The following is a 288,358-nucleotide window of genomic DNA, read 5'->3' on the forward strand; positions in this document are numbered from 1 at the left end:
TATAAGCTATTTATTCTTCCTTTTATAACTGAATATTCCTGTTCTTTGACAATTGCATGGCTTTTAAAGTTGATGATCATTAAAAAAAAATCTTAAATTTTTTTTACAAAGGTGCTTTGGGTTCTTTAGAAAAATAGTATTAATGCAAATCTGAAATAGAAGTAGCAATTAGTACTACATGGTGAAAAATGACCAAGATGCCACCAGAACAATTGCCAACAGACCTGGCCTGTTTCTTAGCCAGCCTGGAGACCACCAGCCAGTTCTAGGCTCCCTGCTGTGGATTACAAAGCAACACAACCCTTGTCTTCAGGATCATATTCTTCAATCAAAGAGTCTGGAAATCTTTCCCTTTATCTTCCTTTTCTTCTAAAGAGGCAGAATGGAACAGAATGAATGGGAGGAGGAGGTAAGAAAGAAACAGGCAATAAATAGACCTTTTGGCAAAGGAATCAAAAGCTGGAGATGACACAGAAGAGAGGTAAACACCGAATGTGGGAGCAGTTGCTGTCCTTGAGGCCAGTTGGCTTGGACTCGGGTGGAAAGTGCTAGCCCAAATGCCAACGCTGCCATGGGATCTGTAGACTCTTCTCCACATGATTATGGCAGATTCAGTTGAATCTATTTGTGGCCCCCCGTAGGTGAGACTGAGCGGCAAAGAGCTCGTCTCACCTTGGTTCTTTCAGGCACCACTCCCTTAGCCAACTACCCGCCATCACCTATGTGGTGCATCTGATGCTCTGGTCAGGGAGACTACTGCAAATGCATCCCCACCCTGCTTGCAGGCCTCACACCCTCAATCCTCCAGCCAAAGCACTGTTGCGAGGCCACAAAGAAGCTCTTTGGATTTGGCCAAATCAGTCGTTAAGAAGGCAGCGAAAGAAAAACTTGCTTCACTTGACAGATAAGCCACGTTCTATGTGGTCCAGTCTTACCTGGACAAATTAGGTATTTGTGCTTTTTTTGAGAGTCATTTCTGATTATGTATATTTACACTGATGCAACATTACTGGAATGTTTGGACTGGGAGGCAGGCTGTATCGCGGATGGATACACACTTTCTGTGCCTCTATGTGTATGAAGGATACAGGCCCCCTTCCTAGGGCTCTGAACTCTTTGTCAGGATTGGCAATCACAGAAATCCTCCCTCTCTCTCCCATAGCTGTTTAGTTGCATTGAAATTATTTTCCCTGCCTCCAGAGGAAATGTCATTGGAATTCAGTCTCCTGATTCACCAGTTTCACATATGCATCTTAAATAGACAATCCCAAATGGAGGTGAACCCCAAATTATGTTTTCATCGTTAGCCCTCAATAATTTCAGACCGTGTCCCGACTCCCCCACTGTAGCTCCTGTCGCTGTAATCCCTCCATCATTCCATTTGCATGCCTTTATTATGTAGTCTTCCTTCGTGAGGGCAATGTGTCAGGAAACATACCGTCTATAAGTGACTAGAGTTAAAATCATCCTCAACAAATCGGCAGTGCGATCGGCTCTGAGCCATGCTAATAATGCCATCCTGTCAGCTTCCACGCTTTTGATAAACACTCCTTCCCAGCGAAGGATGTGGGGAAGTTATGTAATCATTTGGAAATATGTCAACATAGCCGTGGCATTGGGGCAATTAAGCCTGTTCTTCCTTACATAAATGCAGAATGGGGTCAGAAAAGTGGGTACTTATACCCAATTTAGTGACGGTGTCTGGAGCCAATTCATTTGTTTAATAACTCCTCATTTGTGTACAGTGAAATTCCTCCAGGGAGGGGTGGCAGAAGGTGGGGAGAGGGAGGTTGAGAACAGCTCAACAGGAAAAGAACTAAATGGGAGAGAGAGAGAGAGAGAGAGAGAGAGAGAGAGAGAGAGAGTGTGTGTGTGTGTGTGTGTGTGTGTGTGTGTGTGTGTGTGTGTGTGTTAGGGGCAAGGTTGAGGCTATTTTCTTTCTGTTCATCCTCCTCTGACTTCAAAATAGTCACCACCCTCCTTTTCAGTCCTCCTGGACAAACATCCTGCCCAGCTGCTGGGGCTTCCTCCACAGGTAGTGGACACCTCCTGAGGGAGGGGGTGCTGTCACTGACGGGTGCAGCAATCTGCGGATGCATTGCTTGGCTTGAGTTCTGCCATTTTTCCGTGATGAGCAGTGACAACGTTTCTGTCCCTTTTAGTGCCAAATCTCATATAGTGGGGGAGACTCCCAGTGTGCCTACACAATTTGGTGCATATTTCATAACAATAATACCTCTCCCCTTCCTAATCCTCTTTTGTCACAATGTTATATTTTGTTTGAGTTTAAGTTTTTAAACTATTCATTTTTCTGGTCATTCTTTACACACACATCTGGGATACATCATTTCTTTGAAAGTGAGGAAAGTCAAGTTAGCATCTCCAATTCTTGTCAGGTCAGTGACTCAAAGCCAGACAAATTTTGGTGGTTTGGCAGCTTATAGGAAATGACAGCGCCCTTGGGTTGATGCTTCACCTTGCCAATGACCACAAAGAGATTGGAATCCAACCCTATCAGCCCCTTTGCTGGGATGCTGTCACGTGTGGTGAACACTTCCTGGTGCTTGTGGTATTGGAGGTCTATGTAGCTTCCTATGGTGGTTTCTTGGCCTATAGTTTGAGGCCTGTGCCTGGCTGAGAGCGTGTTTCCCCTGCTTTCTCTACCCAGTGCAGCTGCTTCTGTGACGGGTAATTGGAGGGGTGGTGGATTTCCAGGAAAGCGTCTGGTGTTGAGTCTTGCATCTTAGTGGTTGTGGTCACTATCGTTCCTGATGCCAAGTGCCTGTCCTTGAATCAAGGCTGTCAGGGGAGCTGGCTGGAGAAGCTATGACTCCACATCTTGTCTGTAAGCCCTGTTGTTTGGAGATGGAGAGTGGTGGGAAGTGGGAGGAGGTGAGATGAAAGGAGAGAGTGGCTAGATCAAATAGGGAAGTTGGGGGGGTGGGGGAAGATGAAGAGCACTAGTGTTCAGATGTGCCCTTTCCTTCCTCCCTTCTCTTCTTTTGTCCTCTGCACACTCCTTTTTTTCCTCCAAACTCTTGTTTCTGATCTCATCTAGAATCAGCTCTTGACCTCTCTCTCTATTGTTAACCACCATGCTAATGTCTTCCAGGTGTTTCCCGTTGTAAGACCGAGAATAACATGATGGGTAAGAGAGGAAACAGTGAAGGGTCAACTATCTAAGCCTGAGAGTCAAAAGTGAGGTTTGATGAAACAGCAATCTTTAAGAAGGGAAAAAAGAGGAAAGTGGTGGGAGGCCTCTGTATCAGGGTCCACAGCCCATCAGCACACTGTAGGTACAGCCTGTGATGAGACCAATAACTGTTTCAAAGAAAACTGCTTTTCCTCCAGATACCCTACCTCACTGGGGCTTGACAAAACTGTACTCAAAATGCCAGCTACTATCTAAAAACACCCACCTGCAATTCCCTGCATGCAGTACAGGATTAAAGGAAAAGCCATTCTTTGCAAGCTCTGTAAATGAAATTATAGAGTTTAATCTGTAAGCAAGGCACTTTCTTCACGGGGAGGACAGTAATCCTCATCAGAGAGTGACTATGGCAAAAGTAAAATTTTTTTTTTTTTTTTTTTTGCGGTACACGGGCCTCTCACTGTTGTGGCCTCTCCCGCTGGGGAGCACAGGCTCTGGACGCGCAGGCTCAGCGGCCATGGTTCACGGACCCAGCCGCTCCGCAGCATGTGGGATCTTCCCGGACCAGGGCACGAACCCGTGTCCCCTGCATCGGCAGGCGGACCCTCAACCACTGCGCCACCAGGGAAGCCCAAAACGAAAATTTGAAGACATTTATTTCAAGAAGCAAATGATTCCCAATGTAGTAGTTTTGTGGAATCATGCGAAAAGAGGATATTAGGTCATGGGTGACAAATTCCAAAGCAGAGAGTCACAGAATAATGGTTTGATGGTGTTGCTGGACTTAGGAGCCCCAACTAATTTGGACGTATTGATGGCACCTGATATGTTGTCGTCTTTAGGATATTTATACTTTCTGGGATAAAAGATATTATAGCGGATGTAATATATTAAGAAATATATATATATGATATACTCTAATATGCACATTTGTATAGAAATGTGCATATTAGAGTATATCATATATATATGTTGTTTCTAATAGAAAATTAGAAACAACATTTATCCTTCATGAAGCTCCAAAGTAGGCAGGTTCAGGGGAGCTATTGCTTATGGACAGAGCATGCCCAACAATAGAAGAAGAAAATGTCTAAGACTCTACCACCTTGAGATTGAGTGACAGTAGTAAGAAATAGGCTTCTTATTTCAAAAGTAGTCTGCCAATTTTTAAAAATCAATCTGTACAGATTACTTAGGGAACTGCTTACCTAAGGTATTGTTGAAATTACTAGAAATGTCTGGCTGCCTCACATCCATTCCCTCTATTTCCTCTGCTGGAGAGAACACAGTCCCTCCCCTCCCCCCCCCACCAACCCCTCTCCTTGTTTTTCTGGGAGGTTTAGTTTTCCATGAATTTGTGATGACCCTACGACAAAAAAGTGTGTTTCCTACCTCACCTATAGGATGTTCTCAGTGTTCTATAATTGTAATTGGTACATTGACTTCTGAATTGCTCTTATTTTGAGCTATGTAATTAGGTCATCCTGGTTAAAAATGGTTCAGATTAACATAAAGATTTTAAAAGGCATTCCCGTTTCCCCCTAAATGAAAACAACGTTATTTCGTGAGTTCTTTGGTTTGCCATAATGCAGAAGTCAGTAACCAAGTGAGTTCTTGATTATTAATCTTCATCATTACAGCCCATTCAAATTGAAAGAGCTAAGGAGAAAATTTAAACCTACCAGAAACTAAGTTCCTCATTTTTCTGTATTCTACTGTTTAGAGGAAAGAACTTGTAAATATCAGACATTAAAAGGGAGAGATGTCCAGGCTCTATTCTGGAGTCAAAAATCAGTTCAGCTTAGTGTCCTGTGCCGGTCACATCTAGATTTGCTTCTGTACATTGAGAATTCATGGTCAGAAAACTGACTTCAAAGACACTGCAGAATCTTAGAATAAATAACAAAAAATTATATTATAGAAAAAGCCCTCTTATTGTAATTCCACGTAATCACCTACCTCTGGACTGATTCTCTCCACATCTTTCACAAAACTGACTGATATCACCCACTTCCAAACTCTTACGGCAAGTATGTTGACATAGTTCTTCTCCCATTGGTTGAGTTGTATGTTTGCCAAGAGCCAGTTGTGTTTCCTCCCAAATCTGATTATGTCAGTTGTGCTTGTTCTTGTAATTAAATAATTTAATCAAATATTATATAAACGAATGACCTAAAAAGAAGAGAGCTGTTGTTTCTAAGTTGAATACTTTGAAGACTCAACAAAGCAAGTCACTACAAAATCACTATCAAGATATTTAAGGGCAAAACAACTGTAAAGCACAGAAAAAAAGTAGTTTTTTAACTAGATTTTTCCCTGATATTAATGCACAGTTGTCATTAAATGTTTAATTCAGTTTAAACTGGCAGTCATGGAGACTGCATTTTTTTGTTTGTGTGACTCCAGTTGAACTGACTTCTTTCTTTAGCCACAGAATCACTGATTTCAGTTTTATAAGATAACAAGGACTCTATTGTATTTGGTTTGCTGTTCTTAAGTCAGTAGAGAATATTTATATACCATTCATTCATTTATTTATTCAACAAACAGATATTAACCGTATGGTATGTTCTAGGACCTATGCTGGGCAAAGAATTCAAGGTCATTGTCCTTTAGGGGTAGGGAGAGAAGTAAACTAATGGTGGCACTATCACTGGCATTTTGAGGGCAAGTAAGATTTGGCGAGATAAAAGCACCATTTGTGAAAATCAGAAATATGAAATAACATGCTGTTTCAGGAGACCACTTGGAGTAACAAATCATGAGGTTAAGGTTGGCAGTGGCCATGTGGGGACAGGTCTATGTGCTGAACTCTGAAGTTTTAACTTTATCCTGAAAGCTGTGAAGAGTTGCTGAGTGTTTTTAAACCAGAGTTACAAGATCAAATTTGTGTTTTAAAATGACTACTCCAGCATCGTTTTAGATTAAAGACACTGAAGACCAGTTAGGAGGATGCTGTCCAGTTGAGAAATGAAAAGTATATGAATATCTGAACTAAGACACACTTAATAGTGAGGTTATATGTGGGGAGGGAGGGGGGCATAGAGGAAGGAAGAGAGGAGAGAGAGAATGAATGAGAAATTAGTTTCTTTCTGAAGTTTCATCCCACCAGGATTTAATTCAGATCAATTATAGACTTATCAACACATATACAACATAATATTCTTTTTTCTTAAAATACTCAGTTGAGATTAGATTTTTAAGAACAGAGTATATGGATTTTAGAATATTATGGTAAGGAACAATTAATATAATTATTCCAATAATATTTTTAATCAATAAATTTTATGAATTATAGCAATAATGCTTCTAATTTAGGAGGATGGTTAGTGCGTTAAAATCTGGTTCTTTGTATTGTTTCCCCACTAGTTAGTGTAACAGAGGTAGCCCTTTCTTTTTTTTTTTTTTAATTTTTACTGGAGTATAGTTGATTTACAGTGTTGTGTTAGTTTCAGGTGTACAGCAAAGTGAATCAGTTATACGTATACATATATCCACTCTATTTTTTTAGATTCTTTTCCTATATAGGCCATTACAGAGTATTGAGTAGAGTTCCCTGTGCTATACAGCAGGTTTTTGGGGGTTCTTTAAATAAAGTTATTTATTTATTTTTGTTTTGGGCTGCGTTGGGTCTGTTGCTGTGCATGGGCTTTCTCTAGTTGCAGTGAGCAGGGGCTACTCTTCATTGCAGTGCGTGGGCTTCTCATTGCAGTGGCTTCTCTTGCTGCGGAGCACAGGCTCTAGGCACAGGGGCTTCAGTAGTTGTGGCGCGTGGGCTCAGTAGTTGTGGCTTGAGGGCTCTAGAGTGCAGGCTCAGTAGTTGTGGCACACGGGCTTAGTTGCTCCATGGCATGTGGGATCTTCCCAGACCAGGGATCGAACCTGTGTCCCCTGTACTGGCAGGCATATTCTTAACCACTGTGCCACCAGGGAAGTCCTATACAGCAGGTTCTTATTAGTTATCTATTTTATATATAGTAGTGTGTATATGTCAATCCCAATCTCCAAATTTATCCCTCCCCCCGCCATCCCCTGGTAACCATAAGTTTGTTTTTTACATTTTTGACTCTACTTCTGTTTTGTAAATAAGTTCATTTGTACCCTTTTAAAAATGTTCCACGTATAAGTGATATCATATAATACTTGTATGTATCTGATTACTGTATCTGATTACTTCACTCAGTATGACAATCTCTAGGTCCATTCATGTTGCTGCAAATGGCATTATTTTGTTCTTTTTTAATGGCTGAGTAATATTCCATTGTATATATGTACCACATCTTCTTTATCCATTCCTCTGTTGATGGACATTTACGTTGCTTCCATGTCCTGGCTATTGTAAATAGTGCTGCAGTGAACATTGGGGTGCATGTATCCTTTCGAACCATATTTTTCTCCAGATATATGCCCAGGAGTGGGATTGCTGGATCATATGGTAATTCTATTTTTAATTTTCTGAGGAACCTCCATACTGTTTCCATAGTGGCTGTACCAATTTACATTCCCACCAGTATATCAGGGTTCTGTTTTCTCCACAACCTCTCCAGCATTTGCAGAACACTCTTTGACATAAATCGCAGCAAGATCTTTTTTGATCCACTTCCTAGAATAATGAAAATAAAAACAAAAATAAACAAATGGGCTCTAATTAAACTTAAAAGCACAGCAAAGGAAACCATAAACAAAACAAAAATACAGCCCTCAGAATGGGAGAAAATATTTGCAAATTAAGCAACCGACAAGGGATTGCTCTCCAAAATATACAAACAGCTCATGCAGGTCAATATCAAAAAAGAAAAAAAAACCCAATAAAAAAATGGGCAGAAGATCTTAATAGACATTTCTCCAAAGAAGACATACAGATGGCCAAAAAGCACGTGCAAAGATGCTCAACGTGACTAATTATTAGAGAGATGCAAATCAAAACGGCAGTGAGGTATCACATCACACCGGTCAGAATGATCATCATCAAAAAATGTACAAAAAATAAACGCAGAGGTTGCCTTTTAAAATGAATAATTTCAAACTTTGTTTTCCTTACTAATACTTGAGGATATTCAGAAGTGCATTTTAGAAGTTGGTTTATTTGTGGGTTGCACTTCCATGTTATTCTAAACATGATGCTGCCTAAATCTAGAACAGATTCCTGTCCAGTGAAGCTCCAAATTTAATTTGTTAGAAAGTATTTAAAGCTGAGCTTGAAAAGGAATATGTAAAAGCCAGTTTAGACTTGGGGCTGTCAGTCATCACTATGAATAGTCTGAAACAGAACAAGCCCCAGAATAAAACAAAAACATATCATTCCATCAACTTGAAAACATTATTTTCTAATAAATATTTGTATATACTCTATCAGTAAAACTGCTTACCATCCTGTGATAGAGAAAATCCTGTTATGCTGAAAACCCCATCATCAAAGGTTATTTTAAAACCAGGTGACAGAATATATTGTGATGTGTTGAGTGACTTCTGGGTCATTGTGTCAACACTAATTTTCAATGGAAAATATAAAATCATACTTCTGCTTTAGAGGTTGATATTTAATTTTACCTGGAAAATAATGTGATTAAATTATGAGTCTGGACAATATCTCCTCAGGTAATACGATACAAAAGCTTAACTCTGTATATGCAGTAAGTCTGAAACTAACATCTTTACCCCTTTTGCCTTCTTACTTTGTTAGCTAAATGTGTATTGTATAGTTGAAAGCTTTAGCATCAACTAACAATGCACTTTTCATTATTCAACGCTTTAAAAAAATCTTAATAATTTTGCAGTTCTAAAGATGAGATTGTCATAAATGTCCAGCTATATATGATCAGAATTAAATCATTGGTAAGCAGAGTAGCTTAGAAACTAGCACAAAACACCTCAGACCTCCTGTATTCTTCTGTTTATTCACGATGCTGTGCTTCAGGTAATTTTGAGGTGGCAGCTCTCCATTTATTGTACAATTATGTCATGTTATTTTCCTATTGCCACATAGCTGCCACAAAGCATGCTTCATATATGCCTGAAGAGTTTACCTTGCATGAATATTTGCATTAAATAAATGAAAATTCACCTCTTTCAACAGATATCATGCAGAGACACAAGTGTTCCCTGCTATTAGAAATGGGCTCGTACAGACTACAAAAATTGTAAATGAATTTTTGGTTGATTTGTTCCATTTATATAAAATAGATTGAACATGCAGGCTTATGAAAATGTGTTTATTTAACCAGAAACCACAAATATTTTTAAGAATGCACTTTCCTATTTAACTTTTAGTTCTAAGATTTCTTTTTATGAATCTGCATAGTGATTTTATTGAACTGTAAGCTAAAATGAAAGCACCAGTGGGATTTTGTAGGGTTTTTCTTTCAACAAAGTATTTACTTGGGATAGAACACAAGTTTTAGAGCTGTGATTGATAGATGGTTGAAATAAAATGTCTGCAAAAGTAGAGAGAGCAGATTCAGGGCGACTTCACTTTGAATATTTAACAGTCCAAGTCAATGCAAACTCTAATGGACTATGGAAAGCTCCCATAACAATTATGTATTTTATTATGATTAAAAATTCCCACATGACGATACCTTTCTTTATTTGCAACCTCAGCAAGAGAAAGCTGTATCCTTTATTTATATACAAATTGCATTACTAGTCTGAAATGCTAGGAAGCCAAATCAAAATGGCAACTTCTATTGTGAACATTGGTGCTTGTACTCTTCTCCACAAAAAGCACATGAATATACACATAAACATACATATAATATAATAATTAGTGTTTTGAGATAGAAATTAAGTAACAGCTGAAGAAAAAAATGCATCTAGAGAAATGAAGTCGGAGTACAAATCTATTTTGGTCATCCTGTCGGTAATTCATGCTGGATAATCATGAGCCCAGCAGTTAATGACCTCTACTCTGATACATTAAGTCCAACCAAAGATAATGGTGTCCCGGGTAAATTAACAAACCCAGTGGTAAACTTGCTTCCAGTTCAGCAGGAGACAGTGTGCAAATTAGCATTAGTTCTTAATAAGATCAGTGTCCTGCAATCCACAGTTCTACACTGTTCATAATGCTGTCTCTTTTCAGGTGAAAATTTTTTCTCCTGAGAAGCCTTGCACAGTGCATACTCTAGACAGAGACTGTTGTCATCCTAATCAGTTCCCCACCTTAAAACTTTCCTCATTTTTCCCACTTTCATGCTGTGCAGGCTGCTGTGAGTTGTTGAGAATGATTATTCATTTGTAAGCTTCTTTAATAACATTTTCACTAGATGTTGAGGTTCCCAGCAGAGTCAACCAAGAATTTGATTTTATAATTATAACCATTCTGCAAAAGTTATGGTCAATGTATGGGCAGTCTTGGTGGAATTTACTAATCACCACTTTACATATGTTTTTCAAGCAGCATTTATATTTTGTTAAATAAATGAAACACCCCATGGACAAGTAGGCACTGAGTTATTTTGCAGGACACTGGTTCTCTTAGATGGCTGTGTCTGTCCTAGAGTGTATTTGTAAAGGATAAGACCTGCAATGAGAGATGAGAGATATTTTTAAAACTCTATTTTAAAGCCATGTTTTACTGTAGGATTTGGAAAATTGTATATTTTTAAAAGCAATTATTAAGAAAAAAACTATGATATGATATTGGTGCACATCTGCTACTTTATTTGAATTAGATATATTTGGCTTTTGCAGAGTACCTGCTAAAAATGATACTTGGAGTGTTAGTGTTGCAAATAAATGACATTTAAGTGCCTAAACAAATAAGGTATGTGTGTGTGTGCACACGAGTGTGCGTGTGTTAGTTTGTATGTACAACCATCTATCTTAGAATTGAAGCACACGATGTTGAAAGTCTGCATGCTTACTTCAGTGGTTTTGGGATGTTTGGGATACAACTTTTCACACATTACCTGTCAAAAATTTTGTAAGTAAAAAAAAAATTAAATACATGGATCTTGTCTGAAGAATCCTCTCACTGTAAAATGTTTACCTTTTGTGACGCATACTATTATTTCATGATTATGTTAAAATACACTTAAAGAGTTTTACATGTTAACCAGCTACTAAGAATGCCTTAATAGAGTACTAATTTTTGTTAGAGGTGTCTCGACAATTGGAATTTTATATGCATGCATTATGTTTTCTTAAAATGGGAAAATTATGCATCTGAAGGAATCTGTCTAGAATAATGGGGTTCTATAGAGGTTACTTTAATCACGTTCTCCAGCAGTTATAGCTGTTTTACATCTTATTTGCAACAAAAGGGAACTCTAATTATCTTCAAAAAGAGCATAAAATGGTGTGTCTTGCTGCTGATGTAGTGTTGATTCCTGAATGCTGCTGATAGGAACTGACAACTAAATGCATGTCACACTTTTCAGACATCAGCCGTAGTGACAGGATAACCACCTTTTGTGACCTAGGAGCCCAAAGAGGGAGTATATATTTGCCTGTTAAGTAGAAACAATTTGCGGTCTTTCTTTTTTAAAATAAAAATATACTTGTCCCTGGGTTAAAAATAATTTATTTACTGTTAAAACTTGCTTATGTAACTTAAATTTAAAATCCATCTACTGTAAATTATCCTAAGTATATTTAATCTCAGTTCAAATCATAAGAGAGGTGAGTAGCCGGAAACTCTGACCCTCCATATCCTTGTATTTTTTTTTTCTTTTTGGTTCACAGACATAGGTGAGCATATATTTTTGCTCAGTACTAGAGTCCTGCATGTATGATTAACATGTGCTTGCAGTTTTATTTCCAGCTCATACGGATCTCATTTATAAATACAAATGAGACGCATATAGCCTATTACAAAATATTAAAATTAGAATTGAAAAGAAGATTGCATGTTTTAAGTCTGGCTGCAGTAGTCATGTTATGTACAGCGTTCGTAAGATTGAACGGGTCGACTCTGACCCCCAGATGTGAAATTAATCAATGCAGGTCTGTAATATACTGCAAATAACCAACCTGTACCATGAGGCTTGATTTAAAGTTCACATTAAGTGATGGTGAGCTGGTCTAGGAAAGAACTCATACTCATCCATACATGGCATGTTCAAATATACAGAACTCAACCTCAAAACTAAGGTTGAGCCTTTGTGGAGAATAAAACCCATACTTTATACTCAGATAGACTTTTATGCACAACAATAACATCAGATCCTATTGCTTCTATCTGTCTTTACTCCTCTCCTGCCTAGAGTGGGAGACTTGAAAAGGGGGGGAGGTAAAGAGCAGAAGATACATTTTCCTATATTATATATACAATTATGCAAAATATATCTTTATTATGACTGCTTAGACCAGAGCAAATTTTTGGTGAGCTCTGAATTTTGAACATACAATGCACATTTATAGCTCAGCTATTTATAGAGTGAATTAATCTACTTTTGGAATTAAATTGGCATTCTCTCTTTCCTTTTGCCCAGCTAGCTTTCAAGTATTCAATAATCCAACTATAAGGAGTAATAGTAGGCAGACAGATGGAGAGAGAGAAACAAAATAGAAAAAAGAGAGAGGGAGGGAAGTAGTGAGAGTTCAGAGAGAGGTATACCTGCAATCAAGTTTGATAAAAATACAAGTATGCTCAAATAATTATGTGTCTTTTAAGATTGTATATACCTTCTACTACAAATACAGTAAATCAAAAGTGGCTATAAATAAAACTATGTTTGAACAGATGGTATAATTCAAACAAATTCCTCCATTCATCCAACAAAAATTACTTCAACTTTTCTTTTTATCTTCTAGCTTTACTGAGGTATAATCGACACATAACACTGTGTAAGTTTAAAGTGTACAGTGTAATGATTTGCTATATAGGTATATATTGCAAAATGATTATCACAATACGGTTAGTTAACACATCCATCACCTCACATAGTTACAGTTTACTTCAACTTCTCTTGAGTACTCTAGGAGTTTAGGACACAGCAGTGAAGAAGACAAACCAAAGAGGTGACACTGTAGTTGGGAAGATACAGGGTATTATTAATAATTGAATTACAATCATGATAAGGTAAAGGGGAAGTGTGGGGTACTCAGAGGTCAAGGAAGACATCCTTGAGGAAATGACCACAGGCTGTGGAGGAATTAACTGCAGGAACTGGGAAAGAGAGAGGAGAGAGTAGTGGGTCTATGTTGGATAGAGTGTGGTACAGTGAGTGATGTTGTCCCTGGAATTAGGCCACTCTTATATTCCTTTGGTAGTAAGAGCAATAACACTCTTCGGTCTTTGCATCTGAGTTCAAGGAGAGTTTCTTGGACACTCCATGATGATAGAAAACCAATTGCGCGTTTACTGCTCAAACAAATTTATTTTTGCTGTTGTTGTTAATGTGCACTTTGGAATCTGAAAAAGATTAACAATTTCTAACTGCAACTTGGGGCGGTTTACATGGAGTCTCCATTTGCTCATTTGTAAAGTAATGATAACACTTACCTTACTGGGTTATTGTGAAGAGTAAAATACATATAGCAGCATACCTAGTATTCAGTAGGTACTCAGGAAAACACATTTTTAGTAAATTGAGTTTAATAAAGAAAATTATTCTGGAAAAGATTTGGAGATAAAATAGAAGGAAATAAAAGCAAAGACATGTAATGAAGAAAAATTCAACTCCCTTAAAGCCTGCTACCTAAAAATCCTTCACACAGGAATCATTTTCTCAGTGCTCACTTCCAAGGCCGCGTCAATAACTAACCCATCAGGTTCCAGCTCCTGGAATTTAAGCCTTTCCAAGCCAGGTGCCTTCATTCTGCCTTTATTTTTGCTGTATCCTCACTAATCTGGACTGTCAAAATTAAATATGTCCAAAATTTAAGATATATGTAAATGTAAGAAATTTCTTATTATTTTTGAGTGCTTTTGCTGTCAAAGAATCTTATAAACTACAGACAAGGGGGTGATATCACTTTGTCTTGTGAGTGTGTGTTTTAATTTAGAATTTTTCAGTCTTGAACAATGTATATATTTCAGTTTAGACCTCTTTTAATTCATCAGATGAATTATATGCCAATAATAATCCTGGAAGAATAAACCTAAGGCATTTAGTTAGATTGTTTACACATATTGCAGAGTTATTAAGCTCCTAAATTGATTTCAGTTACAATTAATATTGTAGGTAAAGTATTTGAGAGTTTTCATTTTCATGACACTGTATTTTTTAATTGAAGTATAAGTTGATTTACAATATTATATTAGTTTCAGGTATACAGCATAGCGATTCAATATTTTTATAGATTATACTCCAGTTAAAGTTATTTTAAAATATTGGTTGTATTCCTGTGCTGTGCAATATATCCTTGTAGCATATTTATTTTATACATAGTAGTTTGTACCTCTTAATTCCCAACCCTATCTTGCCCCTTCTCTCACCCCACTGGTAACCACTAGTTGATCTTGTATCTGTGAGTTTGTTTCTGTTTTGTTATATTCATTTGTTTATTTTTTAAATTTCAGATATAAGGGATAATATACAGTATTTGTCTTTCTCTGCTCACTATGCTTATTTCACTAAGCATAATACATTGTGTGTCCATCCATGTTGTTTCAAATGACAGAATTTCATTCTGTTTCATGGCTGAGTAATATTCCATTGTATGTGTATACACGCACACATACACACACACATGCCACATCTTCTTTATCCATTCATCTGTCGATGGACATTGAGGTTGCTTTTATGTCTTGGCTATTGTAAATAATGCTGCTATGAACATTAGGGTGCATGTATCTTTTTCAGTTAGTATTTTCAGGTTTTTTTGTATATATGCCCAGGAATGGATTATATGATAGTTCTGTTTTGTTTTTTTTAAGGAACCTCCATCCATAGCGGCTGCATCAATTTTCATTCCCACCAACAGTGTGTTAAGGTTCCCTTTTCTCCACATCCTCACCAGCATTTGTTATTTGTGGTCTTTTTGATGATAGCCATTCTGACAGATGTGAAGTGATATCTCATTGCAGTTTTGATTTGCATTTCTCTGATGATTAGTGACATGGAGCATCTTTTCATGTGCCTATTGGCCATCTCTATATATTCTGTAGAAAAAATGCCTATTCAGGTCTTCTCCCTCTTTTTGTCAATCAGGTTGTTTGTTTTTCTAATACTGAGTTGTATGAGCTGTTTATATATTGTGGATATTAACTCCTTATCAGTCATATTATTTGCAAATTTTTTCTCCCATTCAGTATGCTGTCTTCTAGTTTTGTTGATGGTTTTCTTTAATGTGAAAAAGCTTTTATGGTTAATTGGGTCCCTTTTGTTTATTTTTGCTTTTATTTCCTTTGCCTTAGAAGACAGATCAAAAAATATTGCTATAATTTATGTCAAAGAGTGTTCCACCTATGTTTTCTTACAGGAATTTTATGGTTTCAGGTCTTACATTTAGATCTTTAATCCATTTTGATCTTATTTGTGTATATGACTTGAGGAAATGTTGTAATCTCATTGTTTTACATGTAGCTGTCCAGTTTTCCCAGCACCACTTACTGAAGAGACTGTCTTTTCTCCACTGTATATTCTTGCCTCCTTTGTCATAGGTTAATTGACCATAGGTGTGTGGGTTTATTTCTGGACTCTGTATTCTGTTCCATTAATCTATGTGTCTGTTTTTGTGCCAGTACTGTACTGTTTTGATTACTGTACCTTCGTAGTATAGTCTGAAGTCAGAGAGCATGATACCTCCAGCTTTGTTCTTTTTTCTCAAGATTGCTTTGCTATTTGTGGTCTTTTGTGGTTTTATATAAATTTTAGGATTACTTGTTCTAATTCTTTGAAAAATGTCATGGGTATTTTGGTAGAACCACATTAAATCTGTAGATTTCTTTGGGTAGTATGGACATTTTAAAAATATTCATTCTTCCAGCCCATGAACATGGGATACCTTAACATTTCTTTGTATCATCTTCAGTTTCCTTCACGAATGTTTTATATTTTTCAAAGTATAGGTCTTTTACTTCCTTGGTTAAGTTTTTTCCTAGGTATTTTATTCTTTTTGATGAAATTTTAAACAGGATTGTTTTCTTGCTGTCTCTTTCTGATAGTTCATTATTAGTGTAAAAGAGCGACAGATTTCTGTATATTAACCTTGTATCCTGCAACCTTGCTGCATTCATTTATTAGTTCTAAGAGTTTTTTTGTGGAGACTTTAGGGTTTCCTATATATAGTATCATGTCATTTGCAAATATTGACAGTTTTACTTCTTCCCTTCCAATTTGGATTCCTTTTGTTTCTTGTGTGATTGCTTTGGCTAGAACTCCTAATATTAACGTTAAATAGAAGTTGTGATAGTGGGCATCCTTCTTGTTCCTGATTTTAGAGGAAAGGCTTTCAGCTCTTCACTGTTGAGTATGATGTTAGCTGTGGGTTTGTCATAAACGGCCTCTATTATGTTGAGATATGTTCCCTCTGTATCCACTTGGATGACAGTTTTTATCATGAATCGATGTTGAATTTTGTCAAATGCTTTTTCTGCATCTATTGAAATGATCATGTGATTTTTTTATCCCTCCTTTTTTAAATGTTGTATATCACATTGATTCATTCACGATATCTCTCTTTATCTTTAAATTTTGCCATTTTAATTATCATGTGTCTTGGTGTGAGTCTGTTTGGGTTATCTTCTTTGGGACCCTCTGTGCCTCCGGTACCTGGCTGTCTGTCTCCTTCTTCAGGTTTGCAGAGTTTTCAGCTATGATTTCATCAAATACAATTTCGACCGCATTGTTTTTCTTTTTGCTGTTCTGATTGGGTGATTTCCATTACAGCAATTCCCCTACATACAAAAGAGTTCTGTTCTGAGAGCACATTTGTAAGTCCAATTTGTTCATAAGTCCAACAAAATTAGCCTAGGTACCCAACTAACACAATCAGCTATATACTGCTGCTTTTATGCTTGCTTCTGGACATCCTGGGCTTGAAATAAAGGTACTGTACTACTGTACTCTATACAGTACAATGAAGAACACAAAAGCACAAGCACTTGTAGAGGATGCACACACGTGACAATGTACGCCAGACACGTGAACTAACTTACGTGACTGGACATGTGAATGCATATTCTCATCTTTGAAAGTTCACAACTTGAAGGTTTGTATGTAGAGGACTTACTGTATTCTATCTTCCAGAACATTTATGTGTTTTTCTGTATCACCTAGTCTGTTAACTCCTTCTAGTGTGTTTTCCATTTCGGTTATTGTATTCTTCAGTCTGACTGGTTCTCTTTTATATTTTCTAGTTTCTTACAAAATTCTCACTGTGATTCTTTTCCCTAATTCAGTTAGCGTTCTTATGACTAATGCTTTAAACTCTTTATCTGGTAAATTATTTGTTTCATTAGGTTTTATTTCTGGGGTTTTCTCTTGTTCTTTTGTTTGAAACAAATTCCTGTGTCTTCTCATTTTGCTTAAACTTCTCTGTCTCTGTGAAATTAGATGAAACAGTTACCTATCCCAGTCTTCAAAGTGGTTGGTGTCCTTGTCTAAGAGTGTAGGCAGTCTGCATGTGCCCACTAGCTTTGATGGTTGAGCTGGGTCTGAAAGTGAGCACAAGTCATGTCTTCCCTCAGGGTGTGCCAGCAGCTATCACCTTGGTAGGAGGTGGGGCTGGAGATGGAGAGGCTAGAGAGAGCCAGGTGTTAGCCAGGATTCTCCTCTGCTCAGTGGACAATACCACGCTTCTGAGGGTGGAGGTGGGTCCCAAGTTGCTGTAGCAGAAGCTCTGAGGGTTCAGGTCTGAGCTGGCTCCATTCTCTCTATGTGTGTGTTCTCTCCTTCCTCTCAGCACTGACACTCTTGCCACAGAGAGGAACAGTGCTGGAGCAAGAAGTTCTGGAGTGTGTGCTCAGCATGTGTCAGGGCACAGGCACGAGTCAGAGTTCTGCACCACTCCCAATCCTCTGCCTCCATGAGAGTCAGCAATGGCTGCCCTCTCCCTGTTCAGAGATTATGCCAGGTCCGAGCTGGCTCCATTCCCCACAACTGCATATTCCTGTTGGCCATGGCAGCCCTTGCCCTAGTGTGGAGCTGCACTGCAAAGCAAGAGGGGCTGGAGTGGGCACTTGGCACGGGTCAGGGCATGGGCTGTGGCAATCCTGGCATCAGTCGTAGTTCCAGACCACTCCTGATCCACTGCGTCCATGAGCGCCAGCAATGGCCACCCTCACCCTATGCAGATGCCATGTCACGTCTGAGCCGGCAGCCCTTGCCCCAGTGTGGAGCTGTGTCAGGGAGCAAACAGGGCCAGACCAGGCACTCAGCTCAAGCTGGGGCATGCTCGGTCGGTCAAACTGGCCAAAGTTCTGGGCAGTTTCAGTCTACTTCCTCAGTCTTGTTTTGGGAGCAAGCAAGCATGCACCCTCTTCTGAAAGGAGTCTAGATAGCTTACTCCTCCAGTGTCAGGCCCACTGGTTTTCAAACCAGCGAAGGGAACTAGTCTTCCCGGTGTGGGGCCCCAAGGCTGAGTCATCCAATGTATGGGTCAAACCACCCACTCCCCAAGGAGCATCTCTGAGCCTGTATAATCCCCCACCTCTTTTTTGTCACGTCCCAGGGGTGCAGGCCCTGACCTGATTGCTTCTCTTCCTTTTCTACCCAATTCCGTGTGGATCTTTCTTACAACCTCGGTTGTATGAGTCTTTCTGTTAGTCTCGTTTGTTTTCAGTGAGAACTGCTCCACATGTAGATGTATTTTTGCTGTGTTCGTGGGGGAGTTGAGCTGCATGTTTTCCTACTCTGCCATCTTGATCTCCCTCTGGGAGTGATATCACTTTGAAGGAGGAATTGTGATTTAGTCACTCAATAGGCCTCTCTTTTGGCTGATTTTACATGATAAATGAGGGGAAACCTATGTTTAAAGTCTGTGAAGCTAATCTTTTTTTCACAACTTTCAGGTAGATAGATGCAAGGAAGAAAATTTTTCTAAAAGATAAAGGCATAAGTTTAAGACCTTTTTATTGTTAGGATATTGTTTAATCCAAATGGGGTTAAATAGATAGTAATCATATAGAATTTCCTCTCCTAAAACTGAATTATTTTCATATTTATTTTAGATTACTAACATTCCTAAAATGGTGCAAGTACAGAATTACAGAGACAGGAAAATAGATAAACAGGCAGAAAGGAACAGTGTTTGCATTTTCCTAATGGCAAATGATGTTGAACAACTTTTCATGTGCTTATTTGCCATCTGTAGATATTCTTTGATGAATATTTTTTTGTCTTTTGCCTATATTCTAACTGGATTTTTTTTTTTTACTGTAGAGTTGTGAGAGTTCTTTATTTATTCTAGATACCAGTCCTTTGTAGGATATGTGATTTACAAATATTTACTGCCAGTCTGCAGCATAACATCGTTTTTTAAAAAGGCTATCTTTACTTCATTAAATTGCTATTACACCTCTGTTGAAAATCAGTTGTGCAAAGTTCTGTTGGACTATTTCTGGATTCTATATTCTGTTCTATTTGTTTATGTGTCTTGATTACTGCAGCTATATAATAGGTCCTGAAACCAGTAGATAGATTCTCCCACCTTATTTTTCTTTCTCAAGATTATTTTAGCTATTTTAGTTCCTTTCCATATAAATTTCATAATAATCTTGTCTATTTTTACAAAAAAAAATCTTTCTGGAATTTTAACGGGAATTGTGTTAAACCTGTGTATAAGTTTGGGAGAATTGACATTTTTTCTTATGTTCAGTCTTCCAGTCCATAAATATGGTATGTCTCTCCATTTATTAAAATCTTCTTTTATTTCTTTCATCATCATTTTGTGGTTTTCTGAATACAAGTTCTGCACATGTTTTGTTAGATTTATACCTGTTTTTTTTTTTTTGAGTGATTGTAAATGGTATTATATTATTAATTTTAGGGTCCATGTGTTCACTGATAATATATAGAAATACAACTAGTATTTGTATATTTATCTCATATCCCATGACCTTAATGAATGACTTATTAGTTCCAGGTATTTTTTGGTTTTGATTTTTAGATTTCTTGGTGTTTTCTATGTGAAATCATGTCATATGAAATATAGAGTGTGTTATGTCTTCCTTCATGATTTGTATGGCTTTTATTTTTCTTGCTGTATTGCACCAGCCAGAGCTTCCAGCCCTGTGTTGAATAAGAGTGGTAGGTGTGAATATTTTTGCTTTGTTTCTGACCTTATGGAGAAAACTCTTTCACCACTAAATATAATGTTAGCTATAGGTTGTATATGAATTTTTTTTTCAAGGTGAGGAACTCTACTCTTATTTTTCTGAGATTTAAAAATTCTGAATCAGGGTTGAATTTTGTGAAATTCTTATTCTGCATCAATTGATATGATATAATTTTTCTTTCTTAACTTGTTAATATGGTGACTTTATAGATTGATTTTTTGTGTGTGTGTGTGTGTGGTACGCGGGCCTCTCACTGTTGCGGCCTCTCCCGTTGCGGAGCACAGGCTCCGGATGTGCAGGTTCAGCGGCCATGGCTCGTGGGCCCAGCCGCTCTGCGGCATGTAGGATCTTCCCAGATCAGGACACGAACCTGTATCCCCTGCATCGGCAGGCGGATTCGCAACCACTGCGCCACCAGGGAAGCCCTATAGATTGATTTTTGAACATTAAGCCATCCTTTCATCCCTGGAATATACTCTATTTGTTCATGAGGTAATATAATAATTTTTATATATTGCTAAATTTTGTTTGTTAATACTTTGTTAAGGATTGTTGTGTAAATATTCACGAGGAATATTGATCTGTAGTTTTCTTCTTTTGTACTGTCTTTGTCTAGTTTTTGTATAAAGGTAAAATGTATTGAGAACTGTTTCCTCCTCTTCTATTTTTCAGAGAAAGACTGGGTAGAAATGATGTTAAATCTTTAAATGTTTGGTAGCATTCTCCAGTAAAATTATATGGGCCTGTGTATTTCTTTTGGGAGAGTTTTTAAATTACAAATTCTATTTCCTTAATAGCTACAAAGATTTTCAAGTTATGAATTTCATATTGGCAAGTTGTGGTAGTTTGTGTTTTTCCAGGAATTGGTCCATTTTGTTTAAGGTCCAAATGCGTGTGTCTAGAGTTTTTTCCTCCCTCCCTCCCTCCCCCCTCCCCCTTTGTTTCTTTCTTTCTTTCCTTCTTTCCTTCTTTCTTCCATGTCAGCAGGGTCTGTAGTGATATTCCCTGTTTCATTTATGATGTTGGTGATTTGTGTCTTTCCATTTTTTACTTTGTCAGTCTTGCTAGTCTTGTTAATTTCTTTGATATTTTCAAAGAACCAGCTCATTGTTTCATTGATTTTTCTCTATTGTTTTTCTACATTCAATTTCATTGATTTCTGCTTCTGTCTTTATTTTTTTCCTTCCTTATGCTTGCTTTGGGTTTATTTTACTCTTATTTTTCTATTTCTTAAGGTGGAAGCTAAGATTATTGAGACTTTCCATCATTTCTAACATAAGCATTTAAGGCTACAAATTCCCCAGTATTGTTTTGTCTGTGTCCCACAAGTTTTGATATGTTTATTTTAATTTTGTTAGATTCAATGTATTTTTTTTTAATTTCCTTGAGACTTGGTATTTGACCCATAGATTATTTAGAAATGTGTTGTTTAGTTTCCAACTGTTTGAAGATTTTTCTTTTATCTTTCTGCTAATAAGTTCTGGTTTGATTCCATTGTGACCAGAGAACATACTCTGTACTATTTCAATTGTTTTGTATTTTTGAGGTTTATTTTATGGACCAGGATATGGTCTATCTTGGTATATATTCTGTGGATACTTGAAACGAAGGTGTATTCTGCTGTGTGGGGGTGAAGTGTTCTGTAAATGTTGATTAGATCTTGTTGGTTGATGGTGTTGTTGAGTTCTTCTATATCCTTGCTGGCTTTCTGCCTAGTAGTTCTATCAGTTATTGAGAAAGAACTGTTGATGTCTCTAACTGTAATTTTGGATTTATCTCTTCTTTCAGTTATATCAGCTTTGGCTTTACATACTTTTCAGCTCTGTTGTTTAGTGCATACACTTAGGATTGCTATGTATCCTTAGTAGATTGGATCTTTCATTATTATATAATGTCCCTCTCTGTCTCTGGTAATTTTTTTGCTCTGATGTCTATTTTATCCAACATTTATAAAGCTAATTCTGTTTACACCTAATTAATGTTTGCATGATATATCTTTGCCTATTCTTTTATTTTCAGCCTCCCTATATTGTTACATTCAAAGTAAAGTGCCTGTAGATTACATATAGTTGGCCATGTTTCTTAATTCATTCTGCCAATGTCTGCCTTTTGTTTTATTTAGACCATTAACATTCGATGTAATTATTGATATGTTAGGAACTAAGTCTGCCATTTTATTTTTTGTTATGTTTGTTCTCTGTGGTCTTCATTGCTCTGTTTTATTTTAACTGCCCTCCTATGAGTTTTACCTGAATATATTTTATAATTACACATTCATCTATCTGTACTTGTTTTGAATGTATCTCTTTCTATAGTATATATGCATATAAAATCTCAGTTTACTGGTGTCATCATTTTACCAGTTTCATATCCCTTTATTTTCCACCATTTATAACCTAATAGTATGAAATATTTTATCTATCTGCATTTAGAACTACACCAGATATTGTTTTGACTTTTGCTTCAACTGTTAAATATAATTTAGAAGACTGAAGAGGAGAAGGAAAGTCTATTGTATATCCTCATAATTTTGACACTCCATTTATTCTTCCTTCCTGATGTTCCAAGATTCCTTCCTTTATTTCCTTTCTGTTTAGAGAACTTCCTTAGCCATCCTTTTAGGATAGGCCTGCTGTCAACAAGTTGTCTTAGTTTTCCTTAATCTGAGGATATCTTGATTTCCCTTTCATTCCTGAAGGTTATTCCTGCTGGTAAAGAATTCTGAGTTGACAGGGTTTTTATGTTTTTGTTTTTTGTTTGTTTGTTTTTAACACTTGAAACATGTTGTGCCACTTCTTTCTGGTGTTTGTAGTTTCTGATGAAAAAGCCACTCTAATTATTTTCCCCAAGGGGTATTTTCTCTCTCATAGCTTCAAGATATTTTCTTTTTCTTTAATTTTTATAAGTTTGGCTATCATGTGTCTTGGTGAGGATTTCTTGGGGTATATTCTGTTTGGAAATTATTAAGCTTCTTAAATATATAGATTTATGCCTTTTGCTAAATTTGGGAAGTTTTCAGCCATTATTTCTTTAAGTACTTTTTCAGTCCCGCCTTCTTTCTTCATTTCTGCTAAGATACTGGCTACATGAATGTTAGATCTTTTGTTACAGTCCCACAGATCCCTGAGGGTTTCTTCCTTTTTTTCAGTTTATTTTCTCTCTGTTGTTCAGATTGCATAATTTAAATTGTTCTATCTTCAAGTTCACTGATTCTTTTCTCTCTTCCCTCCATTCAGCTCTTGAGTACAACCATTGAGCTTTTAATTCAGTTATTGTATTTTTCAGTTCTAAAATATGTTTGCTTTCCCTTTGTATTTTCTATTTCTTGGGTGAGACTATTTTCTCATTTGTTTCATGTGTGCTCATAATTGTTCATTGAAACACTTTGATGTTAATTGCTTTAAAATATTTATCAGATAATGCTAGCATTTCTGTTTTCTAGGTGTCATCACTTATTGTCTCTTTAAAAAATTTTTCATTCAGTTTGAAATCTTCCTGGGTTTTGGTATGACAAATGATTTTCAAATGAAATCTTGACATTTTGGATATAATGTTATGAGACTCTGGATATTATTTAAGTCTTTGAGTTAGGTGGCTTCTTCTGTTCTGGCAGAGAAAGGAGGAGCACTCCTTTGTTCCTGCCAGGTGAGTAGAAGTCCATGTACCCTGATTGGCCTCTTTTGACACCTGAGGTGGGGGCTCTTTATTACAATTGAGTGAGGGTGAGAACTATGGCTCCCCCAGTGCCTCTATTGGCTTCCCGGGCTTAGAGGGTAGGAGTGCGTCCTTATTGTTCCCCAAGTAGCCTTCACTGACACCATGGTGTGAGGGCCTCATTAGCACTGGGCAATGTTGATTCTCCATTAGGCCTCCTCTGACATCATCCCACCAGGGACGGGGAGGGACATCTTATCACTGTGGTGGAGATCCAGGATCTCCATCACCTAGTCTCCATTGACATTGGGGCAGGGGTGGCTCATTACTATCTGGCAGGAATGGAAGTCCTGACTGTCTACTTGAGCTTCTCTCACATTACCACCATAGGGGGTTTTGGATACCTCATTACAGCCTGGCTAAACTGGCAATCCAAGTAAGCTCCCCACTCAGCCTTTGCTAGTATGGGTGAGGGTGGGGCTACAGTTTTTCTCTGTAGTGTTTGGCTATAGCAGAGCAGTTATTTTCTAAAAGTTTCCATTCTTACAAGGCTACCACTTTCCTGGTTGTTTGACTAGAGAGTGTTAGGCTTTGTTGGTTCTTCTTCTGTTTGTGCCCACTGGTATTTCTGGTACTGTCTGCTTCTTCGGCAACAAGTTTGGTATACATGAAGCTAAAAGAAAAAGCAGAGGACTGATCACCAAGCTTTTCTTTGCATCCCAAGTTCTCTAGCATGTCTGCCTTCTCTCCACATTTCAGAGACTTCATATGTTTGTTTTATATATCATGTTCAGGCTTTTTACTTGCACTTAGTGAGAGGCACAGGCAAAAGTATGTCTGCTGCATTTCCCGGAAGAAGTCTCCCTGTCCAGACTAGCTTTACCATTTACATTCTTACCAGTATTGTATGAGAGGTCTAGTTTCTCTACATCCTCTCCAGTATTTGGTGTTATTACTATTGTCTATTTCAGCTGTTCTAATAGATGTATAGTGATATCTCATCATGGTCTTAATTTTCATTTCCCTAAGGGCTAGTGATGTTGAATATCTTTTAATGTGCATATTTGCACCTATGTATGCTTTTTGATGAATGTCTTTGCATGCCTTTTGCCCATTTTTCTATCTGATTCCAATTTAGCTTAGATTATCAGAAGACTGACTATTCGCAATTATTAAGCCAATTTCTGTCAACAGTGCTGCGAAATAGAGAAATGAGACAATGTTACTTATTACCTACACCAGAGTCTCTCAACTTTGGCACTGTCATTGATATTTTGGACTGGATAATTCTTTGTTGTGGGAAATTGTTCTGTGCATTGTAAGATAATTAGCAGAATCCTTGGCATGTGGCCATTAGATACCAAGCCCCCTTTGCTCTCTTCCTCTAGTTATGACAACCAAAACTGTCTCCGGATATTGCTAAAAATCATCTGGGGGTAAAATCATCCTCAGTTGAGAACCACTGATCTACACTCACTTAAACCAATATTAGTATATGTATTAAGTTCAAGATCTTCCATAGGCTCCGTTTGACTCTTTTACACATAATTCAATCTTTTTTTTCTATCATGACTTCCTCCTCTGTGGTGCAGCACCTCCTTCACTCCACCAGCAACTCTGTTGCACACCCCCACTCCTCTGCCTATTCCCCAGGCCTTCTTTCAAGTTGGTGTATTATAGATCACATGTAGTTCTATTAATACTATTTTTCTCTCATTTGCATGTTTTTTTCTCATTAAAAGGTCATTATCACAGTGGAAACCTCTTAGGGTGGCATAAAAAAGATTGTGAACAGTCCAGTCTTTACTGAAACTAACTCTACCTGATAAAGCTCCCACTTTATCAGTGTTCTTGGCTCACTTCAGGTTTGTGATCAAAAAATGCTTAACCTTCATGGTTTCATCTGTTTCTTCTCAATGTTTTTTCCATTTCTCCATAATTTCTTACTGATCTCTTCAGCTTCTCCTGAATATATCTTAACTCACTTTGTTTCTGCTAACTAAATTTGATGCTTTTTGCTCTTCTTTCATAATAGGGTATCTGAATTGCCCTCTTTCTGGTAGTACGTCCCATGTAGGATTATTTATATAAAAGAAAGGCCAAGATATAACCCAGTCACTCCTAAATGAAGTCAAGGATTTGTATCAATGTAATAACAAGAAATTCTCTTGTTTTCTGAAACAGGAAATAATAAAAATGGAAATGTGAACCGTATGTTGGAAGTATAATATAAATTGAGATCTAAGAGACATAAATATCTAAGAAAAAGGACATGCTTAGTGCATAAGGAAATCTGGCCAGGGTGACCCTATTTCATGTATATAAATGGACAGATAGGCGTAACATGATAATAATCTGTATCTTGGCTACACAACATTCCTTAATGTGGACCTCAACCACAAGGGACAAAAAATGATTATGTTAGATTTCATTATTTGCATTATTTTAAATACAGTATTTAGCAGAATAAGGATGTCAAATCATAATAATGGCCTCTCTTTTTCCTTTTCCTTTCTAGAATTGGCTGAGTAAATGTATCACATTTTGCTAAGAACTCAGCCATAAGATCACAGGACTATATCCTCCTAAGCAATTAGAATTAACTCATTCTGTGCTGATGTACTTCACCTTCTTCATGTTAGAGTTGTAAAACAGAAAGCATTGATATAAAGTGATTCAACCATTTATGGATTATCAGGTTTTTAATTTTCAAAAGATGTGAACATCTCTGATAATTTCAGGACATATTTTTATTTCAATATTTAATTCCAATATTTTCCTAAGCCACGGAAGCCTAGATGTGATTAGGCATTACTTTTGTGTAAACTACAGAAATTGAAGGAATATTTTACTGTCCTAAACTTTATTGGTTGTTGGAATGTTTGCAATAACAGATAAAATTTAGTTGACCTTTTTAAAAATTTGACTTGACTTTTTTGGAGACAGTCGTTTTCCCATTGGATTTGAGTAAAAGGTTAAGCCAGTTCTTCCATATAAATTATTACGTATTGGTGAGTCACATAGGTGTTGGGAATTTGACAAGTTGTGAGGTTTTCTTCAATATGTGACACTAGAAAATATGACACCCAAAACTAACTTGCAAGATGTATTTTTCTCAAAACATCTTACAATTTAGGAAATGCTCCATTTCAGCATGCTGCAAAACCTGTTTTAAAAAGTAATAGTTTTTAATTAATGTCAACTATTGAGTTTGAGGATTAGTCATATCTTTTGCTATTACTATTCCTTTTGTTTACAATTCTGCTTATTAGCACATCCGATTGGAAGAGAAGTTTTTTTTAAGAAGTTGGAAATTTCTAACATTACATTATTTTCTAACATCCCTGGTCAATTTGGGAGTGGAGATAGTGTGGCCTATGGACCAAATTACCAATCTGGAACACATGTGAATTTCATATTACATTACAGGTGACTTAGAATCAGCATAAGTGAACTAAATCAATGTTCATGATGTGCTATTGTAATATTTTCCCTTAATATGCTTAGCAGCATCAGTAAAATGAATAAGAATAGCATTGACTAAAACATAGTTTTATCCAGTTCTGAAAAATAGGAGTTATAAAAAAAGTTTTTTAGAAATATAAGGATGTACTATGTACAAGAGAGGACTGGCCCTCTATTGAAATCATTGAGTTACCAAATTAAAATGTATAAATATGTATAGAAATGTAATCCTTTGTAAGATTAAGTTATAACTGGCATATGTGTGTATATATGCATCTGTGTACATATGTCTATATCTGTATCTACCTATATCTTAGTTTTTTCTATTGAAAATATAATTTCTTAATTGTGGCAGGTTTAAAATTATCTAAGCCAAAAATTTGAATAAAAATTACATTGTGTTCATATTGGAGCAAAGGAATCAGTCTCTCCAACTGTTTTCTTGGAGCAGTTAAGAAAAAACACTTTTTTTTTTTAAATCAAAAGATGAGTTTTAAAGAACTCGAAGAGCACTTTAAAGTGTAAGTTGACCTAAAGAATTCTTGGAAATATTTTTCTGTGGTAATAAAATAGAGAGTGAAGCTGAGAACTTTCAACTAAGGGTTAAAAAAAGTAAATTTAGTCGTTTGTATTGTTGATTTGTTTACTTAAATATAAAAATCTATATATATATATATATTTACATAGATATTTTCTAATTGCTCTACTCCCCATTGCTTCTTGTATCCTGTTTCTTCTTTTAGGCCAACCTTTATTTTTCCTTATATAAATTACTTAGCTCTTTTATCAAGGGTCTTAGAGTCACCAGCTATCTGTCTTTATTTAAAAATATCTTAAATAGAATTTTTGTTTTAAATGATAGCATAGATGGGTATTCAAGTCTCTTGATTATTTTCCCACACAAGTAAATAAGTTCTTTTTGGTTATTTTAAAGCAACTTCTTTTGTCTTAGTTTTTATTTTTTTTCTTTCACTATGCTTTCTATTTCTACTTATATGCCTTCAATCCTTTCAAGTATACTAATTTTGTGATTCAATTAATATTAAGTTCCTGGAGGCAAATCCTCTAGTTTATTGTGACTATTGAATTTATTTCATGGTGGATCATTTCCTTTCATATTTTTTAATTTTGAAATTTTAGCCTATTTTTAAAGAGATCTGTACCTACTGACTTGTTGAAAGATGGCTAGAATTTCTTTTTCTAGATGAATTCAAGATTTCACTAGTCAAGACAAGTTTTTACATTTTTCCCCTATAAAATCAAATTCCATAGTTCCACATGAAGTGTAGGCCTAGAGTTGGGTTTCTTAAAGTAAGCCACCTTATCTTGTCTTCTCTTGTCTTATCTTGTCTTGTCTTGCCTTGAAGTTGAAGCAAAGGCAAGTTTTGGTGTTACTTTCCTGAGCTGGAGAGTAGGGTATTTATAATCCTTCTTTTCATGAGAGCTAGCACATAAAGACTCTAAGGTTTATGCAAAAATCTCTGTTCCAACCTGCAGTCTTACCTGGGTTCTAAATCATGTTCTTCAGTCTGTGTAGATGTTAAAAACTGCAGAGCCTAGCCATTAGAATTTATGCCATTCAAACATTCCTCTGCGGCTATAGAGTTATCCACTCAAAATTTTACCGTTTTAGCTTTATTTCTTCTTCCTTTCTACCCCTGAATATTTCCTTTTCTTTCATGTGTCATTATTGTATTGTTTCATATTTTTCTTGTATTACCTTGTTAATTATACCTTCTTTACTCTTCTTTTAATGGATAACTTAGAGATTACAAAATATATGTTTGACTTATTGAAATATAATACATATTATTACTTTTAATACTTTTAAAATAATGTAGAATCCTGTAACATAGTCTCCATTTACCATTCTCTGACCTTTTGCATTATTGTTGTCATGCATTTTAATTTTCCCTATATTTTAAACTCCAAAAGACATTACTATTAATGTTATTATTAATTTTTAAAAATATTTACCCACATATTTATATTCTTTAGTAGTCTTTATTTCCTCCTGCATTTCCGTGTTTACATTTGGAATCATTTTCCTTTGGCTTGAAGGACTTTTTTAGGGTATATTATGACAGGCCTCTTGTAAACCAATTGCTTTAGTTTTCCTTTGATAGCATCTTTATTTCACTTTCATTGCTGGAAGATATTTTTGTTTGATATGGAATTTTAAATTGACAATTATTTTCTTTTAGCACTTCAAACATTTCTTTCCATTATCTGCTGGCATATGTTATTTCTATTGAGAAGTCGGCTTTCCGGCTGATTGTTTTAATGTCTTCTCTCTCTAGCTGTCCTTTGATTATTAATTGTCTTAGGTATTTAGCAATTATATTGTGGCTTTTGGTATTTATCCTGCTTGGTTAAATTTCATGCATCTGTAAATAAATCTTTTCCATTGATTTAGAAAACTTTCCTGCTTTCTTTGTATGATGCTTTTGTCCCATTTTCTCTGTCTTGTCTTTCTGGAACTCCACTTTCACACATATTAGAAATTTTGAGTATATTCTACATTTTTTTTTTGCTCTTTTTTTTTTTTTTAAGTTTCATCCTAACTTCTGTGTTTTAACTTCAGTATTTTCTATTGACTTGTCTTCCAGTTCATTAATTCTGATTTCATTTGTATCTAATCTACGAAAACTTTGTGTTCTTAATCCAGATATTGTATTTTCAGTTCTAGAATACCCATTTGATTCTTCTATATAGATTCCAATTCTTAATTATTTTGCTTCTAATCATTTTATGTATTTTTATTCTGTTCATCTATTTTACTGGACATATTCAATACTAATAGTAGTTTTAAGTATGTCTCGGCTGCTTCAAAATGTGGATTATTAACTGGTCTGCTCCTATTGTCTGTCATTTTATTATATGCCAGGCATTGTATATTTAAAATCCACACACTCTCTAGCTGATATTCTCTTCTACCAGAGAGGATTAAATGTCTCCTCTGTTAAGAAGGTGGAATGTAGGATATGATAGGGTTGGAGGGTTTATCAGTTCAACACAATCAAGGATTAGGTTGTGTTGAGAGTAGGTTGCAGTTTTGATCAGATTTAATCTATGAGTGGGTCACCCTGATTCCTAGGCCATGGCCACCAGGGATTTCAAGTGACAGCCTGATGAATCTTTGTCTTTTCAGCTCTGAAAAACCTCAGGAATTACATCTGCCTAAGAGAGAATTAACCTTAGCTCTTTAGCCTCACACTCCATGGAACGTCACAGTTTGGTCTTGAGGGGGAAACTGACCTTGTGTTTGATGTCCTCAGGTCTCCAATTTTATCATTCCAGCCCTACACAAATGCCAAAGTTTCCGTTGTTTTCAATGTATCTCAGAAGCAGCTTCTGCCAGATCCGAGTCTGGATTTTCAGCATCCAGTTATGCTCAACATTGGTATGTGTCCTTAGGGAAAACTACCTGTAGATTCTTAAACTGAGTATCAACTCACACATTCCAGGGATTTTGTCTCTTCTTTGCTTTTTTAAAATTGTCTCCTCCTCCTGATAGGTCTTGGTTTTCTCAGTACCATGAAATTATAGGATATTTCACTCTTTCCACAGATTTCAGTTTAGCTCTTTTGTCTTCCATTGAACTTCAGAATTCAAGGGATGTCAAGGGTAGGGGAAATGGCCTTTTGTTTAAGGTCCTGTTAGGTCTCTCCAATTTTGTCAGTGCAACTTCTGTGATTGCTAAAAGTTTTTCTTGTTTTTCTTTTTGCATCAGTGGCCCTGAGGTTATGTCAAGCCCTTGTTCTTAACATCTAGCCTGTACCTAGAATCAGCAGATGATATGGGGGAAAAAAATCATCTAACAGCTTACCTTACTTTTGGACACTTTGCCCCTCTGTGGAAATTGAGTCCTTCTAGTTCTCATTACTTCTACAGCTCTCTGATACTTTTAACATTAAATTTTTTTCTGTAATGTCAGCTTTTCCAATTGTTATAAGCATAAGTATTGACATAGTATATCTTAACTGGAAGCAGAAGTCAGTTTTCCTATATATCAGTATTTCATCTATATCATTGGCATGTGTTTACAGACAGAGAGGGATCTGTTTAGGTATACCATTGTTGACATTATTATCAACAAATATTTTTGTTGAAATTTTAAGCTATGTAATTTACTAAATGCTTGATATAATCTACAGGCATATCTTGGAGGCATTTTGGACTAGGTTCCAGACCACTGCGACTAAGTGATATCGCAGTAAAGTGGATCACACAAATTTTGAGGTTTCCCAGTGCACATAGAAGTTATGTTTATACTATACTATGGTCTACTAAGTGTGTAATAGCATTGTACATGCCTTAATTTTAAAATAATTTGTTTATAAAATATGCTGTCATCTGAGCCTTCAGTAAGTCATAATCTTTTTATTGGTGGAGAGTCTTGCCTTGATATTGATGGCTGCTGACTGATCAGAGTGGTGGTCGCTGAAGGTTGGGTAACGGTGACAATTTCTTAATATAAGGCAATGAAGTTTGCTGAATCAATTGACTCTTCCTTTCACAAATGATTTCTCTGTAGTATGCAGTGCTGTTTGATAGCATTTTACCCAAAATTAGAGTCAAATCCTCTCAAGCCCTGCTACTGCTTTGTCATCTAAGTTTGTGTGATATTCTGAATCATTTGTTGTCATTTCAACAGTCTTCCTAGCATCTTCACCAGGAGTAACTTCCATCTCAGGTAACCACTTCCTTTGCTCATCCATAAGAAGCAACTCCTCATTCATTAAATTTTTATCATGAGATTGCAGCAATTCAGCCACATTTTCAGGCTCCACTTATAATTCTAGTTCTCTTGCTATTTCCGCCATATCTGCAGTTACTCCCTCCACTGAAAGCTCGAACCCCTCAAAGTTATCCATGAGGGTTGGAATCAACTTCCTCCAAATTCCTGTTAACGTTGATATTTTAACCCTTTCCATGAATCATGAATATTCTTTTTTTTTTTTTTTTTCCGGTACGCGGGCCTCTCACTGTTGTGGCCTCTCCCATTCCGGAGCACAGGCTCCGGACGCGCAGGCTCAGCGGCCATGGCTCACGGGCCCAGCCACTCCGCGGCATGTGGGATCTTCCCGGACCGGGGCACGAACCCGTGTCCTCTGCATCGGCAGGCGGACTCTCAACCACTGCGCCACCAGGGAAGCCCATGAATGTTCTTAATGGCATCTAGAATGGTGAATCCCTTCCAGAAGTTTTCAATTCACTTTGCCCAGATCCATCAGAGGAATCATTATCTATGGCAGCTATAGTCTTATGAAATGTACTTCCTAAATAATAAGACTTGAAAGTCGATATTACTCCTTGATCCTTGAGCTATAGAATGAATGTTGTGTTAGCAGGCATGAAAACAACCTGAATCTCCTTGTACATCTCCATCAGAACTCTTGGGTGACCAGGTGCATTGTCAATGAGCAGTAATGTTTGGAAAAAAAAATTTTTTTTGAGCAGCAGGTCTCAACAGTGGGCTTAAAATATTCAGTATACCATGTTGTAAACAGGTGTGCTGTCATTCAGGCTTTATTGTTTCATTTATAGAGCACAGCCAGAGTAGATGTAACACAATTCTTAAGGGCCTTAGGATTTTCAGAATGGTAAATGAGCATTGGCTTCAACTTAAAGTCATCAGCGGCATTAGCCCCTAACAAAAGAATCAGCCTGTTCTTTGAAGCTGTGAAACCAGGCATTGATTTCTCTCTAGCTATGAAAGTCCTAGATTAAGTCTACCATCTTATATGAGCATCGTTCTCGGCACCCCAAAACAAATACAGTATAACATCAAAGATCACTAAAATCATTTTGTAGATAGGGACGACTGAGGTTTATAAACTAACTATCCTAAGATCAAACAATTAATGATGGGTGAAGTTGGGATTTTAATTCACACTACTAAACCACACTGCCTTGCACCAAATCCTTATAGGGTATAGGACATTATTATTGCTTTTAGCTATTTTCTAACTCTATAGGCATTTGATTTTCCACTCCAAAATAGGATCAATCTCTAAGCTGTTGTTACCAAGTTTAATACAAGTTTAATAATACCACTCTTATTTTAGGCGTTTGAAAATATATTGGCATGTCATATCAGTACCATATACAATCTAAGCATTTGTGTAGCAAAATTCCTGATACAAATGCACTCAGTATTTAGAAAATGGAGCCAACATGCGTCATTGTCAACTAAGTCTCTGTTCATGCTGATTTCTGATGGTTTTGCAGAATATTGTGTTAGTTTTTAGGGCTAATGAGTTTGGCTTAATTTCTTTACCCCTCTCAGCCAAGTCTTTCCACAATGTGGCTTCTCCCATGGGGTCCTTGCTAATAAATATTTTAATTGAACTGCTTTATTAAAATGAGTATCTGTATGATCATCTAGACACCCCACAGATGTGAGGAGAGATTATGAGTTTAAATGAGATTGGGGTAGGCAGATCCAGATTCTATCCTGATACTGCATTATCACAAACCCTGATAATAAAGAAAGCCAAGTTCACAGAAGATTAGTAAACATAATGAAATGAAACTTTAAGTACTTGTTAAGTTTGCTTTCAGCAAACCATCAATATTTATTAAGCATGAGAAATTGGCACAATTTCCAAGCAGAATGTTATTAACCACATATTAATTTCAGTTGCTATGTAACTTGATCATTCACTGATTTTATTCAGCTAGGTAGGTCATTGTCTAATTTCTTATCCCTATAAAAAATGATCTTCCATCCATATTTTGTAAACAAAGTAATCAAAATTGTTGCTTCCATTTCTGTTTAGAATAGAATTTTCCCTTGTTTCTTTGGTTTTTCCCTGACAGCCACAACTATTCACAATTCATTTTATTTTGAATAATATTTATCCCTTTATAATTTGTTTTGAATTTTTATGTGATTTAATAATTTTGTATAACTCTATTATATAAGTTGCAAAAGAGTATTTGCCCAACAAATCAAGAATTTAAGAAGGAACAAAAAAACCTCCTTAAAAGAAATTTTCAGGTCTTTTTATACTTCTAAAAGTTTTTCTTACCATATTCATTCTCTATATGTAATTAAATCTAAATAGCATTTAAATATAATTATATTAAGATGCTGTATTTAATTCAAACCTTGCAATAGTCATGGATGTCAAAGATTTCATATTCTAAGAGAAGAACAAAATAGTCATAGAATAATATTAAGCCTTCCTCTATTCCTACACCAAAAGCAGGTTATTACAACTTAAGAAAAGGAAGTTGAGATCTCTCTTAATTTAAACGACATCTCACTTGATAAAGAATTCAAAACTTGAGGTGGTAAAAGATGAGGGAAAAGAAAGGAATAGATGTTATTGCGATGAAGTAAACCAAGACTTCTTTTTCTTGGGAAGGTACAAGGAAGAATCTAAAGATGATTCAGTTAGTTCTAGAAAAGAGGTGTCAGTGACAAAATGATGAAGATTATATCTCTCTTCATAAATACTATTTCAATTTAAGCAACAATAAAGTTGTTTGCAAATAAATCCTTTTAAAATCATTATCATTTTGGGGCAGCTGACTAATCTGAAAATAAAAACATCCATCAAAACTTTATCAAATCTTAAGAATATTGGAGTTTATTATTAATTTTATTTGTACCCCATATTTGGAACATTATGAAGAATCCAGTCATAAAAGAAATTGGGCAAATATACCATTTAATATTTGAGCCTGGTAAATTGTCCCATTTTAATATAGTTAAATCAAATTTTTTTAGACTTTCTTTGAGTCATAATAAGAATATGTTTTTACACTGTGAGCTTCTGCAATTGCCTTTTAACACTGGCTATGATCCCCTCATCCACATCTGGCTCCAATCACCTTTTAAACTTTCTAAAATCATAGTAATAATAAAGATAAATTGAGTACCCCTAAATACAGCATGTCTTGGTTTCCCAAATTTAGTTCACTCTTAGAATGTGTTCTGCTTCCATTCTTAGTTTGGGGGAGGGAGGGAAATTCCTAAATGCTTTCACTCCTCTGGTCACTGCTTTCCTGTCTCTCAAATTATATTCTTGTGACCTTTTTTGCAATTTGAAAACATCTGGGAATATTTCAATCCACCCTAGAATTTGATCCATGAAAAGGAATAGACCAGATAAATGTCCCTCCCAGGAATTTCCTTGGGTCCTATGAAGATGTGCCTAATTCTTTCCTTCTCAAGTGACCTTTGGGTCACAAAATATTCCTTATCTTTCCTCTCAGGGTAATAGTTATCTACTGCTTTATATTTATTTGATTATATTACAATATAATTCTTCATAAAACTAAAAGGTCCCCAGAATGGTGATTTTCTGTCTGCACAGAGATTTGGCTAGCCACAGATAAATGGTAGACTTCTTTCAGTAAAAAAAAAACTAAAAATTAAATAAATACCATCTCTTTCACCTATTTCTCCTGCCCCCAATTCACACAAATCCCAATCTGTGGTAGCAGCTTTGTGAGGCTCAAGGCACAGGGTTAGATGAGGCACAAGACCTACTCATGGGAAACCTACAGTACAGATGTTGACAAGTCGCCTAGATTCCTGTGCAGTTGGCAGAGGAGAATGTAAATTCTAGCCTCAGTGCCACTCTAAAGATGCTGTTTATTTTCTCTGTGGCTCCAAGTTAGTCTCCCCTACCCAGAGGCAGCAATAGGGGATTTTTCCATTGAATTGTTTCATACCAACAGATCACGTGTTTTACCAAAATGCTATGTGATATATGTCTATATCTATATATAGATATATACAGTACTTTGACTTCTGTTCTTTTACCCTGAAAGCTCAGAATATAACCACTGTGTTCAATTACAGTTGCTTGATCAGAAAAAAGGAATTTCATTGGAAGGACCTTTTCCCAGGCGTATACCTGAGTCTAACAGGTGGAAAGCCAGGTCAAATGATGTGAAATACTCTAGGTCCAAAGTCAGTAATCACAGCTGTAGACTCCACTCTGCCACAAAGTAGGAATGCATCCACGGTTTGCCGGGTCTCTGTTTCTCATCTCTGTGTGAAGGATCCCTCTTAGCTCAGACACTGTCTGATTAGAATACTAATTTCAAGCATCATCTGCAACTGCAGAAATTGCAATTAGAACATAGGTTTTCTCCCTTCTAAATGGAACTTTTAGAGTCAGATCCAGTTAGAGGAATAGAATTCTGGCAGGAGAGTCTTCTAGAATCTCTTCCTATTGAGTTTGTCCTTCATCAGTGCAAGTGTTGCCTGTGAGGCTTGCTGGGCCCAAGAGGAGTTTTGGGCACAAAGCTTTGAGCTTTAGAGTCCCTGTGAGTGTTGGGAATTGCTGGGAATTGTAAAGTGGTCCAGGAGGAGAGACAGCCTGCTTAGAGTCAGGAAGCATTTCCATGTAAGCCTATCTAGCAAACTGCCCAGAGAAATCTCAAAGAAAGAAACATAAAACCCTAAGGGTCTAGGAATTTGTTATAATTTCTTTTCTCATTCTATATAAATATTGCCTTTCATACCTAATTTTGTTTTAGTACTTGATATTCTTTTCCTTATAGCGGGCCCCCAAAATTATAAGTTTTGGTCCCACAAAACCTGTATCCTCCACTACTTACTCTGTGTTTTTTGCAAGTAGGAAATTACAGCATCCATTTTATAGTTAGAAATATGCTGAATACTAGGTACCAGTGGAAGGGCTTGTTGTATCACCAGCATCAGACTGCCTCAGAATGTAACTGATCATTTCAGGAGCAAGTGGATTTTGGATTTTTTTTTTTTTGAGATAGTAGGGGATAGGAGATGACCTATTGATTCTGAATTATCTCAGCAATCTGGCATGATATAAATTTACCTGGTCCAAAAGTACTTAATGCTAATATTTAATCCAAAATGTGTATAACTCAGTGGCTTTCAAATATTTTTTAATGCAACTTACAGGAATATGTGTTAGATGGTTGTCATTACCCATTGTCTTAGTCCATTTGAGCTAATATCACAAAATACCACAGACTGAGTAGCTTATAAACAACAGAAATTTATTTCTCAAGGTTATGGAAGCTAAAAAGTTCAAGATCAAGGGATCAGCATGGTTAGGTAACTAACAGCCCTCTTCCTGGTTCATAGCCAGTGTCCTCTCACTGTGTCTTCACATGGTGGAAAAGGCTAGGGAGCTCTCTGGAGCTTTATGATAAGGCACTAATCCCATTTATGAGGGCTCCACCCACCTACTACTATCATCTTTGGGGGCTGGGATTTCAGCATATGAATTTGGGGGTGACACATTCAGACCATGGTACCTTAGATGGATTTTACAACTTGCTAATGGGTGACAGATTTTAGTTTGAAAAACAGTGCAAGAACACATTGACTCCAACTGAATTTTTTTCTGCAAGGAATACATGGACCTGGGGAAATGGACTAATCTAGTTGTCCTTCCTTATCCAATCACTTTTCACAATGAGAAATAGGACTTGCTGCTCCAAAGGGAAACTAACCACTGACAATAAGGAGAAATCAGTCATTCAGTGTACTGATGAGATTGTCATTGGTTTGTTGATTCATTTATTAATGGGGAGTGAGCCTTTCCCTGACTTTTACTGCCCATTTTACACAGGTGCCTCTCACTGGTTCATTGGCTACATTGTCTAATCATCCACAGGAGGCTAATTTAAATGGCTATGCTATTGGTGATTAAGCCATCAGTTGATGAGGGAACCAGTGGTTGTTAGTGTAAATTTCCTTCCAAAGATTTTTTTTCACAAAGTATTTAAATATAGAAACTAGCTCAAGTTAGTGATTAAGAGACTCAGTACACTGGATAAAGAGTGGTATTCTTCCACAATATACAATTACTGAGAACAATCAGCATATGTTAGCTAAATTGCACATCGTGTGAAAAAAGAATATAGAGAATTGAATGAATACACAGTGTCTTTGCTAGAGCTATAGACTTTTACAGGGCTTCTTTTTGTATCCTATCATTCCAAAAATGAAATTCATCAGTAACTTTAAATGCAATGAGCTGCAGAACAAGAATTCTTGATTCAGAGCTACCTTGTCATTTAGAGTTAACTGGTCTAATCAAAGAAGCTTAATATAGATATTAACTGGCAAAGTAGAATTGCAGATGCACTTTCAGTTATGAATTTAGTGCAGCAATTTCTTTTTATCTGTAATGGGGTTATTTATCAAATGTCTGCCACGTGTGGGAATTTGGAAGTACCAGGAAGCCTCATACTGTATTGAGGCCTTTAAAATACAAATCTGGAGAGTTTATTTGTAACCACTTTTTAATGTTTTTGCAAAATGTATAGCAATCATTGTAACAGCCATTGGAGGCAAGCGTCTGTTAAGCAGTTATTCCCATTTTGTGGAAGAGGTGATCAATGACCCTTTCAGTAGATTTCCTTGCTAAGAGGAAAGTTCTGTTCACTTACTGCGTTATGTGAACAATCTTAGCTCACTGAGCTTGATGCGGTCTTAATGAATGTGTATTCTTGAGGATGTGGGTAAGTAAGGAAAATGGTCATATAAATCCTTCACTATTATGTGAGCAGTTCTTAATCTTCCTCCCATCACCTGGGCCTGCTGAGTACCACTCCTTGAGCACTTTATGTTTCAACAATTTGCTCCTCTGCCAAATGACCAGGTCAATGCCTGGTCCTGTTTTCCCAATGCCTGTGAATCTTTCATCCGATTATGTTTAAGGAAGCCCTCTAAAGCAGATGCAGCTATTCAGTGTGTCACTTGCTCAATCCTGTCCACACTGAGAGAGGCAGGATATGATTCTCACATGGATGGATGAGGAAACAAAAAGGTTGGGGTTGGTAAGGGTGAAAATAAACATTTATGCTTATTTAGATCACTCTTTAGTGCTGTTGTCCTGGGCACTATGTCAGACTTTTTCCTGGATAGCATCTCAATTAAACTTTAATTGATTTCCCAAAGACAATGAGGCTCAGAGAAGCAAATCACTAGCATGAGAGTTAGTATGCAGCTGAGTCAGAACCCAAGAAGTGTATCTGAAGGTAAACTTCATTACAACATGCTCTCAGAGGTCCCAAGTTAATCTGGGGCTGACCCAGGACTAGATCCCTAGCTCATACCTTCCTGACCAGTGTTCTTTTACTAGACTATGCTGCATCATAACAGAGCTACAGCTCTGTCAACCCAGGGCAAGAGCAAGATTGTCTTCTCAGTGTGGGCACTTGACTGATGTAGTAGCTTAGGTGAAGGGTCCAGAGCTTTCCAGTGAGAAGCCAGTCATTCATTTAGTCATCCAGCTACATGTTGGTGACACAGCAAACAGGGGGGTCTGAGTCGATCAAAATCATTTCTCCTTTCACAAATATAGCCAAGTGTTGTTGCCATCAGGGAAAAAACTGGGCTTCCTTAATTAACAAGTAGCTGTGGTGGTTGATTGATGACTGAGCAAAGCAGCCTTGCTTACTTACTCTACAGATGGAGCTTTTTCATTGTGGTCATGGCTCTGAGTGTCTTCAGGGCTTATTTTCAAGAGCTTCAAGCTCAACTGCACTGTTTTGATACTCCAGCACAAGACTGTTCTAATCTGTGATTACTTACAAAAGATTTGAATGGCTGTTGTCTAGATTTCCTTTCTCTGAACAGTGCTATTGAGTCTCTGCTGTTATGGTAACCATTGCTTTCTAGATCAAGATAGATGTCAAAAGAAATAATTAACCTCCTCAAAGCCAATTCAGTTAAATGATTATCAGCTACCTACTTAATGCCAGGTATAGTTATAGACCCTAAGGGGGCTACATAGATGAATATGCAGTTTATCAAGGGAGGAAAACAGGTGCACAGATAACTCTAGTGTAATTCACACTGTGCTGTAGTAAAGGTGCAGGATAGGGATGGCCACTTTTTGTCAGGAGAATCAGCAGTATATCTGGATGCATTTGATCTGGCTCTGGAAGACAAAAAGCATTTAAATAGAGAAGTGCTTTGGATGACAGGGCAGAGTCAAGAAAGAGCATTACAGTCAGGCTGGCAGGCAGCACAAATAAAGGTAGGTTGACTTGAAAACACATGGTTAGTGTGGTTACAAGTAGCACCATACTGAGAGATGAGGAAAGGAAAGAGGCAATGGAGATTCAGAGGCAGAGAAATCCAGAAAATTTTGTGAAACAAGATTGCCAAGCTGCTAATGAGATGCACCTTCATTTTGCAGGAAATGAGAAGCTTTTATGAATTTATAAGTAAAGCAGAGAAAAGAAGATTGTTTAGGACATACAGCAGTTTCAAGATGTCAGTCGATTAAGAAATAGAAAGTGATTCTGCCCACCTCAAAATAATGCCTAAGAAGAGTTTAAATAAATGTCACCTAGATTTCTATGGCAGTGAGTTAATTTTAACCGTGGATGTCAATAGTCCAACTCACTATTTGAAATATACTCCCCCCTTCAGACTTCTGTTTATGTAGCAAATATGTGAGAAGGTAATTTTATCTGAAATATTTGCTGGGGAGAAAGATAGCATGAAGGTACATCTTTCTTTGCACTAATAAAGGTGGTAGAACAAGCAATCTCATACATGCTATTTTGAAATCATAATCTCTTAGCATGGTTCTAAGAATTTAATTTGGAAAGTATAGATCTAGAAACAGTAAGTGTCAGGTGCAATGCAAAAACTTTCTTCATCTTTCTGAATTACAAGTGCTATTTGAAGGAGGATGTTACCCTGCCTTTGTGTTGCCTACTTTATAAAACCCAAGATTCTGAAGACTCATAGAACTTGAGCAAGAAGACAACAGAAAACATAAACAGCAAAAGATGAGGTATAATGGGTTCATCCTTAATTTTATTGTCTTTGAGAGGCAAATAAGTTGGTCATCTGGATTCCTTTAGCTCTATGTTGACCTGGCTATTTAAATTATGTACATTTCTTAATGTGACTGTTTTGTGAATGTACTGAATTTTCTATATCTCTTTGCAGTATAATGTGCAAGTATACCCATATTATCATAGGGCATATTTTCAATCCTTGTCTTTTTTATTTACTCTTGGCTTAATTAATTTTAATCCTTCATTGGTGCTTTAAATTCCTTAAGTGAGAATAATGCAAACTAGGGTGATTGTCACCTTTTTATTAGCAAATGTGAAACATGTGTAACTCATAATCACCTGGTTGTTCTTAGCCCCGGGCATCTGGAGAGCCTTTTCAAGATTTCTGCTCTCCTCAGGCACTTACCAAAGGGAATGCAAGATTCAGTCGTTTTAACTCTATGAATCAAGTCCAGATTTGATTATTAAGGTTTCCTATTTCCTACTTGCTGTCACAGACCCATCCTTGAATTTAATTCACCTACTAGACATTTTAAGCTAAATGTTCAAATGAAAATGGCCAAACACTAACAAAGACTTCCAATTGGAGAATGGTGTGAGATTGTGTCAAGAACTCAATTTCATGTTTATTTAGAGGGAGGCAAATTGCGGAATACTGATAGTCTCTGTTGTAATGAATCTGAGAATTAAATCCTCTTCCATACATTCCACAAATTTCTATAGCTGTAGACACCTTTGTGGGTATACTGATTACAAACATGTCAATCCAGGTGCGTTACAGAGAGAAACTATTTCTCTCCTTGGTCCAGCTAAAAGATAGCAGTAGTGGGCAGGAAAGAACAGCTTAATTAAAATTCTTTTACTTTTTAAAAATTTATTTATTTATTTATGGCTGTGTTGGGTCTTTGTTGCTATGCGTGGGCTTTCTGTAGTTGCAGTGAGCAGGGGCTACTCCATTGCAGTGTGTGGACTTCTCATTGAGCTGACTTCTCTTTGTCGTGGAACACGGGCTCTAGGGCGGGAGGGCTTGAGTAGTTGTGGTTTGCGGGCTCTAGAGCACAGGCTCACTAACAGCGCCCAGGCTTAGTTGCTCCGCAGCATGTGGGATCTTCCCAGACCAGAGCTGGAACCCTTGTCCCCTGCATTGGCAGGTGATTCTTAACCACTGTGCCACCAGGGAAGCCCCTATTCTTTTAAATAAGAGTTTATTTCTTGGATCATTGGTAACAGAGAACTATGAGAAATTATTGAATTGCTGACTCTACACATAAGAATGGGTTGATGGCTGATGTAGGTTTTCTTATTTGTGAATAATCATTCAAATGTAACAATAAATAAAAGAAACCTCTAAGTTTCATTCTTGTTTTGTTGTTTTTGTTATTAGTGCTTGGGGTGCTCTTCACACAGTCATCTTCTTGTCATCACATTGTTACCTCCTCAGATAGACGCCCTCAACCACAATCTACTGTGGCCCTATGCCACTGTCTCTATTGCACTATCTTCTCCTCTTCATAGCAGTTACCACTTTCAGATGTTTTCTTACTTATGTACTTATATATTAGTTTACCACCTCTCTCCACTCTAGGATGTAAGCTCCATGAAAGCAGGAATGTTTCTGTCTTGTTCACCATTGTATTCCCAGCCCCTAAATCTGTCTGGGGTGAGGTCTGAGCTCAATTATCATCAGGGTACAATTTTGATGAATTTGGTATTTATTGCCCATGGAATATAGGAAAGTGTTGCTTTCATTAATGAAAGTGTGTGTTTTTCAGAATATGAGCTTTTTAAATCCCTTTGAAGTAGAGATGTTTATGTGAAAGTGTTAGGAGTAAGAAAATATTCATGTGTGTTTTTGCTCCTGTATTGTAACCATTGTGCTATGGTCTGAATTGTGTGCCTCCCTCCCCAAATTCATACACTGAAACCCTAACTCTAAATGTAACTGTAGTTGGAGATAGGGTGGGGCCCTAATCAAATAGGACTAGTGTCCTTATAACAAGAGACACCCAGAGAGCTCACTCACTCCACCATGTGAAGACAAAGCAGCCATCTGAAAGCCACAGAGAGAACTGCCGCCAGAAACTGAATTTGCTAGTAAGTTGATATTAGACTTCCCACTTTCTAAAACTGTGAGAAAATACATTTCTGTTGTTTAAGTCACCCAATCTATGGTATTTTGTTATGGTAGCCCAAGCAGACTAATACACATACTAATCAACAACTAATTGTTTTAATGAGTTTATTAGGAAATTTTCTATTTTTCATGCTATATTATTCAGGTCTTGTTATGCTTATGTCATTGACAGCATTACTTGAAATGTGCTGGTGATGGGAATGAGGAAGCAGTTTAATAAGATCAAAGCTGAAATGTCCACAATATAAAGCTTTTCCTTCTACAAACTTCTTCATTTTTATGTGATAGGTTCCCAAAATAGATGGCATTGTTTGGACAAAGAACAAGGAACAAGCACCTTACTTGTCATTATGTTACTGCTACTTCCATTTTATTTTATTTTATTTTTGAATTTTATTTTATTTATTTTTTTATACAGCAGGTTCTTATTAGTACTTCCATTTTAGATTAGTCAAGGGTATAGTCTTCGGGAGAAGATGTATCTTCAAATGACATAATAGTTTGTGAAATCAGGAAAATACTAGAGTGTGCAGTTTTTGAGCACTCCTTGGACTTTAGGAAAGCAGATTAAGACCAAAATCATGAGCATGAAATAATTCCTATGTCCCTCTGTGTTATTTTCAGGAAGCAGATCTAGCATACACGGAGCAGAAAAGCAACGGGCATATATTATTAACTTAGGAACACCTCCAAACATTTTGTGACCTAAGTTTTTTGTTTTTTTTTTCAAGATACAATGGGTACAGATGTCTGTGAGAGTAAATAAAAGTCATTGTAGATAAAGGCTCATCCAAAAAATGATTATTTTAAAAATTATATTGGTCATTTTAACATGCTTTATATACTAACAATCTAAATTAATGGATGAAGGGAGTGCATACATTGTTTTAATGAACAGCTGTGTTATAGCAAAAGTATAGGGACTTATTATGGCATCGTGTATTAAGAATATGTTGCCAGTGCATTTTATAAGATGTGTTATAAAAAGTTATGGGAAAATACAGCTATATCTTAGAATAATTCAATAAATATTAATAAAGCATTTGTGATTATGCCCTTAGTTTAAAATATTATCATTATCTTTCAAGCATATGTCAGCATCAGTGGCCAAGGAGCCACTCCTGACCACTTCAATGGTACAGTGGTGATTAGCAGCACTTTCCCTGAGTGTGTCTTAAACATCCTCTCCCTTTATTAATTTGGAAGAACTCACTTTCTGAATGGTAGTTCCTGAGACTCCCAGTGTGCTACCTGAATCTCAGTAAGAAAATAGAAAAAAAATTAACGCCCCCAAATCTTACCTACTGAGTTTTAAACTAGTTACTTGTAACTCATGTCTTAGATACCAACTATGTTTGAGTTTTCCATACCATACATAAGTAATGTTTGGCCACCTTCCTTTTAATTCTGTTGCTTACATTACCAGATATATTTATTGATGAAGAATTTTTCTCTCAAAGTCTGGTGGGATTCCATAGCCCATTAATTGCTTTGAAACCTCATCAATCAGTTTGTAATTTGCTGTCACTCGTGGGTAACAGTGCTGAATGGAATGGCTACAAACAAGGCCATCTATTTCAGTTAGCCATTTGTTTTATGAAACATCAGTTTGCAAGAGTAAAGGTAAGAAATCTTCCCTAGATGAAATGTGCTGAAAATAGATATAACATTTTAAAATTAGAGACTCTTGAACAACTCAATGAAAAGTTCTGAAATGTGTTCTTTTTACAATGCAGGAAATTCAAAGACCTTGTAAATTATAGCTATGAGGCTACTAAGATCTAAAAACAAAACTCATAGAATTAACATTGTTCCTCTCCGTAGGATACAGGATACAAAATGATGAATAACTAGTAGTTAGCTATAATTCTTTTACTTTTCTTAAAGGAAATCCTAGAATGTGATTTTTTTCCCCCAAGCAAACCTATTTGCAATGAAGTTGGTATTGCTGGGTTAACCAAGCAAGAAATGTTGATGCCACCTTTCACAGTCAGTGGATAAATTTATTAAACTCTCTAGCTGTAATCAGGTAAGCTAATTTCATTCTTTCTAGTTTAAATCCCTTAGCTTTAAACTAAGAGTTTTATAATAGTCCTTTTAGATGAAAAATGCTTATAAACTTCCTTCTCCCATTTTAACTAAACAAACCCAGAAGACAACTGTGTTTCCTATCTAATTGATCCTCTTCTTAAAGTTTTTGTTCATATAAAGGAAGGCTAACAAACAAGTATTGGCAAGGATGTAGAGAAATTGGAACTCTCATACACTGCTGGTGGGAATGTAAAATGATGCAGCCACCATGGAAAACAGTATGGCGGTTCCTCAAAAAAATTAACAGTAGAACTACCACATTATCCAGCAATCCTACTTCTGAGTGTATAGCTGTATAGCCAAGAGAATTGAAATCAAGACCTTGAAGAAATATCTGCACTCTGTGTTCATTGCAACACTATTTACAATAGCCAAGGTATGGAAACAGCCCAAATGTCCATCAACAGATGAATCGATAAAAAATGTGGTTTATGCATGCAATGTAATATTATTCAGCTTTAAAGAATAAGGAAATCCTGCCATTTGCAACAAAATGAATGGGATTGGAAGACATTATGCTAAGTGAAATATGTGTATTACAGAAGGACAAAGAGTGCATGATTACACTTTTATGAGATATCTTAAATAGTCAAACTTATAGAAGCAGAAAATAAAATGGTGATTTCTAGGGGATAGAGGGAAGGGTAAATGGAAAGTTTTTATTTAATGGTTATAAAGTTATAATTTTACAACATGAATAAGTTCTAGAGATCTGCTGTAAAAATACAGTATCTGTAGTTAGCAATATTTTATTGTGTATTTAATATTTTAAGAGAGTAGATCTCATGTTATATGTTTTGCCACAAGAGGAGACACAAGGAAACTTTTCCAGATGACAGCTGTGTTTACTTTGATAGTGGTGATGGTATCACAGGTGTATGTATATGCCCAAACTCATCACATTGCATATATTAAAGATGTGCATTTTTGTGCATCAATTATAGGTCAATAAAGCTAAAAAAAAAAAGGAAAGCTAAATCTTCAAAGAACCCAGATATTTAGGCCTGTTTTGTTTGTAGCTTCTCAGGCAACATTTCATGTTGAGGAATGTACAGGGGGTAGAGTTGGTCTCCAAATTTTCTTATTTTAAAAACAGAAAGAAAAGAGAAAATAATTTTAAAGGGGAGAAGAAGGAAAGACAAAAACTGGAAATTTTCTTAGTTTAAGAGTAGACATACCATATATATAATATACAACGTTATATGATTTCCATATGATTTTGGGTTTCTGTATATCATTTGAAAATATTTTTTTTTAAGATTGATACGCACAACTTTTAATTTCTCCATATGTGTTGGGTGTACCTGGACTTGAGTGGAAGACTTTCAGGATGCATGGTTAAGAATGTTACTCTGAATTAATAGTAGTAATGGTAGTAGCAATAGCAGTGTTAGGAATAGTAATATGATGACAGTAACAATGCTTTTGTTTCTCTTTCTAAGTTCCTTAGTCCAGGTAGTCCTCACAGCTGACATTTTATATTAGCTCTGAGAATAGATTGGAGTGATCTGATTGTGATCAGTTGAGAGTCAGGAACTCTTCCACAAACTGTATTTTTTTAACTTTAAAATCTTTTGTCTCCTTGTTTATGAAATGAGTAAAATATACGTCTTTTATTTCTTAAAAATGTTGAAGATCAATTATAATAACTGATAAATCCCTGGAGGGCCAGCAACTGTGCCCTTCCTTCTGGCATAGCTTATGGTGCTTCTCATGAGGCTTTGCACAAAGAAAACACCAAGTATTTGCTTGTTGAATTTAATGTGGAAGTATTTTGAAAAGCTACACAAATAATCAGTTATATAGTTTATTGTTTTAACATGTGTCATTTCAAAGCATTGCACACTTAAGTGACATTATTGGTCTAAGAAAAGCCTTTGCAGAAAATACAAATACTTGAAATTATGGAACCAAAATTTTCCATACTTTAAAATTTGGGGGGAATTGTTCATGAATGAATTCTCATTTTCAGACTGAATTTACCACTTAGTTTTAATCTGTGTAAATTATGGTTGATTGTAGAAAACCTGTGAAAAGTTCAGTTTTCAGAATCTAGGGAATTTTATATCTGTGACTGGTTTTCTTAAATATAATGATTCCTAAAACCATGTTTATTTTTTTATATTTTTATTTTTTATTTTTTATTTTTTTTGTGGTACGCGGGCCTCTCACTGTTGTGGCCTCTCCCGTTGCGGAGCACAGGCTCCGGGCGCGCAGGCTCAGCGGCCATGGCTCACGGGCCCAGCCGCTCCGCGGCATGTGGGATCTTCCCGGACCGGGGCACGAACCCGCATCCCCTGCATCGGCAGGCGGGCTCTCAACCACTGCGCCACCAGGGAAGCCCCATGTTTATTTTTTAATCGAAGAAAGTTTCTTACATATGATTATGGTTTATAATTTTCCAAACTCTACTTGTTTTGCTTTTAATGGGTAGAAAATATTATAGCTTATAAAACTTGAGCACATCACATACTTTATATAATGGGAATTATTAGCTAACATTAGTTGAGCACTTGTGATGCTAGATACTGCTCTAAGCTTTTTGCATCTTTAAATAATTTAATCCTCCTAACAACTCAACAAGGTAGACATTATTGTGATCTCCATTCAAACTCATCTCTTGGAGTTGGTACCTAAAGAAAAATGACCCAATATAGCAGATTGACTGCACTTTAAATTAATTATCTCAAATCTCAGATGGGCTCTCAACATGGTCTAGGAATCCTGCAATTTTCATTTAAAAAGCTTCATCCCTTGTTTTCCAAGGTGATGATTTCATAATTTCTCCTGTATCTTCAAATATTCTGCATAAACTTTTCCCTTCTAATCAGCTTCATTCTTGCTTTAAAAAAATGGAAACAGCTAGAGTAGCACTTTCCTATCTACCCACCACCAAATCTATCAACATTTACACCTTATTTCCCCTAATACAAGTAAACAAGAGTTTCTCTTTCTTTTAAGAAAAGTTCATCTACATGGGTGCTGGATTCTAGCCACACTCACCAGCTAGTCTGCTTCCCTTTCCCTGCCAGCTGAATCAGCAATCTCTCTCTCTCTCTAATGGACCACCTCCAGTTGCTTTAAAACTTGTGCCCTGTGTTTTTACCAAGCTATACATTTTCTTTGGGGCTATGACCAGCTGTGGGCACTAGTTTTATTCTGTTTTGTTTTTCACAATCTTTTTTAAATAAGAACACCCTAGCCTGGAAATCTATCTAACTTCTTTTTCTATAATATTCACTCACTTATCTAGTCTACTTAACCATTTTTTTTAAATCCACTGGAATTCATTTTCGCTCATGGGTTCTGAATCAGACCTAACTTGTAAGCAGTGAAAATATTCCTGACCACTTTGGATTAACAGCATTTAGATCCAAGCCATTCTTTTGGTCATCTCAAAATGTATTGCCTTATGTGTGGCAGAGTGATATGAACTTCCTGGTTCTCAAATCCATTCTCAATCAGTTTTTGCTCTGGACACAGGATGATTTAATTTTCCATAAAGTAAGCTTACAGGATATTTTTGCCTTGGAAATATATATTTAGGAGGGTAGCCCAACATTTGCTGGTGATCCATTTTAAAGTTTTGTCAAAATATTATACAAGTATTTACAATAGCCAGGACATGGAAGCAACCTAAATATTCATTGACAGATGAATGGATAAAGAAGATGTAGTACATGTGTACAATGGAATATTACTCAGCCATAAAAAGGAACGAAATTGGGTCATTTGTAGAGACGTGGATGGACCTAGAGACTGTCGTACAGAGTGAAGTAAGTCAGAAAGAGAAAAACAAATACCATATATTAACACATATATGTGGAATCTGGAAAAAATGGTACAGGTGAACCTATTCTCAAAGCAGTAATGGAGACAGAGACGTAGAGAACAAATGTATGGACACCAGGGGGGTGGGAAGGGAGTGTGGGATGAATTGGGAGATTGGGATTGACATATATACACTATTATGTGTAAAATAGATAACTAATGACAACCTGCTGTATAGCACAGGGAACTCTACTCAGTGCTCTGTGGTGACCTAAGTGGAAAGGAAATGCAAAAAAGGGGATATATGTATATTTATAGCTGATTCACTTTGCTGTACAGCAGAAACTAGCACAACATTGTAAAGCAACTATACTCCAATTTAAAAAAATTATACAAGTAACAAAATTAGTCATCTAAATTTATATTAATTTTTTGTTACTAAAATGATGCCTTGAGCTTAAAAAACAAATGACAGCAAACTTCAACTGTTACCAAAATGTAAAAGATACAAAAGTAAAAGTGTCAAAGAGCTTGCTTTTTCACCAGACTCTTTTATACTGAGGTGTGAAGCTAAAGATGGGCACCTATCAGAAATCATAAGAATGATTAATCCTCTGGGTCATATATTCCCTCATCACTTGCTCATGGCCAGATTCCTCGTGAGCCTAAAACTAACTCCATTCATGCTCTGGGTCTAGAGCACCAAACTCATTTGTGTGATATATTTTGCTCTCACTGAATGCCAAGTATAGACTAATAATCTGATTTGGAAAATAGTGAACGATTGTTTTGGAAAGTTGCAATTGTTCCTGTTTTAGGGGTGCTTGAATTACACATCTAGTGACAATAAGCATATTGATCCAAACATGTTTGGGCCACAGAAACAAATATCACAGAAATACCAATATTTGAATTTAAAATATGGCAGTATTGTCCGACATTCACTGCCTTTTGGCAGGCAATTCAGTGAATCTGTGAATGTATTCATGCGAATAATTGTTCATGATCAGACAAAATCTCTTGTCTGCAGCCCACCACACGATGCCATAGCAGGGTTTTTGGAACTGTCTGAATTTTTCTGAATGGAACACATATACAGGGGCACAGAGTAGGATTAAAACTGGGTTGCATTTATTTTGGGCTCCCTGTCTGTTTTCCTCATACCTCACAGCAGTTCAGTCCAAAGCACAGTTTTATAAAATGTAGAACTTCTTAGTTCAGGCAAGTGTTATTTGAATACTGCTTCTGTAGCACAAAAGAGATAGTCAAAAGTCAATTATTTTCTTATTTTGAGAGGCTATAATAATTCCATCACCACCCATCACTAATATTGAGCATTGTGTGGTTTTCCTTAATGTTTTTCACCTATAAATGATCTTTTGTCAAGGACCATGTGACCACAACAAAGTCACTGGAAATCACTGAAAAAGAAAACATTTTAGTATAAAGAGTTTATGAAAAATGACACCTTGTTGCAGTTTTTCCAAGCAAATTATAACTGCCTGTCACACAGACAAGGGTTGCCATGGTAAGCAGTTTTTTGAATAGGTGAGCGATACAAAAGTGAGACTGAGCATGTGTGAAGCTGGTGGGAAAGGGAAGTTCAGGTTGCCTGGAGCAAGAATAACTTCAGAATTTAAAACCACGGGAGAGCACAACACCCTTTCCCTAAATGCGGTGCAGGCAAATGCCTATTTTTCTCTCTCAGGCAGTTTCTTTCTAAAATGTTTAGTGTAGGAATCGCTACTGGTTAGTGGAAGAAAAGACTGAATCAGAGAAATGTTACTAGCAGGTTAGGATTTGTTGTTCATTGATTCTAAGGAAAATGAATCAACATTCATCTCTTTCTCTCCTCTCTTCCATGTACATCATCGTCATTGTGCCAGGTGTGGAGGAGAATTTCAGACATTTGGTCCTCAAACAATAGGCAAAAGGTAGAGTGAAATAACTCTAATAAAGTTAGTAAAATTATTGAGTATGACACTATCATTTTTCTGATTATCCCTAATTTAAGAACTCTCATGTTTACATTACTACTTCACTTGTTGCCACTTAACAAAATGGAAATGCTAGTCAATATGTATCAATACATTTCACATTTTTGAACACTTCTGTGCTCTTTCACTTCTAGGTCCTCTTTTTTCTACCCACACTTTTTCCTTCAGTGACTCGTCTGACCCCACAGCATTTAATACTCTCTATGTTGCTGGCTCCCTCATCTAAACAGCGAAAATTCCAGCCCAGACCTCCCTGCCCCCATCCTCAGATTTGTACATACATGTGCCTAGAAATAGCTCTACTTACATGTCTAACAGGTACCCTCCTTGTCAATATACTGGCCTGAGCATGAGCTAAGTTGTCCCCTTCTGCATAAAATCCTTAAAAATGGTAGATATCGGTAACTAAAGAAGAAATCATGTACATACAAATGTGCTCACAAATAAGAAAGGGAATATATAAACAGAAAACTCTTAGGAATCCCAGAGGACGGCAAGCAGATAGGATTGGAGTTGTTGAATACTGGAAGCAGGAGGTGGCCTGGGAGAAATAATAGGAAAGGTGGTTGGAATACCCCAGCAAGAACAGCCAAGTGAATCAACACTGTCACAATCTGGACCAAACAGCTGCAGTGGGGATTTCTTTCTCCAGGTAGTGTCAGGGATGTATGAGCTTGGATCAGAGAGACATGGCCATATCCAGGGTGGCTGGTAATGGCTGAAAGAAATGGGAGGGAACCACACCCAGAACACCAGCTGCCCATGTATAGCACCAGGAAGCATGTCTCACTCCTCTTCAAACTCACTGAGAACCTGCCAGAATATCTTCTCAGCATGCTTTCCCATCCTTCCCCTTAGTAGGTCTTAGTTCATAGAGACACAGTTTAATAGGAAATCACACAATCTCAAATTGTGGACACACAATGAATTGCCAAGCACTAAGAAAAGCCAAGAGCTTAAAAACAAAGCCATATAAACAGTAAATACACGTGCTTAGAATAGTACAAGCAGAATTAACAGAACAAAGAGGCAAGAGCATGAAAATAAGTATAATAGACATACTCAGAGGGATGAAAGAAAATAGCACTCATGAAAAAGGAACATGCTGTCATGCAAAAGAACCAACTGGAGATCTCAAGAATAAGAACTGCAATTGATTAAATTATAGAAAAACTGGATAAATTAACTTAATAGAGAGACAGCATAAAAATGAATTAGACAGCTTGAAAATCAAGCCAATGAATTCTCCCAGGGCACCCCCAGAAGGACTGAGGCATGGGGAATATATCCAAAAGTTCTAGTGTCTATCTTATAGTTTCAGATTGAGAGAAAAGGAAAGATGGAAGGAGGCCATATTTAAAGAACTATTTAAATAAAAATTTCCCAGAAATTTTTTAAAATGGTAAGTTTTTAGACAACATATACATGAGGCTGAGCAGAATTTTTTTAAAAACTATCATTTTGGTATAAAATTTCAAAATCCTGAGGATAAAAAGAAAAATCAGAAACACTTCTAGAGGTAAACAAAGCAGATTATTAATGCTAAAATAAGATTTAGAAGGACATCAGACTTCTTAAAAGCAACCCTGAGTGCAAGAAGATGATGGAGCAAAATCTTGGAGGAGATGCTAAGGGAAGGTAACTTTATCCCAGGATTCTAACCAGGCAGAATGCAGACAGTCAAATGTGAGGGTGAGAGTAAGACGTTTTAATAGCAATTAAGGCATGAAGGCATACCAGGATTCAAAAAGTTTACCAACTACAGATTTCTGAAAGAATAACTGAAACATGTACTTAAGCAAGAAGAAGGTCTATTAGCATGTGAAAGGCAACACATGTAAAACAGAGCGTTCCATTCCCTTCCCTAGTCTTGTCTCTGTCCCAGTCTTCTCCTTCTTAGAAAATGGCACAATTATCCACAACAACACTTTTGATTCCTCTTTCACTCTTCACTTTCCATCTTTCCCTACATTCAACTCATCATCATATCCTATAGGTTCTACCTTCAGAAACGTCTTGCATCTATTCCTTTTCTCCATCTACATTGCCACCATCTGTGTTCAAGCCACCATTATCTTTCTCCTACACTACTGCAGCAGCCTCCTAACTGGCCTTCACTCTTATCTTCAGTCGCTTCTCTCACACAGCCAAGATGACTTTTTTAAAAGCACAAACTAGAAAATGTCGCTTTCTGCTCAAAGTTCTTCAACGGTTGTACATTACTCCTCCACCACTCATGTGGATGGCTTGTTTTCACCTTGAAAGTCTCAGGTCAAAACCTGCTTCCTAAGCCTTTTCCTGACACTTGCTTTATAATGCACTGTTTATTTTCTGCATGATTCTTATTACAATCTGTAATGGCTTTATTTATTTACTATTTTATTTGCAATTTTTCCACGAGAATGTAAGCTGAGGACAGAGATCCCGCTTGTGCTGTTTGCCAGTTTTCTTTTACCTTGAAGGGGCTCATTTCACTCTGGGCAGAAAACTCTCTTACTGACATACACAATTTGGAAAACAGCTACATTCCCTGGTTAAATGGACTTTAGGAGTTACGTGAGAAATATCTTGAACTGTATTAGGAATTAAGGTTCATACCATTCCTACGTAGGCATTCATATAAAGACAGTTGTCAGACAAGAGGGTGTGCAAGTGATGACTCTAAACAGATCACAGATGGGAATAATGGGTCCCCTGTAAGAAACTCCCCGTGGATGAGGAAGAAGTCTGAGAGGCTGACCAGACTGAGCCTGGGGGTTGAGGCTGTGCTCACCTCCCCACCTCTTTCCTCAGCCCCCACCAGGGGACGTTATCATCTGGGAAGGAAAGTTTGTGGCAAGTCTAAACCATCCTGTCTAGAAGCCTCCTGTGAAAGAGCTGGGCTTAAGAGAAGGGTTTTTCCTATAATTCGTAGAGAAAGAGTGGTGAGCAGCAGAGACTTAGGGGCGGTTGCCAGTCCAGAGGAACATGGTTGTCGGGAGGAGTGACCTCCCAATACAGTGACCATGAGCTGTAGCAGAGGACTGCAGGGCTGCAGGCAGGGGCTCTAAACTATATCTGAAACACCTGCCCTTCCCCATACACATGCCTACAGCCATCTCCCTCTGAGCCAGGGCCTCTAAGGGGACAATAATCTTTTCTCAGGAGCCACAACTGGATGAGGACAATCACATTACACATATGATACTCCTGAGATTCTCAGAAGTATTTGGGGGAGAGCACTGTCAGAAAAATCAAGATGCCATGCTAATGTTGGAGTAGGGGCTCAGAGTGTTAAGATTTGGGGATGCCCAGACTGAAATATGGCTTAAGGATACAAAGCTATGAAGACACAGTCTCTACATTATGGAGACCCAAACTAATTAGGATAAAAATAGCAGTAATGATAATAAACCTTATTGATTTTTCTGTGTCAGACTCTCTGCTAAACACTTTACATGCTTTATTCCATTCAAGCCTTTCAGCAATCATATGAAATAAGTACTTTTATTATCAATTTTCAGATGAAGGAAATGAAGCTTGTAAAGATAATGTGACTTGTCTAAACTGGTAAGGTTTGGAGTCACTAGTTGGATCCAGACAGTCCAGAGGTCGCCAGCTAAACCACCGTGTTCATTGGCCTCCTGATAGTACTGTGAGGAAACAAACCTATTAGCATTATAGTCACAATGCAGCTTAGAGGTATCTCCTAATCACAAGGAGAACAAACTTGCAGTTGCCCTTTAAACTCCTAGGGGGCGATCATGGCTATAACTACAGAATAACAAGACAGCAGCTCCATAGAAGGGCTTGGTCCTTAGCTAATGGCTGCTTGGCCACCCAAGTATGAAAGGTGGAAGAGGAACCAACCCTTGGAACAAGGTTTCAGCTGGAGTGGGGATAGGAATTCAACAGGATAGGATTCAACAGAAATGCACATGTTTGCCTAAGGGAGTCAAAGAAGGATTCTCAGGGGCAGTACCATTTGAAAGGACTCTGGACTAGGAATATAACAGAAGAGGGCCACAGTCACATGGCCTGGATTGAGGATCAAAACTCTAGTCCATGGGAGAATAGACCAGGGCAAAGCAGGGCCCCAAGGCTGGACAACTGGACTACTGTATAGATTCTATTAAGACTGGGACTCGAGAAGATAAGATGGGGGCTTAGTCAAAAGGGATATTAGTAAGAAGGCAAAAATCCAATTAATAAAACTGTTAGATAAAGTCAGAGAAGTGTCAGTTGGTAAGTTGGCTTGAAACTGATTTCTTGAACAATGAACTAGAGCTTTGACTCCCCTAAGAACCTAGATTGACTGCAGTGAAGGAAACTGGGATGAGCCTGCAGGAGGGTCCCCAGTCACAAAAGAGAAAGACTATGAGAAAGAAGGATCTACCACCATCCAGTAATCTTGTTTCTGGTATTTTTCTCTGCTTGTTTAAAAGTGTTAAAGTTTCTCCTTATTCAGTTTCCAGCAAAATCACATAGACACAGACACAGGCACACACACACTCTCTGGCTGGTGAGTGAATGTTCTTTGTTGTTTTAAATCAGGCATCATGGTTAAAGTATTATTAAGTGATGAAATTCTCTTGCCCTGGTCTATAGGTCTATAGGTGGGAAGTAACATGAAATTTATTTGGATTTATATAGTTCCCGTTGAAATGGGTGTTTTAGTCAGTGAACCTCAAATATTCTAAGATGGTAACAATATATAAATTTATTGCATTCTTAGAGAAGATAATATAACATGAAGGACTAGATATCTAACTCCAGAACTCAAACTTGGTCTCATTTATAGTTTTTCTTTTTAATATTTGTTTTAGAAATTTGTCATTTATCTGCTTTTAATTTGGTAGTGCATTTTATAATTGATAGCATCTTTGATTCAAAAATTATTATAGAGTTAAGAGAGTCTTCTCTGAGCAGTACCTTTTGCCAAAATCTGGCCCTTAATAGCAATACTGGCTAAACTAGTGTTTTTACATCTAGCATACACCATCCTGGGCTAGGCTATTGATGTCATGTGTCCTGGAGTCACTACCTTCTCTTCCAGATTTACATCTCTGAGAAGGATCTTGTCTCTTCATCTCTACCCGAAGAAACAATAGGGCCCCTTTTCCCAGGCAACCACAATTTGCTGTTAATATTATGGAGTTAATGGTATAGAAATTCACATAATGATGGACAGAAAGAAATAAGAAAAGTTCCTAGGAGAGGTCTATGACTATGATTTGTTTTTGTATTGACTTCCAAAATGTAAGCTATGATGGCAGAGTTTGTCTTTCTGCTATACATGTTAATGTGCCCAGAGGCTAGTAAGCATTGAGTGCATTTAATATACATGATAATTAAAGGCATGAAGCCACCAATTTTGTTTTAAAAAAGAAGGGTTTAGTTATTTTTCTAAAAATGAAAACTTCTCCATAAATGAAGATTGAAGAAACACACTGTTAGTCTGAAATCCCCTGAAATAGGAAATAATAAAATAATAATTCAGATTCTGCAGAAAAGAATATGCAAGTCATTTACTGGGTGGTTCTATGCTATTCTCCCTACATACTATTGGCCATTTTCATACCAGAAGTTAGGGGGCAAAGGACTAGGAAGAGACATAAGAGCCGCTGAAGCTACTGAGCCTAAAATCCACATGTTCAATGAAACAAGTAAGGGAAGATGATAGCATTCTGTGTGCCCTGCAGCTTACTCTGTGAAATTAGAGCCCACTTTCTGTATCAACTCGTTCTTTTTCCCATTTTGAGTAGAAATGAATCAGGAATCAACCCAGAATTCCCCAGCACGTTGGTCAACTAGGGCTTCAACAGATGAATTCTTTCATTCTGGTTCAATACCTATAACTCATAGCTCTAGAAGAGGGAGAATATTCTTACTTTGTCTTCATCATCAAGCATGCCCAAATGTGAGTTTTAGAAATAATTTTATGAATTATTTTAGTATATATTCCATATTTAATAAAAATATTAAATATATATAAAATCAAACCAACTGTGTCACTCAGCTTCTGAGTTATATTGGCAGGTATTTATAAGTCCAAGGTCACAGGATTATGGTATTGTGTCCCACAAACTGGCAGGAAAGCATGTTAGTGAAACATAAAGCTGGGGGGATGAACCATGAAGACCAATGTTATTTCTTTGGATTTCAAAGGTCCATTTTCTCCCTGACATTGATGTTTTCTAATGTGGGAGATGGGTCTTTCTTCTGGTTTAGACTGAAGATGCTGATGAAGCCAAAGTTGAGTTTGAGCCGTGAAATGACAACCCCATTCGGCAGAGAGGAAAGCTCAGCCTTATCCTATACCACTCCTTGAGTGCCAGCAGCCCATCACAGGGAAACTCAGTGCAGACATGTGGTTAGAGCCCAGTCACAATTGCTATTATCTGGGAAAACAAATCCAAGGACCTGTGTATGCTAGTACACTGTTCAGCCATTCATTCTTCCTTTCAGCCATTCATTCAGTAAGCTTTAACTGAATATCCATGTTTTACAAAATATCTGTATTAACACATGGGTGACAAATCCATCTGTTTTGGATTTGAATCCAGTATGTTAAGGCCGGCATGTATTTTGAGTGTGTATATTTGATCTAGATTGTTCATAACTGGGTTCTGATTATTTTTTAATTTTTTTGTTTTTATTAAACACAGTATATGAGAGGTGGTGCTTAATTTTATTTCTTAGTGCTGTGGTAAGAATAGATTTCCAGAGAGGTATCAATTAGCATTCGTTGATTGATTCTTGTGGCCAACTTCCACTTTTACAAAATTCCTGCTTATTGCTAAAGGCGGTTTTTCTCTCCTGTGTCTTCATGGAACTCCATATGACTGCGAGAAACCTAAATCTCTTCACAAAATGAGCTCCATAAATAATGCTCTGCTTTAGCTCTTAAAATTCCTTTTTATTGTATTACTGAGCCCTTTCTAAGATTGTGTTGTTGCATGTGTTTTGTGTGAGACCTCTGGATGAATCAGTATTCGAGAAAGTGACCACTCAGAGCTCTTGCTTTCATATTATTACTGGCTTGGGCCAAAGATCTAAGGTTATTGTTTAAAACCGACACCGACCACTTTATCAAATAATAGTAAAATGTTTTTTGTTACATTGTATAATGAGAAGTATACACATGCTTAACAAAATGGAAGACTCTTCAGGCTTACATTCTGTAAATTCCAAAATGAAGGTCAAGTTATTTGAATTCACTGTTTCTAAAAGCACTGTCATGCTCACTTTTTTCCTCCATATTATTAATCTCTACCTTGCTTGCCTCAAAGCCCAGGTTTTGGTCTTTGAGCTGGTAATATAGTGTTTACTTCCTACCTGCAATATAGTGAAAAAGCACAGTCAGAAGATTTGACTTCAAGGGTCTGGATTGTTTCCTTGTCTTCAAAATGGAGACAATAATGGCATTCTTGTTCATTAGGATTAAATGTGATAATGGATGTAAAATTATAACTATAAAGTGGGTATAAGTATAAGTTATCAGTCTTATTGCAGCTATATTAGAGGTGGAGGTGCTTCCTCAAATTCCTTGGAAGCTTCTACTGGATTAAAGGCAGAACTTCTTTCACTCAGTTACAAATACGTTTGGTGATGTTACTGTGATATTTTTGTTTCCTTCCTGTACATGGAACCCTGACTAAATCTACAGATTGTATTTTCACTTATAACCCCCATGTGTCTGATGATAGGATATCCCCGCCTGCCTTTAACAGAAGGGTAATTATTTGTGCTAGGGTGTAGAGTGTAATGTTTGTGAATCTTAAATGTCTTATTGTGTGCTTGAATTCTAACAATGAAAATAGAATAATGGTAGGGATTTCAAGATGGATTCTGAGGAATGATCAGACAAGCATGCTTTTATGCCATTGCCATCATTTTGAATTTTAAATCACCTTTTAAAGGGCACTAACGCATTCTTGCAAATTAGTCTGCTCTCCAATTAATGTGCCCAACATGACAATAAGACCGGTTTCAGCTTGGCTAAGCAAACCAGTCAACCAGGAGTGTGTGACTTGAGGACTTGGAAAGTTTGCCTTAGTTCACATTTCCTTCCCCTCCCTCCTCTGGGGCCCTTTTAACAGCTTACATTTAATTAGGCCAGTTAATCCACCTAAAACCAATGGATAGAAGAGTTTCTCTCAAAACCATCCCACTACTTGTAACAATATGAAATTATGTTCTACATTGCCAAATCTAATTGCTACATGGAACAATAGCAGTGCATTTCTTAATCTAGATCACTGCTTTCCAATAGAAATACATTGTGAGCCACATGTATAATTAAAATTTTTCTAGTAGCTACATCATAAGAAAGTAAAAAGAAAATGAAATCAACTTTAACATATTTTATTTAACCCGCTATATCCAAATATTATCCATTCAACAAACATTGTTAGTGTGGTATTTTTACAATTTTGTGCACAATTTCAAAATGCAGTGTGTATTTTATACTTACGGCACATTAGAATTTGGACATTTCAAGTGCTCGATAGCCACATGTGGCTAATGATTACTACATTCCACAGACCAGGTCTAGATCATGAGAATTCTTGCCTTGATAAATCCGTTTCAGGACATTTACTGATTAAGAGAAGGTTTCTTCTTTGTCTCTTTATTTTCCAGATCATGCACAATTTTGACATGCATTAAATTTTATAAAAGTAGACTACAAATGGTAGTGATGAGAAATGCCAGGTTTTATTACAAGAAAGTGTTCATAAATAGAAATGACTTGGTGTTTTCAATCAAGAAGTAAATAATGCTTGCATGGGAATATGGGCATCAGATTTTCCAAAGGAAAATTGAAGAGTGGGGTGCAAGAAGAAACCAATTATATACTTTATGAATGTAGAGATGTGCTATTTCCCAAGTTCCTATAGAAAAATAGTGATTTTGAACTACAAAAAATGTTAAGTCATAGCACAAAATAGACCTCTGTGGTATTCTTATCTGAAAAATACTTACTAAATGCCTGCCTTCAAGGGTTTAGGATTGAACACCACACCAGTAAGGATTGGCCCTGCCATACTGGAACTTCCATATTAAAATAGACCACAGGAATGCAAAGGTCTAGAGATTTAAGGGTTTTCTAAAATGCCCACCTCTCTTACCTTCCTCAAAAATGGTTTTCTATCTCAATTTTCCATTGTTTGGGGCAGCTTTTCTTTCCCATTCACTTTGTTTATTAAATTTGGCATAATCTTAAGGGAATAGGAAAATGAGTAGGGAAACTACATAGTTGCCCAGAAAATCTTTCAAATCCATGAAAGGGGAAATATAGCCTTAAAATTTCTTTAGGCTTTCCTTGTTCTAATATCTAACATCTTATAGCATTAATGGATATGCACGTGAACACAGACACAGAGATACTATGACAAAAAAAAATGTCCTCAGCATTCTTGACGTGTCTGGGGCCAGGCTGAGTTTTTGGTCCAGGAATTCCTTGGAGGGTGGTCTCAGAATCACCAAGAGCATCTTGTTTGTCTAAGCATGGTATCTTTTGAGAATGCATCTGCCCATGGAAAGGGGCATATTGTGTTCCTATATCTCAAGGCATTTAAAAACTTATTAATAGATAATTATAATCATATAAAAACACATATATAGATTTTAGTAGTCAAAATATAAGTATATAAATGCTATATTACATACTATATATAGTCACCTTCATTTAAAAAGGTACAGTTTATTCATTCCTTTAAAAACTATACAAATATTGATTCTCTATCTTTTGCTCAATTTAGTATGTATAAATATCACCTGAGGTGTATGAGAAATATTGATTCCCAGAGATTCAAATTCAGGAGTTATGATGTGGGGCCCAGGAATCTGAAATCATTCAAGCCCTCTCAGGGGATTTTGAAGATCATACTTAGAGAGACGTGCCTCCATCTAGATGGACATCAATCAGAATCATCTATACAGGTGCAGAAATTGCTGTTTTTACAGATGGATTAATTATTGCCAGCAATGCTAATAAGCTTAAGGTCAAGTCAGTTAATAAATGTTAGTTCCTTGTCTAGGCAAGATTTGATTAACTGGTGCTTTTAATATTTTAAAATACTGTACTGCCTAACTCAGGCATTCAGCACCTTAAAAATCAATAAATAATTTGCATTTTAGAAAGAGCAATGAAAATGTTTAATATAACATCACAGTCATTGGTCATTAAAAATCCTTGTCTCTATTTAAGTGCTAACTATGAAAAATAGAAATAAATATAGGCATTTTTCTAAATATAAATTAGCTCTCTTAGAGAGAGCCCATTTTGTATTTGCTAAGGTATTCCTTAATTTACATTATTAAAGAAATGTTCTTACTGTTTGAAATGAAAAATTACCCTTTTGCCTACTAAAAATGGTAACATCTTTTTTTCTTCAGGTATATTATGCAAAAATATTTGTGTGATAGATTTTATCAGCCCAGCTGCATCTGTCAACAGGTAGCTTTAAGTATTTGCTTCTAGGCAGAATTGGTGACAGGCTCTGATAATTTGATCTTATTCCAATGAGCCGAAAGACCTCATCAAAACTGGGAAGCTGCAGGTGTATTTCAGAGCCTCATAGCTTAACACGGCTGGACCTTCATTTATTTCAAAATTTAAATTTTATTAGCCTTTTAGTCATCATGTTTGTTGAGAAATTATTTCATAGCGGAGGCAAGAGTCATAGGGATTGAATATTGACGGCAAAAAAAATAAATTCTTCATTTCTCTATTACAGAAAGTTATAATCCTTACTGTTCTCATAAAAGAAAGTGGAAATTAAAATATATCTGTGGTCAAAATACAATATTAAATACTAAATACACAAACCCTAACCATAATCTACAATGTGGAGATAATTACTATTAAAGTATTTCATTTCTGTATATGTAAGAAGCATACATGAATATTTTTACATAATTCAGGTATAAAATTTTATGTGCTGTTTTAATAAATTTCAACTCTAAATCAGAAAGACTGTCATTCACTTGTATTTTCACCTTGTTAGTGTTATATAAAGAGCAACCAATGAATTGTTGTAATTGATTTGAATAACTCGGGGCATTCAGGACCCCAAGTTTTTGCTGTTACAAATAATGCTGTGATAAATACCTTTATATGCTTATCATTATCCACATTTCTGTAGGACAAACCTTATGAGTATGGCAAAAGTATCAATATTTCTCTGCAACTTAATATGTATTGCCATATATACAGTTACACAATAATATGTGTTGCCTCATAGTACACAGTATCTATTGCTTTCCACAAAGATTGTGCCAACTTAAACTTATACCCCAGTGTTTTTAAGTTCTGGTCTCATCACACCTCAAGAGAATGCTGAATTTCAATTCATTTTTGTATGAGAGAGTACTCTTCCAGTGGTCTTTAAAAGCAGCAATTAAATGAGGTCAAAAGGAAGAGCCTGACTTAATCTGTGAAAAATATGACTTTACTGTTAATTAACTGACCCCAAAGCTTGGTGATATTTTTCCCGATTAGCTCTTAGACCCTGAACTTTTCCTTGTGCTTAGGAAAGCCAGACTAATAGGGAACATGTAATGGCAATCACTAATTGTATCAGGTATTTCAAATCAGAGGTCTAGTCATTGCCCATTTTCCTTTTAGTTTTTTAAAACTTGTATTTTTCTGAGGGGTTGGCTGTATCAGTTATTATCTCTTTGCCCTTGTCTTTTATAAGAGACACATATACACAGAGACATAGACCAAAGATAAACTGGGTCAAGGGCATCTTTCTTTGGATTGCCAGGATATGATATACAGTATCCAGTGTTTAACTATGTGTCATTATTTGTTGAAAAACCTCTCTCTCACTGCCATTTTACTTTTATTTATTTATTTATTTGGCTGCGTTGGGTCTTCATTGCTGTGTGTGGGCTTTCTCTAGTTGTGGTGAGCGGGGGCTACTCTTCCGTTGTGGTGTGCAGGCTTCTCATTGCAATGGCTTCTCTTGTTGTGGAGCACAGGCTCTAGGCATGCGGGCTTCAGTAATTGTGGCACAGTGGCTCAGTAGTCGTGGCTCACAGGCTCTAGAGCCACAGGCTCAGTAGTTGTGGCGCATGGGTTTCGTTGCTCCGTGGCATGTGGGATCTTCCCAGACCAGTGCTTGAACCCGTGTCCCCTGCACTGGCAGGAGGATTCTTAACCACTGTGCCACCAGGGAAGCCCACTGCCATTTTACTTAATACATGGAGCCTGATGTGGGGATTATAGGGGGCAAAAAACTTTCAATTGAGTGTTGCCCTACCCTACACATCCAAACTGAGAGGTTTAAAGTTGTATAATATTAAGTGTAATTGAAACTATTAAATATACCTGGTTAGTCTGCATTGTTATTAGCATCACGCATGTTGTTGTCTTGGTCTATAGACAGATTTGTTGGTGTTTACCATTTTGTCTGCCCTGACATCTCCATAGGATTTGATCTGGTATGTTTGGGGGACTTACCTGAATAGGCTTTAAGTGAACCTGAGAAAATATCATTAATGGATTTATCGTGGTTCTGAAAGCTCTTAACAGACACTGTGCAAGGTACTAAACTGCATGTTGGTATATCCAACTGCCTACTTGATGTCTCTACTTGAATATCTCATCTCAGACATCATGAACTCTTATTCCTAAACCTACTTCACCTGCCACTTTATCGATCACTGCTGTTGGCAACAATATCCTCTTAAATTTTAGTCCAGTAACCCAGTAGTCATCCTTGACTCCTCTCTTTCTCTCATACCCGACACCTAATGCATGAAGGAATCCTGTTAGTTCTGCCTTCAAAATAGTTCCAGAATGCCATCATTTCTCATCACTTCCACTCCTACCTTGATCCAAGCTACCATCATCTCCCTGCTGAATTATTGTCAGGTGAGACAGATCATACCGATCCCTTCTCAAAACTCTGCAACTCATTGCTCATTGTTTCATTGACAATAAATAAACTATCCCTAAGGTGACACTGCCACCCTTTTCACCTCCTTTCCTGCATTGATCCTCTTATTCACTTCACTTTGGAGTATTCTGCTCTCTCTTCTTTACCTCTGCATCAGGGCCTTTGTACTAGTGGTTCCCTCTGCCTGGAATGCTCTTCCTCCAGATAACCACCTGACTAAACTCTCACCTTCTTCTATTTTTTTTGCAGAAGAGTTATCATCTTAATGAGGTCTAGTCTGACTACCCTGTTTAAATTGCAACCCCAGCACTTCAGGTCCCTCTTACTCTGTTCTACTTCTAATATTTTTCTAAAGCACTTATCACCTTCTAGACTACTACGTAATATACTTATTTACTATTTCTATAGTTTGTTGTTTGTCTCTCCCACCAAAAACTAAGCTACATGAAGGTAAGGATCTTTGCTTGCTTTGTTCAATGATGAAAACTCCAAGAGTCTAGAACAGTGCCTTTGCACATGAAAAGGAGCTGAATAATATTTGATAAGGGCCCCCCAAAACACAAACAAAAATAAACTGAGGCTAAGCACTAACACTTAAAATGCTTATTAGCTTTAACGGTGATGTATGGAGCTGCAGCTACGTGAAAATATGCTCCTGCCTCTTCCCCCTTTGCTCACACACTCTTGTTTCTATTAACTATTTCTTATTATCTCCTTCGGTTTTCATCCTAATTCCTGCCTTCAAACCTGTTCCATCAAGACCAACAATAATTTCCATCTTGCAAAATTCTCATCTTCTTGACCTCTCAGAAGGATTGAAAATATTTATCCAATTTCTTCTTCTTGAAACTTTATGCTCGTGGATTCTGTATCATGGTATTCTCATGCTTCCCTTCGCCCCATCTTGAGTCTCGAAGATTGGTTCCTTCCCTTCTGCTTAGCCTCTAAATATTGAAAAACCCCAGAACACTATCCTGGGCAACCTCTTCTTCCCTATTGATTGACCATTTCTACACTTTCAATTATATCTATGCAGTTACTACTACTGAGGGTCTATTTCCAGCCTTGGCTTGAGTGCAGCATTGATATATAGAACTGTCTACTTGATATCAGCATTTTGGTGTCTAATAGGCAACTTTAAGTTAACAGGGGTAAAACCAGACTCTCAATGCACTGTCCTATTTCTCTTCCTAATTCTTCCTTCCTATCTGAGTAAATGTCATGAACCACTACTCAGTTGTTCAAACCAAAAAACCTGGAAGTCATCTTGATCCCTCTCTCTTTAACACCTGGCCCCCAAATTAAACCATTATGAAACCATTTAGCTTATCTCAAATATACCCCAAATCTAAGCACTTGTTACCAATTCCACTACTGCCATCACTGGTTGTTACGATGACTTCAGGAGTTTTCTACCTGTTCTCTTTGCTTCCATTCTGGGTCTTTATAATTCATTGTCTACATAGCAGGCACCAAATCAGATCATGATACACCCTTGGTGAACTCTCCAAAAGTGTCCCATTGTATTTAGAATAATTCTGAAATCTTCACTGTGTTCTCTAAGATGCACATCATGCATCCCTTTCTACTTCTAGATCTCTTCTCAGACTGCTCTCTCTCACATTCACTACACTCAAACCACCTTGGGCTTCTTTCTGTTTCTTAAGTGCATAAACTCTTTCCTTCCCTAGGGGTCATGTACCTGATGTTCCTCTGCCTGAACCACTGTTACTTCTGATGAGCCCAAATATTACCCTCTCAGAAAGTACTTCCCTGATCATTTACTCTAAAGAGTCATCGCTCTCCCCACCCCCCATCACATAACCCTTTTAAATGTTTTCTATCCCCAGGCCACAATGATAATGTAAGCTACACTAGAGCACAGATTCAGCCTTTCCCACTCACTGCTATATCTACATTGCCTTGTACGATTTTGGGCACTTAGATGGTGTGCAACAAACGTGAAACAAACATTTTTGAATACATGAATGGATAAATGAATAAAAGAATAACTGAATAAATTAGCTACAGTTGAACACTTTACTGGTTGAGCATTTTTTCAGTCTGAAACCTTACTAAATAAGATATTTTCAGGCAGTTGTAATATCCTTTTTATACACTTATTTGAGACCTTGGCCAGTTTATGCATTTCTAAGGTAATTGGACATTTCTGGGTTTCTTTTTTGTTTTTGTTTTTACAGATGGAGAAACTGAGATACAGATTGATTGTCCAACATTTCTGATATTCTCTATCTAGGGTGATTAAATCTCTATTCAGAATTGCTAATGAAAGTCTTGGCTCACCTCCAACCGTTGGGCCACACTTCCTGAACATAATCATTCACTTGTGTAAGAGAACAAAATATTGTGCACAGGACTATTTATTTGGCTGCTTTCTTTTCTCAAGATATATGGTTCTTTACTTTCTTAGTATCAGAGAACTATGGTGCTAATATTAACTGAGTCCTCTGGGGAATACAGAATGAAAATTTTAGAAAGAGAACCAAGAAGGAGGTTGTCATTTGGATAGATCTTCACTATTCAGTTTTTGGACAGAAATCTGGACAGATCATTGCCACTTACCATGACAAAATGTTTATTTTCATTTTTTTCACAGAAGTGAACCCAAATAATTCCACTCAAGTTTAAATAACACATTTCATTTAATGAACAGGGAGACTTAAGAGTGTATTTACCCTTTCGATGATGATCACCTTCCTAGTAGAGTGAACCCAACAAGAGATATGACAATATTTTAACTAGAACTATTCATTAACTATCTGTAAAAGGGAAGGATAATTAAAATAATCAAAGGCAAACTTGCCAAAACACTGCAAGGGTGATCAGAGAGCCTATCTTTACCAGATGAAAGAATGTGGCTACTCAGAAGTTACTGTTACCCAGAGGCTGGGATGAAAGCACTCATTGGTGAGACAGAAAATTCACCACAGAAATGATTGAATAGAAACATGAAAGAAAACACTCTCAGCATCCAAGCCTAGACCTAATTGCAAAGAGGAACTATTCCATGAAATGCAATTAAACTTCTAGGGAGATCAAAGCATTCTTCCACAAGGGAGGTATAAGGGCAAAGAAATATTCCCCTTACAATTAAGAAGCATTACCAAAATTGAGAGGAAAATCCAGAATATCTCTTGAGATTGAAAAAAAAGTGAAATGAACATATAGGATAGGTTGTTTGTTATTATGGCACAAGTGTAAAACATAAATAAATAAATGCAATTAGCCCAAGATACTCTAGCTGGTAAAATAAATTACCCTGCATTGTAATTAAATGTCATCTAAAAGCATCTTTATAATAATAGTTACTTCATTTTATAATATTTTTGAAAATTAAATTTACAACACTGAGTGGAAATGATTCTCTCTTGTGCTCAAATATAGACACAGTGTTCATAGACGACTGTGCATTTGCAATGCCATCCTTCTGAATTGCTTGAAGCACTAGAAAGACAATGAAGTTCACTACTCTGTGCAAAGTAAAATGGAGGAACATGTTTTGTACATATACAGTAATGCCTTCCCCACTGAGAGTTTTTCTTACCCAAAATCCTAGTTAATTTGGATTCGATTTTTGTTTCCAGCTTTTTCCTGATAGCAAAGAAAATAGAAGGCAGGTGGAATTATAAGTTTTGTTGTTGTTGCTTGTTGCCTAAGAAGCCTGGGAGAGCTGGGAGAGATTAGGAAACCCAGAGTCTGATTCTGTTAGCAGAAATGTATTGGGCCTGTGTGTCAGTAGGGCAGATGGTTAGTAATTTAGTAAGAAGGTGTGAGAAGGTATGTACCATGCATTGTGTTGTTAAGACCACATACCCTTAGATTGTGTATAGAGGGGTTGAAAAATAGCTATTCAGTTTTATCTCACAGGTTAAAATATAGTTTCCCAAGGCTCTCAAACGATCAAATGACTTTGTGTCGGAGCCCAGTTAGCATCCTAAGGCAGGAAGAAATAGTGCTATGTCACAATATCAGAAAGGCATGGGAAACAAAAGAAAACTAACCTCTTAGCATGTATTTTATTTCCAATAGAGCACTTTCAGGTATTTTGTTAAAATCACAGGAAGGGAATATTTTATAGCAAGCATGAGATGCTAAATACAAATAAACTGTATTATTGCTAAGTAATGATATATAGTTGTTGATTTCCACTTTATATATTTTGCCATCTTTTTGCAATGCATATTTATAAGAATTTTAATAAATTAACATGAAATTTCTAGTTTTCTACTTCAACAAAGAATTTTGTTATTATGAGCCTAGTGGAGAACAAAATTTTCCTGACGGAAAAGTAGGCTAATAGCATGATTTTCCAAGGGAAAGAATGAAACTCGTATTTCCAATTTATAACTGGCATACATGTATAATAAAACCAAGTGTTCCATATCCCAAACCACATTACTTTTCTCTTACAAAATTTCCCAACAGGTGAATTAAAACTTTCTATTCTGGCAAAGTGGTTATTTATGGAAAAAAAAGAACCTAGCAATTAAGATTTTGAATTTTAGATTTTAATTTTCAGTAGCAACAAAATAGGGAGATTTTAATTTGAAATTTCCTTGAACCTCTTCCCACATTAACAGTATCTACTTTGACTTTATAGTTCTGTTTTTAAACTGTGTTATATTTTGTTTAAATCATTTAAACTTTTTTTTGACAAATTTAATTAAAAATAATTATAACACATTATAGATGACACATGATGACTGAAAGTAAAGCAAATAGGGACAGTATTTCATGGCATTTACAGGGGGCCACAGCACTGCACAAATGGAGATTTTACCCAATTCATTCTGCTTTAAAAAAAAACAACAGGTTCAGACCTTGTGTATTGTATACTGTCTTTTGTATTAAAGGGTTAGGATTAAGAATATGTTGATATTTACTTTTATATGCATAAAGAGGCCCTAGAAAGATAACAACAGCAAACAGGATGGGCCAACAAGAGGAATACATTTCTTGGATTCAGAGAAATCCTCCTAAAGTTGCCGGTAGAGCAGTCGATAGCCTTCCAAAAAACATCCTGGAAGAGGGCAATGACCCTGCACTTAGAGTGAACTTAGAGTAATGGCAGATGTAAGATCTATGAACTTAGTAGTAAGGGGGTTAAAATGTAAAAACAGAATCCCAGCACACTGGTAGGATGCAGTCCTGTGCAACATGCAGTGGAGTTTCAAGAGAACTAGGAAAGTGGACTATAACTTGAATTTTCACGTGGTGATTGAGAGAAATGGAGGACAGAACTACCATAGTAAAGCTGTTTAGTGAAGAAAACCTGAGACTCTTTAGAAGACTTAGATAAGAAAAATAGTAGTACCAATGGGGGAACTACCATCTGAAGTGGGGAGGGACTACAGTATTCCTGGATTAACGTGGAGAGTAAGTGACCAGTACTCAGCATTGTCAAAATTACGAAGTGACACTTTGTATAATGTCATCTTCATATGGTTTACTTCAGTCTACATGAATTGTATGTCATCCAACATAACTTTAAGTGCAAGTGAGGTGGGTGCAGTTCTGTTGAGTCTATATATTGAAGCTCTAACCCCCCTGTGACTATATTGTATTTGGCGATAGGGCGGGTAAAAAGGTAATAAAGTTTGAGTTTATAAGTGTGAGCCATAATCCAGTAAGACTAGTTTCTTTATAAGAAGAGGAAGAAACCCCAGAGATCTATCTCTCTCTCTACAAACACAAACAGAAGTAGGGCCATGTGAGGAGACAGTGGAAAGTTGGCCATCTGCAAGCCAGAAAGAGAATCCTTACAGGGAACCGAATCAGCCAGCACCTTGATCATGCACTTCTAACCTCTAGAATTGTGAGAAAATAAATGTTTGTTGTTTAAGCCACCCAATCTGTGGTATCTTGTTATGGCAGCTCGAGCAGATTAACAGTCTCCCCTAGAGAATTTATGGACATTTATTGAAACTTAATATGGTGAAAAACTACACCTGTCTTCTTCCTCCCCACACTGTGTATTTTCCATTCCACTGGTCACAAAAGCTTGAGATGCTGACCCCTTTTCCAACCACTTTTTCTCTTTCCCCACAAGGAATTAGGTACCAGTGTTACCTAGTTTTCCTCAATAGTGTCTAATTCTAGTTAAGATTATTTTGATTGCAAAGAACAAAGACCCTCTCTGACTTTGAAAATTTCTAATTCCTTTTAACTCCTCTGTATTCACTGTTATAACATTTATTAGATGCCATACCTACCTGACACATAGCATCTGCTATTTGGTGGTGTTGTGAGCCACTGTAGAGCATGGACCGTGTGTCTGTATATATTATACACTTGAAGAGAAACTTACAGAGGTGATCCCACCATTCTGAGTCCATCTTTCCATTTAGGCTGCTCTCTGAGTCTTCAGCTTTGTGAGACAACATGCTTCGAAGCTGGGCAGAGTGCAGCCACTAAGAGACAGAGAAGACAACAGAGCTTTTAGAAATCTCAATGGATTGGAGGAGATAAACACTGAAATTTGGGCCTTCTAAAGTAACCAGGGATTAACAGGCCAAGTTTCCAGAGAGAAGGAAAACAGGGAATCGAGTCTGACACTATTCACTAGTTCTTTCTTTGAGACATTAGCTAGTTATTAAGCTGCATAGAAAGAAGCTGAATAGCTCAGGAGAGCTTCTGGCAGTTTCACAGCTGTGAAGACTTAAAAATTGAAGTTAAAATGCATCAAGAAAGAGATGCTCTGGTAAATATCCCAGGCTCTTAGCGGACCTCCTAAAGAGATACACCTTAGTACTGAGGGAGTACTAGAGGTAAACATAGCCTTAGAAAATCTTAAACTCAACCTTGAGTCAAAATATCATTGGATTGAGGTGATTTTCCCCTCGTCTTACAACATGCCAGAGGACAGGTTAAATCATCTCTTGAGGTTGAATACATCATCCAGATCCTCTAAAATTTTTCATGCCCATTGTCTGACATTCAGATCAAAATTATGAGGCCCATAAGTAAACCAGGAACAAGAGAAACATCAGAAAATAGAAACAGACCAATAGATGATTCTGACTTACAGCTATCAAACAATGAGTTTGTGTTAATATTCTGAATAAAATAGATGATACAATTGTTTACATTCATCAGAGAACTGCAATTTATAAAAAAGAATATTTCTAGAACTGAAAATATAATAATAAGAAGAAATATAGAGTGTACATTCTTTCTGGCTTCCTTTACTCATCTATGTTGCTGTTTGTATCAATAGTACGTTACATTTTTATTGCTGAATAGAATTCCCTAATATGGATATACCTCAATTTGTTTATATATTCATTTGTTGTTGCACATTTGCATTGTTTCCAGATTGGGACAATTACAAATAAGGCCGCTATAAGCATTCATGCACAAATTTCTATATGGATTTATGCTTTTTTCTTCCCTAGGGTGAAATACCTAGGAATATAATGGCTGGATCATTTGGTAAGTGGGGAGAATCAACATTTTAATACTACTGAGTCTTCCAACCTATAAATAAGATATATATCTCCATACATTATTATTTTTAAAAAAATTCAGAGCAGTGTTTTGCAGTTTTTGGTGCATAGGTATTTACCATATTTGTCAGATATAAAGTATTTTATATTTTTTATGCCCTTGTAAATGAGATTTTAAATTTTCATTTTCCAGTTGTTCATTAATAACAAATGTGACTAATTTTTGTATATTGATTTTATATCTATCACCTTACCAAATACACTTATTAATTCTAGTACCTTTTTTGTAGATTTCATCAGATTTTCTACATAGATGAGATGCCATAAACAGAATATGACTTCTTTCTTTGCAATCTGGATACTGTTTATTTCTTTTTCTTACCTTATTGCATTGGCTAGAAATGCTAGTATAATGGCAAATAGATGCAAAGACAGCAGACATTCTTATATTGTTTCTGATCTTAGGGGGAAGTACTCATTCTTTCACCATTAAGTGTGTTGTTAGCTGTAGGTTGTTCATAGATGCTTTCTACTGGGTTGAGGAAGTTTCACCTTATTCCTAGTTTGCTGAGAGATTTTAATGGTAATATATTTTGAATTTTGTAAAATGCTTATCTGAGATTAAGACTATCATATTTTTCATTTTTACTTTATGAATATGGCAAATTACATTGATTGTTTTCAAATGTTAAGCCAAACTTGCATTTCTAACATTAACCCCACTTGATCACGATGTATTATCTTTTGCGCATTGTTGGATTCAATTTGCTAAAATTTTGTTTAGAATTTTTTGTGTCTATGCTCCTGACAGATTTGGTCTATAGTCTTCATTTCTTGAAATATATTTTTATGATTTTGGTTATCAAGGTAATGCTGGCCTCATACAATTAGTTGAGAAGTATTTAGTCTTTTTTATTTCTCTGAAAGAGTATTTTTTTCTTTCAACATCTTTATTGGAGTATAATTGCTTTACAATGGTGTGTTCGTTTCTGCTTTATAACAAAGTGAATCAGCTATACATATATCCCAATATCTCCTCCCTCTCGTATCTCCATCCCATCCTCCCTCTCCCACCTCTCTAGGTGGTCACAAAGCACCAAGCTGATCTCGCTGTGCTATGCAGCTGCTTCCCACTAGCTATCTATTTTACATCTGGTAGTGTATATATGTCCATGCCACTCTCTCACTTCTTCCCAGCTTACACTTCCGCCTCTCTGTGTCCTCAAGTCCATTCTCTACATCTGCATCTTTATTCCTATCCTGCCCCTAGGTTCCTCAGAACCATATTTTTCTTTTTTTAGATTCCATATGTATGTGTTAGCATATGTATTTGTTTTTCTCTTTCTGACTTACTTCACTCTATATGATACTCTATAGGTCCATCCACCTCACTACAAATAACTCAATTTCGTTTCTTCTTCTGGCTGAGTAACTCTCCATTGTATATATGTGCCACATCTTTTTTTTTTTTTTTTTACATCTTTATTGGAGTATAATTGCTTTACAATGGTGTGTTAGTTCCTGCTTTATAACAAAGTGAATCAGTTATACATATACATATGTTCCCATATCTCTTCCCTCTTGCATCTCCCTCCCTCCACCCCTCCCTATCCCACCCCTCCAGGTGGTCACAAAGCACCGAGCTGATCTCCCTGTGCTATGCGGCTGCTTCCCACTAGCTATCTGTTTTACATTTGGTAGTGTATATATGTCCATGCCCCTCTCTCGCTTTGTCACAGCTTACCCTTCCCCCTCCCCATATCCTCAAGTCCATTCTCTAGTAGGTCTGTGTCTTTATTCCTTTCTTACCCCTAGGTTCTTCATGACATTTTTTTTCTTAAATTCAATATATATCTGTTATCATACAGTTTTTGTCTCTCTCTTTCTGACTTACTTCACTCTGTATGACAGACTTTAGGTCTATCCACCTCATTACAAATAGCTCAATTTCGTTTCTTTTTATGGCTGAGTAATATTCCATTGTTTATATGTGCCACATCTTCTTTATGCATCCATCTGATGTTGGACACTTCAGTTGTTTCCATCTCCAAATATTGTAAATAGAGCTGCAATGAACATTTTGGTACATGACTCTTTTTCAGTTATGCTTTTCTCAGGGTATATGCCCCGTAGTGGGATTGCTGGGTCATATGGTAGTTCTATTTGTAGTTTTTTAAGGAACCTCCATACTGTTCTCCACAGTGGCTGTATCAATTTACATTCCCAACAGCAGTGCAAGAGGGTTCCCTTTTCTCCACACCCTCTCCAGCATTCATTGTTTCTAGATTTTTTGATGATGGCCATTCTGACTGGTGTGAGATGATATCTCATTGTAGCTTTGATTTGCATTTCTCTAATGATTAATGATGTTGAGCATCCTTTCATGTGTTTGTTGGCCATCTGTATATCTTCTTTGGAGAAATATCTATTTAGGTCTTCTGCCCAGTTTTGGATTGGGTTGTTTGGTTTTTTGTTATTGAGCTGCTTATAAATTTTGGAGATTAATCCTTTGTCAGTTGCTTCATTTGCAAATATTTTCTCCCATTCTGAGGGTTGTCTTTTTGTCTTCTTTATGGTTTCCTTTGCTGTGCAAAAGCTTTGAAGTTTCATTAGGTCCCATTTGTTTATTTTTGTATTTATTTCCATTACTCTAAGAGGTGGGTCAAAAAGGATCTTGCTGTGATTTATGTCATAGAGTGTTCTGCCTGTTTTCCTCGAAGAGTTTGATAGTTTCTGGCCTTACGTTTAGGTCTTTAATCCATTTTGAGCTTATTTTTGTGTATGGTGTTAGGGAGTGATCTAATCTCATACTTTTACATGTACCTGTCCAGTTTTCCCAGCACCACTTATTGAAGAGGCTGTCCTTTCTCCACTGTACATTCCTGCCTCCTTTATCAAAGATAAGGTGACCATATGTGCGTGGGTTTACCTCTGGGCTTTCTATCCTGTTCCATTGATCTATCTTTCTGTTTTTGTGTCAGTACCATACTGTCTTGATTACTGTAGCTTTGTAGTATAGTCTGAAGTCAGGGATCCTGATTCCTCCAGCTCCGTTTTTCTTTCTCAAGATTGCTTTGGGTATTCGGGGTCTTTTGCGTTTCCATACAAATTGTGAAATTTTTTGTTCTAGTTCTGTGAAAAACGACATTGGTAGTTTGATAGCGTTTGCACTGAATCTGTAGAGTGCTTTTGGTAGTATAGTCATTTTCACAATGTTGATTCCTCCAATCCCAAACATGGTATATCTCTCCATCTGTTTGTATCATGTTTAATTTCTTTCATCAGTGTCTTATAGTTTTCTGCATACAGGCGTTTTGTCTCCTTAGGTAGGTTTTTTTTTTGTTTGTTTTGTATTTTTGTGGTACACGGGCCTCTCACTTTCGTATCCTCTCCCGCTGCAGAGCACAGGCTCCGGACGCACAGGCCCAGCGGCCATGGCCCATGGCCCAGCCACTCCGCGGCACGCGGGACCCTCCCGGACTGGAGAACAAACCCGCGTCCCCCGCATTGGCAGGTGGACTCTCAACCACTGCACCACCAGGGAAGCCCTCCTTAGGTAGGTTTATTCCTAAGTATATTACTCTTTTTGTTGCAGTGGTAAATGGGAGTGTTTCCTTAATTTCTCTTTCAGATTCTTCATCATTTGTGTTTAGGAATGCAAGAGATTTCTGTGCATTAATTCTGTATCCTGATACTTTACCAAATTTATTGATTAGCATTAGTCATTTTCTGATAGCATCTTTAGATTCTCTATGTATAATATAATGTCATTTGCAAACAGTGACAGCTTTACCAAGTTGGCTGAGATAAAAAATGGTACCATAGTGTTTTAATTTGCATGCTTTTGATTGCTAGAATGAGTCTATACTTAGTAGTGAATTCTCTCTTTGAATTCTCTCTTTGAATCACATGTTGATGACCTTTGCTTATTTTGAATTCAAAGTTTTATCTTTTTTAATCTTTATAACTTCTTTGTATAATATTTTTGTGACAATGCTCTAGATATCTATAACTATGTGTGTATATAAACTACATATACAAACATACTGATTTAAGATCTGATGCAATGTCATTTGCTTTTTTTGTCATCTAACATAACTTGCATAGTAGGAAAAAAAAATAATGACCACTCTTTATTAAGCTTTACTTTGTGCCAAATTTTAGCATATTATTCTTAATCTTAAAAAAAAAGGTACGTAGTAGGCGGTATTATCCAATTATACAGTAAGAAACTGGTCTGCGAGAGATTAAATTATATCCCTAAGGCCACATAAATGAGTGAATTAAAATTTGTATCCAGGTGTATGGCTCTAAAGCTTATAGTCTTTCAATTACATTATTAATGTTTACATCTTTTGAGCCACTAATTTCCCTTCTGAGAATTTATCTAAAAATAATCTAAATATTTAAAAAGTCATAATCATATAGATATCTGAAATGACATGGGATATAATAACAATATTGTAAATAGTTTACTGGCATTACAGTAGTGTATAGTTAAATAAATCTTGATATATCCACTTAATGGAATATTTGCCAGAAATCTTTATAGACTGTTATGATGTAGAGAAGTACTTATGACTAAATATTCAATAAAAGCTCAGTGTAAAAACCTATATACATAGTATTTTTGTAAACAGATAAAATAGGCTTATAAAAAATAGGAAAAAATCTATATATAATTGATCATAGTTATTGGATTTGGACATTGAATTATGATGTTCTTCTCTATTTTTCAAGCACTTTAATGTTATTTTATTACTTTTGTAATTATTTTAAGATAAGCATCAGTACACAGCAATTGACAAAAAAGTCCCAAAGAGTACTGTAAACAGTGTCACAGACTTTGAGACAAGGCAAAAAACTATCACTGTCATGGTCAAAAGGGACCATAAAAGAGACTTCAGCATGGCCTTGAAAAATGAACAGAATTTAGATAGATAGATTGCTGGTTTTGCCAAATCATATCTATGAGGTGATGTCAAACATCATCTATCATTTTTTTAAAAAAAAGAAGGAGCAGGTGTTTAAGTATCAAATAATTCTCTTGGGACTTTTGCCCTCCCACTGTGATGGAGCTAAGGTTAGCCTGGGGGCTTTAGATGAGGCAGGGAGGAGAAATGTTGTCTCAATTCTTTATTCTGAAAGACTTAAAATTTATCACACACCTCTTCTGACACTCTGTCTAGCCCTTCTTTCTTTCCTCTCCTCTAGGAAGGAAGAGCATGTGGTGTTCAAAGGTCTTAAGAGGGTGCAGGAAGGAAGAAAATACTATTAGAACATGCTTCTTTCTGCTGCCCAACTTCAAATGACACTTTGGTTATATTAATCCCTACCAGTCATTCTCAGAGGAGGGTACTCAAAGTCTGCTTAGAGTCTCTGGGTTGAGCACAAGTTGAGAATGAATTTATTGGAGTGCTATGTTTACTAAATACTAATCCATTTCCCAAGATAACTGCCCATTAGCAGTAGATATTGAGATCAAAGCCAGAAGTTAGATTGCGCATAGTTTCACTGAAGTATGGCTTTCTAAATTTATCTATTAACTACAACAAATAATTCATTTTTTGAATCTAACAAGATATTAAGGTATTATGTTATTAGTGTGTATAGGTGGAATAAAAAGCAATTAAAAGGTGAGGTCAGGGAAGGAGTGGAATTGCCGTGAGTGTTTCAATTCACACATTGATAAAACATGTAAATAACATTATAATTATTTCTCCTAAATCCTCACTTTCATTGATCAGTAAGAGAGCAGTATGTAAGTAGGTTGTTTGTTTTTAAAGCAATAATCTGGAGTCATCTCTATTCATCACCAACATGAGAAGAAGTGGAAAGACATGAAAGACAGTCTAACCATTGGCCTTACGAGGCCATATAGCATTTCCTACTCTCCACCCAGCCTCCCCACCCACTGAATAAAATAACCATCATGGAATGGCACTTTTTTCCTGCTTAAATTTGGTTTTAAAGTGAAGCGTAACTTTCTGAATAATTATTTTGAGCTTGTAAATGGTGTCTCTCTATAACCAACCAAGCATATAACAAGAAGATGAAGATGAGACTTATTTTCACTTCATTTCACTTCTCTGTAATTGACAAGCTCTCACTGGGTGTCAACTTTAAAAGATGACAAATCCTAAATCTTAGAGGACCTAATTCAATAGTTCAGCTTTCTAAATTGTTTGCAAATTAATCTACATTTTCAAATGAGTCAGGCATGAAATATAAGATGACATCTATATTACAAAAATATTAATTTCCTCGTCTTTCTCTTTTTCCTAGTCAAAGACAAAACGTACATTTAAAATGTTCATTTTGTTAAGAGATTGTAAAAATGAACATATAGTGTGCTTGGCCTTTTCTCTTTTTTACACTAATTCATTTCCATCTATTTAAACCTGCAGGTTATTCAGTTTGTAAATGTTCTGTGTGTTGATGAGAGAAAAATTAAATTTGTGAAGTATTTTCAGTACATTACATTTTCTTAATGAAGGTTCATTTGGGTTCAACAAATACAATAATTTGAGCCCTGTTGATTTAAAGGCTAGCCTTAGCCCTCTTCCCAATTAGCTCTAGCCTCAGTTTACCCCATGTGTAAGTAAACACAGCTGTCTTTTTTCCATACGAGCGAATTGATAGTTGTATGGTACTCTGCACATTTTTAGTTCCTAACTTACCTTGCCATAACACTGATGTCAATGGTCTGATTTACTGAAGGGTATAAAATACAAGATAGGCATTGTGGAGTTTTCTGCTCCTCTAAAATGAAATTTCAGATAATTTTTTAACTTCCTTGATTAAACATATATTTTGTGCCCAAGAGTTAACTCTAATATCATTATCAAAAGAAACTGATCTATATTAATTAATGATCATTATAGGACAGTCAAATCATATTTCTCTTGAAGATATCACATTTCAGATAATGCTATTTCCTTAGTACTTTAACATACTCCACTAAGGAAGGCTAGGAAAATATCACCATTTCAGGAAATAGCAAGTGGAAGACTTTCCAAGAAGTTTTAGATATTAGATCCTCTTGGTCAACTGTTACAATTATCACTATCAAATGTTACTGGATATAAAATTAATATAAAAGGAATTAATAAAAACAAACTACCCATTTATATTCCTCTGGGACAGGAAACCATGACCAGTGAATCAATTAGGTCACAGTTAAATTCAACAGAGACTTGTTTCTTGAGGAACGTTATATAAAACATATATTTGTAGAGCTGAGAGGGACTTTACAGGCCACCTCATCCAACTTAATTGTTTTACAGAGAAACTGAGGCCAAGATAATCAGTATAAATCCAAAGGAGAAAATTATGAAAATAAGTTCTTTAAAACCAGTCTTTTATATATTAAGCACACTTCATTATGTTTATTGGTGAAGAACTTAAAGATGATTTTCATATATTAATAGATTCATGTCTGAGAACAAGACTACAGCCCTAACCACTCTCCCCGCACAGTTAAGCCTTGTGAAGGAATGGCCTAAAAGCTCAGCTTGAGTTGCTAATTCAGCTGCTGCCATCAAAACAGGGACAGCATTAAGTCAATGAAGGGAATATAATTTAATGCAAAACTCTGGGATTGAAGAACAGAAGAAGAAACCAGAGACTCTAATTTGGGCTCCAAAACAATTATGCATGAGTCCTTCTTTGATTTCAGTGGTTCTAATATTACCATTTCACTAATTAAAGTTGAATTTCTTGACTGAACATTCTTCATTGAACTATGTTGAATGTATTTATAAAATACTCTGTCTCAAAAGTTTTCGACAAAATTCAACACCCATTTATGATAAAAACCCTCCAGAAAGTAGGCATAGAGGGAACTTTCCTCAACATAATAAAGGCCATATATGACAAACCCACAGCCAACATTGCCCTCAATGGTGAAAAACTGAAACCATTTCCACTAAAATCAGGAACAAGACAAGCTTGCCCACCACTATTATTCAACATAGTTTTGGAAGTTTTAGCCACAACAATCAGAGAAGAAAAAGAAATAAAAGGAATCCAAATTGGAAAAGAAGAAGTAAAACTGTCACTGTTTGCAGATGACATACTACACATAGAGAATCCTAAAGATGCTACCAGAAAACTACTAGAGCTAATCAATGAATTTGGTAAAGTATCAGGATACAGAATTAATACACAGAAATCTCTACAATTCCTATACACTAATGATGAAAAATCTGAAAGTGAAATTAAGAAAACACTCCCATTTACCAGTGCAACAAAAAGAATAAAATATCTAGGAATAAACCTACCTAAGGAGACAAAAGACCTGTATGAAGAAGATTATAAGACACTGATGAAAGAAATTAAACATGATACAAACAGATGGAGAGATATACCATGTTTGGGATTGGAGGAATCAACATTGTGAAAATGACTATACTACCAAAAGCACTCTACAGATTCAGTGCAAACGCTATCAAACTACCAATGTCGTTTTTCACAGAACTAGAACAAAAAATTTCACAATTTGTATGGAAACGCAAAAGACCCCGAATACCCAAAGCAATCTTGAGAAAGAAAAACGGAGCTGGAGGAATCAGGATCCCTGACTTCAGACTATACTACAAAGCTACAGTAATCAAGACAGTATGGTACTGACACAAAAACAGAAAGATAGATCAATGGAACAGGATAGAAAGCCCAGAGGTAAACCCACGCACATATGGTCACCTTATCTTTGATAAAGGAGGCAGGAATGTACAGTGGAGAAAGGACAGCCTCTTCAATAAGTGGTGCTGGGAAAACTGGACAGGTACATGTAAAAGTATGAGATTAGATCACTCCCTAACACCATACACAAAAATAAGCTCAAAATGGATTAAAGACCTAAACGTAAGGCCAGAAACTATCAAACTCTTCGAGGAAAACAGGCAGAACACTCTATGACATAAATCACAGCAAGATCCTTTTTGACCCACCTCTTAGAGTAATGGAAATAAATACAAAAATAAACAAATGGGACCTAATGAAACTTCAAAGCTTTTGCACAGCAAAGGAAACCATAAAGAAGACAAAAAGACAACCCTCAGAATGGGAGAAAATATTTGCAAATGAAGCAACTGACAAAGGATTAATCTCCAAAATTTATAAGCAGCTCAATAACAAAAAACCAAACAACCCAATCCAAAACTGGGCAGAAGACCTAAATAGATATTTCTCCAAAGAAGATATACAGATGGCCAACAAACACATGAAAGGATGCTCAACATCATTAATCATTAGAGAAATGCAAATCAAAGCTACAATGAGATATCATCTCACATCAGTCAGAATGGCCATCATCAAAAAATCTAGAAACAATGAATGCTGGAGAGGGTGTGGAGAAAAGGGAACCCTCTTGCACTGTTTGTGGGAATATAAACTGATACAGCCACTATGGAGAACAGTATGGAGGTTCCTTAAAAAACTAAAAATAAAACTACCATACGACCCAGCAACCCCACTACTGGACATATACCCTGAGAAAACCATAATTCAAACAGACTCATGTACCGAAATGTTCATTGCAGCTCTGTTTACAATAGCCAGGACATGGAAGCAACCTAAGTGTTCATCAAGATGAATGGATAAAGAAGATGTGGCACATACATATGATGGAATATTACTCAGCCATGAAAAGAAATGAAATTGAATTATTTGTAGTGAGGTGGATGGACCTAGAGTCTGTCATACAGAGTGAAGTAAGTCAGAAAGAGAAAAACAAATACCGTATGCTAACACATATATATGGAACCTAAAAAAAAAAAGGTCCTGAAGAACCTAGGTGCAAGACAGGAATAAAGACACAGACCTACTAGAGAATGGACTTGAGGATATGGGGATGGGGAAGGATAAGCTGTGACAAAGTGAAAGAGTGACATGGACATATATACACTACCAAATGTAAAATAGATAGCTAGTGGGAAGCAGCCGCATAGCACAGGGAGATCAGCTCGGTGCTTTGTGACCACCTAGAGGGGTGGGATAGGGAGGGTGGGAGGGAGGAAGATGCAAGAGGGAAGAGATATGGGAACATATGTATATGTATAACTGATTCACTTTGTTATAAAGCAGAAACTAACACACCACTGTAAAGCAATTATACTCCAATAAAGATGTTATAAAAAGAAGAAGAAGATAGGGGCCCACATTAAAAAAAAAAAAAAAAACAACTCTGTCTCACCCTGGCTACACTACACCAATAATTTCTGTATCCTGCCATTTGGACATGGTGTCTTGGATCCAGACAATGTTAGTTACACATATGGGTTATGATGATTTGTTTCTTCTATCTTCATGTCCATTCACAAACTCCATCAGTAATAGAGATAATTATATTATAATAAAGTTATTCATATAGGTGTCTGTCTTCTCCCTTAAATTTTGTGATTCTTGAGCGTATGAATTTCTCTTTCTCCATAATGCCAAATAAGCACCATAAACAGGGAAGATGTTAAAAACAAAATTTTTTAATAAAAGGATGAATAAATGTGAATACATTTTCAGGATTATCAATTGTCCTCCCAATTCGCCAGCTATTTATCTTCCTTATATATTTTCTTAACCAGTTAAGATCTGGTTAAGGTAAGCATATTAGCTAAGTCACTGTTTTCACCTTCCCTTGAGACTTTCTGTGTTGGATTGTAGCTTCCTCTTTGAAATACTAGTATACAGATTTAGCAGCCATTTTGCAGAGCAGCTGTATCTGATTCTTTCCTTTGCCTGAAAGAATATCTGGCCTGATAAGAAATAAAGTGAGGTTATCTAAGGAAGCAAAGATACTAATGTCAATTGATGAGGGTTTTTGATATCCGCACTATAGCTTTCCTCCACTGCTTTAATTAATACTTGCTTGTTCATGTTATTATTATCCTCAAATACCTGTACTTGGAAGATCATTAAAATACCCAGTTAAGAAGGTCATTCATAGATTAATGCCTAATGCGTAGAATAATCTACACTTATGAGAAACTCAAAAAGATTTATTAAATATATGATAGAGATAAAATGATTGCAGATTTGGCTTTTCTTCCCCAGTTCTATGTTCCCTCTTTAGCTCTCATCTACAGTACTTTTAGTTCATTGAAATATACTAGGGACAATCAGGCATCTACTTCAACCTGGTTCTATTTTTTTATTTGATATTCAGGGCTTCCTCATGGTCTCTAGATTCTGCCCCGAGTACCTTTCATGGTATAGACAATCTCTTTGGTTTAGAATAGGGATTGGCAAGCTCTAGAAAGATAAAGGGATAGATAGTAAAGATTTTCAGCTTTGCAATCTGTGTGGTCTCTGTTGCAGCTACTCAACTCTGCTATTGTAGCATGAAAGCAGTTGCAGACAGTGCTTAAGGGAATGGACATGGTTGTGTTTCAATAGAACTTTATTTACAAAAAACAGGTGGGAGGTTGGATTTTGGGTCATCGTGTCATGGGTTGCCAATTCTTGGATCTTCTTTTCCATTGTTACTTCCAACCACGTTGTACTAGCCTTTCAGATCTGGGACAAATATCCAGTTATGATTCTAAATCCATGCACTTAAGGTACTTTAATCTTCTATTATAATTCATAGGAATGCTTAGACTTAGTTTTCTTATTTGTGGAGTAATGATAATATGTCATTTCTCTGTCTTTTGTGAAAATGAAATTACTATTGATATCTGTGAAAAATTTTTATCACTTGTGAAATACTATGTAAAGCTAACATAGAATTATTTTGGTGACCGAATCCATGTGATTATTCAAAGTTCTTAAACTATTAGTCTTGGAAATGGGAAGTTTAAATATCAGGAAAAAATCATGGCGTTTCTGATGATATTTTTCAAATGTTATCATATCAAGGTGGAGTAAGCACACACTCAATTTATATTAGACGGCTACCTGGGACATCTTTGACTTCTTGGTATACTAATGTTATATCCATTTATTCTTAGTCAGCGACTCAAGAATTCCTTATAGTGAACACAATTGCAAACTGTGAGTTCTCACTTCACACACCATTTCTAATTAAGAAATAATTAAATGATTTTAGAATGTCAAGGAATTTGGTCCAGTGGTTATGTTAGCATAAATAATTATATGATTCTAATCATAACTTTCCAGTCTGCTGTGATCATTTCTAAGCAGATTTTACTCGTTTCTCAAAGTCATGAATTTATCTTTAATGTATAAAACTGCTTTCTTAAAAAAAAAAAATCTAGCAGCAGAAGCCAGGAAGAAAATGGAGTACACATTCACTGAGCTGTGAAATGTGGAGATCTATTCAACTCCATTAACTACAAAATATACATCATCCACTAACATACTAGACAATGAATGACTCTATATGGAGTGCTACATGTCCAAATTACTACAAGATGAACACTTTGGTAAAGGTTAGATGCTACAGATAACTGTTTACATATATTAACAGAAAGGTAAGCAGTGACAATCTTGCAGTCCTTTCACAAGCTTAATGCCCTCCAATTCCAATGAGCACTATAGGAATTTCAAAAAATTCTCTGAGAAAATCATCTATAACCTTTATTTCCAGGGTAGAGGAAGATTAAATTATTTGCAATACTTTTAATTTTAGAAAAGTTGTAACCCGTGTCAGTGTTATGATGATTTTTATTTATTAAGCATCTACTAAATGCCTCATGTAAATTTTATGTGAGTAAAGGGAGTAAACAGGAAAATAAACAAGTAGGTTTCCCTGTAGAACAAAAAGCTTAGTGACATTTTGTCAACATAAAATTTAGTAATTTTAAAGGGAAGTGATCCATATTTGTTTTTATTTTTAAATACTTTCTTAATTATTTTTATGATATATCAATATTCAGGAAGCTCTTATGAGATTAAAAATAAATTTTTTAAAAAAATTTTCTGGAGATGGAATTTATTTTTTTTTCTATTGTAAGATGGGTATTTTCTGAGTTTCCACAGGAGGAAAATACTAGAATATGTCACCATAATAATCAGCAAAAATGCTTATATGCATAGTTGGTAACTACTGCAAACACAAATAGGTAAAATGAGTAAATGTCATCTTTCTTCTCTCATGGAATTTATTTTATACACAAACATACACACAGATTTATGTGGATATATATATATATATATATATATGAAAAAAGGTACTTATACATAGAAAAATAAATAGTTCAAAGCAACATAGGCAAAGTGACAAATAAGTAGTAGTTGGAATAATTGAAACAGGATTCAGAAAGACTAATATTTTCATCACGTATAATAATAAGCTAGCACTTACTGTGTGTTCACGGTGTGTTCAGCACTCGTAAGTGCTTTCTATACGCATCAGTTATTCCTCACACCTCCTTATAAGTTTTGTTATTACTCCCATTTTACAATAAGGAAACTGAGAACTAGAGAAATTAATCAAATCGCCCCAGTTCACATAGCCATAAGGTGGAATAGCCAGCATCTAATCCCAAGCAGTCTAGTTGCTGAGTCCACACTCTGAATTATCAAGCTGTACTTCCTCCCTCCCAGTAACAAACTTTTATCAATACAAAACCCCTTGACTTTTGTATGACTGATTTTGAAATCCTTATACAATACTTCTTCCAAGGTCTCTGACTCATATAATCTATTTTTGAACAACTCAGAATTATATACATTTCATATGGCATCTCTAAAGCACATGCACAATTTGTATTTTTGAAAATTCAGTTAATAATTAATTATTTTCAGTTATCATAAAGTGATGTTTGCCCTAATCAGATGACTTGTTGCCACTTTCGAGCAGCAGAATTTACACAATAATTTGAATTCAATGCTATATTCATCTTTAATTGTAACTAAATCATGGAAATGCTAATACTACATCCTAGTCATGAAAAAGACCTCATAAAATTAAATTTGATCCAAGTTTGAAACCACTAGTAGCCTAAAAGCTGCAAGTTAACTTCATTTATATTTTCACTAGACTTGAGACAATTGATTTTAATTGTAAAAGAAAAGATCAATATTTACAATCATGTATAAAAACCTGAAAATGTATTATCAGAGAGTGTGCCTATAAAAGGTAGGCATAATTCAGAGTTCTATAATGTGAGCTTTCTCTAAATCTTCGCTCTCCCATCAGTGAATAATACATAGGTTTATTGTTTACCTTACATGGTAGGTTTTCTTGTGCTGATTTTCAGAAGATGTTGTGTATTAAACTCATAAGCTTCCTATATAATACTACAATATTTAATCCTATATGTTCAAAGTCTATGTAAACCTTAGAAATATTTTCATGATTTATCCCAGGTGAAAAATAAAATATTTTTATTACACTTTTTGACATTCTGTGAATGGTCTGACATAGGAGGAGAATCTATAATGTAATATATGGCCAGTTAGTCACTAGAGTTTATTTGTAAAGCTATCACCAACTTTAATCTAGGAAGAAATAAAGAATGATTAGTCAAAAATAGAAACGTGGTATGTACCTTACTTGTTTTGCAGGAAGTTTCCAATTTCTATAATTATGATCTAATACAAAAATACTAAGAACTCAAAGGTGTTTTTATGTAAGAAAGATCAAGTCATTTCACATGTTTTGGACAAAACCTAATAAAAATATCTTTTAGAGAGCAAAAATAATAAAAATCATTTCCATACAAAATGATAGGAAGAAAATATAAAAATGTGAATAGTAGTTACTTGTGGGTGTTTTATTTTTAAAGTTCTTTTCCACTTTTCCCTATTTTTAAAATTTCCTGCAGTAATCTGAGAGCAATTACACTAAAATTTGGATTTGGGCGTTTGGTGGGAATAATTGGTCAGAATCTCATCTTGTTTATCCCACAAACAGATTTTTGTTTTAGAAATCTTTATATCTAAGGATTTCAGTTGGCAAAGATGTTATATTTGAATTAAAAACTACTTACTGGCTATAATTTATTGAAGTGCATTTAACTAAATGGAAGTGGAAACTACACATTTATTCCATATCCATTTTATTAACACTTTCTACAATACAATTCAGGTTTGGAAATAAGTTTATATGGAATCTTAGTGTAGCATCTGAGTAGAAAAATAATGCAGTCTAAATTTGATGGCTTTCTATTCACCAGTTCTTTGACTTATAATTCCTATGTATTTCAATCAATCTCATTAATGGCACCAATCATTTTTGTGGGGTCACGGTTTTGCTATAACATAGGTTAGTATGGCGTAATAATTTTTCTTTGTTAGTGCAGCATAACTAATTAAGTACTTCCTTTTTATGTTTGATTGAATTTTGTAAAAACCATAGTTCAAACAAATGAAGGTGTGTCACTGACTTCAAATGGGACCTGGGTTTAAGGAAATCATTTGATGGAGCAACTGAATTAGGTCTTTTCCTCACTCTATTTTTATCAAGATAGGGAATATCTCAAGCTGGTTTTAAATAATGAAAATACATTTGTAAGATGTTTATTAAATTGTGAACTTTCTACCTCTGATGCAAAATTTGAAGGCAAAACTATTTTATTTGTATATATTAAATACAATACATATGATTTATATAAAAATTTTATAGATTTTTCTTTCAAAATGTTATTAACTCAGGACAACTGCTTGTTACGTTTCCATTTATCATAGTGTCACTTTATTTCACTGTTGTCACTTGAATAATAGGCAATCAGGATTGAAAGTTTTTCAAAATTGCAGTCCTCTAGATGTTACAATTAAATTAATTATAAATCCAGAATAAACAGTTCTTAATCACATAAAACAGTTCTGCCACATTATACACACTTTTGTTATGATGTAAATTGAAAGCCAGTGGATTTCTTTTTAAATAAATAAAGCCGCATGTTCACAAAGCCCTAACTAACCCCTCATTAATAAACAGATGCACTGAAAAAGATGTGCCCCAAACATCTGCTCTTGCTAAAAATGACACCTTATTTTTCAATTTAATATTAACAATTTGACAATCTAAATAGTATTTATTTCCCATTTTTATGTGAACAATCAACAGCTAAACAACTCTAAAGTACTTTATTCATGGGCAAACTAGCTTGACAAAATGGGATGTTTTCAGGAGAGGTTCAAAGAGATAAAGACAGTCAGGGTAGTCTTAGTCATTTGGGTTAATATAACAATACCCTAGACGGTGGTTTGTAAACAACAGAGATCTATTTCTCACAGTTCTGGAGGCTGGAAAGTCCAAGATCAAAGAGCCAGCAGATTTGGTATTTGGTAAGGTCCTGCCTCCTGGTTCATAGATGACCATTTTTTCAGCCTACACATGGCAAAAGGGACCAGGGATTTCTCTGAGTCTTTTTTGTATGGGCATTAATCTCATTCATGAGGGCTCCACCCTTAAGACCTAATCACCTCCGGAAGGCCATACCTCCAAATAACATCACATTGAAGATTAGGTTTGAACATATGGATTTGGGGGAGACACACATAGTCTATAGCACAGAGAATAGTAGATTTTACAACTAGTAAAGGAGAATAATGTGAAGATCCAGGTCCTACAGTGCTGGAGTTATACGTAGAATAGGACACAATGGGTCATTATTCTGGGTCCCATGTCCTGTGGCAGGTAAGGTTTCAGTAGCAGCATTCAAGCTAAGTTAAAAGCAATAGCATTTCTTTCCCAAATCCCACATATTACACTAAAAACAATTAGATTATATAATTAATAACTATATTTATTTATTTATAACAGCATTTCACATACCATTGTAGTGTTCTGTCTATTCTTTTCTGAGAGTTACTTATTGAATCACTGCTATGTTTTTTTTCTTTTTTTTTTGCGGTACGCGGGCCTCTCACTGTTGTGGCCTCTCCCGCTGCGGAGCACAGGCTCTGGACGCGCAGGCTCAGCGGCCATGGCTCACGGGCCCAGCCGCTCCGCGGCATGTGGGATCTTCCCGGACTGGGGCACGAACCCGTGTCCCCTGCATCGGCAGGCAGATTCTCAACCACTGCGCCACCAGGGAAGCCCCCACTGCTATGTTTTGATTTATGCAAAATATAGTTTTTATTTAGTAACATTATTTATCAAGAACCTATTATGTGACTATACTCTGCTAAGTGTGTACAGCACACTGACTTGAACTGCATTAAAATTTTTTAAATTCTCAAAAAAAACACCCAACAACTATATTATATTACAAAATATTGACAAAAGATACATATAAAGAATATTCTAGGAGAAGGCTATACCAGGGAACCAAATTCAGTAGGCAAGGTGGGGCATCTTGGAAAAACTTACAATGAAGTTTGAAGGATACAAAGTATTTAGAAGGAGATAAATATTCTGTGCTAAGGGAACAACACACAGAATGGCTCAGAGTAGTGAAAGAGCCTAAAGAGAGCATTTAAGAAACTCAGAATAGCTTTTACATATCTGGGGATGTAGGGCGTGCACTGGAACAGTAGCTTGGGATAGGGCCAGAGACCTAGGTAGGTCCACATCAATGGAAGCTTTGTTCCTTGAGCTGAGTTAGAATTTTATCCACAAAGGTATGAATAGCTATTAAAGAATTTTAAGTAGGGGAATAATATTAAAGGGTTTGTGTATGAGATCAGTAACTTAGGCATTAAGCGACAGGGAGGATAGATTGGGAGTGGGGTTAGGGCACTGTAACAGTATCTCTGTTGAGCTTCATTGCTGCCATAGGTGCTACAAGTTTTACAAAATTTAACAAGATCTAGTCAATGACCGTTGGTATATTAATTTATTTACTAATTTACTTACTTTTTGAAAGAGGACCAATCCCAGGTTGCTTGGTACTTCATGTGGGTCAGAGAGAGAGGATAGGTAACATATGCATATAAATACTTATTTTATATAGAAGTACATACCAAATGCAGGTGAGTTGTTTAAAATAACTGTTCTAAGACAGTACAGGCAGGGTCCACTCCAATTGAGGTGGTTAGAAAATGCATTAAGGGAGGAAAGCCAAGGAAGAGAATTCTTTTTGTGAAGAGAAAATTTATAGCCACTACTTTGAGACTGTCCAAATATCTTAAACTCATTCTAAATTAAAATCATACAGTACCAGGAAAAATGAAATAATTTAAAATGGAATTTATTATCAATCAGGAAAAAAAATGCTCTGATATCTAATGATGGGATTATTCCATAATGAAATATAGAATTTACAGATGCTTCCAAAAAGGACATTTCATTTTGCACATTATAAACATTCTTTATTTTGCCCCCAAATCATTTTTTTCAGTGTTGATTCCTCGTGCTTCTTTCATTTATCCTTGATCATTTTCTCTGGCTTTTTCTGAAGGTTTGTTGTCCCAAATGTCATCTCAATGATCTACTGCCAAATACAAGGAATTTTGCTATGAAATTAAAAGTGTTTCCATGTTTTATGAAGTCAGGAATCTCACTCAGCCAGCTACTATATTCAAAGAGACTAGTGTACAGAGAAGAATAACTGAGACAGACGAAAACAGGAAATACAAACAAAGACAGTCTCATCAGATTTTTTTCTTCCACTGACATTGCATTTTGACTAGTTCAGACTTCTTTTAAAAGGGTATAGTTGATTACAAATTAAAGTTTACTGTGTGATCTTTTAACAGTCTTTAAACTTTGGCTAGGTATGATTGCCAAGGAAAAGGGCAATCTTTGATTGAAAAATGCTCCTTTTATAAAGAGTAAAGTAGTAAATACCACTAACTGATGCTTTTTGCCTAGAAGCATCTGTCTGGTGAATGTGTTTCGATAGGTGAATTAACAGAAGGAAACATAAACATATCTTTCTTTGAATTTCAAAAATCCCTTTGTTTTTTCTGGAATCAGAAGTTTAAGTAAACTTCTAAAAGTCAATATATATTGGTCTAGTCCACGGCCAGCAAGAAAAAAAAATTCTATCAGCTAAAAACAACTCAAATTCTAAAACGGGGTTTGGAAGGAGAGCTATCCAAATCAAAAGTAAATCCAAAAAGTTTGATTTTGACATAACTGTAGAAACATTATACAAAGAGTTGTGGAAATCCATTTTGTCTGAAATACTGTACAGTGACTTCCAAGAACTAGTAGAAACATATGAGTTCAAATATAACTCTCACAATGAAGATTACAACATATAGTATCTTATGTAATCCTTCCCACTAAATGCTAAATTCAAAAGCCTCAAAGTCATGAACTAAACATTATTCAACGTGCCGATCATTGGCATGTTTAAGCTGTAAGATGTTTTTATTTCTATAACTGATTTCTCTCAGTAAGTAACTTTGGTCTGAAAAGATGATAAAGTGGATATGAACTTAAATATTAAGTTAAAAGTGAAGAAAATTATCAAACATTTCTATGGCTGTAGTTAATTCTGCTTTACAGTTCCCAAGGATCTCTGAACAGGATAATTGAGCTCCTCAAGACTGTCATTCTTAGGAAAGATGCAAGAACTCAAAATCTTCTAGCCTTAATTTTGAAAGTGAAATATCAGTAATGTAGTTGATAGGTTGCATCTGAATACACTGATTCTTCATCCACTGACATGATGAGTGTTGACTCAAGAGGATCAATGGAAGCAATGGAAGAAAATTTTCTTCAGTGGAAGAAAATGAAAATAGAGGAGGCATTGTAGGATTTGCTTGATTTCTCCTAACTCAGAGGTTATTCCCAATCAATCTTGAACTCTTCATAGGTCCCTTTTCTCCCCAGTATAGTACACACTGAGTCCAAGTGACTATACACTCAAGGATACTGCTAAGATTAATTTGGTATTTATGAGCCTGTCTATATATCTGACACACTATCTGCAAGGCACCAGCATAGGCACAGCCCAGTTCAAACTTCAACCCCTGATAAAGTGGATACAAAGCTTTATTTAAATTAGTCCCTTGAAACAGATTAATTCTGAAATGTTACTTCCTTTAACACTAACAAAATTTTCCTTGCAGATTTCTGTCTATTCCTTTCTGATTCCTACCTTGATACTCTTTTTCATCATAGATCATGAACACCTTCCAAACTCCAGTGCTTGATTAATTTCACACCTCTACACTCTCTTAAGCAATACATTTGAAATGGAAAAATGGATACATTCCCAATGAAATATAAATGCTAAATGTTGACCTAAGAAGAATAGAAATTTTAAACATGTTAAAAATTATAGAGGATGTTAAAGTCCTACCATTTTTAAAAGGCAGAAGATCAGATTCAGATATAACTTTCAAGGACCATACAATTTTTTTACAGGTACACTAACTCTTGCCCACAGTTCTCATATCCAAAAACAAAAGGTTTTTTTTTTAATTCATTAGGTAGAAAAGCCAGACCTGTTAAGTCTTGTCCCATTTAGTATGAATATTCACATATTTTCTGCAGAAATATTAATATGATTACAGAGTACTATCCAACATCTAAAAGCAAAATGTTTAAATTAGGTATTAAAACAAATTCCAGAATATTATTTTAAATAATTATTTCTGCCAAGTAGATTTACTCTAGGAATTCAAGAATTGTTTAATAATACAAAGAGTATCAATATGTCATTTAAAAGGGAAAAATTACATTAATAGATGCTGACAAGATATTTGACAAAATTCAGTTTGCTGTAACTGATTTTTTTTAAAAACTTACAGTTAAACAAGAATTTGATGAAACATTTCTGTGTAAGTTAAATAGCATTTATGAAAAGCCAAGGACAGGCATCCAATCAAACGAGGAAGTGTTAAGCTTTTTATTCATCTTTAGTAATAAGTCAGGGATGCTTACTGTCACTACTAGTACTGTTTTTGAGGTTCAATCAAAAGTAATATGATATACATAATATAGAAGCACCACAAAAGCAAAGATATCAACACTATTTATAGATTGTATTATCATATTTTTAGAAAATCTTAGAGAATCAACTGAAATACCTTGAAATAATAATAAAATTTGTTGAGTGCCTGTCATTGAGTCACTTAAACTTGTGCTAGTCCCCTAAAACTTTCTCTGCTTCAGTTCTCTCATCTAAAAAATGGAGAAATAATATCTAACTTATTGGGTTGTTATGAGTATTAAATGAATCAATATAGGTATAATGTTTAGAATGCCTGCCTCTGTAGGTGTTATCTATTGTTGCTTTCGTTGCTATTATGATGGTTAAAATGTTATATGTTCAAATCAGAATATATATCATTTTTTTTGTGTGTATATATGTATAATTAAGAAACAGAACTTGAATGAATGGAGAGACAAGCTATGCTCTTAAATGGGAAAACTGTTATACTGTAAAAATATTAATCCTTCTTGAATTAATATATGTATGATATTTTTTATCTGTTACTATCAGAATCACAGCAGAATTGTTTGCTAGTTTGCTTTTTGGAACACAAACTGTACAAAAAGTTCAAATTAAAAAAATTTGTAGTATTTGCCAAGGAAATCTTGGAAAAGAATAGTAAGAGGGGGAGTTAATATTTGATTAAGATAACATTCCATTCAGTGGTGAAAAAAATGGATAATCTAATAAACGGGATTGGGATATCTGACTATCCATTTTTAAGAAATGAATCTCTTACTCTCTGTATTTACCTGAGAGAATGAAAACATATATCCACACAAAGCTCTGTATGCAAATAGTTACAATATCTCTTTTTCATAATTGCCCAAAACTGGAAACAACTCAGTGCCCTTCAAGTGGTGAATAGATAAACAGATTGTGGTACATCTGTAAAATGGAATACTACTCAGCAATTTAAAGGAACACATTATGGATATACACACAACAATATGGACCAATCTCAAAATTATGCTAAGTGAAAAAAGCCAGACTCAAAAGGCAACACACTGTGTCATTTCATTTGTATGCCTTTCTGGAAGAGGCAAAACTATAGGGACAGGTGTCAGGTCAGTTGTTGCCAAAAGCTAGGAATGTAAGAGAGGCAATTAACCACAAAGAATAACCAAGGAATGTTTTGAGATTAGCAAAATATTCTATATTTTTATTTTGGTGCTGTATGTCTGTCAAACCTACGACACAGTAAATTTTACTGTACATAAATTATACCTCAGTAAACAAGTTGAAAAAAGAAAATGGAACTAGATCCACACCTCAAGCCGTGATCGATCAGGATAATTTTTAAATGTATCAAAAATATAAATATAGCAGGAAGCCCTAAAAGGAGAGCCTGACTCAGAAATGAAAATATTTGTTACCAAGACCTTTCCTACAAACGAAGGCTCAGGCAGAAGTTAGTGTCCTCTTGCGTCTGCTCCAGAGCAAGGTTTTCTGGGGGCTGTACAAGGCTTTAACAATCTACAGATGTAAAAAATACCACCTTCACTTTAAAGAAACCTTCAAAACTACTCCACTTAGTGATGAACTCCTGAGAGCCTTAAATTTATGCTTTCTGGTTATGAAATATTATTAATATATCTCCATTATGAAAAATTTGGAAAACACAGAAAAGACAAAAATAGAATATAAAAATTTCCCATAATTCTATCTTACCTTTTCTCTCTCTTTTTCAAAATGTAGAGAGTGAAGAATGAAATTCTTCCTCTCTCCTTGGTCCAACTCCATCCGCTGGAGGTAGCTGCTGTCATCTTCAGTTCGGTACACATTCTGACAGAGACTTTCCTGCTTTCCTACAGAAGTAGGTTGGAGTTGTGTCTTAGTCTGTTTGGACTGCTATAACAAAAATACCATAGACTGAATGACTTATAAGCACAAAAATTTAATTCTCACAGTTTTGGAAACTGGGAAGTTCAAGATCAAGGTGCCAGCAATTTTGGTTTCTGATAAGGACCCACTTTCTGGTTTATAGCAAGCCATGTTCTCCCTGTGTTCTCAAATAGCAAAAGGGTCTAAAGAGCTCTCTGGAGCCTCTTTTATAAGGACTAATTTCATTCATGATGGCAGAGTCCTCATGACCTAATCACCTCCCAAAGGCCCTACCTCCTAATACCAACACATTGAGGTTTAGGGCTTCAACATATAATTTTTGGGAACACACAAACGTTCAGTCCTTTGAACTGGTTTTAAAAACTATTATTATATATTTTTTGTTTTCCAAAATGTCATATTGTACATATTGTTCTTCAATTTGCTTTGTACTTAATAAATATACTTTAGGGATCAAAAAATATAAACATAAGAAAGAAATTTGGATGATTTTAGTGGAAATGGAGGAGAATATTTGTGAACCTTGGAGTAAGAGAATTTCTTAAGATAAAAAATCCAAAAGGCATAAAATGTAGGCCCTTTGTTTCTAAAAGATTCGGTGATCATTAATTGTATGTGTTAACTTGACTGGGCTGAAAGATGTCCAGAAAGCTTGTAAAATATTATAAAATATGATTTCTGGGTGTGCGTGACAGTGTCTCCAGAAGAGGTTAACATTTGAATTGGTAGGCCGAGTGAAGAGGAGAACCCTCACCAATGTGGCTGGGCATCATGCAGTCCCACCCTGAATTGAGGACCTGAATAAACAAAAAGGCAGAGGAAGGACAAATCTTCTCTCTTTGCTTAAACGAAGACATCCCTCTTCTGCCTTTGGACATCAGCACTTCTGATTCTCAAGCTTTTGTACTCAGACCAGGACTTAGAACCTTCAGCCCCCGGATTCTCTTTGGACTCAGACAGAATTACACCACCAGTTTTCCTGATTCTCTAGCTTGCAGATAGCAGACTGTGGGACTTCTCAGCCTCCATAACCACATCAGCCTATTCCTACAATCAATCTATCAATATTGATTATGTTTTTCTGAAGAAACCTTGACTAATAAAGATACTAAAAGCAAAGTCATTAAGCAATTCACCAGGAGAAAATATTAAAACATATAGGGTATATTAATAAGAATAAGATAAACAAAACCAACCACAGAAAAGGAAAAGGAAATGAATAGGCAAGTCAAAGGAAAGAAGAGACAATAAACACATTTTAGAAAGCATAACCTTATTAATGGTTAAGAAAATGAATGTTAAAAATACAATGATATAATATTTTCTAGTCACAATTGGAAAACGAAATTTACATTGAAAACCTTCAGTATCAAACAGGTAATTGTATATGCTTCTGATGGTAGTGTGCATTACTATAATCATTTAATAAGATAACCTACTATTGTTTATTTAAGCAAACATACCTAAACATTGACTAAGCAGTTGAACTTATGGAAATTTATTTAACAAAATATGAATTCAGAAAAACATACATAAAAAGATAATACAGCATTATTTGCATCCGTAAAAAACAAACAAAAAATAAAAGTTAAAATAAATAAAATGTATAATCTTACAGTGAATATTATGTAGCCATTAAAGTAAATAAGATAGACTTATCACTTAGTAGGATGTGCACATTGCAAAGTTAAGTAAAAATGCAAATAGATGAAGATCATGTATTTCTGATTATATTTTTTAATTAAGTGAACAGAGATCTCAATTGCATAAATAGACATAGAGGATATTGTGGAGTGTTCTACCCAGATACCCAGGCTATCTCCCAGTTGCCGGGATTATCGACTGATGATGGCTCTGAGTTTTGTCCTTCTCTGGAAACTACTCACCCAAGATTGTACCTCTTCCCAGGGGTTGGCTAATGACTTTGAGAATACAAAATTCCAGTTCCTTGTCTCAATTTGGGACCACTCTGAGAGGTCTCATGGAGCTTGAGGATTTTCCCATGGGTTTGATGAGGCCTCAATTGCAACTTTATTTTAGTCAGCTTGTCCCTCTTCCCCCTGCTGCCTCCCTCACTTCCTTAGGCGCGCACTTAGAGGTGTATCTCCCAAGAGCTCACCCCAGTGAACATTTTGAACTCAACACCCTGTCATCAGAGAGCTCAATCTAAAATAACGTTTGTGTCTCTGTATGTTAATAAATGCAGAGGGAAAAGTACCAAAGAAGATCCATAGCAGGTCATTTATACTAGGTAATCAAGGGTATAGGATTAAAAGAGGAATGGTAAAGGAGAGTATTTCACTTATTAATGTCTTCATTGTTTTAATGATTAAATTCAGAGATTGTTTTTTCTGTAATTTAAGTCACCTAGAATGTATTTTGTGAAACATCATAGGGAATGATTCCTTTTGTGTATATAATACTAAGGAAAATACTCTAAAATACATTTTGCATGTAGTAAGGGAGATCCACACCATTCCCATGCCTTTTAGCTCCTTTAACTTGCTTTAGAAGGAAACTTTTTCAAAGTTTCTTTTAAACCACTCAAACAAGTAAGTCATCAAGCTTCCCAAATGGGCATATTCTGCACTTTTAATTTTATGCTGGCAGAGAACACAGTCAATCAATTATTGCTGTTTGTGAAACATTTACTTTTATAATTCTAACATATGTTAACTCCTAGGGTTACCAGAATGGTTTTTTTTTCCACATTATTTGACAGCTGAAATTAAACAAATCCTATTAAACTACAAGGCTAATAGAAGGTTTACTATGTGTGTCATTAGCACCATCCATATAAGGTAACAGAAAATATGAGGTGTGGATTTTTAAAATATGATAAAATGAGAATGCTGTTAGATGCACAGGAAGGTGTGACTTCAGGCCTGGCATTTTCTTATTAGAATAAAACTGCCTCTGTTTTATTTTACTAAAATAATCAGCCTTATGTGTTTTTGAGTTGACATCTTTCAAATTATTTTATCAAATCAAAAATATATACCTTAGTTGAAATAGGTCTTAACTATCATGTCACTTTAATGTAATATATGGCATAATAGATTGCTCTGTAATAGGCTGCTAAAGATTTTTGTGTTCAAGGATATCATGGTTAGAATGAAGAAATGTAATTTATTTGCTTATATTTTTTAGCCCTTATCACTTTTGCAACATGCTTTTTATGATTGAATAGAAGACTTTTAGGAAAGTATAAAAGCACATAAAAATTGCCCAAAATATTTTAAATGTAAGCATGAGAGAATATACATGTAATATGTGTATATATATTTACATGTATATAAATCTTAATGAGTACATTTATTCATAATCACAATACTTAGATTATGTATTATCATAGTAAAGCAGCTTCTAATCTTGAGATTGCCTTTTTCCTACTTTGCATTTATAGAACTCCTTTCATTCAGAGATATTCTAAGAATATTACACAAAGAACAAGGGGGTTATACAGCCTATCTGTAGACAGGAAGAGACAGCAGAGCCTTCATTCTTTTTAAAAAACATACAAACGGATGTCCCCAGGATATACTGAGTGCCAGTTGAGTTGTATAATCCCTAAAGCATATTATTTTTATTTCTAAGCCTGTTTATGCCAGTAGTTATTGTAATTGCATAACTTAACTAAATACATGAAATAAGTATAAGTATGTAAAGAGAGTTGTTATTAAGAAAATCAGAATGATTAATGTGTTAAACTTGATGAAGACAAAATTGTTTTTACAAAAAGTAATTGCTGTGCATTTAGGTGTGGATGAGACAAGTACAAAACATTAGAAACTAAATTTGTAAGAATCTAGAATAGAACTTCACTTATATTCCTTTACAAATGTTTTTGCACCCTTTAAAGATACTGAAATTCAAGGTTGTGAAAAACAAAGTATGGATATGGTTTATGCAAGAAAATACTATGGAACTTTAGTCAGTAGATCTATCCTTAAAGAATACTCTTTCACTCTACATCAAAAAATAAAGTAAAATTTTAAAAAATGTTGAATGACCCTATATTTATATATTTTAAATGATATCTTGTGCGTGTATATTTGTATTTTTTTTTATGGTTCTTCTCTTAACTGACCAGTTGCTGACCCAACTGGTTTTCGTTAAAAGTCTTCTGCTGTGGCCAAATACTCAGACTGCTTTGGTCCCATTACAAACACCAACATTTAATACATGTGGAGGTTTGAGCAAGTGAATCTTAAGTTTCTTCATCTGGTAAAAGACAGTAATAGTTGGACCAGCCCTATAGTGTTGGGTGAGAATTAGTTGGTCATCACTGAGCAAAAACTGAGCACAGTACCTAGCAATCAGTAAATACTCAGTTAATGCCAGCTGATATGTAATGGGATGTGGATAGGACTATGAATTTGTATTTGCTGCCATCAATGATTTGCATTTTTTTTCCTCACAATTCCCAGATTTTTTTTTAAATAAAGGGCTATGTATAAAAAGCAAATTTAATATAATTTTAGTGTTACTAGTATTCAGACTATGGGACGCCAAACCTTCTTGCTTTTAAAATTAAGAGCAGAAAATATTAAAAGTGCAATCTGTGAATAAAACATATTCCAAATATGCTGTGTTTATGCATCAAAATTCATAATTATGTGAAAAAGTCTAAGATTATATGAACTGATGGCATAATGAAGTTAAAACTAGGAAAAAAACTGTAAATCCACTTTCATTATGACTATCTTTGATGGGAACAAAATCTCAAGGGTTACTAAAGTCACAAAACTATACCCTATATCCTTTTTTACTTAGACATATTTTAATATGCACATTGTTCATTCTTCTTTCAGAAACAATGTGAGACGATAGGCCCTTAAGTTATACAGTATGTGACTTATTTTGGAGAACAAGTTTCAAAAAGTATACACCATTTTTTAGGTACCCAGTGTTCCTGTTTACAACATGGTACCCATTTATAAATGTATGGTTCACTATAACCAGCCCCTTTTTAAAGAAGTGTGGAATTCCATATCCAATTTCAAGAGTCAGTGAAATGTTGCCTTTTTCTAAATTGACCAGTAGTGTTTGCATGATTCAGGTGACAACGTTTAGCCTTGTTTTTAGATATGACTGAGGAAGAATTTTTATACATATGCATCAAAAGAAAAATTGAGTCTTAGGAACTGTCAGAGTTTCTTAAATTTTAAACTTAGTGTTTTCATTGTATATTATTTCAAATGGTTTTCAGTTTTTTTAGTAAAAAGAAGTCTTTAATTCCAAAACTTATTAAATTTGTTCAGTTTGGGATCAAGAAGATGAATGTCATTGCTCCTGTGTTTGGCAATGTAATTTGTTCTTATTGGTCTTTACTCAGTATATGCTAAGGCAATTATTTCTGTTGACACCATCCTGCTGTATGTGATAGGAAATGAGTATATTTCTTATGCCCAATGAAATAATCTTAAATTTAGGCTACCTATGGATTCTTAGGGATAAAGGTCCTATAACCAATTAGCCCATTATTTAGTAAAATTTTCTAATAGCACTTATTCTAACAACTAGCTTAATACTAAAATGTTATTAAAGAATAAACTTCTTTTATAATAATTTGTTGGGGAAAAAAAGCTAACTTTACCGTAGGTGACCTGAATTTTTTCACATTGTACAATGTTGATTAAATAATACAAACTTCATCAAGAATGCTTTTTGTGTGTAGAATTATATCAAACAATTGCCAAAATATACTATTTTTATCCTCCTTATTCTCTCTTCTCCAAGTACAATAGATAGACGAAAGATAGTTTGGTAATGAAAAAAATTATCTCTAAGTAAACATCAAGATTATTCAACTCAATAGACTCATTTTCATAGCCAAAATTAATAATAACTATGATAATAACCTTGAAGAATAGTATACAACTTTTCTGTGAGCTCTATTAAACTGGGAAAATACAAAGATCTCCTCATCCATCATTTCTGATTACATTATTTGAAAGGCTGGTTTCTTTAAGAAGGGGAAAATTGAGAAAGGAACTTCGCTTATTATTGCCTTAGAAGTAGTATAGATTAATCTAAAAATATTCTAAAAGGCTTTGAAACATAAAGCTATTTCAAATTTTTTAAAATTTTAGTTGGGAAATTCTTTTCCAGAAATACCAATTTCATATTAACATATGTGCTTCACTATAAACCATTGCAAACTTCATAGGTTGTGCAGGCTGCATTTCCCTCCCATGATGTCACAGAAAAGGTCACTGTACCTTGTCAAATTGGGTTTGGAAGCTAGGCTTCAGATACCATCACCACTACCATTATCACATCTTATAGGTGAACAGTGCTTTCTAGTGTTAAAAGTTCATGCAGAGTGAACAGATGTACCTGTTTGCCCAAGATAGTCCTGATTTGTGCATATTGCCTCAGTATCATTATAAGCGCCTCCCTCCTTCTGTCTCAGAAGTGTCCTGGTACAGATGACAAAATAATACAGTCATCCTGACTTTAACCAGCATTAACTTATATGGCCAATCTATGAAGCCCAAGAATCTATCAGAAAATTAGCACTGTCCTAATATAACAGATAAGAAAACAGATGAGGTCTTAAAAAGTAACTCACTGTCAAGTGAGTAACAAACTAAACTAGGTCTTTTGGCTCATTTTTCAAGGCTCTTTCCTTGCTACATATTAAGTTTACAGAGCCAAATCCTGAATGCTTCAGGACTGCCTGAACTCAGGCCAAAATGCTGCTTTCCTGAAATCTTATACTATATTCAAAAGACATTTATTCTTTATGAGGTATGGATTAGGAATTGTTCCAGGATTCTAACTTTTTCTTATTAGTTGATTGTGTGCGTGTGTGTGTTTATGTGTGAGTGTGTGATAGGTCTCATTCTTGGTTACATTCTTAAGGACCAAAGAGAATTTTCTTACGGTCCACACTGCCCAGTCTTCTGATGGGGCTCACAGCAAAAGTGATTGTACATGACTTCACTATTTCACAGTGCCACAGGACAGACCCGGGAACTTCCAGATCCCCTGGCAGCTGCTCTTGCTACTGAACTTGTAGGTGCCTGATTGCTGGATCTACCCAGTAGGAACTGTGTCAATCCTGTCTCTCCACCCAGTTTATGACACATATTGTCATACCAACAAGTTCCAAGTACCAAACTAGGTCAGAGAGTAGTTTCTCTGTGTTCATAAGCTTATCTAGTGAAAGCTTTATAAGTTACAGAATCTTGTCCCTCCCTCAAGTTTTATTTTTTTCCGTCTTAGAAATCTGAGTGTTTATCAAAATGGTTTAAACAATTGCAAGATACTTTTTTTTTATTGGAGTATAATTGCTTTACAATGTTGTGTTAGTTTCTGCTGTAGAACAAAGTGAATCAGCTGAATTTGCCTGAGAGAAAATATTTTTAGAAATTTGCTGAATTTTAGAGTTCATGTTATTTCACAATTAAAAATAATCTCAAAAGTAATAGCACAGCTTAAAAGAAGAAAGTACAAAAAGAATTTATTATGAAACAAGTAGATGCCTTTAAAAAGAAAGAAGCATTTAATTACATCTTAGTATATTTGCAGTGATTCATGAGGGCTATTTACATCAAATGATTTTTTAAATATTAAATATTAAATCCATTTAAATGCAATAAGTTGTATGGAGAATTTCATCCTTATTTCAGAGTCATGCTACTTTAAAATTTGTCATTAGAGTTAATAAGAAATTATATTAGAACTACTCTGTACATTTAAATGAAGCATAAATCAATTATTGAAGCAAGGAATTTTTTCATCATTGTAATGATTATCGGAATAAATTTAGTTCTTCAATGCTGTCTAATGATATCTTCAAAATAAAAAAAATTGTGCAGACAATTTTTACTAGGAATTCTTTCAATGTGCTTATAACATCTTTTTTCAGGCAAAAATATTTTAGAGAATTTTCATGCAGTCTTGGAAGGCTCTAAATGCCAGATTCAGTTATCCTCAATACCCTGGAAACCAAAATTAGATTCAGAATCAATATACTGTATTATCCATTTAACATCTAGTACACCAAACACTAACAACATTTATGAAAGAGTAACAGACTCAAAAAGGTTAAGCTAGTAAAACCAATCAATATAGCAAGTAGTATTATTAGAAGGGAGAATTTTGTAAGTCTGTGACTCGCTCAGGTGTGACCCAGGAAGGCTAGTTTGCTTTTGGAGGAATAGCTTTTGGAATTCACTTGACCATCCCTTTAGTCAAGCATGAGGCATGGATTCTTGCTGTACCCTGCACTTTGAACTTCTCACCTTTTGTGGAGAACGAAATAGGGCAAAATCTAAAATCATTGTTTCGCTGACTTGCTGATTACATCCTGGTGTGAGTTAATAGAATTATTTAATAATCATTATTATTGTTGTTATTAAGTGCATACTGTGTGCCTGGAATTTGGGAGGCGTTTGCATATACATTATCTCACTCAGTCCTCAAAACACTCTCTTTCATTTTTCTGATAAGAAAACAGACACTGAGAGGAAAACTGACCTACCAGGGTTAGGAGGTGGGAGGTGGCCAATTTGGAACCCCCAATCTGTTTACCTGATGACAAAGACTGTCCCACTAACCATACACAAGTGTGCTGAAGTGTGATTTGCAGCATTCCCAGGGACTCCAGATTCTATGAATCAAAGGGAAAATAAAATGGTGATATTTGTCATTATACTCCCACACACATTATTCAGATTAATCAATAGAATTGAACCCTTAAAAAGTTCTGAAGATTGATCTACACCTAAAGAATTTTAAATACACACAAAGAAATAATAGTCTGGCAAGTGTCTTTCCATGTTCTGTGACTTCTAGTCCAGGCAGTGCCGGATAATACAAGTGTTCCTAATAGAGTTGACCATCAGAAGGTGAAAAGGTCACCTCAGTGGGTAATTCATTGCCCCTCAGGCAGATCCGCTTTATCTCCTTCTGAGACAGGACTGATCCCAACCAGTGCTATCTTGATACTTTGATATAGCTGATCACTTATGAAGTGAATTACTGAGAACAGCTGATATACTAATTCTTGAAAACTATAGAGAGATGATGAGAGAGAGAGTTTAATTTGTTACTTTAAAAATGAAGCTTTCATGCAGATATGCTTTCTTGAATGTGAGAAAAGAGGGATGGAATTTCAACTAACCTTTAGGGCAGCGGTCCCCAACCTTTTTGGCACCAGGGACCCATTTCATGGAAGACAGTTTTTCCACGGAATGGGGTGTGTGGGGGGATGGTTTCAGGATGATTCAAACACGTTATGTTCATGGTGCCCTTTATTTCTATTATTATTACATTGTAATATATAATGAAATAGTTATACAACTCACGATAATGCAGAATCAGTGGGAGCCCTGAGCTTGTTTTCCTGAAACTAAATGGTCCCATCTGGGGTGATGGGAGACAGTGACACCCGAAGTGTGTTACTTATGTCCAGTCTACTCCATAAGATGCAGCTTAATTGTCACTTGCCACTCACTGATAGGGTTTTGATATGAGTCTGCAAGCAGTTGATTTATTATGGTCTCTGTGCAGTCAAACCTCTCTGCTAATGATAATCTGTATTTGCAGCCACTCCCCAGTGCTAGCATCACCACCTCAGCTCCCCCTCAGATCATCAGGCATTAGATTCTCATAAGGAATGTGCAACCTAGATCCCTCACATGCACAGTTCACAGTAGGGCTTGAGCTCCTATGAGAATCTGATGTGCTGCTGATCTGACAGGAGGCGGAGCTCAGGCGGTAATGCGCGCAATGGGGAGTGGCTGTAAATAAAGATGAGGCTTTGCTCGCTGGCCCACGGCTCACTGCTGAGTGGCCTGGTTCCTAACAGGCCACGGACCAGTACCAGTCCGTGGCCCAGGGGTTGTGGGCCCCTGCTTTAGGGAATTTGCTTATTGGGAGTGTATCACTGATATTAATATCATCTTATGTGTATTTTCTGTAACAGGGGAAAGGTTTACAGCTACTCAAAGAAGAACCAGAATAAGAAATTTTCCACTAGGACTCAGGTACCAGCAAACGCATTCAGAACAAGCCAATCAAAATAAGGGATGAAGGTAGGACATGCTATATCTATACCTACTCATTATGTTATATTGTCTAGAGATGTCACGATTTAGATTTCAAATTACTCCTTCTTTGACTTCAACCAATAAAGACTAAGAAACATTTTGTTTTTTGGCATAGCTAGAAAATTTTCTGTCCGAGTTTACATGCTTATAAGAAATCCAATTTATAAATACATAGTAATCTATATGAATACATTTATATTGATGGGAACAAATCTGGATAACCTCAAAGAGAATTGTATATATAAGATTAAATTAATCTTTTTTCTGATTTTGCTAACAACTGCTAGGAGGTAGATGATGACACTTTCACTAACAAAATTCTACAGAGATGTGCTTAAATACAGAATTACTTAATAAATATTTTCTAGATGCGTCACACTTCACTCAGCTGTCAATACGTTATATGAAAGAAAATGAATTTTAAAAGGAAGCTAAGAGGACACAAAACTACTATTGTAAACATTTGATTCCATACTCATTTTTCCACTTAGAATCTGGCAAAACAAGCCAATTACAGTACCCTGAGACAGGAAACTAGACATATGAACACTGGCGCAGGTGTCAGAATCCAACCAAGCCTCGCTCAGCCACTTGTTAGCTCAGTGGCCTTTATCAAGTGTTTTGACTTTTCTGGTTCCCAATCTTATCATCTGTGCTAAAAGGGGGTTAATGAATATACTTACAGTTCTAAAATTATTGATAAGGACTTTAAATTGGATAATACAAAATTATTCAAGAGATATTTGAATGGTTATTTATAAAACAATATCTAATAGGTTTCTTTCTTTCACTTTTCACCCAAGATCAGTTTTTTTCCTCTTGATAAAGACTACAGAAAGTGAGTTTTATACTGAATAATATGGGTGTATCTATACATCACAATAATTCTGCAAAGGAAGTCACCACTACCATGCCCATTTCACAGAGAAAAGAACTGAGGCCTAGCACTACTGACACTCCTGGAGGTTAAGTGTCTTAGATGCCATTAAACCAACCATCTACCCACACAGGAATCCCTTCTATGGTTTTCCTGAGGGCCAATCACGCGGTTTCTTTTTCAGCAGGAAGATCATAATATCTCAAGTGGCTACACATTGTTGAAGATTTGGGTTTATTTTTAGAAATTCCCCTTATACTGAGCTTACTCACTGTCCTAGTTCTGCTGTCTATGCTTTCATTTGTCTGCATGCCATTGTCTGCATAAACTGCATAATGAGCTTAGATTTAGCTCCTGTCCCAGGATTTGAGAACCCTGCTTGTGTTGGGTAGAGAATTTCGAACAGTGGGAGAAGGGGGAGCAGGCTTATAGAAATTTATAAACTTATGTATCCTCAACATTAAAAGGCAGGTGTTTAAATTTTACGATGAAATAGTAGAATCACTATGGATGGTGAATTTACAGAGGTCATTGAGTATGAATTGTCTTACCCTCCCATATATAAAGAAAGTCAATTGGTCTTGGATTCAGAATTACGATCCCATCACTTAGTGAGTAGGTAATAGCTTGGCAACTTAAACTATCGGAGCTTAATGAGCTAATGTATATGAAAATATGTAGTGTAGTATCTGGTCTGGTACATGATAGATTTCCATCTTTTCTACTCATATAGTTGTGACGTTTACCATCATCCCAGAAACCTTTCCAAATTTATAACATTAATAGTCCACTATTAGAAAACTAAAATGGTATAAAACAAATTTCTAAAACTTTCATATAGATATGTTCAGTGCTGTTTCTTCCAACTAAGCACTGGTAGATATATTTAATTATCTACTGATTATATCATAACACAAATGTAAGTATAAAAGAACTTTTCTTGGATCAGGAAACTCTCACATCTCACATTTTTAGAATTGTTTCCTTTTATGAGTATTAACCATTGTATAGCTAACGAATTTTTTAAAATTTTGTATCTTTCCAAACTTTGATAACTCTGGTAGAAACCACATTTTTAAAAGAGAAGTATAGTTGATTTACAATGTTCTATTAATTTCTGGTATAGAGCAAAGTGAGTCATATATATATATATATGTACATTTTCAGATTCTTTTCCATTATAGCCCATTACAAGTTATTGAATATACAGTAGGACAGGACTATACAGTAGGACAGGACCTTGTGGTTTATTTTTTTTTGTATTTTTTTTTAACATCTTTATGGGAGTATAATTGCTTTACATTGTTGTGTTAGTTGCTGCTGTATAACAAAGTGAATCATCTATACATATACATATATCCCCATATACCCTCACTCTTGCACCTCCCCCCACCCTCCCTATCCCACACCTCTAGATGGTCACAAAGCACCAAGCTGATCTCCCTGTGCTATGCGTCTGCTTCCCACTAGCTATCTATTTTACATTTGATAGTGTATATATGTCCATGCCACTCTCTCACTTCGTCTCAGCTTACCCTTCCTCCTCCTTGTGTCCTCAAGTCCATTCTCTACATCTGCATCTTTATTCCTGTCCTGCCCCTAGGTTCTTAAGAACTTTTTTTTTTTTAGATTCTATATATATTCATTAGCATATGGTATTTGTTTTTCTCTTTCTGACTTACTTCACTCTGTATGACAGACTCTGAGTCCATCCACCTCACTACAAATAACTCAGTTTTGTTTCTTTTTATGGCTGAGTAATACTCCATTGTATATATGTGCCATATCTTCTTTATCCATTCATCTGTCGATGGACATTTAGGTTGCTTCCATGTCCTGGCTATTGTAAATAGTACTACAGTGAACATTGTGGTACATGACTCCTTTTGAATAATGGTCTTCTCAGTGTATATGCCCAGTGGTGAAATTTCTGGGTCATATGGCAGTTCTATATTTAGTTTTTTAAGGAACATCCATACTGTTCTCCATATTGGCTGTATCAATTTACATTCCGACCTACAGTGCAAGAGGGTCCCCTTTTCTCCACACCCTCTCCAGCATTTATTGTTTGCAGATTTTTTGATGATGGCCATTCTGACTGGTGTGAGGTGACACGTCTTTGTAGTTTTTGTTTGCATGTCTCTAATGATTAATGACGTTGAGCATCCTTTCATGTGTTTGTTGGCAATCTGTATATCTTCTTTGGAGAAATTTCTGTTTATGTCTTCTTCCTATTTTTGGATTGGGTTGTTTGTTTTTTTGATATTGAGCTGCATGAACTGCTTGTATATTTTGGAGATTAATCCTTTGTCAGTTGCTTCGTTTGCAAATATTTTCTCCCATTCTGAGGGTTGCCTTTTTCATCTTGTTGATGGTTTCCTTTGCTGTGCAAAAGCTTTTAAGTTTCATTAGGTCCCATTTGTTTATTTTTGTTTTTATTTCCATTTCTCTAGGAGGTGGGTCCAAAAGGATCTTGCTGTGATTTATGTCATAGAGTGTTCTGCCTATGTTTTCCTCTAAGAGTTTGTATAGCATCTGGCCTTACAGGTAGGTCTTTAATCCATTTTGAGTTTATTTTTGTGTATGGTGTTAGGGAGTGTTCTAATTTCATTCTTTTACATGTAGCTGTCCAGTTTTCCCAGCACCATTTATTGAAGAGGCTGTCTTTTCTCCATTGTATATTCTTGCCTCCTTTATCAAAAATAAGGTGACCATATGTGCGTGGGTTTATCTCTGGGCTTTCTATCCTGTTCCATTGATCTATGTTTCTGTTTTTGTGCCAGTAACATATTGGCTTGATTACTGTAGCTTTGTAGTATAGTCTGAAGTCAGAGAGTCTGATTCCTCCAGCTCCGTTTTTTTCCCTCAAGACTCCTTTGGCTATTCGGGGTCTTTTTTGTCTCCATTCAGATTTTAAGGTTATTTGTTCTAGTTCCATAAAAAATGCTATTGGTAATTTGATAGGGATTGCATATTGAATCTGTAGATTGCTTTGGGTAGTATAGACATTTTCAAAATATTGATTCTTCCAATCCAAGAACATGGTATATCTCTCCGTCTGTTGATAACATCTTTAATTTCTTTCATCAGTGTCTTATAGTTTTCTGCATACAGGTCTTTTGTCTCCCTAGGTAGGTTTATTCCTAGGTATTTTATTCTTTTTGTTGCAGTGGTAAATGGGAGTGTTTTCTTGATTTCTCTTTCAGATTTTTCATCATTAGTGTATAGGAATGCAAGAGATTTCTGTGCATTAATTTTGTATCCTGCAACTTTACCAAATTCATTGATTAGCTCTAGTAGTTTTCTGGTGGCATTTTTAGGATTCTATATGTATAGTATCATGTCACCTGCAAACAGTGACAGTTTTACTTCTTCTTTTCCTATTTGGATTTGTTTTATTTCTTTTTCTTCTCTGATTGCTATTGCTAAAACTTCCAAAACTATGTTTAATAATACCAGTCAGAGTGGGCAACCTTGTCTTGTTCCTGATCTTAGTGGAAATGCTTTCAGTTTTTCACCATTGAGGACGATGTTGGCTGTGGGTTTGTCATATATGGCCTTTATTATGTTGAGGTAAGTTCCCTCTATGTCTACTTTCTGGAGAGTTTTTATCATAAATTGGTATTGAATTTTGTCAAAAGCTTTTTCTGCATCTATTGAAATTATCATATGGTTTTTATCCTTCAGTTTGTAAATATGGTGTATCACATTGACTGATTGCATATATTGAAGAATCCTTGCATTCCTGGGATAAACCCCACTTGATCATGGTGTATTATCCTTTTAATGTGTTGTTGGATTCTGTTTGCTAGTATTTTGTTGAGGATTTTTGCATCTATGTTCATCAGAGATATTGGCCTGTAGTTTTCTTTTTTTATAACGTCTTTGCCTGGTTTTGGTATCAGGGTGATGGTGGCCTCATAGAGTGAACTTGGGAGTTTTCCTTCCTCTGCAATTCTTCGGAAGAGCCTGAGAAGGATGGGTGTCAGCTATTCTCTAAATGTTTGATAGAATTTGCCTGTGAAGCCATCTGGTCCTGGACTTTTGTTTGTTGGAAGATTTTTAATCACAGTTTCAATTTCAGTGCTTGTGATTGGTCTGTTTATATTTTCTGTTTCTTCCTGGTTCAGTCTCAGAAGGTTGTGCTTTTCTAAGAATTTGTCCATTTCTTCCAGGTTGTCTATTTTATTGGCATACAGATGCTTGTAGTAATCTCTCATTATCCTTTGTATTTCTGCAGTGTCAGTTGTTACTTCTCCTTTTTCATTTCTAATTCTGTTGATTTAAGTCTTCTCCCTGTTTTTCTTGATGAGTCTGGCTAATGGTTTATCAATTTTGTTTATCTTCTCAAAGAACCAGCTTTTAGTTTTATTGATCTTTGCTATCATTTCCTTCATTTCTTTTTTATTTATTTCTGATCTGATCTTTTTGATTTCCTTACTTCTGCCAACTTTGGGGTCTTTTTGTTCTTCTTTCTCTAATTGTTTTTGTGTAAGGTTAGGTTGTTTATTTGAGATTTTTATTGTTTCTTGAGGTAGGATTTTATTGCTATAAACCTCCCTCTTTGAACTGCTTTTGCTGCTTCGCATAGGTTTTGGGCTGTTGTGTTTTCATTGTCATTTGTTTATAGTATTTTTTGATTTCCTCTTTGATTTCTTCAGTGATCTCTTGGTTATTTAGTGGCATATTGTTTAGCCTCCATGTGTTGTTATTTTTGACAGATTTTTTTTCCTGTAATTGATATCTAGTCTCATAGCATTGTGGTCAGAAAAGATACTTGGTACGATTTCAATTTTCTTAAATTTCCCAAGGCTTGATTTGTGACCGAAGATATGATTTATCCTGGAGAATGTTCCATGAGCACTTGAGAAGAGAGTGTATTCTGTTGTTTTTGGATGGAATATCCTATAAATATCAATTAAGTCCATCTTGTTTAATGTATCATTTAAAGCTTGTGTTTCCTTATTTATTTTCATTTTGCATGATCTGTCCATTGGTGAAAGTGGGCTGTTAAAGTCCACTACTATGATTTTGTTACTGTCGATTTCCCTTTTATGGCTGTTAGCATTTGTGTTATGTGTTGAGGTGCTCCTATGTTGGGTGCATAAATATCTACAATTGTTATATCTTCTTCTTGGATTGATCCATTGATCATTATGTAGTGTCCTTCTATGTCTCTTATAATAGTCTTTATTTTAAAGTCTATTTTGTCTGATATGAGTATTGCTACTCCAGCTTTCTTTTGATTTCCATTTTCATGGAGTAACTTTTTCCGTCCCCCCACTTTCAGTCTGTATGTGTCCCTAGGTCTGAAGTGGGTCTCTTGTAGATAGCATATATAGGGGTCTTGTTTTTGTATCCATTCAGCCAGTCTGTGTCTTTTGGTTGGAGCATTTAATCCATTTACATTTAAGATAATTATCAATATGTATGTTCCTATTACCATTGTCTTAATTGTTTTGGGTTTGTTATTGTAAGCCTTTTCCTTCTCTTGTGTTTCCTGCCTAGAGAACTTCCTTTAGCATTTGTTGTAAAGCAGGTTTGGTGGGGCTGAATTCTTTTAGCTTTTGCTTGTCTGTAAAGGTTTTACTTTCTCCGACAAATCTGAATGAGATCCTTGCTGGGTAGGGTAATCTTGGTTGTAGGTTTTTCCCTTTCATCACTTTAAATATGTCCTGCCACTCCCCTCTGGCTTGCAGAGTTTCTGCTGAAAGATCAGCTGTTAACCTTATGAGGATTCCCTTGTATGTTATTTGTTGTTTTTCCCTTGCTGCTTTTAATATTTTTTCTTTGTATTTAATTTTTGATAGTTTGGTTAATATGTGTCTTGGCATGTTTCTCCTTGGATTTTTCTTGTATCGGACGATCTGTTCTTCCTTGACTTGATTGACTATTTCCTTTCCCATATTAGGGAAGTTTTCACCTATAATCTCTTCAAATATTTTCTCAGTCCCTTTCTTTTTCTCTTCTTCTTCTGGGACCCTTATAATTTGAATGTTGGTGTGTTTAGTTTTGTCCCAGAGGTCTCAGACTGTCCTCTATTCTTTTCATTCTTTTTCCTTTTTTCTTCTCTGCAGTAGTTATTTCCACTCTTTTATCTTCCAGGTCACTTATCCGTTCTCCTGCCTCAGTTATTCTGCTATTGATTCTTTCTAGAGAATGTTTAATTTCATTTATTGTGCTTTTCATCATTGTTTGTTTGCTCTTTAGTTATTCTAGGTCCTTGTTAATCGTTTCTTGTATTTTCTCCATTCTATTTCCAAGATTTTGGATTATCTTTACTATCATTACTCTGAATTCTTTTTCAGGTAGACTGCCTATTTCCTCTTCATTTGTTTGGTCTGGTTGGTTTTTACCTTGCTCCTTCATCTGCTGTGTGTTTCGCTGTCTTCTCATTTTGCTTAACTTACTGTGTTTGGGGCCTCCTTTCTGCAGGCTACAGGTTCGTAGTTCTCGTTGTTTTTGGTGTCTGCCCGCAGTGGGGAAGGTTGGTTCAGTGGGTTGTGTAGGCTTCCTGGTGGAGGCGACTGGTGCCTGTGTTCTGGTGGATGAGGCTGGACCTTGTCTTTCTGTTGGGCAGGACTGCCTCTGGTGGTGTATTTTGGGGTGTCTGTGAACTTAGTAAGATTTTAGGCAGCCTCTCTGCTAATAGTTGGGTTTGTGTGTGAAGCTTGCTGGCCATTGAGTGGAGCTGGGTCTTAGCGTTGAGACGGAAATCTCTGGGAGATCTCTCACTGATTGATATTACGTGGGGCCAGGAGGTCTCTGGTGGTCCAATGTCCTGAACTCAGCTCTCCCACCTCAGAAGCTCAGGCCTGACACCTGACCAGAACACCAAGACCCTGTCAGCCAAACAGCTCAGAAGAAAAGGGAGAAAAAAAAAAGGAAGGAAGAAAAATAAATAAAATGAAATGAAGTTAGTAAAATAAAAAAAATTTTTAAGTAATTAAAAAGAAAAGGAGAGAGCAACCAAACCAATAAACAAATCCACCAGTGATAACAAGTGGTAAAAACTAAAGTAAGATAAACATATAAATCAGAAACTAGTAAGTTGCATACAGGAAAGTCCGAGTCTACGCTTGCTCCCAAAGTCCACCACCTTAATTTTAGGATGATTTGTTGTCTATTCAGGTATTCCACAGTTGCAGGGTACATCAAGTTGATTGTGGAGATTTAATTCGCTGCTTCTGAGGCTGCATGGAGAAATTTCCTTTTCTCTTCTTTGTTTGCACAGCTCCTGGGGTTTAGCTTTGGATTTGGCCCTGCCTCTACATGTAGGTCACCCTCAGGTGTCTGTTCTTTGCCCAGACAGGAGGGGGTTAAAGGAGCAGCTGATTAGGGGGCTCTGGCTCACTCTGGCTGGGGGAGGGGGAGGGGTACGGAATGCGGGGCAAGCCTGCAGCTGCAGAGGCCAATGTAATGTCACAACAGCCTGAGGCACACTGTGTGATCTCCCAGGGAATTTGTCCCTGGATCACAGGACCCTGGCATTGGCGGGCTGCACAGGCTCCTGGGCTGGGTGGTATGGTTAGTGACCTGTGCTTGCACACAGGATTCTTGGTGGCTGTAGCAGCAACCTTAGCGTTTCATGCCCATCTCTGGTGTCCAAGTGGATAGCCGTGGCTCGCGCCCGTCTCTGAAACTCATTTAGGTGGTGCTCTGCATCCCCTCTCCTTGCGCACCCCAAAACAATATTCTCTTGCCTCTTAGGCAGTTCCAGACTTTTTCTGGATTCCCTCCTGGTTAGCTGTGGTGCACTAGCCCCCTTCAGGCTGTGTTCATGCAGCCAACCCCAGTCCTCTCCCTGGGATCTGACCTCTGAAGCCTGAGCCTCAGCTCCCAGCCCCCACCCATCCCACTGGGTGAGCAGACAAGCCTCTCAGGCTGATGAGTGCTGGCCAGCACCAATCCTCTGTGCAGGAATCTCCTCTTTGCCCTCTGCACCCCTGTTGCCACGCTCTCCTCCGTGGCTCTGAAGCTTCCCCCCGACCCACCCACTCCCTGTCTCTGCCAATGAAGGGGCTTCCTAGTGTGTGGAAACTTTTCCTCCTTCACAGCTCCCTCCCAGAGGTGCAGGTCCTGTCCCTATTCTTTTGTCTGTGTTTTTCTTTTTTCTTTGGCCCTGCCCACGTAAATGGGGAGTTTCTTGCCTTTTGGGAAGTCTGAAGTCTTCTGCCAGTGTTCAGTAGGTGTTCTGTAGGAGTTATTCCACATGTAGATGTATTTTTTATGTATTTGTGTGGACGAAGGTGATCTCCATGTCCTACTCCTCCGCCATCTTGAAGGTCTTCCTATTTTATATATAGTAGTTTGTATCTGCTAATCCCAAATTTCTAATTTATCCCTCCCCAACACTTTCCCCTTTGGTAACCATAAGTTTGTTTTCTATGTCTGTGGGTCAGTTTCTGTTTTGTAAATAAGTTCACTTGCATCATTTTTTTAGATTCCAGAGATAAGTGATGTCATGTGATATTTGTCTTTCTCTGTCTGACTTACCTCACTTAGTATGATCATCTCTAGGCCTATCCAAGTTGCTGCAAATGGATTTATTTTATTCCTTTTTATGACTGAGTAATATTCCATTATATATATATACACCACATCTTCATTACCCATTCCTCTGTCGATTGACGTTTAGGTTGCTTCCATGTCTTGGCTATTATAAATAGTGGTGCTATGAACATTGGGGTGCATGTATCTTTTCAAATTAGAGTTTTCTCCAGATATATGCTGAGCAGTGGGATTGCTGGATCATATGGTAGTTCTATTTTTAGTTTCTTAAGGAACCTCCATACTGTTTTCCATAGTGGCTGCACCAATTTACATTCCCACCAATAGTATAGGAGGGTTCCCTTTTCTCCACACCCTCTCCAGAATTTATTATTTGTAGGCTTTTTAGTGATGGCCATTCTGACCAGTGTGAAGTGGTACCTCGTTGTAGTTTTTATTTGCATTTCTCTAATAATCAGTAATGTTGAGCATGTTTTCATGTGCCTTTTGGCCATTTGGATGTCTTCTTTGGAGAAATGTCTATTTAGGTCTTCTGCCCATTTTTTGATTGTTGTTCATTGTTTTTTTGATATTGAGTTGTATGAGCTGTTTGTATATTTTGGAAATTAAGCCCTCATCAGTCACATCATTTGCAAGTATTTTCTACCAGTCTGTAGTTGTCTTTTGGTTTTGTTTATGATTTCTTTTGCTGTGCGTATAAGTTTGGTTAGGTCTCATTTGTTTATTTTTGCTTTTATTTCTATTGCCTTGGGAGACTGACCTAAGAAAACATTGGTATGATTTATGTCAGAAAATGTTTTGTCTATGTTCTCTTCTAGGAGTTTTATGGTGTCCTATCTTATATTTCAGTCTTTAAGCCATTTTGAATTTCTTTTGTGTATGGTATGAGGCTGCGTTCTAACTTCACTGATTTACATGAGGCTGTCCAGCGTTCCCAGCACCACTTGCTGAAGTGACTGTCTTTTCTCCATTGTATATTCTTGCCTCCTTTGTCAAAGATTAATTGACCACAGGTGTGTGGGTTTATTTCTGGGCTCTCTATTCTGTTCCATTGATCCATATGTCTGTCTTGTGCCAATACCATGCTGTTTGGATTACTGTAGCTATCTAGTATTGTCTGGTCTGGGATGGTTATGCCTCCAGCTTTGTTCTTTTTCATCAGGATTGCTTCAGGAGTTCTAGGTCTTTTGTGGTTCCATACACATTTTAGTATTATTTGTTCTAGTTCTGTGAAGAATGTCATGGATATTTTGATAGGGATTGCATTAAATCTGTAGATTGCTTTGGGTAGTATGGCCATTTTAACAATATGTATTCTTCCAGTGCAAGAGCATGAGATATCTTTCCATTTCTCTGAATCATCTTCAGTTTCCTTTATCAATGAGAAACTGCATTTATAAAGTTTTGCCATCTACCAATTTGTCATACTTATGTTTATTTGGTCTAAATTTAATCCCTTAAATTAAACTCTTAAATCTGTAAATGCTTTCTTCTAATTCTATATGCATTGTTGACTACATTATTGAAGCTAGTCGTACCTACACATCTTCTCTACTACTAACAGTAATCAGAAGATTCACATGATAGGATAGCTTTGTTAAAAGTAATAATTTATATTAAGTAATAACATCCAAATATGCTTTGAAAAAGTTTAAAGTATGATAGACTACAAAGTTTTTACACTTCCAGCTTAATTACCTGGCATGGTACAAATAGGACATCATGGTACACTTAACATTTTAGTTATCTGAGGCTCAAGAAATTTCTGTAGCTAAATCACCTTAAAAAGGGACACTGCTGATGAGAATGGGATTTTAGTATCAGGCAATTTCACTATAAACTGTATTATGCTGGTTGATTTCTTGGTTATGATAATTTAGAAAAATAGTACTTTACCAATAGTGAAACCAAAAACTTCAGCATCTATGTATTTTGAAAGAGATCTCATAAGAACACAGTGAACATGAAGCTGGATCATGGTAGACACAGTAAATGTGTTGCTTACCTTTTCTACTCATCTTCCCACTCATTTTTGTGTTTGTAATTATTTTATTTATCATTCAACATCACCTATGCCTAGCATCCCCATTCTGTTGGCGAGGAACCCATTCCACTTAGAAAGCACACGCATGCCTGATAACAAATGTATCCAGTAAATGACACTGTGTGTCACTTGTTCCCACGTAGTATTTGTCCTTGGATATAAATAGAGGAAAGCTCAAAGACCAAGTTGTCAAAAGATCATCATAGGTAAGTAGTGAGAAAGAATAAGAATTCCCTATTCTGATATCCAAAGACAGGTGGCAGGGAATATAAAAGATATACATGAAAGAAATGCACTGTACTTGGAAACATGTGAATTTCTGCAAATCTGCCATTCCTAGTACCACTTTCTATGATATTTTAAAATAGATAAAATTTTTATAAAAGCATTTTTAGAGATATCTTCATGGGAAATACTTTTTGTTTTTCATATTCAGATAGGAGTAATTTTTTTCTTCCATAGAACTCAACGATTCATTATCTTTGCAATACCCATACATATGACAGATTTCTTTGGTCCCATTGCACAGGTAGAGAAAGTAAAGTATTGAAAAACTATAACTAAGTCAGGCTCAGGGATGATGCTGGTTATTGAATTCACTTTCATAATTCCCTAGTTTAAGGAAGGAGTCTTTGGGCCAGGACTTCTTGAATGTAGCATATATCAGATCACACTGATTTTGACAGTGGTTTTGACAGAAAAGGAAACATATCTAAATTAAATCATTTCCCCAGTCAAACCTAGTAGAAATGCTTTGTCAGCAGTGACAAAGTTTTTGTGTTTAAGTTACAGAGTCACAGAATTTTGAGCTGAAAGGGGCCATAGAGATAATGTAATCCACCTTCTCATTTTCCAAATGAGGAAACCAATTCCCAGAGAAATGATGCAAATTACCCAAGGTGACACAGTTAATCCATGTCAGGGTTGGGACAAGAGCCAAGTCTCCTTACTCCAAGGTAATTGTCCCCCTACCATTTTGTCCTGTATATTCCTAAGGAATGTTTAGAACTAAAAAAAATTTAGATCCTGAAAGGTCCCAATAGATCCTTTTATCCAGTAACTAGTCTACTAGTCATTCCCTCACTGTAACACACTCTCTTTCATACTTTTTACTTCCTCTGCCTAGAAATATCTACCCTTCCTTCACCACATGGAAAAGCCCACTTCCTTCTCATAAGACCCACTTCAAATGTTACTTTTGGTGTGAAACCTTCCCCCAATTCCATCTGACAGTCCCTTGTTCTCCTCTCTTACAACATCTTGCAGTATGTTACATGACTGGATTGTGAGCCTATTTTTCCCATTTGACCATAGGCTTAGATATAAACACAGTGCCCAAATTAGTTAATATCTTTTAGGTTACAAATAAAGGGAACCCATCTGAACGAACATCAGCAAAGAGTTTTGTTTTCTTTTGTCTTGTTTTGTTTTAAAAATCTGTAGGACAGCTTCCACAATATAGGGCAGGGAAGCAGCCCCTTCTCAGGGATGGACTGAATGCAGGACTGCAGCGTTACAAGGGACCAGGAGGACCTCTCCCTATTTCTCTTGTTCCTGCTTCTCTCTGTGCATCTGCTTCATTCTTTGCTGTTCCCACAGAGCAGCTGTCTCACTTTCCCAGTCCCCAGAGTTGGAAATGGACACTGCTGATAACTCTCCAGTTGACAGCACTTCCACTCAAGAATAAGCCAGGTCAATTTGGAATCTCCTTGTCTTAAATACAATTCCTAGGAAAGCCTGGACCCACCAGGACAAGTGCCCACTCCTCTACCAGTCAGCTGTGACCACAAGACAGACATGTCATATTAACATGGCTGCTCTGACTATAACTATGGGGATGGCAGAGAAGAAAGTCTCCAGGGAGGGGAGCAGAGCAGACTCAGCAGACAAAACTGGGTTTCTACTACAGAGTTTTATTCATCGTGTATTCCTGTCTCCCCTTACCAACACGCTGATGAACTTAGTTCTTAGAACTGTGATAGACCAAAGTTTTGAAAGAATTAATTTAAAATATTTTACATATGCCTATAATTTTATACATGAGTAAACTGAGAACAAGAGAGAGTAAGTGACTCCTTCAGTGACACACAAATGGTTAGTAATCAAAGGAAAATCCAGACTTCCAGAACTTTAGCATTAGGCTTTAATTTAAACATTTATTAAGTATTTATTCTCATACCAGGTAATTTGCCAAGTTCTTTACCAACATTATCTCAAGTCATCCTCATGAAACATTATGGTGAACACTACTATTATGCAAGAAGGAATCTGAGACTTGGAGAAATTAGGCTTCAACGGACCAGAGCCAGGATTCAAAGCCAGGTCTACCTTACTAGAGATCTCTAAACCAGTGCTGCCCAATAAAATAAAATGTGAGCTACATAGGTGATTTTAAATTTTCTAATAGTCACATTTTTTAAGTACAAAGAAGAAATAGGTGAATTTTTAATTTTAGTTATAAACCCAATATATCTAAAATATTATAATTTCGATATGCATTAAGTATAAAAATTATTATATCTCATTTCTTTCTTTGAACTAAGTCATTGCTAAATAGCCACATCTGGCTGGTAGCTACCATACTGGACAGTGCAGTTCTAAATGATTATGCTCAGCTGCCTATCAGAACTAGTTTACATGAATTTTGAGGCAACATAGGACAAATCATCTATCAGACTTTATTACATCCGGCCTTCCCCTCAGATACCATATCCAATATTGCACTGCCCAGCCCAAGGCAGATTACACTAATTTGGAATCTCTTTCCTCTGCCTCTGGATGAGATCCCTGCAATGCTACTGTAAGCACAACGGAAGACCACCTGGCAAAAGCCCGACCTGGGGCTCACACAGTTCTCTGCCCTCACAGCAGAGGGACTTATCCCTAGAAAAGCTACCCTGAAATCTGGGCTTCACTGTGTGCTATATCAAGTTCAGTTCAGTCTCAGTTACTCAAGAAATTCAAAAACACAAGTAGTTCAACATACCTTATCTTTGGTTCTGCTCTCAGAATGCCCCTTTCAGTAGATAACAAGAACTAGATGTGTTTTGACTCAGAAGGTTTTCCAAGTTCGGGTGTAGACCATTAGCAAGCATGTTATAACCCATTTAGATGAAGGGGGAAGGGCCTCACATTAGGCATATGTTGAGCATCCATCTCCGCCTCATTTCTTAGGCTGTGGGCAGCAATTAACATCACCAGCTGACAATGCTTGTCCTCTTTTCAACACCATTTTCAACAACACTGGGAAGCAACTATACATAATGAGAAGAAACAGGAAGATTGTTGAGAAGCTCACTAATATATGAGAATACTTAAGGTGAAAAGCGAGGAAAGATAATTATGTAAGCCACATCTATAAGTGATGAAGAATAACCAGTTTAGAATTCCATGAGCTCACAGTTCTGCAGTATCTTATTACTAACTTCTGAAACATTTATTTCATTCATGTAAATCTGAGTACTTTATTTTATTAATGAACAAATCTAAAGAGATTGGGAACTATTCTAGAATTTAAACAGTTAGGAATTAAGTACCATATCTGCTGTTGATCTACCTTTTAAAATATTGTGTTTTTATAAGCTCCCTTCTTCTACATACAATATTGAAGAGTTCAGAACAACCCACACTTAAATATGTTGATAAGAAATAAGATGTGTTAAAATGAATACATTTACATCACACCCATTTCTAATATCCATAATCTATTTTCTTCTAGGTAGAGTAGTGCTCATTTGCAAATTAATCATAAAGACATTTGTTTTTCCATTTTGTTAAGTTTTTGTCACATGCTTTTGTCACTGATCACATTATAGAACAAATGAGAAGAATTTAAAACAATAGACACAGTACCTCCCTTAAAGAAATATGTAACTTAAATTCTTTCTTGGAGAGACAAGACAAACAAGATAAATTACTACATGACTTCAGTAATTGCCAGAATAGATAGAAGAGAAACAAACAGAAAGAACTGTGCTAGTTGATTGAAGAAAGGTGAATAAATCTGAGATGGCTACCTGGGAGAGCTCTAAGCCCCAGCAAAGTAGGACTCAACTAAAAAAAATAATAAAGTTGGGAATGAGAGTAAAAGGAAAACCACTGGGTGACATGAAGAGAGATTGCGCAGAATTTAGTTTACAAAACAGAGAATTGAAATAGGCGCTAAAAAGAGAGAAGCAGAAAGGAAGAGAATCTTGAAGATAACCTCAAATACCTAGGACATAGTTAGCCTTAAATAGATGTTTATTATAATTAAGTGCAAAGAATCGTGAGGATAATTCATAGGAAGACAATGAACAATATCAACAGAATGGCTGAAATGACTTGAGAATTATTTTAGCTGTAACATTCTATGGTGAAAATTGGCTGGAGTCTGGGAAACCAAGAAGAATGGAGAAATAGAAGTGGAAGGACCTGGTAGAGAGAAAACAAAAAGAAATGGGCAAGAATAGAACAATGTTTTGGAGAAACAATTGCCTAATTGTGAAGAGTTACTACAGAGTACTGATGATTTAATAAAAAACCAAAAATGATGATGTCACTCATCCTTAGTCTTTATGGGTATAAGTGCAGACTAGCCTTAAAGTTGGCTCTTCCTTGAATAAAAACAAATCATAACATTTCGTGTGTTCAGTTTTTTTTTGTTTGTTTGTTTTGTTGTTGTTTTTGAGAGAGGGGAGAGGAAGGAACGGAAGGAGAAAAAGAGAAAGACAACAGTTCTGGCCCCGTCTATAATGTCACAGTACTAAAAAGCTTGTTTAATATCTCTGAGTTTTTTTAAAAAGATAGAATTATATAATTTCAAAATGACATTGTCATTACTGTTGTGTTTAATGAAAATCTCACGCTATATTATCAGCTTTTCCCTTTTCTGTCTTCACAGAATTTTTTCTCTTTGCAGTCTATGGCCTAATTCATACCATGTTGCATTTTTCAAAGGATAAATTCTCTGGCTAGACATACTTACCTGACATTTTGTACCAAATAGTGTGTTATAAATTCCATTTTTAAAGGCAAGAAACTGGGTTTAGTTATATGGAATTTATAATATTTTTAATTATAGGGATTTACAAAGCCTGAGTCTACCTTTACGTTTCTAAGCTGTTTGTACACTTAAGCTACTTTTTAATGATTTCCCATCATTTCTGATGTCTATGCCTTGCTTTCTGTTTCAATAATAAACTACCCAAAATCCTGTGGCTTAAAATAAAAGCAGTCATTTATTTAGCTCATACGTCTGCAAATTGGGCAGGGTGCTATGAGAAGGCTTGCCTTTCTCCACATAGGTCAGCTGAGGTGTCTCAACTGAGGCTGTAGGATCTGGTTCCAAGATGGCTCACTCACCCAACTGGCCAGTTGATATTGGCTGTCATCTGGGAGCTCAGCCAGAGCAGAGGATTATGGGTCTTAGTTCTTCTCCCTATAAATCTCTCCATTTGGGCCTCTCCATGAGTTGCTTTCACTTCCTTGCAGCATGGAGGCTGGTTTTCAAGAGTGAGAATTCCATAAGAACCAAGCAGTGGCTGTATCCGTTTTTTTTTATTTTTTATTTATTTATTTTTGGCTGTGTTGGGTCTTCGTTGCTGCGTGTGGGCTTTCTCTAGTTGCGGCGAGCAGGGGCTACTCTTTGTTGCAGTGCATGGGCTCTCATTGTGGTGGCTTCTCTTGTTGCAGAGCACAGGCTCTAGGGTGTGTGGGCTTCAGTAGATGTGGCACACGGGCTTAGTTGCTCCGTCGCATGTCGGATCTTCCTGGATCAGGGGTTGAACCCGTATCCCCTGCATTGGCAGGTGGACTCTCAACCACTGCGCCACCAGGGAAGCCCATGTATCAGTTTTTGTGACCTAGGCTTGGGCGTCATAGATCATACTTTCTGCCATAGTCACAAGTCAGCCCAGATCTAAGGGAGAGACTCTAGACCCTACCTCTCAACCAGACGAATGTTAAAATCACAGGATAGTAAGAGTTATGTGGGATGCGAGATAACTGTTATGACTATTTTTGGAAAACACAACTGTTGCAGATTCAAAATCTGTCCAATTCTAAATGAAGAAAACAAACTTCTGATTCACTGCTCTCCCTTGTGTCCTTACCCAAATCTCATTGCTCAGGAATCCAAAATTCTTCCTTGGGGCTACTGGCTCTTTAGAAATAACCTTGAGGAAAGGGTAGGGAACAGAAAGCCACTGCCATCTATGCTTACTAGAGAGATCACTGTTAACTCTGGAGCTAACACTATTAGCTCCGGACTGACTTTAAAACCCTGACAAATATTCAGCTTTAGATGGTGACTCACTGAATCCAGACTTATTTGACCAGAATGCCAGTGCAAGCCATATTCCTAGTCTTTAATGCTCTAGAGAAGAATCCCTCAGTATCTCTTAAGAGTGATCACTGTTAGCTCTGAAGTCTAAAGCTGCACCCTTCCAAGAGACCACTTGGTATATCTGTTACAAATCACTGTACCTTTGATTTTATATTCATAGCTTAGCAAGTCACAACCCCCAATGCCTCCCTCTACACAAATTCTGGAGTAAATCTAGAGAAAAGTAGGGAACATGTAACTTGGAAAACTGCCTAAGTCAGACAACACACACACCAGGAAATAGACGACAGCATGGTTTCTATTGAACATTATATTCAAGAGTTGCCTTAAAGAATTGTGCATTCGAAAAGATAGACTGAAGAAAATACTTGATCTTGGTTGAGTCCTTGTTCAGATCTAGGGTGCCATGTGCATAGTAGAAGAAACATGGGCTCTCAAACAGATTTTGGTTATAATTCAGCTCTGCACTTAGCTGTGTGATCTTGGGCAAGTCTCTTAATCTCTTTGAGACTCATTTCCTTTGTTTGTTAAGCAAGAATAATAATACCTATCTCACAGGATTTTGGTAAGGACTAAATAATGTAATGTGAGAAATCCCTTATAACTAGCATATGGCAGGCCCTCAATAAATGAATTCTCTCCCCCTTTTCTCTGTTGTTGACTCACTATGCTTTAGAGCACCTACTTTTCCTGAATCTCAGTTATCCCATTTTATAGTGAAGGAACTCAGATGAATTTGACCATTATACCTCAAACCAGCAAGTTGATAGCAATGTCAACAACAATGTAAATATATTACAATCTGAAATGTATTAAATGCTCTTCATATGCAAAGGATGCATAAGTACAGTGAAACCCCATCATCATGGTTTCTAAAAATCAAAAATCAACCTCCCCCCCAATTGCAGACAAACATTTAAAAGGAAGATATTGCACATTTATATAAATGAGGATTCTCTAAAGAAAAAGACCACATAGAGAATCTTTACCAGAATATACGGTTACATGTGGATTTTCACTATGTAGAATAATTTTGTATACATGTGCTGTGTATACAATTTAGATTGAGAAGAATGCAAGTGAATATGACAGTTGGGGGGTTAGAAAATGGTATGTTTGCCTAAAAGCTTACAGAGAACTTAGATTCAGTGATGAAATCATCAAGAACATACCATTGCTTTTCAAGTTTATCATTTTGCTCTGGGTGTATATGGCTGGCCTTCTTCTGTTTTATTGCTCCAGTCTCTGTTTATAATGAAACCAGCAAATAGAGGAATGTTGGCAGACTTCACACACGCTTCATGCCCTGAACTCAGTGGGGGAACAGTAGCAAGTTTGTAATGTTTGCCAAAATGGCCTGGAGTCACTTGCTAGACTGAGTTTAAAACGCTGGCAAATATCCAGCTTTAGATGGTGACTCACGGAATCCAGACTTATTTGACCAGAATGCCAGTGCGGGCCGTATTCCTAGTCTTTAATGCTCTAGAGAGGAATCCCTCAGCATCACTTAAGTGCTCACTATGTACTATCTTTTAGTCTATACTCATGATACCTTGTTAAATCCATCTCAACATAGGCCAGGTTTCTGTGGCTTTGACGACTATGGATTTGTGGTTTGAAGATGTTCTAGAAAATTCCATTCTTATTTTAGTTATTTTCCATTTGAGTCATTTTAAATTTGCAGGTAGCCCAAGGGGCCATTACCTGCCTTAACAGAATCAGTTAGTATCCTCTTAGCAACCATACGTCCAGGAAAACAGAAAGGAACCAGTCAACCTAGTTTGAAAAGGGACTCAGTTTCTTCATCTGTAAACTGTATTCCTATTTCACAAGTTGCTATAATGATCAGTTGCGAAAATATTTTTGAATGCATTTTTTAAATTCTACAAAGGCAAGGTGATAGGAAGGAGGTCAGATTCATTATACTGAGAAACTCTGAGGAGTCATCATAGAGTCCTGAGAAAGGAATGCTAAAAGCAAGCTCTCACAGTAAAGCATTCAATCAGGAGCACTTAGAGTCAGGGAAGCAGGCTGGGGTCAGAAACTAAGGTCCCTTTCCAGATCAAGTGATATCATCTCAGGTCTGGAACCCAGGAGATGGGGGTGGGGGCCATTACGGAAGCACCAAGGCGCAGGCACGAGAGTTGAAGCAGAGAGATATAAAAGGTTAAGTTTGCCATTCAGCACAGGTGGCCTGGGGAACTGTAATTGCCTGTTCCCTGTTTTTATGTGTTTATGGTCTAGCCTGACTGTTCTCCTCAAGAAAAAAAAATGCTTAATATTCAGTATGAGTACAGAGTTTGCCTAGCAAAGCCAACCTAAGGAGAGCAGTATAACTTGTTAATGCGTCTTCTAAACTCTTGTTCCCACCAATGCCCACCTCCACTGTTTTCAGCCTCCCTTAGATGATCCAGCTTCCTGTTAGGTGCCTAGCAACCCACCCCCAGGGTTCTCTGAGAAGTAATGCTGCCCAAATTCCTCAATACACCCACTTCAAGAGAATATCTTAATGTATCTTGGCATTTGCAATTCTTCAACCCAATCAAAATATACCCATATTATGTCCCCTTCCCTTGAACATTTGGTCTCCGTTCAGCTGACCATTTTCTCTTGGGATATGACAGTAGTGACCAATAGTGGCTCACATGTTTTTTCTCCTAAGTAACAATTTTGCAATAGGGAGTTTTTAATGCCATGACCCCCAAAATTGAAGATGTCATGGTATATTGCTCATGGAAATGAAACTCTGGCCATGTTTCAGACATGCTTCAAATCACCCTACCAAGGTGGGCACTGCCACCGACTGCTCATAAGGTGTCAAGCAGGAAGAAATAAGTAGGTGGGCCCATTTCAGTAGGGGGTGCTTCATGGAGGTGGCAGTGAGGGTGGGATGGTAGTCATTCATTTGCAAACCGACATATATGCAAAATACTTGGAGAGGAAATGATAGATAATTCACCAGTTTTCATGATTTTCTTGAATAATGTAGTAAGTGGTCTGAGACCATGCATACAATTACCATAATATTAATTTATTCAACAAATGTTTATTGAGCATTTACCATATGCTGGGCACCATGCCAGGTGTGGAATATACAGTGAACAAGAAGACACAAATTCAAGCACCTGGATAAATAATTTGAAATCGTGTTGGTTGTTCTGAGAGAAGATACAGGGTAGTGGGAGAGAGTAATAATGCGGAATCGAGACTTGAACTGAGAGTTAGGCAAAGTATCTCTGAGGAAGTGTCCTGAAGGATTAATAGGAATTAGGTGAAAAAACAGAAGGAAGAACTTTCTAGTTGCTGAGATATGAAAAAAATTTGGTTATTTGTGTAGGAATTGAAAAGAATGGCAGTGTGGCTGTAACCAGAAAGCCAGAGGAAAAGTAAGTGAAGGATCTGGAGGGGTAAACATCCTACAACTTCCTGTAGGTTTTTGTAAAGAATTTTGGAGTCTATCCTAAGTGTAGTAGAAACCCATGGGCAGTGGGGTATGGGGGAGAGCATTTAATTTAGGGGAATGATGTGCTATTTAAATTTCAAGAAATCATTCTGGTTCTTGTGGGGATGAAATTATGTCAGGGGCAGGGGATGTCACATAGGCAAGAGAAGGAAGCTTGGACTAGAAGGGTGGCAACAGGAAGAGAGGACAGACTCCAGATATATTCTATGAGGAGATTCTGAAAAATTTAATCATGGATCGCTTGGGGCAGGGGTTCTGTGGGACAGAAGAGGTGTCAGGAAGCTCTCTCTTATTTCTGGCATTAGCACCTAGGTAAATGGAGGAGCCATTAATGGAGATGAGTAGGCTCTCACAAACTGAAGGGGTTTCAACCAGCATAAAATGCAGACAGTGTGGATATAGGCCTTACCTTCTAATATTCAATGAAAATGGCAATGCCAGTCGTCATCCTTATTTGAGTGTGTCTGTGTGTCTGTGTGTGACAGTGACTGTGTTTGTGCTTTGTGGAGAGGAGCACAGGGGCTTAAAAAGGAAAATTGCAAACAAGTAGGTACCTAAAATGATGGAAAAATGATCACTGACTAGTACAGATGCTGCTGAGGAGTCTTTCTGATGCAAATACATACCTAAGTTAGCTCTGCTTTCACCTCAGGTACAAAAAAAATAAAAGAAAGAAAAGCAAGGTTCAGAAAAGAAACACTGCCACCACAAGCTACAGATTCCATTGTTTCTAGAGAAAAATTCATTTACATCAAATATCTGAAGCTGTCAGTGCACACAAAGACTTTGAAAGCATTTGTTTGGAGCTAATACTGTACTGTCTATTTATATTCTAATACCTCGTCCACCCCCTTCTGATTCTTTGTGAACTTGCTCAAGTTTTGGTTTTACTATACTTTTATTTTTTTTTCCCCTGAGACACACTTGTAGTCTTTAAAGACTTGTTCCAAGAGCAAAGAAACGGATCATTAAAGAAAGAATGAAATGTCATTTAATGGTGTGCCTGCTGCTTTCTTTGTGGAGAATCTATTCCCATAGCCATGGAAAACTGGAGAGGCTGCATGCCACGAAGTTAAGGACCAGATTAGACCTGGTCAAGGTCAGAAAACACATGTTCTACCCGCCCCCTTCCAAGAAGATGAATTCTGAAGCTGAATGATGCCTGGTATTTCTAATTGTTTTTAATGAGAGCAGCCTTTTTGTGACCTGTCTCAGAAGTGATAAACGGCCTCTGAAAGTGAAATCTAAGGCAGGCAATGGACACCAAGCTCTCATAAGGTAAATAATAATAACAAAACTTTAGTAAAGATAGGGCTAATAAAAATCAGACCTGAAATAATGAGACATTGTCTGACAGAATCATTGGCCACTTGAAGTTCTGATGATATTGGTCTGGAAGAAAATATATGAAATCTTCGGGAAATTTTCAAATCTTATATGAAAAGAACCTATATCAAAGCTAGATCGAGAGTTTCAGAACTAGTAAGAAAGAAGGGGATATAAAAACTACACATGTATCTGCTAATTTTGGAAAGTAAATACAGGAAGAATGGACCAGAAACTAAACAAAGACATTGGTCCTCTAGAGGGGGTGAGTAGAGAAGTGACAGAAAAATTGTAGAATAGGATTGAGCAGAGATGGTGAGGGAGTGACATCTCCCTGAGTATACCATTTTGTATAGCTCTGACTTTTAAAATCATGATATTATTTTACATTCCATAAGATAATGAATCAAAGTTGATCAGGATGTGGGGGACCCCAAATGGAATGCAAACTACAACAAATAAACCTTACCGTACAGCTGTATTTCAAATGAGTAACATAACCATACTGAAGGGGTGGGGAACCAAAGAACAGATCTGCATAACTGAGGAAAACAGTGTCTTGGCTGGATATTCTAACGCTAAGGAACAACAGAACTGTACAAAACCAAAAAAATTAGTGGCGGGCTTCCCTGGTGGCGCAGTGGTTGAGAGTCCGCCTGCCGATTCGGGGGACACGGGTTCGTGCCCCGGTCGGGGAAGATCCCACATGCTGCGGAGCGTCTGGGCCCGTGAGCCATGGCCGCTGAGCCTGCGCGTCCAGAGCCTGTGCTCCGCAACGGGAGAGGCCACGGCAGTAAGAGGCCCGCGTACCGCAAAAAAAAAAAAAAAAAAAAAAATTAGTGGCATAATTAGTGAAATTCAAATTTGGTCTCTAGTTTAATTAGTAGACTTGTACTGACACGAAGTTCTGGTTTTGATACTGGTACTATGGTTATATAGGACAACTAGAGGAAGCTGAATAAGAGGTATATAGGAACTCTGTGTACTTTTTGCACACTTTTCTGTAAATTCAAAATTATTTCAAAATAAAGTTAGAAAAAGAATTATCAAAATAGAACAGTTCTTAGAGTTTGACAATTGAAATGGGCAATATGAGCGTGGTAGACGAAAGTGAATTTTACTTCTAAAAGGCAACTAAAACATCTGTTCTGCTATTAAAGTGAACAGTAGAAAATTCCTCCGTCACGATTTATTTTACTCTGTACTTCTGACTAAACTCTTGTAACTTAAGACTTTTGACTAAATCCTTACTTGGATTTGGTGTCCTAATTTCCTAAATTTAATCTGTCACTTCCTCAATTTCATATCTTGGTCTTTGTTTATTCATAGCTTTCTCTTATAATGAAAAGTAAGAAGATGATATTTCAAGGGAGTAGAGAACTTCTTTTCAAGAAGAGTACCAGGCCCATTTAAGGGAAAACCCCTCAGTTTCATGTTCCAGTTATTATTTCAACAAGCAAATAAGGCATCTTGAACTTGCAAGCAAAATTCCCAGAAAAAGAAGCAAGTTAGAACGTTTAGCTCATAGACCATTTGTTTCTCTCCGAGGAATCTTGGGGTTTCAGGAGACATTTGAGAAAGAGTATCAATCTTTTATTTAAGGAGTAATATTCACTCCATTTATGTTAGGTTTATGTTCTTACAAGATGACTCCATCAGTCTTATGGTGAGAACAGTTGTTCATCTAGTGACCTTTTATTACTTGATACATGCTGGGAAAACCTCATTCTAATCGTAGTTTCTATACTTGGTATTTCATAATCCTCCCAAGACATTAAAGCAGGATATACATAGACTAGGGAAAAGTGGAGAGAGAACACAATCCCGTAGGTCTTTCTTAGCTCTCTAATCCCAATATAGGAAATACAAAGTTACAGGAAGTAGTTTACAATATAAAGATATCCCAGCAGGTAAGAGTGGGTAGGAAATAAGTTGGATTGTAGTAGCCACAGGGGCTTTATGTGATAATAGAGTAAAGCATTATCTTGAATGTTCTAAGATGCCTTCTACTTTCCAAAATCTTCCTCCTAAAATTGCTAATAATCGAATGGCTTTAATAGAGGACAAAATTCTCATTTCATAATTAACATGAAATCAAAGAGATACAACGTTTGTAGATCATACCAATAAATAAAGGACTACTAACGGATCCTATTTCCAAAGTTGACCGTGATAGGAACGAGAACCTTAACAAAGAAGTACATTATGTTTTACTTAAAATATTCATTATTTTTCTCTAAAAATTTATCTGATTAGGTGAGAGAAAAGTGATGGGAAAATAAACAATAATGAGTTAACCTCTACTGAGTTTTTGCTCAATACTAGGCATTGTTCTAAGCACTATTAGCCATTTATTCATTTAATCTCCAAATAACTGAAAACATAGGTATTTTTATTATCCCCATTTTGTGGATGAGTAAACTGAGGAAAGAAGAGCTAACCAGTCTGGAGCAGCAAGATACTTGCTGCCTTGAAGAAAGTAAAAATAATGCCTTTACTCCTGAGAGTAACACTGTTGTCAGCAGAGTAAATGTAGTTTTTAATATTTAGGAATAACATATTTCCAAATGCAAGTGTTGCTATAGAGCTGTGTTAAATTCTCTAGGATTCACAGGTAGATCAATGATTATTGAGGAACTCATGTCCCTGGTACTAATCCTGATGTAATCCTTTCAGTCATGGGCCTTACTTCCAAAACAGCATAACAACTAGATATGGAAGGAAAGATTATTGGAGAAAAGGACAAAAAGGTGCATAGAAGAGGTCAGAGCTACTCCTTATTGCAACCACAGAACTTTCTGGGATCCATGCTTCTATGTACAATGAGCTCTAACTTCTTGTACGTTAATTTTCCATAGATTCATTTTTTAAATTTCTGAGTGCATTATACTCATTTGTGTACGAAGAAAAAAAAAGACATACCACAGGTAAACATAACAATTAAAATTTTGTAACATATAGAGGAATACTAGGTACAGAAGCAAAGAAGTTTTAAAAAGCAAGACTAAAGCAGTTCATAATGGCTAGAAAACTGGAACTAGGTACAGGAGAGCTCTGCAGGAAACAGATCCTAAGGGTTTACATGCCGTGAGAGGGTATTATTTTATTTATGTGTCTGTGCATGTGTGCGTTTGCAGTAAATTCACTCCAGCCTTGGTAGGAAGAAGAGATGAAAGGAGATGAAGCATAGAGTTGGGTAAAGAGTTCACCCTAATAAGCAATGATGGGATATTTTCAAGGGATTTTGGGTGAGCAGAGAGTTATAGAATCTGTTGATTACTGGACATTGCAACCTTTAGGAGAAGACTAATAATTTAGAGCAAGGGAAGAACAAGCTTATGAAGGAGACTGAGGAAAGGAAAGGGATCAGAATGGTGGAGGAGAATCAAGAGACAATAACTTCAGGCTGAGAAAGCAAGTGGTTTGGATTTCGACTTTCGTGTAGGAACAGTTGATGATGCCTTGTGGGCCCACATGACATAGGGAATTGGAGCTGAGATCCTTACAAGACATGGGACTCCAGAAATGCTACATCCTTAGTGGAAAAGTAGATTAGGAAAAGAAAAAAGTCTCTCATATTGTGCAGGGAAATGACAGTTACTTGTGTCTCTGAGCCTCGTCTCTGGTAAGAAAATACTCTCCTCTGAGAATCCTAAAACTTGGACCTACTCCCATTTGGATTTTTAGTTTGAATTAAACTACAAATGTGGTCTAAGAATTATCAAAAATAGGACAACATAAAAAGTGGTCTTCAGCCATCAATAATCCTAGAATAACTGCCAGAAGCAAAAAATATCTTGGGAAGGATGTACCTTCAACCCCAGAAGCAAAAGGAGACCACATGACTGCCCTGCTGAAGATGAGCTGAAGTTTATAGTCCAAAGTGTACACACACACAACACTAACATGTACACACACAGAAGAAACAATGTATCATGAGAAAGGATCATACTGATGTTTCAGGAAGATTGTAGACCCTCAGAATTTGTCATGATAGGACTATCAAATAGAGACTTTAAAAAGTAGATGGTGAAAATAATCAAGTCAAATAAAGAGGAAACATGAGGGGAAGAAACTCAATAAATACTAGGAAATTTGGGGGGAAAGTTACTATTTTTAAAAATAAAAATACACCTCAAAAAACACAGTCATTGACACTAAAACAAAGTTTAAACATGAGACAGACAGGTAAACAACAGAAGCAACGAAGTTGAGAGGAATAGTGAACTAGAAGAAAGATCTGAGGAAATCGCCCTGATGCCACACAAGAGAATATATAGGTGGAAAATATGAAGAAAGATTAGAAACATGGAAACTGGAATGTGAGGGTCCAACATACACCTATAAAACATTCTAAAAAGAAAAATAGAATGTAGGAGAGGCAGTATTTGAGAAAAATAATAGCTGAGAATTTTTCAGAATCGATAAAAGCCACAAATACTCAGATTTAGAAAGGATAAGACATAAATGTAAATGGCAGGTGGGAAGCTAGTCCTTTGAGAGGCTTGGCCATGAGAAGGAAAAGCTAGATGAAAAAATGCTGCTAATGAAAGACTTTCTTAAAGGTATGTGAGATTTATGTTTTTCTACCTCAGGCAAAAAGCCAGTTTGAGGAAGAGGTTGAAGATAGAGGAGAAAATAGACTAATGACCATCTGAGATTGTAGACCCTCAGAGTTTGTCATTGAATAAATGGTGTAATGCAAAATAAATAATTAAATAAAGGACAGAGGACAGGCTCCTTGGCTGATGGTGGTCAGTGCAGGAATTATATTGGAATCCAGTTTTTTCCTTTGTCACTGATTATACTGTTAGTTGATCACAGATTGTAAAGTGTGATAAATCTTGATCCCATTCTTGACACAGACACATGTTAGCAATGTGGCTTATTCCAAGTGAATTAACCTTTCTTAGCCTCAATTTTTTTTTTTCTGAAAAAAAAAAAAGGCTATGTAAGGATTTGAGAAATTTGGACAAAGAACAGAAAAATTCTGAATTAATAGTATCAATTGTGCACTTCCACCATTTGTATCTAGTGCAATGCTAAAATAAGCTCTTTTATGGTTCATTCTAAGTCTCTAGTGAGTCTGTGTTTATCACATACCATATTAAAAAGCAGAAGCAAGGAGGCTTACCAATACATTGTACTCCTCTAACTCCCTAACCCTCCAGGAGTTATTCAAAGATTCCAAGCTTCTGAGATGTTCTATAACATTTCCTCATATTCTCATTGTCTCTGTTTCTAAACCATAGTTTTATATATATATATATATATATATATACACATACACACACACACATATATAAAACTGAAATATATATATGAAATTATATCCATAAGTATTCATAGCTATTATTTTCGCTTAAAAGTCTACAGCAAATTCACTTGTAAGAATCTTAAAATAGATGAAAACCTATAAAAAAAGAATGGCCTGGGACTTCCCTGGCGGTCCAGTGGTTAAGACTCGGCACTTCCATTGCAGGGGGCGTGGATTCAATCCCTGGTTGAGGAACTAAGATCCTGCATGCCTCGCGGTGTGACCCCCCCCAAAAAAGGAATGGCACCTAATTGGGTGTGTGGTGGGTGGGATGGGTTATGACAACAGTTTTGACAGATAGTTTGTTCATACATAGCATAAACATTTTAGTTAATTCTAAAAAACAGATTTAGAATTAGAAAAGCACCCTCAATCAGCACCCTCATTATACAGATGAATAAATCCAGAAAAGCTAAGCAACTTGTTCAAGGCACACAGCCTTGCATTCCCAGTCCAGTTTGTAGAATGTAAGCGGTAGCAACCACATGTGTATCCTCCCTGTCTTCTATACAGAGAACCCTACACATAGCTCAGAAAGGCAGTGTACCCAAATTCACAAAGCAAGAAGAAGGCAGCAGAGCTGCAATTAGAAAGCCCTCTTTCTACACCCTGTTTGTGACCATCATCTTTGATGGACTACCCATACATCATCTTTGTATGGGTAGTTTCCTTATTCTTCTCGGCTTCATAAGAAAGAGGAAAAATCCATTTTACCCACAGTGTCTAGCACAATGATTGACACATAGTGATAACTGTGAGCTGAAGCTAAGTTTAAAAGTGAGTGATGGACGCTACATCACAAACAGAGGTCACAGACAAAGCAGGAATCAGAAGCAGGATTTGTGAACTTCGTGCTAGGAAGACAATTCACCTGAATAATTAAAACAATAATCCAGTTATTTGGGAAGAGGAGTGAGATTCTAATTCTATAAATCAGCTGCTTATATGGATCTAAAATCTCAGTCGCTCATCCCGACTTTTTTGCCATCCTTTGGCTAAACTTGCTTGCAATCTTAATTCTGAAGTTTAGAACATCACTACTTGAGAAACTTTACTTTCTTCAAATCAGGAATAAAGTTGAATGCTAACTGGATGTACTGCACAATCTTATAGTTTGTCACTGTTTGTTTCTTTTACAACCTTTTGACTTGCCTCTACATTTCTACCATCTTCTCTTGATAGTAACAGGGACTTACATAAAATTCCTTTGTTCCACTGTTTGCTATTTCAAGTTCCATTGTTTTGCTATTATCTTAAAAGAGGTACATGATCTCTAAAGAGTTGCAATGATAATGTTTTGACACTGTAATTTAACATGGCAATGTGGTCTCAATAATCTTTCAATGACATTGTTTTACCATTGTCTTGACATTGTAAAATGGTCTCTCTAGACTTACATTTTACTTTCGCCTTGACATTGTAATATGGTTTCTATAGATTTGCATTGAAATTTGTTTTGTCATTGTCTTGATATCATAATGTCCTCTCCACGGACTTCTTTTCACATATATAATCCTCTCCAAAGACTTGAATGTCAGCCCCATTACAAGAGCAATGTGCACTGTTAACTTCCCATTCAGGTGAACTGGGAATGATCTTTCACGCTTTCTACTTAACAGTATCACATCCCATCAGTAACTATTTTCAAACTCTTTTATCTAAACTCTTCCCAAATTTCATTCCTGATGCAGGGTTTTTACCAAGAAGCAAAGTGGACAAATTCCCATTAAGTAAAATCTGCCTGCACATTTTTCATTTTGAATATTAAATTCACTCACTTTAAAAGCATTAACGTGGAGCAGATCATGCAGGAGTCTGCCACTCTCTAACCGATAATGGGGAACTATTTCATAGAGTAGATCCAACCCGTACAATAGCATAGCAGACTACATTAGAAAGAGAAAATCTCGATACTTTCCCTACTCATGAAATACCTTGGTAAATGCTGTTCCTTATTAATGTCGTCACTTTTAATGCTTACTGCTTCAGACAATGCACTGCATATATCATCTTTCCCCGTTATTGTGTACCCTAAAAACACTACAGGTATTTAATATCCACGTTTCCATCCACTCTTCTACATGCATGCCTCAGTGGAATCATTTTTTCTTAGTCACAAAATGCAAGTTTAAACAAAAGCACGCTCATTTAGTGTTACCATGAATTTTCCCCAGAAAAATTGAATCTTTTCATTTGAGCCCCATGGGGGGAACTAAGAAATTGAGTACGTCTCTGATAGTTAGACTGTTCATGGAATGCAGCCCCTGCTGACTGAATGCTCACCCCACTATCATTGGAACGTTAGGAGCACATTTATAACATTTAGTGAATTCCTGCACTATGCCAAGCACTTTCTGTGCATAACCTAGACTCTACCAACCCATAAACTCCATAAATTCTGTTATCACCTCCCCCTTTGGGAGCTTAGAGAGCCTAGGTCACTTGCTAAGATAACACAGATGTTACTTGCTGGCAGTGGGATTTAAACCCAGTTCGTTTGGACACCTGACTAGAGGTTCTTAATTCAAAGGGCATTTAAAGGGGCAGAATCATATCTGAATTGCCCTAACTTCTAACTGATGTGTCTTATTCTTTCAGCTATGAACACAGGCAATAAAACAAGTGATATTAGCAGTGCTTGTGACTTTGACACCAAGAGAAAGCACAGATATTTTCCTATCACAGTGGCAGCTACTGCTCGTCACCACTTCAAAACTGTGATCATTATTAGACCTACCTCTAGAACTAGTTATTTAATATCTTAAAGTAGCATGTATATTACTATATTATAATTTGTTTTTTCTAATGTTTTGATAATTACACTTCAATATAATTGGTTTCGTCCCATGATTTCCTTCTATGAATTTTGCCATGTCCACCCACCACTTGTATTTTTATTTATATAATGTTTTCCTTAAGATAATTGATAAATGTTTTACTCAATGAATTCTTTATTGAGGAAATTTTCTCTTTCTCCTGTTACAATAACTAATTATATTTTTGAAAACATTAAAATAAATATACAGTGATTAGAATTTTAATAAGAAGAATCTTTAGCTCACATTCCACATTTTGAGAAATTCTAAACTAAGGCATAAAATACCAGGTCTGACACTATCTTGGCAAAAGCAGTCTGCTTTGCTAAAAGATCAGTAATCACTGAATGATCAGGAGGTTTCTCTAAGGGCTATTCTGTAAATGCAAAGCTGCTTCACACAGAGCTCATGGCAGCTCTTGCTGTAGGGATAGGCTACATGAGGCAATTTCCCTACGAGGTGGAAAGAACCTGGCTTTGGAGTCACATTGTGGTATAGATTCTTCTCAGCTACCTGCCAGCTATTCAGTCTTAGCTAAATCACTCAAGCCTAGCTGATTTACTCCATCTACCCTATATTCCAGTAAAGAGTAAAACCCTAAAGAGTCCACCAAAAAACTGTTAAAAATAATAAAGGAATTCAGTAAAGTTGCAGATACAAAGCCAACATACAAAAAACACTTGTGTTTCTATACAGTAACAATGAACTATCTGAAAAAGAAATTAAGAAAATCCCATTTATTGTAGCATCAAAACAATAAAATGTTTAAGAATAAAATTAGCTAAGGAGATGAAAGATCTGAACTCTGAAAACTATAACATGTTGATAAAAAAATTAAAGACATAAATAAATGGAAATATATCCTGTTTTCATTTAATGGAAGAATTAATGTTATTAAAATGTCCATACTGCCCAACGCTATCTAAGATTCAGTAGAAACCCTATCCAAATTCCAATGGCGTTTTTCATGGATATAGAAAAAACAGTCCTAAAATTAGTATGGGATTACAGAAGACCTTGAGTAGCCAAAGACATTCTGAAAAAGAAAAAAAGAACAAAGCTGGAGGCATCACACTTCCTGTGGTATAGTTCAAACTATACCACAAAGATACAATGAAAACAGTATGATAATGGCATAAAAAAGACAAAGACCAGTGGAACAGAATTGAGAGCCCAGAAATAATCCTACACGTATACAGTCAACTAATATTTGATTTGACAAGGGAGCCAAGAATACACAATGCGGAAAGGATAGCCTTTTCAACAAATGATGCTGGGAAACTGGATATCCACATGCAAAAGAATGAAATTGGTCCCCTATGTTACACCATACACAAAAATTAACTCAAAATGAATTAAAATCAAACATAGTAACTACAACCATATACTCTAGGAACAACTCTTTGACATTGGTCTTGGCAAAGACTTTTTGGATATGACCAAAAGCACAGGCAACAAAAGCAAAAGTAAACAAGTGGAACTACATCAAACAAAAATGCTTCTGCACAGCAAAGGAAACCATCAACAAAATTAAAAGGCAACCTACAGAATGTGAGAAAATATCTGCAAACCATATATCTGATAGGTGGTTAATATCTAAAATATATAAAGAACTCATACAACTCAATAGCATAAAAAACAAACAAACAAATAATCCCATTTAAAAGTGGGCAGGGGGCTTCCCTGGTGGCACAGTGATTGGGAACCTGCCTGCCAATGCAGGGGACACGGGTTCAAGCCCTAGTCCAGGAAGATCCCACATGCCACGGAGCAACTAAGCCCATGCGCCATAACTGCTGAGCCTGCGTTCTGGAGCCTGCATGCCACAACTACTGAAGCCCATGCACCTAGAGCCCATTCTCCGCAACGAGAGAAGCCCCTGCAATGAGAAGCCCATGTACCGCGACGAAGAGTAGTCCCCACTCGCTGCAACTAGAGAAAGCCCGCACACAGCAATGAAGACCCAGTGCGGCCAAAAAATAAATAAATAAAATAAATATATTTATTTAAAAAATAAAATAAAAATTAAAATGGGCAGGGAATTCCCTGGTAGCCCAATGGTTTGGACTCAGCACTTTCACTGCTGAGGGTCTGGGTTCAGTCCCTGGTTGGGGAACTGAGATCCCGCAAGCCTCACAGCACAGCCAAAAAAATAAATAAAGGACTCTTTAAATAAATAAATAGGCAAAGGACCTGAACAGACATTTTCCCAAAGATAACATACAAATGGCCAAGTGGTATATGAAAGGTGCTCAAAAGCACTAATCATCAGGGAAATACAGATGAAAACTACAAAGAGATATCACTTTACACATGTTAGAATGGCTATTAACAAAAAGGCAAGAGCTAAATACTGGCAGGAATGTGGAGAAAAAGGAATCCTTGTGCACTGTTGGTGGGAATATAAATTAAAATAGCTACTACAAAAAACATTATGGAGGTTCCTTTAAAAATTAAAAATAGAACTACTACATAATCCGACAATCCCACTTGTGGGTATACATTCAAAAGGCTTGAAATCAGTATCTCCAAAAAAAATCTGCATCACATGTTCATTGTAGCACTACTCACAATAGCCAAGATATGGAAACAGCCTGCATGTCTGTTGATGGATTAATGGATAAAGAAAATGTGGTATATAATGGAATACTACTCAGCCATAAAGAAGAAAATCCTGCCATTTGCAACAACATGGATAAACCTAAAGAGCATTATGTTAAGTGAAATAAGTCAGAGAGTAAAAACAAATACTGTACGGTGTCACTTATATGTGGAATCTAAAAGTCAAACTCATAGAAACAGAGACTAGCATCGTGGTTGCCAAAGGCTGGGGGGACATAGGGGAAATGGGGAGATGTTGGTCAAAGGGTACCAAATTTCAGTTATAAAATAATTTCTGAGGGTCTAATGTTCAGTATGCTAATTATAATTAATAATATGGTATTGTATACTTGAAATTTGCTAGAGAGTAAATCTTGTGTTCGCACCACACACCAAAAAAATGTTACTATGAGGTGATATATGCGTTAATTAACTTGATTGTGGTAATGATTTTGCAATACATATGTATAACAAATCATCACATTGTACACCTAAATATATACCATTTTATTGTCAATTATACCCCCAATAAATCTGGGGAGAAAAAGGGCAAATGGCATGCCGTTCAAGAGGCCTGATGCTAATTAAGTGCTCACAGAATGCTTGTTCTCTTCCCTACTCCCACTCCCCACTACTCTTTCTCTTGGTTAGGAGGATAAGGAGAAGACTGCAAGCTGAACAGAAAGACAAATGATTTCAGTGACGTGGTATCATAGTACTGTGTCTGACAGGTAAAGACTTTGAGTGGGGTCTAGGGTTATAGAAGATGTACCCAATTCAGAAAATCTAGATTCCTGCTGTCCACACATTCCCAGGTGATTTTGGACCAATGAACCTCCGTGACTATCAAATTTTCTTATCTCTACCTGTACATCACTGGTTTGTGCTAATAATTACATGAAAGACATGCAAGAGTACTTTGTCCACAACATACAGGAAAATCTTACAGTTATCTCTTTGGCTTCTGAACTTATTTGTAACTTTCCTGGATGACTCAGTTATCATTATGAGCATCCATTATTTTACTAGGTGGTAGGGCAAATTGTTTCTAGAATTTCTGTTCCTTTCTTACAATACTGGACTACAATACTGTCCCACCTGCTCTATGTTTATTACTTTATTTATGTACTCAAAAAATTGTATTATTGATCATCTACAATATGTCAAACCATAGTGGTAACCATAGCTAATAGGAAAACCTAACACTTAAATAGAACTGAGTATTTGTCAAATAGTATTGAAAGCATTTTATGTAATATATAAAATGCTTTTAATAGTGTCTGACACATTAAGTCCAAGGATTAAACATATATATATATTTGTTTGTTTTCGGTATGCGGGCCTCTCACCATTGTGGCCTCTCCCGTTGCGGAGCACAGGCTCCGGACGCGCAGGCTCAGCGGCCATGGCTCACGGGCCCAGCCGCTCCGCAGCACGTGGGATCCTCCCGGACCGGGGCACGAACCCGTGTCCCCTGCATCTGCAGGCGGACCCTCAACTACTGCGCCACCAGGGAAGCCCAACATATATATATATTTAATCCTCACGTCAATTCTATGATCTCTAATTTGCAGATGAGGAAACTAAAATACAAAGAGGTTAAGTAACTTGCCCAAGGTCACACAACTAGTAACTGGCAGAGCTAGAAATCATCTGATGCAGTCTAAGTCGAGTCTCTGTTCTAATTACTACATTACACCCCTTTTTAAGACAACAGATTAGGCATCATATTTTCCTTCATGGAGCTCCTGTGTAATAAGTGCCTCCCAACAATACTAAGGAAAAAGAGCTTTGCAGTTTCCTGAGTATTTTCACAGTAGTGTTTCATTTGATTTCTTCAGTGGCCCTGGAGACAGAAAGAGATGATATTACCATCTTCATGATATAGATAAGAAAAATGTGACCATTTTAAAGTGCTGGAAAAGATATCAAAAATTGAGAAGCAAAGACCTCAACTTGAAATTTTAACAGGACTAAAGCATGTTTTCATGGATGTTCTCCTCTTCTATAACACTATGCAGGGTTATTACGAAGATCAAATAACATGATAGATGAGGAAATACTTTGTAAATTACAAAGAACTATATATTACTATCTATCTCTTAAGTTAGCAGCAGCAGCAGCAGTAGTAGTAGTGGTAGTTGTAGTGGTTGTAGTCGTAGCAGTATTTTCAGGGGCCACTGAAATCTGAATTTCCACTCAGGGTTAGTCTAATTTAATCTAGAGCCATCAGCTTTATAATAACCTCAAACGCAAATAGAACTATCTGCTAACATAACTGTTGTAGGATATTTCAAACCCAGCCGTGAAGCCAACCTACCGTGAGGTGGGATTCAGCTGCAAAACTCTGAGCTTAGTATCATCATGTGCAAAATAGCTGATGGAGGTATAACAACAACAAAAGAGTCCTCTTCAACTCTCCTGTTGTCTTTGTGGTTTTTCCCTCCACCCCCTTACCTCCTGTGCCCACATCCTATTTCTAATACTCTCTTTATACTCTGTCTACCACAGGCATTTGTTCAGTACTCACACTATGAATGTCATTTGTCAGCCTGCATTTGGTGATAAAGGAAATCTAATTTTTCTTGGGAATAATTAAGAGAATTGGGTTAATATTCTTCACCTAACACACTATGTTCCTACCTTGCAATATACTCATTGGAGAGATCTTGATTCCACAAAAGTTCAAGATGCTTTTTAATATGTATGTTCAAGACCAGAAACATTGCCAAGACTGCAGAAAGCTTCTTTAATAGCAGAAATTCTCTTTGATTCAAACTTTTGTAGTCTTATTCATTGACTTCATCCATTTTGTGAAGTAGATAGAGCTTGGGCTTTGGAGTCTGACAAGTCTAAAGTCTGAGTCCCGATGTACTCATCTGTAAAGTTAAAATAATACCATCTGCTTCACAGGGTTGTTCAGAAGAGAACTGAAATGATGAGAGGGAATCCCTTTGCATAGTGCCCAGCACATAGTAGATGCTAACTCATCGTTCATTTCTCCCTGTACTGTCCTTCTACCCTGCTTTGACTACATTTGAAGCCCACACTCAAAGGTTCAGAATTTGGCACTTCATGCTTGGTGGATTTTGTCAGATAGGAGCCTTGATTTAGTATTTTGTGGGTAACTATAATGATAACAACAATCACTTATGGGGGACTTCCCTGGCAGTCCAGTGGTTAAGACTCCACACTTCCAATGCAATAGGAGTGGGTTTCATCCCTGGTCAGGGAACTAAGATCCCACATGCTGGAGATTTGTAGAGAATGGCAGCCTGAAGAAGGCATGGAAGCTCTGAGCCCTCTCTCCCTACCCTTCCCTCTGCATCTCTCCCATCTGGCTGTTCCTGAGTTTTATCTTTTGTAATGAGCTGGTGATCTAATGGCAGAGTAGGAAGACATGGAGTTCGCATCTTCTCACAGGCCCCAGGGAATATTAATCAGTGTGAGCTCTCCCAGAGGTCCTCATCTTGGCACCAAGACCCAGCTCCACAAAACTGCCTAAACTCCAGTGCTGGACACCTCAGGCCAGATACCAGCAAAACAGGAACACAGCCCCACACATCAACAAAAATGAGATGACAGAGAAATACGCTACAGACAAAGGGCAAGGTAAAACCCACAAGACCAAATAAATGAAGAGGAAATAGGCAATCTACCTGAAAAAGAATTCAGAGTAATGACAGTAAAGATAATCCAAAATCTCAGAAATAGAATGGAGGCACAGATGGAGAAAATACATGAAATGTTTAACAAGGACCTAGAGGAACTAAAGAACAAACAAACGGTGATGAACAACACAATAACTGAAATGAAAGCTACACTAGAAGGAATCAATAGTAGAATAACTGAGGCAGAAGAACGGATAAGTGACCTGGAGGACAGAATGGTGGAATTCACTGCCGTGGACCAGAATAAGGGAAGAAGAATGAAAAGAAATGAAAGAAATGAGGACAGTTTCAGAGACCTCTGGGACAACATTAAATGTACCAACATTCGAATTTTAGGGGTCCCGGAAGAAGAAGAGGAAGAGAAAGGGTCTGAGAAAATATTTGAAGAGATTATAGTTGAAAACTTCCCTAACATGGGAAATGAAGTAGCCACCCAAGTCCAGGAATCACAGAGAGTCCCATACAGGATAAACCCAGGGAGAAACATGACAAGACACATATTAATCAAAACAACAAAAGTTAAATTCAAAGAAAAAATATTAAAAGCAGCAAGGAAAAAGCAACAAATAACATACAAGGGAATCCCCATAAGGTTATCAGCTGATTTTTCAGCAGGAACTCTGCACGCCAGAAGAGAGTGGCAGGATATATTTAAAGTGATGAAAGGGAAAACCAAGATTACTCTACCCCTCAAGGATATCATTCAGGTTCAATGGAGAAATCAAAAGCTTTACAGGCAAGCAAAAGCTAAGAGAATTCAGCACCACCAAAGCTGCTCTACAACAAATGCTAAAGGAACTTCTCTAGGCAGGAAACACAACAGAAGGAAAACACCTACAAAAAAACCCCAAAACAATTAAAATAGTAATAGGAACATACATATTGATAATTACCTTAAATGTAAATGGATTAAATGCTCCAACCAAGAGACACAGACTGCTGAATGGATACAAAAACAACACGCGTATATATGCTGTCTACAAGAGACCCGGTTCAGACCTAGGGCCACATACAGACTGAAAGTGAGGGGGTGGAAAAAGATATTCCATGCAAATGGAAATCAAAAGAAAGCTGGAGGGCTTCCCTGGTGGCGCAGGGGTTGAGAGTCCTCCTGCCGATGCAGGGGACACGGGTTCGTGCTCCCGTCTGGGAAGATCCCACATGCTGTGGAGCGGCTGGGCCTGTGAGCCATGGCCACTGAGCCTGCGCGTCCGGAGCCTGTGCTCTGCAATGGGAGAGAGCACAACAGTGAGAGGCCCACGTACCGCAAAAGAAAAAAAAAAAAAAAAAGGAGTAGCAGTACTCACATCAGATGAAATAGACTTTAAAATAAGAATGTCACAAGAGACAAGGAAGGACATTACATAATGATCAAGGGATCAATCTAAGAAGAAGATATAATAATTATAAATATTTATGCACCCAATATAGGAACACCTAAATACATAAGGCAAATACTAACAGCCATAAAAGGGGAAATTGACAGTAACACAATAATGGGAATGTCAACACCCCACTTTCACCAATGGACAGATCATCCAGACAGAAAATTAATAAGGAAACACAAACTTTAAATGACAAATTAGACCAGGTAGACTTAATTGATACTTATAGGACATTCCATCTGAAAGCAACAGAATACACTTTCTTCTCAAGTGCTCATGGAACATCTCCAGGATAGATCATATCTCGGGTCACAAATCAAGCCTCAGTAAATTTAAGAAAATTGAAATCATATCAAGTATCTTTTCTGACCACAGTGCTATGAGATTAGAAATCAATTACAGGAAAAAAACTGTAAAAAATACAAACACATGGAGACTATATAGAAATAAATGACAACAAAAACATGATGACCCAGAACCTATGGGATGCAGCAAAAGCAGTTCTAAGAGGGAAGTTTATATCGGTACAATCCTACCTTAAGAAACAAGAAAAATCTCAAGTAAACAACCTAACTTTACACCTAAAGCAACTAGAGAAAAACAACAACAACAACAAAAGAACAATGTTAGTAGAAGGAAATAAATTATAAAAATCAGAGCAGAAATAAATGAAATAGAAGCAAAGAAAGCAATAGAAAAGATCAATGAAACTAAAAGCTTGTTCTTTGAGAAGGTAAACCAAATTGATAAACCTTTAGCCAGACTCATCAAAAAAAAAATCAGTAAAATTAGGAATGAAAAAGGAGAAGTTACAACTGACACCACAGAAATACAAAGGATCATAAGAGACTACTACAAGCAACAATATGTCAATAAAATGGGTAACCTGGAAGAAGTGGAAAAATTATTGGAAAGGTACAACCTTCCAAGACTGAACCAGGAAGAAATAAAAAATATGAACAAACCAATCACAAGTACTGAAATTGAAACTGTGATTAAAAATCTTCCAACAAACAAAAGTCCCGGACCAGATGGCTTCACAGGCAAATTCTATCAAACATTTAGAGAATAGCTGACACCCAACCTTCTTAGACTCTTCTGAAGAATTGCAGAGGAAGGAACACTCCCAAGCTCATTCTATGAGGCCACCATCACCCTGATACCAAAACCAGACAAAGATTCACACACAAAAAAATAAAATTACAGATCAATATAACTGATGAACAAAGATGAAAAATCCTCAACAAAATACTAGCAAACAGAATCCAAAAGCACATTAAAAGGATCGTACACCATGATCAAGTGGGATTTATCCCAGGGATGCAAGGATTCTTCAATATACGCAAATCAACCAGTGTGATACACCATATTAACAAATTGAAGAATAAAAACCATATAATCTTCTCAATAGATGTAGAAAATGCTTTTGACAAAATTCAACACCCATTTATGATAAAAACTCTTCAGAAAGTGGGCATAGTGGGAACATACCTCAACGTAATAAAGGCCATATACAACAAACCCACAGCAAACATCATTCTCAATGGTGAAAACTGAAAGCATTTCCTCTAAAATCAGGAACGAGACAAGGATGTTCACTCTCATCACTTTTATTCAACATAGTTTTGGAGGTCCTAGCCACAGCAATCATAGGAGGAAAAGAAATAAAAGGAATCCAGATTGGAAAAGAAGAAGTAAAAGTGTCACTGTTTGCAGATTACATGGTACTATATGTAGCAAATCCTAAAGATGCCACCAGAAAACTACTGGTGCTAATCGATGAATTTGGTAAAGCTGCAGGATACAAAATTAATGCACAGAAATCTCTTGCATTCCTATACACTAGCAATGAAAGATCAGAAAGAGAAATTAAGAAAACAATCCTATTTACCATTGCAGCAAAAAGAATAAAATACCTGGAATAAACCTACCTAAGAAGGCAAAAGACCTGTACTCAGAAATCTAGAAGATACTGATGAAAGAAATATTCAAATACAGCACAGACAGATGGAGAGATATACCATGTTCTTGGATTGGAAGAATTAATATTGTGAAAATGACTATACTACCCAAAACAATCTACAGATTCAGTGCAATCTCTATCAAATTACCAATGGCATTTTCCACAGAATTAGAACAAAAACTTTTGCAATTTGTGTGGAAACACAAAAGACCCTGAATAGCCAAAGCAATCTTGAGAAAGAAAAATGGAGCTAGAGGAATCAGGCTCCCTGACTTCAGACTATACTACAAAGCTACAGTAATCAAGAAAGTATGGTACTGGCACAAAAGCAGAAGTATAGACCAGGATAGAAAGCCTGGAACAGGATAGAAAGCCTGGAACAGGATAGAAAGCCCAGAGATGAACCAACGCACCTATGGTACCCTAATCTATGACAAAGGAAACAAGTATATGTAATGGAGAAGAGACAATCTCTTTAATAAGTGGTGCTGGGAAAACTGGACAGCTACACGTAAAAAAATGAAATTAGAACACTCCCTAACATCATGTACAAAGATAAACTCAAAATAGATTAAAGACCTAAATGTAAGGCTGGACAGTCTAAAACTCTTAGAGGAAAACATAGGCAGAACACCCTTTGACATAAATCACAGCGAGGTCTTTTTTGACCCACCTCCTAGAGTAATGGAAATAAAAATAAACAAATGATAATTAAACTTAAAAGCTTTTGCACAGCAAAGGAAACCATAAACAAGATGAAGAGACAACCTCAGAATGGGAGAAAATATTTGCAAATGAAGCAACTGACAAGGGATTAATCTCCAAAATATACAAACAGCATGCTGCTCAATATCAAAAAAAACAAACAAGCTGATCAAATAATGGTTGGAAGACCTAAATAGACTTTTCTCCAAAGAAGACATACAAATGGCCAAGAGGCACCTGAAAAGATGCTCAACATCACTAAATATTAGAGAAATCCAGATCAAAACTACAATGAGGTACCACCTCACACAGGTCAGAATGGCCATTATCCAAAATATCTAGAAACAATAAATGCTGGAGAGGGTGTGGAGAAAGGGGAACCCTCTTACATGGGTGGGAATGTAAATTGACACAGCCACTATGGAGAACAGTATGGAGGTTCCTTAAAAAACTAAAAATAGAACTGCCATATGACCCAGCAAGCCCACTCCTGGGCATATACCCAGAGAAAACCATAATTCAAAAAGATGCATGCACCCCAATGTTCATTGCAGCACTATTTACAATATCCAGGACATGGAAGCAACCTAAATGTCCATCAACAGAGCAATGGATATAGAAGATGTGGTACATATATTCAATGGAATATTACTCAGTGTTAAAAAGGAACAAAATCATGCTATATTCAGAGACGTGGATGGACCTAGAGACTGTCACACAGAGTGAAGTAAGTCAGAAAGAGAAAAACAAATATCATATATTTATGCATATATGTGGAATTTAGAAAAATGGTACAGATGAACCTATTTGCAAAGCAGAAATAGAGACACAGACATAGAGAAAAAATGTTTGGACACCAAGTGGGGGGGGATGAATTGGGAGGGGAGATTGGGATTGACGTATGTATACCACTATGTATGAAGTAGATGACTGGTGAGTGCCTACTATATAGTTCAGGGGAAAAAAGTTACAAACTGTTTGCAGGACTTATATTAAGTTAACCTTAAAAATGCATTCCAATACGCATTAGGTTCAGACGAATACTGTTTGATTCCACTTATTCTAGGTACCTAGACTAGTCAAATTCATAGAGTCAGAAAGTACACTGGTAGATGCAGGAGGGTGGTGTGAGGAAGGGATATGGCGAGTTAGCGTTTAAAGGGGACAGAATTTCAGTTTAGGAAAGGAAGAATTTGGGAGATGGATGATGGTGAGTGTTGCACAACAATGTGAATGTACTTAGTGCCACTGAACTTTACAGTTAAATATGGTTAATATAGTATACTTTATATTATGTGACTTTTACCACAATAGAAAAACATTTTAAAAAAAAGATCCTACATGCTGTGTGGCATGGCCCCGAACAACAACAACAACAACAACAACAAAAAAGCAATCACTTATGTAAGTGTTCAAAATCAATTGATTTTCCTTGTTTAAAAAAAAAACACCAAAAGTTTATCAACTTGTAAAAGCCTGTTCCCAGGCACCTCACCCTCTACTGGAACATGAGGAGCAGAATTATTGTCCCTTATATTCATTATAACTTTCACAACATAAATCACCAGCAGACTTTTTCAAGGCCATTAGTTGTAATGACACCAGTTTTGTGCAAAGACCACATTCCAGTGTTTTTTTGGCACTTGTATAATTCTTATTTTTCAAATTGAAAAGGGGTATTCAGATTAGATTCCAATGCCAGGCTTGTCATTAATTTGGAAGGCTTGGCTAGAAATAGGCAACCTTTAATGGAAAAGAACCTCACTAAAACCAATTGTCCACTCAATACATAACACTAATCAATTAAAGATGTCCCAGAAGTATGTGCATATAAGTAATCATTTTTCATGTAGTCCATGCAAAAATAAAAAAGTGTTGAGTGATAGGCATATCTTCCAAAGACAATAGTGCAGTACAAAAGGAAGCTTCTTGTGTTACAGCTAAAGTTTAACATTTGGTTTTCATTCCACACCATTCAGTTTTACATGCATGGAATTCTCAGTCATATCGACATAGGGAGAGCAGAGTATCAGTCAAATCCACCAGACAGGTGTGAAAATTGAATTTTTCCAGTAAGTTATAATGTAAAAGGAAATACTGGTACATTGCAGGGTTAGATAGTGGAGGAGGAACATTGCGTGAAGATGAGGGCTGCAACTATAGCAACGTGGGAAATTGTGATTGTAAAAATCAGAGGAAGAACTGTACGGATAGAGATGAGTAAGGGCAAAGGAATTTTCCCCTAATGATTCAGATGTTCGAGACTAAAATATATGTAAGAGATAAGCTAGTCTTTCACCCACACTACCATGCAGGTAACAATGCCCAGGCAGAGAAGGATGCTGAGATTACAGACTGCAGCCTTGCCTAAGCACAGACTGCTCTCCTGCCAAACAAGAGCTGTGTGGCTTTGATAAGAAATACACTGATCTTATAAGCTTCACTTATTTATTCCATGGGAGAATAAATATGATTAAAACCTCAGCTCACCCTCAAGTTTCTAACAGTTTCACATGTGTTACAAGAAGTACACATAAATGATTCTGTTTAGGATAGAGAATGGTCATGGTGACTTAAGAAACAAATAATAAATAATATTTGTCTAGTCATAATATTATACTTTCACATTGCTTTCACATTTATTATCTCATTGAAACATTTCATAACTCCATGATGTAGATATTATTAATGTTACTCCAATTCTATAGATACATTCATTGTAGTTAAATTTGGGGACATGTCTATAACCAAGCATGGGGTACATGACCTTTAGGGGACTTAACCCCTGCTTGTAGCTGTTGTTTTTACTTCTTATTCTACTTTTGGAAACCCCATACTGTTGCTCGCATTAACATATGCTTGCAAACTTTATAAAAGTTTTTTCTTCTGTGTTATCTCATAATCATGCAATTACCCTGTGAAGTAGGTATTATTACCTGTATTTTACCTATTTTATGGTGAAAAAAACTGGGACTGAGAGAAGTTAGTGTCTTGCTAAAATGTCACAAATGGTAATAGCAGAAAGAGGGTTCCAGCCAAGGTCTTTTTTTTTTTTTTTAACATCTTTATTGGAGTATAATTGCTTTACAGTGTTGTTTTAGTTTCTGCTGTATAACATAGTAATCAGCTATATGCATACATATATCCCCATATCCCCTACCTTTTGCATCTCCCTCCCACCCTCTCTATCCTACCCCTCTAGGTGGTCACAAAGCACCAAGCTGATCTCCCTGTGCCATGCAGCTTCTTCCCACTAGCCATCCATTTTACTTTTGGTAGTGTATATTTGTCAATGCTACTCTCTCACTTCGTCCCAGCTTACCCTTCCCCCTCCCTATGTCCTCAAGTCCACTCTCTACATCTATGTCTCTATTCCTGTCCTGCCCCTAGGTTCATCAGAACCATTTTTTTTTTTTAGATTCCATATATATATGTGTTACCATATGGTATTTGTTTTTCTCTTTCTGACTTACTTCACTCTGTATGACAGACTCTAGGTCCATCCACCTCACTACAAATAACTCAATTTCATTTCTTTTTATGGCTGAGTAATATTCCATCATATATATGTTCCACATCTTTATCCATTCATCTGTTGATGGACACTTAGGTTGCTTCCATGTCCTGGCTATTGTAAATAGTGCTGCAGTGAACATTGTGGTACATGACTCTTTTTGAATATTGGTTTTCTCAGGGTATATGCCCAGTAGTGGGATTGCTGGGTCATATGGTAGTTCTTTTGATCACACAGTGGCTGTTTAAGAACTCAGAAGATGGGCTTCCCTGGTGGCGCAGTGGTTGAGAGTCCGCCTGCTGATGCAGGGGACATGGGTTCGTGCCCTGGTCCGGGAAGATCCCACATGCCGTGGAGCGGCTGGGCCCGTGAGCCATGGCCGCTGAGCCTGTGCGTCCAGAGCCTGTGCTCCGCAACGGGAGAGGCCACAACAGTGAGAGGCCTGTGTACTGCAAAAAACAAAAACAAAAACAAGAACTCAGAAGATGAAGATACTGTTTCTGACTATTATAAGCCACATTTTGCTGGGTCTTGAAAACTAAACAAGAAGATGTTGGCAGCGAGGAGAGTAACGCAGTGGAGGGACCATATCAAAGAAAAGAATGCAGTAGGTCACACAGTCCAGGAAACCAAGAGTATAGGATGTATTGGGATAGAAAATAAAATCAGACTGGAATCAGTTGTTGGAAAGTCTTAACTGCCTTTTCAGAAAGTTTGAAATTTATTCTTTGAGAATGGGGAGCTTTGATGATAGATGATAATGTATTTTTTTTTATTGTTCTTTGTTATGTTTTTGTCTTTAATCCAGTAATGGCACAAGAATGTGCTTTAAGAAGGAGAGACAGTCAGGGAAGACAGTATGAAAATTACTGTAATAGTATAGACAAGCAGTAATGAAATTATGAACTGGGTATTGGCAGTAGGAATGAAAATCAAAATAATTATCCCTATTTTGCAGATGAGGAAACTGAGGCATGAAAAGATGTTTTAGATTTATGCAAGGTTTCTCCTGGGTTATTATAAGCAATTAGAGTTAGTAAATGTGATGCTAAATTAATACTTTAAAATATGGGGTTCAATAGCTGATTCACTTTGTTACAGAGCAGAAACTAACACACCATTGTAAAGCAATTACACTCCAATAAAGATGTTAAAAAAAAACAAACAAACATGGAGTTCAAGGTTCTTCTCAGCTTGGACATTCCTAACAGCCTATTTCCCATGCCACATACCCTTAGTCTCAGATACCCCAAACTACACACCACACCCTAATGTACTCAGTTCTGTGTGCCATTCAAAACTGATCTCTCTACCATGGAACCCTTTTCTCCTGGAGAACACTTGCTTTATCCTCCATCCACAACCAAGTTCACTCTGAAGAACCTTCTCCAACAGCCCCAGTGTGCAGCTAAACTACCCCATCTTTTATTGCATGTGCATCTATTACAGCATTAATCACACTGTACTAACATTTATATATGTGTCTGTCTTGCCTAGAAGCCAAAAGCTAAATTGCAATCATCTTCGTGTCCCTAGAACCTTAATATTTTAAGGACCCTATAGTTGACTGAATGAATATGTTGAGCATCTTCATCGTTAATAATCATAGATTATTTGATTCTAGGATACAGGGACATAGTAAGTACAGAAGCTATCTAACCCCCTGGTTTCCCAGTCTCTAAAATGACACAGCAAAGATATAGTTTGGGCCAGAATATATTTCTGAGTTACAATTTTAAATGTAGATAGGCATCCAGCTATATGCAAAGCGATAGAAAGAAGATGTGGGTTCTTATGTGTTTGATTATTCAAATGGTTTTCATTTCTAGGACTCTTTCTCCACCCACCACCACCACCCCAACCTTGTTGTCCCCTTTATTCAACTCTCCCCTGCCTCCCTTGTCCCTTGCTCCAGAGTGATTACCTGATCTCCATCTCACCTGACACCTTATTTCTTTTCCTGGGATGTCCCATGACCTAATTAGGCAGCTGAGCACACAGCACTGCTGCTGCCTCTGCCTCTGCCTCACAGGAGGAGTCTCTGGAAACACCCAATTCCCTGCCCTGGATGGAGATTGCAGCCACAGTCCTGAATGGAAAGGCATTTTGTTGCTAACATGATCAGTGTTATGTTGCGGGGAGGGTGGAGTATGCGACGTGCGTTTCCTGGAAAGTTTTTCCCTCTTCAGTGCTTACATCACATCTACTTTCATCAGACAAATAAGGATATGCAAAAATGAGATGTGAAATGATTCAGACATTTTTGACAAAGCACCATGCAGAGAAGACAAAAGAATGTATTTAAAGGGGAACATACTCATTTCAAACCAAGTTTCATGTGTTTGATATAGATTTCTTGTTATCCCCTCAAAGGACAGAGTGGACAACAAGGTGCTTTGGTGTATCCCTGTCAGAAGATACAGGGAATCCATGATCTAAGTTTATTGGGCCTTTAGAGAGAGCTCTATTGATATAGTAATGATTTCTAAGCTAGAAAGTCAAGGTTGAGTATAAATTTTACTCGATTAGTTTATGCACGCTCTTAAATTTGCAAATGAGAATATTGGGTCACAGTACAAAATACGAATGAGGGAAAACGAGTTAAGATAAGTTTGTTTCAAACTCCATACCCTTTGGAAGGAAGAAGTTTTATAAATATTGTGAGCAAGTTCATTATCCAGAATATCTAGACAACTGCGATCCTTCTAGTTAGTATGACTGTTAAGACCTTGGTTCACGAGTGAGAACTTATTGGTGAAAATCCCTGGGCTTCCCATTGATAGATTTTTGAACTTGGGAAATTTCCTTCACCTATATGAGCCTCTATTATGGAAATAACATAAATACCTACCTTATAGACTTGTTGAAAGGATTAAATGAGTTAAAGATATGATGTGTGTTAGTATCTACATAGTAACGCATAAAAATAGATACTGTGTAAATATTATTAGCATGCTTCACTGGCTTTTAACTTTTTCAGGAATTACTATCATAGGGAAACAGCTATTCTTTCTTTGAATAGTCCTTAATATTAATTATGTATTGGTCAACTTCTGCACCTACTATGAAAGGTTGATAATATAAAACTAAAGGATCGAAAGAAGCCCTGTGTTCAAAACGAAATGTTATCATGTAGAAAGTTCTGCTGTTTGGTGATCACGGTGGTCTACAAATATTTTCACTCCTCCCATAAAAAAGGAGAGTTTAATTCCTCTCCCCTTGAATGGAGGTTGGTCTAGTGACTCACTTCTAGCAACAGAACATGGAGGAAATAACACTGTATGATTTCCAAGGGTGGATAGGGAAAAGTGGTGTGACTACCCTGGCTCTGTTAGGACACACACCTACGTCCAGCCCTGGGTCTCCATGCTGCAGACCACGTGGAAAGATCACCTAGAGATAGAAGATGCCCAAGGAGCCCCAGACTGTTCTAGCTTCTCAGCTGTTTAATCCCCTGCATCAACCACCAGACATATTAATGAAAGCACTAGGTGATTCCTAGATGATAATTAATGGAGCAGAGACAAGATATTTCCATGAATCCCTGCCCAAATTACAGCTTTGGGATCAAAATAAATATTGCTGTTTTCATCCACTAAGGTTTGGGGTGGTTGGTTATGCAGTAATAGTTACTGGGAAAAATGACCAATTTGTGTGCATCTGTGTGTATGAAATGTTTCACTTATAAGGAAGGTTGGTTACTTACATAGGTACCAAACTTTGGCCAACTTGAAATTTTAACTACGTGTGATGTGCTCTAAACATGCTCCAAAAGATGTTGCTAAACAGCACACAATAGCATTTTCCTACAAAGAACCTTAGCTGTAGTGTAGTCTAACCTTTTTTTTTTTTTAACCAAGCTCAAAGAGGTCATGTAATTTTCCCTATATTTTACAGCAAGATGGTAGGTACCACCAGTTCAACTGGCTATTTGCTTTCCTGATGCTTTGCAGAGCACTCACTAAAGGGCACTCCCTTGGCGTCTCATAGCTGTCGTGATTATTGCCCCTATTACATTGTAGTTTGATTACTGCTTCATCCCCTATCCCTACTAGGGATACTATTAGACTATTCTCTCCTTGAAAACTTTTTTGTTTTTCATTTTTGTATACATAGAAACTGGCATGTCCTTAATTAGTTAAATGTGCATTGATAAAAGACTTTTGGCAAAATGTATAACTTGGCATTTTTTCTAATGGATATAGGTTAGTAGTTCTCAGTCTAGAAATACTGATGTCAAGGTCATACTCTAGGGACTCTTATTGAATTAGCCTAGAGTGGAACCTGGTATCTGCAATTTTTAAAATTTCCTAAGCTAAGTCATGCAAACAGCTCTACTGTCATAGGCCGTTACCAATTGTGCTTCCCTGGGCAAGTCATTTCCCCAGCACTGCATCTACACAGTGACCTAAAAGAGGTCTCTTGGAGGACAAATTTAATTCATCTTTTATCTCCATTCATAACTCTAATGAATAGTTATGTCACTAGATATTGAGGAGAGGGGCAGGAGAAGTAGCAGAGGTAGAACCGCAAATGAAGTAAACCTTCCCACCACCATACACATGGGTTGGTTGGTTTGTTTTAACCTCCTAGAAGTCGTCCCTTTGACCACCTAAGTTCATTGTGATGCTTAAGGGAGAAACCTGGTTCCTGAAAGAGCATTTATCTATAAAGGTCTACCCTGAGGCTTTGTCTACCCTTGAATTGAGTGCAGAAGAAGAGGAAATGGTTAAATAGTTTTACCTATCTTAACTTGACCCTAGAAAAGCGTAGTGGAGTCTGCTGAAGAATGCTATTTGAACATCCAAAGAACCATAAACCCAGCTATTTTCTTTATTTAAACATCCAAACTGATTAAATACTTCTATATGCTTTTATTTACCTGTTTGTTCATTTTTCCTTGGCAAAATAGATGATTAGACCCCTCTCATATGGGAAAAAAAATTAAGCCCTATAGAAATAAGTGAAATAAACAAATATAGGGCATATTTTAAACATAAGATTATAATAGCTGCAAAAACGATATAGTGCAGCTGAACACACAGAGCCATGGGCATCACACAGGTCTCTTACTACTGTGGAGCTGTGCTTAATTTAACTCTATTCACTTCAGTTTCCTCATTTGTAAAATATCAAACGTAAAGGACTGAGATTACAGTCAATGAGGCACTCCAGTCTAATCATCAGAAAAACATCAGAAAAATTTTAATGGAGGGGCATTCTACAAAATACCTGACCTGTGTATTCCTCAAAACTGTCAAGGTCATCAAAAAACAAGGAAAGACTGAGAAGCTGTCATAGCCAAGAGAAGCCTAAGGAAAAATGACAAGCAAATGTAATGTGGTATCCTGGATGGGATTCTGGAACAGAAAATAAGCATCGGATAGGAACTAAGGAAATCTAAATAAAGGAGGGATTTCAGTTAATAACTATGGATCAGTATTGGTTCAGTAATTGTGACAAAGGTACCATACTAATATAGATGTTAATAATCGGAGAAACTGGGTTCAAGATATACGCGAACTCTCTGTATGTACTATTTTTCAGTTTTTCTATGAACCTAAAACTGTTCTCAAAATTAAAATCTATTTTTTAAAATATTCAACTGAGGAAACATCCATAGAAGCACAGAGTTGGTGCTCTGTAAATGTTACCTCTTCTCTTCTAGACACAAGGACAAACTGTTATGTATGTCCTCCTATATCTTTTCCCCTTCCTAATCCAACCAGAGGATTCTGGGGAAAGTCTGAGCCATCTCCAGATTTTCATTTGTATGTTGCCAGGAGTAAGAATGGTTACACGGGTATTTTAATTATGTTTATGAGGTAGTTTCTGCTACATGCAGAATGATTCTTGTTGGACCCTACTGGGTTCTTCTGACCCAGATCCCCCCAAAATAACCTTACAAACCCTTAAGCCAATTCAATGTATCAGTGCCTACCCAATTCATTTTGGCTCCTTGCAAGAAACTTTGGTACATTAAAGGTATTTTAAAATTAGGAACAAGATCTATATAAAAATGTTTTCTTACACAAATACAGTGTACAAGCTATCCAAATGACTTCATATGCCTTAAATAGAAAGAATTCCACCTCCCTTTCCCTTTTTCTGACTTGGTTCTTTAGAAAAGTGTTTCTTCTTACTTTCCTTTTCAGCCTCTCTCCTATTGTCCCAGCAACTCACAACCCAAAGGTGAAATAATTAAAGACTTTACTTTTTAGAATATAGATAAAAATATTAAAAATTAAAATCTTGTTTTCCAAGTTACATGATGGATTTTAGTATATAAATCATATAGACTTTTAAGTAAACTTTTACTTTGGCAAGTAAGGATCCTAGGCAAAATTTACTATGTGGTTTGACCACTATCTTAAATACCTCTCAACTTGTGATGTGGAGTAGTATTTTTATCTGCATATTATATATTTTAAGTCATTTTAATATTAAGGCATAAGATATCTCTTCCTAAACCAGGAGAGGCATTCCTAAGTTTCCATATATTTTCCTCCCATCAAAGAAGTTGCACCTAAAATTTAAGCCATTTCTCCTCAAATTTTGATGTAGGGAAATGAAGAAAGAGTGCTAATGTGAGGCTTGTCTAAATTCCCATACTGTGCTGGGATTCAGATTCCTACTCCTGAGGTCTTTGTTAGGCAGTGTGCCCAGTGAATCTCAGCCCAGGATTTAAGATTCCTTAGCTACGTTAACATATTTGAAAACATTATTCTAATCAGTAGTCTCTAAGTGCCTTCATTTTTTCAAGTACAAAATGGACATAATTGAATATTTACTACATCTTAGAGAACTGTGCAGCTTTCAGAACACTGAAACATTTAAGAGGCTCAGATGAAAGATTAAAGAATTAAGTGTACAAACCGTCTTTCTTAATTTTGATCCAAGTGGGTAATATTCAGTATGATGTAATACAACAGGATACATAGCATAATTTGGCGTATGGAACAAAGTATCTCAAAAAAGCACTAGATAGACCTAAACTGAACGCAATCGCCTACTCTGTTAGTATCTAATATTATTAGGAAGATAATATAGCTAATATTTTACAACTGCCTATTTTCCTTTAAAGCAAAACCCACTTCCTTGTTTATTGGACTGTTCTTGGACTTTCATTTAGGTGAATAATTTGCTCATTCCTTGTTAAGGATGATAAGAGAAAGTGTGGTAAAGAAAAAAATAAATAAAATTCTAATTCCTAAGACTATGAAGTTACTACATATATCTAAATAATTTCCTGTATAGCCTTCAAGATTCAAAATATTTTTTACAAATATATAATATTATATAAATATATATATATGTATATCCCAGGATGTAACTACTATTTTATTACTTGGTTGCTTCAGTGCAGTCTTCCTTATAGTTCTTATGCTGCAGAATTCAGTATCATTTTTATCTAACCTTCTTCCTCTAATGGGTTTCACAATTCTTTGTGTTTAAATTATAACTATTCATTATATTAAAATATATTTTATTCTAAATTGCTTAGTACTACTGAAAAAGAGGATTGTTGAGTGAAACACTGCAACCTTTTATTTTGATATGCCCAATAAGTTAGATCGATAGCAAAATTCTGAAAGAGGAAAAAGATAATCTACTTTCTGATATTGTATGTCCTTTGTTACTTCAACCATTAACATCTGTGAGCTGCTGTCAGTAATTTCTTTAATGAGATTATTGTGTTTTTCTTTTAGAAATGTAACTGTCAGGCACTTTACATTTGTTCTTACTAATAATTCCCCAGGCCTTTATTAAAGAGATTTACAGATTTCTTAAATCCACAGACCTGCATCACTCTGATACTGACTTCCAATAAAATAATAAATTAGGTTTTATTCTTCACCTTATCCTCACAAATGAGCAAATAAAAAAATGTTTACTGAATAAGCTGTCCAAAGCCAGAATAAATCTTATGCTTCTCTTTTCCAAGCGTTTTGATAGCTATAAATGAGCATCTACTTGACATTGAATAAAATGATCATTTTAACATTATACATTTTTATAAAAATGAGAACTTCATAATGGGAAAAGAAGCATTGCGGTTCAGGTGCTTTTCAAAACAAACATCCAAATGATAGCAAAGTAATTAAATATTTCCCCTACAACCATTTTTTTTGCTTTCGGTAGGTTTGCCTGAGAAAACATGCTAAATGGCAAAATGCTTTTTTTTTTCCCAATTCTGACTCACTTGAGTAGATCCGTTTAGCTAAGTAGCTTGAGACGTATGATTTAGAAATATTTTCAAACATCTTCACCATAACTACAAAATAATCAGATGTTCATCATTTAAAATGAAATGCTAAACTGTTTGGAAATATTCTCTAAAACCACCAAAAATCACAAGGCAGATGATTTGGCTCTCTGTGTCTTCCCCTCTACCTGCATGCTTCCCTCTTTCTCTCCATAATGCCATGTTGTAGTACATCCTTCTTAGCCTCCAATCAACATTTCAAGCACTGGGATCATGTTTGATATTGTCAGATGGCCTGGAAAATTAAAAACCCAATTAAAGGCTCAGCACGCGGGTCAGCTCTTCTGCATATCAAAAGGCCTCCTCTGGCTATTCTGCTCAAATTGTATCTGTTAACAGCTCACTTTGCAGAAAGTGAAATAGCAGAGCGTTTATGAGTAATAAGTACTTTCCAGCTGATACATTTCAAACATAAACCACTTTCATGGCCCTGGCAAAAAGTACAAGTCATAATCAAATTGTCAATTTTTTCCTGTGAGATGCATGGATCTATTGTAACTGTGATTGTTAAAGAAGGAAATGCATTTTATTCACATGTTGGGGAAAAAAAGATGCACATTTTCCCTACAATTAAAGATTTTTTGTCACTTTTTTACTGCCTTTCCTTTACATTTCTAAATAGTTACTGTAATTGATTTTCGGGTTGCATTCTTTTTTTTTTTTTGGTAGGAGAATCGTTTATAGTTTTTATGTAGTGGAAGAAATGGTTGGAGTGAATAGCATTTTTGTTTAGCTGGGGTATTAATGTTCACCCAAATGTTTATAATGTGAATGTGCAAAGCACTAAAAGCTTTCGAGCTAAATGCAAATTAGTCGAGCACTCAAATGACATTTTTAGAAGGAGTTTTCATCTGTCAATGTGGCATAATATTAAGTCAAACTAAAGTCACTACTTTAGCTACTGGCCATTTGAAAAAAATTTTCGTAAGATACCAGGGCTGACAGAAAAGAAAACAAACTACATAAATATTTTTCAACATATTATATTAACCAAGCAGCTGCTACAGGATTTCACAAGAAGTTAGCATATAATGTCTCCCTTTAGAATATACTGTGAGTGTATGCAATGTCAAAAATCTAAATCCCTGGGTTTTGCATAATGCATTAAGGTCCACATCTAGACAAGAAAGATTTTTCAAAGAAATGTCATGTGATGAAATAACACATGCTTCCCTCAGTTAAAAAAAAATAAAAATAACAGTGATAATAGTCCAAAAGACATTGTGAATTAGGAAAATGAATACCCAACTGCAAAGCCTATTTATATAGCTCAGATGATGCCTCTTGAAATAAACACCAGTGTTTCTAAGTGTTTCCTGTGTCTATTGGTTAATTGTTGATAGTAAGCACTTAATCTCTATATTGTTCTCAAAACAAGAGAATTACCTAAGGTAATTGTCCAGAATTATTGAGAATCCAGAACTCTTCAAAAGGAAGAGAATTGACAGCCACACAGAAACATCAACATAAACCCACCTCCATTTCACCTAGATGTAGCAAATCCAAACTCACCCACTGTTTGTGGCGCTTACAACACGAGGTAGCATAAAGAGTTGTTGTCATCAGTGGGGTATGAACCTGCACACTGATATTTTTAAATCTGCTTTTGGTGGACTTAATGCCACTGTGTATGTTGACATCCTGTTCTTTTATGTCCACAGACCCCTTAATGCTTTAATTTCTTTCTTGCTATATGTAGTATTTTTATTGTGCTTTCCATAGATGCCAATAACAAATTTTACAATGGAGTGGTCCCTTTTTTCCTCAAGAGGGGAAAAATAAAAGATCAAGGCTAATCTTCGAATATTACTTCTAACCTTCTTTTTGTTACTGACTTGATTTATAAGAAACTGGGTGGTTTTCCACCTACCCTTCAATAAATTTTTAAAGATCTTTCCAAGCTTGGGACAGTGGTTTCAAAACACAGCAGCCGATCCCACCATGGCGCCTTTTGGTTCATCATAAAAAGAAGCGACAGATCCTTAACTACAGAGGCACAAGTGGGCGCCCTATTAATGACTCAAGCGCCTCACTACACCTTATTCATATTAAAGGGCAACATATTGCATATTAATAGACAATTTAAAATAATTACAGGCTTTAATCTTTTCTAAAGAACAGTTTCTTGTCTCTTGAAAGTTTTGTACTTCTTATATAGAAAAGAAAGCAAGTGCTTTTTCAGAGAAACAATGTATAATAATATGTCAGTAAAGATTGAGCAATTTTGAGTAGTGATGGGTGAAAAGGACATTATGTTCTTTTTTCTTGTCATGGTCGGTATTTTTCTGTCAGTCGGCAAAGGCTGCACTCAGCAAGAAGAAGCTAAAGACCTGCATTGAGAGACGTGAGGGTGACAGCTACCCTGACAGGTCAGAAGATGACTGCAGAATTAGCCTTACTTTAATTCGCACTAAAATTCACAGCTCCTGACGAGGAAATGGGAAAAAGAAATTTCCTTACACATTTTCTTTTCATTTCATGTGCAGATTATACATATTCTGCTTCCATTAACAAGAAGGAGATTGTACTTTATGCAGCTCTATAGTTAAGGGCAAAAGACCAAGAAGATGACAAGAGTGACCTCTCTCTTGTCTTATGATCACTGCCAGTTTGACATGACACTAATTAGACTGCCTTAATCTAAACCCAGTTAGTTCTGCATGCTTGCAGCAAAACCATTGTAAATCCTAACGTAAATTGCCTTAGGCCTTTGTCTTCTTAAATCCCGCCTCTCTCCCTCCACCCCCCCCAATCTTTACATACCCACATGTATACATATGAAGAACCAGATCTTTTATAATCCTATCCCATTAATCTTAACAAATAAGCCCACGAGTGTCCTCTTAATATTCCTCTTCTGTAAATGTCACCAATTTCCACTAGGCAATGCTGTCTGGTATGACTCGCTGGACATGGTGGGGAGTTTCCTTTCACTGTAAAAGCCTTGAAAGGATTAAAGGTCTGAAAAGGGCAAGAGAGATTCTTAAAGTACATGATGATGCTAGCACTGTGAAATATGTTTAAGTGTGAACTGAATATAATTCTCGTCTTAAAAGGGGGGTGGGTGGGCAGAGAAAAGAGAAAGAAAAAATGAAGAAGATACCTTCTTGACCAGCTGATTAAAAAAGGAATTAGTTAATTTAGCAAGAGGTCATAACAATATTGGGAGGAGTCTGGAAGAAGAATCAGTAAATCAACTTTTTCTTAAACACGCAAGGGAGCTCTGAGTATAAAGAAAATATAAGGAAGGAGAAGAAAAGATGAACGAGCTAAGACCTAATTAAGAAACACTAACTTTAAATATGTATAATGATACATAAACATCTTGAATGAATACACTGATGTCCAACCAAACTATTGTCATATGAAGCGTAATCTGGTAAATGCAGGCACCCGGAGGCGGCCATGCTGGGTGTGACCTCAAAAGAGGAAGCTATAGCTGGACAAGCATGTCTGCATTCCAGAGCTCTTCTTGCTTCTTGGAGAACCAAGGTTGTATTTCCCCTATTGGTAAATCCTCTAGGATGCAGCAGCTGTATTACAAGAACACACTATTTCCCTTAAAAAGTATATGGACAAAGATACATGCTAATGAGATGATACTTCCATTTCTTTCTATACTGTGTAAAATGTAAATGTGCACTTGAAGATGGAGTTAGGAAATGGGCTTCTTCCATTAACACCTGTGATGTTTTGGGTGGGGGTAACACTGCCTGACATCCTCTATGCAGCAGGCAGTAGGGCCAGAAATCCTCCCCACAGTGTTGACTGACTGCAAAGATTCTCAAACCTATTCCCACATCGTTTATATAACAACCTCATAGTCACTTAATTGTCACTTAATACCATATACTGAGTACCTACTCTGTGCCAGGACCTCATAAACATTGTCTCATTTTATCTTGACCAAAATCTTTCAACGATTGTATTATTTTCCCATTTTACAGAGAATGAAATTGAGGATCAGGGAGTCTAAGTACAGTAGCTTGCGTAGGGTCAAACATCTTGTATGGACAGTGCTAGGATCAAACCCACTTGGTCAGACTCCAAAGCTACTTATTATGCAAATAAAGAAATGTGTGGAAAGAGGGTTGCATAATACAATAGGCAGTGAGAGGGAGTGTGGTAGACCGAAGATAGCATGATCATCTAAACGCTAAATAAAATATGTCTGTGCATCAATTATGCCTGCACTCTGCAACCTGGACAGTGTTCTACTGCCTCACTTTAGGGGTCTTGCAAGTAGCCACTCTCCAGTAGCAAAGTTACAACCCATATACACCAGTGGGAAAAAGTATGGGTTTCATTTATTTTCTATCCTGCATCTCTACATGAATATCATGATTAGGGAGAGAGACAATTGTGTAGAGGTCACTCAACACAGCCACCTTAGGTCAGAATCTAAGTTGACCTCAAATTGTTGTTATTATTTTGTTGTTAACAAACAGCAGAAGTTGTGAATTTCAAGCAGCAATGTCCTTCTCTCTCTTGGTTTGTGTACAGATTTTCTTGGTTGAATAATGGAAAAGTCACTGCTAATGAATATTAAAAGCCTGTAATTTAGTCAAAAACAATGTTGTCCACACTTTTTTCCTGAGTAATTTCAGTTTTTTTTTTTAACTCAAGCATAAATGGTAGATAATGTTCCTCTGAATGGAGCCCTTAGGCTTTCTTAGCTGAGGCTTGTTTAGCTTTTGCCAAGTTTAAATATTTTCCAAACTGATCCCAGAACTGAGGTGCCTTCATCACAGCACAGCATTAAAAATGATGGATGTGATACATATTTAATACAATAAAATGGCCATTTATATGCCCATACTAGACACAGGGGAAATCCTCACAGGAAAGATTTCTAAAATCAAAAGAGGCCTATTCTCTAATCGATGTGAGGGGATTTACTCGATAACTCCCATTAATGCTAATGGGTGTTAGGAGCTTATATCCTCCATGCACCATTGGAAAGATACACTCAGTGCCGCTCGAAAGGAAGCTGTTGCACCGATGAAATTCCATGAGAGTATTCTGGGGGGAGAAAAATTTGAGGAAGAGCTAAAATAGTAGTAAAGCTGCAGTCATATTTAGCTTCATGAAGACACAGTTTTCCCCCTGCTCAAAAGGGCTGGGTTCAAGGGCAAGTATCACTAAGAGAAGTCTTTTGACCGTGGGTCATGGTGAAGTGTGGTTGTAATATTCAGACTCACAAGCTGTATTTTTTTTTAATTTATTCATTTATTTATTGGCTGTGTTTGGTCTCCCTTGCTCCGCGCAGGCTTTCTCTAGTTGCAACGAGTGGAGGCTACTCTTCGTTGCGGTGCATGGGCTTCTCATTGCAGTGGCTTCTCTTGTTGCAGAGCACAGGCTCTAGGCATGCAGTCTTCAGTAGTTGTGGCACGCAGGCTCAGTAGTTGTGGCTCACGGGCTCTAGAGAGCAGGCTCAGTAGTTGTGGCACACGGGCTTAGTTGCTCCGCTCATGTGGGATCTTCCCGAACCAGGGGTTGAACCTGTGTCCCCTGCACTGGCAGGCAGGTTCTTAGCTACTGCGCCACCAGGGAAGCCCCAAGCTGTATTTTATGATGCTTTTAATTCCTAAGCACAATGCTTAGTTAGATGCTCAGGTACGTTCGGGGAAGTAATGAATAAGTGATGCTGGACATAATTATAACATGTAAAGTCTGAATCACATTATAGCATTTGCTTCCTCTTACTCTAGGGAGAGAAAAATAGCTGACTCTACAGACCTGGCTACCCACTGCTCCAACCTCCAAGAAAAAGAGAGACAGCTCATCTGACTTGCTTAACTAAGATGAGTTTAGGACCTTTATCTCTGAGGCTAGTCAACTAGTAGTTTTTATGCATTATGTGACAAATTTGAGGAATGATGTCCTCTCAACTGGGTTGATTTCACCCAAAGGGGATTAGTAAGAATGGTTATCAAGTAGTTGTAGCTAAATTCCTCTTAGGTATATTTTGCAGCACTTAAGTGGTCCACTGATTATATAGATACAACACCTTAAATTCGCACTTCAACGCGGAGAAATTTACCATTACTCACAGATAGCATTTCATATTTAAAACAGCTGTCTTTCAGAATTCCCTGGCCTTCCAGTGGAGGGCCCAGGTTCAATCCCTGGTCTGGGAACTAAGATCCCACAAGCTATGCAGTGTGGCCAAAACAAATAAATAAATAAATAAAAATTAAAACAGCTATCTTTCCCTAATTTTGCAGCAGAGAAAAATAGAAACACCAAGGAACCAGATCAGAAGCCACTCAGAGAATGAGTAGAATGGCTGATTTTATGGCTCACCAATTTTCCTCCTTCTCCTCTGAACACTCTTGTCGTGTTTCTTCTGTGGCTTTCTTGTGGCACCAATCACTCTTTATTTTGTATTGTAATTATCTATGGACTTGTCTCAGATGTCCTAAGCCACAAATTTTTGAGGGCAGGATCCATTTCTGATTCACCCCCATGCTACCTAATTCACAGTAGGTTCTCAATAAACGCTGAATGAAATAATGAGCAAATCACCAATACCCATCTGCGGCCCACTGTACCTTTCCATCTCTGATTTTCATTTTCATATGCATGCCCATTGCTCTATTCCTATGGCATTATTTCCAGAATACATGTAAACTTTTTTGAGGAAAAAGGGCAGAAGGTGTTCAGGAAGTACGAGGGTAACCTTGGAGCCTTTGAAAAGAAAAGGAGATGAACTGCCTGTGTCTGTGTTAGATTTTTTCTGGTTGGACACTTCTGCGGAACCTTCCTCCCTCACTCTGCAAGTGGGCTTGGTACCCCACTACACTTCTTTATGACAGCAACAGACCACACTGTGCATGCATTACAATGCCCCCTAACAGCATTCTCTTTTATTGAATTTTTTAAATTACATTTTTTTAAGAGGAACACTTTTGGAGAGCCTCCTATACTTGCTGTTTGAGAGGGGAATTAGGTTCCAATTGAAAAGAGATAAATGGCTTCATCCCTTTTTTCTATACTTGTTTATTAAAAGTCCCAGGAGACTTAGCTGAAATGATAATACCTGAACTCAAGAAACAAAATCTAAAGTAATACAGCTGACTATATAATACTTGAAATTCTGAAACTTAAGGGAAATGCTTAAGTCTCTTAAGTGACATAAACCAAGACAACTGCATTCGAGAGTAAGTCACTTGAAAGCAGAAATCTGGTCGTGTACAAAGTCTGACCTTGAACTGAAAACTGATGGGGCTCAAGTATTGATATTATTTTAATAATCACCAAAATGACTGATTGATTTACTCAGTTTCACAAATAAAAGTGAGCCAGCCTGACTTCTAGGTACCAAGTAGGCAAAATAACTGATTGATCTTCTACACGTCCACTTTTTATTCCTTAGTCCTAGCATCATAGAGTCACATAGATTTTCATTTATATACTTCTCAAATAAAAAATAAGCTTCTTAAAAATGTGAACAGTGCCCCTTTAGTTTATTTACACTATTTTATTTCAGCAATTGAATAATTTTAAAGACTATCAAATAATCGTACAGTTAATCAGGATGCCAAAAAAAAAAGTCAGTTTTACTTTTCACTCCTGAACACTTCTTTTCTACAAAAGTCCTCCACTGACCTCCACCACTATCCCCACTGGTGGTTGTAAGTTTGGCCTGATAAATAGTTCGGTGGCATGCAGTAGAGGCATGGCATTAAAATGAAAATTAAGCACTTTATTGACAAGAAGAATTAATTTCCCCACAAAAAAATAAAATCCATACGTACTTTCTTGCTGAGGAAAAAAATGATGTGCAGACAACACAGACCTATTGATTTGAACCAATTGAAGTTAAAGCAGAATATTTATTAGGCCTTACAGTATTAAATGCCCCAAATTCCACTTAGTACCACTAGCTGCTAGCACTGCAGAATTCTATAATTGCACCCTGCAGTTTGTACTAATTGGTGGGAAATGTAGGCCTGATGTCAAAGACAACTATAATTGTCTGATGAAAATAACTTGCTTTTGACACCATATATGTTGCACCCCGTATATCACATCCTCCTTGCATAAGGACGTGCTGTTTTAGATTGCCAAGGTAATTATAATTGGCTTTAATGTATCTGAAATAACTATGTAGAAAAGAGGGTTGTAAGAAAGAAGAGGCTTACAATGACCTCGTAGCATTTATGACAAAATTGTTCCTCAAGGAATGTAAGAAAAAGAAAAGAAAAGAAAGCCTAACTAAAAGCATAGGCTTATATTATGAAGGTTTTAGAATGTTAGAAAGCTACGATTTAGAGATGGTCCTATTTTGACCATAATGCATTTTGTCATGTGAAGATTAAATGTGGGAGACGCTTACATTTCTCCAACTCACTGAGCTTCTACCTCAGGACTTGCATTTTTTTTTCTCACATCAATAGACATCTTTTCAAACATTGTATTCATGTCTGTCTCTCTTGACAGCAAATAAAATTTAATAAATAAAATCCTGTATGATAAATACATTCGATTTAAGGAGCAGCCTTGATAAAGTGTAGACACTTTCAAAAATGATTTGTGAAAAACAAATAAATTTAACAGGGCTAATGTCTTTCTGGCTCTAAGTATATTATCAGTGATGCTCAGAGGATAATGACCCAAAAGAGTATTTGCACAGGTTTTCACACTGCTTACATTACTGACAAAGAGGAAAAAACGTCCTCCAGAAGTTGGGCCCATTGCCTCTATAGATCAGCATCTGACTGGAGAACATCTTGGCTTGTCACTAACTTTCAAATCAACAGCAGCCACCAATAACTTGTAACAAGGGTGTATTTTTCACTTCATAAGCATCAAACCCTGTGACACATTTTTATAATGTGCAGCTTTTCCTCCCATCCCCTCTTCTAACCTTCTGCCAGGTTTTACACCTCCTGAGTCACTCCTTTTCTAGCTGGCCAAACCCCACTCCCATTACCTCTGAAGCTTAACTCTTACACAGACAGATTTGGAAAGAAGTGATGACCCCTCCTCTCTCTGCTCTTCAGATGTACAGCATTCATTATACTTAACACCACAAAACGTCTTTCACACCCCTTCATTTCCCCATGCAGGTTTGCGTAGGTAACATTTACTTTGTGTTAAAATAAGGCAAGCAGTATGCTAAACGCTTTATGTGCATTATTTCATTGAATCTTTACAACAATTCTGTCAGGTAACTGTTGTTAATTATCTCCATTTCACAGATGAGAAAACTAAGTTTTGATGTCAATATCTGTGCTCTTAACAACTTAGTAATACCACCTATTCTCTATGAAATTGATGCGTTTATACCACATTCACATTTTTTTTAGATTCATTGTTTACCTAACAAGAATGAACATCATATAGCTTCTACCACATAAGCCACAATTGTGAGCTTTTGATAATGACAACAAAAACATGCAATATTTAATAGCTTCAAATTTCATAATTTTTATATATCATTGGATATGACAGTAATTACACTGGGGAATGGGTATGTCAATGCTGTGATGAAATCATAGCAAATCCTCTACCAAGATGCTGTAATAAATCTGAATTAAGTAAAAATTTACTAACAAGATGCATTTATTCATACTGAGTAAAGTAAGAGAAAAATGATACAAATGAACTTATTTACAAAACAGAAACAGATTCACAGACTTAGAGAATGAACTTGTGGTTACCAGGGGGGAAGGGTTAGGGGGAGGGATAATTAGGTAGTTTTGGACTGACATGTACACACTGCTATGTTTAAAATGGTTAACCAACAAGGACCTACTGTATAGCACAGGGAACTCTGCTCAATATTCTGTAACAACCTAATTGGGAAAAGAATTTGAAAAAGAATAGATACATGTATATGTATAACTGAATCACTTTGTTGTACACCTGAAACTAACACAGCATTGTTAATCAACTATGCTCCAATAGAAAATTAAAAGTTTTTTTTAAAAAGATGCATTTATAGTGATGAAAATAGGGTACAAGAAACAGGAATATCCCTTGGAAACATCTGCAAATTACAAAACAGTCTCCTTTTGTCAGTTACGTGTATAATGTTTAAAAGTTCCCAACTTTTCTTTTTTGTGTATATGCCCAACCACATATTTACACAGTTCTTACTTATTAAAGTGTGTGTGTTTTAATTTTTGAAAAATACTGTGAAAGGGATTTATCAACTGTAACCTATTGCTTTTAGCACATTCAGTTTCTCTTTTTAGCAATAGTATTATTTTTAAATGAAAAAAATGAAAAGTAACTTTTAACATTGAATTAGAGTAGAATTAAGAAAATCAAAGAGAATAATTACTAGCAGTCTCTCTAAATACATTATATCAGAGCCAGCCTGCAGAGCATCCAGTTGTTTTCACTATGAAATTTTGTTTGTTACAGAAAATGCACTGAATTTTTATGGGGCATTTGTATTAGCAAAAGCATTCTAGTGCATCATACCACCATTTAGTGGAGACCTACTTTGTATCAGACGCTGTAATGGGTATGACATATAGATGATAGAGATAGATGCCTGTTTCACATGCACTCTGCTAGGTTATTCATTAGTACATATTTATTGAGATGAATCTGATTCTAGGTTGCAGGTAGGAGAGAGAAATGAGTAGAACAGATAGGACCTAAATAAGAGTACGTACTATCATTAGCCTCTGTTTTCCAGATGAGAAAATGGAGCCGCGGAAGCATTTAAGAAACTTATCCAGCATCATAAGGCAAGGGAGTTATGAAGCTAAGATTTAACTTCTACATCCATTAACCTTAAAAATTTTGTTCTTACCCACCCAGCATCCTCTGCAACAAGCTGCCATGCTGTGTTCAATTTGGACTCACTACTGTTGTAGTCACGGAGGACTTTTCATACTGTTTGGGGAAGAGAAATTTAAGATTAGTACTTGCTTAAACTTAACTCCTGATATAAATTCTTATAAAATAAACTTCCAGGGAGTTATCAAAAAGAACTATTTTAGTCATTAAATCAGAGATTTAAAAATCTGGAAAAAATTATATATATGCTACTAGGTGGTGAAATTTAGAACCACCATTCCTTCATGATGGAGCACTTTAGTGAAGCTTACATTCATAGATTTTCTTGGAAGGCTGTCATTGTGGGGTAAGAATGTGAGTAAGAATAGAAATCTTAGTTTCAAGCCATAGTTCTGACATTAACTAGCTATTTTAATTTTTCGACTAAATTTAATGGGTACCTATTAAGCATTAGGCACTGAAATAAGTGCTAGGGATACAATGGTGGGAAAGAAATATTTCCTGACTTTACGTAGCATACACTCTAATCAGAGCAATAGACATTACACATGTAGTTGAAGAAGGAGAATCGTGAAGAATAAGAATAGGGTGTTTTAAAGAAAAATTAACTTGAGAGAATCGTTTGGGGAAACCGACTTTAGACTGAAGCTTCAGGGGATGCCACTTGGAGGAAGTGAAAGTTAAGTTGAATCCTAAGGAGCTAGTAGGATTGGCACAGGTGAGGAGTGGCAGGAAGAGCCTTCTAGAAGATACACACAAAGACCCCAAAGGCTCAGGAATGGGAAATAGCTAAGCATGTACTAGAACAGAGGTAAGGCCAGTGTGACCCAAGTCAAGGTGAGTGAGTTTGGGAGTGGGGTGGGAAGCAAATGACACTGCAGAGCAAGCAAAAGCAAATCATGAAGGCCTTGTTGACAATGGTGGGCATTGGAAGGCAGGGACGTAAAGCCAGTTTTGTGAAGCTTTTCAGTCTCTATCATAAGTAAAGTGGGGAAGTGAGCTTGGATGGGATATGAGATCGCTTCCAGCCACTACATTCCACAGGGCTACATTATTCAACTAAATTCAACTCTATGTGATCAACTATGGTATGTCAAGCTCTGTGCTGGGGATACAAGGATGCATATTGCAGAGTGATAACCCATGGAGTCTATTTCCAAGGTGCTTGGAATCCGATAAGGAAAAAGGAGATGAGAACAGGTAGTTATAATGCAATGTAAAAAAAAAAAAAAAAAATGGTATCCCAGAGGAATGCATATTGTATAAGAGCTTAGTAGAAGGAGTTCTCATTATTTAGATCATTTACCTGTAAAAACGTACGGAGAAGAATTGCATTTTAGGATTTCATATGATTAGCATAGCCTGACTAAGAAGCTCTCCATGAAATTCTCTTTCAGGAACATCAGTTTGTCTTTATGCTTAGCATTCCTCTCCATTCATTTGGGTTTAATCATTGCCATCAGAAGCCCCTTGTTAAAGTGTAAATATAACGAAGGGATGCAATAAACATGAACTCAGAGAAATTGGTTTCAATTTGTGAGTCAACTCAAATCATTTGGAAGTAGCTTTTTGGAATACTGTTTCAAAAAGGCGTCTTTGGCCTTATGCAAGCTGGACAGCAGGAATGATAAGATCAATTCTCATGTTTCAGAGGGTGGGAATGGAGAGCACCATGTATTGGCCACCTGTGCTTTTACTCACTATTGAGTTTGACAAGTGGCATTGTGATCCCTGGATACATGAACCTGTAGATTCATGGTTAAATTCTTCACAGTTTTGTGGGGTTTTTTTACCTTTTACTTGCACAGTTAAATTCTGCCAGAGAAGAGATCTTGAAAGAATAAAAGGCAGGGTGGATTTGCACTTTTAGAGTGCCGGTGGAAAACCCAGATCTCCACTAGATGTCATGGTGTCTCAGGCAGCCACAGTCCTGCTGAACTTAGACTGTGTGAAGTTGAGAAGGATGAGGAAATGGTGTGTAGGAAACTTCAAAATCATGCTTTGCCTTCTGCATCACCGTCTGCCAAAGCCGTACACATAGAATACCAGTTTGTGATGCCCAAAATGAAACTAAAGTAAGGATTCCCGGTAGTACCACGAAGAAAGGTACCACTGACCTTACAGATAGTTTCATTCTGATTCCATTTCTGTGTCCTGTGTACAAAGATCCCGAAAGCAGTCATTGAGGTTAGCGAGCCTGAGGAAAAAGAGCCAAAGTGAGCGATGCCAGGAAGCCTAGAGCAGTGTTTCCAGAATTTCATCGCTTCAATAAGAGATGAGCTGTCCCAGGAATAACTGATGTCTCCTGACACTTTTCCCCTGTTGCACATGTTAATTTTGTGTGTGATATTGTTGTGCACAAAATAATTACATTTGATTGATAACTTCCATGCCACATTTCAATTTAATTGGCAACAGCCCAATATTCTCTCTTAAAAGAGGAAAAAGAATGCAGAAAATGTACAAGAGGAAAATATTCTCTTTGTAGTTTTCAGCCAAATTAGCATGATTATAAAAGAATCAACTTCTGGGCTTCCCTGGTGGCGCAGTGGTTGAGTCCGCCTGCCGATGCAGGGGACACAGGTTCGTGCCCCGGTCCGGGAAGATCCCACATGCTGCGGAGCGGCTGGGCCCGTGAGCCATGGCTGCTGAGCCTGCACGTCCGGAGCCTGTGCTCCGCAACGGGAGAGGCCACAACAGTGAGAGGCCCACGTACCGCAAAAAAAAAAAAAAAAAAAGAAAAAGAATCCACTTTTTCTTGTTAAAAGCATTATATCCTTACATAGATAAATATTTTTTATCAAATAATAATTTACTATAGACTTAAGAAAGAACTTTTTATGTAGTTAATATTAAGATAAAATTATATTTTTTACACAATATTAAACATAATTATGGATTTTTATAAACAAAATATTCATTATGAAATAAATCTTCGTAATTGGCAATATTAGTAAAGAGAAAAAAGGATTGAATAAATAAAGTTGCTTGTGTTTTAGAGCAATTCAAAAGTCTGCTTTACTTTGAAAAATAATATATCTTCATTCATACTTAATTACCCTTCATTTGCTCATATACTTTTGGTGAAAAATAATAATACAGGAGCATAAACAGCCTCATGATTATATTCATAAGGTCATATTAAAAGAAATTATTTCCTGTTTTATTACAGATACAATTAATAAGATTACACATATTCTGACAATTTCCCTGAAACAATGAATAACAGAAGCTTCACTTCCTGAAAAATTATTATGCAAATAATTAAAATGTTGAAATGAACCTAAAAATTGATACTGTAACAGATCTGTCCTGTTATAATTTGTTGACAATGAGTAATCTATTTGAGACAAAGTGAAAGCAGCTGTAGAAGAAAATTTAATACAAAAATTATGCCTACAGAGCATTTAAATGTAGGGGCTGAATAAATTAGCTATACATTAAAAGGTTCATATATTTCAAAGAAATGATGAAAAGTTTGAAAAACTGTGAGCAAATTTAACAAAAAGCAATAGAATTCTAAATGTGATCAAAACTACAGGAGAACTCTATTCAATGTATAACCTTGTTGCACACAAATTACTCTTTTCAGAGCCTGTTCTTTTATTGGATTGCTCTGCCATTTTATGGAATATATTTTAATGTTGTACAAAGAAAATGAATTTCACGGATTTGATTTAACAGTTCAGTTTCTCCATGTTACTATCTTGTGCTATGACAGAAGTCACTCTTTTATTCAGTTATCTACTCCATTATAGGTTTGACAAGGTTTCAGTGTGTGTGTGTCTGTGTGTGTGTGTTTGTGTATATGTGTGTTACAGCTTAAGGTACAAACCATGTATTATTCAAAGAGAGTCTATCATTTTATCAGGAATGTTCAGCGCAAGCTCCCTAAGCAGCATCTGATCGATAAAAGTTAGATTCAGCAAATCATTTGACCTATACCACTCTGACAAATGACTAGATTAGGAAGCTTTCCAGGGCTTGTAGAATATTGCAGACTAGACCAGGGAGCTGATTTGTGGAAACCGCCTTCTACTTTTTAAATTATCTTCATTGCTTTTGATTCTTTTGAAATTTGGTTTATTTTGAAGCAAACTTAATTATGGTGTATATGCTGTTTCTGGAAAGGAGCCTTTTAAATAGTAAAAACAAAATGATGATATAAATACATTGACAGGAACAGACATTATGTCTATATTTTAGAAATCCAAAGCTTTATGATTATAGTGGCTATTATTATTATTATTATTTTAGAGGAGGGCATGATAATCTAAGGCCACTGAAATTCAAAAGAGAGTGCATGATTTGCCTTGCCCTGCAATCTTGGGGCTGGTGTGCACTAGCCAAATATAGTCTAGATGAAGTGGATTTTGGTACTGAATAATCTGTTTTTCCGGAGTCCTCTTCTTATCTTGGGATTCTGTTGGGAAGAAGACCAAAATCAAGAATTAATGGAGAAAAATAGGGCATCTTATCTTGGGATTCTGTTGGAAAGAAGACCAAAATCAAGAATTAATGGAGAAAAATAGGGCAAAGGCAACAGAAAATTTGTCTCTGTGTCCATTCGCAACTCTGCCTCACTCTCCGGAATTCACCGTTTTAAATTATACTGCCTTTCCCCCTCAGCCATGTCCATAATCATGTCTATATTCAGCTGTGTCATCCTTCAGGAAAAATTAAACATACCAAACAAACAAACAAATAAAAGTACTGTATCGAATGCTGAATTTAGTGAACCAGAAGAGATTCTACAGACCATCAAATCTAAAACACTCTTTTCACCCATGAGGAAACCAAGGCTCAGAAACTATTAGTGAACTCACCCAAGGTCACTGAGCTAGCTAATAAGAAAATCAAGATCAAATCCAAGCTCCCTGAATTTCCAAACCTTCTACCATGTTGTATTCCATTTTGGAAAGTCAGCAGGAATACATATCTGCATGACAATAAGACTAGAGGATTACTTTAAAGACATTATTTGATTTACAATATAGATCCAGTTAGAGTTTAGAAAAAGATGTATTGGAAAAGAAAAAAAGTATTTACAAAGTTTTCCTTTTTTTTTTTTTTTTTTTTTTTTTGGTTAATCCCTACCATTCTTTCACAAAGACAGGTGAATGACAAGACTAAATTTTCTTTTCTGTATTGAAAATGATTTATAAGCTGTCTGACAGAGGGAGTATCAGTAATAATCTAAGAATTGCCCTATATACTTAAAAAATCAATTTAATTAGTTAATGCAAGAAATTTTTTTTTTTTAAAGAAATGCTTTTGTTAGTACAAACACTTTAGATAGTAATTACCTTCTGTATCAACCTGGGATACTTTTGACCATAACAACATCATCAATGCACAGAATTTGACAGAAAAAAGGAGCAAGTGATTTTCCTAATTACACAGAAAATATAGAGCAAAGCTGAAACCAAATCACCGTAAGCTGGTGGAGGGAAAATATGAAAAATGGTTGCCCTAGTCAATTAAACCTGCCTATAAGTAGACACTCAGTATAAACCAGTGATTTTAGAAAATCCAACCTGTAGAATCATGAGTAGGACCTATTAAGGTATATTGGGGAAAGGGATTGTTGAGTACAGCTACTGGTGATAACGGTAGTAAAGAATATTTTAATGACAAGTAGATATTTTTAAACAGAAAATATATTTGACATGCAAGAAATTTTCAAAAAGCAGGAAAAATGGAAGGCTTTATTATATCCACACAAGACATCTTTAAGGGCAGTCATCTAATTATTTGAAGTTCAAATTAATTACCCTTGGCTTCTGGGAGAAGTAAGGGTGGTTAAAGTTTTGGATGTTATCAGGTTAATGAGTAGGAAATTAGTGTATCCATTTGGGGCCTTATGTCTGTGGTTACACTAAGTAACATTGCTGTTGGTAAACAGAGATTGAGTCAAGACTTTGACAAAAATGCATATCATAGAATTTTAGTTTTATTATTTTACTCATGCAACTGTAATGAAACCTGGAGAAAATATGGAAATTATTTCTGGCATGAGGGAGTCATTTTATGAAGTTTTTCTTTAACATCTTTATTGGAGTATAATTGCTTTACAATGGTATGTTAGTTTCTGCTTTATAATAAAGTGAATCAGCTATACATATACATATATCCCCATATCTCCTCCCTCTTGCATCTCCCTCCCACCCTCCCTATCCCACCTTCTAGGTGGTCACAAAGCACCGAGCTGATCTCCCTGTGCTCTGCGGCTGCTTCCCACTAGCTATCTATTTTACATTTGGTAGTGTATGTATGTCCATGCCACTCTCTCTCATGAAGATTTTTTAAGAAGAAAAAAATAAGAATGTATGTCTAATCCATGCATTTCAAAGCTGCCATTACAGTATTCTGAATTGTCTTGTAATTAATTCTCCCTGTTTCATATTATTCTGAGACTAGTCATTTGGAGAAAATATGTAGAACCCCTTGTCTGGCCTTTCTGAATCTATTTTTCACAGTTGCAAAGTACTGGTCAAACAAATTAAATTACTGCAGCAATATGTAACTAATTTTATGTAAATTAAGGTGTTAATGTTCTGAATCAAATTCCTGAAAATGGTCTGTTTTCTCTTGCAGCTTTTCTTCATTAATGATGCTATGAATAGTCAAATCAAACAATTAATTCCTACAAGACTAAGTGGATAAATTGTCACCCTTTGACCCCTCATAGAATTAGGCCTAAATATAGTTTTATGGTCAGCTCAGTCTATACTTGTCAGCAGCCCAACCAAATAAATCAACGTTTTAAACTTAACGCAACTAGGGGTGAGATGATGTGAAATAAATTCCCTCTTGTTTATATAGAGGAGGATCTTTTAGAGCTAATGGTCAAATTGTGTGATGCAGTATAAGTGCCAAGCTTGTACTTCTATGGGCAGTTTTTCCGCTCCCAATAAAAGCTACCATCATACTCCTATATTTATTCTTGATTGAACTTCACAATCTCCACCTCAAAAATGACCCATATGAAATCATGGAATATCAGTTGAATAAAATATTTATAATTGGAAATACCTAAGAGAAATTGAAGTTGGAAGAATAAATTTATCATCTATTGAAATACTTTCCAAAGCATATAAAGAAAATCAAGGGGTTTTCTAATTACTTGGCAAAGTCATGTAACACATTGATTGAATTTAAACTGTTTAGTAAAGGCAAACACTTAAATTACTTATCTGTTGAGATTTTTATCTAGGATAATAAATGTTTCTCTACTTCCTACAGTGCAGCACAGAGTTCCAGAAAGGTAACCAGATCGTAAATATTGTTTCTATGATAAATGGCAGTTTGAATTTCACAAGAAATGGCTTTTCCAAGTAAGTCCCCATAGTTGGGACAAAATTACTACCTTCCCAAGTGCCAAAAGATATTTTTTAATTAAAAAAAAATCAAATATATTTTTGTCTGTTAGCAAATGTTTCCTAACAACTTTTTTGTCACTCTTTTTAGATCTTCCAACAAGTAAATGATCTAGAGTTAACCCAAGCCTACCTAAACATACATTCAGATAGAATGAAAAATAGTCTCTCATTTTCCATTCTCATTTTGATCCTTAAATCCGTTCCTAAACTTACAAATTTAATAAGTGGAATAGCAAACAGCATACTACAAAGTTTAAAGAAGCCTCTCAAAAACAAAATACTGGGACTTCTTTAGCCAGTTAATATGATGAGTTCCAAACGGTGACCCCACTCAGGCATCAACAGTTAAAGTACTTCTACCATTAGCAAACAGATGCCATGTTATGTAACTGGACAGATCAAAAGATAGCAGAAGAATTAGAATGAATTGGGGGATAAGTAAAGTGATGTCTACAACCCAGGCTGATCTGGTAATTTTACAGTTAATGCAGTCTAAAGAGTAAGACCCTGCCTGCCGCAGCCTGGGCTCAGGATAGCCCCAACTTGAGGAAATGAGTAAAAGGAACCACCAGCCCAATTTTGTTGGGGATACATGGAGTAATGCTCTTGAGAGAAGAAAACATGGGAGCTGTCAGAATTAAAATGGGAACTATGTAAAATCAAGGTTGTATTATTATTTTTCAGCTAAGTAATTCATGCCTATTTAGTAACCTATGGGCATCACTATGTGTTATTCCAAACCCTCAATAATTTAAAAATAATTAATATCCTCCAAATGAAATGAGTCACAACGAATTCTCCTACTTCCTATTGCTTTATTACCAAATTCCTGGAATTTTTCAAAGCCAGCTGCACAGGGGCTGGTGGGACATCAGAGGAACTACCCATGGAGCTATGTGGAGAAGCAATCAGCTCCTGGCTCACAAACCAGTCCTGAGTTCTAACTATAAACCTCCAAGTACTTTTCATGCATTAAGTATAATAACCTCTGAGACAGGCTGGTTGACTACTCTTTTTTCTTTAAATATATTTACTTCTTGTAAAATCAAGAATGCCTTTTCAGCACTTAGTATTAATAATACCTTATATTTCCATCACACCTTTTTGTTCCTACTGTGTTCAAAACACATTCTTTCATCCTCTGACCCCTGGGAAGTAGATATGATTATATCTCTTTACATACCCCACATTACCTAGCATAGTGCCTTAATTAGAAACATCTTTTTCTAGTGAAAAAGACACTGGAAACAAAATCAAGAGACCATATCAAATCATGGCACCAAGCCATACTGGTGTAACTTCGGGCAAATCATTTAACCTCCATGAGCCTATTTACCCATCTTACTGCTCTGAGAAATTAAATCAAAAAATAAATATGAAAGTACATTTCTGTTATTAAGGAATGAATTAATTCATTTGTATATTCAAAAAGTATTATAGCACGAATGGGCCAGCCATGTGCTAGGTGCTGGGGATACATCAGAAACAAGTGTTGGTCTCTCCTTCCAAGGAACTCATGATCCAGCTGAGCAAATAGATATTGTCCAAGTAATAATATGCATGATGATGGTTATGAAAGGAAAGGTCAGAGCACATAAGCCCCGTCTATATGGTCAGAGAACAGGCTCAACAAAGGTGAAAACCAGCTTATGGCAGTTACTCAAATACATGAGAATAAATAAATGATAATGCTGGGTCAAGATAATCAATTTTCTAGCACTGAGAAGTATATAAGAACATTAAAAAAAGGAATCCCTATAGCTGGTTAGCCAAATGCCATGCATCTCTGTTCAATAGTTGAGTGGCCATTTCCTTGAAATAAAGTCTGTGATAATAAATCTTGTTTTTTGAGCTGATATTTAAACCACACCCACACATCCCTACACAGAATGCACATGTTCACATTCACACAAAAGAAATAGCTAGCTAAACACGTAATTTTAAATTATTGTTAATTCCTAAGAAGTATTTTTCCCAAGTTAACAGCAAACCAGAGGGAGTCACTCATTCATCAGGTCTTCCTTACTTTGTAATGTCTGTATAGGCAAATAATATGTAAACTCCTTATTTTTTCACTGTTTAGATAAGATGTGTTAAAATCAAAAGTCACCATATACATACACCATTCATTCATTCATTTCCAGAAGAACCTAAATCTCATGCAGTGCTCTCAAATAAATTTAAACATCATCATAGGTGATTTGGGTGGTGTTACAAACCCAGGATTATGCTGTAGATGATCTAACAGGTCAGAAAAGACATTTCCGCAAAGGAGACAGCATAGGACAAGCCCAAAAACATAAAAGTGGAGGATCTGTACCAGAATCAGCAACTAGTTGGTAGAATATTTAAATGTTCAGATGTTTAGAACTCTTAGAAAACAAAGGTCATTCCAGAAAGTTTTATAACTTAAATAGCTCTGCTTCTTTAAGGCAGATAATATGTCATATATTTTAAACTAATATGTATTCATTGGTTTATTTAATAATTCTAAATCTCAGAACATGTTTATCTTCTTCATGAAAATGCCCACTAATTTGGAAAAACCAATTGTTACAAAATATACCGATGCTATCTGTGAAATTAAGTTTGGTAAAAATGCGGTTAAGAGTTCATGCCCGTGCTTGAACAAGTCTAGGGAACTGGTAATTTTATCAACATTTTATTTTTTAATTGTGATGATGAATAGTGAATTGTCAACTCTGGAAACTTTATAGTAGCTAAAGGACCATCAATATTGCCAGATGCAAAGTTAAACCAACTTTTACAGATGAGAGATGCCTTTAGAATGGCTGTGATGAAATGTATTCCACCAGATGAATTCCTGTGATATGATTACAAAATGAACCTCTCTTTCTCTTTTTTTTTAAACGGGCAAGGGAAGGGGCAGTCAGTCTGAGATTTACACCTGATTTGTGTTATAGTAGTCTTTGAAATGAAGACGTGTATCCTTGCATTTCATTAAATTCTGGCTAATGAGATAACTGTCTTCCCAAGGAGGGAATGATAAAGTACTCAGGCCATAAAGCATAAATTAATGCTGCAAGGTTAAACACTGGAACTAACTCATGTTTCAACAAAAGCCCCTACCAGCAGTTAAATTAACTGACATAAATACCATAAAATCTGTCTTTATTTTAGTTTCAGATGATGCTTCTTTTTACACCCCTGCTTTCAGTTTGTATAACTCATTTTTGCACATTATTGCATGCACCATTTCCCATTTAAAGAATCAGCTACAGCCAGGAAAAGATTTAAGGAATCAAATACTCAGAAAGGAAAAAGAAACTGGTGAATCTGGGGGATATCATATTGAAGATCGTTAGTGCCTTTGAAAAATACTACAATAGACAACAGTAGTTCAAAGAAACAGTTAATCATGAGACGACTAGCCCAAAGAAATGTACTTTTTAAGCTTTTGATAGACATTTTGAAAAAAATGCTAAAGAAAACCTGTGGTGATAATAGGTTTGATATATATTCTGGCAAAAATTATATCACATTAATGAGGTGGCTTAAAGGGCTCATGCATTTTGTAGGAGGCATTTCAATGTATTAGTATAATTAGCAGTGATGAGAAAACTGTTTGGAACTGAATTACCTCTCACGAGTTCATTTGAGCTATATGAAATTACACCATGCAAGAAGGAAAATTATGGAGCCATCCAGAGAGAGTTCATGCCTGATTTGATCATAGCCACTAATTGGATGATCATTTTCGTAAAGCTTTTCAAATGGTTGACAGTTTCTGCCTCTCATTTTTTTTTTTAATGGACGAGCTCTTTATTTCTTGTACTAAGCAACCAAACATAGGTTTGTTAGAGATTTGGGTGTTTGTACAGGGACCTTACAGGTGTAATTGTCACAATCTGAGCAACCTTTGTCCCTTAATTAGCTGCTTTTGGGGAACCCCTAATGAGAGTTGCTGTTCTTGTTAACAATCTTAGAGAGTACCTGATGAGTGAAGCTCTCTGGGCCTGATGTGTGTCAGCAGCCACCATATGACAGCAATTTAATGAAGTTAAAATCTGACCCAACTGGGATGGATAGAGGAGCATTTGTGTTGTACTGCTTTTGATTCCTCTGCATGCGTGTGTGTGTGTGTGTGTGTGTGTGTGTGCATTTAATATAAGTGGGTGTTCTCGTGAAGGACAACAAAGACAGGAGGGGTAGAGGGTAGAAAAAGGAAGCTTTATTAGTGCATATGCTGTATGAACTCTATTTACAAGGCAGTCGATAACCAATATCAGAGGAGAACTGAAATCATGGAATTAGCTTTCTTTGTACAAATTGCTTTATGTTAACTGTATAATACAACAAGGTCTTACAACTTCACATGTTGAAGTTCTAAAGTGTTATTCTTTCTCATGGCCAAATATTGCAAGCATTACTTTCTCTATTTGTAAGTTATACCCTATGTGCAGCTCTAATAGATGTCACAAGACACTTGCTCATAAACACTGCTTTTGGCAATATTTGCTGTATATATTATAACCACAAATTGGAAGGTGAAATATTAATAATCTCAAAGTTTTAATGACTCCTCTGACTCTCCCCTGGCCTTTCTGTGCCTCCGATTTGCTTAGGTATACGGAGAAGGTTCTAAATTTAGTCACTCTGAAAGTTGAAATCAAACATCTTTTTACTAGGAACAGAATATTTTATAAATGTGCTTGCTACACTCAAGGGGAACATAATTTTAAGGCATCTGAAACTGAAATTTCAAGGAATCAGAACTCAGAGATATTATTGTTCTTAGATAAGTAAGTTAAATTATTTCAGAAAGCAAACATGCTACTTAGTAATAAGTGAACCCCATTTTAACTTTTTTTCAGTGCTAGAAGGGGTCATAGAGATTGGTGAACAAATTGGAGGATTTAAATACAAGACATATTTACAATCTACACCCTGTTCCCCCACTGATGTGTGTTTGTTCAAGTCACCAAAATATAAAATAACCAACAAGTTTCTGAATGAAAAATCCAAAGAACATTTTTTTTAATTCATCATTCTAATGGTTCTCCCTAAACCATTTTTTTGGTTGGCTTTGTGGAAAGTCTCCTTTCCTTAGCTTCTTATTGTACCAACTTCCCATGGATATCTAATTTACACTCTGCTTATTTTCATTTTGATTTATTTTGTTCTCGAACAGGAATTTGGTTACCTCTAGTTTTCCTGTGTTAATTACTTCTTTCTTACATTTCTTGTCAGCTTTCTTGTATTCATGTTAATTTTCTGAGTCCTTGTTCTCATATGTGATTGTTAGTTCAGCTGGGTATGGAATTCCAGGTATAAAATCATTTTCCCTCAGAAAATGATGCAATGCAATGCTGAATTATCTTCTGCAATTCAATGTTGCTGATGAGAAGTCTGATACTAATTTCTTATTCCTTTATAACTTACTGCTTTTTTCCCTAAGAATGTAAGAATATTTTGTTTCCTTGGCTCTTGTGCATTTAAGATTGTCTTTCTGTTACCACCATACATTAAAAGAAAGAAAACCTGGCTGGGTAAAATCCTTGGGATATAACATTTCCCAACCAAATTTGTAGCTTTACTTTGCAGAGTAGAAATCTAATACTAGTCAGTTAGATTGTATTTTTGATATGAAATTTATTTATTCTGCCTGTACACTTGCAGGGCTTTTTTTCTTTTCTTTTTTTTTTTTTTTTTTTTTTTTTTTTGCGGTACACGGGCCTCTCACTGTTGTGGCCTCTCCCGTTGCGGAGCACAGGCTCCGGAAGCGCAGGCTCAGCGGCCATGGCTCACGGGCCCAGCCGCTCCGCGGCATGTGGGATCTTCCCGGACAAGGGCACGAATCCGTGTCCCCTGCGTCGGCAGGCGGACTCTCAACCACTGCGCCACCACGGAAGCCCAGGGCTTTTTTTCTTTTATCTTGGCATTCAAATATTTTTTGAAAAACATAATTAGATGTGGATATTACTACATTAATTGTTTCTGAGACATATGAGTTGCTTATATATGACTATATAAGTAAATGTACTTAAATATAAAACCACAAAAAATTTTTCTTCAATCATATCTTTGGTTATTGTTGCTATCCTGATTGTTAGGCTTCATCTTCAGGAACACCTGAGCACTGGACTCCCCTTTGTCCATCTCTCATGTGCATTATTTTCTACCTTACTATTTTCATGTCTTTGTTCTTTTACATTTAGAGAGAGAATCTCAGGGTTTTTTTCCCTTACATTACTGAACTGATCTTCCGTAGCAATAATTCTAATTTGTTCTTTATTAACTCCCAAATGAACTTGAATTTTCTATTACATATTTTAGTCTACTTAAGTCTTTTCATTCTTCTCTTTTTTGTTTTATCTTGTTGTCTCAATATATCAGACTCTTCTTATGACTTTTTCTTTCTGTTTGTGGGGGCCAAGTATTCTTTTATCATATTAAGAATGTCAAAATTTTTAGAAAAGGAGGGTTCCTGTAAACTGATATTTTCAGTGTTCAATGATTTCTTCACTGTTCTTTTCACAGTCCCTAAGATGGGTTTTTTTCATCAAATCAATTGGAAACTACCTCAGCTTCCCTCTACCAAATATAAAAGTGTACCTGTATCTGCACCCATTCTTTTTACATCATTACTAATTTTATAAAGTGTCACAGCTCTTCTACAAGGTGAAACCCTCACCTGTGATCCATAGCCTATCTCCTCTCATCTTCTCAGAAACTTGCATAACTCTCTATATTCAAAACAATTGCCCTGCCTACAGCCAACATCTGTCACATGTTGACGCTTCTCTTCTTTCACCTTCACAGGCATTTTAGAAACATTGTCTGTCCTCCCAGTCTGCATTTAATCAACCACCACATGGTCCTTAGCCTGCCTCAGGTTGGCTTCTGCCCCCACCCCTCCACTAAACTTGCTCTCATCCAAGAGAGTAACAACCTTCTTGCTCCTAATTTCAATGGTTATTTTTTACTCCACATCTCCCTTGACTTCTTAGCAGAATTTCAAATGTGGTTGACTGCTCTCTCCTTCTTAAAACAATTTTTACCTGTGCCAGAGAATTTTCTGCCTCTATTCTTCATCCTTTTATCTATTTGGGCCCTTGGTATTTACATTATTGATTTCTATAAGCTTTATATATTACAATTATTAGCATTTTGCCTGTGACAGGAGGCATTTTAGGAAAGAGACATAGATCACTTAAGTCAATATAATATGGGTACTTATTTAACAAACTCAGAAGGAAGATACTGAAGAAAAAATTTCAAGAAAATAACATTCTCCCATTTCAAAAGTATGTATTTCTCTAAATTTCATAGTTCTGCAAATTAAATGAATTATATACACAGACATAAATTTTTAATATTTCCTCTTGGGAAACTAAACCATTGACAACTTATCATTTTATCATACTAAGTATACTAGAAAAATTCTTACTTAGCCATGTAACTTATTTAGACAAAAACAGGTGGAGAAAATTTTTGCCAAACGTAATCAGTTGGGAGATGTTAATAAATGTCCATATTGTTGTAATGAATATTATGATTCAGTTGAATGGACAGGACTCAATACTGGAGTAAAATCAAGGTTTTTAGAAAGAATGAATAAGGGAGATTACTGCTGGGTAGACCATCAAGCATCCTCTGCTGTAAAAGCTCTACATGAAAACTGCTTATTCATTAGCACTGGTCTCTCATAAAGTTGTGAAGTAGAGAAAGTTTGCATTCAGGCTTTTAAACTCCCTCCCTCCTCTGCAAAACCAACACCTTTTCTGTGGCATCCAATATTCTGGTTGCTATCTACTCTAGATAAGTTTTTATTTTCATTTAATAGAGATCAAAGTGTTAATACTTTCCTCCTGGATTCTCTGGGATAAGCATAAACAACCTTAGAGATCATAGGATTATGGAATAATTTTACTGATGTTTTTCTTTCACAGTCCTCTTAGCTAATGCAAATACTTCCAAACTCACACATAGGTCAATGGCAAAATTATAACTGGTATAAAATGAACTATTTTTAAATCACCATCATTTATATTATCATGTCTTTCATTATAATCTTATAAAATAAGTGTTACCAGAATCTCCATCTTAAAGATAAGACACTCATAAATAGTGATATGCCAAAGTGATGTGCCTTGTAAGGGGCAGGCCCAAAACTTGAAGTAAGTTTTGCTGACTCCAAAGGCTGTGATCTTTTCATTATAATACATGGTAAAAGGATTCAGTGGGCCGGAACTTGAAAAGGTAAATGTGTTATGGGAGAAATTAATAGTCACCTATTCTGCATCTGTTCTCCCTTTGGGTAACAGAATCCTCATTATTTTCAGAATGTCAATGCACACAACTCAAAGACTGCATTTCCTATTCTCCCTTGCCACTGAGAAGCAAGTAGAAGTAATGTGTAAGAATGCCATAATGTAGAGGATTCCAAGAAGGCTAACTCAGCTGAGAGATATACCTCTTTAGGCCCCTTTCCCCTTCCTCTTTCTAGCTGCCTGAAATAATCCAGTTGGCAGCCATCTTGGTCTGGTGAGGTAGACTTCAGTACATAAACCATGTGCTGAGGGTAAAGTATAAAAACATAGAGTCATCACAGAACCTCTGGCCTGCCTATCTCTTGACTTCTTTTATGTGGAGACTAAGTCCTTGTGTGTCAGCCTTCATTATTTGGAGGTTTCTGTTCTATGCAACTGAAAGAAGTCCTAACTGAAACAGATGTATAGTACTTCATTAAATCACACACACACCAAAAAAAAACATTTATGGATTGTAGATGAGCAGTATCCAAAATAACCTTCTGCAAAATATTGCCCAAGGCTGTGTGTTGTAGAAGCAGGAAACACTTTCGGGGTAACAAATTAATAGAATTACAAAATTTAAAGTTTATTAGGAAAAGAATTGAATGGTTTGTGGCAATTATCCAGCATGAGGAGAGCTTATGTATGGCAGTCATGCTGCTCACAGAAAGCTGGTGGGTGGATTGACAGACTTAAAATACTTATTTCAGAGTGAGACTGCTGTGAATGTAGAAATAGCCTCAGACAGTTCATGCTCCTGAGAACAAATGCTGATTCGTTATTATGCTTGAACTATGATGAAATCAGTGAAGGCATCATAGTTAGAAGCAAAACCATGGGGATGCTATTAAGAGTTTAACAGTTCTAGTTTGTGTAGGAATATGGATTCCACTTACCAAAAATAATAGCATATAGGGAAAGAAGAAAGAAGTTACTGTCATTGTTTTGAATTGCTCCTGAGCTATTCCATTGTGTCATAAATTTCAAGTCAAATTTCATGTTATTAGTATTCATTTTATTAGTGTGATGTATGTGTAATGCCACAGTATTACTATACTTATATAATATGATATTATGAATTGTCTTCCACAGGTCTAAAGTAGTGCTTGTAAAACATGTAGTGGAAATGCACATCAAAGTGAGAGGCAGAATGAGAGAGAGGAGGAGAGGAAGAGATTGATTCTAGCCTATTAGCTCCAGTTCTTAGGTACCTAAGTTACTTTCTTGGTTAATAGCACACTTTTGTATCAGTGCTCCTTTGCTTACAGGCCATCATTTTGGTGTTCAGTTTTAATCTGTAGCATATCCAGTCATAAATAAGTCTTTCTAACGTAACATTATACTTGTATTACTGCTCACCTAACTGAGCACCTGAATCTTAGTTACAATAGTCAGACAAAATCCACACAATCCAGATATTTATCTATAAAAATACCCAGAAGTGTTCTTTAATTGATGGCGTTACGAAGAAAACCAAAGAACTATCTGAAAATGACTGAATCTGAATCTATACTCTGGAAGAATAACTACGCACTTATTTCTAGACAATTAACTTAGGCATACTTACATATAACAAATTACAAATGGCATAAAATGGAGTTCTCTTAGGAATTTCTACTTCCTCCTTATCAAGGACCTGGAAAACCATTTTGCCATAGGAATTGTCTGTGTCCTGGTTCAGTGTGGATTCTTTTTCAAGGTTCAGCTGACATTCTTTTGGTCAGCTACCATGGGCTTGGGTGTTAATGCATTTTGTCCATGTGATACAATGAATGAAATCTGAGGTCTTGAAATATGGGTAGGAAGTAGATACAGTGAAGAAAAGGAGAAAGTATTCCGAGCAATGTGAGCATCTTAAATTTAGACAGCTAAAAATGAGAGTGGCATGATTATTACACAGAGAGCTGACTGGCCAGACTGTAATGCATGCTCGTATTTTGTGACTGTGGTAGCAAAGTGTGGGTAGGGCAAGAATCTTGGACAACAGATGTTGTAGGTAAATTTGTTATTCCAAGCACCAGAAGCCTTCCTTGGTGTTAGAGAAAAAGGTCCCATGACAAAAATGGTATTTTTCAAATGCTATCTTGCTTGTGCAGTGGTTGGAGTAAAATGGAAAAGACTGTTGTGTTGTTGTTGTTGTTTTTAATTAATTAATTTATTTTATTTTTGGCTGCATTGGGTCTTTGTTGCTATGTGCAGGCTTTCTCTAATTGTGGTGAGCCGGGGCTACTCTTAATTGCGGTGCACAGACTTCTCATTGGGGTGGCTTCTCTTATTGTGGAGCACGGGCTCTAGGTGCGTGGGCTTCAGTAGTTGTGGCACGTGGGCTCAGTAGTTGTGGCTCACGGGCTCTAGAACGCAGGCTCAGTAGTTGTGGTGTACAGGCTTAGTTGCTCCACGGCATGTGTGATCTTCCCAGACCAGGACTTGAACCTGTGTCTCCTGCCTTGGCAGGCGGATTCTTAACCACCAGGGAAGCCTGAAAAGACTGTTTTAAGGGAAGTTTCAGACAATAGGATTTAGTTATAACTCAAGTGTAATTAAGAACTCAAACTATGTGGGAAAATGGGGAAGCACAAATGTACAAGGAAGAATCAATTCCACTTAGTCACTCCACCAAATGAGAAAAGGCTATAAAATGACATAGTCACAGAAGCTAAAACTGGCTCTTTAGTGAGGTTATTTGATTTATTTATTATTTTTAATTTAGGGATAGTAAAAATATTTTAAAATTAATTTTAAAGGGAGGGATAAGTTATAGTGTACCTTAGAATTTTCATATATTCCAGACACATAGCATATGTGAATCCTATAGGTTTGGTTTGATTTGGTTTGGTTTGGTTTCATTTGGTTTGTCATAAAGGCTAGAATAAAAAGCATCTATTCAAATAAACACAAATTTTTCTATCTGATAATATGTCTACATTGTGGGATGATGGGGATTTTTGTTATTGTATGAATAACTGCAAATTTCATATTGTGTCTATATGGAATCATCAAAGTCAAATTGAGACCAAAATCTTTACCTTCTAAACCACTCGTGCTATACACAGAAATATTTTCATTTGAATGACATAATTAGTGCAGACTAGGAATAAGGTGGAAATTATAGTTCATATCATTATTAATGACCTCAGAGCACTAATTGCTAAATGAGAAACAAACTTGTCTTCTATTTCTCCTGAAAGGATAAACCAGGTGGACAAGACACTTAGCCAACCTCTGCATCACCATGTTATCTCCCAAGTCAGTCACCTCCAGTAGCTAAAACATACTTTATCAAAGGAATTTCATGGTCATTAATTTGATCTCTCTTCCCACCAGTTGCAAAAATATACTTTATCTATTACATACTGATGCTCTTTGATGTTTTACAAGAAGGAGTTTGTGCTTGGTAAATGGTATTACACATTCATTTCTAAACATAGTGTCTGGGGAAAACTGTAAAGTTTATCAAAATAAGAAAGATTTTTACATGCGAAACTGAGTCATAGAAGGAAACTGCTTGGTGTTGGAAATGATTAAGTTAAGAATTACTACCTCTCTTCCTTGATTCCTTTTTCTCCAAGAGCTTATCCTCCTCTGATGTGCTATAAATTTAATTATTGATTGACTATCTCCCATTGACAGACTGAAAGTTTCATGAGGGCAGGAGTTTTTGTGGCATTGTGGGTATTTGTTCTGAGAATCTACTCACATCCCAATTTGTTTGCAGCTGCTAAATTGTAGCAGTCTGGTGAGCAATGTGTGGTTTTAATAACCATGACTCCGAGAGTCACACTGTTCTGTGTCTGCATATTTATTCAATAGATAAGTAATTTGATTATTCTATTTTATTATCTAAATATAATATTATATACAGTTCTGGAAAAAAATGAAGATCTAGGCTTTTCCATTTAATACTGTGAGTTGATAATGCCTTTATAATCTGGTGTTATAAATGTTCTTACTTGGCTTTCCATGTAAGTGTTCTCCCATGACTTACTTCATATAGCCTGAGAGAACTTACTAAATAAATTTTGAAAACTGCAATAAGCAGCAATCCAAATAAAATGTGTTTAAACTGACTTAAAATGCAGGTGGATTCTCCAGTTTTCCTCTTGCTTTCACAAATGTTTGAAAGTTGCTTCTTGAGGCTAAAATATCCCAGGAAATTTAATATTTCCCAAGGAGCAAATCCACCATTGATCTGCATGGTGTAAGAGTGACAGAAAAGTGTCATAGACTATAATAGAATTAACTGGTAAACAGGATTTAAATTAAGGCATTTGAGAGCAAATAAAAAATTAAATTTTGTTTCTAAGAGCTAGGAAACATGTACAGAAATAGAAAAACACTGATGACAAAAATCTGGGAGTTTTAAAGTGTTGTTTCTTGATTCAGGTTGTTAAATAATGATAATTATTTAGGAGCTTCTTCCATATTTTCCCTTCCCACTGGGGCAATTTAGATACATTGGCACAGTTATGTCCCATATTGTTTTACTTCCAAAACACGCCTCCCCTTTGAATTTCGTCTAATCTTATTTTTATTGCCCCAATGGACTATTAGCCATGCCTCCCAAGAAACCCAGTTCAGAGTGTGATGTGTCATTATACTCATAGATTTTTATTTTCTGTTAATATTAATAAGAGAAATCTATCTCAGTTTTCTCTCAAATCATAGGACTTTCATATCTTTGACTGAAGGGTCATCATCTTTTTTTTCATTTAAGAAAAAAACCCAAAAATACATTTAAAGTCAAGTCATTTTACAAAGCCTCAACCTAGTTAAAAAGAAATACTAGTTCTACTTGTGATTATTTGCCCTGATGGGAACAGACTGTGGAAGAAACGAACAAGAAATTATAAACACCATTCTGTTTGTCTGGGGAATGAGATTTAGAACTTGTATTTAAAAATGGGTAAGTCTGATTTTCTGAATAGTCAGAGTCCCACAAAGAAAGAAGTGAATCTACATTGGGCCTAATTTAACAAACAGCAAAGATGTTAGCTTTGTACTTGCTTCTCAACTCTTTTCTGCACGCTATGGATAGCATCACCTTCCTGACTGACACGAAGCAACAACTTGAGATAAACTGCCATCTCAAAGTGTACTGAATTAATTTGGTCCTAGTTGAAGTAAGGATAGAGAACAAAATGGTTAGAAGTCTGTTTCAAGGTGGGCGTTCAATTTCTTGAGTACTAGACATTCCCCACTCTTCTTTAGGTTTGTAAAGTTGAAGGGTGGGTGGATGGTATTTTGTAGTTTTAACTTTTGCTTCTTTTTCTTCAGGTAATTTTGAATTGGTTTAAGCAAGTTAATTAGCAATTTGTTTTTCTTCTTTATTGAACAGATGTTTATGAATTTTACTTATTTTAAGTTTGGGCATTTGTGTTTTATAATTGGTTAATGAAAGTTTGTTAATCATTATAAAACTTTATTAATTCAAGATCTGTTATGAGTTATATATATAAAAATCAAATCCTTCGTCCCCTTCTCTGTCAGTGAGGTTATTTCATACAGTGTAATACAGTTAGATTCTTTTGTAATATTCTGCATTTAATTCTGGGATCCCCTGACCTCTTAAATGATTTTTTTTAATTTGCATACATTACAGTTCACTCTTTGTATTATAAAGTTCTATGGGTTTCAATAAATGCATGGTGTCATGTATCCACCATTACAGTATCATACAAAATAGCTTCATTACCCTAAAAAAAAAAATCTGTGCTTTACCCTTTCAATGCTCCCACTTTTCCAAACCCTTGGCAACCACTGACCAGATTACTTTTTCTACAGTTTTGTCTTTTCCAGAATGTCATATAAATGGAATCATGCAGTATTTACCCTTCTCAGTCTTCTTTCACTTAGCATTTAAGATTCATAAATGTTTATGTGAGACTTGATAGTTCATACCTTTTCATCACTGAGTTGTGTCCCATTGTGTGGATGTACTACAGTTTATTTATCCATCCACCTATTAAAATCTTAGTTGCTTCCAGATTTGGACATTTATGAATAAAGCTGTTATAAACATTCATGTGCAAGTTTTTGTGTGGACATAAGTTTGCAAATCCATTGGATAAATACCTAGGAATGTGATTGTTGAGTCATATAGGAAGACTATATTTAGCTTTGTAATAAACAGCTGAACTGTTTTCCAAAGTGACTGCACCATTCTGCATTCCCATCAGCAATGAATGAGAGTTTCTCTTGTTCCACATCTTTACCAGCAGTAGATGTTGTCAGGTTGTTTTGTTTTGTTGGATTTTAACCATTTTAATAGATGTGCAGTGGTATCACACTGTTGTTTTAAGTATATTTTCTCTAATGGCAAATGATTTTGAGCATCTGTTCATATGCTTATTTGCCATCTCTATATATTCTTTTCTCAGCTTTATTAAGGTATAATTGACAAATAAAATCGTGATATTTAAAGTGTGCAACATGATGAAAGGATTCCCTCCATAAAGTTAATTAACATTCATACATCACCTCACATATTTGCCGTTTTTTGTGCATGTGAGAACATTTAGGTTCTACTCTTAGCAAATTTCAATTACATAATATAGTCACTATGTTATACCATATTATATCCTCAGGCCTTATTGATCTTATAATTGAAAGGTGGGATTTTTTGTACCTTTTAACCACCTGTTCCTATCCCTGTTTCTCCTAATCCCAGCCCCTGGCCACCACTTTTCTATACTGTTTCTATAAATTCAACTTTTTTTTTAGATTCCACATATAAGTGGTACCATGCAATATTTTACCTTTCTCTGTCTGACTCATTTCACTTAACATAATGCCCTCCAACTTCATACATGTTGTCACAAATGACAGAATTTCCTTCTTTTTAAGTTGAATGATATTTCATCGTGTACTTATACATTCTCTATATCGATTCACCTATCCATGGACATTTACATTGTTTCCATACCTTGGCTATTAGGTGATTTCCATACCAATTAACATGAGAGTACAGGTATCTCTTTGAGATAATGGTTTTGTTTCCTTTGGTTATATACCCAGAAGAGGAAGTGCTGGATCTTATGGTAGTTCTATTTTTCACTTTTTGAAGAAACTCCATATTGTTTTCCACAGTTGCTGTACCACTTTACATTCCCACCAACAGTGGGCAGATGTTCGCTTTCTTTATGTTTTCATGAGCACTTGTTGTCTCTTGTCTTTTTGATAATTGATGTACTGACAGATGTGAGGTGGTACCTCATTATGGTTTTGATTTGCATTTTCTTGATAATTAGTGATGTTGACCATTTTTTCATGTACCTGTTTGCCATTTGTATGTTTTCTTTGGAAAAATGTCTATTCGGGTCCTTTGCCCATTTTTTAATGGGGTTATTTGGGGGGTTCGTTATGGAGTTGTATGGGTTTCTTGTATATCATATTAATCCTTATTGGCTATATGGTTTGCAAATGTTTTCTCCCATTCTATAGGTTGCCTTATCATTTTGTTGATGGTCTCCTTCACAGTGCTGAAGGTTTTTAGTTTGATGTAGTCCCACTTGTTGTTGTTTTTTTTGCAGTACACAGGCCTCTCACTGTTGTGGCCTCTCCCATGGCTCACGGGCCCAGCCACTCTGCGGCATATAGGATCTTCCCGGACCGGGGCACGAACTCGTGTCCCCTGCATCGGCAGGTGGACTCTCAACCACTGCGCCACCAGGGAAGCTCTCCACTTGTTTATTTTTGCATTTGTTGCCTGTGATTTTGGTATAAAGTCCAAAAAAATCATTGCCAAGACCAGCGTCAAGGAGCTAACCACTTATATTTTCTCCCAGGAGTTTTATGTTTAACTCTTTAATTCATTTTGAGTTGATTTTTTACTAAGGTGTAAGATAGGGATCTAGTTTCATTCTTTTGCATGAGGTTGTTCAGTTTTCCTAACATTTATTGAAGAGACTGTCCTTTCCACATTATATATTCTTGGATCACTTGCCATAAATTAATTAACAATATATGCCTAGGTTTATTCTGGGCTCTCTATTCTGTTCCATTCATCTACGTGTCTGTTTTTATGCCAATACCATATTGTTTTGATTACTGCAGGTTTGTAGTATAGTTTGAAATCAGGATGTGTTTTTCTTTGTTCTTCTTTCTCAAGATTACTTTGGCTAATTGTGGTCTTTTATGGTTCAATACAAATTTTGGGATTGTTTCTTGTATTTCTAAGAAAAATGCTTTGGAAATTTGATAGATATTTCATTGAATCTGCAGATCACTTTGGATAGTATGGACATTTTAACAATATTAATTCTTCCAATCCATGAACACAGAACATCTTTCCATTTATTTATATCTTCAATTCGTTCATCAATGCCTTATTTAGTTTTTAATGTACAGGTCCTTCACTGTTAGATTTATTCCTAACTACTTTATTCTTTTTGATGCAATTGTAAATAAGATTTTTTTTAAATCTCTTTTTATGATAGTTCATTTTTCACATATAGAAATACAGCTTATTTATACATATTGATTTTGTATCCTGAAGCACTACTGAATTTGTTGACTAGTTATGACAGTTTTCTGGTGGAGCCTTCAAGCTTTTCTCTGTGTAGTGTCATGTCATCTGTAAACATAGACAATTTTACTTCTTTCTTTCTGATTTAAAGACCTAAATGTAAGGCCAGACACTATAACACTCTTAGAGGAAAACATAGGCAGAACACATTGTGACATAAATCACAGCAAGATCCTTTTTGACCCACCTCCTAGAGAAATGGAAATAAAAGCAAAAATAAACAAATGGGACCTAATGAAACTTCAAAGCTTTTGCACAGCAAAGGAAACCATAAACAAGACCAAAAGACAACCCACAGAATGGGAGAAAATATTTGCAAATGAAGCAACTGACAAAGGATTAATCTCCAAAATTTGCAAGCAGATCATGCAGCTCAATATCAAAAAACAAACAACCCAATCCAAAAATGGGCAGAAGACCTAAGTAGACATTTCTCCAAAGAAGATATGCAGATTGCCAACAAACACATGAAAGGAAGCTCAACATCACTAATCATCAGAGAAATGCAAATCAAAACTACAATGAGGTATCACCTCACACCAGTCAGAATGGCCATCATCAAGAAATCTACAAGCAATAAATGCTGGAGAGGGTGTGGAGAAAAGGGAACCCTCTTGTACTGTTGGTGGGAATGTAAATTGATACAGCCACTATGGAGAACAGTATGGAGGTTCATTAAAAAACTAAAAATAGAACTACCATACAACCCAGCAATCCCACTACTGGGCATATACCCTGAGAAAACCATTATTCAAAGAGTCATGTACCACAGTGTTCACTGCAGCTCTATTTACAATAGCCAGGACATGGAAGCAACCTAAGTGTCCGTGGACAGGTGAATGGATAAAGAAGATCTGGCACATATATACAATGGAATATTACTCAGCCATAAAAAGAAACAAAGCTGAGTTATTTGCAGTGTGGTGGATGGACCTAGAGTCTGTCATACAGAGTGAAGCAAATCAGAAAGACAAAAACAAATAACATATGCTAACACATATATATGGAATCTAAAAAAAAAAAATGGTTCTGAAGAACCTAGGGGCAGGACAGGAATACAGACGCAGACATAGAGAATGGACTTGAGGACACAGGCAGGGGGAAGGGGAAGCTGGGATGAAGTGAGAGAGTGGCATGGACATATATACACTACCAAATGTAAAATAGATAGCTAGTGGGAAGCAGCCACATAGCACAGGGAGATCAGCTTGGTGCTTTGTGACCATCTAGAGGGGTGGGATAGGGAGGGTGGGAGGGAGGTGCAAGACGGAGGGGATATGGGGATATATGTATATGTATAGCTGATTCACTTTGTTATAAAGCAGAAACTAACACACCATTGTAAAGCAATTATACTCCAATAAAGATGTTGATAAATAAATAAATAAAAATTAAAATTCCAAAATTAATTCTAATGTGATACTAATTGGGGTGACATTATATGTATAAATTAATTTGGGAGAAATTGACATCTATAAAATTTTCAATCTCACTATGCATATATTCAATTATTTTCTTATGTTCTTTAGTGAAATTTTGAAGTCTTATTCATACAGTTCCTGAACATTTATTATTGACTTTATTCTAGCTTCTTTAAATTTTGGGTGCTGTTTTGAACATGATTTTTTCCTATTATATTTGAATTGGTTATTTATTAAATTTTTTCTATTTATTTTGTAATTGTGCAGTTTACTGAATTCTCTTATTACTTCTAATAGTTACTCAGTTCATTCACTTGTTTTCTAGGAAGTTATAGAACTGTGTTTTTATATTTTGGTCGTCATGGTGATGACAGTGATGATTATGATGAAGAAAAAGCTGTTGATTTCTCACTATATCAGTGGTTAAGCACAGTGTTTATGAACATACACTTTAGAATTAGGAAGATGTGAACTTCTGCAATAGTTATACTTTTTTCCCTTTTCTCTTTCATTTATAATCTTCCAAAACATGTATTTTGTGAGGGATGTTTGTGAGCATCCTTGTTTCAGTCCTGTCATTAATGGTAATGCCTCTGGTGTAGCACTTCCAAAACTGATATCCCATGGATCATTGGTCCCACAGAGTGCTCAACCAAAAAAATTGCACTGCTAAGTAGATTTAGATACAATGCAAACTACATCCTCTACTTTAAGGTTCACAGTGCATTTTAGCACTTTAAAATGATCAATTATCAATAATTTTACATCGTAGTATAATATTCTCTATCCAGAACTTTTATGACCTCTATCCAGAACTTTTATGACCTCAGAACTCTTTCATAGAACTCCTATTGATATCCCAGCAATGGTGTGTTATTTTGAAAAAGAAAAAATGCTGCTGTTATTTAAATTTCTGAATCTCCATTCATGTGAGATTGGCTAGTCTAGAATTTTCCTTTTTTGTCTGACTTTGTTATCAAGGTTAAACTAGTTTAAAAAAATGAGGCTATCTTTTTTTTCTTTGCCCTCTGTTTCTCCTTTTCTTTTGTAGGGAATAGTTTATATGGCATAGGAATATTTGTTCCTTGAAAGTTTAAATTAACTCATTTATGAAACTAAACTTTGCTTATTTTGATGATAATATTTTCAAAATATGTGCTCATTTTCTTCCATGATTACTGGCAGGTTCACAAGACATTTTCATTAATCAGTTTGAATACTGTCTGCTTTCTTTCAAACAACCCATTTCATCATGATTTTCAAATGTATGTGCATCAGGTTTTAAGACAAACTCATACATATTATTTCATAGAATAACATTTTTTAAATCTTAATAAGTGTTATAAATAATTTTTTATTTCTAATCTTTACTTATATGTTTCTTCCTCCTACTTGGACTATGCAGAAGATTATTTCCCAAAGTAGCTTCCAGGTAATATTAAGTTGGATATAAAAAAATTAGGGAAAAGATCTATGTTCAGAAGTGGGGGGTGGAATGGAGAAATGAACAATTTAGACAAGGTTTTAACTACCAGGTTTCTTTAACATGTTGATTTACCTTGTGAATCTGAATGTAACATCTGCAAAATATATTCGACAAGAAGCTCCTTATTTTTTCAATTTACCATTTCAAAAAATGCTGTTGTGGAGGTTCATCTAGTTAAATTTTTTCATTTAAAAATCACCTCTAAAGTGGTTCTGAGACTCAGTTTCCAATGTGTAGAGATGAGAGAGTTGTTGCCACACAGCACCAATTAATTCTGCAGACACCAGCTGGGTGTCCTACAATTCAATTTAATTCTGACACTGTCTTCCCAAAGATCACATCAGATTCTACAGGTTAAGGGTTCAGTTCTATAAGACTGCCCCAACTCCCACTTCAGACTCCAGTCACAAGCCCAGGTTGTTACCTGTGCTTCTGTCTGACTGGCTGTAAACCAGAGGCTCCCACAATCCCCTCCTTGGGTTCAATTAATTTGCTAGAGTGGCTCATAGAACTTAGAGAAATATTTTACTTACTTGAGCACTGGTTTATTATAAAAGGATACAACTCAGGAATGAGTGGTAAGGAATGCACAGGGCAAGGCATGGGAAAGATTTGTATGGGTGTCCATGTCCTCTCCAAGCTCGCCACTCTCCCAGCACCTCCATGTGTTCACCAACCCAGAAGCTCTTTGAACCCAGTCCTTGGGGTTTTCTTATGGAAGCTTCCATACATAGCCTTGATTGACTAAATCATTGACCATTGGCAATTGATTCGATCTTCATCCCTTTTTCCTCTCCCCTCCTCAAGGGTTGCAGGAGGCAGGACTGAAAGTTCCAAACCTCTAATTACTGGGTTAGTTCTCCTGGCAACCAGATCCCTTCCATAGGTGCAGTCCAAAAGTCACCGCATTAAAATAACAAAAGACACCTTTTTTGCTTCCAGCACTTAGAAAATTCTAAGGGTTTTAGGAGCTCTGTGCCAGAAATGGGACTAAGACCAAATATATATTTCTTATAAACCACAATATCACAATGTCTCAATTCATGTATTTTTCTTTTTTCTAATGCATTACATTTGTTTTATCTATACATGTTTCTTTGCCCCAATTTCCTTAGATTTATTTCGTTTTCATTTTTCAAACATCTTGAATTGCAATAACTTGTTCAGTTTTTACCTTTCCTCACTTAATAAATAAAGCATGTTATGAGGTGATGGAATGTTAATTAGCTTGAATGTAATCATTACATAGGTATACTTATATCAAACACAACATTGTACACCTTAAGTATATACAATTTTTTATTTGTCAGTTACAGTAAGTCCCCTACATACGAACAGGTTCTGTTCCGAGAGCGCATTCGTAAGTCCAATTTGTTCATAAGTCCAACTAAGTTAGCCTAGGTACCCAACTAACACAATTGACTATAGAGTACTGTACTGCAATACGTTTATAATACTCTTCACACAAATACATAAAAAGAAACCAACACAAAAAATAAGGAAAATATTTTTCATCTTATAGTACAGTACCTTGAAAAGTATAGTAGTACAGTACAACAGCTGGCATACAGGGGCTGGCATTGAGTGAACAGGCAAGAGGAGTTACTTATGGAGGAGGGAGAGGAGGTGGGAGATGGTAGAACTGAAGGATTGTCAGCAATAGGAGATGGAGGGCAAGCTGCAATTTCACTCACACCTGAGGCTGATGAAAAGCATGTTTGTATATTTGAAAGTTTGCACCTTGAAGGTTCATATGTAGGGTTCTTACTGTATATCTCAATAAAGCTGGAAAATTTAAGCATGTAAAGCCATGAATTTGACGCTGAGTACAGCTTTAACTATATCTCATAAGTTTTTATAATTTGTAGTCTTAGTATAATTTTCTAATATTTCATAACTATATTCCTGATTTCCTCTTTGGTAACAGAATTACTAAGTAAAGTGTTTCTGCTTTTAAATTTCCAGTGATTTTAATGTGATGTTTTTAAATTGTGTAGTTATACTGCTTTGCTACAGGAATATGCCTTCTAAATTTTTTGCACTAGGGAACTGAGTGAAGTTTTTCTTATGATTAGTCATGACCAACTTGTGAAAATTCTGCAGAACTATTTTGCTTCTGTCAATCTTACATATTTCTAAAAAATTGTACTTCATTCATTTTGCACATAACAATTCATGACTTATACATATTCATTGTGCATTTTACCTTTTTATCATTAACATGACTCTTTTTTCCATTATTTTCTGCCTTGGATTACACTTTTTTGATATTACACCTACTACTTTCTTTTTGCTTGTCTGTTTAGTCATTTTATTTAAAGGAAAGATCTTACAGAAAGTACATTGCTTTTTTTCTGAGATAGCTTTTAACTTGTGCATTTTACTGCAGTAACTGTACATTTATTTCTGTCATAATGTTTTCTGATGTTATAAAAATATTTATTTTATTTTTTATTGTGTACTGTATAAATCATAGTATCATTTGTTTTTATCCCCTTAATCTTTTTATTTTCTAAGCCATACTTTAAGCAATTTTGTTCTAATCAGTATTTTAAAGAGTTAAGCAATAGCTATTAGCTCTCCTTCCTGACCACTAAGGACATTAACAGCATTGGTATAATTTGTTTTCTTCCTCTCACCTTCTCGTTCTGTGGTGATTTTTGGCATTATCCAGTATTTATTATATCTGGTTCCTTATTATATTTTTACCTTATACTTTTCTTTTAAAGTAATATTTAGAACTTCAATTCAGTTTTATAATCCTCTTAGTGAGATATTTAATCTAAATTCTATTGTTTCATGGTTTTAAAATTCATTGGCAATTTTTTTTTTTTTTTTTTTTTTTGCGGTACGCGGGCCTCTCACTGTTGTGGCCTCTCCTATTGCGGAGCACAGGCTCCGGACGCGCAGGCTCAGCGGCCATGGCTCACGGGCCCAGCTGCTCCACAGCATGTGGGATCTTCCTGGACCGGGGCACAAACCCGTGTCCCCTGCATCGGCAGGTGGACTCTCAACCACTACACCACCAGGGAAGCCCCACTGGCAATCTTTTTAACAATGCAGTTTTCCTATTACTGAATTTTTCATCTTGAAATATCCCTCAGTCATTTGAAATATCTCTTGGAGTAATATTTTAAGAAGAGTACATGAGTGGTTTACTTACCAAGTCCTTCAGGTATGAGACTGTATTTCTGTTACTATCACACATAAAAGCCAACTCTGTGCAGGTACAGAAGGGGCTGAGAAAGTCATGCTTGCAAAATGGTTAGAATACTTTACTCCCACGAGCATCTTTTCTAACATTTTAAAACTATGTTTAATTATTTTCTGTTAACTAACTATATGAGTCCTTAGACTATTGAGAATTATATCTTTATTGCTGATGTATAAATAGTTCTTTCAAATATAGTCTTTATTTTTTATGATTCAAGCTTCAAAAGGTGTTCTTAATTTTAATTATATGAAATTTGGTGAAAATTTCCATAATTTCTTACAGATAATATTCACACTATATAGATCTCAATCAGTCCAATCAATAGTTGGCTTTTGCTTTTAAGACTGAAGACCCCTAATATTCTTCATATTCATATCTCTTCATTTCTTTTATTTTAGTCTTTTCTTCCTAATATTATTTATTTTTTCTTGATTTACCTCAAATGCATGCCAAATTCAAGGTAATGTAATATATATAAATAGAAGTTTTGTTTTCAATGGGTTTCTTATAGATAGGCAAATTATTTTGGCCCTTTCACAATAGATAACATTGAGACATGTATACTTGGGAACTGTTCATAATGGCTCATTGCCAAGACCCCTTTATTTTATACATACAGTTATGGTTTCAAGCTCTAAGCCCATTCATCTGCCATTTTTCTGTCAATTTGTAAGATTCATAGGATTCATCCATAATTACATCATTGTTCACTTAGATCTAAGTCTCACTGGTTTGACTCTTCGTTTAAAAATAGGAAATGAAACAGTACACTTACTCCAAAGGAACTATCTAAAAGTGGCAAAGAGAAAAAACAAGTGATGTACCATATACTATAAAGTCTTCACAATTGTGGACTTTTGAAGTGAAAAATTAATATAAATAAATCTCTAAGGACTTGAAACACACTAGCTGTTTTGGTATTCTCTATTATAATGAAATTATTAATTAGACTTTTCTAATGTAAAGTTTTGTGGAGTCATTAAACTGGGAGATATGGGAATTTTGATAAAGCTTTTGTTAAATTAAACATTGATATATGATAAAAACTCCAGAAAGTGGACATAGAGGGAACATACCTCAACACAGTAAACACCATATATGAAAAACCCACAGCTAACATCATACTCAATGGTGAAAAGCTGAAAGCATTCCTTCTAAGATCAGGAACAAGCCAAGGATTCCCACTCTCACCACTTTTATTCAACATAGTTTTGGAAGTCCTAGACACAGCAATCAGAGAAGAAAAAGAAATAAAAGAAATCCAAATTGGAAAGAAGTGAAACTGTCACTGTTTGCAGATGACATAATGCTATATATAGAAAATCCTTAAGACACCACCAGAAAACTACTAGAGCTCATCAATGAATTTGGTCAAGTTGCAGGATACAAAATTAATACACAGAAGTCTGTTACATTTCTATACTAACCAAAAAATATCAGAAAGAGAAATTAAGGAACAGTCCCATTTACCATCAAATCAAAAAGAATAAAATGCTTAGGAATAAACCTACCTAAGGAGACGAAAGATCTGTACGCCAAAAACTATAAGACACTGATGAAAGAAATTAAAGATGACATAAGTAGATGGAAAGATATACCATGTTCTTGGAGTGGAAGAATCAATATTGTTAAAATGACCATATCACCCAAGGTAATCTACAGATTAAACGCAATCCCTATCAAAATACCAATGGCATTTTTCACAGAAATAGAACAAATAATTCTAGAATTTATATTGAAATAAAGATCCCTAATAGCCAAAACAATCTTGAGAAAAGAGAATGAACCTGGAGGGATCAAGCTCCCTGACTTTAAACTATACCTACAAAGCTACAGTAATCAAAGCAGTATGGTAGTGGCACAAAAACAGACACATAGATCAATGGAATGAGATAAAGATCCCAGAAATAAACCCACACACTTATGGTCAACTAATCTATGACAAAGGATGCAAGAATATATTGAATACAATGGAGAAAAGACAGTCTCTTCAATAAGTGGTGCTGGGAAAACTGGACAGCTACATGTAAAAGAATGAAATTAGAACATTCTCTAATAGCATATACAAAAATAAACTCAAAATGGATTAAAGACCTAAGTGTAAGACCTGATGCTATAAAACTCCTAGAGGAAAACCTAGGCAGAACACTCTTTGACATAAATCGCAGAAATATTTTTTTGGATCCATCTCCTAAAATAAAGGAAATAAAAACAAATGTAAACAAATGGGATCTAATTAAACTTAAAAGCTTTTGCACAGCAAAGGAAACCATCAACAAACTGAAAAGGCAACTACTAATGGGGAGAAATATTTGCAAATGGAATTAGCACAGTTTTTCTCAAACAAAATTTATTCATGGCCCTAGTTTTACACATTTCAGGGAAGTTTTTCCTGTCTTATAAATTTATTAACAAGCAATTGAATTATTTTCCCCAAGTTCAAACTCACTTGTTTAAAAGTCCTATTTTATCTACACTTTAAACAATTACATGTAACTACAAGAAATATTTTGCTATCAAAGTTCTCACTTGAACAAAAAAATCTCCCAAATATGTACACTTGAAAAATAATTTAATACAACATAATGAGTAAAGGGAAAATGAAGTGAAAGATGGTAACGATCTGAGTCAATAACTATCATGGGAGAGATAGTCTATAGATCTGGAGCCTGATGTAGCACACAGTTCAGTAAGACCAGCCTTTTATATATATTTTTATATATATTTCTACACAAAAAGGCTATTTTAAATGTAAATCATTTTTGAATGTCAGTAAGTTGTAAATATCTCATTAATTGCTCTAATAAAATCTATATTGTCCTCAAGAAACTTCAACCTAAAGAACAGAATAGTCCTTCTATAGGATAAATATTTATGAGCTACAACATGTGAAATAATTCAGATATTAAATTTATTAAACCTTGACCTCACAATATCCTTTATTTTGACTAAAGGACAAATAAGAATAGCTATAAAAACTCGAAACTATACACCATAGTGAAATTATAAAATACAGATTTATTAGCTATTTAATGAGAGTAAGGTTATAAACACAGGAGGTAAAATTGAAAACATTAGCCTCATTTGAATTTTGTACAAATCAACTTTTACTTACATCTGAATAAAGATGATCAAAAAAGGAAAAAAATAGTTGTCACTTGAAAGTATTTCTTATTGCTAAATTTTAAGAAATTCAAGGTTTCATTTTTATTGCAGTTTTTTTTTTGAAGGCTTGTCAACATACCCAGAAGATTAAACCAGATCTAAAGAAACATCTACTAGGCCATAATATATTATCTAAATATTTAAATGACTTAATAAGATAGACTATAATGGCTCCAAAGTATACATTAAAGACGTATGGGTGCACTTTAAGTTCCCTCTGTGGATTATGATTACCTTGCAGGGTGAGTGGCATGATATCAGTGTGGCCTGCCTGGTGCATAGCAAGGAAAATCTGTGGAAAAGAAGCCATAATAACAAGACCTAGGACTATTCTATAAGCCTTTAAGAGTCTCGAACTATGGACTTTGAGGGATACCTTCAGTAATACTGGGTGAATTATGACTTCAGTCATTACAGTATTGCTTGGTAATTCAGGAAAAGAAACACCAGTGTCCAAACTACTTTTGATCTAAACTATTTCTCTTAGCAAAATGCCCTTCACCAGAAATCTTTGTCAGTGATGCACCACTGTAAGAGGTTGTTCATCTACCTTGTCCTTAAAATCTATGTGCTCTATTATTCTAACTTGGCACAACTTTCTAAATTTCCCCAGCCTTTGATTAGAAATTTGAACAAGAGAGGTCAGACCTCCCAGTGGTGAAAGGATGGATTGTTTGATAACTGCCTTACTATATGAAGAAAATGATGTCAGATGTATACTTTATATCACATATAAAGGCATATTACAGGTAAATACCTAAATGTGAAAAGTAAAACTATAGAGCTAATATACAGAATTATAGAAAAATATTTTTGTAAACTTGAGGATGGAAAGAACTTTCTTCAGTAAGCCAGCGTTATAAGGTAGGACGTTGATGGTTTTGATTGCATTAATAAGTAAGTATTCTATTCAGAAATGATACCATATGCAAAATTAACAAAAAATAGATTGGAAAAAATACACTGTCAAAAACTAATTAGGAACCAGGACAGTGAAATGGGGAAAGAACAGTCTTTTTTTTTTTTAATTTTATTATTTTTTATTTATTTTTGGCTGTGTTGGGTCTTCATTCCTGCGTGTGGGCTTTCTCAAGTTGTGACGAGTGGGGGCTACTCTTTATTGCAGTGCATGGGCTTCTCATTGCAGTGGCTTCTCTTTGTTGCGAAGCATGGGCTCTAGGCATGTGCGCTTCAGGAGTTGTGGCTCACCGGCTCTAGAGCACAGGCTCAGTAAATGCGGCACATGGGCTTAGTTGCTCTGTGGCATGTGGGATCTTCGCAGATGAGAGCTCGAACCCGAGTCCTCTGCATTGGCAGGCAGATTCTCAACCACTGCGCCACCAGGGAAGTCCCAAGAACAGTCTTTTTAACAAATAGTGCTGGGACAACTGAACATCCACAGGCAAAAGAATAAAGTTGGATTGCTTACTCATACCATACACAAAAATTAACTTAAAATAGATTATAGATCTAAATGTAAGAGTTAAAACTACAAAACCTTTAGAAAAAACAGTGGAGCCAATCTTCATGACTTTGAGTTAGGCAACACCTTCTTAGATATGAAACCAAAAACACAACTGAAAAAAGAAAAATAGATAAAATGGACAATTAAAAACTTTTATTTTTCAAAGGACACCAACAACAAAGTGAAAACATAACCCATAGAATGGGAGAAAATATTTGCAAATCATATAACTGATAAGGAACTTATGTCCAGAATATATAAAGAATACTTACAACTCAACAATAAAAAGACAAATAACCCAAGTTAAAAATGGGTAAAGATTTTAATAGACATTTTTCCAAAGGGAAAAAAAAAAACCTAGTAAATCAAAACCACAATGAGATACTGCTTCACAGCCACAAAGACAACTATAATTTAAAATATAGGTAATAATGTGTTGGCAAGGATATGGACAAATTAGAACCCTCATACCTTGCTGGTCGGAATGTATATTGTGCAGCTGCTTTGAAAAACTTTGATAATTCCTCAGAATGTTAAACATTGAGTTATCATGTTATCCAGCAGTTCTACTTCTAGGTATATATCCCAAAGAATGAAAACATATTCACATAAAAACTTGTACATGAATATTCATAGTAGTGCTATTCATAATAGGCTAAAAGTGGAAACAATCCAAATGTCCAATAACTGATGAATGGATAAACAAAATTTAATACAATGGAATATTTGGCAGTAAAAAAGAATGAAGTAGTGATACATGCTACAACATGGGTGAACTTCAATAATAGCATGCTAAGTAAAAGAACCTAGTCACAAAGCAACATTTTTATGATATCATTTATATGAAATGTCCATAATAAGCAAATCTATAGAGATTTTTGTGGCATGTGAAGTATATCACAATAAAGGTTTTTTTAAAACACGAACTAGGAATTTTTTAGTTTTCACTAACGTAAGATGTTAACATTAGGAAAAACGAGGTGACGTGTATATTGGAACTCTCTATATTGTTTTCAAATTTTCTGTAAATAAAAAAGTATTCAAAAGTTAAAAATAAAAACTAGGGCTTCCCTGATGGCACAGTGGTTGAGAGTCCGCCTGCCGATGCAGGGGACGCGGGTTCGTGCCCTGGTCCGGGAAGATCCCACATGCCGCGGAGCGGCTGGGCCCATGAGCCATGGCCGCTGAGCCTGTGCGTCCGGAGCCTGTGCTCCGCAACGGGAGAGGCCACAACAGTGAGAGGCCCGCGTACAGAAAAAAATAAAAAATAAAAAAAATAAAAACTAGCTAGAGTTTAACATCTAGTACATTAAAGAATTCCTCAATGCAACAACATAAAGATTGAAAATCTGGTAGAAAAAAGGAAATTAATAGATAAATCAGAGAAAATGAAACATTAATGACTAAAATTTTATGAAGAATTTCTCATGATTTAAATGAACAATGTAAAATAAAATAGAACAATGGCATAACTCTTTATGAGATGACAAATATCACAAAGCCAGATATGTCAAGTTTTATTGAAGAGATGTGGGCAAATGAGCACTGTCTTGTTGGGAGTATAACCTGGTGCAGCCATTCTGAAGAGCAATAGGGCAATAGCTAACAAGATTAAGTATGCAAGTATCTAATCCCATCCCCAGGCATGTACCCCAAAGTCACTCGTGTGTAATTTCACAAGGGGGAAGATGTTAAAATGTTCATTGCCATGGTCTTTGTGATGGTGAGATGGTGGAAGCAACCTATATTTCCATCATGGAAAGAGTAGATATGTAAAATGTGGGAGATGTAGAATATGAAATACTCTTGAGAAGTGAGAAGAAATTAAGAAGAGTTTTTTTTTCCCCCATCAAAGACAGATTTGTGAAAAAAATGAGTGATGAAAATGAGATAAAGCAATATTGGCAAAATAATAGTCTTTATGTAAATTAAAGCTATGTATACAAAAAAATGCATTTTTTAAAATATATACATATTCAGAGACATTTTTGAAGTATTTTGTGTGGAGGCCACTGAAATACTGTTAGGACATAGTGAAAGGTGTACGTGTTAAGGTCAGGAATAATGGGAACAAAACAAAATAAATAAAAAATAATATTAAGGAAGAGAAGTGTTTTAAGTACTATTACTCAGCCTTCTGCCCTCGAGGTCCAAAAGGAAAGAAAAGGCATAAACACAAATGTAATTCTAGAGCATTATGCACACAAAAATGTTGATTAAAAAATATTCATTTCCTTCAAATGATCAAACTAGATATAATAGTTTTATGTTGTTTGTAGAGGTAGTGATTAATTTTATTATTTTTCCTTCACTGCTAAATTTTTGAAAAGTTTTTCCCTACTGCTATACTACATTGATCTCCAGCAATTTGAATTCTGCATCAGACCCTTTGAACACCACTCTTGCAGGAGGTTGCAGTGACATCCTGTTTTGTCACTTTACAAGATCTCTGAAGGTTTTTTATATGGCTTCTCCTCATATCTTGGATTCAGAAAAAATTCACCTTCAGTGGATAAAGAAAATGTTATATATGCACATGCACGCGCACACACACACACACACACACACACACACATTGGTATATGATTCTGCCTTTAAAAAGAAGGAAATTATTTCATTTGTAGCGGCATGGATGAATCTGAAGGGCATTGCCCTAAGTGAAACAAGTCAGACAAAGAAAGACAATATTGTGTGATCTCACTTGCATGTGGAATCTAGTCCACTTACAGGAGTACAGGATGGTGATTGCTAGTGGCTGGGGAGAGGGGTAAATCGGGAGATGTTGGTTAAAGGGTACAAAATTTTAATTATGCAAGATAATTATATGAGTTCTGGAGATCTAATGGACAGCATGGTGACCATAGTTTAAAATACTCTATTTTACGCTTGAAATTTGCTAAGAATTTAAGTGTTCTTACCAAGGAAGGAAGGAAGAAAGGAAGGGAAAGAGAAAGAAATTAGTAACTAGGTGGTGGATATGTTAATTAGCTTGATTATAGTGATCATTTCAAAATGTACACACATATCAAAGTGTCAAGATATACAAATTTTAATTGTCAATTATATCCCAATAAAACCAAAAAGAAAGAACTCATCTTCCGCATTCTCCAGGGACTTCCCATCACCTGACAGTCTTTCTCACAAAGCACAGCTCTTCTTCCTCTGCCTACCATTAACAGGAGATACTTCCAAATGTTCTCAACTTGGCTGTCTTCTCTTCCTCTTGATGTCCGTGTCCAGGTAAATAACTTCAGATATTAGCTCAGTATGACTGATTTCCCGAAAAGCAGACCAGAATTTCCAAAATTTCGCCTAGCAGATGTGCAAGCACCAGCAGCACCTCAAACTGAACAGGCCTCAAATTGAATTAACTTCCCTCACCGACCTCCTCCTCCTATTGTATTCTCAACCTCAGCGAGACTGTTCTAGTCACTTAGGCCGGTGGCCATTGCTAAGATAGCCTTTGCTTCCACAGTCCACACTCAGTAGCCAGCGAGTCATTTTTATGATACATCCTCAGAGACTTCTAGTATACAATCCTTCCTCTTCATTCCCACTGCTACCACTAACTCATACCTGCTTTGCCTTGCAAATGGTAAGGAATTCTATTTTGGTGTAACTTTGAGCCAAAAGATATAAAGTATACTCCTGGAAGAAAAGTAGGTTGGTAAAGTAGGAATCAGAATAGGAAAAAACCCTAAGGCAAAGGACAAAATTAGGGAAAAGACCTACAAATCTCTTTTTCAGGGAGAATAATTTTTAGGAGGCTTTTCTGATCACACATTGGCCAATTTTGTGCTTTATTTTCATGGGCATGTCATTCTCTAACACACCTGTTCCTAACCCATTTTAATTCTATTTCCTGGTGTGAATGTTCTGCTTCACATAGCCTAACTCCTTACTGTCTTGATTGACTCTGTCATATTAGAACAGTCGTTTCCCAAAGAAATTTTCCTGGCTTCAGTTTCTTACCTGTCATTCAAATTTTAAAATCTCATTCTTGAAAGAAGAGATACCATTTTTCACCTACTAGATTGACAAAAATAAAAAGAATGATTCTATGCAGGTGTGGGAGAAAGAGTTTGGTCTCCAAAGAGCTATAAACGGGGGCAATTTTTTAGAGGCTAACTTGTACATCCAATAATGCTTTTTAAATATGCATATAATTTGAACCAGGGATTCCACTTTAGAAGCATATCCTACAGAATTGCTTGCATAGGGAAGTAAGGATGTTCTTTGCAGTATTCTCCATAGGAAAGGAAATTTGAAAACCCACTTAAAATGAGCATCAATGGCGAATATTTAAATTATGGCATATCCATTTATGTGATTCACATTTTTAAATAATTTTCACATTTTATTCACATTTTTAAGTAATGAAGCTGATCTATGTACACTGTATGGAAGTATATCCATGTAAAAAATTTAAAGAATCATCTCATTTCTTAGTAAAACAAAGAACAACAAAAATATACAAATTCGAGTGCATGTGTGTTGCGTGTGAGGATGTGAGGTATAACTCTCATATAATTGTATGTATATTGCTTAAAAATTTTTTAAAGGGATATATATTACCAACCCTACCTTTCACAGTGTTTCCAGCTTATTTTTGCTCCCCCTTTTCTGAATTGCTCTGCCATGTTCCAAGGCCCTCCCATATGTCTTGTTGGAACTAGCAATTCTAAGTTTGTTGAGTAGCTAAATCAAACCTTATATATGTTTTACATTTCCTGCATTGCCTATGTAGGTACTCGAAAATACTTGCTGAATTGGGTTACCTAACCTAAGTGAGAGTAGAAAGGTATTTTAAAAATATGTTCCAAAATATATATGTTTATGCTTGACTTAGCTTAGAATGGAGTATCTAATAGGATCCTCTGGATGTATTTCAAAATCCACTAAATTACAAAAGAATTAATGGCTAAGGAAGGGAACTAATTAGCAGTCAGTCAAAAACTAGACATGTATTGGGTATTCAGCAAGTCAGCATAAATCTTTCTAATCTTTGAGTCATAGTTTGATTCTGTTAAAGAGCCTAATAGGAACAAAAAGAGAGAAAGTGCATCTTGTTGGCCAGTAGGGGAGGGGGAGAGCTCAGGATCTGATAAAGTAGTGCCAAAGGAAATTTGCTACCAGGGATGATATTTAATAAGTCAACATAAACCAAAAGCTTACTTCTACCTGAAGAAATAGAGCATTGGACAATATATGTTTTCCTAGGGGAAAAAAATGGCCCTGGAAATCTCCAGTATTACCACTACTTCCCTTTTCATTATACTAAGTTCCACAAGTTTTCCAGGGCAAATACAGCAAATAACACATAAAAAAGAGTGTTAGTACTGTGTAGGCATTTTCACAACTTAACATTCTAAGAAATAATTTGTATTACCTAAGTCTGTAATTCTTATAACGTGCCTACAAATAAATACATACATTATACATTTATATTATATGTATTTTTTATATATATATATATAAAATACTCATATACCCATTTTCAGATAAGGACCAGAGAGGTCAAATAGTTGTTCAGGGTTACACAGCTGTAGGTTTCAGTACTAGAATTCAACCTGGATCGGTATAATTCCAAGCTCTTTTCCAGATTCCTTCTCACTCTACAGTGTGACACAACATATTATTGAAATCGATGAAAATTAAGTGCCAAGCTATTTCAAATAAGAAGTCCCATCAATTTACTTACCTATAAAGTGAAGATTGCAATATTACCTGTCTCATAAGTCATGTGTATACAGTGCCAATTTCAGCAGCTGGCTTATAGTAAGGTCTCAAGAAATATTAGCCAGTGTTACTGAGGACACTATAGATCAAATCATTCATGTTTTATTGAAATTTGTTTTAGAAATTAGTGTCAGAAAATAATTGTGTTGCTCTCTTATACCCCTACCCGCATAGAACTAGGTTGTGCTTTCTCATCCTTATAACGAAGTCTAGGTCACCTAGGGCAGTGATTCTCAAATTGGGGGTGGTATTTGGAGACATATTTAGTGGTTACAACAGAAGGGGAGGGAAGGGAGGGAGGGAAGTACTACTGGCATCTAGTGGTTAGAGACCAGGGATGCTGCTAAACAGACAGCAATGCACAGCACTCTACAACAAAGAATTATCCAGTCCAAAATGTCAAAATGAGGTTGGCCTAGGATATTTCTCTCCTTGCCAGGACTGCAGAGAAATTCACAGCAAAACTTTCACTCTCTCATCATTCTACCCATTTCTTACATTAGTACAGATATCTATCTTATTTTTATATTATAACTTTATCACTTTTTGCCATAAAATGCTTCAAGTTAGTTTTGAAAAGAAGTGAGTTATATATAAATTCAATAAATTTAATTTAAAATGTGTGGGTGAATCCTCCAACCCCATGTGCCATCTTTCCTGATTGATTAGTGGGTAAGTCAACGTGCATTCAGTTGTTCTTATACTTATAGAACTCACTGCTAAATTTTATGTAGCACCCAGAACAGTGTCATGAACAGATAAATGAGGTTTACAATGATTATGATAATGACCTTTCAGCACCTGAAATATTAAAAGGAGTCACAAAGCAGAATGCTGACAATCAATCAATACATGCACAGTATTTATTGAGCTCCTGTAATGAACTCTACTCTGTGCTGGATGCTACGAGGGAGAACTATGTCTTAAACTTCTTTTACGTCCCTTGAGGAGTGCTTAGTCAAGTTCAGAAGAGAGAAAAAGAGTGATACTTTAAAACATGAAATAGATACACAACTATGTGTCCCTAAGTGCTAGGTTGCGTAGAACAGTCAAGTTGCAGTGGATTTCTCTTAAGGTAATTAGATACAATGATTAAAAATATTTACTATTAGAGTTTTGCCTCTAATTAATGTTAGAGTCATTGAAAATGTAGGTGACCCCTTTTTTATCCAAAATTAAATTATTTTAATTTCTAAAAATAGTTTACACACAAATTAAGATAGTGATTTTACTTCCTGAATGTAATAGAGGAGCCTCTGGCTTGTGGTCTCAGCCTGATCTAAGAACAGTTGAGGGGCTGATATTGCATTTAATAAATCCCTAGCATATCTGAAGTCCACCCTTGTAATTCTTAAGCTGGTTTAATTTTCAGATTTTAAACATCTATGGGATCCAAATAGAATTTATAAATTTGAGAAGCAAGAGAACTGCTTCTTTATCATATTAAATCAATGATACTATTCAGGCCAGAAACTGAACTGATTATTCACAACAAACTAGTTTATGAAAGCCAACAAACCTTATCAAGGAAAGATCAGGTGTTCTCCAGAAAGACTGCATGTTAAAAATGAAGATGCACACAAGTTCCCTGGACTTTTTCTTTGGATGCATAATGTGAATATCTGGCTCTGAGATAGTTCAGAATGTAACTGTGTGTTACATGGGGGACACTTGGCATTCTTTACCTTCAGGGTGGCAATTACCTTCACAATTGCATGCACATGGAGAAGAAAATACACTCCAAATTACATTGTGAACTCTGGAGATTAGTGCATCATTTCATGGACAGTTGAACCTGTGTCCCATATAAATGTTTCCATAGCAAAACAAAGAACATCATTATGCCGTCTTCTAGATTTCCAAGGAGTTTGCATTAGGGTTTTGCCACCTGACTTCCATTACAGGGAATGGGAGTCAGGGGGCTGAGACTGCAAGCCATGCTTTGAAAATTTAGGGGGATGTCTCAGTGTCTGGACTTAAACATTCATCTTTGTGCTCTTTGGTGGCAATTGAGTTAAGATACATTGCCTCTTCCATGCCTTTTGGGAATGGAATTATATACAAATTGTGTCTGTGTAGTCAAGTATATATACCATAACATATGTAGATGTAGAGAACTTTAAGCCTGCCAAAGGAGTTTAAAATGCTTTATAGTTTGAAGTCAACCTCTGAGTCCTTGACCCTGTAGGAAAATTTGAATAATGACTTCCTGCATTATTGAAATTGTGAATTAAGGCAGTGTTTCCCGTTCTGAGAGTCGTATTGTCAGGGTGAAGAAAATCTCTAAACTTGGAGCTGTTTGATCAAGTTGGGAAGATTTCCTTTGGCTCTTAACTATCAACACCACCCCTCCCCATCTTGTCTCACCTTTACTCATACTCACTGGGTCATGCCCTTCATTTATAGAACACAGAGTTTGTTTATAGGCTCAGTTTCATGGTTTCTGTTCCATTGTACCCAAATTGCTTGCAATTATAGCTTTTCAGAGTTTCAGTTATTGTGCACTCTTTCCCCCGAATTCTTCTTTCTACCTTACTTTCTTTTCTTAACTAAGTTCAGTCTATTCTTTGCATAGAAATTTAAATATAGTTCTGACACATAAAAACATATAAAACGTTCAGTAATGCTTATAAATTATGACCGTTTTTAGAGAGTGCACAATCATAAAACAGTGAGTAAAGTGAAATATAAAGATTAAAGAACCAAAAGCAGAATTCTGCACATATACAAAGCCATGACACCCAGATCCAAAAATCTCCACTTACCAAGATTCCCCAGGCCTCTACCAATCTTACTTCCCCATTCAGCCCTGGTTATCTGGTAGATGCTCAGACAAGGTCTCAGTTCCTGAGCCTATCAGATACTTACCACTGAAATGATCTCAGTCACATTACTAATGGACTTGTTTCCTTTAGTCCAATTCCATTGCTTAGAATTCAAAATGGGATATTACAATTAGGTCTTAATAAGATAGGTCAGTATTCATGAATTTAGTCTAAAGAATCTGGGGAGAGGGTCCGTTAGTCTGGGAACTATGTTATTGGAAATGTTCAAATAGACGTCTAAATCATAGAATATTAACAACTGATATGAAATGTCAGGAGAATTCCATGAAGCCAGCTACACTTCTGGCAATTGATCAACAGTCAGGAGAACCCTGAACTTCAGCCAGCTTTGGAAGACCTAAAATTACAGCCGTCAAGTATTGTTTCTCAAAACGTCCAGAAACTCTGAAAGGCCTATGTATTACTTAAGGCTGTAGGTGCATGGGTTGGTCTCATAGCAATAATATTTATAGCATAATAGTGCCTAAATTTATGGTACTGTGAGAAGTAATCATTTCTATTATAAACTTATTTTTAAAGCCAACATACCCTTTTAAAATTAGAATTATTTTTCAGCAGTAGCAAATAGAGCATATGGGTTAGGAGGTCCATATTCTGCAAGATTAATCTGTTTAAAAACTATTTCTCTGTTCTAAATAATGGAATCACAATTCAGATGTGCCTTCAAATACAGAAAGAAAAAGGCTTCATCACTTTGTCTTTTTCAGAGATGATTAATTTTCCTCATGACTGCCTTCCTCCAACATAAGGAAAAAGTAGGCTTACAATACAATACAATAACTATAGACCTGTACAATAATTTAAACTACTTTAAGGTAAAAAAAAAACCTGTGGTAGGCAGAAAAATGGTCCCCAAAGATGTTCATGCCCTAATCCCCAGAACCTGTGAATATTTTATATTACATGGTAAAAGGATATTTCCATGGAATTAAGGTTATAGACATTGAAATAGGGAGATTAAACTCTTTTTAACCACATGAGCCAAAGGTAATAACATGGGCCCTTAAAAGTAGGCCCATGTAAGTAAGAAGAGGAAGACAGAAAATTTTGCCAGACAGATATGATGGAAGAAGAGGCAGGACAGATTTAAAATATGAAATTTGACCTACCGTTGAAGCTTTGAAGATGGAAGAAAGGGGCAAGGATTGCTGGCAGCATCTAGAAGTCTGGAACGACTCAGTTTATAGCCAGAAAGGGAGCGGAGATCTCAGTCCTACAAATGCAAAGAACTGAAATCTGCCTACAACCTGAATGAGCAAGAAAACGGATATTCTACTAGAGCGTCCAGCAAGGAATACAGTCCTGCCGACACTGATTTTAGCCCTGTGAGGCCTCTGTCAGACTTCTGGCCTCAGAAACAGGAGATTAGACATTTGTGTTACTTTAAGTTGCTAAATTTATGGTAACTTGTTATGGAAGCAATAGAAAACTAATTCATACTCTCATTGTTTTTTCCTCTCCCTCTGAAAGCCTCCAAAATGTTATGGGGACATATGGAGAGGAGTGTGGCTTTTCTGAATTCAAGAGAGTGGAGTGAAGGGCCTAGGAGCCTTCTGTCAGAGCTAAAGGTGGAACTGGTATGACCTGTGACTTCACAGCCAGGTCTTCCTGTCCCCCTCATCGTCTTCTGACTTGCTGGGCTTCAAGAGGCTTCAGGAGGCCCAGAAGCCTCTCTGAGCCTCGACCTGTACAGAAATCTCTGAGACAAGGAAATGAAGAGACTAGACTATCTGCCTGTCAATGGAGAGGGTAGGCGAGTTTGCTGAGGGAGAGAAACAACACAGGGAGTCCATACACAAATGAGTGTCTTCATAAATTGTCTAGCTGTATAAGGTCTTCACTGCACCAGTTCCCAAAATATCTGTATATATGCAGTAAGTGTGGGAAGGAAGAAGACTTTATAATGTAAGACCAAAAGCACGGGGTTCAAATCCAACCTCAGCCACTTAGGAGGTATATAATCATGATCAAGTAATATAATATCTCTGATTTTCAGTAGTTTCACAGTCCGCAAAATGTAGAATATAACACCTCCTATATCAGACTGTTGTGAAGTATAAATGAATAATGTAGGTTAAGCATTTAACAAAATGTTTGTTTTGTTTGTCCCTGTTAACAAAATCCTTTTAGGCCTAAGAGTTCATATTTTTATCTGCCTCGTTTCCTTCAGGCTTTCAGTAGAAAAGGCACTATTCTCAGATGCTTTCAAATTTGATTTCAGTTTATCTCTAAAATAATTTGCTAATCTCCTACTCTACAGATTATGTTTATTCTACTGGTCTACTGATTTACTTACTTGTTTATATACCTCCTAAAATATTATTTATGAGAAAATATTTAAAATCTATTATTCTAACATCTAAATTTACTACGTAGTTATGTTAAATGCAAGAAAAATGGATTTTGTGATTAATTTTACTTGATTTATTATTATTATTAGTCTTTCAATCATTGGAAATACCTGATATTTTCTATTGTAAAAGAAAAGTGTAGACACAGCCTCCTTAGATTTATGTATTGAAAGCAAATTTTAAAATTATCGTGTAACAAAACAGGTACATTCATAAGTCTTTTCAAAATACACCTGCACAAATAAAATGCCAGTGATGTTTAGAAAAAATTTTAATGAATTTTAACAGGCTGTGAATGAGTTTCCACAAGAGACAGGAGGGGAATACAACTATCACTCATCAACAGACTAGTAAAATCAAGTAACCTCATGAAAATGGTCTACATCAAGCGAAAAGCAATATATCTATAGGAAAATAGAGTCGGGTTCTTCTTGTAATGTTTTTATAAATATAAAACGCTTCAATAGCAAATAATTTAACTGAAATATTGTAAATCCTTTCAATTCATGGTCACCCATAAATAAACATATTTCAAGGACACACAGTGACAGGAACTGTGATGAAAATTGAAGCAAGCTCATCAGGTCTTAGCCCTTGCTTTTAGAACTAGTTTTGATACACTTTTCTCTGTGTTTCTCAGTTAATACAGAAGTAACACTGCACTTATTTCTATTTGAGCTGATGTTACATTTTTTGGTCATGAGTCTTTAGTTTTCTTTCATAACATAATTTGATAACAGAACTTCATAAAACCATCAGTGACTAATACCAGAATCTAAGCATGAAAATAGGACTTCACCAAATCAGGTAGCACAAATAATTTATATCGGTACTGAAGTTATTCACTTTTCTATTTGTTTTTATTTTTGCTGAAATCTTTGTTGATGTGAAATTATTATCCACGCTTTTTAGAATGGGAAAGGAGTAAGTAGCTGAGGACGAAGTGATAGCATGGGTTAGTGCAAATGTGAACAATGAAAATGCAGTAGGCTAGCTAGAGAGAAGTTTTGGAGTGTAATCATTTCTGAAATGTATTTCTAAAACTAGTCTGGTCTAATCTCCAGCGTTGTAACAAAATGACAAGTAATCATCCCACACTAATATCTTTCATAATCTTAGAGTTTCTACAATGGCCTTGAATAATGCATTCCGATATCTTAAGATGCTCTTGAATCAAAAGTTTCCTCATCGGTCTCTTCCTGATGTGATTGGTATCTCTCCCCTGATTTTTGTGGGGTTTTTTTTGCCTTCATAAAAAATGCAGAATAACTACAGCCCACTCCTAAAATCTTACCCTTTCAAATTTTTGAGAACAAAATTACAGCAACATTTCCAAATTTTACATTATTGCAGAGAGAACGCCCTACTGCTTTGTAACTCTCTCTTACAGGTGTATTGTGAAAGATAATAAAAGGACCACGTGATTAGTTCTAAAGAAAGATTGATGTGTATAGCCCATGTTAGCATGAGTTAGATACGTTTGATTATCTGATGGGCTCCTTTATGAATAACGTACATTTTGAGCCAGAACTGAATTAAAGATGCATGGGGCATCCCTGTTAAGTTAGTCAGCAAAACAGCCAGGAACATGCTTATAGTTGTTTTTTATGATCTATCAAATTGAATCACCAATCCATTAAATTTAAACTTCTAGCATGTAGCAAATCTGTAATTAAACTAAACTAATTAACATTTTATTCTCATATGAAGAATGCATTTACTCTGTTTATATGGGATTATATTTATAAGATTTTCTACAGACCATCTGCGTGGTCTCTTCTAAAGCACCATCTATCTTATAGCATATTTCCTTAGCAAAAAAAAAAAAAAAAAAAAAATCTGTTGGTACAGGAAATTTATTCACTACTAAAAAAGCCTTTTCCAATTTAGAAACAAAAAAAGAGGTACAATATATTGTCAACTAACTCTGACTGCCTAGAGAAAGATTGATTGTGTTTGCAAACCATATGTTTGGTATCTAAATCATGTTCAGTCTTTCATTCATGATTGCAGATTGATATAGTCCTCCTCGAAAAATGTATTCATATTTTCCAGCACTCATCAAACACTAAATACCTAACTAGGTTGCAAGAAGAATCTTTACTTCCATCATTTTACTATGGTAATTGCTTTTCCTTCCTTATGTTTAACCAGAGTAAATGAACTATAATTTTACATTTCTCTTGACGCTATCAGGCTGCATAAAACACAAGCAAGGTGAGGAAGGACGAAGAAGGCAACAGAAATAAAAATCTCTTCTGCAGCAAAAAAGATGTTGCTTACGTGGGTCAGAATCATTACTACAAAGACATCCAGATGCCTTACATCCTATTAATCCCAAATCAGGTCCCAAACACCAGTGCCTCCAAAGGGTCATGTGTAAATTGAAAGGCAAGTGCCCTGCAGAAGGGGGAGCCACCTCTGAGCTGCCACTGAGTTGTTGCCAGGTGGGGAGGCCAGCCCTGTGTGCCTCCCTTCTAATTTTTTCCAGAAAGACCAAAATTCTGATAACTTTTGTAAAATCTCTTTCCTTTAAAATGTTGGCCACCTCGCCTATTTGATATTGTCGTTGTAATGCTGTCCAGGCCAAGCAAAGTGTATGTGAGAAGAATTCAATCAACCCTTGATCTCTCAGTTTACCATCTCTTCCTCCAATTTTGTTGCCAGGCAGTATTCTCAACTTCAGAATAACATCATGAGATACACTTTCTAACATTAAGAGTGAGATTTTCTGCTTTCTATATATATATCATTGATATCGTTCAGTGGGGAGCTAGTTGCAGTCGCATTTCTGCCACTGTCTAGTTTTGAGGCTTACAGTGATAGCAACAATCACAAGCACACACATTAGTTAAGTACTTGCTCTTTTGAGTTCATAGCATGGTACTGTCTATCCTGTAGCATATTCACTTTCATTCTGTCATCTAATCCTCTTAATAACCCTATTAAGGGCTGTGAGTATAATAATCCACCCTATGCTTATAATAAAAAGCATTATTGAGCACCTAGTATATGCTAGATACCACATAATACATTAATTATTATTAAACAATGCACTAATTATTAATTATTTAACCCTTCAGATCTAGTCCCTGCAATCCTGGATTTTTATATCCAGTGGAGAAGATAGACCATAAATGGTAAACTGTGCAAAGCAAATCCTGATAAGTGTCACAAAGTGCTTAGAGTAAGTTGCCTAAGGGCACACAACTAATCAACTGCAGAACTAGAATTTAAAATAACATTTATTGAGCACTTACTATATGCTAGGCACTGTACTAAACACCTTATACAGATTAGCTAATTTAAACCTCAGAACAGTCATATGAGTTAGTCGCTACTACTGTTCCCATTTTTCAGATGAGCCACCCGAGGCACAGAAATGGTTAAGTGATACGTCGAAGATTGCACAGCTAGTAAGTGATGAAGCTCGGATTTGAATCCAGTCAGCTATGTCCTTTGCCACAAATCCTTCTGTCTTTGTTAGGCACATCACTTAGTCCCTCTGCAGGCTCAACTATAAATTCCTCACCTACTTTACTGAAGTGTAAATTGTATTTGGATATATGGGTGGGAAAGCCCAAAAGGAGGAAGGGAGGACTGGACTCAATGATTTATAAGTTGTCTTTCTGATCTACGATTTAAATTTGAAGTTTTGGTAAAGTATGTTGATCAAGATTGTGTCTCTTTTGCACTGAGAAATTTTGGGGGTTGTTATTGGTATTCAAAACATTCTGGGCATAAATTTACTAAATAGAATTTTCTTGTAAAACCATTCTTAGACCAGATATGCCTCACATTAAATCATAATAACATTTAGTCTTGTATACTTTCAATGTCAAATCCAACTCACTGCTCTCAGATTATTAGCCAGGATATCTTCTTTTTTTTTTTTTTTTTTTTTTCAGGATATCTTCTTTTCAACAACTGTTGGTTATCTTCTAGGCTCTAGGTACCCAAGTAATCCATTTTCTTTCATTTCTTTCAGTCTTCTGGAATATAAACTTGTGATATCATTAAGCTTAAGCCCCTTTAAAAAGTAGTTGTTTATATTTAGATTAAAAATATCGGGCTTCCCTGGTGGCGCAGTGGCTGAGAGTCCGCCTGCCAATGCAGGGGAAACGGGTTCGTGCCCCAGTCCGGGAAGATCCCACATGCCGCGGAGCGGCTAGGCCCGTGAGCCATGGCCGCTGAGCCTGCGCGTCCGGAGCCTGTGCTCCGCAACAGGAGAGGTCAGAACAGTGAGAGGCCCGCGTACCGCAAAAAACAAAAATCACAAGATCATTCCTCATTCATTGCAAAGGATGGCTATTCACCCATGCCCCAGCATCTGGATTCTTTTAGTAATAGAAATAGCCAGAACAGAGTATTATTATGAAAATTTAGATACTGTGTGAGGAAGAACTTCTATAATGTTTATTGCTTAAGAATAGTACTAAAATATAGTTTTTACGTAAAATGATTCAGTCCTATGTAATATCAATTACATAGAATGGCATTTGTCATTTGGCTACCAGGATTTTACTTTAAACCATAATCAATATATTCCAAAATGCGTCTTTTCTGGCCTACCAAAATAGAATATCAAATACAGTATTTGTCAACATCACCATATCAGTAGGAAAAACACTTGGGAATAAAATTATATATATATATATAATTTATAATATATATTACATTAATATAAATAATAAAAGTATGATTTTACATATATGATAGGCTAGAATAAATTGCCATATAAACAATAACCATCTAATTCTAGGGGAATGAAGTATGATCTACCATCATGGTGGAACAAAAGGTTTCCTTCTAATTTGGCATGTAACATGCTCCTGAGACATGACACTGCAGCAGCATTTCCAAATGGCTTATATTTGTCATAGACTAGTGAGGAAATCCAGATAATATTTTATATTGATGGCTCTGCATCTATCCCAGAGAATTTATACTCAAGAACACAATCATATAGGATTCAACTGCAAAAGCACAGGTGAAAAGGAGAACATCTGGCTCTTTACAGGGCCTCAGAGGAAGTGACCTGATATGATGGAAGTCATTATAATCACAGGGTCCTAATGCACTTTAGAAAAAATGACATACTAACCTATGAACTACTATAGCTAATTAAAATAGTCTCCAGGGAAAACCATTAAACTATGCTAGATAAACATTCCTTATTAAGATCTGATGTTTTGTATCTCCTCAGGATACTCCAGTGAAATGTGTTATCCCTTAATCAAATCTCTCTTTAGGAAAATATGAACGTTTTAATATGTTGCGAACACTGGTCTCTGGACACCATAATTAAATTTTGGTAGAATTAAATTATTCACCTGTTATCTGCAGGTTTTAAACAGCATCTTACATGTTACATCCCAGCATGTTATAGCTGGTAAACACCTAAGAAATCATTTAGTATATCTTGAAGAAACTACAGCCCAAAGACCTACTAATGCATTTCATAGCACTCTCCATATTATTTTATGACCAGGAAGTATCTGTTTAATTCCAAGTTTGTCATTCTATGTTCTAACCATCAGACCCTTCTGTGGGCCTGTATCAATCTCTAGATTCCCTCCAAAGGGAATGTGGACCATTTGGAGGCTTCAGAGGATAGTGTCAATCATAATTCACATGCAGGGTAACAGGTTAAGTATTAAAGGTTTATGAAGCCTTCAGCAGAAAAACTAAGGTGAACATTGACCTTTTTTTTCTATGTAGTAATTTATAATCTGTATTTTGGTATTGCAGAGTTTTCCTTTCCTGCTCTTTGATTGTGCTAAATGGAAGCCAAGGACCAGCCATCCACTAAAGATAGAAAAACACGTGTAGAACTTAGAGCAACAAACGCTGAACTTAGAACAACTTTAGATGATTCTCATGTTACATGTAAGAACCAAATTTCTAAGTCATTATTGTGAAGCTAATCTGAAATCCTTATTTAGAGGATTTCATAAAACAAAATTGCTTCTTAACAGTCCCAGACATCATATAGGCCCTCACAGTGTGGGCTACTGCAGTCATTTTTTGAATCCTCACTCCCTACCACTTTCCTGTGCCTATTTTACAATGTAGCTGTTATGGTTAATTTTATGTGTCAACTTGACTGGAGTAATGGATGTCCAGATAGCCGGTAAAATATTATTTCTGGGTGTGTCTGTGAGGTTGTTTCTGGAAGAGATTAGCATTTGAATCAGTAGACTGAAGATCACCCCCACCAATGCAAGTGGGCATCATCCAATCCATTGGGGGCTTGAATAGAACAAAAAGGTGGAGAATGAGCAAATCTTGTCTCTCTGCTTGAAGCTGGGACACCTCTTTTCTCTTACCTTCAGACATCCAAATTCCTAGTTCTTGTGCTTTAGGACACAGATTTACACTATTGGCTCCCCTGGTTTTCAGTCCTTCAGGTTTCCTGGGTCTCCAGCTTGCAGATGGCAGATTGTAGGGCTTCTCAGCCTCCATAATTGTGTAAGCCAGTCCTTCCTAATAAATCTCTTTCTGTATATCTAAATCTATAGATAGATAGACCGATAGAATGATAGATCGATAGATAGACAGATCCTGTTGGTTCTGTTTCTGTGGAGAACCCTAAGTAATACAGTAGCTATGTAAATTTCCCAGCCATGCATAATTTTTTGTGCCTCTGAGTGTTTGCACACACTTTTGCCTAGTTGCTCATTTTTCCCTTGAAAACTTCTGCTAATCTTTTAAGATATAGATCAGATATGACCAGCTTTCTGAGACCCTCTCTGATTCCAGATGCCTTCTTTTTCTTTTGTGCATGATTTCCTTACCTAATTATAACTCTATTAGAATGTATGGAACATATATTATGACATTATTATATAATATATTAAAACTGTTAAAAATATAATAACTATTATGATAAACATAAAGCGTATCTTTGTTATGTGCTTACTTCTTTACCTTAATGTGATATATTTGAGAATAAAGGCCATTATTTATTCTTTATTTCAAAATCCTGACTTTTAGCAGAGTATTTAGCAGATGGTAGGTGCTGAATAGCTATAAACTGTTTCATATGTTATTATTATTCGATGCTCAATAACAATTTGGTAATGGAATAATAAATGATTGCTAAAAATAATGTTTCATATTTGCATAAAACTTTACATAAAGTTAATAGTAAAATATTTTATTTTGTACAATATTTCAAATACTTCACCTTTCTTGATATTCAAATAACACTGTGTTACCACAAGGCAAAAAGTACATTCATTTTATAGATGGAAGCTTAAGAGAGGGAAATGTAGGTGTTAACTAGATAACACTAAGATGTTTCTAGCTTGGAAAATCTATAAAGCAATAGCAGTGTTGATAAATATGGCAAGTTATATACTTATTTATCTCTTCTCTCGCTTGAAATCTCATTAAAATTGCTATAAAATGTTTTTGTAAAGTGAGTTTAAAATTAAGAAAAAGAGAAATTATGACAGTGGAGAGGGTAAAATACTGAAGACTAGATAGTAGTCTTGCTGGCTTGGAAACCTAAATCTACATTTAGGATAGGGAAAAGGAAGGGAACTAAAAAAAAGTCACTTCCCACACTAAACCTTTGGAAATGCTGGGGAATTTGAGGTTCCAGGTACCTCGGAAAGTGATGCATGGTGGGGCTGAAAATATGAAAATCTGAACGGAAGATTGTATAGAGAATATCAAGGTCCTCCAGGTTCCCTTCCTGATCCTCTATGGACTCCAGCAGAAGACTGGAGATTCTAGAATGAGAATTGAACTGGACTTGGTGATAGGCAGGCTTGTCCAAGGATTGAGTGGGGTACTATTCTTAAAACAGGGAATTATGGGAAACTCCACATCCTGAAATTCATCCCCTGAAAGGGGAGACTCTGGAAGTAATTGAACAAGTAAACTGGAAGGAGAGAAAATGTAATCAGAGGAAACAGCATACTTGAACTAATAATTTTAGAGTAAAAGGAGATATGGGTAATGCTAAGATCCAGGTGTGCCAATGGAAGTACATTGCTGAGGTAGAGTAGAGATGAAGGTCCGTGGAGATGTAGAGATCATCGGTCTGACAGATAGCATATTAGTTGAACCTTCCATTTGGACAAGAAGTCACTCAGGATAATCATGGGATTTTAACACTTAGGGCTCTTCAGTTGCAAGCAACAAGCTGGTAAACTGACTCAATTGACACTGGTAACTTAAGCAGAAAGAAGGAATTTAATATAAGGATATGTAGAATAGCTTATAGTATTCTATAAAAAACTGAAAGGTTAAAAAAACTGAAGATACTTTCTTCTGAAAGAATAGAAACCAGAATGCATCCAGAGTTCTAGGTAGCTGGAATTGATCATCTTTCCTGGACACCATTTTGGAAGGGACTCAGCCCCACTTTTCATCCTTTCTCAAAACTCAAAATTCCCAGAAAAGAGAAGAATCAGATTAGCCTAGTTTCAATGATGCACCTCTTGGCTAGTAAAGGGCAGAGAGCCTTGACTGACATTAAGAGTGACATTAAGGGACTTCCCTGGTGGCACAGTGGTTAAGAATTCACCTGCCAGTGCAGAGGACACTGGTCCAGGAAGATTCCATATGCTGTGCAGCAACTAAGCCCATGCACCACAACTACTGAGCCTGTACTCTAGAGCCCGTGAGCCACAACTACTGAGCCCATGCAACACAACTCCTGAAGCCCGTGTGCCCTAGAGCCCACGTGCCGCAACTGCTGAAGCCCTTGCACCCTAGGGGCCCACGTGCTGCAACTACTGAGCCCACGTGCCACAACTACTGAAGCCCGCGTACCTAGAGCCCGTGCTCTGCAACAAGAGAAGCCACTGCAATGAGAAGCCCGTGCACCACGGGCTACAACAAAGAGTAGCACGTGCTTGGTGCAACTAGAGAAAGTCCGCGTGCAGCTACAAAGATCCAAAGCAGCCAAAAAAAAAAAGAGTGACATTAAGAAGTAGTTGCCCAAAGTAAAAGAGGATGCAACTACCAGAAAAGATGGAATCATTGCTGGACAGATAGTAGTAACATATGTCAGAATGTAACATACTACAGAATCCTATTGGTAGAGTGTATGATTTTTACTCTAAGTTTATACAATAGATACTTAACTGTGTACATAGTTACCATGTAATAATGAATAAACACCTTAACTTTCTTTTAGTCTTTAATTTTAGTTGATGAAATAATCTTAAACCCAGAATTATCATATGAAAGTATAAAAATGCAAGCCTATTCTAAAAAAGAAACTTTTTTGAATATAAGAATGCATATTTTATGAATTGAATAGATTAAAAAGTTTAAAAGTTCTCTTAAGACACCCTTTCTGATACTTCACTTGATTTGTACTACATAAGAAAAGGAGATATATATTTACCAAAAGTTAATAGTAAAAAAAAAAAAAAAAACCTCAATAACAAAACAGGTTTCAGAGTCCATATTCCTTCGTGAACTTTCAATTTATATGCATTTTATGCTGTCAAAAACAATAGACTCAGCTATGCTTAAGTTTATGGCTCTGGGGAAGCCTGATAAGATTGAACATGTACCAAAACTTGTGACAGAATCAGGATTATGCCCACCCATTTGTCTCGCTGGCCCACAGTGACTAACTTAAATATTTGTTCATATAAACTAAACTGGTAGCAGGAACGAATCACTCTGATTGGTTTATTTGCTTACACAAAAAAACTAAACCACCAGGAGGATGAAACAGCTAAGACTGAACACATCGAAATGTCAGCAATCTCTCTTCCATTTTTGAATTTTCACTCAAGAGTGAAGGTAATTTCTTGAATAGATCTGTGGTTCCTTACTTTCCTACCTATATCACCTAACATTTACTGAATAAATGTCCTTGAAGCATTATAATATTCTAGATGCTAGTTTAATAAGTACTTAGATAACAAAGAAAGAAAAGCAATAATGGGTATTTTCAAACATGCTTATGATAACAGGGATCCAACCTTTTATTCCCAGTCTACTCTCCCTAAGCTAATTTAGTTTCTTTATTCAAATCTGAGTGGGTCTCTTGAATATGTCCTTGTCTTAACTTTTTTTGTCATTTTTTTCTTTCTTAGTATATTTGTCAGCTTTATTGATGTATAATTTATAAGCAATAAATATATCAATTTTAAGTGATCAGTTTTAATTCAATGAGTTTTGATGAATGTAAATATTCGTATGGCCACTACCAGTCATGATCTGAACAAAAGTTTTTTCTGTATTCGTTAGCAAACTCTCCCCCAAGCCCCTGGCAAACACTGATCTGCTTTTTGTGGCCTACAGTTCTGTTTTTTAAATTTTAGTTTAACATAATACTTTTGAGAGTCATCTGTGTTATTATGTATATCAGTAGTTTATTCCTTTTTATGGTGGATGGCATTCCATTTTATGAACGTACCACAAATTGTGCGTGCACCGTGTGATGGACATTTGGGTTGTTTCCAGTTTGAGACTATTATAAATAAAGTTGCCATGAACATTCAACTACAGGTATTTATGTACATCTAAATGTCATTTATCTAAGGGTAACACCTAGGAATGGAATTGCTGGTTCACATGGTAAGTATATATTTAAGTTTATGAGGAACTGCAAAACTGTTTTTCAAAGTATCTGTGCCATTTTGCATTCCCACCAGCAATGAGAATTCCAGTTGTTCCACATTTTTACACTTACAGTTTTACAGTTTTAACTCTTCCAGTTAAAACTATGATTTACTTCAGGTTAAATTTAAATATAGCTTGAGGTAATGGTTGGGATTGTTTTCTTTTTTTTCTTTTGTACATGGATATCCAGTTGTTCCAACACCACTTGTTGATTAGATCATAATTTCTCAATGAAATTGTCTTGGTACCCACCCTGAAAAATCCATTTATGGACTTCTATTCTACTGATCAATATTTCTATCTTTACTGTGGCTTGATATTAGATCTTGAAATCTATAGGTAGTGTAGGTCTTGTGATTTGTTCTACCATTTCAAAATTATTTTGGCCAATCTAGGTCCTTTCCATATACATGAAAATTTTAGAATAAGCTTTTAGCAGCCACAAAAAGTCTGCTGGGATTTGATTGGAATCAAGCCAAATTTGTCAATCAAGTTAGGAAGAACTGACATTTTAATAACATTACACTTTAGTTAAAAATAAATAAATAATATTACACTTTCTCATAATCATGGTGCCTCTCTTCATTTGTTTGGGTCTTCTTTAATATGTTTTGTAATTTTCAGTGTACATGCCTTGCATATATTTTGTTAAATTTATCCCTAAGTATTTCATATTTTTGAATGGCATTGTTGCTTTACTTTTGATTTTCAATTGTTTGTTGCTAACATATAGACATAAAATTGATTTTTGTGCATTAACCTTGTATCATGCTACCTTGTCAAATTTGGGCTTTCATAGATTCTTTGGAATTTCTATAAAGATGATCATACCAACTGTAAATAAATACTTTTATTTTATTTTTTCCTTTCCAGTCTGTAAACATTTATTTTCATTTCCTTATAGCACTGGCTAGGAATTTCAGTAAATTGAATAAAAGTGTCAAGAGTAGACATCCTTGCTTTTTTCCCTATTAGTGGAAAAGAATTTAGTACTTCACCATTAAGTATAAAGATAGCTATATATTTTTCCACAGTTACCTTTATCTAGATTGAGAATGTTCCCTCCTCTTCTAAATAGGCTTGAGACTCTTTATTATAAATGTATTTTGAATCTTGTTAAATGCTTCTTCTGCATCTATGGAGATGTACATATGGATTCCTTTTTCATCTATTAATATGGAGAATTACATTGATTCATTTTTAGACATTAAGCCAACTTTGCATTCCTGGGATAAACCCCACTTAAGTCATTATTAATCACCATTTTTAATATATTTCTGGGCTTGATTTGCTAACATTTTATTAAAGCTTCTTTCATCTATGTTTATGCAGAATTCTGATCTCTGGTTTTCTTTTCTTATAATGTCTCTGTTTGCTAACATGGTAATGCTTGCCTCATAAAATGAGTTGAAAATTTTTTTCTTTTAGGTTTTTGGAGGAATTTTTGTACAATTTCTTTTTAAAATGCTAGTTAGAATCTGTCAGTAAAGCCACTTGGGCCTAGAGTTTTCTTTGGGGGAATATTTTAACTTCAAGTCCAATTTCTTTAAGAGATCTAGGATTCTTCAGGTAATTAGTTTCTTGAGTGAGCTTTTTTTTTAAAAATAAATTTATTTATTTATTTATTTTTGGGCTGCATTGGGTCTTCGTTGCTGTGCACGGGCTTTCTCTAGTTGCAGCGAGCGGGGGCTACTCTTTGTTGCGGTGTGTGGGCTTCTCATTGCAGAGGCTTCTCTTTGTTGCAGAGCACAGGCCAAGCGCGCAGGCTTCAGTAGTTGTGGTGCACGGGCTCAGTGGTTGTGGCTCGCAGGCTCTAGAGCACAGGCTTAGTAGTTCAGCAGTTGTGGCACACGGGCTTAGCTGCTTCACGGCATGTGGGATCTTCCTGGACCAGGGCTCGAACCCGTGTCCCCTGCACTGGCAGGTGGATTCTTAACCACTGCACCACCAGGGAATTCCCTTGAGTGAGCTTTGAAAGCTCTTATCTTTTAAGAATTTGCCCATTGTACATAAGTTGTTCAGTTTATTGACATGAAATTGTTCATGATATACTCGTATTATACTTAGGCCTGAAGGATCCATAATGATGTCCCTTTTCTCATTCCTCACATTGGCAATTTGTTTCTTTTCTCTTTTTTTCGGATCAATCGACTAGAGGTTTATCAATTTTATTAATGTTTTCAAAGAAACAGGTTTTGTTTTCATTGTTTTTTTAAATTCTGTATTATTTTTCTGTTTTCTGTTTCATTGATTTTAGTGTCTATATTTATTTGTTTTTCTTTTTTTAGTTTCTTAAAGTGAATGTTTAGGTCATTAATTTAAGACCTTCTTTCTTTCTTAATATGAGCATTTAATGCTATAAATTTCCATAAACATTTATTTAGCTCCATCCCACAAATTTTGATATGCTGTGATTTATTTTCATTAAGTTCAAAATATAATTTTCCTAGTGATTTTGACTGGAAGTGGTGAGAAATTATAAGATTTGAGTATATATATGTACATATATATTATAAATTGAGATGAATTGATGAGGAATAAGAAAATGAAAGTCAAGCTTGACCTTCTTCACAATTTGTTAGAGGACTGGCAAGATGGGATTGTATTTCACATGATCTTGGCAGCATATATTTCCGTTTGAAGTTGCACATTTTAGAGAATATGCATGGTCTAAGACCCTCAGAAAACATGTAAAAATTTCACCTTGATATACTGAATAGTGTATGTAAACTACCATTGCCAAGAATGAGAATATTTTGATAGCTTGATGGCTCTGACAAATGGTAATATATAGACTCACTCCTTGTGAACTAGCTTAAATCCCTTCTCAGCAATATTTCATCTGGTCAGATATGAGTGCTGAACAAGGGTTTCACTATATGTATAACTTGTCCCCAACTTACCTTTGCAACATCTTCCCCATCGTGTCCTCAGTCCAGAAGTCCCACTGTGTTCCTTACCATTCCCTGGTTACCTGGGTACTTTCCACATTTTTTCAATATCTCCCCTGCCTCCAAAACTCTTTCCCTTTTACTCCACCAAGAAAATACATTTTATTCTTTAAGAATTTGCTTACAAATCACTTGATCTGAGAAGCATTTCTAAATCCACCTCCTTCTGCTCACCTTCTCATCCCAGGAAGATTTTGTCACTCCCACCCCCACCTCTGCATACAGGGAGGGGCATTTACTTGGTACTACAGATCACTTCTCCAGCACCACTGTCTCCCTAAGTGTGAGGCCTAGTATCCATAACACTACTTAGCATATGGTATAAAATTCAGTACTCATAATAGTAGTCGGCATTGAGTCTTTTACAGTGTTTCAGGCACTATGCAATTCATTACCTAATCAATCCCCACAACAAGCCCATAGGTAGATCATGATTTTTCTCACATGAGAGAGCCTTAGAGAGAATGAGCAATTTTGCCAGTAACAGCTGGTATAGGCAGGGCTGAGATTCAGATCCAGGCTACCTGACTTCCCAACCAGCTCTCTGAATCAGTAAGCACAGTGCCTCTCCCAGTCGTTGCCAGATTGAACTGTCTAATGCTCTAGAGTGTGTCAAGGCAATACTAACAGTGTCTCCCAATGTCTTCTGATATTAAGAAAAATGGAAAACCCTTTCACAATAAGAGTTGAAGCTTTCTACTTCATAACCTCACAAAAATACTCAAGTATATAACAAATTTTTTTCTAGAGATTTACATGAAACATGTCAAAATTGACTATGGGTCTGTGCATTTAAATTTTTATGCAATGGCAGCATATAGCACAGTTCTTTCTAGAGGAATTCTCACCAATTTAGACTATGAGGAGATGCATATAAATACTTGAAATGTCTTGAAAAATTTGTACATAACACCGTGAGGAAGGTTACAAAGTTTTTCTGGTTAGTAACTTGAGTGAGATAATCCCAGCAGAGATAAAGGTACATTTAGGCATAAAAATAGGTTGGGTTGGTCCTCCTCCCTGCCCCTGGAAAATGGGTCTTCCAATGGAAGAACACAGGTGGCACCCATGTCAGGATTAACTGCCACGGTATCTGTTATTGACAGAGAGCTGCAGTCAAACCCAACTTGAAACTCAAATGATGTTTGAGTTTGTGTCCTAAACTAAGCCTGAATATTTTCAAGAAGAATAAATTCAGTAAATAAGGAAGGTCTGTAAATTGTCAAAATACAAATGTGTGATCAAGCTTGAACTGTACTTCCAAGCTCAAGGTGAATAAAGAACCTGGAGGAACAATGGACACTACAGAAACATCTTGGAGTCGGTGGGTGGCAGCGGGTCTTTGTTTCATTGAAGCCATAGAAAATATTTGCCAAAAATAAATAAAATGGAAGAAAGAGCCGAGTCAAAAGCTTTGTCATATAGCCGTAGTAGAAGAAAAAATGACTAGTTGAAGAAAATATCCTCAAATAGAACTTGTTTGTTCCACTTCAACCTAAAAGCACTCCCTTAGGGCAGTCTTCTCTCATCTCCTGACTACATTAAATCTATTGCTGTACATTATATTTGTACTTTCCCTGGGCAGCACTTATCATAATTTTATTTATATTGATGTGTTATTTGTATGATTGTTAATTACTGCTCCCCCACTAGACTGTAGATTTCTTAGGAGCAGACGTGTGTCTCTCTTACCATTGTAGCTCCTTTTTCACACATGCATGAGGTGACAGGTGTTTTAAAATTACTTGATGAATAAATGAATGACTATTCCCATGCAAACTCTAGATGGTGCAGAGAAAAAAAAATAGTATGATTAACTTTTAACACTAACATAGAAACAGGCACTAAAATTAAGAGAGAAAATAAAATTTCTAAATCTAGAACCTGGGTTCACCTAGAACTATCAACACTGAGTCTACTTCCAGTTTCTAATAAGACTTTTGATTTGAATCTATGACAGCAACTGGGAAGAAAAAGCTCTAGTAAGAGCCTTCCAGTCTTGCTCAGAAATGTTACCATGTTGAAGCCCTAAAAAAAAAACCCTCAGAATATTTACAATATAATTTGAATTATTTAAACTGAGTTCTCTCAATTTTTTAAAAAAATCCTGAATCCAGAATTGTATTTTTATAAAAAATGAATTAGAAAACTAAAGATATACCTAGGTAGGTATGCAAAATGAGTTGTATTGTATATGTTGTTTTATAGGCTAAACATGTTAAACATGAATGTTGCAGCTAATAACACTCTGGGCATGCTATGAATTTATGGTGTCATATACATTGCAATTATTGATTTACATAAGTATTGTAATTTCTCTACCAGTGCAACAGATTTTAGCTTGAAAGGACCATAAACGGAGAAACCCACTACAGTTTAAAGTTGGCAGCTGGTGAGGAGATGAATTCCAAGTCAGAAGAGGGAGTAGGCAGAAGGTTCCTGCTGTTTCCTAAGCAGAATGTCCCTGGGTGATACATCTGCTATTGAAACATCAAAACACATTCCATTGTGGAATCCTCCACACATACTTAATCCAGAAAGTATTTAACTTCATTTGGAAAATGAAAAGGTATACACATTCCTATTTTTAAGAAAAAAGTGCCAAACTCTTTTAATAAATATTGACTTTAGTGATAGGCAGACTGCACTTTCTAATTCCTAAAACATGTGACTATGTTACCTTACATGGCCAAAGGGACTTTTCATATGTGAATGAGTTAAGGATCTTGAAATGCAGCAATTATCCTGAATTACCTAGGCGAATCTAATGTAATCAAAAGGATCCTGATAAGAGGGAGACAGGATGGTCAAAGTCAGAGAAGTCCATGTGACAGTGGAAGCAGAGGTCAGGGAATTGCCATTGCTGGAAAGGACCCACCAGCCAGGGAATGCAGGCAGCCTCTAGAAGCTGGAAAAGGCAAAGAAAGGATTTTCCTATAGAGACTCCAGAAGGAAGAACAGTCCTGCTAACACCTTGATTTTAGACCTATAAGACCCATTTTCAGACTTCTGATCTACTATCCTGTAAAATAATTTGTCTTGTTTTAAACTGCTGAGTATGTGATAATTTGTTTCAGCAACTATAGGAAACTCATAAGATTTACATTTATGCTATTAACCTCTATTATCTCTAGCAATAATTCCTTTCTGTAGTTTTCTTTTCTTTTTTCTTTTTAACATCTTTATTGGAGTATAATTGCTTTACAATGGTGTGTTAAGTTTCTGCTTTATAACAAAGAGAATCAGCTATACATATATCCCCATATTTCTTCCCTCTTGCGTCTCCCTCCCACCCTCCCTATTCCACCCCTCCAGGTGGTCACAAAGCACCACCCTGTGCTATGCGGCTGCTTCCCACTAGCTATCTATTTTACATTGGGTAGTGTATATATGTCCATGCCACTCTCTCACTTCGTCCTGGCTTACCCTTCCCCCTCCCCGTGTCCTCAAGTCCGTATTCTACGTCTGCATCTTTATTCCTCTCCTGCTTCTATGTTTTTCAGAACCATTTTTTTTTCTTTTAGATTCCATATATATGTGTTAGCATACGGTATTTGTTTTTCTGTTTCTGTCTTACTTCACTTTGTATGACAGACTCTAGGTCCATCTACCTCACTACAAATAACTCAATTTTGCTTCTCTCTATGGCTGAGTAATATTCCATTGTACATATGTGCCACATCTTCTTTATCCATTCATCTGTTGATGGACACTTGGTTGCTTCCATGTCCTGGCTATTTAAATAGAGCTGCAATGAACGCTGTGGTACATGACTTTTTTTTTTTTTTAACATCTTTATTGGAGTATAATTGCTTTACAATGGTGTGTTAGTTTCTGCTTTATAACAAAGTGAATCAGTTATACATATACATATGTTCCCATATCTCTTCCCTCTTGCATCTCCCTCCCTCCCACCCTCCATATCCCACCCCTCTAGGTGGTCACAAACCACCAAGCTGATCTCCCTGTGCTATGCGGCTGCTTCCCACTAGCTATCTGTTTTACGTTTGGTAGTGTATATATATATATGTGACCCTTTTTGAATTACGGTTTTCTTAGGGTATATGCCTAGTAGTGGGATTCCTGGGTCGTATGGTAGTTCTATTTTTAGTTTTTTAAGGAAGCTCCATATTGTTCTCCATAGTGGCTGTATCAATTTACATTCCCACCAACAGTGCAAGAGGGTTCCCTTTTCTCCACACCCTCTCCAGCATTTATTGTTTGTAGATTTTTTGATGATGGCCATTCTGACTGGTGCGAGGTGATACTCATTGTAGTTTTGATTTGCATTTCTCTGATGATTAGTGATGTTGAGCATCCTTTCATGTGTTTGTTGGCAATCTGTATATCTTCTTTGGAGAAATGTCTGTTTAGGTCTTCTGCCCATTTTTGGATTGGGTTTTTTGGGGTTTTTTTGGATATTGAGCTGCATGAGCTGCTTGTAAATTTTGGAGATTAGTCCTTTATCTGTTGCTTCATTTGCAAATATTTTCTCCCATTCTGAGGGTTGTCTTTTCATCCTGTTTATTGTTTCCTTTGCTGTGCAAAAGCTTTTAAGTTTCATTAGGTCCCATTTGTTTATTTTTGTTTTTATTTCCATTTCTCTAGGAGGTGGATCAAAAAATATCTTGCTGTGATTTATGTCATAGAGTGTTCTGCCCATGTTCTCCTCTAAGAGTTTTACAGTGTCTGTCCTTACACATAGGTCTTTAATCCATTTTGAGTTTATTGTTTGTGTTTGGTGTTAGGGAATGTTCTAATTTCATTCTTTTATATGTAGCTGTCCAGTTTTCTCAACACCACTTATTGAAGAGGCTCTCTTTTCTCCATTGTATGTTCTTGCCTCCTTTATCAAACATAAGGTGACCATATGTGCAGGGGTTTATCTCTGGGCTTTCTATCCTGTTCCGTTGATCTATATTTCTGTTTTTGTGCCACTACCATACTGTCTTGATTACTGTAGCTTTGTAGTATAGTCTGAAGTCTGGGAGCCTGATTCCTCCAGCTCTGTTTTTCTTTCTCAAGATTGCTTTGGCTATTTGGAGTCTTTGGTGTTTCCATACAAATTGTGAAATTTTTTGTTCTAGTTCTGTGAAAAATGCCATTGGTAGTTTGCTAGGGATTGCACTTAATCTGTAGATTGCTTTGGGTAGTATAGTCATTTTCACAATGTTGATTCGTCCAATCCAAGAACATGGTATATCTCTCCATCTGTTTGTTTCATCTTTAATTTCTTTCATCAGTGTCTTATAGTTTTCTGCATACAGGTCTTTTGTCTCCTTAGGTAGGTTTATTCCTATGTATTTTATTCTTTTGGTAAAATGGTAAATGGGAGTGTTTACTGAATTTCTCTTTCAGATTTTTCACCTTTAGTGTATAGGAATGCAAGAGATTTCTCTGCATTGATTTTGTATCCTGCTTTGGTAAACCAAATTCATTGATTGGCTCTAGTAATTTTCTGGTAGCATCTTTAGGATTCTCTATGTATAGTATCATGTCATCTGCAAACAGTGACAGCTTTATGTCTTCTTTTCCGATTTGCATTCCTTTTATTTCTTTTTCTTCTCTGATTGCTGTGGCTAAAATGTCCAAAACTATGTTAAATAATAGTGGTGAGAGTGGACAACCTTGTCTTGTTCCTGATTTTAGAGGAAATGGTTTCAGTTTTTCACCATTGAGAACAATGTTGGCTGTGAGTTTGTCATATATGGCCTTTATTATGTTGAGGTAAGTTCCCTCTATGCCTACTTTCTAGAGGGTTTTTATCATAAATAGGTGTTGAAAGCTTTTTCTGCATCTATTGAGATGATCATATATATGGTTCCTCTCCTTCAATATGTTAATATGATGTGTCACATTGATTGATTTGCTTATATTGAAGACTCTTAGCATTCCTGGGATAAACCCCACTTGAACATGGTGTATGATCCTTTTAATGTGCTGTTGGATTCTGTTTGCTAGTATTTTGTTGAGGATTTTTGCATCTATGTTCATCAGTGATATTGGCCTGTAGTTTTCTTTCTTTGTCACATCTTTGTCTGGTTTTGGTCTAGGGTGATGGTGGCCTTTTAGAATGAGTTTAGGAGTGTTCCTCCTCTGCTATATTTTGGAAGAGTTTGAGACGGACCGGTGTTAGCTCTTCTCTAAATGTTTGATAGAATTTGCCTGTGAAGCCATCTGGTCCTGGGCTTTTGTTTGTTGGAAGATATTTAATCACAGTCTCAATTTCAGTGCTTGTGATTGGTCTGTTTATATTTTCTGTTTCTTCCTGGTCCAGTTTTAGAAGGTTGTGCTTTTCTAAGAATTTTTCCGTTTCTTCCAGGTTGTCCATTTTATTGGCATAGAGTTGCTTGTAGGAATCTCTCATGATCCTTTGTCTTCCTGCAGTGTCAGCTGTTACTTCTCCTTTTTCTTTTCTAATTCTATTGATTTGAGTCTTCTCCCTTTTTTTCTTGATGAGTCTGGCTAATGGTTTATCAATTTTGTTTATCTTCTCAAAAACACAGCTTTTAGTTTTATTGATTCTGCTATTGTTTCCTTCATTTCTTTTTCATTTATTTCTGATCTGATCTTTATGATTTCTTTCCTTCTGGTATCTTTGGGGTTTTTCTGTTCTTCTTTCTCTAATTGCTTTAGATGTAAGTTTAGGTTGTTTATTTGAGATGATTCTTGTTTGTTGATGTAGGATTGTATTGCTATAAACGTCCGTCTTAGAACTGCTTTTGCTGCATCCCATAGGTTTTGGGTCATTGTGTATTCATTGTCATTTATTTCTCGGTATTTTTTCATTTCCTGTTTGATTTCTTCAGTGATCTCTTGGTTATTTAGTAGTTTATAGTTTAGCCTCCATGTGTTTGTATTTTTTACAGTTTTTTTCCTGTAATTGATATCTAGTCTCATAGCGTTGTGGTTGGAAAAGATACTGGATATGATTTCAATTTTCTTAAATTTACCAAGGCTTGATTTTTGACCCAAGATGTGCTCTATCCTGGAGAATGTTCCATGAGCACTTGAGAAGAAAGTGTATTCTGTTGTTTTTGGATGGAATGTCCTATAAGTATCAATTCAGTCCATCTTGTTTGATGTTTCATTTGAAGCTTGTGTTTCCTTATTTACTTTCATTTTGGATGGTCTGTCCATTGGTGAAAGTGGGGTGTTAAAATCCCCTACTATGATTGTGTTACTGTCGATTTCCCCTTTTATGGTGTTAGCATTTGCCTTATGTATTGAGGTGCTCCTATGTTGGGTGCATAAATATTTACAATTGTTATATCTTCTTCTTGGATTGATCCCTTGATCATTGTGTAGTGTCCTTCTTTGTCTCTTGTAATAGTCTTTATTTTAAAATCTATTTTGTCTGATAGGAGAATTGCTACTCCAGCTTTCTTTTGATTTCCATTTGCATGGAATATGTTTTTCCATCCCCTCACTTTCAGTCTGTATGTGTCCCTAGGTCTGAAGTGGGTCTCTTGTTGACAGCATATATACAGGTCTTGTTTTTGTATCCATTCAGCCAGTTTGTGTCTTTTGGTTGGAGCATTTAATCCATTTACATTTAAGGTATTTATCAATACATATGTTCCTATTACCATTTTCTTAATTGTTTGGGGTTTGTTATTGTAGGTCTTTTCCTTCTCTTGTGTTTCCTGCCTAGAGAAGGTCCTTTAGCATTTGTTGTAAAGCTGGTTTGGTGATGCTGAATTCTCTTGCTTTTTCTTGTCTGTAAAAGTTTTAATTTCTCCATCAAATCTGAATGAGATCCTTGCTGGGTAGAGTAATCTTGGTTGTAGATTTTTCCCTTTCATCACTTTAAATATGTCCTGCCACTTCCTTCTGGCTTGCAGGGTTTATGCTGAAAGATCATCTGTTAACCTTATGGGGATTCTGTTGTATGTTATTTGTTGTTTTTCCCTTGCTGCTTTTAGTATTTTTTTTGTACTTAATTTTTGATCATCTGATTAATATATGTCTTGGCATGTTTCTCTTTGGGTTTTTCCTATATGGGACTCTCTGCACTTCCTGGACTTGACTATTTCCTTTCCCATATTAGGGAAGTTTTCAACTGTAACCTCTTCAAATATTTTCTCAGTCCCTTTCTTTTTCTCCTCTTCTTCTGGGACCCCTATAATTCGAATGTTGGTGCATTTAATATTGTCCCAGAGGTCTTTGAGACTGTCCTCGATTCTTTTCATTCTTTTTTCTTTATTCTGCTCTGCAGTAGTTATTTCCACTATTTTATCTTCCAGGTCACGTATCTGTTCTTCTGCCTCAGTTATTCTGCTATTGATTCCTTCTAGAGAACTTTTAATTTCATTTATTGTGTTGTTCATCATTGTTTGTTTGCTCTTTAATTCTCCTTGGTCTTTGTTAAATGTTTCTTGTATTTTCTCCATTCTATTTCTGAGATTTTGGATCATCTCTACTATCATTAGTCTGAATTATTTTTCAGGTAAACTGCCTATTTCCTCTTCATTTGTTTGGTCTGGTGGGTTTTAACCTTGCTCTTTCATCTGCTGCATATTTCTCTGTCTTCCCATTTTGCTTAGCTTACTGTGTTTTGGGATTTCCTTTTTGCAGGCCATAGGTTGGTAGTTCCTGTTGTTTTTGGTGTCTGCCCCCTGTGGCTAAGGTTGGTTCAATGGGTTATGTAGGTTTCCTAGTGGAGGGGACTGGTGCCGATGTTCTGGTGGATGAGGTGCCTTGTCTTTCTGGTGGGCAGAACTGGGTCTGGTGGTGTGTTTTGGGGTGTCTGTGACATTATTATGATTTTAGGCAGCCTCTCTGCTAATGGGTGGTGTTGTGTTCCTGTCTTGCTAGTTGTTTGGCATAGGATGTCCAGCACTGTAGTTTGCTGGTCGTTGAGTGGAACTAGGTCTTAGCGTTGAGATGGAGATCTTTGGGAGAGCTTTCACCATCTAATATTATGTGAAGATGGGAAATCTCTGGTTTACCAATGTTCTGGACTCAGCTGTCCCACCTGAGAGGCAGAGGCCTGACACCCAACCGGAGCACGAAGACCCTGTCAGCCACTCAGCTCAGAAGAAAAAGTAGAAAAGAAGAAAGAAAGAGAGAGAGAGAGAGAGAGGAAGGAAGAAAGAAAGAAAGGGAGAAAAGAAAGTTATTAAAGTAAAAATTTTTTAATTATTAAAAATTAAAAAAAAAAAGTAATAAGAAAACAAAAGAAAGAAGAGAGTAAGCAAACCCCAAAACAAATCCACCCATTATAAGAAGCGCCAAAATCTATACTAAAAAAGCAAAACAAGAAAACGGACAGACAGAACCCTAGAACAAATGGTAAAAGCAAAGCTATACAGACAAAATCACACAAAGAAGCATACATATACACACTCACAAAAAGTGAAAAAGGAAAATAATATTTTTTTTTTTAAAAAAAGGAAGAGAGCAATCAAATCAATAAAAAAAAATCTACCAATGATAATAAACTCTAAATACTAAACTAAGATAAACATAAAACCAGAAACAAATTAGGTGCCAAAAGCAAACCCCAAGTCTACAGTTGCTCCCAAAGTCCACCGCCTCAATTTTGGGATGATTCGTTGTCTATTCAGGTATTCCACAGATGCAGGGTACATCAAGTTGATTGTGAGGATTTAATCTGCTGCTCTGGAGGCTGCACAGAGAGATTTCCCTTTCTCTTCTTTGTTCTCACAGCTCCCAGGGGCTCAGCTTTGGATTTGGCCCCGCCTCTGCATGCAGGTCACCTGAGGGCATCTGTTCCCGCCCAGACGGGACGGGGTTAAAGGAGCCGCTGATTAGGGGGCTCTGGCTCACTCAGGTCGGGGGCAGGGAGGGGTACGGAATGTGAAGCGAGCCTGTGGCGGCAGAGGCCGGCATGACATTGCAACAGCCTGAGGTGTGCCGTGTGTTCTCCTGGGGAAGTTGTCCATGGATCATGGGACCCTGGCAGTGGCGGGCTGCAGAGGCTCCTGGGAGGGGAGGTGTGGATAGTGACCTGTGCGAGCACACAGGCTTCTTGGTGGCTGCAGCAGCAGCCTTAGCGTTTCATGCCCATCTCTGGCATCCGCGCTGATAGCCACCGCTCACGCCTGTCTCTGGAGCTCGTTTAGGCAGTGCTCTGAATCCCCTCTCCTCATGCACCCCGAAACAATGGTCTCTTGCCTCTTCGGCAGCTCCAGACCTTTTCCCGGACTCCCTCCCGGCTAGCTGTGGCGCACTAGCCCCCTTCAGGCTGTGTGCATGTAGCCAACCCCAGTCCTCTCCCTGGTATCCGACCGAAGCCCGAGCCTCACCTCGCAGCCCCTGCCCATCCCGGCGGGTGAGCAGACAAGCCTCTCGGGCTGGTGAGTGCTGGTGTGCACCGATCCTCTGTGCGGGAATCTCTCCGCTTTGCCCTCCCCACCCCTGTTGCTGCGCTCTCCTCCACGGCTCCGAAGCTTCCCCCCTCCACCCCCCGCAGTCTCCGCCTTCGAAGGGGCTTCCTAGTGTATGGAAACGTTTCCTCCTTCACAGCTCCCTCCCACTGGTGCAGGTCCTGTCCCTATCCTTTTGCCTCTGTTTATTCTTTTTTCTTTTGCCCCACCCAGGTACGTGGGGAGTTTCTTGCCTTTTGGGAGGTCTGAGGTCTTCTGCCAGCGTTCAGTAGGTGTTCTGTAGGAGTTGTTCCCATGTAGATGTATTTCTGATGTATTTGTGGGGAGGAAGGTGATCTCCACATCTTACTCCTCCGTCATCTTGAAGGTCTCCTCAGTTTATTTTCTTTACTGTGCATTTTATTCTTAACATTACTTCAGGTGATTCATTTCATCCGGGTGACCAATTGATCTGGGAAGGCAAGATGTAGTGGTCAACAGCCAAACTGCAAGTAGAGTATTTATTGAGCATTTGCTATATTTATGTATTATACTGCATAGTCATTGCTATGCTATACTGTATTCATTATATTATTCCTGATAGGTGCTATCAAGGGAGAGAAAAATATGTCAAATTCTCTACTTCTCCAAAGCTTACAGTCTTAGGAGAACTGATAAACGCACATATGAGGCAATTGAGTTAAGGAATAAAATTAGGCTCCCGTGCTTTTGTGAAATATGACTAACATGGTACCAAGTACAAGGAGCTATAGAATACTCACCCTAAAAAGGTAAGTGAGTATTCTCCTGGTTCATAAAACCATAGGAATTCTTTAAGCACTTTCATCTCATTTTTTAAAAATAACAAGCAAAAAACGAAGCCATTGTGTCAGAAGACAATTATGTTGATTCTAAGTACCCAAACCAAAAATGAAGTAAGATATTTGGAATATGTATTAGTCAGGGTTCACCAGAGAAACAAAACCATTAGGATGTGTACATATATAGAAAGAAATTATAAGGAATTGATTCATGTGATGATGGAGGCTGGCAAGTCCAAAATCTGCTGTGCAGGCTGGCAGTCTAGAGACCCAGGAAAGCTGATGCAGATTCAGTGTAAAGAGGCCAACAGCCCAGAAACTCTGACCCTCTTGCCTCCTTATTAGGACCTTTGTGATTACATTAGACTCGATAAACAATTCAGGATCGTCTTCCCATTTCAAGTTCCTTACCTTAATCACATATGAAAAGCCTCTTTTGCCATGTAAAGTAACCCATTCACCTCCCAATGGTGCAGATGAAGTTTGAAGGCACTCTGCTGGAGAATTTCCTCCTGCTCTGAGAGGCCTCTTTTTGTTCCATTCAGACCTTCAGCTGACTGGATGAGGCCTACCCACTTTATGGAGGGCAATTTGCTTTACCAGCAGTTCACCAATTTAAATGTTAACCTCATTAACATTTAAACACCCTCCAGGTTAACACACAAAACCAACCATCACAAGCCCACCCTTTATCAACTTGGCAACCGTACAGATCTCCTTAAACCATCCTTAATCTCCTAATAAAGAGAATAATAAGGTCATATTTCTGCCTAATATGATATGACTATTCTGTGTACAACTGAAAACATACTAACCTTTTCCCCAAAAGAAGATACAAAGTATTTATTGTTTACTGTTCTCAATATACTGTAATTTAAATACTAGGATGTAAAGTTAACAGTACTTTAATACAATGATATAACACCTTGATATGATATACATCTTATGTTAATGATATTATACACACACGAAAACAAGCATATTCATGACAAAATAAGGACGCATTACGACAATTACAGTGTTCATTTCTATCACGGGTCACATGGTCATAACTATCTTTTTCTACTACCCATTCCATATTACCTTTCTTTCAGCAAGAACCTCAACTGGTTGTGATCCTTTGCCTGCTGGGAAGAGGCAAATCTTTATTCCTGAAGGGTCTCATTAGTACTCCTGCCTGAATTGGGTTGTTATAGTTTTCCATTGACTGTCCATCACAGGGCATACCAATACTAAGAGATGCCCTAAGGGATATCCTATATTGTAGACAACTTCTTCCTTACCTCCATTGCGGAGTTTCAGTCCAATTTCCCATTAGTATTCAAGATCAGTCACCCCAGCCAATACCATGTCCCCCTTCTTTGCCTATTGATTCAGAAGCATGAGTCAGCCAGAATCGCCAGATGGCAGTCTTAACTTCCAGTTCAGTGGAATCACTGTTGTGTTTTCTAGTGGAAGCATTTCTTCCTTTGGAACTAAGACCTCTAGACCAGCAGAGTATAAGGTTGCAGGTACAGGTAGCGAAAATTCTGCTAGTGGGTCACTAGGGATGATAGTGAATTGTACCACACTCATTTCCATCCCCTTGATTCCTGGACCTGTGAATCCTGGCTGTGACAGAAACAGAACCATATGTCTGACACGGATTCAGAGCATATACAGCCTTCTGAAGAACCTTGCCTCTGCCCTGCAAGGTATTGCCACCCAGTTGGCACTGTAACTAAGTCTTCAAATGGCTATTCCACCACTCTATCAAACCAGATGCTTCAGGATGGTGGGAAAACATGGTAAAATCAGTGAATTTCATGAGCATGGGCTCATTGCCCCACTTCTTTTGATGTGAAGTGAATTCCCTGATCAGAAGCAATGCTGTGTGGAATACCATGATTGTGCATAAAGAATCGTACCACAGTTGGTAGTTTTGGCTAAAGTATTGCATGCTGGGAAGCCAGATCTGTATCCAGAGTGTTTATTCCAGAAAGAATAAAATGCTGCCTCTTCCATGATGGAAGCCATCTACCCCAGGGAATGGTGCCATACTGGGGACTCAGTGTTGGCCTCTGCTACTGGCACATTGGGCACTCAGCAGCGGCTATAGCCAGGTTGGCCTTGGTGAGTGAAAGTCTATGTTACTGAGTCCGTGTACACCCTCATCTGTGCCACTATGTTTATGTGCCTACTAAGTGATGATGGGGGTGACTGGGAAGAGGCTGACTGGTATCCACAGAATGGGTCATCCTATCTACTTGATTATTCAACCGCTCAGCCTTTGGTGAACATTCACCTGGGACAGAAATATCTTCAGATTTTTTGCCCAGTTAAAGAAGTCTATTCACATACTTCTTCCCCAGGCTTCCTTGTCACCAGTTTTCCAATCATGTTCCTTCCAAGTCTCTGATTAGCCAGCTAAGGCATTGGCCACAGCCCACGTATTAGTATATAACTGCAAATCTGGCCATTTCTTCTTCCAAGCAAAAAGAGCAACCAGGGGTGTTGCTTGGAGTTCTGCCCACTGGGAGGATTTCCCTTCACCATTGTTTTAAAGGGTGTCCCAGAAAGTGGCTATAGTGCTGCAGCTGTCTACTTTCAGATGCTGCCTGCATATCGTGGAGAAACATCTGTAAACCAAGCCCAAGTCTTCTCTTCCTCTGTCAACTGATTGTAGGGAATTCCCCATAAGGCCATAGGTGCAAACTGGGAGGAAGAAGGTAGAATGGCAGGAGTGGGGACCATAGGCCTTTGGGCCACATCACGTAGCTTATGTGTACCTTAAGAACCTGCTCGGGCCCACTGTTGTATCTACCACCTCCATTTGTCACTGGAGTACTGCTGTGCATGCCCAACCTTATGGCTTGGTGAGTCAGATAATACCCAGTTAATGATAGGCAGCTCAAGGTGCATGGTAACTTGGTGGCCCGTGGTTAAACATTTTGTTTCTCAGGAGGAAGGTAGTGATTTGCAGAGGACGGCAAGGCTTTGCTTCAAAATCCTAAGGGCTTGCACTACGATTCACCTCTAGAGGCCTGCCAAAGGCTCCAAGCAGCATCCCTATCTGCCACTAACACATCAGGCACCATTGGATCTGCCAGATCATAAGGCCCAAGTAACACAAGAGCTTGCACAGTAGCCTGGACCCATTGCAAAGCTTTCTCCTGTCCCACTCAAAACTAGCAGCTTTTCATATCACTCAGTAAATGGGTCAAAGTAACACACCCAAATGAGGAATATGTTGCCACCAAAATCAAATAGGCCCATTAGGCATTGTGCTTCTTCTTCAGCTGGAGGAGAAGCCAGATGCAATAATTTGTCCTTCACCTTAGAAGAGATATCCCAGCATGCTCTACACCACTGAACCTAGAAATTTCACTCCAGAAATTCAGGTAGAACATCCCTGAATTTTTTTCAGCTTTTTTGAGGTATAATTGACAAACAATATTTTAAGATATTTAAATATACATCGTGGTAGTATCACTTACATGTGGAATCTAGCAGCCCCCTGAATCCTTGTCAGATTTATTTCTCTCTCTGACACACAAATGTCTTTCTTACCAACAAGACTAGAGTAGTTGCTACTTCTTGCCCCCTAGGTCTAACCAGCATAATTTCCTCAATGTAATGGACTAGTGTGATATCTTGTGGAAGGGAAAGGTGATCAAAGAGCCTATGAACTAAATCACTACATGGGGCTGAGCGTTTATATATGCTTGAGGTAGGACAGTGAAGGTGTATTGCTGGCCTTGCCAGCTGAAAGTAAGCTGCTTCTAGTGATCTTTCTAACAGGTATCAAGGGGAAAAAAACCACATCTGCCAGATCCATAGGTGCATACCAGGCACCGTGGGATACGTTAATTTGCTCAAGCAATGAAATTGCATTTCATGCAACAGCTGCAATAACTCTCATTGCATTGAGGTTTTCCAGTGTAGTGGCCGCAGTCCCCACTGTGGGGCATTTCAGAGAAGAATGATCACAGAGCTCTTTAAGGATACTGGTCCTCCCCTCACAAATTTATTTCTCACAGTTGTGGTAAAAGGTGTGTCTTCTGGATTCTCCCAGAGTGGGTAGTTAGTCTTAAATGACAAACCTGCTCTAACATTCCAAACTCCCTAAGTCTTTGAATCCTTTCCTCTGCGAGAAGCCAAGGCAGGTCAGCATTTTCAGCTTACTCAGTATGAACCACCTCATGGTCTGTGTTTCAGCCAATCAACCAACCAAGCAGAGCTCTTTTGAACTCCCAGAGCTGCGACACTAAATGGAGAATCTCTGCTGAGGGGCCCATATCAGCACATTCAAGGGGGAGCAGCATGTGTTATGTTTAGGAATGACTAATGTTTTGGTGTAACATAGCAATATCTGTTGTAAGAAGGAGGCAGAAGATGGGGGTTACAAGGTAGACTGGATTCAGATGTAAAGATTATGAATTCTTGGTACAAAACTTGTGAAGCTAATAGGGTAGCTATGCTAAAAATATCATCCACCAAGTTTCAAAAAGTCCTCAAGGTGACTTTGACCAAGTTTTCAGCCTTTAATCAGGACTTGTGAAATTGAATTAATACATCCATTTCATTTAAATGGTTTTTTATTAAGTCTTCCCTCACACTGTCTTGGTTCTTCCCCTTCCAATCTTTGTATTATCTCTCCTTATTTCTTTTTCTTACCTTCGTTTTTGTTTTTTTTTTTAAATAGCTATTTCTTAAAGAATTAAACATTTCTTTCTTTCTGATGCCTCACAGTTTCAGATAATGCTTATGAAATGCATTTTCATGAGGTGCTTTTATGGGGGGTGGTGGTTAAAAATCATTTGACTCAAAGCTCTTTCCCATTGTGTGCACTTCAATCCTCACAATATAAATCCATTTTGTAATTACTCCAATATTCTCATCTTAGAAACTTTGCCTGACACACCATTCCATATGTTTATGATTCTCTGAATGAAAAAGTATTCCCTGACAACCATTCAGATTTTTCCCTTTAATTTCCATTTATGCCTTATTGTCTTATAATGTTCAACTGAAAATATATGTTGCAATATTGTGTGACATTATCAGTATTACTTAAGATTTTATATACCCATATATCAGCCAAACATCAGATAAATCTCACTATTCTTTCCATACATCTTCCTTCCTGGGAGAGTACAGGTAATAGATTCAATTTCTCCTTCATGACAAGTTGACTTTAAGCATTTCTTACAAACTGAAGACAAGAATCAATTTGCATTTTGGTTTGAATTATTTTTAAAATGTGAACTGGAAATGGGATTTGGCTTAACGTTTGTGCAATTAAAGTGATGGTGCTAACTGCAATGCTTTTTAGAAGAAACTTATATCAGGGTTGATTTTAAGGATAGTGTAAAGCCAAGGCACAAGACTAATTTGAAGGTCTTGCTAATAAATAACGTTGTTAGAGAACAGGGGGTATTCTGATGATTTGTAATCCTGCAATAATGGCTTCTAAATAGTTAAGATTAGTTTGAGAGATGAGCGCCTTTCCACCCTCTATACCATATGCCAGCAGGAGACAAAAATCAATCTTGAGAGAGCTCTGATTACTTCTGCTCCAAGTTTCTTGTCAGCAGATTCAAAATGTGCAGGGCAATGAATCTTCCACAAGGTAGAGGTGCTGCCCATCATCTGGAAATCTTTTTTCCCAACTTCTGGTAGAATATCTGCTTGTGATAAATTAGGAGGCGAGAGAAAAAAAGAAGACTATTTGGTGCAACAATTTTAATCCTGTGTTATCAGTACAGAAAGAAAGTGACACCAGTTCCTGTGGCTTTGAAATGAAAAATGTACCCTTGGAAGGAAGAAGCTTGAAAGTTACGGAACAAACAAAATAATGGTCTTTGTCATCCTAAATTACCATGCTGCTTAGCATATGATCAAGGGACAACCACACTAAGGGTTGGTACCTGAATTAATAAGTACTAGCTCTGAAGCAAAAAGTCTAGACTTGGATCCACATTAGAAAATCTAAGGAGAAAGAAAGTGAAGTTTGATTATAATAAACATACAAGGGTATGAACAGCGAGAGGAAAAAGGACAATGTGATTGGCAAAACAGTGGTTTCCAAAAATGTCCACATTCTAATCCCCCCAAACTGGGAATGAGTTACCTTACCTGGCAAAAGGTACTCTGCAGATGTTACACACTTTAAGCAGGAGAGAGTATCCTGGATTATCCAGGTGGACCCAATGTAATCAAAAGGGTCCTTAAAGTGGAAAAGGGAAACAGAAGAGGTCAGAGTGATGCAGTGTCAGAAAAATTGGATTCGCCTTTGAAAGCTTTGAGGATGGAGGCAAGGGACCACAAACCAAGGAATGTGGGTGACCGCTAGAGGCTGGAAAAGGCTAGGAAATGGATCCTACCAAAAGTCTACAGAAAAGAACAGCTCTGCTGACACCTTGATTATAGATCAGTGAGACTCACATGAAACTTCTGACCTACAAAACTGTAAGATATAAATGTTTGCTGTTTAAAGCCCTTAAATTTGTGATAATTCGTTAGAGTGGTAATTTGTTAGTGTAGAAAACTAATAGAGACAAGATGTGAAAATATAAAACAAGAAAAAGTTTTAAAATTGTGTATTACAGGGACTTCCCTGGTGGTCCAATGGTTAAAGCTCTGTGCTTCCACTGCAGAGAGAATGGTTTGATCCCTAGTCAGAGAACCAAGATCCTGCATGTCATACAGTGCACCCAAAGAAAAGAAAAATTAGTTAAATGAGAACTTGTTCAAATTGGAAAAACATTCTTAATACGTTGAGTTGAAGCCAGGTACAAAAATATGATGTATGGTGTGATAATACTGTGTATAATATTGGATATGCTGGTGTATGGTATTGGTGTGATATATCTATAATACCTATTTTCATACATATCAGCAAATATATTCATGAGTAGTGAGTGTGGATGTATGGAATGTATTTTTACCCTACTCTTAGATTAAGAAAAACATAAAAATGTATTTTTAGATGTAAGTTTTTTTCTGCTATAAAAATGTGTGTGTGTTTGAAACTTTGTATCACTTGTAACCAACTGGTAGTAGAAATAGAAAATGTACAATTGTCTATATATTTAAGCCCTCCTCTACACAACATTGTAAAATCCAACTCATTCTGAAAATGGAAAGAGTTCTGTCTCTGCTAAAACCAAAACAACCCAAAGGTATAGTGAATTGTGTGATTTTTCTTCTGTGCCCTAGTCAGTTGAACCCAGTATCAGTCATCAAGCAGTACCCTAAAAGGCCTGCAGATGGATGGAGCTGTAAAATGGTACAATCATTCCAGATAACAATTTGGTAAAATATATCAAAAAGCCTTAAAAAAAAAAAAAAAGCCTTAAAAATTATGCCCTTTAAACCAGTAATGTCATTTCTAGGAATCTAAAGAAATAATAGGCAAAGATTATTACAAATAAGAATATTCACTGAAGGTTTATTTATATATAAGAAAACTAGGAAACCAACCTTAATGCCCAGTAAGAGAGGAACTGGGCAGTAATTTAAAATAATGTTTTCAAAGGACATTTAATTACATGGGAAAATGTGTTCAGTATGTTCCTAAGTGAATAAAAGCAGGCGGCAAAAATTGAATACACAATATGATTCCAATTTTGAAAATAAAAAAATAAATGCCAAATGTTAAGAGCAGTTATCTCTGGGTAGTAGAACTGGGTTTTAGATTTTTTAACCATGCGCATATATTTGTGTATATGTTGGGAGTTCAGTTTGCTCTACCATGGGCATATATTACTATTCAAATTAATAAGACAGTGATTGCCATTTGGAGTATCAGTACTGCGTGAAAGCAGCTCAGAGTCAGTTCGACCGTCTACTAGAATTAAATTAGAATCGGGGTGTTCCCTCTCCTGCCTTGCCAGTTCCTGAAATTTGGTTCTCTTTAATGACTATGACTTGAAAATCTCTTGCAGAGTCTGTGGAAATAGTCTTTCTAGGAACACTGGTCAACAACCACAGCCTTGTCCTAGGAAGTGCATCCTTTACTTCCAGACTGAATCTGCCACTTGACCGTGGTACGGGCATCCAGCGTTGCACTAATAGCATAAGTATTAGAGCTCGCAGTGAGCACACACTTCGCAGAGAGTACGGTTCCCCCTAGGCCTTGTACTTACTCTCAGGAGATTTAAAGATACTTATTCTTTGCTGGCAGTTATAAAAAGTAAATATTTGAACTGAGATCTTGCTGATACTAAAACCAATCCATTCTTAGAGTTTATCCATCCCTCCTGTTGTTCACATTAGGAGTGAACTCCACCAAGCAAGAGAACATTTCTACAAGCATTCCACCAAGTGAATAGATATCCTTTTATTATTCTTGGTCATAATCAGCTCCTGACTGAAGAAGTCGCAACTTAAAATGTATTTGCCCTCGGTTCTGGCTCTCTCCTGTGGCCCATGTGTGCTACCATCTATGTTACCAGCAGAGGGTATTAGGATGCAAATTGGTGTGTTAAGTGTCAACTGTTTTGAAAGGAAGGCGAAATTAAGAGCCTTGAGAAAGTATTTTCTCCTCACTGGCACACCTAAAGGACAGGACCTACCTTGTTCCCATATGCTCCTCCCAGCATCTAGCACAAACCCTTGCTCGTAGTCAGTCCTCAGTAAGTATTTTTAATTAAATCAGTGGTAAATGGTACTTTTTCAAGAATTCTCTTCAGAGTTCATAATGGCCGCTTTGGGTGTGCATATAAGTGTGCATAGAGCTATCATATCCCTTTTATTGTAATGGTCATGCAAGATGGGAAAAAAGTAATAATGTCTTCCTTTTTTGAGGGTTTACTGGGCCTCAGATAAAAGGGAAGAAATAATTCCATTTCATTCTAAGGAAACTACAGAGTCTTTCAGTTCAAGAGATCAAAGCTGCATTAACTCTTCCGGTTACTGCCACTTGCCATTTACTATCATTTAGTGCTCTGGAAAAGGTAATCTACTAAATAGTACCCAAGTGACCTGACAATTTATTAAGTGAGCAATTTATTCTTTTCTCACTACTAAGATCAAACCATTCACCATTCAAATTCTTCACATTCCTCAGAAATAACAAGATGGGAAAATATCCTTATCTTAAAACATAGGGAAACTAAGGTTTAGTCTTGAATCTGCTGAGAAGGGGAAATAAAAATAAAGGATTTTCCACTGCTTACCCTAATTTTCTAGTATATATTATCCCTTTCCTAAATATAGAATTAAGTTGTTTAAGCTTTTCAGAGTTCCAGGAAGAGACTGTAGCCTTCTTTCTTACCAAATCTATATAAAAGAAGAGCTGCTTTTTGGACTCTAATAAGAGCAATAGTCTGTGGCACTCTGAGAAATAGAACATGGGTAGAGATGTGTAAGAAAATGGACTAATTCAGTCATTAAAGTGATAAACAAGAAATAGTATGTTATTAAGTCTCACGAGGCAAGGGGGAGTTGAAAAGATTTAAAGATACTTATTCTTTGCTGGCAATTATCAAAAGTAAATATTTGAGAGCTTCCCTGGTGGCGCAGTGGTTAAGAATCCGCCTGCCAACGCAGGGGACACGGGTTCGAGCCCTGGTCCGGGAAGATCCCACATGCCGTGGAGCAACTAAGCCCGTGCGCCACAACTACTGAGCCTACACTCCAGAGCCTGCGAGCCACAACTACCAAAGCCCACGCACCTAGAGCCTGTGCTCTGAAACAAGAGAAGCCACTGCAATGAGAAGCCCGCACACCACAACAAAGAGTAGCTCCCACTCGCTGCAACTAGAGAAAGCCCGTGTGCAGCAGCGAAGACCCAATGCAGCCAAAAATAAATAAATAAGTAAATTTATTTTTTTTAAAAAGTAAATATTTGAACTGAGATCTTGCTGATATTAAAACCAATCCATTCTTAGAGTTTATCCATCCCTCCTATTGTTGTTCACACTAGGAGTGATTCCCACCCCATCCCCCTGCCTCCTTTGGTCAGAATGAGGTCACATAGACTCATAAAGCAGCACATCTCTCACTGGCAACGTGAAGAAGTAGTGTCCTCAGAGCCATGACAGTAACAAGCTCCTGGACACTTTTACCATCCTATCAAGGTCTCCCAGAGGCTCTCCTGCTTCATGAAAACACCAGTGACAAGAACCACAATATAAGTGCAAGCTTCATAACATACATAATCTCATTGATTATCATGAAAAATCCTACAATGATTTTTCTCATCACTACAGTATACATGAAAAAAAAAAAAAAAAGAGGCACAAAGAATTAAATAATGTGCCAGAATCCACAGAGTGAGGAAACGACAGTCTGGATTTAAACGCTCGTCTGTAAAATTCCAAAACACATCTCCTTCTACATGGGATGGTGCCTCTACGTTTTGCTACACTGCGTGGATTCTTCTAGTGAAAAGTTGGAGTAATGCCCCAGGACTGAAATTCCACTTTACTCTACTCTTTGAAAAAGTAAGAAAGCGTATTGTAACAATTTCATAGGCTGTTGTTGCCCAGACACAGGCCAGAGTCTTCCAAAACTAAACAAATCTATATATTCATTACAGTATTTCGAGATGGTGACTTAGGTTCACAACATGGGCAGCAAAACTGATAATTGCTGAATGCCAAAATTAGAAAATACATTATTATTTAACCTCTGTAAGTTCAGGGAACTATACCTTTAATCCATAGAAGAATTCTTAGCATACAATCTGCATTCAATGAATACCATGTTGGGTGTACAGTTTTTTAAGAAAATACATAAAATACGAAAAGCATTATGAAGATGTTTACAATCTATGGTCATACTATTTAAATAACTTGGTTGCTGGTATTTATCAAAAAATTTAACTTGACCCCCAAATTGTCACTAATGTGCCAAAATTATTAACTAGGCCTGAACACATCAGAGTGACTTGTAATCTGTCTGATTCACTTCCCATCAGCAGTAGAATAAAGCATATTAATTGTAGACCCAGGATAATTATACTTATTAGCTGGGCCATGAAATACCCAGGTACCTGTGTAAAATATACTTTCAGAGGAATGTAGATGAAAATATTAACAGTAGTTAACATCCCTGGGTGTTTCCATTGCCTGTCATAATTATCGATTTTCATCTCCTCTTTATTTATACATTTTAACAACAAACCTATGTGACTTTTATAATAAAAATTTATATATATAGCCTTCCAGGAAAAATATCTTTACAAATATATGGAAACACTTCTAATTAACAACAGCTAAAACTTATTGAACATTTTCTATGTGCCAGCCACTGTTTTATGTGTTTCATATGCAGTAACTTACTTAATGCTCCCAATAACTCAGTGAGGAAGATAGTATTATCCACATTTTACAACTGAGAAAACCAAGGCATAGAATGGTAGAATAACTTGCCCAAGATCAAACACACTTAGTAAGTCAATAAGCCAGCAACGAAAATTGCAGTCTTCTTCCAGAGTTTGCATTCTTCACCATCACACCATTTTACCCCACAATGAACAGATTTACAGTACATAGCGATTAATGTAATACTCAGACTACATTAAAAGCTATGAAAAAAATTACCATAAAGTCAGTGAATGGAAGAAAAACGCCAATGGGAAATGGGAAAAGACATCAAAATTTTTTTTTTTTTTTTTTTGCGGTACGCGGGCCTCTCACTGTTGTGGCCTCTCCCGTTGCGGAGCACAGGCTCCGGACGCGCAGGCTCAGCGGCCATGGCTCATGAGCCCAGCCGCTCCGCGGCATGTGGGATCTTCCCGGACTGGGGCAAAAACCCGTGTCCCCTGCATTGGCAGGCGGACTCTCAACCACTGCGCCACCAGGGAAGCCCAATACATCAAAATATTAATGGTAACTAAACTTCTGTGATATAATCAGAACAGTTTCTTCTTATTTCTAGTTTTCTATATTTTCCAATGTTTATTTAATAAAAATACATCTTTTTATTCTTAAAAAGAAGTAATGGAATCAGTAACTAAGAACTATAATATGGGAGGGCCCTGATTATACTCTCAAGAAAACATACAAATATTAGAGACAAATCTTAGGAAGAGCTTCAAATTTAAATTCTAGAAGTCCAGCATGCCTGTTAGAAAGCAAGCAGAAAGAGTGTGCAATCCCAACCCTAGACTATAAACCTCGTGAAGTTGGGATCAGCTCTCTTACTAACTTTTATTGGTCTGTGTCTTAATGCCTACTACAAAGCTATAAATCATATGGTCATCCTACTGTAAAAATTGAATTAATTTGTAGTTTCTCATGTGTTTTTCCTGGGGGGTTAGACTTAAGAAGCAGGTGAGAAAGGGGGAGAGGTAACATAGAAAGCTCAAATGGGTGCCCAGAGAAGAAACAAGCTGTTATATGTCTCTGAGTCAACAATTTTAAACACGTGTCATTGGCTACCTGCCACCTTCACTGATCACTCCTTCTCAATCGACTTCGCCTACCCACCCTGTTCTGCCAAATCTCTCATGATAAAGTTTCAAAGTTCTATCCTTGGTTCTCTCATCTCTAAATACAGTCTCTCAGATGATCCCATCCAGTTTCAACTACCAACTATGTGCTAATAGAACTCAAATGATAGCCCATGTCAAAACCTGCCCTTGGGCTTCCCTGGTGGTGCAGTGGTTGAGAGGCCACCTGCCGATGCAGGGGACACAGGTTCATGGCCCGGTCCGGGAAGATCCCACGTGCCGCAGAGCGGCTGGGCCCTTGAGCCATGGCCGCTGAGCCTGCGCGTCCGGAGCCTCTGCTCCGCAACGGGAGAGGTCACAACAGTGAGAGGCCCGCGTACTGCAGAAAAAAAAAACAAAAACCTGTCCTTGAGCTCTGAAGTTCTAGATCCAACTGCCTACTTGACCTCTCACTTGGCTCTCCAATAGGCACCTCAGACTTAACAGAGGCCCAACAGAACTGCTGGTTTTTCACAAACATATATACTTCCTACTCTCCTAGACCTTTTCCATCTCAGTAAGTGGCATTACCATCTACCCTGTTGTTCAGGCTCAAAACCTAAAAGTCAATCTTGAATTCTTTCTTACCATTATCAAGCTTACACCCAATTCATCAATAAGTCCTTTCGTCCTACTTTCTACATTATGTCTCAAATTTCACTGATTCTTAATGTGTCCGTGATTACAACTGGTCCAAGCTACCTTGCCTGGACTGCTGCAATGACCTGTTATTTTATGCTTCTGCCACCACTCTTAACTCTTTATGGCCCAGCCTCCATAAAGCAGGGAGTGAGCTATTGAAAGCATAATTCATACTACTCAGCTCTCACCCTCCCCATATATATATACCTATATATAGAGAGAGAGAGATACATACATACACCCCATCACTTCCTGCTTTCCTCGACTTAAGTCCTTCCTTTGTCTTCCCATTATACTTAAATAAAATCAAAACTTCTCATTCTGGCCTACAAGGCTATTCATAATCTATATGATCTGGTCCCTGTCTACCTCTCTGATGTCATTTCCTCCCAATCTTCCCCTTGATTAGTGCTAGAGTGCCACATTGATATTCTTTATAGACCCTGAAATCCGGCTCGTGCCTATCTCAGTGTCCTTACGTTTGCTCTTTCCTTTTCCTAGAAAGCTTTCCATCAAATCCTTACAAGGTTGCCTCCTTATTTTCATTAACTTAGATGTCATCTCTCAGAGGAGTTAAAGTTGTTCATATACATGTGTGCACACACACACACACTAACTTAGAGATAGGGCTTAATTTATCTTCCTCATACTACTTGTCAGGATTTGAAATTATCTTCTTCATTTGTCTATGTTTACTGTCTTTCTCCCAGAGTAGAGTATAAGTTTCTTGAAGTCAGGACTGTTTTCCTTAGGCATTGCTGTGTCTCCAGGCCCTAGAATAACACTGGTCACAGGAAAAAAAATGTGTGTCTACTTCAAAAGAAAATAAATGATCTATTTCAATAAGGTTGTAAGATTAAAAACGATGGTGATAGCAGATGGCTAACCAAGAGAAGTCTGGGACAGAGATGGTTAGAGGAAAAAAGACAAGTGATTATGATCATTGCAGGTAATTAGTCTTGCTGGAATGTGGTTGTAAAGAGGAAATATACTTTAGAGATATACCAAACCAGATAAAACAACTCGCGATGCTATAGAACTTACACTCCTATAGGAGACTGGTGACTAAAGAAACATGTGGACTGGAACATGGAGCATTTGAAAAGTTCTATATGTTAAAAAAGATCATTAGGAAAAGACTTATTCCAGGGTTAAATAGGAAAAGAGTATAACCACACAAGTATCAGTCATCTTTGGAATATAGTCATCTGAAAGAAATTATAATTTTGAGACATATTAATAGGGATGTTACTTAGCTTGAAGTCATTCTCCAGTTTACTGTTCTTATGTCTTAGGATATCTCCAACTCTCTTCCTTCCTAAAATATAAGCAATGTGGAAGTCCCATGGGAGTCCCTGAAAAGGAGAAAGTTAACTTGACTTTAGTATCTGAACTGCAAAGCAGTGATCAATTAGCTTATTAATAATCAGATAATTGAGCAGGGAGTTCCTGAATAAAATGAAAAGTAGAAATAACCAGCAGGATAATTTTAAGAACCATCTCTCGGCTTTATAAACTAATCCTCCTCTAATGGCCCTTTTTAATGTAATTTATAACTTCATCATTACCCTTTTTGTATTAGTAATTATTTCTAAAATACCAAAGAACCATCTTTTTTTCAAGGTCCTTCCCTCAGTCTGATTTACAACCCAGCTCAAGTTGGACTCTGTCTTTCTGAGGTTTGACATTTCAAAATATTTATTGCTCTTTTACATTAATGCCTTTCTCATGAATCTGAAGGTGACTGTTATTCCTTTCATGGTGTTGTAATTAAATGGATCAACTGTTGCTTTATTATTTCCACTATTTGTCTGCACAGCACATTAAAACTTTCAGATTAGAAAGTGATATCGAACAATGTGTGAACTATAACAAACAAATATTTCCAAAAATATAGGGTCCTCTTGATGCATTGCTAAAGGAACTGTTCCAAGTGAAAGCACAAAATCTTTAATATTTTATTGATCAGATCTAAACCTTCTGCCCAAAGTGGCAATTAAATTTCAATTAAACTGACTGAAAGCATCGTATTAAATTTCAGCACTTTACGAGCTATCAGATAATGCTGCAGGACAAATCTTTAGCATGATCACACTCTTTTCAAATTATATTAGCCCGTCCATTCACAATAAAAGTGACAGTTTTAGGTATACTTTCAATATTTCTTGAATATAAACCCTCTAATGAACACATTTTATTGCCTTTAAATCAATTATTATTGGATATTTTAATAAAGTGAATTGAGCGCTTTGTTTTACACACTGCTTAGAAGTTATTATATTTTGCAGTCTGCACAGCAAAGAACTGAATCAGAGAGAAAGAAAGAGAAATGGCTAAATGTCTGACAATATAGGAGAAATGGAATGAGCCATTTATAAGGAGGCGGGCTTCCTGTCCCACTCTATAACATTTAATGATACATGCTAATTAGCATTTGATTAATGGTTTTTTCTTTTTGAAATTTAGGTCCAAGTTCTAGAAATAGCTCTTATCACAAGAGGAGGATGTTAGAAATCACAAAACTATACATGAATATAATCATGTATATTTTATTTTGGAAATTAGGACCTTAGGTTTATTTGTTTCTGTCTCCTTTGCCCTTTGAATTTGTGATTTATAACACTTTTCTGAGTATTTCAACACAAAGTTCATATTAAATGTTGACCAAGATTGTGCCCATCTGAATGACATAAGTGGAATCCTGAGGCATTTTGTTCTTCACTTTGGTCACTCTTGTGAATAAGTCAGACTCCAGACTCTAGCGTACAGCTGAAATGGTCAGTATTGATCGCCAAGATGGCCAAAATGACTGCTTTGGCTCTGTGCTGTCCAGATCGCTTATCACATACTGGAGACATCACACCATATTCACTTCCTACAAAGCTCAATGTACTGGTCCCATTTCATGCACATGTGTACACCATTAACACACTAACTAGCCAAATAGCATAGAATCATATTTGGAAAGAGACTAGGCAAGAGAATGCCTTCTACTTTGAAAGAACCTAGCCACATATAAGGATTTTGTCCTGCTTTGTGAATAGGGAGATGCCTTTGTTGCTGAAGTCAAAAGGATGCTGTAATAACCTCAGTATAATTCATTGGAGTAGATTAAATTAAAAGTTAGATGAAAATCATGATTTCTTATTGAAATGATTCAGTTAGATTATGATCCCTGAATTTGAGTAATTGAGTCTTAAGGTGACAAGGGATTTAACAAGTCATTAAAACTATGCTTCTGTGCGGAGCTGGATAAGGCATCAACTGTAAGCCTATTCATGGACCTGGAATCAAACCTATAAGCGATGCAAGAACATCATTTCAATCAATGGGGAAGTAAACTCTGGCTTCCATATGCAACCCATGTAGGAAGTAAACTACAAATTGCCCAACTCCTGCTGAAGTAAACAGCACCTCCAAGTCACAATTGTGAGACTATTCCTTCCTAGCACCGTTATTTCTGTTGAACATGGGCCCCTTCAGCTTCAGTGAGGTAGACACAGTCAACTGTTCACTATTTACCTGGAATGAGTGGTATAGGATCTGCTTCCCAATAACAACGAAATATTTAAAAATAAAAATAAAACGGTAATACAAGCAATTTGTGAAGTAGGATGTGCTTTGCCCAGCTATTTCAGAATAGCAGCTGTGCTTCAGCAGTTGAAGTGAACTAAGATACCAGTCTCTATACAATTTCCATGAAGACAAAAATCGGTTTCTCCTTCACTCATATTTTGAAAGGACCCAAAGAAATGTTGTGGTAAGAAAAACTCTTCTCTATATCATTCCTCACAGGCCACAAACATAAGAATGGGAACTTTTAAAAGCACATTCTAATTTTAAATAATCCTCACTACCAGCGAATCCCCGTACACATAATCACAGCTTCCGTTTATTTGGGTTCTGTTTTTAGTTGAGCAGAGACAGTTGACAACAGACAATCCTGAAAACGTTCACTATCCTATCTTAATTGACTTGGTGTTTTATACATTGGCAAAGTAGTGGTATGTGTGTATGGTGGCAGAGGGGGGGTAACCTCTGTTTGGAAATTAAAAAAAAGAAAAATAGGCATAGCAGAAAATATATTTCCCAATAAGGGTTGAACCCTTCGAAGTTGAAAACCTGGGAGCCTACCCACCCGGACTTCCTCAGGTGAAGCTGACCAAGTGAAGGGAAGCCAGGGTTACCTCCCTAACCACTCTGCTGCCCTCCAGGATTCATTTTCTCTCCCAGATGTCTTCAGAGTGTTCAGGGTGAGCCACCGACGTGAGAGAACACAGTAGACATTCTATTTGTGTTTATTTATTTATTTATTGCTGCATTGGGTCTTCGTTGCTGTGCCCAGGCTCTCTCTAGTTGCAGCGAGTGGGGTCTGCTCTTTGTTGCAGTGCGTGGGCTTCTCATTGCAGTGGGTTCTCTTGTTGTGGAGCACGGGCTCTAGGTGCGTGGGCTTCAGTCGTTGTGGCTCGTGGGCTCAGCTGCTCTGCAGCATGTGGGATCTTCCCAGACCAGGGCTTGAACCCGTTTCCCCTGCACCAGCAAGAGGACTACCAACCACTGTTCCACCAGGGAAGTCCCTGTATTTATTTTTAGATAAAAGTAAGAAGGAAATGAATCTTTACTAAAACTCAATATACAGTTTGACACTGACAGCCCCACTCAGACACATGTCACTTACAGCACAAGAGGGCGATTGAATAAAGCAGCAATATCACTAGAGCAGGGAAGGACCCTCCTGCCTTCGTCTGCTTCCAGCCCATCCCAGGGCATAATCGCCTACTTCTACCCAGTTAGACAGACCTCCAGATCATGTTATCTAGTTTTAACTAAACTGACCCTCCCAATATGGCCTTATGGCTCTAGAAGATTCCTGAAGAGAAACTGAGACAATGCAAGCACATGCAGTCCTTCTCTTACTCCTAATCATGCGCTTCATCCTTCACATTACAAGTTAAAAAATAATGACGGCCTAAATTGGTCTAACAAAATTTCAGGCAAAAAATTATTTTAATTCTCAGGAAAACTATTGGAAAGGTAGACTTACATCCACAACTGCTAATAATGACCTTCACCCTACTCATGCAACAACTGTTTCTTTTTTTTTTTTTGGCTGCATTCTGTCTTCGTTGCTGCACGCGGGCTTTCTCCAGTTGTGGCGAGCGAGGGCTGCTCTTCGTTGTGGTGCACGGGCTTCTCATTGTGGTGCTTCTCTTGTTGCAGAGTATAGGCTCTAGGCGCACAGGCTTTGGTAGCTGTGGCTCATGGGCCCTAGAGCACAGGCTCGGTAGTTGTGGTGCACGGGCTTAGTTGCTCTGCGGCCTGTGGGATCTTCCCAGACCAGGGCTCAAACCTGTGTCCCCTGCATTGGCAGGGAGATTCTTAACCACTGCGCCACCAAGGAAGCCTGCAACAACTGTTTCTTGAGCACCTATGGTGGGCCAAGCAGTATTCTAGGCCCAGGAGATGGCTGTGAACAAAAGACAATCCGTGCATTCATGGGGAGGTGCAGTAAGATGTACAGTAAACCAAATAAGTAAATTGTATAGAGTATTCAAAGGTAATAGGAAAAAATGAAGCAGGGAAGAGAGATGGGGAATGGTAGGGAAGGATTTATAATTTTAAAGAAGATGATCAGGGAAAGCATCACTGAGACAATGATATGAGATAAAAAATGATGCAACGGTGATTAGCAAGACACATCAAAACTGAACACCCACTACCTGAAAACAAACATCTACAACTTGAAAGCAGAGGAATTGATGTGATTAAAAAAACAAAATACTCTTTAAAAAATTTTTAAATGCATTTCAAAATTAGGTCATTCTTTTAAATCTTTACTTTTGTGTACTTGCTTAAATAAACATAGTATATTAGTACAGTGGAACCTGTATAGTATGTAAAAATAAATAAACATTCGTATGTTAAGAGATGAGTTCTCCAAAAATCTTTACTGATGGGATGTATGATGAAAGAATTTGGGGGGTACTTGGCACAACTACAACCAAAATAATTTTTAAAAATTTGATCACCCTCTTGCTTACGGGAAGCCCTTTCCTAGCTTCCGATTGCCCTATCCAGACTCTTGGTTCTTGAGACCCAACATGACCTGCTTTCTCTTTCCTCCCCGTCTCAGCCTACACATTTCAGTGAGACTGAACTCCCAGTTCCTAAAGTAGACCACGCGCTCTCTCTCACCTCCTGACCCGCACACACTCTCTTCCCTCAGTTGGAGACACTCTTTCAAGGACCACCCCACTCTCCAGGGGCTTCCTCACTTTTCACCTGGCCAACTGTGCTCCTTGTCCTTCCACGTTGTGAGCCACTGCAGAAGTCTCTTCCTCCAGGGGGCCTTCTCTGACTCATCAAGCCCAGCTTAGTTGCCCTGGTAAATTATCATCCCATCACCTATTGATTCCAGCTCCCTGTAGGCAATAGAGGGCATGGACTTGTCACAGGTCACTGCTGTAGTCTCAGAGCCCAATCCAGTGATGCACATAATAGGTACTTCCCACGTATTTGTTAAAGGATTGAATGAATAAACAAATGGATGTAGCTACTGCATATTTAAGTATTGGTACAAGTTTCATAGCTTCTGTTCACACTCATAGTTCTATTAATTGTGCTCTCATGACAGTTTCTCTGTATATCTTTTTTCTTTTCCTTTTTGGCTGCACCGAGCAGCATGAGGGATTCTAGCTCCCCAACCAGGATCGAATGTGCACCCCTTGCAGTGGAAGCACGGAGTCTTAACCACTGGACTGCCAGGGAAGTCCCTCTCTGTATATCTTTATAAGAGAACATTTTGTCCTGGATTTTAATTATTTTCACCTTGGATAGTGTGATCACTCGTAGTTGACAAGCTCACAGTGCTTTGGATTGTGCCTGATGTATGGTGAATTCTCCAAAAATATTTATCAAATGAATTACCTTGAGAATGTAAGATACAGTCCTTAATGAACCAAAGTATACGTTCTTTGAGCATTAATTTTCACAAGACACAATGTCTTAGAAATAAGCTCTGTAATTTTAGTTTGGACTAATGTGAAGGCTGCCCCTCATTCAAATTCACAAACTTGAAATAATTATTTTTTTAATACTTTAAAATTTATTTTATCATCACACACAAATATGTCAGATGGGATGATTGTAACGTAATAACCATATACCATATCTGTGTAATATGTTTTATATGTATTGTGTGTGTGTGTCCAGATGTGTCTTCCCCTTGTAACCAAAGGCTGTCCTTGCCTCATTGATGCCTAGAGGAGGACCATACTCTGAGATTCCACAAGATTCCACCTTATTTATGATCTTCTCATTAAGAACATGCATAAGAGAGTATAAATGTGACAGTAAGGGACTTGACCTTCCTCTTTAAGAAAGTCTGATCACATTCCCCCCTGCTGGAATTATGTAGGTCTTAACTCTTCCCAGTTGTACCCATCCCCTACTTGCTCAAACCTTGGGGTAGCAAAATGAAATGACAAAAGGAAAATGTTTAGCACATGCACACCTGACCTGACTCATGTAGTAGACAGGCTACATTCTTTTCACGGGATACTCAATTTTTTTCTTCATTTTTTTTTTCCTGAAAGCAATTTTTGATGGATAGTTAGAGGAAACCCCTAACTTTGACCAAGAAAAAAATCAAATCAATGAATGTAAATATTGAAAGACATGCTGTTTGTTTATAAGAACACACTCTTGGCATTTAAGCAGACAGTCCACAATCTGAGCTGTGTGTTGTGTTGATAAAGTGCATGGTATTTGAGAGAGCATTTTTTTCCATGATTCAGTATGTTTGGTTTACTCTTAGCTATAAACACCTTTTCCATACAAATCTGCTTTTCCTGCAAAAACATACATATGTAAGCAATCTTGACAAACTGATCAAGTTAAGCTGCTAATACATTTATTTGATAGCTATTCTTTGCATATCCTGCACCTCCTAAATATATAAATTCCCAAATGTAGTAAAAGACTAATTTTTATTGCATTTAATAGAGTGATTTGGCAATTTTTTTATGCTGTGTTTTATTTAACTACAATGAAAGCCTGCAGAAAAGGCTTCATGTAAGAGATATAAGTAGATGGGGAAGGAAAGGGGACAGAGGAGATGGGAGGCAGAGGGGCGTGCTGTGCTCAGAAAGTGCTTTGCATTTCATGGAGTCCTTACAATTCATATCCAAGTACAGTAGCACTGTTGTGTGAGCAAATCTCTTTGCCTAGACCACAGTAACTGAACTTTTACAGATTTCTCAAGCACATTGAAACTGCTGCTAAATCAGGAAGGGTGAACTGAAGCCTGCTCCTCTATACCACACTTACTCATCTCCAGTGCTATGCTGAATTTATTTTTGACACTAAGAAAAGAACCATGAATTTTTGTCAACTGCAGCATGGGAATTTACATTTGTTCTATAAAATGCACTGAAAGGACCAGCCTGCTCTTTGAGAATGGGAAATGTAATCTCTCCAACTCTCAATAAACTTGAGAATATATATCTGGTTAAACCCATCTAAAATGAGATGCAGTCCTGGCAATATGGTGGGCTCAGAAAGGCTGGCAATAAAAGTAGATATACAATATCTGACATCAGATTGTTTCAAGCTTAATTTCAGTAAAGTAATAATGTCAGGAAAAGAAACGCTCTGTGATGCACAGATTGATAACATTAGATAGAAACTGTGCAATGCCTTATGAACACGACCATTTTTGACTTGATATTATGAGTAAAGAATAGAGCAATATTCAATGTGCCAGCTCCAGATTTGCAGTTATAAAAGTTGACCAGGAATGTGGTCAGGAAAAGGGATAAAATATGGCAAATATGCTCTTCTGTAAATAAAACCAAACAAGATTATATTACTCTAAAATATGTTCTGTGTAAATGCCCTTCACAGTTTGCCCTGGGTAGCAAGTAATTGCCCACATTTGATGAGAAGGAGCCTTCAAACACAGAATATTAAACAAAGAATGCATATATATCATTGTCAAAGACAACAAAAGCACCTCGGTGGCACTTCCGGTCTCAACAACAGAGGTGCATGAAATAATTGGTGAAAGGCAATGGATATCTTGAGAAACCCAAGCAATGAAAGTCCAGTTCCATTTATTTTCCCCTTAAATTGCTTTTCCTAGTCAATAAATAATCACACAATCACATCCTACTTCCAGGAGAACATACATGGTTGACATCCTTAGCAGGTTTCATTTGTGGGCTCACACCTCTATTCAGAATTCCACGTGTCAGGTCTGCCTTTAGTTTTCATCTTAACAAATGTCAAGTGCATTTTGTCTTCAAAAACAATGGTGTTTCTGGTTTCTCTTGTCCTGTATGAAAGATCACTTCCCGCTCTCCTTTCTCTTTTGCAGAAGATATTATAGCAAGTTCAGGTACTGATCAAGTTTGTAAAAAATGAAGTGGTACACATCTGTAAAGGTAAAATCACACATAGAAATATTCCACTCCCCTCCTCGCATAAACGTACACACATGCATTTTCTACCCAAACGTGGCTAGATACCTTAACAAAGAGCTTACTTGGACATACACCCTTAAAAACAAGGAGACAAGTAAATAATCCATAAAGAATTGTCCTTTATAATCTTGGAAAATATTATGGCAAGCTTAAATCAATAGATAATGCCACAATTAAAAAATTATTTCGAAATCCACTTTGTTAACATATTAAGTACGCTCCCGATTGTGCTGTGAAATGAATAAAAAAGGAAAATAAAATCTTTTCTTTCACCTCCACAATAATGAAAAGATTACTGACAAATCAATATTGTTGCTAAAATAGTTGCATCCTAAAGCCATTTTGGGGGAAAAATTATGCTTTCCTCTATTTGTATACCATGAGTCTGTCCTCTGTCATTCCTTTTCTCTTTAATCTTGTTTGAGTGTACAGCTCACTCGTCCTTATTTTATTGACTCAATCACAGGCACACTGTCACTTTTTATAAAATGGTCACTGCAGAATCACATCAAGCAAATTTTTGATTCTGCAGTCAGTAATTTAGTGCCTTTATGGAACTGCAATTTCAGGGCTCACTGCTTGTTTTTCTAAAACGTACTTTAGGAATTAGTTACTCCAGCCACAAATCAGTTGAATTTATGCACAGTTGTAATACAGTTTATGGCCTCATGGTACATTGCTTCAAAAACAGCAGATGTGAAATTATGATAAATATAATGAGTGTTTTTTTGCCTGATCTAGTGGAGTAGAGAAGGATCTGGAGCGTGTTTACCTATCCCATACAGTACATTTAATGTCTTAGTCAGGAGCCCTGACAATGGCTGATTAATGTCCTCATCTCCTTTATTAAAGATAAGAGTAGCACTGCAGTCAGGAGATAGAAAGCACACCATAAATCTTCGTAAAATGAACAGTCAAATAATCACTCATCAGAAATAAAATCTACATACATTAACACTAACACTCAGCCTTCCGCGCACGCTCCCATAAAAAGCAAGAAGAGATGGCGGTCCTGAAGTTTTAATTTGAACTAGTTCTTTGAGTTGAATATTACCAACCCTGTAACCTGGATGCAAAAGCTGGCATTTAAAAGCACATGTGAAAGGAGCAGATGCCTCATCATTACATTAAGAGCATGAAGCAGGCAACAATTAAGCGATTCACTGGAAAGACATAATGCTGATCTATGCTAGCAATTAATCACAGAATACATTAGACAATGATGGGTGACCTACAAATTTTTGACAAAATAATTTTTCATCATGTTGGCGATTTCTTAGCCTAATATGCCTGCAAGGCACAGAGTCAAAACCTGTCATTTATTCCATCGCTCCTTGACAGGCGGCAACCTGTCTTCCAGACAAAATGAACATTATCTGTGCTCACTAGACATTTAGTGCAGGGCTTAGCTTATGACTAATGATAATCGGCAGACAGAAATGTTAGAGTCTGAAATAATGTTCTCTTTGTTAAAGAAATTTCTTGAGGTAGAATTTTTTTTCCCGAAAGATGTATAAAGATAAAAACTGTTTTTTATCTGGGTTTTAATGCAACTCCAAGAACCAATATTTCCCTTCTTCCAAAATAAACAGAAGGATGGAGCAATTTTTAAAAATTAACATCTCATTTGAATACCGACTCTTGCCTGAAAATTTCTTATGTGGTTAGAAACTGAGATACGGAGGAAAGCTCAGGAGATAGAGCCTTAAACAAGAAAATATGGGCAAGCTGTTTTGTGTTCCAGGCTTTATTTTGAATCTGGTGGAAATAAGGTTGAAACATCATGAGTGCGTGTGCTGCAGAATATAAATAAATGAAGACTGTGTTGAGAAATGTACTCCTACCACTCCTATTCTTCTTGGTTTCCATTTGTCACTAGGTTCTTCAAAGCCTGAGACAACCTAAAGCAATTTGAGGAAAGCAATTTTGAGGGAGAGAAATGCATAAAATCGCAAATTTATTAAATGGATTTAAAATCCCACAAGCAAGTACTCTATCTTGTACTTATAATTAATATAATTGTTTTATGTGCTTTGGATGAAGAGAAATGGATTTTTTTGGTTATTTTTCTTTGTGTATTACGTGTGCATAATGCCATCTTAGAGGCAGATTTTTCTTTGGGCTCAGGCACCAAATTCCTATTAGCCTTAATGGGACTTATACATGCACATTGATAGGAGAATATACCCCTTAGGCTTGAAATTTAAAAGAACAAATGGCAAGGACATCAAAATAGTAAAGTCTAATTTACATGATCCATAAGCCTGCACAGTCACTTTCCTGAGAAGGCAAACAAATGTTATGCCTTATGATGTTTCAGATTGTTTTGATAGCCCTGTAAATACATCCTCTAGACTCATTACTTAGGGGGAAAGTCTGTTTTTTGCAAGCAGTGCAGTTTTTGACCACACATGTTTGGTTTGAATTATATATTTTTTTATTTTGCATAATGCATTAGTGCAAGTTAGTTAGATGTAGTTCATCATTTCAATCACAACATCCTGCTTTGAACCTCTTTGTACCTATCATACAACTTGTATGTCATTCTTTTCCCAAAGGTAAAAAGGAAGATGAAAAGCCAAAGCTCTTTTGACCCCAAATTTTGTAGGTTTTAGTAGATTCGCTAACCACATTCCTTCCAGAAAGAGCCTGGTTGGTGCCTAATCCAAAGAAGTCTGTGTTATTCTGATGAGACGGTTGCTGACGTTCCATAAATCACATGACTTTGTTTTATCAGTATCCAAGGCCAGATAAACAGTCGTCTACCTGGCAAGAGTGGGGCTCGTTTTGTTATTGTTCAAAACAATTCAGTTTTGAAGGATGCTGAGAAAATTACCCTTTCCTTTCTAAACATAACCAGGGTTTCCAGTTCAAGGGTCTGGGTATACTGAGTATGATAGCTAATATTTAAATGTCTGTCTAATCTCAGGATAACAAACAACTTTAGCCTTCAGTGATCACAAATCCCTCATTTTCTGGGCTTTCATTTTATCTCTTGCAAAACAAATATGAAAAAATTATCACCCTTTCTCCCCATCACTGGGCCTCATTCTCTGTCATGTACGTATTGATTCGTCAGCACCAAGAGGCTTCTAAATGAGGGGGGCGAGAGCTCAAGTGTTGTTACAAGCCTCCTCCAGGAGGTTACAACTCTTGCCAGTAACTAACTGTGTTAGAACTGCTGCTTCGCTGCCAGGGCAAAGTCAGGTCTGTGTCTGTTTTTCCCACTTCGGTATGGAAACCACCAGAAAATCCTTTGCGTTATTCAAAACTGTAAAATTTTGCTTCAGTAAAAATATGAATGAGAGATGTGGGCCTGAGCAGTCAAGTGGCCATTTGATACAAGTCACCTATTAAATGTCATAAGAGTGTAAATTAAATTTGAGAAAAATAAATTAGTACATTAAAATTTAGAAGGCAGCCAGCCTAGCTTGGAGCTAAGGAATGAAAACTCTGTGCATGCCAATTCTAATTCTGGGAACAGCTTACTTTGTGAGCTTCACCTCTCTTCTCCTTATTCTCCTTCAGCTCTTATTACTTCTCTCCTGTTCCCTCCATCTACCCCTTCTGCCTCTGTGTCAGCCAATGGACTCGTCGTACTGTTTCTCCATGTGTAAAATGGAGACAGAACAAGAAACAAACACTGGTTCAAACATCTGGTATCAGGATCACAACCACAGCAGAGCTGTCCAGGAAGATAAGGTTGAAAACATGTGGAAGAGAATAGCTATTGGGTGAATGTTATGAGTATGGAAATGACGACACCGCATACGGAGTCTGTGACTTTGTTCCTGTTTTCAAACCCGCACTTTGTTGAATAATGAAGATTCAGGAATGGTTTTACAATCATACCTTCGATTTGCTGTTTTTTCCTGAAGTTCACAGGACAGGAGTGAAAACACTTAGTAGGAGGCCGAAGTCCTAACATCACTACATTTGAATTGAGAGCACTTAGAAACCACCCCATCCTATGCATGAATTCCTCTCTACAACATCTATTCGGAGTGGCTGTCTGTATTTGCCCCTATTCTCCTCTAGTGATGTGATATTTACCTTGAGTGAGACCTTCTTTCCGTAGGAATATGAAAGGTTTAATAATGATAGTGACCATTTATTTAACATTCATTACATACCAGACGTTGGGATAGGACCATTACATGCATATCCTCATTTAAATCCACTTGAAGTGTTTTAAACCCATTTTAAGGATGAAGTGATGCAGACATAGTTTAGGAAATTTCCACAAGGGCACAGAGCTGCTTAGTTCTGTCTGATTCTATAACCATTATGGAATACTACCTCCTTGAAATATATACACATTCTGTTTTAGTCTTGCAAAATAAACTGATTCCATGCCGATATCATTATCACTTCCTTGCTACCTTTCTTCTCTTCCAAGAGACATTCTGAGTCCAGTTTAACATTTCCAGTTGTCTGGGCTATTTCTCATGCGACTTTGCTTTGATTGTCTTTTGTGTCCTTCTTACTTTCCCTTAGGGATTCTTTTAAAATGTGGCACCTAGAGCCAAATGTAATAATTTTTATGAGGTCTGGTTACGTTTTCTGAAAAGTATACTTTTATTTATATGGACTAAGATGAAATTAGCTTTGGTCTTAGGTCATATTTTGGAAGTGCTAAACTGTATCACCCACTTGACATGTGAATATCACAGTCTAATAAAAGGGCAAACTGCATTTCACATGACTAGGATGCATCTCTCCTGGATTTCCATCTGTTCTCATCACCAGTTAGATATGGAACCCTCACTAGGTCACAGTTTTCTCATTTATAAAAAGAGCCAGTTGATTGATTCCTCTCCAAGACCTATCCCAGCTAAAATATTACTTGTGTCTTCAATGTAATGCCAATAAATTCTCTTTCATCTATTTGCTTATTCCTCTCCGGGCTTACCAAATTGAAGATAGGGGTGAAAAGAGGGTTGTGGGGTTGGAAAAGAGCAGAAATTAAATAAAGGAAAAATTAAAAGCTCACTTTAATAAGCTTACTTACGTGTAGGGTCATATTTCATGCATAAGGTAAGGAGCATTGTAAACTTTTTAGAGTTTAAGCTCCTACGAGTCAGGTATTTTTTGTCAGAGAACTTTGGACATGTTCCCAGATCCAACAGAAGGAGCAATAATCCTTAAAACCGTCTTTGCAAAAAAACCCAGAATTTATCATAAATCAAATGGACTAAGATTAAAGTCTTTAAACCTAAGCCACATGTAATAGTTCTTCTAGGTATCACCAGAATCAGATATGAATGAAGCTTCATTTGTGACAAATGGAGTAACTACAATTTATTCACTTTACTCCTATCCTGAGTATAAGGATTAACATGGAGATTTTCTGAATCATTTCGATGTTTTCAGCACTGACAGTTTTTCATCATTTTTGATGAGAAGATGGCTTAGCATAGGATAGGAAGATTGCAGGTAAAACTTTCTTCTTATAGCTTCAGTGTTTCTTACAGTCTTCCAGGAAACAACAGGCCTGTATGTCCTTCCTCTTTGCCTGAAAAATGCCCAACTTATTGCTGAGAGCGCCAGCGGTAGGTGCTTTTGAGAAAATTGTTCTGCCTAGTCCAAAAGTGTTCATTGGACCTCTGATTCAAAAATTTGCATTCTTCAGTCTCATTAATTACTTAATGTATAACAACTACCTACGGAGGGCTCCTAGCACCATTAGTTTTGCCTCTATTTTTCCCATCTTTAAAGGAGATGTGGTCATCTTTTTTCTTTTCCTACTTTGAAGGAAATATACACTGAATTATGAGAACATGTAAATAAAACTTTAATTGATAAAAGGTATCAAAGGTGAGATAATATAAAACCTTATTAATTCAATATTCCAATGCTATGGGGGCAGCCTTAATATGCAGCTAACATACAGAGGAAGTCCTCAAATGTCACAACATGGACTTCTGTTTTTTGCAGATGGGAATAGAAAATCACAAATAATTTAAGCACTTTCTATCTGGGTGCTCTTGGACAAACCAACAAAGATTTTCATGTTACCAAGGCCAATGGTTCTTTTTCTGATCATGTGTTACCTGTTATCTCAATGGCATTTGTTGTAGTAACAGTTTCAATCTTCTTAAAACATTGTTTCCTGGCTTCCATGATAATCATTTTCCCAGTGTGACACTAACTCTCCTTTTCAGACTCCTTTGCTGTCTCTTCCTCCTCTTCTGTACCTAGGTCCTCCTCTCTTCTGTATATATACATGCTTTCTCCTCTTTGAATTCACTCAGTCACATGGCTTTAAGTACCATCCCTAAGCCAGACTTTTTAATTTGACTGCTTAACTGACAGTTCCACATGGATATCTAATAATCATACCAAACACATGTCACAAAAACTAAGGGTTCCCCCAAGCCTCCTCTTCCCTCAGCCTTACCAAATTCAATAAGCAGTACTGCCATCTCCCCAGCAACTCAAGCTAAAATCCTAGGAGTCATTCTTGATTTCTCCAGTCTGTTTACCCTCAGTATCCAGTTTTTCATCTAACCTTAATGATTCTACTCCAAAACCTATTTCACATGCAAACAATTCTATCTCCACTATTACCAGCATAGTCAAAGCACCACCTCTGCCTTGGACAAATGTGGTGACCTCCTAACCAATCAGCCTCTTCCATTCTTTTCTTCTTTGATCCATTCTCCACACAGCAGTCATCATATTCTTTCACTGTATAATCATATCATGTCACTCTAGTGCTTAAAATCTTCCAATGGCTTCCTATCAGAAAAAAAAATAATAATAATAATCAAAATGTCCTACCCTGCCTTATAAAGCTAACATGATCAGCCCCTTCCTGTCTCTCTCACCTCATCTTCGTTCATGGTCCTATTTTCACCATGCTCAAGTCACAGTGAGCTTTCTTTCCTGTTTATCAATCATTCATGGCTTATTCATACCTTACAAACTTTCACGAATTGATGCCTCTGCCTAGAATGCTCTTCTGTCCGTCTTTTCCAACTGGCTCCTTCCTGTCATTCATCCATCAGCTTCAATAACATCTCCTCAGAGAAGCCTTTCCAAATCAACCATGCAAGCTCCATAGAGTAAGGCCTTTTTGTGTCTCATTCTTCACTCCATCCCCAGCACCTAGAACATGACTAGCACACAGTGGTACTCAATAAATATTTGTTGAATGAGTGAATGAGCTTTATTTTTCTTAACTGTAAAGTGAACAAATTGGAATGGATAACAGCTAAGCCCTCTCTAGTTCAATCATGTTAAGTATGGGTAGGTCACCAGTAATTTGAATTTTCATATTGAATCCACTCTATTCCAATCTGTTTCTCCATTTGAAAGGATTTTCTTTTCTAACAACAAAAGCTGTTAATAACTGATATTGCTGGGCATGATGACACCATATCTTCTTGAGATAATATTAATTATGGCTCTTTTTATTAGCCATAAGTACTAGCATCCTTTCTTTAGAGCTGTGTTGACACACATCTGCTCTTAATGTTTGATTTATTTCCATAGCAAAAAATTTACATGCCAATGTAAACAGGGATGAGAGAGGGATACATGGCATTTTATAACTGAGCATTATATGAGATTCTATACTCTATTTTTAACAGAAAAGATAAACACTTTTATTATAACTAATACATAATACAATATATTTATGTCTCACTTTATTCTTTTTACATACATACTTTTATTTCACTGCCTTTATGTGATATATACCTATTTCAAGGTGGTGTGATTTAACTCATCTAATACAAGCTCTTAGGAACTTTTTTCTGCCTGTTTTATGATTGTTATTACCTATCATCTTTTACCATCTGAATTTCTTGAAAACTAATGAAGGCAGTATGTGTATCATACTCTACTAGGTCTTAAAATGCTCATATCACTTGAAGACTTTATAATAATCCCAAATAATAGTTGCCTATGTATTTCAGAGATTTAGATGGCTAAAGTTTCCTATTTTATATTTTTATCTAATTACCTCATTTGCCAGTCTCATCTCCCAGGTCTTCTTAAAAGAAATGATTGTCTTGTATTCTCCTTTGCTGTTTAAAGTCTTACATAGAAACTGAATATGCAAATGAAGAGTTAAATGTTAGAAACTAAGTGGCTTCTTTAATTTGGTTTTATTAAAACACACTTTCATTTGACATTCCAAACTAAAATTATTTTTATATTTTATTTATAGACACAAAAGTATTAGTGCCATCATGGAATTACTTCTTATAATTCATTATGTTAAATGGTGGCTATAATTATAGACACATCCCAGTGTATTTTGCAACTGCTCCCTTTTTTTATTATTTATTTATTTATTTATTTTTGCATAGGTGCTGGTCCATACTCCAGAGTTAAAGAAAAGGCTTGTATTTTTTGGTCACCTTTCAATGGATCTTTTCTGCAACATTTTTCCAGGGTGAGAAGTAGTCACTCTCAAGCATACAGGGCCTGTGACCTCATCCTATGATGATTTAATGTTACTTACATGAAGGCAAATCTTACACCAAATATCACATGGGCCCATATATGGAAAACATGAACACATTATCATTCGATAGCTGATACTTACAGGGAAATATAAACAAACAACACTTCCCTTTTTGGGAAAATATAATTTTTAAGCCCCATTCCATTTATCTACATCAATATTTGTAGAAGTAAGTATCTTACAGAACCACCCACATAGTTATTTGTTGATCCATTCCTGTCGTCTATCAATCTTTTTTCAGTTCTGGGCTCACGGCTAGAGTGGTGTAGCAGTGTATATTGCATCTCTATGATAATTTAATTTAACTGCAGTGTGCTAGGGTCTAGATTGCTCCTCTTAGCAGCCAGAGGTGACCGCAAACAGTTCCAGGGCCTAGATTGTTGTCAGCAATAATTACTGGCCTAAGAGAGCTTTGAAAGGATATGACATTCTACAGAAATATCCAGCAATAAGAGTCAGAGTGTATAAGGATACATATATGGGTATTTTAACAAAACCACAAATTTCTTTGTCAAAACAGTTCATAATTGATTAGCCGATGAAGTCTCTAAACTGCATGCATCTTTGTATAAGTCTGTATGGTATCTGTTTGCTCCAGGCATGTTTCCTTAATGGGTTTATATATACTGATAATCTGAAAATGAAGTAAATGGCTGGGCTAAATACGAGAGTACAAATGGAAAGAAGGGGAAAAAAGGAAATTTTGCTCATGTATTTTCTCTTTTTTCTACTCATACAAAAGTAAATTCAAGTTTAAAAATCAAAGGAGAGAAATAAATGGCTCTTCTCCCTTTAATTACCACATTTAGAAAGAACTGTAAGTACACACACCATTTCAGCAAACGGTGCTGGATCTGAGTGATGCCAGTCTCATATGATGCTGAACTAAAACGCTTGTCTTAGAAAGTGCTCTTTAGTCATGTACTGGCTTTCTCAGCCCTTATTTCTGTGAAATAGGAGTCAAAAGAAAATGATAGGAACCCCAACACCATGACTGCAATAACATTCTTCTTTTTTTTCTTCTTCTTGTTTAGGTTGGCATTGTCAGAAAATAATTATCCATGAGGGGAAAAAAAGTCAACTATTTGGGTAAGTTAGTAAATATATAGGTGGTTACAGAAACAAATTTATTATCATATGTGTTTGCATTAGATACAAAATAATGTCGAATGCTCCATCCTAGTGGTACTGCTTAGCAATGGCACACTGAGGGCTGTGGGATTTTTGAAGCAATTTTGCTTTAACGATAAGAACTAGTGGAATGCTTACACAATCCATTTGAGAAGGGGAAGAATGAAATTAGTAACAAGACAATTTTGGACATTAAGAAAAGATTACGGGACTTCCCTGGTAGCTCAGTGGTTAAGAATCCGCTTGCCAGTGCAGGGGACATGGGTTTGAGCCCTGGTCCAGGAAGATCCCACATGCCACGGAGCAACTAAGCCCATGCACCACAACTACTGAGCCTGTGCTCTAGAGCCCACAAGCCACAACTACTGAGCCCACATGCTGCAACTACTGAAGCCCACGTGCCTAGAAGCCCATGCTCCACAACAAGAGAAGCCACCACAATGAGAAGTCCGCACACTACAAAGGCGAGTAGCCCCCACTTGCCACAACTAGAGAAAGCCCACACACAGCAATGAAGACCCAATGCAGCCCAAAAAATAATTAATTAATTAAAATAAAGATTATGTCTGAAAAATTTTACCTTAGTTTGAAATTTTTCTAACAGTATTGTCTCAAACAAAATAAAAGAAGAGGAAATCAGAAACCTGTGGGATGGTCCACTAGTTTGTCCTTCGGAAGCCCCAGGTCCTGATAGCAGAAGCATATTCTCAGACAAAGGACATTATCATGCTCTTCCCCTTCCAGCACACACCACCTACCCCAATGTGGTTATTGCCTCATAGTTATGAGAAACCTCAGGATTGTAAGGGACTTCAACTTTCACCTTGTTAAGTGCTCAAGTTCTCATTCCAGGGTAAATATGAAGAAATTCTTTTTTTTATGCCTACGATCTTTTATTCCTTTGTCTACTCTCTGAGAAGGCTTTAATAGTCAGGGAGTTCACAGAACTCCCAAAAGGAGTTATTTCAAACCATATATTCCCCACTTGAAGTATTTACTAACTGGTCTGTACCAAAGACAGCATATATCACACACTAACTTGCACGTTTCCTACTGATTTCATGAATATATATCTTGTTTCCCCAGTTACATTGTAAATTCATCAATGATAAAGTCTGTGTCTCGTACATAAGCCACAGTATGCCAAAAAAGTCTGCAAATATGAGTCTTTGGCACCGGGAAAGTGCCCATAAATACTTGGGGTTTGATAATGTAACTGTGACTATTTGTTATGCATAAGGGCAGAATATACATCTCAGTAATGATAATTTTTATTTATTCATTTATTTATACCACAAACTACTGAATCTTAGGTTCTATCCACAGGCATAGACTGATTAAAGAAGGTATTGTCCTGCTCTCAGTCATAAATAGTTACAGTGTCTTAGGATAGGAGCTACCATCCAAATCTGTATGAGGTTCAGATAAAGAAGTAATTGATAGAAGTAGAGACCGAGTTGGTTCTTAAAGAATATGTTCAAAAGGTAGAAGGTGATGGGAAGAATTTTCAAGGCAGAGGGAAAAGTAATAATTGGTATAGCTGGAATATAGTGAGTGTTCGAATTGTAGAAGATGGAGTTAAAGAGGGAAGTGTTTGAAAATGTAAACACACTCTACCCCACAGACCGTTTCATTCTTCAGAAATTTCCTTGGGTGCTGCCTCCAGCACGAACCTCCTCATTTTACCTCATCTCCACTGCAGACATTTCCCTTCAGATTCAGTTCTAAAAGCTCTTCATCTATCCCTGAGCACACTTGCATCTAGGACACAAACAATAGCTCCCCTTGGTTCTTTTACCCAGGATCATGGGACAGATTCTGAAGACCCCAGCTCAGGAAAGAGCCCAAGCCCCCCCTTATCCACTTACACCAACAAGAGCCTAGATGGTGAACTTGGCTGGGGAAGTTTTATATGCCTTGCTAAGGAGTTTGTACTTTATCCTCTAGCTTAGGCACTAGGGTTCCATTGTTATACTTTGTTCAGAAAGTGAAAAGATGAACATTTAATAGGCTATAACTAGAATGGCATTAAATCTAAATCATAACCTTTGATTCCTATTATGGCCTTCTGAGAATAAATAGAATGATTAACTTAAATCATTAATCCAGGTAAACATTTGATCCATTGTTGTTTAGGTATTAGAACGAGCATGTGAATCAAGTCTTGGAAACCTGCCAGTATTCTACTGTGCAGATTTTAGCAGTACTCAGAGAACCATTTTCCTGATATCCATATGTTATTACACATGGGTGATTTATTAATCATCAGATGTATTTTAAAATACTGCACATACACTGATTATAATGTGCCCAGTAATCATGTACTACAGTGCGTGATTTATGTTACAGATTTCTCTATTTAACATTGGGTTTTTTTTTTTTCTGGAGGCAATCTCTTCAGAAAAGTTTGGCTTCATGATTCTGCTGTTTTGTAGTGGATAAAGGAGGTTTACATTATAATCCTAAGAAAGGGAGATGCTTTTCTTATCGCAGCTAACAATCATTTCAGTCGTTGGTGAAGCACTGTCTCCTATTCAACTTCAAGTTCAGTTCCACTTTTCAGCAATCATAGTCAATCTATAAAGATGGTACTCCTTCAGGAAAGTATACAAGTATAATTAGGGCAACAATGGCTAGGTAAAGGTAAAGGCTCTTCATGTCTGCTGCATATGGTGGTACATGTTGTACGCCAGCCAGCTCCAGGGAGAACAATTCATAGTAATCATAGATTTCTTTATTGATTAGGACTCTTGTTCTGATAAGAAGATGTCTTGAGGAAAGATAGGCTTCCTTTAATGTACAAAAATATGCCAGATAGACTAGCAGCACCTAAGTGCAAAAGATGAAATTTTACTGAATTTATAAATTTGTAGTATTTCTTCTTCATTCCCAAATCCATGAATAATATGTTATAGTAACTTTAAAAAGGACACAAAACCAAAAGTGCTTGGAAAGTTTAAAGGATGTTGAAGGAGCCTGAAATTGAAAGTTAAGTTAAACAGCAGTAATAATTAAGAATTAGAATGGATAGACAAAAATATGAAACTAAACACAAGTTCAAAAGAAAATCATTCTACAAATATGATTAAAGGGTTAAGAAACACAATGACCTTGAAGACAGAAAAGCCCAACCCACTGATTATCACTAACTGTACCTTTACTAGCAAAACTGAACTGAGAATGGTCAGAAACCCAGGTCATGCATTAGTGATTTAACTGAGTGTTCAGTGTCCAAGTCTATATACTGTCTTAAGATCCAGCCTCACCGGGAGAGATCATAAGTCTTTTAAACTTTGCGAAGCACCACTGTCCCTCCATGTATAGTAGGGAAAACACCAGCTTGGAGCAAAGCACCTTGGAAGTTGGGGATACAGTACAGCTCTGTGGAAAGGAGTATTAAAGCAACAGTTGTCTTGATGGTCAGAGTTAAAAAACCTCTGAAGACTTCAAAAAAAACCTAGAAAGACTTCACTTTTTTATTCTTTCTCTTCATGGTTTTATTTATTTTTTAGAGTAAGCAAATGGGGAAAAAAGGAAAATTATATTGGCAGAGGGCTGACCTCTATTTTATATAATTTGCAGCTAAAAAGCTTACAGGCTAAAACATGTAAATATATGCAGATCTGAGATCAAGACCTCAGAAGGGAAACAGCCAAGCAAGATTGAAGAGAATGTGGGCCATACATAGGAAAACCACTGGGGCTTTTAGCAACCTGGAAACCTGAAATGAATTATTATCTGGGTCCTATTGTGACCTACTTAGTATCCTGGCAGCATGTTGGCATAAGGAGAAATTTGGGGCTGTAGGAATTGCTTATTTACTTGACCTTGAAGATACACGAACCAGTAGGATGTCTGCAGATTCAGCCCAGTGAGCAGATACTGCAGTAGTTATAGGGCAGTCACTTTATGGAAAGATGACTCACCGAGTGTCATGGACAAAAGCAGCCTAAGCCCATGCCCTCTGCTGAGTTTCTCTTTCACTGAAATATTCTGTATCTAAACTGTAACCATTTCTGGTAAGAGCAGTAGAGGAAAAAAAAAAAAAGCGAAATGTGTACCACCAATGTTCTTACTTGTTTTTTAAAAAATTATTTTACAGTGATAAGAGAAACAGAGCATGAATTTCAGATTAAAGTTAGAATGAGAAATTGGTTGCTTTGAATAAAGGAACAATCCATTTCTTTAAACACTGCATTTCTTTAAACTGTAGGTGAATGGAAACAGGGGAGATATTTGTAGCAAGGTAGAGAAAAGCAACATAATACTCCCTCAAACCTCAAGAATTCTCATCAACAGATTCTGGCCACATTAAAGAGCTGGAATGATCCCAAGAGACCATCGATTTTAACTGTTGGGGTTTACAGATGAGAAACACAAGGAACAAAATCATGATACTCTTCAATGTCCCAGAAAAGAACTTGACTCTCCAAATGCTCAGAATTGCCCCACACTGCTCCCTGCAGCAAGTGTCCTTTCAAAGCCTCCTTAAACGTAAATCTTTTCTCATGGCACTATGGATCAGTGGAGTTCTGAGCAAGGAGAGCTGAGGTAAAGGTCTGAGGTCTCTTAGCTTCCTTTTCCTCTTTTGAGGAAGAGTCTGTTGAAGGGCCAAGTTACGCCCAGCACTTCAGTCAAAGCAGACATGAGTCACAGTTGAAATTGGATCCTACACTTAATTTTGCTTGTGTACATCTGGCTTATAATATGTGTCTCACAAATGGACTCTTTCAGAAGAGTCAAAACCTGAGATGCCATGATTGATGAAAATTCCAAGCACCCAATTAACACGAATGAGGAAGTTATCAAATGTGAAAACTTTAGGTGAATTAACTGCCATCCGTATGTTATGATGTGGTGAATACTGGGCACCTGGAGTTTTATTAATAAGCATCTAATGGAACAGATGGAACTGGTAACAACAAGTTTAATCCCCACTAATGTATAAAACAAGCCTAAGCCAAAACCAGGAGATCTGTAGGCACCAGATCCTATGACCTACAATAGGAAGCATCCTTAACTCATAGATGTTTTACCAGAAAGACACACACCAGCCAGCTCACAATGTTTTCATAAGACAGAAACCTCAGCCTTGAACCACTCCAAGCATTACTCTTTTATCTTGACTGTCACAAGTGCATCTCAGGACATGTACTGTCTAGAGAATTATCCAAGTCAGTGGTGGTTACCTGTACTTAGCAAAATAAGCAGGCAGTGGAAGGCAATGGTTGTGCTAAGTTTTGTAACAGTACAGCAAATTCTTGTATGTGGCACAGGTATCACATATAACTGGATATACATTTTTTCTTCAGAAAAGCTTTCTATTACAAAGATTTCTTTTAAATACAAAATTAGATGTATTTGTGGCCAAAATAAATGGCTGCCTATAAGGAGTAATTCTAAAGATCCCAAAACATCTTCCGAACAAAGGATTGCCACTATTGCCTGAAATTCTTCCATGAAAGGTTTCTTGCATTACGTATTGCCCTCTTTTGTGATATGGTTTTTTCCCCAGAATGATAGCATGTGCAGTATCCTATAAGTCAATGGCAAATATTCACACAAAGATGTTAGTGTCTTTCCAACAAATAGCTACAACAGAGAGAATTTTTGTGAAGAGGGAGAAGAAGACAGAAAGGTTCTGATCCTAGTCCAATGCAGAAGGGGAACCACATGGACTGGTGACTGAACAGCCATAGCGCGGAGTTAGTGGATTCAGAGAAGGGCATAAAAGAACTCCAACTGAACGCTCGCACTTCCTCAAAATTGTTACTTGCTTTTTTGCAGTCAATCTTTGCACATGTTGTTCTTTCCTGTGGAAGGCTCTTTCACCCATACCAGTTATTCCTCATTTTTCCTGGCTAACTGAGTAATTTTAAAGATTAGAGAAATTATCTTATTCTTTTACTCTTATTGCAATGAATAGAATATTATATATGCTTAATAATTTTTCAAGTGAAAAATTGGAGTTAGGAAGATAGCTAGGATCAATCCCACTTAGTTTACAATTTTGCCTTGGGCCACCCTAATTAAATGAAACTTGTTTTCCTAATGTGTTGTGCCATTAAGTTGAAAATACCTTTGGTTAGAAAAAAATATTACCAATCAATATGATTACATCAGTGCTGCTGTGACTATCTTGGAATATCATGATATTAAAACAAATTTCTTAAAGGTAAGAACTTATCAATGTGATAAGTTTTCTAGTTCATATTATGTAAACACTTTGTAGGGGAAATCTCTGACAATTTCTAATTTTTTTATTAACCCAAAACTTCCCCAATTCTAACTTTGCCCTTGTGAAAATTATTTTTGTCCAAATTTTTTGGTTTCCTTTCAAATCTCTTAATTCAGGATTTTAAAAATATATGTACTTGTCAAGAAGAGGTAAAATACATACAAAAAGATTAGAGACCACAAGCTTCTATGAAGGCCAGGCAAGTGTCTGTTGAGATATGTGCTGCTATCCTGATAATGAACCTCTAGTTTAAAAGACCTAAAAAATTAAGAGGGAGAAAGAGTCTATGGATCATTCTATGCTCAACTTACTAATGATTAGTGTGACTTGCTTAGACATTTGGCAATCATAACTAGGTTTAGGAGTTTTGTGGTATATTCATTTCCTTTTAAAAGAAATGAAATGACATTTAAAGTCTATGCATCAATTTCCCCTAGGAAAATATTTTAATGGACACTAACAGGAACAAGAGGACGGGCACAGAAATGACAGTGTGGAATCCTAAAATTCCAGAGGTGAGTGATTTTCCTTCCTAGAGTGAATTAATGCAAAGATGAGAAATTATTTAAAATCATCTTTCAGATGTCCTGCCTGCCATCTGCCACACACGGTGGGGTGTTACTCCAGGACCTTGCTTCAGACAGGTCTGGACTCAAAGAGGGCTAAAAATCCCTAACAGAAACTCTCCGGTAATTAAGCAGCACCCGGCAACAAATGAGCACAGGCAGCTTGCGGGATCTTGGTTCACAAGCCCAGGGTCGGGCTGAAGCTCCTGCAGTGGGAGCTCCGAGTCCAAACCACTGGACTAACAGAGAACCTCAGACCCCAGGGAATGTTCATGGGAGTATGGTCTCACGGAGTTCCTCATCTCAGCATCAAGACCCAGCTCTACCCAATAGCCTACAAACTCCAGTGTTGGAAGCCTCAGGCCAAACAACCAGTAAGACAGGCACACAATCCCACACATTAAAAAAAATTTTTTTTTAATTAAAAAAAACTGAGACAGCAAAAAAATATGTCACAGATGAAGGAGAAAGGTACAAGACCAAATAAATGAAGAGGAAATAGGCAATCTACCTGAAAAAGAATTCAAAGTAATGATATTAAAGATGATCCAGAATCTCAGAAATAGAATGGAGGCACGGATTGAGAAAATACAAGAAATGTTTAACAAAGATCTAGAAGAACTAAAGAATGAACAAACAGAAATGAACAACACAATAACTGAAATGAAAAATACACTAGAAGGAATCAATAATGGAATAACTGAGACAGAAGAACAAATAAGTGAGCTGCAAGACAAAATGGTGGAAATTACTGCCAAGGAGCAGAATAAAGAAAAAAAGAATGAAAAGAATTGAAGACCATCTCAGAGACCTCTGGGACAACACTAAACTCACCAACATTAGAATTATAGGGATCCCAGAAGAAGAAGGGAAAAAGAAAGGGTCTGAGAAAATATCTGAAGAGATTATAGTTGAAAACTTCCCTAACCTGGGAAAAGAAATAGTCACCCAAGTCCAGGAAGCACAGAGAGTCCCATACAGGATAAAACCTAGGAAAAACACACAAAGACACATACTAATCAAACTACCAAAAATTAAATATAAAGAAAAAATAGTAAAAGCAGCAAGGGAAAAACAAAAAAATAACATACAAAGAAATCCCCATAAGGTTATCAGCTGATTTTTCAGCAGAAGCTCTGCAGGCCAGAAGGGAGTGGCAGGATATACTTAAAGTGATGAAAGAGAAAAACCTACAACCAAGATTACCCAGCAAGGATCTCATTCAGATTCATGGAGAAATAAAAAGCTTTTCAGACAAGCAAAAGCTAAGAGAATTCAGCACCACCAAACCAGCTTTACAACAAATGCTAAAGAAATTTCTCTCACCATGAAACACAAGAGAAGAAAAAGACACATAGAAACAAACCCAAAACAATTAAGAAAATGGTAATAGGAACATAAGTATCGATAATAACCTTGAATGTGAATGGATTAAATGCCCCAACCAAAAGACACAGACTGGCTGAATGCATTCAAAAACAAGGCCCTTATATATACTGTCTACAGGAGACCCACTTCAGACCTAGGGACACATACAGACTAAAAGTGAAAGGATGGAAAAAGATATTCCATGCAAATGGACATCAAAAGAAAGCTGGAGTAGCAATACATGTATCAGATAAAATAGACTTTAAGAAAAGATTGTTACAAGAGATAAGGAGAGACACTACAGAATGATCAACCCAAGAAAATATAACAATTATAAATGGTTATGCACCCAACATAGGAGCACCTCAATACATAATGCAAATGCTAACAACCATGAAAGGAGAAATCTACAGTAACACAATAATAGTAGGGGACTTTAACACCCCACTTACACCAATGGACAGATCATCCAAACAGAAAATAAATAAGGAAACATAAGCTTTAAATGCCACAACAGACCAGATATATCTAACTGATATTTATAGAACATTCCACCCAAAAGCGGCAGAATACACTTTCTTCTCAAGTGTACATGGAACGTTCTCCAGGATAGATCACAGCTTGGGTCACAAATCAAGCCTCGGAAAATTTAAGAAAATTGAAGTCATATCAAGCATCTTTTCTGACCACTAGGCTATGAGATTGGAAATCAATTACAGGAAAAAAAACTGTAAAAAGCACAAATACATGGAGGCTAAACAGTGCACTACTAAATAACCAAGACATCACTGAAGAAATCAAAGAAGAAATTTAAAAATACATAGAAACAGGGCTTCCCTGGCGGCGCAGTGGTTGGGAGTCCGCCTGCCGATGCAGGGGACACGGGTTCGTGCCCCAGTGCGGGAGGATCCCACATGCTGCAGAGCAGCTGGGCCCGTGAGCCATGGCCGCTGGGCCTGCACGTCTGGAGCCTGTGCTCCGCAGCGGGAGAGGCCACAGTGGTGAGAGGCCCGCGTACCGCAAAAAAATATATATATACATAGAAACAAATGACAATGACAACACGATGACCCAAAACCTATGGGATTCAGCAAAAGCAGTTCTAAGAGGGAAGTTTATAGCAATACAGTCTCACCTCAAGAAACAAGAAAAATCTCAAATAAACAATCTAACCCTACACTTAAAACAACTAGGGAAAGAAGAACAAAGAAAACCCAAAGTCAGTAGAAGGAAAGAAATCATAAAGATCAGAGCAGAAATAAATAAAATAGAAAAGAAGAAAACAATAGCAAAGATCAATAAAACTAAAAGCTGGTTCTTTGAGAAGATAAACAAAATTGATAAATCCTTAGCCAGACTCATCAAGGAAAAAAGGGAGAGGACGCAAATCAATAAAATTAGAAATGAAAAAGGAGAAATCAAAACACACTGCAGAAATACAAAAGATTTTAAGAGACCACTAAAAAAACCTTTATGCCAATAAAATGGACAACCATGAAGAAATGGACAAATTCTTGGATTAAATGAATTTAATAAATGGATTAAACAATTTTCCAAGACTGAACCAGGAAGAATTAGAAAATATAAACAGACCTATAACAAGTAATGAAATTGAAACTGTAATTAAAAATCTTCCAATAAACGAAAGTCCAGATGGCTTCACAGGCGAACTCTATCAAACATTTAGAGAAGAGCTAACACCGATCCTTCTGAAACTCTTCCAAAAACTTGCAGAGGGAGAAACATTCCCAAACTCATTCTATGAAGCCATGATCACCCTGGTACCAAAACCAGACAAAGATATTGCAAAATAAGAAAATTATGGACCAATATCACTGATGAACATAGATGCAAAAATCCTCAACAAAATACTAGTAAACAGAATCCAACAGCACATTAAGAGTATCACACACCATGATCAAGTGGGATTTATCCCAGGGATGCAAGGATTCTTCAATATACCCAAATCAATCAATGTGATACACCACATTAACAAATTAAGGACTAAAAACCATATGATCATCTCAATAGATGCAGAAAAAGCTTTTGACAAAATTCAACACCCATTTATGATAAAAACTCTCCAGAAAATGGGCATAGAGGGAACCTACCTCAACATAATAAAGGCCATATATGACAAACCCACAGCAAGCATCATACTCAATGGTGAAAAACTGAAACCATTTCCACTAAGATCAGAAACAAGACAAGGCTGCCCACTCTCACCACTCTTATTCAACATAGTTTTGGAAGTCCTAGCCACGGCAATCAGAGAAGAAAAGGAAATAAAAGTAATACAAATTGGAAAAGAAGTAAAACTGTCACTGTTTGCAGATAACATGATACTATACATAGAAAATCCTAAAGATGCCACCACTACTAGAACTAATCAATGAATTTGGTAAGGTTGCAGGATACAAAATTAATGCACAGAAATCTCTGACATTCCTATACACCAACAATGAAAAATCAGAAAGAGAAATTAAGGAAACACTTCCATTTACCATTGCAACAAAAAGAATAAAATACCTAGGAATAAAACCTGCCTAAGGGGGCGAAAGGCTTGTACTCAGAAAACTATAAAACAATGATGAAAGAAATCAAAGATGACATAAACAGATGGAGAAGTATACCATGCTCTTGGATTGGAAGACTCAATACTGTGAAAATGACTATAATACCCAAAGCAATCTACAGATTCAATGCAATCCCTATCAAACTACCAGTGGTATTCTTCACAGAATTAGAACAAAAAATTTTACAATTCGTATGGAAACACCGAAGACCCTGAATAGCCAAAGCAATCTTGAGAAAGAAAAACGGAACTGGAGGAATCAGGCTCCCTGACTTCATACTATACCACAAAGCTACAGAAATCAAGATGGTATGGTACTGGCACAAAAACAGAAATATAGATCAATTTCTGGATAGAATGCCCAGAGGAGGCAAGAACGTACAATGGAGAAAAGACAACCTCTTCATTAATTGGTGCTGGGAAAACTGGACAGCTACATGTAAAAGAATGAAATTAGAACACTCCCTAACACCATACACAAAAATAAACTCAAAATGGAGTAAAGACTTAAATGTAAGACCAGACACTATAAAACTCTTAAAGGAAAACATAGGGAAAACTCTCTTTGACATAAACCACAGCAAGATCTTTTTTAACCTACCTCCTAGAGTAACAGAAATAAAAACAAAAATAAACAAATGGGACTTAATTAAACTTAAAAGCTTTTACACAGCAAAGCAAACCATAAAGAAGACAAAAAGACAACCCTCAGAATGGGAGAAAATATTTGCAAATGAAACAACAGACAAAGGATTAATCTCCAAAATATACAAACAGCTCATGGAGCTCAATAACAAAAAACCAAACAATCCAATTAAAAAATGGGCATTAGACCTAAACAGACATTTCACCAAGGAAGACATACAGATAGCCAAGAGGCACGTGAAAAGATGTTCAACATCACTAATAGAGAAATGCAAATCAAAACTACAATGAAGTATCACCTCATGCTGGTCAGAATGACCATTATCAAAAAAATCTAGAAACAGTAAATGCTGGGAAGTGTGTGGTGAAAAAGGAACCCTCCTGCACTGTTGGTGGGAATGTAAATTGATACAACCACTATGGAAAGCAGTATGGAGGTTCCTTAAAAAACTAAAAATAGAACTACCATACGACCCAGCAATCCCACTACTGGGCATATACCCTGAGAAAACCATAATTCAAAAAGAGACATGCACCCCAATGTTCATTGCATCTCTATTTACAATAGCCAGGACATGGAAGCAACCTAAGTGTCCATCAACAGATGAATGGATAAAGAAGATGTGGCACATATATACAATGGAATATTACTCAGCCATAAAAAGAAACGAAATTGAGTTATTTGTAGTGAGGTGCATGGACCTAGCGTCTGTCATACAGAGTGAAGTAAGTCAGAAACAGAAAAACAAATACCATATGCTAATGCATATGTATGGAATCTAAAAAAAAGAAAAAAAATGGTACTGATGAACCTAGTTGCAGGGCAGAAGTAAAGAGGTAGATGTAGAAAATGGACGTAAAGATATGGGGTGGGAGGGCGAAGCTGGGATGAAGTGAGAGTAGTATCGACATGTGTACACTACTGAATGTAAAATAGTTGGCTGGTGGGAAGCAGCAGCATAGCACAGGGAGATCGGCTCGGTACTTTGCGATGACCTAGAGGGGTGGAATAGAGAGGATGGGAGGGAGGCTCAAGAGGGAGGGGATATGGGGATATATGTACGCATATGGCTGATTCACTTTGTTGTGCAACAGAAACTAACACAGTATTGTGAGGCAATTACACTCCAATAACGATCTATTAAAAAAAGTCATCTTTCAATTAAGTAAATTTCTGTTAAGTGAGTGAAGGTTGTGCACTTAAGAAAAATAAAGAGGTACTTTGCTCTTCATCTATCTAAAGGAATGCAGGAATAAAGGGAAAAAGGAGGGAGGATAAAAAAGGAAGAGAGGGGCCCAACCTACTACAGAAGGACATTTTCATTTGTAGTTAGGAGTCATGAGACTTAAGAAGATGGTGGAATAATCTCAGATACAAACTTACTGGAAGGTGATTTTACAATGTGAACGAAAGCCTTCAAAGTCTGCATACATTTCGATTCAATAATTCCACTTCTAGGAACTTATCCCAATAAAATTAGCAAACAAGTGTATTTGGATGTTCTTTGGTATTTTGTTTATTATAGTAAAAAAATGTGTTTGGTTAAATAAATAATGATATTCCATAATGATACAGATATATATTTATTGAATAGAAAAATTTTGGGTACTTTTTGTTATGTAAAAAAGCAGATTATAAAGTGATACATATAGTACAATCCCATTTTCTAATACTCTTTTATATATTTTATATATTCTCCTGGGACTATTTCTCATATATATGTATGTATATAAATGTATAAAGGAAACTTTTAAAAATTTATTATAGATATTAAACTCAGAGAAACATATAATGATAATGATGATTATATTTGCCTTTAATGCTGACAACACTATTTTCACTACTTCAGTTTTTATTCAAAACTAGAACAAGGCAATAATGATTTTGCTATGAAACTTTTCCTCCAAGTACTTCTCTCAGACTTTACTATTATTTACCACATCTTCTGGGACATGACTACAAATCGGTTTCCACCTTGGGAATACACAAACACCCCAAACTAATATGTAAAACAGATTGTTCCCTCATTCCACAGCTAACAATTGGGAAGAATTATTGGTATTATAAATAATATTCAGTTGACAGTTTAGAACAGGTATGTCTCTGCCTGAGTAGTTTATTGGAAAATCATTTGTTTCATATCAGTTTTGGCATCGAGTATTCAATATGAATTATGTAGCTATAGCCCAGTTTATTGTATTTCTGTTTGTTCCACTGTGTATATATGTGTCTTAGGCTTTAAAAAGGTAATTTGTGCCCTCAAAATGTATTATATAACAAATTGTGATTCACGCAAATCACTTTGATTTGTTTTCCAAAAATGTGGTCTGCTTCAGTTAATCAGTTTCCATTCATTTCATATGTTTCAATTGCACTCACAACAGAAGCTCCAGTGGGTTATCACTTACATGGGGTCTGGCCTCCAGAGGGCATAAAAGGCACAACAATCAGACATTAGACCAAGCATACAATTACAGTGTGTGTCCCCACCAATACCAATAAATCACATATCACATTATCTTGGACTCCCCGCTCTCTGAAGTTCTCCATTACCCGAGCCACCTACCTGCTGTAATCACAGCGTTCTGCTGTGCGTGGGTGCACAGCTCTCAACCTGCTGAGACCTATTCCATGGCTCCCAATGTGCAGCAGGAGTCAGCCAAGCAGATTGCTATATCTGTGTTCTGCAGCCTGCCTCTCACGATAAATAGTAGCTCAAAATGCTGTACTCCTGTGCACGGACTTTGTTTAGGAAAGAAGGGAAGCAAAAGCCACATGGCAACTGCGTTTGTGCTTAGACATGGATGGTATGCAGTATTTTCCTGTATCTTTTATTACTCGAAATGTAAAAATGGCATAGCAAAATCTTGCAAGAGATGTTATAAATTAACTATAGAAAATGTTCTCTTTTATAAAGGTTTTACTTTAATTATGGGACATCTTCAAGTATAATTACCACCCATGCTTTTAGTTACGTGTCACATTGTCTCAGTCCTACACCACAGGATGAACTAATAATAATGGACTGGGATTAGCATTTTATAAGAGGTACATTATTATTTATTTTCCTAGCAGTAACAGGGTACTTAGTGTCATCTAAAATAGAGGGCATTATTAAACCCAAACCACTTTTCTGTGCCAGCTATTTATAAACCACATATGAATAGTTCTAAAGTATAGGGTGCTGAAATGACTAATTGTACTGAGTAGGTACTCATTAGGAGAAAAACTGCCCACAAAGAGATTTATATATGGAGTTCTAATGTTACTCCGTCAGCCATTGCCAAGTTACTCTGATGACAATGATATAAGATCTTACTTGAGCATATTTCTTTTGGGGCCAGTTACCATGGAAATAATTAAAGGTCAGAAGAATGTAATATTAGACATATTGCCACCATGTAAGTATATTGAATCTGAATTGGGCTATGGGAGACCTCAGGAGAGTAGACAAAATAACAGGATGCCAATCATATGGCATATAACTCTGTGATCTTTTTACATGGCTGACTATCAGTAAGACACACCTCAGTTCCACCAAGGTAAAGGTCACAAGTAATAGCTGGTATTTCAAAGGGAAACTCTCAACTTTGACATTGTTGCCATTGTATGTTTGCAATTCTAATGTGCTGTCCTCATTCTTCTAATTTAATATGCTACAGAAAGAAAAAGAAAATGAAAGTGAATGAACATTTATTTATTGAGTTCATACTATGTTATTAGTAATCAGAAATGTACCTATGGCATTGAACACCATAATCACAACAAATCTGTGAAAGATGACAATCTCCATTTGAGCCAATAGAGGGTCAAAGAAGATAAGTAACAATACAAGTTTGTAGTCAAGCCTTAGTGTTCCAGAGTCAGATTTCCCTCTTGGCTTTCCTATGGAAAAGAAACAGTTATCTCTAACCCACAATGAAACATTTCTTTTATTTTATCTATAACATATCTTTCTTTGTGAAAGATAGAAATAAAACGTATTATTTTAGATGATGTCCTTATCTCCAGTTTCTGTTAGGAAGCAGGAAGTTGCAATAGAACACTGTGGTAGGCTGAATAATGGCCCCCCAAAGATGTTCATGTCCTACTCTCTGAAACCTGTGAATATGTTACCATACATGGGGAAGAGACATTTCATATGTGATTAAGTTAAGGATGTTGAAATGAGAAGCTTATCCTGAATTATCCTGCTGGGTCCAATGGTAATCATAAGGGTCCTTGTGACTAGAAGGATGGAAAAGTATTAGAGTAATAGTAGGACTTGTGAAACAGAAACAGGAGTTGGAGTGATGCTCTTTGAAGATCACTTCGGAAGAAGGATAAAGGAGCCAAGGAAAGCAGGTAGCTTCTAAAACCTGGAAAAGACAAGGACATAAATTTTCCCCTAGACCCTCCAGAAGGCATGCAGCCTTACTGAGACCTTAATTTTATCTCTGTAAAACTCATTTCAGACTTCTGACCTTCAGAACTGTAAAATAATAAATTTAGTTCAAGACACTAAGTTTGTGGCAATTTTTATAGTAACAATAAGACACTAATACAACCATCATGCCCACCTTAAATATAATCAAAACAAAACAGACAAAAGTACAAAAGAAGAGTTTTTCAGAGTATCAGAGAGCTAATGATTTTTTTTAAAAAGCCCTGAGAGAATTAAATTTTAAAATGGACAAGTCTTGGGGAATTCCTTAGTGATCCAGTGGTTAGAACTCCATGCTTCCACTGCCAGGGGCCGCCACGTTCAATCCCTGGTTGGGGAGCTAAGATCCCACAAGCCACAAGGTGCAGTCAAATAAATTAATTAATTAAATAAAATGGACAAGTCTTTCCTAAGAGAGAATCATATGCCTGCTTCTACTGATAGAAGAACAATAGTAGTAGTAGGAGAGACTAATCTTCCATGTGAAGGTAAAGAGAAACCAGCTCAACTTTTAACAAGCTATAAGTAGCTACTGTGGGTTAGTATGACAGATTACAGACCCAGGGAGCCCCAGTCACAGAGAGAATGTGCACCCACCCACAAACTCTCCTCTACGAAACCATCACTAAGTGCATCTGGACAACATGCTAAAGGCTGGGAGCAAGAAGAGAGAACAGGACCCCTCTGGCACACAAAGGCCTTCACCAAAGCACAAGGCAGAGGACACCAACAGCTGCAGGCTGGGGGGCAGTTGGAGAGTTGCACAGGATTTTCACTGGGTCTTTCACTGACTTCAAGGCAGTAACCCACTGAAGGCCGGGAGCAGAATGGGAAAACTGAAGAGATCCCCTGAGGTGTACCAAGGGGTTAAGGAAGCAGGATAAACAGAGCTGTCCTGAGATACAGAAAGCCAGGGCAGGTCTGGAGAGCAAAATCAACTTCCAGTAACTCAGAAAGTTGGGAATTGAGTTTTAAAGCATTGAAGTATTGCTGGAGAATCATTGGTGCTCATATCTCAGGCCCTGCTGAAAAGAAGGTGCTGATCCTCAAAGTATTTGAAGGCAGTGGCAAACCAAATCTAACTAAATCTACCACAAAGCCTATGCTCAGCGCAGTGACAGATGAGACTGACTCAGCACACGTTCTGGCAGTCTGACAGAGGAAGGGGAAGGCCTTTGCTGGCAGATTCTTCATACAAGATGACTGCCATACAATAAAAATTACAAAACATGTGAGGAAGTAGAAAAATGGGACCAATAAGGAAAAGACAGATACAGGCTGACAGATGACCCAGATATTTTATTTAGCTAATGAGAACTTTATCTGTGATAAATGCCTTACAGAATCTAGTGAAACTTGATGCAAAAAGAGGTTGAAAATTTCAAATATATAAAACTATACAAAAGAGCCAAGTAGAAACACTATAATAATATAAGGAGTGTGAAATTCACTTACTGAGCATAAGGGCATAGTGGGCACAGCAGAAGAAAAGATTGGTGAACTGGAAAACAACAATAGAAATCATCCAAACAAATACAAAGAGAAAAAAATATTTAAACTGAATGGGGAAGCCAAGATTTGTTGAATGACATCAAATTATCTAATATATGTATAACTGGAGCTCCAGAAAGAGAACAGAGAAAGAGAGAATGGGGCAGACATTTATTTTGTAGAGATAATGGCTGAGAATTTTTCAAAATTAATAAAATATATAAATCCACATACTCTAGGCATAACATCAAACTACTAGAAACAAAAGATAAAGAGAAAATCTTAACAGCCAGGAAAAAAAAAGGCACATCACGTGCAAGAAAAAGAAGATAGGAATGATGGCTGACTTCTCAAAAAAAAAAAAAAAGAGGCCAGTAGGCAATGGAATAACATTCTTTAAGTACTGAAAGCAATAATAGAATGCTGTGTATAGCAAATATATCCCTCAGAAATAAAAGCAAAATAGACATTTCAAATAGACAAAGTCAAGAGAATTTATCTCAATAAACCTGATCTACATGAAATGTTAATGGAAATTTTTTAGTATGAAAGAAAATAATACAAGATAGAAGCC

This window comes from Delphinapterus leucas, chromosome 2 (assembly GCF_059928025.1).
Source record: "Delphinapterus leucas isolate spDelLeu-1000000601 "Yukka" chromosome 2, BTC_Dleu_Yukka2, whole genome shotgun sequence".
In the NCBI taxonomy this organism is placed as follows: domain Eukaryota; kingdom Metazoa; phylum Chordata; class Mammalia; order Artiodactyla; family Monodontidae; genus Delphinapterus; species Delphinapterus leucas.